At 55.4% G+C, this 210,700-nt stretch overlaps 1 protein-coding gene across 1 annotated transcript; it reads left to right on the top strand.

The window, feature by feature from the left end:
- Nucleotides 1-54,046: 54,046 nt before the first annotated feature.
- Nucleotides 54,047-208,740, top strand: NTN1 (netrin 1). Its single transcript, XM_054170621.1, has 6 exons — nucleotides 54,047-55,398; nucleotides 135,149-135,337; nucleotides 164,702-164,851; nucleotides 170,923-170,976; nucleotides 195,084-195,158; nucleotides 208,355-208,740. The coding sequence occupies exons 1-6, from the start codon at nucleotides 54,375-54,377 to the stop codon at nucleotides 208,681-208,683; spliced, it is 1,821 nt and encodes a 606-aa protein (XP_054026596.1). The 5' UTR covers nucleotides 54,047-54,374; the 3' UTR covers nucleotides 208,684-208,740.
- Nucleotides 208,741-210,700: the final 1,960 nt, after the last annotated feature.

Below are 210,700 nucleotides of genomic sequence, written 5' to 3'. Positions count from 1 at the left end.
GAGCCACAAGCAGGGTGGACGTCTCAGACAGCACGCAGGCAAGCAAAGGCACAGCCTGCCAGCAGCTAAGTGTAGAGCAGCTGGAGAAGGCGACTCCTCAGAGTGAAAACTGCAGAGCCTGCAGCCCAGCCACCCTCTACCTCTCATTACACACTGAGTAGACTTCCTGTCTGAAGAGGAAGCCACATGGCCAAGAGGCTGAACCCATCCACACAAACCCATGCTCCTGCCCAGCAGCCGAGGCCGAGGGCTCCGCCGTGGGACTGGCCATGGCCTCCAAGAGCAGCCTGCACTTCTGCATTTGCAACAGAGGCCTTCTCACTTCGCCTTCCCGTGCCCTGGAGCCGAAAGGGGAAGTGCTCTGGAGCCAGGAGGGGGGAAGTTGTGCCACCATTTCCTATTCTGGACCATGATTTCACTCTCCTGCCACATCCGAGAGCCACACGTGGCACCCGCCGCGCCGCGCAAGCTGAGCTGCGGGGCTCTTACATGCAAAGGGCTCCGCGCCGGGGCCAAGCAGTTCCAGGAAACTCAACAGTTGTGCTCAAGAAAATAGAAAACTCAAGACCACACACAAATGATCTGGGCAGAAGCAGCCAGGCTGGCCCTGGGTGCTTGCAGGCTTGCAAGATACCGAAGCAGGGCTTGTGGCTCAACGACGGAGGGGCCAGGGGAGGAAAGGCAGCAAAGCAGCAGCACAGGTCCAAGCATGGACTTTGTGTCTTCCCCTTACACAACAAGGAGTGGCTCAAGCAGTCCTGGAGCCCTCTCTTCTTGTCTGGAAGGGGGTCAGTTCCATTGGCCCCTTCCCATGGCCAAGAAGGCCAAGGGCATCCTGGCCTGCATCAGGAACAGTGTGGTCAGCAGGAGCAGGGAAGTCATTGTGCCCTGTGCTCAGCACTGGTTAGGCCACACCTGGAGTCCTGTGTCCAGTTCTGGGCTCCTCAATTTAAGAAGGACATTGAGAGACTTGAAGGTGTCCAGAGAAGGGCACCAAGGCTGCGGAGGGTTCTCCTCTCACCACAGGATCACAGACTCACAGAAACATCCAGGTTGGCAAAGCCCCTCAGGGTCACCAAGTCCAGCCCAGAGCCCTGCTCTGCAAGGGTCACCCCTAAACCACAGCCCCAAGCACCACATCCAAACCACCTGGAAACACCTCCAGGCTTGGGGACTCCACCACCTCCCTGGGCAGCACATTCCAACCCCTGACCACTCTTGCTGGGAAAAAGGCTTCCTACTGTCCAGTCTAAACCTCCCCAGTGGCAGCTTCAGGCCATTCCCTCTTGATCTATCACTACCTGTGAGAAGAGACCAGCACCAACCTCTCCACAGCCTCCTTTCAGGTAGCTGTAGACAGCCAGGAGGTCTCCCCTCAGCCTCCTCTGTTTCACACTAACCATCCCCAGCTCCTTCAGTTGCTCTTCATCAGATTTATTCTCCAGGCCCTTCCCAGCTTCCTTGCCCTGCTCTGCCCTGGCTCCAGCACCTCCACATCTCTCTGGTACTGAGGTGCCCAAAACTGAACACAAGATGGGGAGGGGTCTGGAGCACAGCCCTGTGAGGAGAGGCTGAGGGAGCTGGGGTTGCTTAGCCTGGAGAAGAGGAGGCTCAGGGGAGACCTTTGTGCTGTCTACAACTCCCTGCAGGGAGGTTGTAGCCAGGTGGGGGTTGGTCTCTTCTCCCAGGCAGCCAGCAGCAGAACAAGAGGACACAGTCTCAAGCTGTGCCAAAGGAAGTTTAGGCTGGAGGTGAGGAAAAGTTCCTCCCAGAAAGAAAGATTGGCCTTTGGGATGTGCTGCCCAGGGAGGTGGTGGAGTCACTGTCCCTGAAGGTGTTCAAGAAAGGCTTGGATGTGGCACTTGGAGCCATGGTTTAGTTGTCAGGAGGTGTTGGGTAGTAGGTAATAGATTGGACTTGATGATCTCTGAGGCCTGTTCCAGCCTGGTTGATTCTATGGCCATGGAGCACTGCCTAGTGATGGGGGAAGAGTAGATCTAGAGTAGCCAAGAGATATTATTGGGGGTTGGACTGGATGATCTTTTGAGGTCCCTTCTAGCCCCTACCATTCTGTGATTCTCCTTCCCACACATTCATGGAACTGGGCTTCTCCCATCTTGATGCTAAAGGACCAACTACATCCCAACCAACCACTGACAGACATCTGAGGGAAAGACTCTTTCCACCATTTATTGCTCTAGACATGGGGACCAGGACTTGGAATCATAGAACCATTGAGCTTGGAAGAGACATATCAGATCATCAGGTCCAAGTGCTTGCCTCAACATGAGGAGGAACTTCTGTGAGCTCACAATCTCACCACTGCTGCTAAGCTACTACCACTAAACCACATCCCTCAGCAACTCCCCCACCTGTACTGGGTCTGTCTTCTAGCCCTCTAGTGCATCAAGCATCATCAGATGCAGAAGCCTCTCCTTAGAGCCATGAGGGGCTTCTGTTGACACCAAGGGAATATCATCCTCATTAAAGAGCAAAATGTCCTGCCCCTTTTCCCTATGAGACTTTGCTAAGCCCCACTGGATCACAGGATCAGAGGATGTTAGGGGTTGGAAGGGACCTCTGGAGAGCTTCCAGTCCAAGCCCCCTGCCAGAGTAGGAGCATAGAATCCAGCACAGGTCACACAGGAACACATCCAGACAGGGAATGAAAGGCTCCAGAGAAGGAGACTCCACAACCTCTCTGGGCAGCCTGTTCCAGGGCTCTGGGACCCTCACAGGGAAGAAGTTCCTCCTCATGTCGAGGTGGAACCTCCTGGGCTGGAGTTTATATCCATTGCCCCATGGCCTATCCCAGGGTGCAGCTGAGCAGAGCCTGGCCCCTGCCTCCTGACCCCCAGCCCTCAGCTATTGATAGACATTGATCAGATCCTCTCTGCCTTCTCATCTCCAGACAAAACAGCCCCAGGGCTCTCAGCCTCTCCTCCCCAGGCAGTGCTGCAGTCCCTTCAGCATCCTTGCAGCCCTCCCTTGGACTCTCTCCAGCAGATCCCTGTCCCTCCTGAACTGGGCAGCCCAGAGCTGGATGCAATATTCCAGGTGAGGTCTCAGCAGGGCAGAGTAGAGGGGAAGAAGAACCTCCCTGGATCTGCTGGCCACACTCTAAATGCCCCCCAGGACCCCATTGGCCTTCTTGGCCCCCAGGGCACATTGCTGTCCCATGCAGAACTCGCCAGAAGTTTTCTCCAGCACAGCTAAAGAGTGGATCAGGTCTTAACATATTCCCTGCTTAAGACCCCCTAATGCAGCCTCAATCACTGAAGAGGCACCTCTAGATATTTTGGGAGGCAATATCTGCTAGCACAGGAATTACAGTGCATTAATTAGCAGTGAGATGCAGGCTGGCAGTCACAAGGTCAAAACACAACCTCCATAATTCCCACCTTGGACCTTGCTTAGCGAGGAGAATACAGAGGAGCCATCACAAGACCTTTAAGGGCTCTGAGCACAGAGGTTTGCATCTCCCCAGAGCAAACAGGGAGAATTCACTTTCTCAGGTGGACCAAACCCTCCTGGACAGATAAAATCTGTGGGCTGAGTCAGCCTGGAGAAGGTTAAGTCCATGGGCTGGCAAGGCTGTTGTCCAGCAGTGGGGTGGATTGGGGTGGACAGACAATCAGAATCAATCAGCATTTGCTGTTCTGGGAGAAGAGACCAAACCCCACCTCACTGCAGCCTCCTGTCAGGGAGTTGTAGAGAGCAAGGCCTTCAGTCTCCTCCTCTCCAGACTAAACACCCCCAGCTCCCTCCCCAGCCCTGTTCTCCAGACCCTGCCCCAGCTTTGTTGCTCTGGATGTGCTCCAGCCCCTCAATCTCCTTCTTGGAGGGGCCAAAACAGAACCCAGTATTGGAGGTGTGGCCTTGCCAATGCTGAATACAGGAGGACAATCCTTGCCCTGCTCCTGCTGGCCACACCATTGCTGCTCCAAGCCAGAATGCTGTTGGCCTTCTTGGTCACCTGGGCACACACTGGCTCATCTTCAGCCACTTCAACCACCCCAGGTCCTTTTCCACTGGGCAGTTTCCAGCCCTCCTGCCCCAAGCCTGGAGCATGCATGGGGTTGTTGTTCCACAAGTGCAAGATCTGGCACTTGGCCTCACTGCACTTTGTCTCACTGGCCTTAGTCTATCAATCCAGCTTGCCCAGGTCCCTCTGTAGAGCCTCCCTACCCCTCATGCAGATCAACACTCCCAGCCAGCTTGGTGTCATCATCATCCAGAGCCAAAAAAAACACCCCAAGAAGAAATGGAGTCCAAGGCATGAAGCAAAATAACTGAGCAAAGCATCACCTCATGCCTTTGAGGAGCTCACACCAACTGTCTGCTCTGCTGTGGAGCACTGTAGTGATGCTGGGTCTACCCCAGGGCTAGGATTCAATACCTCCAACTTTACCTATGCAAAAATGAGGTAAATCTCTAAGCAAATCAACATCTCCAGACCAGAGAGCACCTGGCATGGAGGTAGCTCACCCCAGCTAACTTGAGCCCCTCTTTGGGAGGTGCCTGCAGACCAAATTCAATTAGAAGCCTACATTGGGAGGCAGAGCTCCTTAACCAAGATAATTCTCATCCTTGTTCCCCTCAGATGCTTCCCACATGAAAAGCAGGAATGATCACACTTCCTTCCTTAGTCAGCTGTTGCTCAACCATGTACCAAAGCCTGCAAGAAGCTCAGAGTGTGCAATAGTGACAACATGGAAATTGCAATAGAGTCACTTGGGTTAGCTTCCACTTCTTTCACCCCTGTGTTTGATTCATAATGAGCAGAGACTGAAGCCAACTTCTTTGTAAGTGACTTTGCTCAAGATGCTCAGGACTCAGAATCCCAGAATCCATCTGGCTGGAAGAGAGCTCCAAGCTCATCCAGTCCAACCCTTGAGCCAGCACTGAAGGGTTGACACTAAGCCATGTCCCTAAGCACCAGGTCCACACAGGGCTTGAACACCCCCAGGGATGGTGACTCCAGCACTGCCCTGGGCAGACCACTCCAATGTTTAAGAACCCTTGCAGGGAAGAAGTATTTCCTGACATCCAGCCTGAAACCTTGCAAGCATTTCCTCTGGTCCTGTCTCTTGCCATCAAGAAGAAGTTGCCTTATGAGAAGAGGCTGAGGGACCTGGGGCTTTTAAGTCTGGAAAAGAGAAGACTTGGAGGGGATTTAATCAATGTCTCTCAATAGCTGAGGGCTGGGGGTCAGGAGGCAGGGGCCAGGCTCTGCTCACTTGTTCCCTGGGATAGGACAAGGGGCAATGGATGCAAGCTGCAGCACAGGAGATTCCACCTCAACACAAGGGGAACTTCTTTACTCTAAGGGTCACAGAGCATTGGAACAGGCTGCCCAGAAAGGCTGTGGAGTCTCCTTCTCTGGAGACTTTCAAGGCCTGTCTGGATGTGTTCCTGTGTGACCTGAGCTGGATTCTATGCTCCTGCTCTGGCAGGGGGCGTTGGACTCAATGATCTCTTTGGGTCCCTTCCAACTCCTGACATCCTCTGATCCTGTGAAGAGGCTGCCCCCTCCTCACTCCAACCTGACTTCAGAAAGTTGTGGAGAGCAATGAGGTCTCCCCTCAGCCTCCTCTTCTCCAAGCTGAACAAGCCCAGCTCCCTCAGACACTTCCACTCCTCACACCACTTCCACTTGCGGGCAGCCAGGTGTGAGCTCTGAGGAAGCCTGCCCGAAGCTGCAACGAGCAGCTCTCAAAACCCCATCAGCCCAAGAAAGCTTTACAAGGGGGTCCCACTGAAAAGTCCCCTGCTGTGAAAACCAGTTGTTACCACCTCTGAAACCCTCAGGGACATTTTATGGAGCTACTTCACACACCACATGAGAGTACTGATAACCCAGCAACCAGGCAGATAAGAGCAAACAAACCCAGCATTAGGTCGTCACTGGGAGCAGGAGGGCTGGCAAGACATCAGTCACAGCCACCACCAGTGCAGTGTGTGGGACAAGGCTCCCCCTCTGCTCCACTCTGCTGAGACCACAGCTGCAGCTCTGGGGCCAGCTCTGGAGCCTCTGTGCCAGGAAGGCTCTGGAGGGGCTGGAAGGTGTCCAGAGAAGGGCCACGAGGATGAGCAGAGGGCTGGAGCTGCTCTGCTGTGAGCACAGACTGAGGGAGTTGGGGTTGTGCAGGCTGGAGAGGAGAAAGCTCTGAGGAGACCTTCTTGTAGCCTTCAGGTATCTGAAGGGGGCTCCAAGAAAGCTGGGGAGGGACTTTTGAGGGTGTCAGGGAGTGATAGGACTGGGGGGGATGGAGCAGAACTAGAAATGGGGAGATTCAGCTTGGATGTGAGGAAGAAATTGTTCCCCAGGAGGGTGGTGAGAGCCTGGCACAGGCTGCCCAGGGAGGTGGTGGAAGCCTCCTGCCTGGAGGTGTTTGCAGCCAGGCTGGATGTGGCTGTGAGCAACCTGCTGTGGTGTGAGGTGTCCCTGGCCATGGCAGGGGGGTTGGAACTGGCTGAGCCTTGAGCTCCCTTCCAACCCTAACAATTCTGTGATTTAAGGCTGCCATGCCCTCATTCCAACATCAGAGCTGCATTTGCTCTTCAGCCAGTAGCAAAAATTCCCTGAATGTGGAAGCCACAAAGCTTTGAATGATTGGTTTGAGCTCAGCAGAGCTGAGATGCAACATGTTGTAATCTCCACTTGGTTACTGTTGAGTAGCCCTTGGCTTAGGGGGAGAAGCTGAGAGCCCTGGGGCTGTTGAGCCTGGAGAAGAGCAGCCCCAGAGGGCAGCTGAGCAATGCTCAGCAAGAGCTAAAGGAGCTGTGGGGGGCAAGAGGCTGAGCCAGACTCTGCTGAGTGGTGCCCAGGGACAGCACAAAGGGCAGTGGGCACAGACTGGAAGCCAGGAGGTTCCATCTGAGCAGGAGGAGAAAGTTGTTTGTTGTGAGGGTGCTGGAGGCCTGGAGCAGGCTGCCCAGAGAGGTTGTGGAGTCTCTGGAGTGCTTCCAACACCCCCTGGCCACTGTGCTCCTGGGCAAGCTGCTGTGGGTGCTGTAAGCAGGGGGGAGTGGACTGGATGATCTTCACAGTATCACAGTATAACTAAGGTTGGAAGAGACCCTAAGGATCATCAAGTCCAACCTGTTCCAACAGACCTCAGGACTAGACCATGGCACCAAGTGCCACATCCAGTCCCCTCTTAAACACCTCCTGGGACGGGGACTCCACCACCTCCCTGGGCAGCACATCCCAGTGACGAACGACTCGCTCAGTGAAGAACTTTCTCCTCACCTCGAGTCTAAACCTCCCCTGGCACAGCTTGAGACTGTGTCCTCTTGTTCTGGTGCTGGTTGCCTGGAAGAAGAGACCAACCCCCTCCTGTCTACAACCACCTTTCAGGTAGTTGTAGGTCCTTTCCAAACCCTCACCACACTGGGATTCTGGGATTTCCTTGAGGAACAGAAGTAGGCCTGCAGGGCATCCCAAACTCATACAAGCTGCAGCAGACCTCTTCAGGGCCTTTCTATAGACGAGTGATTCCCTTGCTGCCTGGTCAGCAGCAGGAACAGGGCAGCCCATGAGCAGCCTTAGATCCCACACAGGGGGAAACTGAAACCACGACAGCACCACAGCGTCCAGCGCAGAGCCGGCTGCAAGCCTCCCCCCAGCACCCATTCTGCAAACTGAGACTTCCTCCTGACTTATTTTTAAAAGGTTGTTTTCTACCATTACCACTTTTCAGGACAGGAGATCTGGTGGCTTCTTCACAAACAGCCAGCTAGGGGAATTCCACCCTTCCACCCCTCTAAAGCGGTGGTGGATGTATTTTGACGCTGAGAAAGGCGGCTCTCGAAATTGGTCCCACCCAGCCACCGCCAAGAAGAGCAGTTGTGAGGGCAGCTGCTCTCTGTTCTTCACAGAGACACCTCTCTGCATGCAGCCCCAGGGTGGCACTGAGGGTCCTCTCCCTCCGAGATGGCAAGAGTCATCCAATGCTTTGGGGTGGAAGGGACCTTAAGTGGCCTCCCAGGATCTGAAGGGGGCTCCAAGAAAGCTGGGGAGGGACTTCGGAGGGTGTCAGGGAGGGATAGGACTGGAGGGGATGGAGCAAAACTAGAAATGGCTAGATTGAGATTGGATGTGAGGAAGAAATTGTTCCCCAGGAGGGTGGTGAGAGCCTGGCACAGGTTGCCCAGGGAGGTGGTGGAAGGCTCCTGCCTGGAGGTGTTTGCAGCCAGGCTGGAGGTGGCTGTGAGCAACCTGCTGCAGTGTGAGGTGTCCCTGCCCATGGCAGGGGGGTTGGGACTGGCTGAGCCTTGAGGTCCCTTCCAGCCCTGACAATTCTCTGATTCTATGATCTAGATCCAACCCACTCAACACAGCCCTTGGAGTGGTTGTTGATGAGGCTGAGGCTGCTGATGTCCTGGGTCACAGAATCATCAGATGGTTTGAGTTTGAAGTGACCTTAAAGGACCTTATCCACAGCCTCCCTGGGCAACCTGTTCCAGTGTCTCACCACCCTCACTGGATGAAAAATTCTCCCTAAAGATGCTGCCTTCACCTCCATCTCAAAACACAGGCTGCACCCTTCATGTCCATCTCAAAACACAGGCTGCACCCTTCATGTCCATCCCAAAACACAGGCTGCACCCTTCATGTCCATCTCAAAACACAGGCTGCACCCTTCATGTCCATCCCAAAACACAGGCTGCACCCTTTATGTCCATCCCAAAACACAGGCTGCACCCTTCATGTCCATCCCAAAACACAGGCTGCATCCTTCATGTCCATCCCAAAACACAGGCTGCACCCTTCATGTCCATCCCAAAACACAGGCTGCACCCTTCATGTCCATCCCAAAACACAGGCTGCATCCTTCATGTCCATCCCAAAACACAGGCTGCACCCTTCATGTCCATCTCAAAACACAGGCTGCACCCTTCATGTCCATCCCAAAACACAGGCTGCACCCTTCATGTCCATCTCAAAACACAGGCTGCACCCTTCATGTCCATCTCAAAACACAGGCTGCACCCTTCATGTCCATCTCAAAACACAGGCTGCACCCTTCATGTCCATCTCAAAACACAGGCTGCACCCTTCATGTCCATCCCAAAACACAGGCTGCACCCTTCATGTCCATCCCAAAACACAGGCTGCACCCTTCATGTCCATCCCAAAACACAGGCTGCACCCTTCATGTCCATCTCAAAACACAGGCTGCACCCTTCATGTCCATCTCAAAACACAGGCTGCACCCTTCATGTCCATCCCAAAACACAGGCTGCACCCTTCATGTCCATCCCAAAACACAGGCTGCACCCTTCATGTCCATCCCAAAACACAGGCTGCACCCTTCATGTCCATCCCAAAACACAGGCTGCACCCTTCATGTCCATCTCAAAACACAGGCTGCACCCTTCATCTCTGTCTCAAAACACAGGCTGCACCCTTCATGTCCATCCCAAAACACAGGCTGCACCCTTCATGTCCATCTCAAAACACAGGCTGCACCCTTCATGTCCATCCCAAAACACAGGCTGCACCCTTCATGTCCATCCCAAAACACAGGCTGCACCCTTCATGTCCATCAAAAACACAGGCTGCACCCTTCATGTCCATCCCAAAACACAGGCTGCACCCTTCATGTCCATCAAAAACACAGGCTGCACCCTTCATGTCCATCTCAAAACACAGGCTGCACCCTTCATGTCCATCCCAAAACACAGGCTGCACCCTTCATGTCCATCCCAAAACACAGGCTGCACACTTCATCTCTGTCTCAAAACACAGGCTGCACCCTTCATGTCCATCCCAAAACACAGGCTGCACCCTTCATGTCCATCCCAAAACACAGGCAGCACACTTCATCTCTGTCTCAAAACACAGGCTGCACCCTTCATGTCCATCCCAAAACACAGGCTGCACCCTTCATGTCCATCCCAAAACACAGGCTGCACCTTTCATGTCCATCCCAAAACACAGGCTGCACCCTTCATGTCCATCTCAAAACACAGGCTGCACCCTTCATGTCCATCCCAAAACACAGGCTGTACCCTTCATGTCCATCTCAAAACACAGGCTGCACCCTTCATGTCCATCCCAAAACACAGGCTGCACCCTTCATGTCCATCCCAAAACACAGGCTGCACCCTTCATGTCCATCTCAAAACACAGGCTGCACCCTTCATGTCCATCCCAAAACACAGGCTGCACACTTCATCTCTGTCTCAAAACACAGGCTGCACCCTTCATGTCCATCCCAAAACACAGGCTGCACCCTTCATGTCCATCCCAAAACACAGGCTGCAGCCTTCATGTCCATCCCAAAACACAGGCTGCAGCCTTCATCCCCATATTCCCTCATCTCCATGATGGACAGTAAGCTACCCATGACGCAGGAAAGAGCCCTTGTGGTCAAGAAGTCCAATGGTATCCTGCAGTGCATGATGAGTGTGTCCCCAGCAGGATGAGGGAGGTTCTCTTCCTCCTCCATTCTGTCCTAGAGAGGCTACATCTGGAGTATTTGGTGCAGTTCTGGGCTGAGCAGGTCCAACAGAGAGCTATGAAGATGGTGAAGGGACTGGAACAGGAAAGGCTGAGAGCCCTGGGGCTGTTGAGCCTGGAGAAGAGCAGCTCCAGAGATCTGAGCAATGCTCAGCAAGAGCCAAAGGACCTGTGGGGGGCAAGGGGCTGAGCCAGGCTCTTGTCAGTGGTGCCCAGGGACAGCACAAGGGGCAGTGGGCACAAAGTGGAACCCAGGAGGTTCCATCTGAACAGAAGGTGAAACTTCTTTGTTGTGAGGGTGCTGGAGGCCTGGAGCAGGCTGCCCAGAGTGGAATCTCCTTCTCTGCAGACTTTCAACACCCATCTGGATGTGTTGCTGTGTGAGCTGCCCTAGGGGATACTGCTCTGGCAGGGGGGTTGGACTGGGTGATCTCCAGAGCTCCATTCCAACCCTTACTGCTCTGTGACTCAAGGATTCCATATCCCTTCACCTCCATATTCCATTTGCTTTAGCTCCTGTAATGCACTGCTGATGAGCCATTCAAGCACCAAGCTTTGGGAGGTGAGAGGCACAGGAGGCATTTGTCTCCCTGATGATGGTAGAATCAGGTCTGGTACTTTTTTGTGATGGCTTCTGAAGGACCCAGTGCAGGAGTCCCATTTCTGGAGAAGCTGAAGGACAAGCTTCAGCCTGCAGGAGAGGGTGGAAGCATGCCCTGCTCTGCTTCCTGCTGAAGGGTGTAAGCCCTGCTCTCATGGGGTGGGAAATGGGATAAACTGGATCTACTGTTATGAGAAGACTTAACTGTGCCCATGAAGACAGAACAAGGAACACCACACTCAGACTCAATGACAGAGTGGCCCCAAGGCCAGGCAGAGACCCTCAGAGCCCTTCCAGTCCTGATGGCCCTTCCAGTCTGCACTCCTCTGCCTCCATTGCCCCTGCCCCAAGGCCAGGCAGAGACCCTCAGAGCCCTTCCAGTCCTGATGGCCCTTCCAGTCTGCACTCCTCTGCTACCCTTGCTCCTGCCCCAAGGCCAGGCAGAGACCCTCAGAGCCCTTCCAGTCCTGATGGCCCTTCCAGTCTGCACTCCTCTGCTACCCTTGCTCCTGCCCCAAGGCCAGGCAGAGACCCTCAGAGCCCTTCCAGTCCTGATGGCCCTTCGTCTGCACTCCTCTGCCACCCTTGCCCCTGCCCCAAGGCCAGGCAGAGACCCTCAGAGCCCTTCCAGTCCTGATGGCCCTTCATCTGCACTCCTCTGCCACCCTTGCTCCTGCCCCAAGGCCAGGCAGAGACCCTCAGAGCCCTTCCAGACCTGGTGGCCCTTCCAAGTCTGCACTCCTCTGCCTCCATTGCCCCTGCCCCAAGGCCAGGCAGAGACCCTCAGAGCCCTTCCAGACCTGGTGGCCCTTCCAAGTCTGCACTCCTCTGCCCCCACTGCCTTCTCATCCCTGCCCCAAGGCCAGGCAGAGACCCTCAGAGCCCTTCCAGTCCTGATAGCCCTTCCAAGTCTGCACTCCTCTGCCCCCACTGCCTTCTCATCCCTGCCTGAAGGCAGAAGAGCAGCCACAGAGCTGTGTGTGAGAGGCTCTCTTGGATGTCACCCCTGTGAACTCCAGCTTGCTGCTGAACAGCAACTTCCTGAAAAATACAAATGAAGAAAAGACAATCCCAGCCCTACCCTGTGCTGCTCTTTATCTTCCCTCCAGCAATGGGAGGGGACACCCCACACCAAGGCTGCCAGGTTTCAGCAGCCCATGCTGCACCTAGAGGAGTGCAGACACAAGCCCATCACCTCTCCTCCTCTCATGAGCAGTGACAGCCCTGCCACCAGTGCCACCCAGCCAGCACTACCTCCATAGCCCTCTATGGCAACCAAACCCAGCTCCCAGCCAGCTGGGTGCAGAGATAAGGCTCTGGGGAGACCTCAGAGCAGCCTTCCAGTCCCTGAAGGGGGCTTTAGGAGAGCTGGGGAGGGACTTTGTACAAGGGCCTGTGGGGATAGGAAAAGGGGCAATGGTTTGAAACTACAGCAGGGTAGATTTAGGCTGGACATCAGGAAGAAGTTCTTTGCAATGAGGGTGGCAAAACACTGGCACAGGTCACCCAGGGAGGCTGTGGATGGAGGTGAACCTCCCTGGAGGTGTTCAGGGCCAGGCTGGATGAGGCCTTGAGCAAGCTGGGCTGGTGGGAGGTGTCCCTGCCCGTGGCAGGGGGGTTGGAACGGGATGAGCTTTAAGGTCCTTTCCAACTCAAGCCATCCTATGGTTCTGTGACCCAAGAAAGACATCAACAACCTCCACCCCACCAACAAGCAGCCCAAGGGCAGTGTGGATTTGACAAAATTCAGCCAGGATAAGGAAAAAAAATATTCAAAAATCTCTATTTTCCTCCTTCAAAGCACTCAGCAACAGCACATAGCTGACCTGAGGAAGGAGAGAGCAGCTCTGGATACACTGTTCAGGGAGGAAAAGAGCTTGTTCCTGCCACCAGTAATGAAACCCTCTCACCACAGGATCACAGACTCACAGAAACATCCAGGTTGGAAGAGACCCTCAGGGTCACCAAGTCCAACCCAGAGCCCTACTCTGCAAGGGTCACCCCTAAACCACAGCCCCAAGCACCACATCCAAACCACCTGGAAACACCTCCAGGCCTGGGGACTCCACCACCTCCCTGGGCAGCACATTCCAACCCCTGACCACTCTTGCTGGGAAAAAGGCTTCCTACTGTCCAGTCTAAACCTCCCCAGTGGCAGCTTCAGGCCATTCCCTCTTGATCTATCACTACCTGTGAGAAGAGACCAGCAGCATCCTCTCCACAACCTCCTTTCAGGTAGCTGTAGACAGCCAGGAGGTCTCCCCTCAGCCTCCTCTGTTTCACACTAACCATCCCCAGCTCCTTCAGTTGCTCTCCATCAGATTTATTCTCCAGGCCCTTCCCAGCTTCCTTGCCCTGCTCTGCCCTGGCTCCAGCACCTCCACATCTCTCTTGTACTGAGGTGCCCAAAACTGAACACAAGATGGGGAGAGGTCTGGAGCACAGCCCTGTGAGGAGAGGCTGAGGGAGCTGGGGTTGCTTAGCCTGGAGAAGAGGAGGCTCAGGGGAGACCTTTTTCCTCTCTACAACTCCCTGAAGGGTGGTTGTAGCCAGGAGGGGGTTGGTCTCTTCTGCCAGGCAACCAGCACCAGAACAAGAGGACACAGTCTCAAGCTGTGCCAGGGGAGGTTTAAGCTGGAGGTGAGGAAGATGTTCTTCACAGAAAGAGTAATTGGCCATTGGGATGTGCTGCCCAGGGAGGTGGTGGAGTCACCATCACTGGAGGTGTTTAAAAAGAGCCTGGATGAGGCACTTGGTGCCATGGTTGAGTTGATCAGATGGTGTTGGGTGAGAGGTTGGACTTGATGATCTCAAAGGTCTTTTCCAACCTGGTTTGTTCTGTTCTGTTCTATTCTATTCCATTCCATTTCAAGCCCCAAGAAGATTGAGGCTGGAGATAGTGATGGTGTTTGGCACAGCCTGGCTGGGTGCCATCAGCAGTAGGTAATGGAAACTCCAGGGCTCCTCTTCAGGGAAAGTGGAAGTTCAGCAGAGAAGTGGTGGTGGTGTCACAGCAGAGGAACAGGGAGGGGGAAAGAAAATAAGTCAGTCCTTTAGAGCAGGGGGGGGAAAAAGGTATTTCCCCAAACAACAGCAGCAGCCCAAGCTGCCCCTGCCAAGAAGGAAGTGCTTACAAATATCTAAGGGGTGGGTGTCAGAAAGATGTGGCCAGACTCTACTCAGTGGTCCCCAGTGACAGGACAAGAAGTGCCAGGCATAAACATGACCACAGGAAGTTCCACCTAAACACAAGGAGGAACTTCTGTACTGTGAGGGTGGCAGAGCCCTGGAGGAGGCTGATGGAGTCTCCATCTCTGGAGCTGTTCAAGGACTGCCTGGAGGTTTTCCTGTGTGACCTGCCCCAGGCAGAGGGTTGGACTCAAAGATCTCCAGAGGTGCCTTCCAACCCCTGCCATTCTGTGATGGACATGGCAGTGTCAGACAGGTCTCTAGGGTGGCTGTTCAGCCTGGTGGGAAAGGCCAAAAGGTGGCATCCTGGGCCTGGAGCTGAGCAAAGCCTTCAGCACTGTCCCACGCCACAGCCTGGTCTCCAGGCTGGTGACACAGGGGTTTGATGGGTGACCACTAGATGGATACAGAACTGGCTTGATGGCTGCCCCCAAAGAGTGGCTGTCCATGGGTCCATGTCCCAGTGGAGGCCAGGGACAAGCAGAGTCCCTCAGGGCTCAGTCCTGGGACCAGGCTTGTTCAACATCTTTGTGAGTGCCAGGGACAGTGGCATTGAGTGCACCCTCAGCAGGTTTGCTGATGACACCAAGCTGTGTGGGGCAGCAGACAGCTGGAGGGAAGGGATGGCATCCAGAGGGACCTGGACAGGCTGGAGAGGTGGGCACAAGCCAACCTCAGGAGCTTCAACAAGCCCAAGGGCAGGGTCCTGCAGCTGGGTGGAGGCAATCCCAGGCACAATACAGTGCTGGGGGAGGAGAAGCTCAGCAGGAGCTCTCAGTGTGCACTTGCAGCCCGGAAAGCCAACCAGATCCTGGGCTGCAGCAAGAGAAGTGTGGCCAGCAGGGCAAGGGAGGGGATTCTCCCCCTCTGCTCAGCTCTGGGGAGACCCCACCTGGAGTACTGCCTCCAGTTCTGGAGCCCCTATTCCAAGAGGGATCTGGAGGAGCTGGAAGGTGTCCAGAGAAGGGCCACGAGGATGAGCAGAGGGCTGGAGCTGCTCTGCTGTGAGGACAGACTGAAGGAGTTGGGGTTGTTCAGTCTGGAGAAGAGAAGGCTCTGAGGTGACCTCATTGTGGCCTTCCAGGATCTGAAGGGGGCTACAAGAAGGCTGGGGAGGGACTGCTCAGGATCTCAAGTAGTGATAGGACTAGGGGGAATGGAATGAAGCTGGAGGTGGGGAGATTCAGGCTGGAGGGGAGGAGGAAGTTCTTGCCCATGAGAGTGGTGAAGCCTTGGAATGGGTTGTCCAGGGAGGTGGTTGAGGCCCCAGCCCTGGAGGTGTTTAAGCCCAGGCTGGATGAGGCTCTGGCCAGGCTGATCTAGTGTGAGGTGTCCCTGCCCATGGCAGGGGGGTTGGAACTAGATGAGCCTTGTGGTCCTTTCCAACTCTGACACATGGTCCCATGACCTAGATCCACCCTCCTCAACACAGCCCTTGGAGTGGTTGTTGATGAGGCTGAGGCTGCTGATGTCCTGGGTCACAGAATCATCAGATGGTTTGAGTTTGAAATGACCTTAAAGGTCATTATACAGCCTCCTGATACTATGATACTGACTGACACTATGATACTACTATGATCCCTGCTGGAAGGGTCTTCCAGTCACTCAGAGAGGGCAAAGGGGACAGCACTCACTCCCATGCTCAGCAGGAGACACTCTCCCAAAAGCATGTGGGACACCTGGAGTCAAGGTCTGTGCCCACACACAGCAGCCTGAGCTCTCTCCCAAGCTGAAGACTTCACTGAATCATAGAATTAACAAGGTTGGAAAAGACCTCAGAGATCATTAAGTCCAACCTCTCACCCAACACCTCCTGACTACTAAACCATGGCTCCAAGTGCCACATCCAAGCCCCTCTTGAACACCTCCAGGGACTGAAGATGCTGGACTGCACCACAAGCTGAAGATGCTGCAACAAAGTCTTCAGCCTGGAAAGGAGTCTGGTGCCAATTACCTCTGGGCATAGATCACAGGCTCACAGGGTGTCAGGGGTTGGAAGGGACCCAAGGAGATCATCAAGTCCAAGCCCCCTGCCAGAGCAGGAGCATAGAATCCAGCACAGGTCACACAGGAACACATCCAGGCAGGGCTGGAAAGGCTCCAGAGAAGGAGACTCCACAACCTCTCTGGGCAGCCTGCTCCAGGCCTCTGGGACCCTCCCAGGGAAGAAGTTCCTCCTCCTGTTGAGGTGGAACCTCCTGTGCTGGAGTTTCTATCCATTGCCCCTTGTCCTATCTCAGGGTGCAGCTGAGCAGAGCCTGGCTCCTGCCTCCTGGCTCCTCCTCCCCAGCCCTCAGCTATTGAGAGACATTGATCAGATCCTTCTCAGCCTTCTCCTCTCCAGACTAAACAGCCCCAGGTCCCTCAGCCTCTCCCCCAGGCAGTGCTGCAGTCCCCTAAGCATCCTCTTTGCCCTCCTCTGGACCCTTCTCCAGCAGATCCCTGTCCCTCCTGAACTGGGGAGCCCAGCACTGGCCACAGTACTCAAGAGGAGGTCTGAGCAGGGCAGAGTAGAGCTCAAGGCCAGCTGCCCCACCTGCTTTCTGCAGTGGCTGCTGTGTGTGGGGCACCTCTTTGAACATGGCCCTTGGGGAAAAGCCCTTCTGGCTGTGCAAGGGCACACGTGGGTGGCACCACCGCCTTCAGGACAGCAGCAAACACAAAGGGAAACAGCAACACCACCATATCAGGACACATTTTCATCAGCTGCTCCTTGGGCCATTGTCCAGGCACCCTACTGTGCCTCTTCAAACTCTTCCTAAGACTTCTTGACCCCCCCAAACCCAACTGATGTCGCTCCCTGCTCTGCTCCACCGGCTCACAGGGAGGATTCCTGGGGTTTAGGGGCTTGCTTTGGGGGTTTTGTTCCAAAATCATCTCCTTCAGGATGAGATTTAATGGCCATGGTGCTACTGGGCTGTTGGTTGGACTCAGTGAGAGGCTGGGGGATGATGAGATTGAAAGCAGCCCTGCAGAATAGGTCTTGGGGATGCAGGTGGATGTGAAGCTGGACAGGAGCTAGCAGCCCAGAAGGCCAAGGGCAGCCTGGGCTGCATCCAAAGCAGCTTGGCCAGAGATGGAGAGAGGGGATCCTGCCCCTCTGCTCTGGGGAGACCTCACCTGCAGGGCTGTGTCCAGCTCTGGGGCCCCCAACACAAGAGACATGGAGCTGCTGGAGAGGGTCCAGAGGAAGCCACAAAGATGATCAGAGAGCTGGAGAACCTCTGCTATGGGGACAGGCTGAGAGAGTTGGGGCTGTTCAGCCTGGGGAAGGCTCCAGGGAGACCTCAGAGCTGCATTTCAATACCTGAAGGGGACCTCCAGGAAGGTTGGGGAGGGACTGTTCAGAAGGGGCTGTGGGGATAGGACGAGAGGCAGTGGTTTGAAACTGGAGCAGGGCAGAGTTAGGTTGGACATCAGGAGGAAGCTCTGCACGATGAGAGTGGGGAGACACTGGCACAGGTTGTCCAGAGATGTGTTTGAGACTTAAAGGTCAGCCTTGCTGTGGCCCTGGGCAGCCTGCTCCAGCTGGAGGCATCCCTGCTGCCTGCAGGGGGGGCTTGGACAAGATGACCTTGGAGGGCCCCTTCCAACTCGATGCAATCTGTGACTCTTGGAGGTCTTTCCCAACCAAAACAATTCTGTGGTCACCCTCAGCACAGGCAGGGCCCATCCCCATCCTGCAGCCAAGCAAAGTGGCCTGGAGCAGACACAAACAAGGGTCCCTCCTCGAGGGGACCCTAACCTCTGGCTCACATGGGAGCTCCCTCAGGATGAAGGAGAGCAGGAGCTGCTGCCAGTTCCTTCAGCCTGCTTGCAGAAACGAGTTTACACGTGAGACCTGATTGGCTCCACCTCTGCTTAACTCCCCCAGCTGTGAAACAAAGCAAGTGCAAGACAAAGCCCTGCAAGCAAGCAGTGTGACCATTGCCCAGGGCTTTGTGTGAGCTTCGCTGCCAAGCCCACTAAACAGATTAACTTACAGCATAAACAAGCAAGTAAATCTTTCCCCCAAGGCCCTCTGTATCCAAAGGAAGCTTTAGAAGTTGCTTCCTGCCATTGTGGAGGCCCTGTTGGGAACTCAGGAGCCTTTTCAGTCCCTGCCTTGGTTGCCCCAAGCCTTCCATTCACTTCCAGCACCGCTGGCTGCAGACAGATGATGGCAAGGATGGGTTTTGGCTGTTCCTCATCAGCTCCCCAAGGCTGTGGGGAAGCAGGACTGTGATCCCCACCTGCTTCCAAAGCTCATAGGAGGGTGTGAAACCCTCTTGGAGCAGCAGTTTCAGTACAACCACTGCAACACCATCATAATTGATGAGAAGAAAGGAAGTCTCCAAGCACAGAGACAGACCAAGGAGAGGTGGGCATCCAGCCCACACTGGGAGGACCAGCAGTGGTTCACCCTACCAGGATGCTCAGCTCTTGAGCATCTTAGAATCACAGAATTGCTTCAGCTGGGAATCATCTCCGAGATCACTGAATCCAACCAGTCTCCAATCCTAGCAAGGCTGCTGCTAAACCATGGCCCTCAGCACCACAGCTCTGCCTCTTTGAAACACCTCCAGGGATGGGCATTCAGCCACCTCCCTGGGCAGTGCCAGGCTTTGAGAACTCTTTCAGGCAAGAAGTTTCTCCTCATGTCCAACCTAAGCCTCCCCTGGCACAATTTCAGGCCACTTCCTCTCCTTCTATCACCTGAGACTAGGAAGAAGAGACCAATTCCCACCTGGCTCCAACCTCTTTCCAGGGAGCTGCAGAGAGCAATGAGGTCTGCCCTCAGCCTCCTTTTCCCCAGACTAAATAAACCCAGTCCCTTCAGCAGCTCCTCATAAGACTTCTTTTCCAGCCCAGAGCACTGAAATATCCCAGCAGCATCCACACTCGCTGCTTGAGAGGGCAAAGGCAAGCCTAGGACATGAAGCCTTTCCAAACCCTGGGCTCACCTCTGGGAAGCAGCAGGCTCAAGCTGTGCTGGAGGCCACCAGTGCATCCCAGATGTGTCAGACCCTGGGGATGTGGAGAAGAGCAGGCTGAGCAACAGGAAGGTGCTGCTTGTTCTCCCAGTGCCGGGGCCATTGGGTGACGAGTGAAGGCAGGAGCCCTGCTGCCACATAGCAACGAGATTCCAGGCATGCAGAGAGCAGAGAAGCTCAGAAGTCCTCCCAGAAGTCCTTTAGTGCTGCACTGTAGAATCCCCAGCATTACAGAGTCTCAGAGTGTCCTTAACAGCAGAAGCCCTGGAAGCCCTTATCAGCTGAAGCAGCTAACCAAGCCCTGAGCACATCCCTAGCAACATCTACGACTACCTGAAGGGAATTCTCGCTCACCCATCCCCAGAGGGAGGCTGTGATGGCCAGGTCACCTTTACAAGGTGTTTTCTGCTGAAGTCAGGGGTGGAAATGAAAGACAGCCTCAAAATGCCCACTTCAGGGCCTTGCCCTGGGGTTGGATGCTGCTCTGCATCTGCTCTACCACATTGAACCTCTGACACTGTGTAGCCTTGGGCTGTGGCTGGCAGAGTTTGCTGCACGGTGGGGAATGCACCCACCCCTAGGGGTGGCACTAGAGGGCTTCAAGCTCCCTTTCCCTTCATCACCCCACCATAAACCCTCCTTCATCTGCATAGCTCATCATCAGAGAAGGGCAATGAGGCTGGGGAGAGGCCTCCAGCACAAGCCCTGTGAGGAGAGGCTGAGGGAGCTGGGGTTGCTTTGCCTGGAGAAGAGGAGGCTCAGGGGAGACCTTATTGCTGTCTACAACTGCCTGAAGGGAGGTTGTAGCCAGGAGGGGGTTGGTCTCTTCTCCCAGGCAGCCAGCACCAGAACAAGAGGACACAGTCTCAAGCTGTGCCAGGGGAAGTTTAGGCTGGAGGTGAGGAGAAAGTTCTTCCCAGCAAGAGTAATTTGCCCTTGGGATGTGCTGCCCAGGGAGGTGGTGGAGTCCCCATCCCTGGAGGTGTTCACAAAAGGCTTGGCTGTGGCACTTGGAGCCATGGTTGAGTTGTCAGGAGGTGTTAGGTGTTAGGTAATAGGTTGGACTTGATGATCTCTGAGGTCTTTTCCAACCTGGTGGATTCTATGATTTTATGATCCCTACACCACAGCCCTGGCCAGAAGAAGCTAACTAACAGAAGCAGAAGTCCCTTGCAGCCCTAACCCCCCAAAGCCATCCCTAAGCTCAGTCCCAAGGTCCCTAACCCCAGTACCTATTGCTCAGAGTGGCTGTTCCTATTCTCTTTGCTATCAGTAAAACCCAACCACATATCTCAGCTGAAATCTCTTCCCAGTGAGAGGTGCCAGCATGTCAAGGAGGTGGCTTCTGCAGCATGTTCCACCCCAAGGGTGCCAAGGTGAGGCTGTTGTCCTTGGCACACCTGGAGAGTGATTGCTTTGCTCTAGGCAGCAAAGGAATTGGCCAGCTAAGGAGTCCTGCACTCTGCCTGCAGCCAGCAGCTGCCCTCAGAGCAGTGGCTGCAAGAGATGCTGAGGCTGGAGAGCTTGGGGCCATGCCCTCCCCAGGCTCGAGGTGAGCTCTGTACCAGCAAAAGTCTTTCCTTCACAGCATCTGAGCTCCCTACAGGATTAGAGACCCAGCAGCATTCAGGCCACATCCAGCTGGGAGCAGCCTGCACTGGGTAACATGCAGGCATTTTAGTGAGCATGGTGGTGTTGGGTGGAAGTGGTGGTGTTGGGTGGCACTTGGTGCCATGGTCTAGTTGTGAGGTCTGTTGGAACAGGTTGGACTTGATGATCCTTGGGGTCTCTTCCAACCTTAGTTACTGTGATACTGTGATACTGTGAAGGTTGAACCTGATGACCTTGGAGGTCATTTCATAGACTCATAGAATCAATAAAGTTGGAAAAAACCTCAGAGCTCATCAAGTCCAACCTCTCACCCAACACCTCCTGACTACTAAACCATGGCACCAAGTGCCACATCCAAGCCCCTCTTGAACAGCTCCAGGGATGGGGACTCCACCACCTCCCTGGGCAGCACATCCCAGTGGCTAACAACTCTCTCTGGGAAGAGCTTTCTCCTCACCTCCAGCCTAAACTTCCCCCAGCCTTAAGGAGTCTGTGACTGAGCAGCCCTTTGGGGACCTAGTTGGCTTTGGTTGGAAACCAGCTGTTTGCTCCAGGCCTGTCAACCTCAGTCAGGAGCCCTGAGTGAGCAGGATTCACACACATGGATGAGGAGCAGCAGGGATGGCACCCAGGCAAGGTCTACAAGGCCAGGGTTTGCTTGGTCAGGCTCCAAATCCTCCACACCCAAGAGCTGCCACAACCCCATCAAGGCAGCCAGGGGGGGTGGGAGGCTGCACACAGCTTTGGCAGGAGGGGGCTGGACTCAGTGATCTCCAGAGGTTCCTTCCAAGCCCTGTCATTGTGTGATCCCTCCCAGTTTGTGAGGCTTATCAACACAAAGACATCCAAGGCTGAAGAAGCTTTTGTGAAGTTGCACAGGCACAGAGTGCCAGAAACAATGAGCAAAGGGAAATGCCACCTGAATGGACCAGAGCTTGTTTGCAAAGAAGCCTCTGAGCTGGGAGGGTTTAAATAGACACAGAGCAAGGGAGGAAGTAGCTGAAAAGGGAAGCATTTCATCCTCATTTGAGACAAAGAATTGGCCTTTGTGGAGAGGGTGAAAAACACTTCAGCAAGCTCAAGACAGTGTGGGCTTTCCCAAAGCATGCCTGCAGCAGCCATGCAGTGCTACAACAGTCACAGATTGCACTGGGTTGTGAGGGATCCTCCAAGGGCATCTTGTCCAACCCCCCTGCAGGCAGCAGGGACACCTCCAGCTAGAGCAGGCTGCCCAGGGCCACAGCAAGGCTGATCTTGAATGCCTCCAGGGACAGGGCCTCAAACACCTGCCTGGGCAACCTGGGCCAGTGTCTCCCCACATTCACTGCAGAGAACTTCCTCCTGAAGTCCAACCTAAACCTGCCCTGCTCCAGTTTCAAACCACTGCCCCTGGGCGCATCACCACAGACCCTTCTGAACAGTCCCTCCCCAGCCTTCCTGCAGGTAACTTTTAGACACTGCAGTGCTGTTACTACATCTTCCTGGAGCCTTCTCTTCTCCAGGCTGAACAGATCCAAACTCTCTCAGCCTGTCCCCCAGGAGGGGGGCTCCAGCCCTTCCATCATCTGTGTGGCCTCCTCTGGACCTTCCCCAGTAGGTCCATCTCTCTCTCCCGTTGGGGGTCCCACAGAAGTTAGGACAGGACTGAAAACACCTTCATGTCACAGCACAAACACCTCCAACACAGGATAAAAGAGGTGATGGATTCCATGTGCAGCACCTCTGAGGGCACTCACAAGATTGGGTTGAAGTTGAGGCCTTCTGCTTGGCTGGAGCAGCTGTGAGCACCATGACCAGGAGAACTATGACCACAGGATCACAGTATCACTAAGGTTGGAAGAGACCTCGAGGATCATCTAGTTCAACCTGGCACCACAGACCTCAGGACCAGACCATGGCACCAAGTGCACCATCCAAGTCCCTCTTGAACACCTCCAGGGATGGGGACTCCACCACCTCCCTGGGCAGCACATTCCAATGCCGAACGTCTCGCTCGGTGAAGAACTTTCTCCTCACCTCGAGTCTAAACCTCCCCTGGCACAGCTTCAGACTGTGTCCTCTTGTTCTGGTGCTGGTTGCCTGGGAGAAGAGACCAACCCCCACCTGGCTACAACCACCCTTCAGGTAGTTGTAGAAGGCAATGAGGTCTCCCCTGAGCCTCCTCCAGGCTAAGCAACCCCAGCTCCCTCAGCCTCTCCTCACAGGGCTGTGCTCAAGGCCTCTCCCCAGCCTTGTTGCCCTTCTCTGGACACCTTCAAGTCTCTCGATGTCCTTCCTAAACTGAGGGGCCCAGAACTGGACACAGGACTCAAGGTGTGGCCTAACCAGTGCTGAGCACAGGGCACAATGATTTCCCTGCTCCTGCTGGCCACACTGTTCCTGATGCAGGCCAGGATGCCATTGGCCTTCTTGGCTGCCTGGGCACACTGCTGGCTCATGTTCAGCCTACTATCAACCAGTCACCCCCAGGTCCCTCTCTGCCTGGCTGCTCTCAGCCACTCTGACCCCAGCCTGTAGCTCTACATGGGGTTGCTGTGGCCAAAGTGCAGCCCCTGGCACTTGGACTTGTTGAATGCCATCCTGTTGGCCTCTGCCCATCTGTGCAGTCGGTTGAGGTCCCTCTGCAGAGCCCTTCTGGCCTCTAACTGACCAACATCTGCTCCCAGCTTGCTGTCATCTGCAAACTTGCTGATGACTGACTCAATGCCCTCATCCAGATCATCAATGAAGATGTTAAAGAGGATGGGGCCCAGCACTGATCCCTGGGGCACACCACTGGTGCCTGGCTGCCAGCTGGCTGTGGCACCATTCACCACCACTCTCTGGGCTCAGCCTCCAGCCAGTTCCTAACCCAGCACAGAGTGCTGCTGTCCAAGCCAGGGGCTGACAGCTTAGCCAGCAGTTTGCTGTGGGGGACAGTGTCAAAGGCCTTGCTGCAGTCCAGGCAGACCACATCCACAGCCTGCCCCACATCCACCAGGCAGTCACCTGATCAACAAGTCCTTCCACTCCCAGGCACCCTGTTCTCATCAGCTGCTCATGCCAGGATCTCCTCCCTTTGGCTCAAACCCACCTCAAAATAAGGACCAAGATTGGGTGGGGAAATACATATTAGGTAAGCAGTGTGCAAAAGTAAGGGCAGAAGGGCAGTGTGAAAGGATGGAACACAGTTTGTCCACAAAATAAACAGCAGAGAAATTGTAGACTGGGGGGGTGGGGGGGGTTAGCCTTTCAGTTTGGCTGAGGGACTTCCAGGGAAGGTGACCAAGTAAAAGCTATTAGAGCCCAACAGGATGGCATTCAACAAGTCCAAGTGCCAGGGGCTGCACATTGGCCACAGCAACCCCAGGCAGTGCTACAGGCTGGGGTCAGAGTGGCTGAGAGCAGCCAGGCAGAAAGGGACCTGGGGGTACTGGTTGACAGTAGGCTGCACATCAGCCAGCAGTGTGCCCAGGGGGGCAAGAAGTTCAATGGCATCCTGGCCTGCATCAGGAACAGTGTGGCCAGCAGGAGCAGGGAGGTCATTGTGCCCTGTGCTCAGCACTGGTTAGGCCACACCTTGAGTCCTGTGTCCTGTTCTGGGCCCCTCAGGTTAGGAAAGAGGTTGAGCTGCTGGAAGGTGTCCAGAGAAGGGCAACAAAGCTGGGGAGGGGTCTGGAGCACAGCCCTGTGAGGAGAGGCTGAGGGAGCTGGGGTTGCTTAGCCTGGAGAAGAGGAGGCTCAGGGGAGACCTTCTTGCTCTCTACAGCTCCCTGAAGGGAGGTTGTAGCCAGGTGGGGGTTGGTCTCTTCTCCCAGGCACCCAGCACCAGAACAAGAGGATACAGTCTCATGCTGTGCCAGGGGAGGTTTAGGCTGGAGGTTAAGAAGAAGTTCTTCCCAGAAAGAATGATTGCCCATTGGGATGTGCTGCCCAGGGAGGTGGTGGAGTCACCATCCCTGGAGGTGTTCAGGAGGAGACTTGCTGGGGTACTTGGTGCCATGGTTTAGTTGATTAGATGGTGTTGGATGATAGGTTGGACACGATGATCTGAAAGGTCTCTTCCAACCTGGTCTATTCTATTCTATTCTATTCTGCTGGGCTGGGTGCTGGGCCAGCTCATCTCAACTACACCATCAACTAGCAAGGTTGGAGCAGATGGTCCTTGGGGCCCCTTCCAGCCTGGCATTCTGGGATTGTAGGATTCCTCACTTCTGCTTAAACCCACATGAAAATAAGAACCAGCAGCATTTTAAGAGCACCAGATCTGCTCTCATCCTGAGCACTGCAGGAATCTGGGGCAATGAAAGAGCATCTGAGGGAAAGCCAAATCCCATCTCCTCCCTTACAAACACAGTCAGTCTCCCTGCAGCACTGAGAGTCATTCATCACAGAATTATGGAATGCTTTTGGATGGAAGGGACCTTCAAGATCATCCAGTTCCAATCCCTTTGCCATGTCCAACCCAGAACCCTAAACCAGAGCCCCAAGCACCACATCCAAACCACCTGGAAACACCTCCAGGCTTGGGGACTCCACCACCTCCCTGGGCAGCACATTCCAACCCCTGACCACTCTTGATGGGAAAAATGTTTCCTACTGTCCAGTCTAAACCTCCCCAGTGGCAGCTTGAGGCTGTTCCCTCTTGATCTATCACTACCTGTGAGAAGAGACCAGCACCAACCTCTCCACAGCCTCCTTTCAGGTAGCTGTAGACAGCCAGGAGGTCTCCCCTCAGCCTCCTCTGTTTCACACTAACCATCCCCAGCTCCTTCAGTTGTGCTTCACCAGATTTCTTCTCCAGGCCCTTCCCAGCTTCCTTGCCCTGCTCTGCCCTGGCTCCAGCACCTCCACATCTCTCTTGGATTGAGGTGCCCAAAACTGAGCACAGTACTCAAAGTGTGGCCTCCCCAGAGCTGAGTCCCAGGGCACAATCCCCTCCCTGCTCCTGCTGGACACAGCATTGCTGATCCCAGCCAGGATGCCTTTGGCTTTCTTGGCCAGCTGGGCACACTGCTGGCTCCTATTCAGCTGTTTGTCCATCAGCACCCCCAGGTCCCTTTCTGCCAGCAGCTTTCCAGCCACACTGCCCCAAGCCTGTAGCCTTGCTTGGGGTTGTTGTGACCCAAGTGCAGGACCTGGCACTTGGCCTTGCTGAAGCTCATCCCATTCACCTTGGCCATGGATCCAACCTATCCAAGTCCCTCTGCAGAGCCTCCCTACCCTGGTGCAGATCAACCCTGCCACCTAACTTGGTGTCCTCTGAGAACTTACTGCTGACCAACCTGTCCTTATGAAGAGTCACAGCCCCACAGGCAGTGTGACACTCACAGCTGGGGGTTCAAACCATCTGCAGCCCTTTTCACTGCCCAGCACAGCTGGGGAGGGAGCACTGGAGCAGCTCCTCCCCAGGCACACAGCAGAGCATCACCAGCCCCGTTCCGGGAAAGGTGTGGTGCAAGCGGCAGTGCTGAGCCACACAGCTGCCCCAGGCAGGATCTGGCCACCAAGCTCTGTCTCACCAGCAGGAAACTCAGACCTGGGTGAACTTTCAGATGTGGCAGGTTAAATGCAGCTGCTGTGACTGCAAGGAGAGGACACCTGAGACAAAAGCAGCCAAGCCCCAAACCCCAAACCCCACCAGGCTGTTTCCAAACATACCACACTGCCCACAGCACCGGGCTGAGCCAGCAGTGTGCTCAGGTGGCCAAAGAGCATCTTGGCCTGCAGCAGGAACAGTGTGGCCAGCAGGAGTAGGGAAGTGATTGTCCCCCTGTACTGGGCGTTGGTGAGGCCACACCTGAAGTACTGGGTTCAGTTTTGGAGCTCTCACTCCAAGAAGGGCATTGAGGTGCTGGAGTTGTGTCCAGAGAAGGGAAACAGAGCTGAAGAGATGAAGAGTATGAAAAACAGGTTTGGTGAGGAGCAGCTGAGGGAACTGGGGTTCTTTAGTCTGGAGAGAAGGCTGAAGGGAGACCTCATTGCTCTATACAGCTCTCTCAAAGGAGGTTGCAGTGAGGTGGGGGTTGGTCTCTTCTCCCTAGTCTCAGGTGACAGAAAGTGAGGAAATGGCCTGAAACTGTGCCAGGGGAGGGTTAGGTTGAAGATGAGGAAAAATGTCTTCACTGCAAGAGTGGTCAGGGATTGGAAGAGGCTGCCCAGAGAGGTGGTAGAGTCCCCATCCCTGGAGGTGCTCCAGAGACCCGTGGCCACGGCACATGGTTTAATGGCCATGGTGGTGTTGGGTGGATGGTTGGACTGGATGATCCCAGAGGGCTTTTCCAACCCAAACAACTCTACAATTCTTTGATTCAACAGACCCAGCTCTCCTCCAGCTCCCTATCTGCAACCTCCACCGAGCATCTCACAGAATCACCAAGGTTGGAAGAGACCTCAAAGATCATCAAGTCCAACCTGGCAGCACAGACCTCATGACTAGACCATGGCACCAAGTGCCACATCCAATCCCCTCTTGAACACCTCCAGGGACGGGGACTCCACCACCTCCCTGGGCAGCACATCCCAATGGCTAACAACTCTCGCAGTGAAGAACTTTCTGCTCACCTCCAGCCTAACCCTCCCCTGGCGCAGCTCGAGACTGCGTCCTCTTGTTCTGGTGCTGCTTGCTTGAGAGAAGAGACCAATCCCCACCTGGCTACAACCTCCCTTCAGGTAGACAGCAAGAAGGTCAGCCCTGAGCCTCCTCTTCTCCAGGCTAAGCAACCCCAGCTCCCTCAGCCTCTCCTCGCAGGGCTGTGCTCAAGGCCTCTCCCCAGCCTCCTTGCCCTTGTCTGGCAGGGGAGGGAGCAGCTCCTCTGACCACATTGCTTTTACAGGGCTGTTTAGGTGGGGTGGGGTGGGTTCCTCCCCCCCTCCCCCTTCCCCCCAACAGCAGAACTTGAGAAATCAGCGATTCCCAAGGCTGCAGGGAGCCCATGCCTGGCCACTCATGTATTCCAGATGCACAGGCTACAGCCCCGGCTTGCCAAACAGGATGCAAGGCGGCGCAAGGGACCAAAGCGCTTTTTATCTTGCAGGCTTTTCCAAGAGGGTGCTGCGAACAATGGGGGAGGAAATACGAAATTAACAGCAGAGAGGAGCAATTGGCAGTGCCCCTCGCGGGGCTGTTCTTCCTCACAAGGCTGCCCATTCAGGCGCTGTCATTAGGAAAACGGCACGGAGGGGCCATTCCCAAGCGGCGCTCCCCGCTTCCTAATCAAGCCGCAAGGCGAGCGCCGCAATCACCGCTCCAGCACACCCTGGCTGCCCGAAAAACCCTGCCCGAAAGCCTCCCGGGAGCCGCAGAGGCACGGCAGCAAGGAGCTGCAAGCTCTCACATCGCGCTAATTGGTGGCCAAAAAGGAGATCAGAGCAAAGGAAGCGTTGGGGGGCGAGGGGTGGGTGGAGATTGTGGTAGGCAAGGCGCTTTGGGAGCTGCAGTCGCTCCCAGGGCTCCCGCCCAGGAGGTGGGTGAAGGCGGCTCAGAGCCAGCAGTGAAAGGCAAGACCTCATGAAAGGTCTTGTCCAGCCCTGCTGCAGCATGGGAGGATGCTCACCACGTCCTCCTGTGTATTGCTCCTACATCCCTGTGGCTGCACAGAACGGGCTGGAAGGGAGCTTAAAGCTCATCCAATTTCAATCCCCTGCCATGGGCAGGGACCACTCCCACCAGCCCAGCTTGCTCAAGGCCTCATCCAGCCTGGCCTTGAACACCTCCAGGCAGGGAGCATCCACAGCCTCCCTGGGCAACCTGTGCCAGTGTCTCACCACCCTCACTGGAGAGAATTTCTTCCTCATCTCCAGACTAAATCTGCCCTCTTCCAGATTCAGCCCATTCCCTCTCATCCCATCCCTACCAGCCCTTGCCAAAACTCCCTTTCCAACTCTCCTTTAGCCCCCTTCAGGTACTGCAAGGCTGCTCTAAGGCCATCTAGTGTCCAGTGCAAGTTCAAAGCTCTGATGGGAGCAGAGTTCAGACACAGCAGTTTCTCATCACCCAAAACCACCCTCAGGGCACTCACCTGAGTGGCTCTCCCCCTGAGAAAACTCAGGCACCGTTTTCCACTTGCAGAACAACAATGCAGCAATGAGCATCCCCACCATGCCAGCAACAGCTCAGTGGGCACCCAACACAAGAGAAGTCAAAGCTACCCCAGGTGAACTGCAGCATGGCAAGGCCACAGTGGTCCCCATGCCACCAAGTAGCTGTCACAGTTTGGTCCCTACCGTGGCTGGAGCAACTGTGCTGATGGCAAAGCTGCTGCTGCTGTTGCTGTTGGCATCCCTTGGTCCCAAGGGCTGCTGCAGCATGGGGAGCTCACCCCACCAGAGCAGCCCACAGCACCTTTTGTCTGGATTCAGTTCTTCTTTCTCAGTGCAAAATGCATCTCTTCATTTTCACCTTCACTAAAATGCAGAGTTTTGGTTTGCCTGTCTCGAGGCCAGGGTGCCCTCCTCTCCTGCCTGGGGGGGGAGAAGGACCAGCCAGCTGCACCACCCTACAGCACCAGAGCCAAGGTGCCCTCACCCCAACTTGATGCACACTGTCCTTAATTGACTCCACCAGACTTCACAGAGCTAGAGAATGGTTGGACCTGAAGATCCTAAAGGGATTTTCCAACTGAAATGATTGTGTGGTCACAGCTCCTCCCTCTGCACAGTCACCTCCAACACTTCTCTTCCCCCTTCTTAGAATCATAGAATCAGGAAGGTTGGAAAAGACCTCAGAGATCATCAAGTCCAAGCTGTCACCCAAGACCTCCTGACAACCAAACGATGGCTCCAAGTGCCACATCCAAGCCCCCTCCAGGGATGGGGACTCTACCACCTCCCTGGGCAGCCCTGGGAAGAACTTCCTCCTCATCTCCAGCCTAAACTTACCCTGGCACAGCTTGAGACTGTGTCCTCTTGTTATGGTACTGCTTGCCTGGGAGAAGAGACCAACCCCCACCTGGCTACAACCTCCCTTCAGGGAGTTGCAGAGAGCAAGAAGGTCTCCCCTGAGCCTCCTCTTCTCCAGGCTAAGCAACCCCAGCTCCCTCAGCCTCTCCTCACAGGGCTGTGCTCCAAACCCCTCCCCAGCCTTGTTGCCCTTCTCTGGACACCTTCCAGTGTCTCAATGTCCTTCTTAAACTGAGGAGCCCAGAACTGGCCCTGGCCAGGCTGTGGAGCTCTGGGAGCAAGAGAATGACAACCACACACTGCCAGGGAAGGCAGATGAGTGAGCTCCCCCCACTTCAATTCATCAGAATCACAGAATCAACCAGGTTGGAAGAGACCTCCAAGATCATCAAGTCCAGCCAACCACCCAACCCTATGCAATCAACCAGGCCATGGACCAAGTGCCTCATCCAGGCTTTTCTTCCACACCTCCAGGGACGTTGACACCACCACCTCCCTGGGCAGCCTTGTGAGGCAGGAGCCAACACACCCTTGGCTCCTGGTGCAGCAGACCAGGCTCTGAAGCCTGCAGAGCATCACCCAGCCATCACCTCAGCCCTCCCAGCAGCCTCACGTAGTCACAGCGTCTGAGGGATGTAACCACTGCAACCACCACCACCGCCCTGCTCTCGCTCTTTATCTCCTCATCTTTCTAGGTTTAAGCTCTAATCTGAGCAACACCCAGGGCTCCAAAACAGTTGTGTTTTGCAGTGGTGCTCTGGAAACAGTTTGCAACTCCATCCAAGGTTGTGTTGTGAAGGTGAGAAGAAAGAAACAAACCCCAACCAACCAAGGAAACAACCAGCAAGCACCCACCCGAACCCTCCAACCAAGAGGAAAATGAAAGGCTTGATTCTGCACACCCCTGGAGTTTGCAGGGATCTGCACCCACCCAACATTGAGAAAATTAATCTAATTAATTAATTGGGGAGGGGGGAGGGAGGAAATCAAATCAGCTGCAGCTGTGCAGCATCATCACCCCCCCCCCTTTCAACAGCAGGGGAAGCCAGCACCAGCCTGCATGCAGCTGCCTGAGCAGGGCTTTTGCTGCACTGAGAGCAGAGCAGCACCGAAAACAAGGCATGAGCCAAGCTGGGGGGGTGGGGGGGTGCTGGGCTGACAGCAGGGAGGTTTTAATAAACATGAAAACAAAGGTCTGAAATCTCTTTTCTCCTGCTTTCGTTCGTGCTTTGAGTCAGCCTGGCCTTTTGCTCCCTTAGGGCTGGCAGCCTGCAAAGCAGCCGAAGGTCCTTCTGGGGAGCCGGCTGCAGAAATGAGCGTAGCAGGAAGCCAGGCTGGGCTCTGGGTGCCTTCTGGTCACCTGCACAGGAGCTGGTGGTGACACTGATGCCACGGAATCACAGAACTGTTTCACTTGGGAAAGATCTTTAGGATGATTTTCACCAGGAGGGTGGTGAGAGCCTGGCACAGGTTGCCCAGGGAGGTGGTGGAAGCCTCCTGCCTGGAGGTGTTTGCAGCCAGGCTGGAGGTGGCTGTGAGCAACCTGCTGTGGTGTGAGGTGTCCCTGCCCATGGCAGGGGGGTTGGAACTGGCTGAGCCTTGGGGTCCCTTCCAACCCTACCAATGATTCCATGATCAAGTTCAACCATGCTCTACCAAGCCTGGCATCGTGTGGCTGTCACTCTCCTGTTCCCTGAGCTCCACAGCCTGGCTGGGGAGAGAAGGGAGATGAGAAGTGTTGGAGGTGCTTGTGCAGAGGGAGAAGCTGTAATCATGGAGTCATTTTGGCTGGAAAAGACCTTTAAGAGCATCAAGTCCAACCATTCTCTAACTCTAGCAAGTCTGGTGGAGTCAACTAGTGCCAGTGTGCATCAGTCTGGGGTAGGGGTTTGAGCTCTTCACCAGCAACCCCTTGGCTCTGGTGCTGTGGGACGCTGCAGCTGGCAGTTTCTTCCACCCCCCTGGAGATAAGGGCCCCCCAGTTTGGAGAGAAGCAAACCAAATCTGTCACCTGGTGCCTTTTAAACATCTCCAGGGATGGGAATTCACCCAGCTCCCTGGGCAGCCTGTTCCAGCCTTTGAGAATCCCGAAGCACCTGCTGGGAGATGCTGCTCTGCAGGCACAGCTCTCAGCGCAGGTTGCTTCATGAAGCAGCGCAGGGACATCCCAGGGCCGGCACCCATCCAGACTCCAGTGCCAGAGGGGTGGCACTCTGCTGGGCTTGTCACATCCCAGACCACATCCTGTTGCAAAAGTAGGGCCCTCCCCGGGGTTACACCTCCACCCCCTTGGGCTGTGGGCACTCGACTGAGTGCGGCAGGGAGTAACAGGCAACTTGTAGCCCTCGGCTCCCTCCAGCCCAGCAAAGACAGCTCCAGGCAGTGACACTGGTGACTCACTGCCACCCCCACCGGCGGCCCTGCCAAAACTCCAGGAGGCTGCTGGAGAGCCCCCGGGTTTTCCCGGGCACCCAGGCACGGTGGGGTGGTCCCCTGGGGCCATGCTGGCCCCAAGGCTGGGCCCCGAGCAGCAGCTCCGTGGGGCAGCACGGAGGAAAACAAGCAGCAGCCCAGAAATGAGTCACGGCAGCGGGGCCCCGTCCCTGCCCGCGGGGTGACACCGGCCTCTCCTGAATGGGGGCCCACGACCCCCCCCACCCTGGGCTGCCAGGGGACTCCGAGGGAGACGTGCTACGGGGTGGGCTCAACTGGAAGCCCCCAGCAACACAGGACCCCACATCACAGCAGGTTCATTCCCCACTACGTTACTTGGATAGCCCCTTTATAAAGCAGCCCTCCCCCCAAATTACACAGCCCCCTCGGGGCACACTGGTGTCCTCCCACGACAGCCCCACGCCATAGCTCCTGGGTGCTCAGGCTCCCGGGTTACGTGGGGACCCCAGGTATAAGGACGCGCCCCTGCTCGCCCACCCTCTCCATGGGCACCGGGCGTACAAGACCCACCCCTCCACCCCCTCCCCATTTACCCGAGCTCCCTAACTACAGCGGTTACACAGACCCCCCCGGTTAGACGGACGCCCTGGTTATAAGGCACCCCTGGTCGCGCACTCCCTTCACGGGCACCAACTGTACGGGACCCCCCGACCACCACTGACACGGAGCTCCCCGGTTATACCGAGCACAGCCGGCACATGGCCCGTCCGCCCCGGCTACACCGACGTCCCCGGCTGCACAGACATCCCCGGCTGCACGGACCCCCCCGGCTGCACGGACACCCCCAGCTCCCGGGGCGGCGGCGGGCTGCAGCCAGCCCCCGGTCCCGCTCCTGGTCCCGTTCCCGGTGCCCCCCACCTGCTGGGCACCTGCGTCCGGCGCTCCCTGCCCATCGTCGGCGCGGCCCGGCGGGCTGCAGGCCGGGCTGGGCTGCACGGCCCCGCTCCGCTCCGCTCCCGGCGGGCGGCACCGGCGGCACCGGGGCGGGGCTGGCGGCGGGACACGCCCCACACGTGTGAGCCCAGCGGCCCCGGCCGCCGTCCCGGCACACGGCTCTGCCCTCCATCCACCTCATAATCCTCGACTTCATCTACCCTTCCTTCCCTATCTCACGCACACTTCTCCTCTCTCCTTTTTTCACTGCCTCCTTCCATCCACCCATGCATACCCCCTCCCTCCCTCCCTCCATCCATCCATCTTCACACCTATCTGTTCCCCTCAGCACCTCCTCTTCCACTCTTCACTCTTTCACTCGTCCACCTCTTCATCTGTCCCTTCCTCCTGACATTCTGCCAGTCATCGATCCATCCATCCATCCATCCATCCATCCATCCATCCATCCATCCACCCTTCTATCCATTCACTTCCCTTCCACCCCACCATCATGTTAATCATCCATCTACCCTTCCCTCCACCAATCTCTTCTTCTTTCCCTCCATCCACCACTCCATCCTTCCCTCCACCCATCTGTCCATCCCCCCAGCTTCTGTGTTGCTCATCCCTCTCTCCTTCCTTCCATGCCTTCCTTCCATGGGGGGTTTAGTCTGGAGAAGAGGAACCTGAGGGGAGACCTCATTGCTTTCTACAGTTGCAGATGAGGTGGGGCTTGGTCTCTTCTCCTTAGTCTCAGATGGTAGAACAAGAGGCTATGGCCTAGAACTGTGCCAGGGAAGGTTTAGGTTGGAGATGAGGAAAAATGTTTTTGCTGCAAGAGTGGTCAGGGGCTGGCAGAGGCTGCCCAGGGAGGTGGTGGAGTCCCCAGCCCTGGAGGTGTTCAACAAACCTGGGGCCATGGCACTTGGGGGCATGGTTTAGTGGCCATGGTGCTGTTGGGTTGGTGGTTGGACTGAATAATCTTAGAGGTCTCTTCCAACCAAAACAACTCTGTGGTTCTGTGATGCCTGCTGGAAGAGCACTCAGCACCTCCCTGCCAGCACAAAGCCACCCCTAGCACGGCCTGGGTGACCCCAGGCCAAGGACATGCTGCTGATTCCTGCTCAGGGGACACCTGGGAATGCTCTTGTCCTGCTCCCTTCAAGGCTGATCCTGAGAAAGGGCCTGAGCCGCCTCATTCACTGCTCACCCCTCACCCCATCCCAGTGAGCCATCTGCTGCATGGCCTTGGTGCCAGACACAGCCAAGCTGATGCCACAGGCAGGGGCAGGATTCTGCCTTTGGGGTTCTCTGTGGGTTTCAGGTTTTCAGAAGAGAGTGACCTCTGCTGCTGGTGCTCCAAGACTCAAAAGCTGCTGGGGGGCAGAAGCAGCTGTGGGCTTCACAGTGAGATTCCAGGGAATTTCATATAAAGGCAACCCAGTCAGAACCCAAATCCCCTTTGCTGGGTGAGCAGGTGAGACCACCACCTCCTGAGCAGACCACAGGGGCAGAGAATGCATTGGCTTGAAAGGGTCTCTCCAAGGTCATCTTGCCCAACCCCCCCTGCAGTCAGCAGGGACACCTCCAGCTAAAGCAGGCTGCTCAGGGCCCCAGCAAGTTTGACCTTGAATGTCTCCAGGGATGGGGTCCCTCTGGGTAACCTGTTCCTGCATTTCCCCACCCTCACTGTGAAGAGCTTCCTCCTGAGGACCAACTCAAACCTCTCCTGCTGCAATTTCAAACTGTTGTCCCTCATCCTGTCCCCACAGCCCTTCTGAACAGTCCCTCCCCAGCCTGCCTGCAGGTCCCCTTCAGATACTGAAATGTTGCCATGAGGTCTCCCCAGAGCCTTCTTGTCTCGAGACTGAACAGCCCCAGCTCTCCCAGCCTGTCCCTAGAGCAGAGGTGCTGCAGCCCTCCAATCATCTGTGTGGCCTCCTCTGAACCATCTCCAGCAGTCCCAGGCCCTGCCTGTGTTGAGGGATGCAGTGCCCCAGGTGAGTTCTCACCAGAGCAGAGGGGCAGGATCCCTCTCTCCATTTCTGGCCACGGTGCTTTTGATGCAGCCCAGGCTGCCACTGCCCTGGTGGGCTGAGGGTCACACACAATCACAGAATCAACCAGCTTGGAAGTGACCTCAAAGATCATCAAATCCAGCCAAGCACCCAACCCTAACTTATCAACTAGACCACAGCACTAAGTGCCTCATCCAGGCTTTTCTTGAACACCTTCAGGGTCACCATGCAGGATACCAGCACTCAGCACCCTCTGCTGCCACTCACCCTAGCTGCAGTGCCAAGGCACACAATCATAGAATCATGGAATTGTCAGGGCTGGAAGGGACCTCAAGGCTCAGCCAGTCCCAACCCCCCTGCCATGGGCAGGGACACCTCACACAGCAGCAGGTTGCTCACAGCCACCTCCAGCCTGGCTGCAAACACCTCCAGGCAGGAGGCTTCCACCACCTCCCTGGGCAGCCTGTGCCAGGCTCTCACCACCCTCCTGGGGAACAACTTCTTCCTCACATCCAATCTCAATCTCCCCACTTCTAGTTCTGCTCCATCCCCCCCAGTCCTATCACTCCCTCAAAAGTCCCTCCTCAGCTTTCTTCAGATCCTGGAAGGCCACAATTAGGTCTCCTCAGAGCCTTCTCCTCTCCAGCCTGCACAACCCCAACTCCCTCAGTCTGTCCTCACAGCAGAGCAGCTCCAGCCCTCTGCTCATCCTCATGGCCCTTCTCTGGACACCTTCCAGCCCCTCCAGATCCTTCCTGGCACAGAGGCTCCAGAACTGGCCCCAGAGCTCCAGCTGTGGTCTCAGCAGAGTGGAGCAGAGGGGCAGAATCCCCTCCCTGGCCCTGCTGGCCACACTTCTCCTGCTGCAGCCCAGGCTCTGCTTGGCTCTCTGGGCTGCAGGTGCTCACTGCTGGCTCCTGTTGAGCTTCTCCTCCCCCAGCATCCCCAGGTTGCATCAACCTGTATCCCTGACCACCCCACAGATGGGGGGCATGGGATTGACCTTCACCAGCTGAGCAGCCAGCAGCAGTTCAGAAGAAATCCTTCATCAGCAAAAACAGCAGGAAGAAGAACCAAAGCTTGTGCCAGGCTGCTGCAGCCTCCTCTGGGCTTGAGATCTTCACACAGCTCTAAAGGCTGGGTTCAGTTTTTGGGATGCCAACCTGCTTTCCCCCCCATCCCTTCTGTCCCATTCCCACCTCCTGCTTTCAGCCCCAGCTTGTCACCAGGTCTGTCCCTGAACTGGAGCATTCAGGGCACACCAGAGGGGGCAATCTACAGAGGCCAAAGTTCCCTGGGTGTCAGAGCTGCAGCGTGTGCCCTCCCTTCCCACGCCCTCCCCTCATGCTGGTCTGTGAGCTGCTTGTTTTGCTCCTGGGTGCCTGCTGCAGCCTGAGGAAGTTACCAAAAATGGTGGCCCAGGGGGCTTGTGGTGGAGGAAGGAAGCAGAAGAGCACAGGGAGGTGCTGTGCCTTGCCCCAGCCACTGCCAAGGGGGGAACTGGAGCCTGCAGGGACAAAAGTGCCAAACAGCAGCACGCTGACTGCCAGGCTGGAGCAAGCACCTTCAGGAGAGGGCTCCAGAGGCACCTCCAAGAGTTGCCAACACCAACAGCCAGGAGCTCCTGGGAGCAGGGTGCTGCTCTTGTCCTTATCCTGAAGTTTTTCTCCTTGGAGTTCAGGAGACCCTGGGGACACCAGAGCCATGCCCCAGGGTGAGAGCAGGGCAGCAGGAAGGGATCTCAGGTGGCTTTTAGGTAGTGCAGAGTTTGCAGGGGAAGCTGCCTAAGTTTACCCATGTGGCATCAACCCTATCCATGGGGCAGAATGGCTGTGGTGGTACTGGCAGCTATGGCAAAGCTGAACAGCTCCAGCCACCAGCAAGCTGGGGACACCTCAGCTGTGCAGCTCCAGAGCTTGGCTCCTTCTCCTCCAGCTGCCTGACCAGCTCCAGCATGGGAGGAGGAAGCTGATGCTGAGCTCTGGTGACACACTTATTTAGACCTTTGGGCTCTCTGTGCTGGAGTAAACATGCCAGTGGCACATGATGCAAGACTCTGACCCAGGGTAAACTCCTTCTGCCAGGGCAAACATGGGGCTGGCCTCCTCTGATGGACAACTGATGGAACAGGCTGCCCAGAGAGGTTGTGGAGTCTCCTTCTCTAGAGGCTTTCAAGCCCCATCTGGATGTGTTCCTGTGTGACCTGTGCTGGATTCTCTGCTCCTGCTCTGGCAGGGGGGTTGGACTGGATGATCTTTGAAGGTCCCTTCCATCCCCTAACATCCTCTGATCCTATGACAAGCTCCATGCTGGAGACACAGAGCTGTCAGCACTGCTCTGCCTTTGTGCTCCCCTGGCCTTGTGTTTCCTTGCACAGCAGATGCAGCAAGGTAAAGAGACCCAAATATCAAGCAGTGAGTTCCAGCTGACTCAGCAGGAAAGCCCACACCGAGGGAGGGCACAGCTCTGCCTGCATCATTGCTTCTAGGTGCCCAGGGGACACCACCTCTGCTCTGAAGGTTGCTCAACAGCCAGCATGGGGGCTGTGGAGAAAGTATTGCACAGACTCATAGAATCACCTGGTTGGAAAACACCTTAAGGTCATCAAATCCAACCCCAACCTAACAACTCCCTGCACAAACTGTTGGGCCCTATCCCTAAGCACCTCATCCAAACCTCTTTTACACAGCTCCCTGGACTGCGAGGAAATTCTTCCTGATATCCAAACCTAAACCTCCCCTGCTGCACTTTGAGGCCATTTCCTCTTGTACTGTCTCTTGTTAGCAGGGAGGAGAGATGAGCACCCACCTCACCCAACCTCCTGTCAGAGAGTTGTAGTGGGCCAGGAGGTCTCCCCTCAGCCTCCTTTACTCCCAGAGAAGAGGACAACAGGGCTGGTGAGGAGCAGCTGAGGGAGCTGGGGGGGTTTAGTCTGCAGAAGAGGAACCTGAGGGGAGACCTCATTGCTCTCTACAGGTGCAGATGAGGTGGGGGTTGGTCTCTTCTCCCTAGGTGGTAGAATAAGAGGCAATGGCCTAGAACTGTGCCAGGGAAGGTTTAGGTTGGACATGAAGAAAAATGTCTTTGCTGCAAGAGTGGTCAGGGACTGGCAGAGGCTGCCCAGGGAGGTGGTGGAGTCCCCAGCCCTGGAGGTGTTCAACAAACCTGGGGCCATGGCACTTGGGGGCATGGTTTAGTGGCCATGGTGCTGTTGGGTTGGTGGTTGGACTGAATGATCTTAGAGGTCTCTTCCAACCAAAACAACTCATTGATTCTGTGATGCCTGCTGGAAGAGCACTCAGCACCTCCCTGCCAGCACAAAGCCACCCCTAGCACGGCCTGGGTGACCCCAGGCCAAGGACATGCTGCTGATTCCTGCTCAGGGGACACCTGGGAATGCTCTTGTCCTGCTCCCTTCAAGGCTGATCCTGAGAAAGGGCCTGAGCCACCTCATTCACTGCTCACCCCTCACCCCATCCCAGTGAGCCATCTGCTGCATGGCCTTGGTGCCACACAGCCAATGATGGAGCTTCACAGCCCCACTGGAGCAGCCCAGTGGCCTCTCCAGTGCCTGCCCAGCTTCAGAGGGAAGGGGAAGCAGGATCCACTGAAAAAGGAACCTGCTCTTTTCTCGCTGCTTCCCCCTGCCACTTGTGTTTTTCATTTCTCTGATGCAACCCAGAGGCTATGGAAAGATTGCTCAACACCCCCTGAGTCCAGCCCTTGGGAAACAAAAATGGGCCACAAGCTTCAGGGGCAGCAGAGCTGACCCCAGATGTTCCCCTTCTGCTTCCTGGGTAGGAGGTGAAAACAGAACCTTCAATGACCCAATCCAGCCAAATGCTGAAGGTTTCCTGAGCACCTCTGGAGTGGAAGGGCTCCAGAGCTGTCACACCTTGTTTGATCTGCTCTCTTCTGCTCTCCTGCCCCATGCAGGTGGTGCCTGGAGCACAGAATGGCAGAATCCCAGACTGGTTTGGGCGGGAAAGGACCTTTCAAGCTCATCCACTCCAACCCCCTGCAGCCAGCAGGGACATCTGCAGCCAGCAGGGACATCTGCAACCAGAGCAGGTTGCTCACAGCCCCAACCAGCCTGACCTGCAATGGGTTGAGAGATGGGGCACCTGTCACCTCCTTGGACATGCTCCAGCACCTCAGTGTCCTTCTTGTAGGGAGGGACCCAAAACTGAAGCCAGGATTCAAGGTGTGGCCTCAGCAGTGCTGAGTACAGTGGCATAATCACCTCCCTAGTCCTGCTGGCCACGCTGTACCTGCTGCAGACCAGGATGCTGCTGGCCTTCTTGGCCACCTGGGCACATTGCTGGCTCATGTTCAGCTGGCTGCTCTGCCAGCATACAGCCAAGGTGCTGCTGGGCTTTCCCAGCCCTTTGTTCACCCAGCCTGAGCCACAGCCCCCAGATGGGATGCAGCACCATGAGGATGCTTCCCCAGCACGGAGCTGACCTCCCCTTTGCCCTCTTGCCCAGGAGCACGCTGAAGCAGCCAAAGATGGTCAGCAAAGATGCTCCAGCACTGGGTTCTTCCTGCTCAGCTGCTGCCCTTTCACCTGCTGCAGGAGCTGGCTCCAGGCCCCACTCAATGATTTACCTGGAAGCGAGATGCTGCTGCTAAGAAGTCCCCTTCCATTCAGAGAGCTGGACTTGTCCCAGCCTCGCCTGGATGAAAAAGCCCTCTCCCGAAGCTGGAAGACCCTGCTCCCCACATTTCAGATCTTCATCTCCTCCTCCACTTTCCCCAGGGCCTCGCAGCAGGGTGATTCCTGCTCCGGAGTCAGACGGAGCCCGGGGAAGGCGGCACCGGGAAGGGGCAGAGCCTTGGGAAGGACCCGGGACTGGGAGCGTTCTCTCACGGGCCGAGATTTCCACCCTGCGTCGTGCTGGAGAACTGCAGGGGTGGACCTTCCAAAGGACCTTTCAAGCTCATCCAGTCCCACCCCCTGCAATCAGCAGGGACATCTGCAACCAGGGCAGGATGCTCACAGCCCCAAACAAGCTGGCCTGCAGTGATGCCAGGGATGGGACAGCTCCCACCTCTCTTGGGCAACCTGTGCCAGGCTCTCACCACACGCAGAGTCAAACATTTCTCCTTTCTCTCCAGTCTGAATCTCCTTCTTTTAGTTCAAGCCATCACCCCCTGTCCTGTCCTGTCCTGTCCCAACAGGGCCATGAGGCTGCAGCAGGACAGGACCAGATCTAGGACGGAGCTCCCCTCTTCACAGGGCCTCGGACGGTCCCTCCAGCCCTGGGCATGGTCTGCCCCATCCCGGGGTTGGCTCTGGTGGCTCAGTGCACAGAGCCCAGTAGATGGCAGCAGGGCCCCAGGGTGATGAGTGCCAGTGGATGGTTTTGTTCCTTCCTTCCTCCCTTCCTTTCTGTTTGTTTTGAATGAAAAAATCCCCACCTTGTGCAAAGCCTTTGCAGCTGCGCCTCGGGATCAGCTGAGCAAGGAGAGGGATGTTTGCCCTGGTCAGATGTGTCAGAGCCACCTGTCCAGGTGACAAACTCAACATCTCCTGCAGCCATCTGATTTGTGTGCCCAGTGGTGAGGAGGAGATTGTGTTTGTAGGCAGGGGTCAGCTCACCCTCGGGGAGATGACAAAAACGGGGCAGAGATGTCACCTTCTGGACGCAAGATCCCACCCAGTCCAAGCAGAGAGGCCCAAATCGGGACCACGGCTGGCCGGGATTGGCCAGGGGAGGTCTCTGTTGCTCAGGGATAGCTCTGACTGCCTTCAAGGGTGAGCTGGCTGCACAGACTCGGGGCACACACGGTGAAGGAGTCACCAATGCCATTTGAGGTCACTGCTGGCTTCAGTGGGAGAAGGTTTGGAGCCATACTCCTTCATCCAGAAGAAAAAAGTCCTGATGTCAGCACCAGCCAGAGCTGCTTTCAACAAAGGTCTGGGGAGGATCTGAGCTGGGAACACACAGGGGAATGCTGGGGCTCATCCCTTGAACATGCCCTTGCAGAGTGCAAAGTCCCAGGGGGAAACCTCCCATGGGCAGTGAGCCCTTCCTGTGCTGGGAATTCATCTCCTGCTCCGGCACAAGAGCCACTGCAGAGATCCCAGCGCCCTCAATGTGCCTTCAATGTGTACTGAACGTTGAGGGTGTGCCTGTAGGGCTGTTCTGGAGGGCTGCAGGTGAAGGGATGCTGGCAGCCTTGGGGAAAGCAACCTGTGATAGGAACAGAAGCTCACAAACCTTCTGGAGGTCCCTTAGGAAGAAGTTGTTCCCCATGAGGGTGGTGAGAGCCTGGAGCAGGTTGCCCAGGGAGGTGGTGGAAGCCTCCTGCCTGGAGGTGTTTGCAGCCAGGCTGGATGTGGCTGTGAGCAACCTGCTGCAGTGTGAGGTGTCCCTGCCCATGGCAGGGGGGTTGGAACTGGCTGAGCCTTGAGGTCCCTTCCAACCCTGATGATTCTATGACTCTATGATCCCTCCTGCCTGCTCACCTCCAGAGCCCAGGCTGGAATAAGCCCTAGACAGGGAGTGAAAAGTAGGGGAATGGGATGGGGATGGGGATGGGATTGGAGATGGGGATGGAGTTGGGGATGGAGATGGAGAGGGATGGGGATGGAGATGGGGATGGGGCAGACAACTGTGTCCCCTGGGGACAGTGATTTGGAGGTCCCAGGGTGGTAAAAGGTGAATGTGCCAACTGAGAAGCTGGCAGTGGAGGATGCCTTGGAGTTACCACAGCCACTTCAGCGAGCCAGTCACCAAAATGGGGAGCCTCCTGCAAGCTGCTGGTGAACCCCAGCAAGGTTTTCCCAGGGAGACTTCAGGACCTGGGGCAAGCAGCTAGAACCATGGTGTTCCAAAGCCCTGGGAACACCATTCCAGTTTTCTCCTCAGCTGCAAAACTTCACCATGTTCCCCAAGGGAGTTTGGGGGAGGCTTTTATAATGGCACCAGAACATTGGCTCTGCTGAGTGAGCCAGAAACCACCCAGAGCAGCCCCTTGGTAACCTCCTCCTGGGGGAAACAAAGCAGGAGGGTCAGAGTGGGCAGGGTGAGGGAGGGTAATGCAGGAGGTAGAGCTGAGTGAGGACCATGGCAAGTCCAGGACCTCTCCAGGCAGGAGACCTCCACAGGCACTCTGCTGCCTTTAAATCTTTGAACTTCTATCAGCTTCTCTTCCCTCACCAGGGGCTGGTTTCATCCTGATGCTCTACTTTTCCTTTCTAGTAAAGCCACTCCATGCTCAGAAGCTCCTCCAAGGCCCTCATGAGTGTTTGTAGGCTCAGATTTGCAAGCTTAAGTGTTTAAATGACACGAATATGAAACCAAGAGCACTGCTTTATGGGAGGCCAGCAAGGCTTGATGCATTACAGATACCTCCATGCTCTCCAAGTCTCAGGCAATGCAGGGTTATGTCCAAGCCTGTGTTGATGCCCAATGACAGCACAAGGGGCAATGGGTGGAAGGTGAGGCAGAGGAAGTTCCATGGAAACAGGAGGAAGAATTATTTCCCTGTGAGGGTGACAGCCCTGGAGCAGGCTGCCCAGGGGGGTTGTGGAGTCTCCCTCTCTGGAGATATTCAAGACCTGCCTGGGTGTGTTCCTGTGTGACCTGCCCTAGGTGATCCTGCTCTGGCAGGGGGGTTGGACTGGGTGGTATCTCGAGGTTCCTTCCAGCCCCTGACATTCTGTGACTCTGTGTCCCCTCCTCTGTGTGTTTTGTGTGGGCACAGGAGCAGCTTGCAGCGTATTTCACCTCCCACAGGAGAAAGGTTTTGTTGCATCTACCTCCACGCACCTATGGATGCCACCAAGAGAGTAGGAGATGTGTCAGGGGCAGAAAGAGGGAGCAGTGACATTGGGCAGTGAGGTTCTGGTGGGTCATAGAACCATAGAATCACAGAATCATAGAATCATAACCCTTTGGAGGTCCCTTCCAACCCAGACCATTCTGTGATGCTATGATTCAAGTGGTGCTGAGTATTTCCACCAGCAGAAGAGGGAGTTCTCATCATCACCCTTGAGGCAGATGTGGACACTGACCAGGATCACCTCCCTATGACAGTGCAGCTCCCCCACTGTCACCTCAGGAATGCATTTGCCCCCCTCAGTTGACCCCAATGAAGATCACAGAATCACAGAATCAACCAGGTTGGAAAAGACCTCAGAGATCATCCAGTCCAACCTGTCACCTAATACCTAACACCTCCTGACAACTAGACCATGGCTCCAAGTGCCACATCCAATCCCCTCTTGAACACCTCCAGGGATGGTGACTCCGCCACCCCCCTGGGCTGCACATCCCAAGGGCCAATCACTCTTGCTGGGAAGAACTTTCCCCTCACCTCCAGCCTACACCTCCCCTGGTGCAGCCTGGGAGTCAGGCACAGCTGGAATTCATCCTGTGATGGGCAGCAGCTGGGTGCCTCGGTGGGGGTGAGGGGGACACCCTGGAAATAAGGCTGGTTGCCAGCAGAATCAAAACCAGGCGGTGTGCTGGGAGAATGGCTTTGCTTTCCTCCAGCATCTGACAAACACTCCGAAACAATAGGGGATTATTGAAGCCATAGAGGGTAGGGATGGGGCAGCAGCATGCCAGGACAGCAAAAAAAAAAAAAAAAGAGAGAAAAAATGAGCTTTTTTTCCCTTTTACTCCTTCTACCCCTTGTTACTAATGCATCTGGGAACGAGGATGAGAACTGCAGCCACCGCCTGGCACAAGTTCTTAGCAGCTTTATCTGCTGCAGACAGCGGGGAGCTTTACGAAGGGTGCCGGCAGCGCTGCCCGTGCTCGATAGCTGTGGAAACCGAAGCCAAAGCGGAGCTACCCGCTTGCCTTCTCTTGCCGTTCCCTCCGCTCCGTCCTTCCCTGCGCCCAGCATCCCCCTGCCGGCAGGCTGGCTGCTCGGGCGCGCCGGGACGGGCTCGCTGCTCGGGCACGCCGGGACGTGCGCGCCGGGGCTCAGCTCGCAGGCAGGCGACGGTGCCGCTGAGCAGCAGTCGACAGCCAGGAATTCAGCCGGGCAAACCAGCTCTGCCCAGCTGCTTTGGCCTTGCCTTGCAGCCAGATGAGACAGGGCGGTGCCCGTCCCCGGGCTCTGGTAGCCGGCACGCCGGGGCAGAGGGGTTTGGGGTGGTGTGGACCCCCCGAAGCGCTGGGGTGATGTGCAGGGGTAAGCACGATTCGTGTTGGCTGTGCTCCCTCGGATCCAGCCAGCCCCCATCACCAACCCTCCCATGAGCACACCATCACTTACTGACGCTGGTAGTGGCTGGAAGTGTGGAGATAGCCCCTGGCAAAGGCCCTGGAGCTCTGTCCCAGCGCTGGGGCAGGCAGCCCTCCATAGTCAGGGGCTCTGTGTACCCCAGGCCCTGTTCAGACAGGAGCCAATGCTCTGTTTCCTCTGGAGGGAGACGCAAGCAGGTCCCTTCCAAGGGATCTCTTGGCCACATCCCCAGCACACCACGTCCAGGTCTCACACCACGTCTTGCTGCCCAGCCTGAGCCGTCCTCCTGCTGCCTTCTTGTGAGTTCCCCCTGTTAAAAGGTTATAGCCACTCGAAGGCCACTTCATTCCAGCTTAATACATACTTAATTATAATTAGGTTAGGACAGCTGCCAAAAGGAGACCAAATGCTGCAAAGAGCTCTGGGTAAAGCCCCTGACAAATACGTTTCCTGTGGCCCTGCCGAGGTGATGCCTTCACAAGAAGCCAGCCATTATCTCTCCAGCCCCCATCTACAAAGGCTGAGGGTGTCAGCAAGCCCCCCAAGCACCTTCTGTGTCCTACCCCATGTCCAGAGGACAACCTGCTTAAGGGAGGTGTAAACCCCAACCCCTGGATGGCCTTTTGCTTGCCACTCTTTGCCCAGCCCCGTGGATAAAGCCAGCCTGGCTGGCTCAGTCCTTACATATCCCCCACTTCTTCCCTAAGGGAAGAGAAGGCTTTCTGGAGTATATTTTTAATCTCCCCCCACCCCTAACTTTTAAACAAAGAAAGCAGTAAAACACCCACTTTGTCTGCAAGGCTGCAGTGAAGCCTGCCCCAGGACTGTCACAGCTGCAAATGGAGCTGAGCCCCAGGAGCCTCCTCATCACTGCAAAGCGAATGCTGCCAAAGAGTTCATTATCTGGCCAAGGAGGTTACTCAGTGGTGGGGATGCAGAAGCTCTGGGGAGCCACATTTCAATAACCCTGCTCCCTAGGGAGCTGGTATTCACCCAATCCTGCCTGCCTCGGCCCCAGCCTCAGCAGCTCACCCTCCCTCTCCCCCTGAAGCTCTCTGCCCAGGTTCCATCTTTACCTTCCACTGGCTTAAGAAGATCAAATTCCTCTTCACAGCTCTATTCTGAACCAGTGGAGGGGAAAATTCCCAGCAAGAAGGTCAGTGTTTCAGCTCCCTGCCTTTTCACAGATCCTGGATAAAATGATGATCTTGGGTTCTCCCAAAGGGTTTCTGTTGAGGTAGGAAGTCTCTGTGTGGGCCAGTTTCTTATGCCAGAGCCAAAGAAACTCCCACACTAATATCAGTACTGTTCACTGTGCCCAGCAAACATCTCACAGTGTAGATGGTGGGCAACAAGTTCTGCATGGCTCAGCAATGTGCCCTGGGGGCCAAGAAGGCCAATGGGATCCTGGGGGGCATTAAGAGTGTGCCCAGCAGATCCAGGGAGGCTCTCCTCCCCCTCTCCTCTGCCCTGCTGAGACCTCACCTGGAATATTGCATCCAGTGCTGGGCTGCCCAGTTCAGGAGGGACAGGGATCTGCTGGAGAGAGTCCAAGGGAGGGCTACAAGGATGATTAAGGGACTGCAGCACTGCCTGGGGAGGAGAGGCTGAGAGCCCTGGGGCTGTTTAGTCTGGAGAGGAGAAGAATGAGAGGGGATTTAATACATGTTTATAAATATCTGAGGGCTGGGGGTCAGGTGGCAGGGGCCAGGCTCTGCTCAGCTGCACCCTGGGATAGGACAAGAAGCATTGGATATAAACTCCAGCCCAGGAGGTTCCACCTCAACATGAGGAGGAACTTCTTCCCTGTGAGGGTCCCAGAGCACTGGAGCAGGCTGCCCAGAAACGTTGTGGAGTCTCCTTCTCTGGAGCCTTCCAAGCCCCATCTGGATGCATTCCTGTGCAACTTGCCCTGGATTCTATGCTCCTGCTCTGGCAGGGGGATTGGACTCAGTGATCTCCAGAGATCCTTTCCAACCCTCCCCAAGCAGGGCCCAGGGGCAGATGCTTCCAACTAAATCCTGTTTTCCTCCCAAAGGAAGACCAGCAGCTCACAGAGACCAGGATTTCTCTGAGCTGCTGCGTCAGGCAGCTGTCAGCTCAGCTCTGGGCTCCACTTTCCTCCTTCTCTGCAGGAAGCAAGGAAACTTTTCTTTACTCCCTGCAGAGCCACAGCACTTGCAAGAAAAAGTAGAAATAATACTAAAGGAGATGTCGAGGAGGATTGATGGCTGTGGAGGTCAGATTGCACCCAAGGAGCCCACCCTGACTGCCTTCCCTTCTGCTCCGTTTGCTGCCAATTACCCATGAAGGAAAATAGGGATCCCAGCCAGGACCTTCCTCAGTACAGGGAGGCAGCAGCCACCACAGGGCAGCTGGTGCTGGGATGGTGACATCTCCCTGCCCAAGGGACAGCCAGGGTCAGCTGCTTCTGAGAAAGTGCTTGAGAGCCCCAAGCCTTGGTTGTCTCCAAAGAGCATAGACAGGCAAGTCAGCAAGCTCCCAAATCCCCTTCCATGGGGAGCAAAGAAGCAGGGGAGCAGAGGAGCAGGGACACCAAACCTCTGTGCAAAAGGTGGTGTGTGGTCAGACCTGGGGACTTTGGGGCTGGGATGTTCACTCTGAGTCTCAAACAGCCTGAAGGCAGGGGCCAGGAGCTGGGCTGGGTGGTCTGTTAGAGAAGTGCAGAGCCCCGGGGTCCTCAGGGAGGTCTGTCTGGAGAGACCGGGATGGGGGCAACAGCAGGGGTTTGTGAATTGCTCTGATGTCCCTCTGTGATTCAGTCCCACAAACACTTGCTGTGAGGAAAACAGTCCTCAAACTAGTAGCAAGTCCTCTGCAAAGGGTGAGCTTGCTCCCAGATACCCCAAGATCTGGGTGGATGCTGCGATCATCTCAAAACGAGATCTGCAGAGTGGCTTCTGCTGCACTGCTAAGGACGTGCAGGACAAACCCTGTCTACTGCCCCATGCCTTCCCAAAGCCTCACAAACTCAGCAGAAGCCTCTGGATGAATCAAATGTCCCCATCCCCTCCTCTCCTTGCAGATCCCTAGAAAGGTTTGTTCCAGAACCCAACCTCTCCAAGCCAAAAGCTCTTCACCCTGCATCTCCCATATCTCAGCCTGGCAGCAGCGTCCTCCAGAGCCATGAAACTGGGGTGACACTGCTGGTGCCCAGAAACATGCAGGGTTTACCTCCTCCCTGGGTGCTGATGGTCTTTCCAGGCCTCCATTGAGTCGTTGTAGCGAGGTTTCTTAAGCCATGTCAGGGTGTTCCCAGCAGATTGGGCTCCTAATTCCCTTCTATTTCTTTCCCCCTTGAGCTCAGAACGTTGTAGTAAGGTCACTGTGCTTCTCATGTCCCTCTCACTGGAACACATTGCTCAGGAAAGGGATTTTACCTTGGGAATAGCTTGAAAATGTGGGGCAGCTTTCTGAGCCACTCAAGTCTGGAGGGTCCATGCATGCATCTGGTCTATGCCACGTACCATCCACTTTTCCACCCTGATGATACCTTGGTGGTGTGTTCAGTGTAGAGAACCACAGCAGAGTCTGGAGAAGACTGAGGGGGGATTTAATAAATGCTTATAAATATCTGAGGGCTGGGGGTCAAGAGGGAGGGGCCAGGCTCTGCTCACTTGCACCCTGTGGTAGGACATGTGGCAATGGATGGAAACTCCAGCCCAGGAGGTTCCACCTCAATACAAGGAGGAACGTCTTCCCTGTGAGGGTCACAGAGCCCTGGAGCAGGCTGCCCAGAGAGGTTGTGGAGTCTCCTTCTCTGGAGACTTCCAAGACCCATCTGGATGCCTTCCTGTGCAACCTGCACTAGACTCTGTGGTCCTGTTCTGGCAGCAGGACTGGACTCAATGACCTCCAGAGGTCCCTTCCAACCTCTAACATCTTGTGATCCTGCGAGCACTTTCCAGGCTAAGCTGCATTATTGGTTGTTCTGCTACATTTGCACCCATCCAGATCAGAGCACTGTTCTCTGCAGAGGGGCACACAAATAAATCACAGGGTTTAACAACTTTAGCTCTGAGGAGCGCCCCTGTCTGCTTGGGTACATCTGGCACCCACGCTGCTATCACTCCCTGAACAGCTGAACCCACCTGCAGGTCCCCAGGAGTGGGGGAACGCTTTGGGTACCCATTTGGTGCATCCAGGAGCTCTCCAAGCTGCTGCATGACAGGCTGGGCTTGCTCAGGGCACATCCAATAATATCCAGAGAGATTTGTAGTCTGCCTGCCCTAAAGAAAACATTTTGCAAGAGGAAAAAATATAGTATTCCAGAGGCTTATCTCGCTTGGTGGCAATTCTGGGTGTACAATGGGGAAGGGAGCCGATCATTAGAGGTTCACAGCCTCGCTGAATAGCTCAGTGTTTGGTGGTCTCTGCCAGCCACCGCCAATTTACATTAAAGGCTTGGTTCCTTCCACAGCCCACTTCTCAGCCCCTGGGAAATCGCCTCGGCGCCCTTTCCTCCTTTGCAGGCACTGTCTAGAGCAAGGACAAGTCGTGCCTCGTCCTGCTCTGGCTGCTGCCAACAGCTCTGGTGGCTGAGCTGGGATGTCGCTGCCTGTGTGTGTTTGCTGCAGAGGATTCGGTATCAGCCCCATGCCCAGCTGCCCCCTCAGCAAAACCTCTTTAGCCACCGTTCCCCAAAAGTGTTTATTTTGCATCAAATTTGTGGGGGGTTGGGGTTTGGGGGTTTGTTTTTTCGTTGGTTGGGGGTTGAGGGGTTTTTTTTGGGGGGGAGGGGGTGGATTTGGTGGTTTGGGGTTTTTTTGCCTGAAGGAAAGCCAGAGTGATGCTTTCCGCGGAAATAAAGAGAGGAGTGGATGATGGGCCGGGGCAACAAGGGGGTTTTAGGTGCAAATTAGCACTTGGAGTGGGAGCGAACCGTGTGAATATTCGAGCAGCAGTATAAGGCTAGCTGCCTGCCGAGAGCCAGGGAGGGAGATTAAAGGGGGAGAGATTAAATATCATGTGCAAATGTTGTGATCTGTGCTGGCAGAGAGGCATCGGACCGGGAGGAGCCAGCGGTGCCGCCTTGCCCCGTTCCCTTGGGACACCTTTCGGGATCAGCCGGCTTTTCTCCTCGTTCTCCGTGGTGTTTCTGTAACACTCCAAAGCCAGGCAAGTCAAACCCCCTGTGTCTGTGCACCGGGAAGTTATGGAAGAACATCCCTGCTCCGCACTTTGCCTCCTCCTTCCCTTTCTCATCTCAAGAAGCCATCGCTTGGTCGCTTTCTGCAGCCCAGAGCCTACCCTTTGGAGCTCAGGGAATCGTGGTCCCCCTAACGCCAGGGTCCCTTCGCGGCGGCCCAGCCGATGGCAAAGCATCTCAAGAGCCGTGGGGAGAGCCTGGCTGGGGGGAACCGGTCTGCCCCCTCCTCCTCTGCTCAGGGGGAGGCGGGCGGGCAGCGGCCGGGAGCATCGGGTGGGCTCCCGTGAAACTGGAGAGCATCTGAAAGAGGACCAGCGGCTCCGGCTGCGGCTCTGGCTGCGGTTTAGCCCCTCCCGGAGCCCCGGTGAGGAGCCCCGATACCTCTCGCCCCGCCGTGGGTAAGAGATGTACCGAGTACCGGGCAGAGGAACCGGAAGCTGGAGCAGGATGCCGTGGGGGTCTCCTCGCCCGCTCCAGCCGCCGCTGCCCTCTGCACCTGCGGAGTGATACTGGAAGGGGGACACACACCCCAAACCACCCCGGGTGCCCGAGTTTGAAAGATAGCGGAGATATTTTCACACCTCAAACCGCCACCACTCCCCCTCCCCTCCAGTCCCCGTCGCCTTGATTTAGCCCTTGGTAATTAATTTGGCATTTCAGAATAGCTACTGGGCTGGATAATGGCCTCATTCATCTCCCCAGCCTAATCTGAACAGAATCTGGAAGAAAAGCTTTCAGAAAGACAGAAACTGCCATTCGGCAACTGCTCAAAAGAACTGTCACTCCGGGGGAATAAATCGCTCCTGATTATTTCAACCCGGGTCTCCTCTGCTTTTCCAGCCGCTCCCGGTCCCCGCCGCGGGGACGGCCCCCAGATATCTGAGGAGGGGAAGATCTGGTTGGGGTTTTCCTCCCCCCGCCTTCCCTTCTCCAAAACCCGAGGGCGGGCGGTGGCAGGGGCAGCCCATTGTTCCCGGGGAGGTGGGCGAGCTCCGGGACTCGAGGCGATTTGACTTTTAAAACAGGCTCTGAGCGCCGGGGCCACCGCTCCCGGGAGCTCCCGGTGAGGTTCAACTAAAGCCCTTCTTCCTCCCGCTCCAGCGGGGCTTTTCCCTGGACAAATCCGGTGGAAAGGGCTGCCCCACTTTGTTCCGCACCTGCCTGGCCGGCCCCAGTCCCTGCGGCAGGTACCGGAGATGCTGAGGTTGATTCAGTTTCCGTGCAGGTTGCTGGAAATGCTCTGGTCCCCGTGTCGGTACCAGAGATACCGGCGATGCTCCGACCCCGCCACAGGTTCTAGAAATACTCTGTTCCCGGTGTAGGTACTGGAGATGCTCCAGTGCTGGTACCGGAGGTACCGGAGATGCTCCACTCACGGTGTAGGTAGCAGAGATGCTCCGGCCCTGGTGCTGATAGCGGAGATACTGACCGTGCTCTGGCTCTGGTGCAGGTCCTGGAGGTGCTCTGCTCCCGGTGCTGGTACCGGAAACACTGGCGATGTCCGGTCCTGGTGCACGTACTGGAGATAATGGAGATGCCGTGCTTCTGGCGCAGTTACCGCAGATTTGCCTGCCCCAGTGTTGGTACCGGAGGTATGGGAGATGCTCTGCTCCCGGTGCTGCTACTAGCGATGCTCCGTTCCCGGTGCTGGTACCGGGATACTGGTGGTGCACTGCTCCTGATGCAGGTACCGGCGATGCTCCGGCCCCGATGGGAGAGGGAGCACAGCGAGGTCTCAGTGAGGCTGAAGCCGGCGAGGGTCTGTCCGCCGCCAACCGGGAAGGGCCGAGGAGAGCTGGTGCTTAATGGCAGGAAAGTCAAATCCGAAGCGGGGGAGACGAATCAGAGTATGGGTCACGGCCTGATGCCCCCAGCATCACCTCTACTCCATCCTCTCTAGTCGATCCCCGGTTCCCTTGCCCCGGGAGTCGGGGGAAGTAAATAGACTCGGGCCCGGGCCCCGGTGAGCTGCTCTTCGGTCCCCGCGGAGCCGCTTACATGTATTTAATAGCTTGAGGGCGAGGTAATTAGAGGAAAGCCTCAGTAAATCACCTTAATGACCGCAAGAACCATTACAACCCCCGGGGGTAGGGAAACACTGACTGAACCCAGAGAACAGGGCAGGAGGGAGGCGAGAGCCGCAGCCTGTGCTCGGCGGCCGGGCAGCACCGAAGCCCCCGCGCCCGGCACCTCCGGCTCGGTGTTAAATTAACACCCCGCTAATGGGATTAAGCAGCACCTCGGATCTGCGGGGAGTTTAGCGCGGGTGAGGTTTCCTTGCAGCCCCTCCACCCCAGTTTTCCTAAGGGACGGGACTGGAGGGGCCAGGAGGGAGGATTTTAAAAATCTCCCGGATTTTAAAAGAAAAGCCGAAATTTCAACCTGGAGAGAAGGTCCAACCAGGGCCAAATCGGCATCTGTCCCCGGGGGAAACGCGGGTGCTGGCAGCGGCACCTGCTTCGTTCAGAGCAGGCTCCTGGCCCGGGCACAGGGGCCGGTAGCCCACTCCCTCCCCTGCTTTGTCACGGCCCGAACAGGGGGACCAGAACCTCAGAGGGAAAGCCTGATCTCAGACACGCGTGGCCGGGGTAGAAGAAACGGTTGTGCAGGGAGAAGGCGGTCATGAAACCCAAGGGTGTCCCTGGTCTGGGTTTGGGGCCCCTGCGTAGGCACGACGGACTTCAGGGACTCGGGGCGAGACAACCTGGGCCTCATCCCATCCAGGGAATGTCCTCAGCAGGGGCCGAGCCGAGGGGAGCCCTCACGGGGCGATGATGTCCTCCAGGGTCTCCCGTTGCTGCTTTCAGCGCGGGACACTTTGGTCTGAAACCCTCCCTTGCGGAACAGAACAGTAGCATCGTGATCCCTCCATCCCCCAACCCAGCCTGCCACTCGAGAGAGGGGAGAAAAATATTCCGGGGCTGGGATCCTCCGGGACTCTGTGTGTGTGACCCGGGGGAGCCGGGCCTCGTCCCTTGTCTGCCAGGGTGGGACCAGCAGGACTGGAGCCCCCCGAGCCCTGAGCTGACCGCATCCCCTTACACCCCTACCCCCCAACCCCCAGGCCCGACGAGCAGCCAGGGTGTCAGGAGCAGGACGGAGGGGCTGTTTCCCGGGGAAGAGTTAACAAATCCCGGCAGCGGCGGTGCTGGGGGGACGGGTTGGGGGACTCCGGGGGGAGCGATGGGGGCAGGGAGGCTGCGGAGCCCCGCTGCCCTGCAGGGAAGGCGGTTGCATTGCCAAAGACACCCCGCTGGGCTAGCAGGCCCGGGAGCAGATTAATCAGGCACTAATTCAATTTACAACAACCACTTTTATTCAGCTCGGTGGCAAAGAATTCAAAGCGGGGAGAGGGGCGGGCGGAGGGGAGGGGGCGGAGGCCGGTCCAGGGCTCGCCGCTGCCCGGGCAGCTCCCGTCCCCTCGGGCCGTCCCGCCAGGGCTCGCCAGGGAGGGGTCTGAGCCATCGTGCCAGGACCCGGCTGGTTGAGTGACACGGCGTGGGCAGCGCTCCGGGAGAGGGCACCTCCGTTGGAAAAATAAAAGTGCCCTTTTAATGAAGGAGGGAGGGAAGGCAGCGAGCAGGGCGGCCGGGAGCGGCGGGAGGCAAACCTCTCTGTTCCCTCCAGGGGTCATTTCTCCGGGATCTCGGTACCGTGCCCCAGGACCGGCACGTCGGCCGGGATCACTAGGGGTAGAGCCGAGCCGGAGCGGATCCGAGGGAAGCAGCCGTCGAGGGGCGGCCTGCCCGCACCGGGGGTCCCTTGGGGTGGGAATGAGGAGGACCTCCAGGCTGGGGTACGTCCCGATGCAGGACAAGGGCCTCTCTTTAACCTCTTGCTTGTTTTAAGGGGAGCGTCGACAAGCTGCAGACCTAAGGGGAGCGGCGAGAGACACCGCACAGCCCCTATGCCCGGGCTGTCCCCGGGGGTGCCCAGGAGAAACCACCCCTCACCGAGATCGGCCCCTAAACCAACCTGCCGGGGGTCTCCAGGCCCCTCAGTTCCCGTGTCGTGTCCAAGGGCTCGAGATTTCGCCCCGTTCAACTTCCCAGGCATCGAGTTTTCTTTCCTGGGGGTGAAGCCTCCGGCTCGAGGATTCCCACCGGAGAGGGCCGGTGCCCGGGTGGGCTCCGGGGTCCTGCACTGGACGGTGGCTCTGTCACGGTCACCCCTTCACAATCCAGCTGGATAGGGGGTGTGTGGGGTGTGTCAGGGCTGGTAGAGAAGGGGAGGCCAGCAGCGAGCAGCTGGGAGAGGACACGCTCCTGTCCCTCCCGTAGGTAGGCAAGGGGGCTTCTCAGGACCTCTCCCCCCCCGCCCTGATTTCCCTATCCTGTGCCCATGGAGCGTCCCCAGCTGCTGGGGCGCAGGCACAGAGGGGGCATAGAGCTATGGGGAGGGGAAGGGCCCTTCCACAGCTCCTCGGGAGCCCCGCGCCCATCTCCGCCGTGTCGGGGCGGGCTCCGTCTCTCTCCCATCCCTCTCCCCCCACCACCCCCGCCCTCCCCGCGGCCGTGTGCGTGTCTCTGGCTGAGCCGCCAGTGGATGTCGTTGTTCTGTTCCTGCAGCGCGATGTCACTCCTTTAGCATGACCTCAACCGCGGCGGGGGCTGGGACCGCCAGTCATTCTCCTCCGTACGAGAAGCCGGGGCGGGAGGCAGGCGGGACCCAGCCCCGCCGCCCCGCCGCACTTTTGTGGTGCGGCAGCCGCCGCCGCCTCCCCTTTTCTCCGCGGGGTTGGCCGCGGGGCGGGCGATGCTCCGCGCTCCCTGAGCCGCTGCTCCCCGCGTCCCGTCGGCCAAGTCTCCCCCGCCGAGCTGCTCCGCGCTAAAGCGGCGGCTCTTCCCCCTCCGCCGCCGCCGCCCCCTCCTCCCCTCCTCCTCCTCCTCCTCCTCCTCCTCGCCCTCCATCGCGGAGGTTGCGCAGGATGGCGCGGAGGGGCGCGGAGGCGGCGCTGGCCCTGCTTCTGGCGGTCGCCTGGCTGGCGCAGCCCCTGCGCGGGGGCTACCACGGCGGGGGCATGTTCGCCGTGCAGACGGCTCAGCCCGACCCTTGCTACGACGAGCACGGGCTGCCCCGCCGCTGCATCCCCGACTTCGTCAACTCGGCCTTCGGGAAGGAGGTGAAGGTGTCGAGCACCTGCGGGAAGCCGCCGTCGCGGTACTGCGTGGTGACGGAGAAGGGTGAGGAGCAGGTTCGCTCCTGCCACCTCTGCAACGCCTCCGACCCCAAGCGCGCCCACCCGCCCTCCTTCCTGACCGACCTCAACAACCCCCACAACCTGACCTGCTGGCAGTCCGACAGCTACGTCCAGTACCCCCAGAATGTCACCCTCACCCTCTCCCTGGGCAAAAAATTCGAAGTGACCTACGTCAGCCTGCAGTTCTGCTCGCCTCGCCCGGAGTCCATGGCCATCCACAAGTCTATGGACTACGGAAAGACCTGGGTGCCCTTCCAGTTCTACTCCACGCAGTGCCGCAAGATGTACAACAAGCCGAGCCGGGCCGCCATCACCAAGCAGAACGAGCAGGAGGCGGTCTGCACCGACTCGCACACCGACGTGCGGCCCCTCTCCGGCGGCCTCATCGCCTTCAGCACCCTGGACGGCCGCCCCACCGCCCACGACTTCGACAACTCGCCCGTGCTGCAGGACTGGGTGACGGCCACCGACATCAGGGTGACCTTCAGCCGCCTCCACACCTTCGGCGACGAGAGCGAGGACGACTCGGAGCTGGCCCGCGACTCCTACTTCTACGCCGTCTCCGACCTGCAGGTCGGCGGGCGCTGCAAGTGCAACGGTCACGCGTCGCGATGCGTCCGCGATCGCGACGACAGCTTGGTGTGCGACTGCAAGCACAACACGGCCGGCCCCGAGTGCGACCGCTGCAAACCCTTCCACTACGATCGGCCCTGGCAGAGAGCGACGGCCCGGGAGGCCAACGAGTGCGTGGGTGAGTCCCAAGTCCCGGGCACGGACGCGAGGCGGGGAAGGACGGGGAGAGGGAGGCGAGGCGTGCTGGAGGGAGAGGAAGCAGGGGACCCGGCGGCAGGCGGGGAGGGTAAGGTATGGGGACATCCGGGGAGGGAAAAGACATGGGGACATACAGCACCCGGCGGCAGATCTTCGGGAACAGAGAGGGAAAGGCATGGAGACATCCAGGACCCGGCAAGGGACGGGGAGGGAAAGGCATGGGGACGTCCAGGACCGAGCAGCAAATTTTCAGAGACAGCGAGAAAAAGGCATGGGGATATCAAGAACTTGACAAGGGAACGAGGAGCGGAAACTATGGGGACATCCAGGGCTCGGCAAGGGACATTCAGGGATCAGGACTGAAAGGCACGGGGATATCCAGGACACGGCAAGGGATGGGGAGAGAAAGGCATGGGGACATTTAGGATGCGACAAGGGACGTTCAGAGTAGGGGAGTGAAAAGTGCAAAGGCATCCAGGACGCGAAAAGGGACCTTCAGGGACGGGGAAGAGAGGCAGGGGAACATCCGGGACCCGGCAAGAGAAGGGGAGTAAAAGGCATAGAGATATTTAGGGATTTTTCATGAACGGGCAGCAAAAGGCATGGGGACATCCAGGGAGACGGGAATCAGCACGGTGGCATCCAGGAGCACAGGGAGCGGGACGGGGACACGCAAGGAGATGGAGGGAAGGGTAGGGCGAGGACACTGAGGTACCCGAGGGCGTGGGGCAAAAAAGGAGACACGGAGGGACACAGAAGCGCAGAGCAGGGGATGTGAAGGCGCTGGGAAAGCGCAGGGGATGGGACACCGAAGGACCCGGCAGTGCGCTGATGACAACACCGAGAGACCCCGAGGTTCAGGGCGGGGGACACGGGGATCTGGGGACCACCGGGACAACGAAGCACAGGCACTTAGGGCAAACGATACCGAGAGCGCCGGAGGCGTGGGGCGGGAGACATGAAACACCCGGGAGTGCAGGATGAGGGCAGAGGGGGACTCGGTAGTACGGGACAGGAGACCCCAAGGAGCTCAGGAAAGAGCAGAAAGGACACTCAGGAGACCGGGAAAGCAAGATTCGTGTCCGAACAAGCGCTGAGGAGTCCCGGCTGGCTGGGAAGGGTCTCACGCAGCCGGCAGCTTCCGGCCGGGGCCCCGCAGAGTACGGAGCGGGGTCCGGTCCGGGGAGCTCCCCGATAGCTCTGCTTCCTTCTCCGAGACAGGGGCTCAGAGCTCTGCCGCAAAGCCTCCGGGTTGCCCGAGAGGCTCCGTGCGCGGATGGAACCGGCTTCGGTCCTCCCCGGAGGGCGAAGGCGGCCGGGCACTGGGAGAGGAAAGCCTGTGGCTCCTGTCGCTGCATCCTCAGGGGTTGCGGGCGGCCCCGGGGAGAGGTGGAGGGGCGGCGAGGACTTGAATGAGCTCCAGGGCCACCGGGGAGCAGCCGGTTCGTTCCGTTTCGAGCTAGAATTACGGCTGTAAAAGACCCTCAGCCTCCGGGAGACCCTCAGCTCCGAAGGAAGCCGGCGATTCCCTCGCCTCTGCCCGGGGCGGTCGAGGGTGAAGGATCTGGGGTCTCTTTTAGTCCCCCATATCTCACCAAGGGCTCCGAAGACCTCCCATCCCCTGCTCCCCGTAGGCATCCCCGTACGCTGCCGCTCGCCGTGGTTTGTATGGCCGGTGCCAGCCCCTGGGATCGTGTGCTGGTAGCTGGGGGAGATCCAGCCTCGGCAACCGGGATGCGCCAAGGACTGGGATCGGCTTCTCCGGCCCCGCCGACTCCGTCTCCGGTACCCGCCGCCGCTTTGTTTACACGGAAAACACGGCCCCGTTTCCAAAATATTTTACAGCTCCGACGATAGGAATAAAACCTCCTCGCCGAGCAGCTAGGATTGGGCGCTTTTTTGTTGTTGCTGGTTTTGGGTTTGTTTTGGTTTATTTTGGTTTTGGTTTTCTTCTCCTCTTTTCTCCCCAAATCACAATCAGATGTTCCCCTCGCAGACAGAGCAACTTCTCTGCCGCCGCCTCCACCAACCAGCCCGGGTTATCTGGGAGGGAGGACCCTGCTCCTGCTGCCCGCTGACACCAGGGAAAGCGGTGGTGCCTGGCTTGGGGTGGGGATGCTCTGTCCCGGCTCCGTCTGGAGCCTCCGCTCGGCTCCCGCTGGGGCGGAGCGGGCGCGGCCCCGTGGCGGCGGGAAGCGGCTGGGAGATGCCGGTTCCCGGAGGGGAAGTCGGTGGGTGCCGCTCGGACGTGCTGACAGCCCCGGCCCGGGTTTTATCTCCCCGACTGCTTTTCGCCCGTTCCGGCGGGGTTCCGGGGACGAGACTCCGGGGCTTGATTCTTTCCCAGGCGCTGCCTCTTACTCAGCAGCAGGTTCAGGGGAGCAGGGGGGTACTCAGGCTCAAACTCCCCAGGCCTCAGACTCATATCAGAGGCACGGACGAGTTCCCTGCGTGTGGAAAGAGCTATCGATAAAACGTGGTGGCGCCTCGGGGTGCTCTCGGCCCCCAGGTCTGCTCCGCAGAATCCTGACCTGCGCCTTGAAAACCTTTCCGCTCAGTTATTTTGCTGGCCCCGCACACTTCACCAGCCTTTTCCCTTCCAATTTGTTTCCAATAAAAAGGAAACGACTTTCCCAGTTTCCAGTAAAAATGTGTGACTTTTGTGCCAGGCTTTGCATTTCAGACCACGCACAGTCCTCAGCTGCCTTTTTCTGCAAACGAAAATCACTCAATTTCTTCCTTTTTGTTTTTTTCCCCCGCCAGCTTTGCCGGGAAGTGAATAATTTTGCAAGGCTGAAGCTCCGGTAAAACAAATTCTCCCCAACCCCTTCCTGCTACACGTTCCCTGCGGCTGTACCTATCAGCCCGCAAAACCACTCACCCCCAAACAACTGGGTCGCTTCTGCCAAGCCCACACTGGCTGGAATAATCCCCCCAGATAAAGATCACAATAACCCTATTCAACTCCCACCCACTCGCTCATGACCACCGGCCCACCCTGGTTTCTCTCCTCCATCCAGGGAGAAAGTCAAGCTCTGTGGTCAGCGCAGGGCTGCGGGACACATCGTGAGCTGGGGAACGAGCCGCGAGTTGGCGGCGGTGGTGATGCTGGCTGCATGTTGGAGGGATCTTCGATAGCTTGAGAGGGGAAGCCAGCCCTTCCTGAGCAGCAGTGGTGAGGAAGGAGATGAATCAGCCCCAAATCAGCTGAGTTGAATTCTCATAGATCCACGAAAAATCGTTCCAGAGGATTCTGATTCTCCCCCCACCCCCCGCCCCCCGCCCTGGAGATCTCACTGGTGTGAGAACTGACTACAAAATTGTCACCGAATTTGCTCTTTTATTTTATTGCTTTCTTTTTCTTTCTGGAAAGTCGGTGGTTTGTGGTGTGGGTTTTTTTCTTTTTTTCTCCCCTTTTTAAATTGTTTGTTTGTTTGTTTTTAATTGGGGGGGGAAGGATAGAAAGCATTTGGTTCGCTTCAAAATTTGGGTGTTTGCTTTGGTAAAGCCCATTCCCCCCTGCCAAAACTTGAAGCTTTGTTCCTATTCACGGTTATTTGGGGCTGGGGAGAAAAAAAAAAGGGCGGGGGGGGGGAAGGAAAAAAAAGAAAGGGGGAAAAAAAACCAAACCAAGCCCACAACCAACCCTGGAGGTTCTGACAAAAAGTCAAAATTTCCCACGGGAACATTTCTTGCCAGCCAGATCTAATTTTCCTTTATCGCTTCTCGCCGCCTGCGAGAGCCCGGGCGCCGCGCACGGAGAGGAGCGGGGCCTGGCTCAAGGAGATGTTCTCCAGGGTCCTGCTCCTCGCAGAAGGAGCTTGGCCAGCAGAATTGTTTCACAGATTCGGGTTCCCATCAGCTTTACCTGGCAAATAACTCATCCACGTAGAGCTTGGCCTTACAGTCCGGATTTGGCTGGGCGCCTGGGAGCTAACGTGCTCCGGGGAGGACACAGCTTGGAGACGAGCTTGGAGGTCTGTTCTCCATCCTCCCTCTCTCCAGTGCCGTTGGGCTGGCTCCATTTGCTCAGCGTTGGTCCAGCCCAAAACTCATGTCTCCGGCCCTGTTTGTCCTGCTGAAGCTTCCAGCTCCCCTGGGAGGGGAGATTGCAGCTGGGAAAGGCTTGAACTAAAGTGTTGTGAGAACTCAGTCGCTGAGGAGCTTGTGTAGGCTCGTGAAAATGCAGGCAGGGGCTTCAACCAGATCTAGGGAGGCCAAGAAAACACAACCAACACCATTCCATGATTTCTCAGGAGCCATGGTGTCATTCTGAGTGCTGGAATTGCACAGGGACAAGCATTGCTTTGGGATACTCCGTGACTGTTTAGTCTGCAGAAGAGGAGGCTGAGGGGAGACCTCATTGCTCTCTACGACTCCCTGAGAGGAGGTTGGAGTGAAGTGAGGGTTGGTCTCTTCTCCCTAGTGTCAGGTGACAGAAGAAGAGGAAATGGCCTGAAATTGTGGCTGGGGAGGGTGAGGTTGGAGATGAGGAAAAATTTCTTTGCTGCAAGAGTGGGCAAGGATTGGAAGAGGCTTCCCAGGGAGGTGGTGGAGTCCTCATCCCTGGAGGTGTTCAAGACAAGTGGCACTTCAGGACACAGCTTAATGGCCATGGTGATGTTATGTTGGTGTTGGACTTGCTGAACTTAAGAGGCCTTCCCCAGCCTAAACAACTCTATCATTCAATGGTTTCTCATGAACCCAGAGTGCTGGAATTGCACAGGGGCAGGCACTGCTGTGGGATACTCCCAGAAAATACCTTTGCACTCGCCTTGGCCAGCAAAGGCAAAGCCAGGCTGCAGCAACCTGCTAGCAGGCATGTTGAGAATGACCTCCAGACTGCTTTCCCAGTGCTGGCCTGGTGCTCCCCAGCCCGGGCTCCCCAGCCCGGGGATGCGCCCAGCACCTGCACGTGTGTCTGATGTCAATGGTGTCTGCAGGTGCTGGGCGCCTCCCCGGTCTTGGCCCTGGGTGATGCCTAGAGAGCCTTTAACAATAACAAGTGCAACTGCAGCGAGGGAAAGGAAACATCTTGTGTTTTCAGATAGGGGATTTGGCACAAGCCATGCACACAGCCTGGTGTCAGACAGGCTCTGCTCTGCTCTGCTCCGCTGTGTGCGCTGTGGGAGGGTTCCCAGGCTGGGATGTGTCTCGTGTCAGAGCAGTTTACCAGAGAGTCTTGTCCTCCAGCTAAAAAGGAAACTTCATCCCAGGCACAGAAGAGACCAGGAACTACCAGGGAGCGGCCTGCCAAATATTCCCAATGAAAACTTCTTTCCAGACCAACCTCCTGGGGCTTTAGCATCTCTGGGGAGGTATCTGAGCCTGTGGGCTCCCCTCCATCCTCATCACAACCAAGGAAACCCACAAGCAGGATCACAGAAGGCCAGGTTGGAAAGGACCCCATGGATCATCTGCTCCAACCTGTCTAGGTGATAGTAGAGTTGAAAGGAGCTGGCCCAGCAGCCTGTCAGGCTGAGCCTTACAAACTCCTCAATAGAGATGAATCCACCACTTCCCCTGGGAGATGATTCCAATCTCCAAAAGTTCTCATGGGGAAACATTTTCTGCTGAATCCCAATTGGAATCTCCCTCAGACTGACTTGTCCCCATCACCCCATGTCCTTCCATAGCAGTGAGCTCTTCTCTCTCTGGTCCTGTAAAGGCATCTAAGGTCTGTAAGACTTCACCTCAGGGAGTTGCTGGAGTCCTTTACTAAGCATTTGTGATCACTTTCCCTCAGCCTGCACTAATCATCTCCACTTTAAAAGCCTTTGTGTACTCATCCCATCCGTAACCATTTTCCACAGGGTTGCCACTGCAGGGTGCTGGGTAGCCCTGTGGGTTCCTTCCCATTCCTCTTGGTCTCCACGTGGGACAAGGAGTCAAGCTCGTGGTGACTGACTGCTTCAGGCCCACCAGAGCATGCCTGCAGATGTTGCTCAGCTGGGCAAGCAGCCCCTGGTGCTTGTCTGTAAGGCTGAGGAGCCCCAGGAGCACACAGGTGAGTGAGGAGTCAGGGCAAGTCCTGAGGCCACCAGTGGGTGACAATGGTTCATGGTGGCTGAGACACATCAGACCAGGAAGGACTGGGCTTGTGGAAGATGTCCTTTCTGTCTCCTCCTCCTCTCCTGTGGTGATTCAAGGCTCTGCAAATGGTCCATCTCAGAGTGGGACTGAGGGAGAGAGAGCTCTGTCTGCAGCAGATTGGGAAGTGGAGTGTGGGTAAGACCAGCAGAGCAGGCAGGAGTAGGTCCACTGCACCCTCTTTCTCTTGGTTCCTGGCATCATGGCAGGATGGCAGCCAGGCAGAGGGCATAAACTGCTTTGTAAACCCCTCTGTGAGGAGAAGGGTCTGAGTATCCCTGGCATTTTCCTTGCTAATCTCTTCCAGAGGGATGGGGAAGGTTGCAAGCATCCCTTCTCACTTTGTGACATTTCTCATCCAACCAAAGGGGCTCTGAACAGCATATCCAAGGGGTCCATGTCAGATGGGCATGCCCGTGCAGGACCCCCTGGGTGCCCATGCAGGACCCCCTGGGTGCAGTCCTCTCCACCTGCCTGAGACAGATGCCATTGCCTGGGGCTGAGCAGCACAGCACAACTCTGTCCCTAGCCTGAGCCATCTGGACAAGGCTGACTGGTGGATTTTGGAGCTGCTGTGTGCTGCTACCTTCTGAGGACACTGGGAATAGTCACCAGTTCTGACAGACAGCCTCCTCTTGTCACCCTGTGCCTCAGTTTCCCCCCACGCAAAGTGCTTTGGCTCTGGGATGAGAAAAGTGTGGAGCAGTATCAGGACTTGGGGAAACACCACAGCTGGGGCAGCTTCACCAGCAGCATGGCACCAGCCAGCAAATGGAACAGACCCCGAGGGCTGGACCTCCTGTGGCACCATGAGCCATCCATGGAGCTGTGAGTACTTTGCACCCCAGCCCTGGCTCACCTCTTGGGGCACCATGAGCCATCCGTGGAGCTGTGGGTCCTTTGCACCCCAGCCCTGGCTCATCTCCAGTGGCACCATGAGCCATCTGTGGAGCTGTGAGTCCTTTGCACCCCAGCCCTGGCTCATCTCCAGTGGCACCATGAGCCATCCATGGAGCTGTGAGTACTTTGCACCCCAGCCCTGGCTCACCTCTTGGGGCACCATGAGCCATCCATGGAGCTGTGGGTCCTTTGCACCCCAGCCCTGGCTCACCACCCACAGAGCTGTGGGTCCTCCTGGGCTGCTCAGCAGGTTGCTCAGCGTGGGGCATTGCTGTATTGCTGAGCAGATGGGTGCTGTAGCCATAGAAATATGGGCCCATAAGCTGCTGAGCCTCCCATTGTAGGCTCCCAAGCAGGGCCTTGCATGGGCAGAGCTTTCTCACAGGCTTTTATTCTCAGGAAGCTTAAAGTTAAACTGATTTCCAACAGAAAGGTTTTTACACCCACAAACAAACAAACAAAAAAAGCGCAGTTAAGGCTAAAACAAAACCAGGCTTGGCACTCTGGGTTGGACACTTGCCTTCCCTTGAGCTTGTCCACAGCTAATCTCTGCCCTCCTCTTTCTGGGCCAAAGCATGTCATCCTTATTCAGCCCAGGCTGGCCTCGCCTGGGCCAGCTCCCCCGTGACCGCCCCGGGGGGATGTGCTGCCTGGCCGAGGATGGAGCAAGGAGCACCAGAGGCATCCCCAATCTGCTGCCTGCATGCAGGGACCCTGCCTGGGAAAACACTTCCAGGGTTTTGGTTCTCCTTCCTGGCTGTGCAGTGGGGGCAGCTGGGACACAGGAGCCTGGCTTTATAGAATCAGAGAGTCATAGAATTGCTTTGGATGGAAAAGTTCTGAGATCATTGACTCCAACCACTGACCTAATGCCACCGTGGCCAGTAAACCATGCCCCCAGATGCCATGGCCACACATTTCTTGACCACCTCCAGATGCCTCAGTGCATCTCCCCTTCATCTTTGGGGATGGTCTTCCTGACCAACCAGGGCTGCTGTTTTCTTTGCCTCTGGGTCTCTCCTGCCTCCCTTTTGCCTCCCTCCTGCTTTTTGGTACAGAGCTTTTGGAGGCTCTTGCGCTTATTACAGGCTACTGCATGCTGGGCTTGGGCTGTGCAAGCAGAGCTTTCCTGGAGACCTTCTGCAGGATTTGGGGTTGCTGTGGTGAGTTCCTTACCCAGCTAGTTTTGCTCTGGGGGACGTGCAGGGTGAAGGAGATTTTGGAAGCAACCGATTATCCTTGTAGCACTGCAGGTGCTGCACATGATTTTGCCCTGTTTGGCTGTTTAATGGCAGAAATGAACCCAAACTGGCCCCAGGACTCACCAAACCCGAGATTCAACCTTTCCCATAGAGCACTGACCGAGCTGCCAGCAGTGCAGGGCACACCAATCCTCACCCTATTGGCACAGGCTGCCCAGGGAGGCGGTGGAGTCCCCATCCCTGGAGGTGGTCAAGAAACCTGTGGCCGTGGCACTCGGGGATGTGGGTTAGTGGCCATGGTGGGCTTGGGTTGGCAGCAGGACTCAATGACCTTAGAAGGCTTTTCTAACCCCAACAATTCTATGATTCTAAGGCTGAGCCCTCAGCATAGGGGAGGACTTGACACCCCCCAGACTTGACCCCATCCAGACTATTTGTTTGTGTTATGTTCATGGCTGCACTACAGATCCTCCTGATTTTCCAGGCAGCAGCAGGGCAAACAGAGGTTTTGCTGCCAGGATTCACAGCCCCTGTGGATGGCTTAGACCTAGGGAAAGGGTTGGGCAGTGACAGAGGCCAGCAGTCACATCTGCTTGGTCCCCAGGGCATCTCTGGCTGCCGTTTGGCCTTTGCCACTGCAATCAGCGGGGGATATTTCCTTTGCATGACCTGAGCTCCCCTCCCAGTGCATCCCTGCCAGATCCCTGCTGCTTCCAGCCTGGTGGAGCCGGGGAGCCTGGCACGGCACAGGGGCTCAGCCTGGCTCTGCTGCCCGGTGGCATGGGAAGAGGGCTCTGTGCCGAGCGGGAATCAAAGCACAGCTCGGGAAGAAGCTGGGCCAGATCCTCACCTGGTGCAAACCCAGCTCTGCCCAGTAGCACTGTATTTACCCCTTCTAACCACGCTCCAAAAGAAAAAGGTCCGCTGATGGCTGGGCTGGGGCTGCCCGGCTGAGGTGATGGGCAGGCTTTTAAAACGACGTCTGTATAATAGCTTTCGTTTATAGGGGGATTAGGACGCCCTTGGGACTGATAAGGAGACAGGGAGGCTTTTCCTGCTCTGAGCCCCTGCAGCCGCGGAGGCTGGTGGAGGCTGGGCTGCTCGCACTCTCTCCCCTGTTTGCAGCAGAGATCGGCAGCGCAAGGGGGCTCGGGCACACTCCGGCTGCGGCTTTGCATGAGGCTCCGGGGAAGGCAGGGGGTGAAGTGATTAGGAGGAAAAAAGTTGTCCTTTTTTTTTTTGGTAGATGCTAAAGAAATAGGTTCTGACAGTGTGGTGGGGCTGGAGGAGGCACACAGCTGAGCTGGGAGCTTGATTTATGGATTGATTTTGAGCAGCGCTGGTTTCAGGGGAGGCGGGAGTCTAAAAACTGCTGGAGTGGTATGGGCAGAGACATTGCTCCATGCTGGGGCTCAGCCAGGGTGGTGCTGGGCACTCCAAGGTCTCACTGCTGGGGCTGCTGCGTGGACAGCACAACCCAGGCACAAAGTTGCTGCATCTCCTGTGCCAAGAGATCTCTGCATCGCTGGGCAGCGCAGCACTCGGAGGAAGAGCCCAGCTCCATGTCCCACACACAGCTGTGGGAGCAGGGAGGGTGCCAGGGAGTCTTCCTTTCTTTCAAGCTTTTTTCCAAGTGTCTTGTGACTGATGGGAGGGCTGAAAATTGTACCTGCATCTCCTTCCTTAGCATCAGTTTGTTATGGTTGGGAAAGAGCTTTAAGATCATCCACTCCAACTGGTAACCCAGCACCGACAAGTGCTTGATAGAGGATTGGAGGCTGGAGGAGGACAAACCCTCCAACTCAGACTCTTCTTGAAGTTCAAAGTGTTTCTAAATGATTTCATTAAGGGTTATGGGCTGGCAGAACCTTTGCCTTTGCTCACTTGTTGTTGTCATCCAGGTTATGGTGTCACTAGGAGAGGGATCCCCCTCTTGCACCAAGCCCAGTGCAGGGGCCAGGGTGTCCTGGATTGCTGCATGGGGGATTGTAGCCTCCAGCCCTGCTCCTGTGATGTGCCCCTGGGGATGGAGGAGCCCAGAGGACCTTTGACATCTTCTGCCAAAAATGAGCAGCAAGAAAGAGATTGTGAGGGCAGGGGAGTGGGAATGTTGGTGCAGGTCAAGGTGAGCCACCTCTGGGATGTCTCTGGGAGAAACCTTTTCCTGCTTGAGGACCAAAGGTGCAGCATCTCCCCTGCTTGGGGAGAGGAAGGCAGAGAGCCTGGAGCCTGTATCCAGCAGCCCCAAATTCACCTGGACAAGGGTAAAAGCAGCATGAGAGGCAGGAGCAGTGACACAGGCTGTGAGCAGCTGGGCTCTGCAGGTTTGTTTGGCAGCAAATTGATTCTTTTTGACCTGCTGTGGGGAGCCGCTGGGATGAGAATTGCCTTCTGATGGGGATAAAAGGAGGAGATGAGGATTCAACGATGGTGCACAAGGGAGCAGGAAGAGCACTCCCCCGTTGTTCAGGGTGCTAGGAAGAGCAGAGAATTCTTTCCCCATCCGTCCTAGGTGGGAATTAGAGAAGAAAAAAAAGCAGGAGGAGAGCTGCTGGCTCAGCAGTCCCCGCTCTGCGCGCTCCCTCTCCGGGCTCTGTGCCATATCCGTGCTGGGTCTGTGAGCTCCCAGCTTGCAGGAGGAGAAGCCCAGCTGTTCCCTCCCTGATCACCATCTTTACACATCCCTGTGTACTCTAACTCCACGGATTTGGATGGGAAGATGGATGAGGAATCCGTGTCATCTTCCCCGTGGTATTTCAGAGTCATCCATCACCCGGCTCCCCAGCAGGCTGCACTCGGTGGTGCTGCGAGGAGCATCGTGATCCATGCTTCATTTTGACTGAGTGGGACAGTTTCAACGGCAGCTCTGTGGGGCAAATTAACGTCCCTTAATGTCAGCTGTCTGGGTATTTAGGGTCCACTCTCAGACAATCAGACCATAATGGATGGAGGGAGCAAGGAGAGCAGATGTGATGGCGAAAAGGGAGTTTTTACACCCACCGGGGGTTGCTCAGTGCCAGGCAGCTCGCTGCAGCACCTTGGTTTGCTCTCACAGCCCCAGAAGTACTTCCCTTCAGGGTCTAGCACTGGTCAGAAGATGCTCTGGGAAGAGCCAAGTCACAGGTGTGGTGAGGTAGGAAGGAGTGAGGGAGACAAGAGTGAGTAGGAAAAACCTGAATCACCCTGTTCCCATCCTCCTCTTCTTCACGATAGACCTTCCCAGGGCAGCCACAGCTCTTCCAGCACCACTGGCCACAGCTGTATGAATTAATGCAGAACGAGAAGGATCCTGTCCCAGAAGCAAATCCAGTCCTGAGGGACATTCAAGAGGTGCCAGGAGACTGTAAATGAGACGGGAAAGAAGGAAGGTCAAGCTATGGATAGGATATTCACAGATTGCACTGGGTTGGAAGGGACCCTCCAAGGTCATCTTGTCCACCCCCCCTGCAGTCAGCAGGGACACCTCCAACAGGATCAGGCTGCCCAGAACCACATCCAGTCTGATCTTGAATGTCTCCAGGGACAGGGCTTCCACCACATCCCTGGGCTGCACATTCCAGCATTTCACCACCTTCACTGTACAGAGCTTCCTCCTGATGTCCAACCTAAGTCTGCCCTGCTCCAGTTTCAAGCCGTTGCCCCTTGTCCCATGCCCACAGGAACCTTCTAAGCAGTCCCTCCCCAGCCTTCCTGCAGGTCCCCTTCAGATACTGAAATGCAGCTCTAAGGTCTCCCTGGAGCCTTCTCTTCTCCAGCCCTGGCTCTCCCAGCCTGTCTTCATAAAAAAACAGGTGCTCCAGCCCTCTCGGAAGCTCTGCTTTTAAAACTCAGCCTCCGTGGTGCAGGAGAGGAGCAGCCTGGCTTGTGGAGCACGTTCAGGACGGCCAAAGTTAGCTGCTCCCTGCTGCTGCTGCTGGCAAGCAGCTGCCGTCCTGCAGCCTCATCTGCTAAGTGCTGCAGCAGCATGCAGGCAGCCCCCGGTGCATGTCTCCTTCCCGGGGGCCTCGCAGGGCTATCCCGAGCCGGGCTGTTTACTGGGCTTGTCCGCCCTCCCTTTTTTCCACCCCCCCCCCCTCCTTGCAACAGGGAGTCAGTTCTGGTTAATGTTGGGAGATTGTAACGTGATTAACCCAAAGTCTCATGAAATTAAATCACTTTTGCTTCAAAGCAGCCCGGGAAAGGGGGAGCGTCCCTTTGGCAGCAGGGCCGGCCCGGCGGATATTGAAAGCAGACTGGTAGCAGGGTCTTGCAAGGGTGCACAATTGAGCTCTGACAGTCTGGAAGGCAAATACAAACAGCAGCTTGTGTTTGCACACAAAGGCTCTGCGCACCAAGATCCCCTCCCTCCCTCCCCCCCCCCCCCCCCCCAGCCTCTGTGCTTTACACCCTGGGCTTAAAAAAAAAAAATAAAGAAGAAGGGGGAAAAAAAAAGGAGGGGAAAAAAAGAGAAGAAAAAAAATAAAAGGAAGGAAAAAAAAAGATAGGGGGAAAAAAAATGCAGGGAGGGAGGGCAAAGAGGGAGGGAGGGAGGGGAAACTCCGCTGCATATTTAGAAAGGAATTGAACTGTGCAAACAGGGCCATTGGGAAGCCGGCGGTGTTAAGGCTTTGGATCAGCTACCCGCCGGGGCTGGAACACAACTGCTGGGCTTGAAAGGGCGACTTTCACGCTGAAGCAAAAGTGGACAAAAGAAGATAAATGCAACGGGCTCCCGGCGGGGTTTGGTTTGTTTGTTTTTGTAACTCGGCTAATATTCCTGCATTGTTCCAGCCCAGCGGCCCCGGTGCCTCTCCTTCACAGGCTGCTCGTAAATCGGGGCCGAGCAGGCAGCGCCGGGCAAGGGAGGGGATGAGCTGCTCCGGCTCTCCGCCCTCAGCCGCTCTGCTCCCCGGAAGGTTGCCCTCTGTGGTTGTTGTAGGGAAGGGTTGAAAGGAGAGAGCAGCAGACGTGGATTGGAGGTGAGGAACAAGTTCTGCCCCGTGGGGCTGCTGGAACGCTGCAACAGGTTGCCCAGCAAGGTGGTTGAGGCCCCATCCCTGGGGATATTCAAGCTGGACAAAGCTCTGAGCAACCTGATCCAGCGGAGGATGTCCCTGCTGACTGCAGGGGGGGTTGGACTGGATGACCTTTGGAGGTCCTTTCCAACCCAACCCATTCTATGAGTCTATGCTCTGTTGTCTGTGGGGTCACAGAGCGCTGCATGCTGGGGAGGTGTGAGCTGGAGTCATGAAGCTCAGCCCTGTTCATTCCCAGGCGAATCCCACCTCTACTCTGCCCAGGTGAGATTTCATCTGGAGGGCTGGGTCCAGTTCTGGGCTCCCCCAGTTCAAGAAGGATGGAGAACTGCTGGAGAGGGTACAGCAAAGGGCTACAAAGGTGATTTGGGGGCTAGAATGTCTCTTATGAAGAAAGGGGCTTGGGCTGTTTTAGCCTGGGGAGGAGAAGACTGAGAGGGGATCTTACCAATGCTTATAAATACTTCAAGGGTGAGAGTCAGAAGGGTGGGGCCAGTCTGTTTTCAGTGGTCCCCAGTGACAGTACAAGGGGTAACAGCCTCAAGCTTGAACATAAAGAAGTTCCATCTAAACATCAGAAGGAGCTCCTTTACTTTGAGGGTGGCAGAGCACTGGAGCAGGCTGCCCAGAGAAGTGGTGGTGGAGTCTCCTCCTCTGGAGTCATTCAGAGCCCACATGGACACCCTCCTGTGCAACCTGCTCGAGGTGAGCCTGCTCTGGCAGGGAAGTTGGACTCAATGATCTCCACAGGTCCCCTCCAGCCCCCACCAGTCTGTGATTCTGTGAACCTGGATTTATCCCAGGGTATTTTAGGGCATAGCACATCACTTAGCCTAGCAGGGGGAGGATCAAGGAGGGCTGTGGACCGACACAGTTTTGGCATCCATCATTTTCTGCAGCTGACCCTGGTAGTACTCACTGAGCTTGGAACAAGAGCTTGGAACAAATCTTCTGGGATTTGTCCAAGTGGGGACCTCCCAGACAAGCTGTGGGGAGCAGCAGTGATGTTCCAGCCCTCTCCATCCCACAGTGCAGCAGCAGAGTGAGGAGCAGTGCTTGTCCTCATCTGTATGCCCAGCCATGTGTCTCTGTTGAGCTCTCTGAGCCTACCTGCAGCCATGGTGCTTTCATGAGGTGGATATTCCATGGAGATGTGATGCTGAGGGCCATGGTTTAGCAGTGCCCTGGCAGTGCTGGGGTAATGGCTGGACTCAGTGACCTGAAAGGTCTCTTCCAGCCTAAGCAATTCCATGATCCATGATCCCATGCTGCCTGCAGGATCAGGGCACTGCAGGTTCCCAAAATCAGCCTCGTTGGACACAGCCAAGTTAATACAGGCAGCTGATTTGCACAGACCCACAGGGCTTGAAAAGGACCTCAGAAGCTCATCCAGTGCAAGCTCCCTGCCCCAGCAGGATCACCTAGAGTAGGTCACAATGATCCCCAAGCAGCAGCCTCGTCAAAATTCACTTGCCCCCAGGGTTTCAGGCAGGTCTAATACCTCATTCTCTCGTTAGCACTGAGTAAACAAAAGCTTAATAATCAGCTGCATAATTATTTTGATCAAATCAAACGTCAGGAGCAGCCATGCCCTTCAAGCATTAAACCAACATTTAATAAGCTCCTTAGCATTTGCTTTTCACCAGCCTCAGGAAACCACCAAACAGTCACCACACAAAAAATAATAAATCCATCACTGAATTATGGAATCATAGAATCAATCAAGCAGGTTGGAAAAGAGCTCAGGGATCATCGAGTCCAACCTATTAGCTATCACCCAACACCTCCTGACAACTAAACCACGGCTCCAAGTGCCACATCCAAGCCTTTCCTGAACACCTCCAGGGGTGGGGACTCCACCACCTCCCTGGGCAAAGCATCCCAAGAGCCAATTATTCTTTCTGGGAAGAACTTTCTCCTCACCTCCAGCCTAAAACCCAGAACCCTGCCAAAGAGATTTCTCCACAATGCCAGCTCCCCCAAACAAGGCCTTTGTTTGTCTCTGCTCCACAAAGTTTCACCCCATCCATTAAAAACAAAAGATGGGGAGGGGGAGGGGGAAGGAAAGGGGGGAATAAACAATAAAGGGGGAAAAGGCGGGGGGGGGGAATAAAAAATAAAGGGAAAAAAGGAAGAAACCCAAACAAATCCCAACAAAGCCCCCAGACATACTTGGGGCAACCCCAGAACCCCCTCCTGCTTTGGGTGACCGATGAATCCCCCCACCCAAGGAATGAAAAGGCAACAATTTGTCAGCAGCCTCCATCCACTTGAGAGGAAAGAAAAAACCCACCCTGGAATGATCCAAATTATTCATCCAGTCTCCCTTGGATAAGTGAATCCATTGAAAAAGGGGGGGGGGGGGGGAATGGAGAGGGGGGTCATGCATTATTCATTCCCCCACAGAGAATGAAATGCATATAATCATAACAATAATAATAATAATAATAACAACAACGAGCTAATAATAGCAACCAGAGCTCAGCCAGCCCTGCTGAGACAACCAGGCAGCCATGAAGGCTCTCCCAGATTTGCTTTCCCCCCACCCCCCCCACTTCATTCTGGAGCTTCCCTGTTAAATGAAGGAATGTAAAGTGGGTCGGCACTTGGAATGAATAAGAAGGACATGGAAGTGTTAGAGCAGGTCCAGAGGAGGCAACGGAGATGAGAGGAGAGGGCTGCAGCACCTCCCCTGTAGGGATGGGCTGGGAGAGTTGGGGTTGCTCTGCCTGGAGCAGAGAAGGCTCCAGGGAGACCTGAGAGCAGCCTTCCAGTTGCTGAGAGCTGGGGAAGGAGTTTTGACAAGGGCTTGTAGTGACAGGACAAGGGCTTGTAGTGACAGAACAAGGGCCAACGGCTTTGAGCTGGGAGAGGGGAGATGATGGGAGAGGGATAGGGAAACTCCCCTACAGGGATGGGCTGAGAGAGTTGGGGTTGCTCAGCCTGGAGCAGAGAAGGCTCTAGGGAGGACCTGAGAGCAGCCTTCCAGTTCCTGAGGGCTGAGGAGGGACTTTTGACAAGGGCTTGCATTGATAGAACAAGGGCCAACGGCTTTGAGCTGGGAGAGGGGAGATGATGGGAGAGGGATAGGGAAACTCCCCTACAGGGATGGGCTGAGAGAGTTGGGGTTGCTCAGCCTGGAGCAGAGAAGGCTCCAGGGAGACCTGAGAGCAGCCTTCTAGTTGCTGAGAGCTGGGGAAGGAGTTTTGACAAGGGCTTGTAGTGATAGAACAAGGGCCAACGGCTTTGAGCTGGGAGAGGGGAGATTGAGAGTGGAGATTAGGAAGAAATTCTTGAGAATGAGGGTGGTGAGAGACTGGCACAGGCTGCCCAGGGAGGCTGTGGATGCCCCCTGCCTGGAGGTATTCAAGGCAAAGTTGGATGAAGCCTTGAGCAACCTGGGGCAGTGGGAGGTGTCTCTGACCACGGCAGGAGGGGGCTGGAACTGGATGATCTTTTAAGATCCTTTCCAACCCAAACCGTTCTATGGCTCTGTGACTAAACCTATTTATCACCCTGCCTGGACCATGGGCGGTGTGGTTTGTGCTCTGGCCCTTGGCAGCGAGGAGGTCCATGAACTCACCCTCAGCACTGCTAGCTGCTGAGTGTGATGGATTTCTCAGGGCCCTGGGCTGCTTTAAGGAGGCTGTGGAAGTGGCTGTCCCACTGTCCCTGGAAAATTTATCGGCGTCCCTGCGCTGAAAGCGAAGTGGAAAGCGCTGGCCTGACGCATATCCCCTGGGACTCGGCTCTTCCTGGAGTGAATGGGACCTTGATTGCAGACTCACCCGGGAGCCATTGAGGCAGCCAGGGAGCTAAGGGGAGGCCACACCACTTGTCACCCAGCCCGCCCCTTTCCTGCTGCCCCTGGCACGCACGGCCCTGCCTGGGAAAACTCCGCTGCAGCTACTCCCTGCGCCTGGCTCCGCTGCCTCTCGGCTCCCCTTCGGCCTGCTGCTGCTGGCATCCCTGGCAGTTCAGGCTGGGTGCCTCCTCTTACTGCCACGGAAGTCACACCTCTGGTGTCCCCAGTGTCCAGCTCAGGAAGGTGAACCCAGGAAGCAGCGTATCTCATACCCATAAACCCTGCGCCCTATACATTCATCTGCAGTCATTCTCTCGCTCTTCCTTCCCTCTCTGCTCCGGTGGGGGATGCTCCCTGTCGGGTCACGGTGGGGGAGTAGCTCAAGGCTTCTTGGGTCTAGGCCTAATGCCAGGAGGAGAAAGGGGGGGGGGCAGTCTCAGACCTGGCCAGCCTGAGTTGGGGGGTAAGAACAAGCCTTGAGGGTTTTGGGTATACCCTCAGGTGGGGAGAAGGGAAGAGCTGGGAGGCCTTAGGGTATACATATCTTTGCCACTCTGCTGGGCAGCTCCCGTAAAACACCAAACTGCGTTTCCACGTAAGCTTCCCGTCCCTTTCCCATCCATCCGTGTCAGTGTCCTTCTTTTGTCCCTCTCGGGGCAACGGGGGCTCTGTCTGTCTCTAAATCAGGACAGCGGTGCAGTGGGAGCGCCTCTCGCTGGGGGGCCCCCGCCCCGGCCTCTGCAGGGCCGTCTGTGCCCGAGGGGCGCGGCGGCCGGGGGCTGCCGGCGAGGCAGAGGCATTGCTATGCCTGCGCCGTGTCGGAAGGCGCCCGGCTACAAGGCTGGCATGCAAATGAGGTCCCCTCCGCGGCCAAGGGGCTCTGCCGTGGCACTCGGCCATCTCCCAACCCTTTCCCACAAGTTGCCCCACGTCTGCAAGGGGTGGGGATGGGGGAGGGGGGGGGGGGTGTGTGGGTGTGGGGGGGGTTGGAAGGGCTCTAGGGTCCTTTGGCTGCCGTTGGGCTTCTTCGGAGCTTTCTCCACCTGCTGCTTTCAGCAAGGGAAGGAGAGGTTCCCTGCAGGAAAAATGTGGCAGTTTTAAAGGCTGGGGATCACAGGATCATCGAATGGTTGGGGCTGGAAAAGGTCTTTAAGACTGCTGAGTCCAAGCATTAACCCAACGCTCCCAAGTCCACTGCTAAACGCGGGCCCTCAGCACCACATCTACACAGCTTTGAAACCCTCCAGGCATGGGGACTCCACCACTGCCCTGGGCAGCCTCTTCCAGGCCTTGACAACCCTTTGGGGGAAGAAATGGTTCCTCATGTCCATCCTAAACCTCCCCTGGTGCAAGCTGAGGCCATTTGCTCTTGACTAATAAGTTGCTTGTTGCTTGCAAGGACAAACCGACCTCCACCTGGCTCCAACCTCCTTTCAGGGAGTTGTAGAGAACAATGAGGTTTCTCCTCAGCCTCTTTTTCTCCAGTCTATACAATCCCAGTTCTCTCAGCTGCTCCTCACCAGCCCTGTTCTCCACACCCTTTACCAGCCCTATTCTCCAGACCCTTTACTTGGGCTCATCTTCAGCCACTGTCAACCAATCCCTCCAGGTCCTTTTCCACCAGGCAGTTTCCAGGTACTCTGCCCCAAGCCTGGAGCAGTCATGGGGTTGTTATGACCCAAGTGCAGGACCCATCACTTGGCCTTCTTGAACCTCATCTCCTCTCAGCCCGTCGATCCAGGCTGGACCAGGAAGGAGAAAAGCTCTCACTCCTTATGGGTCCCCTGGCTTTGGGTGCTGCAGTGGGTGCTCAGCACCCACATGGTTTGAGTTGAATGGGTCAGTGCTGCAGCCAAGTGGGGCAGGTTCAGCAGAATGAAGCCAGCTCCTGGTGGGTATTTTGGAGACCAGTGTGGTGAGGAACCCAGCCACAGAGCCTGATTTTTCTTTGCTTGCTGAAGTAGCCTTCAATTAAGCAGGAGTTTGATTTGCTTGTGGGGATAATCTGCACTAAAGACTCAGCCCTGCTCAGGTCATGGGGGGAAGGTGTGAGAGGATAGGGGGGATGGGGGGGAAGCACAGGAGGGTCCAGGACTGGCAGGGCATGGTGGGATGCTTGTCCCTGAGCCTGATGCTAGCAAGTGTTGGGGTTTCTTGGTGTGGTGGTGCCTCTCCCTGTGGCCACGGCAGGAGAGCCAAGCTCGCAGATCCGCTGGTGCCGGGTGGCTGCAAGGCCAAGAGGAGAAGAAAGAGTTCCTGCTGGCATTTGTGTTGGAAGTGGGCTGTGTGTTAAGAGCAGCATGGTTTTCATTACCCACTCCATTTTGCTACAATAAATCACAAACTTCTGGCCTAGATTTTGCCCTCAGTTGTGAGTGGCAGCAACCAAAGGCAAAATCCAGCTCCGGCTCCAGCCTCGCAGCCCATATGTTCACCTCTTGGAATTAATTTCTTCTGCTAATTCCTGTGTAATTATACAGCATTGAAGGCTGATTATGTGCTTCCTCTCATGGGCAATTAATATTGCTGAGCTGGTGCCAAGGGTGCACTTGGCACGGCAGAAACCCGTGAAGAGAGACGAGCTCAGCCCCCAGCGCCTGCCCGCTGCAAGGTGGCAATCTGGACCCTGTTACCTTCAGCAAGGGGACTCAGTGGTCCCCAGCGACAGGATAAGAGGTAAGGGACATGACCTGGAACATAATGAAGTTCCATCTAAACATCAGAAGGAGCTCCTTTACTCTGAGGGTGGCAGAGCACTGGAGCAGGCTGCCCAGAGAAGTGGTGGTAGAGTCTCCTCCAGACATTCCAAGCCTACCTGGACACCCTCCTGTGCAACCTGCTCGAGGTGAGCCTGCTCTGGCAGGGAAGTTGGACTCAATGATCTCCACAGGTCCCCTCCAGCCCCCACCAGTCTGTGATTCTGTGAACCTGGATTTATCCCAGGGTATTTTAGGGCATAGCACATCACTTAGCCTAGTAGGGGGAGGATCAAGGAGGGCTGTGGACCGACACAGTTTTGGCATCCATCATTTTCTGCAGCTGACCCTAGTAGTACTCACTGAGCTTGGAACGAGAGCTTGGAACAAATCTTCTGGGATTTGTCCAAGTGGGGACCTCCCAGACAAACTGTGGGTAGCAGCAGTGATGTTCCAGCCCTCTCCATCCCACAGTGCAGCAGCAAAGTGAGGAGCAGTGCTTGTCCTCATCTGTATGCCCAGCCATGTCTCTGTTGAGCTCTCTGAGCCTACCTGCAGCCATGGTGCTTTCATGAGGTGGATATTCCATGGAGATGTGATGCTGAGGGCCATGGTTTAGCGGTGCCCTGGCAGTGCTGGGGTAATGGTTGGACTCAGTGACCTGAAAGGTCTCTTCCAGCCTAAGCAATTCCATGATCCATGATCCCATGCTGCCTGCAGGATCAGGGCACTGCAGGTTCCCAAAATCAGCCTCGTTGGACACAGCCAAGTTAATACAGGCAGCTGATTTGCACAGACCCACAGGGCTTGAAAAGGACCTCAGAAGCTCATCCAGTGCAAGCTCCCTGCCCCAGCAGGATCACCTGGAGTAGGTCACAATGATCCCCAAGCAGCAGCCTCGTCAAAATCCACTTGCCCCCAGGGTTTCAGGCAGGTCTAATACTTCATTCTCACTGCATCTGGCAGGGTGGTTGGACTCAACGATCTTCAGAGGTCACTTCCAAGCCCTACCCTTCTGTGATCCAGCGATGACTGTGGATTATCTCCCCCATCAGAGTCCTCAGAGGAGATGGGGCCACCCCTCGAGCGATTCAGCAGAGGGCAAGCACTCTCTGTTCAGCCCTGGAACGCGGAGTGCTTGTGCCTGTTCCAGCTGCTGCAGCAGCGTTCGGGAGGTCGCTTCTGCCGAGCAGCCTGGGAGAACCTGCCACTGCAGCAGCTGCTACCCGAGGGTGTCGGCCCCGTGGGTGAGCAGAGCAGCTCCTCATCCCCTCAGAGCCATCCTCTAATTTATATCTCAGAAGACAGTTTTATTTGGGTGGATTACTCGCCTCGTTTTCCACCGCCAGGGAGCTGCCAGCTCTCCGCAGACTCCCCTGGGGGCTCTCGGCCGCAGCCCTCGAGACAGGGGGGAGTGGAGGAGTCGTAAAAGGAACTTCCCGCATCAGGTTATGGTGCCTATAAAATTAGCCCCCTTAGAAGCCGGCTGCCCATTTAAACAAACCATTTAAGTGGATGACAAAGGCAACCCCTCACTCCCCACCCCTCACAGCTTCTGTAAAATAACTGACTCTAAGTGGATGGGAAAAAAAAAAGGGAAGGAGAGCAGCGAGGGGGTTTGCTCAGGTCAGCATTCTGCGTGGCTCAGATGCTGCTGCTTGGATCTGTGAGCTCCAGTGCTTGAAAGGGGGCTACAAGAAAGCTGGAGAGGGACTTCTGATAAAGGCTTGGAGTGACAGGACAAGAGGCAATGGCTTTGAGCTGGAAGAGGGGAGATTGAGCTGGAGAGTAGGAAGAAATGCTTTAAGAGTGAGGCTGGTGAGACACTGGCACAGGTTGCCCAGGGAGGCTGTGGATGTCCCCTCCCTTGAGGTGTTCAAGGCCAGGCTGGATGAGGGCTTGACCAACCTGGGCTGGTGGAAGATGTCCCTGCCCGTGGCAGGGGTTTGGAACTAGGTGATCTTTGAGGTCTCTTCCAACCCAAACCATTCTGTGATTCCATGATTCTGCCTGCGAGCAGTTCACACAGGATGGAGGGAGAAAGCAAGCAGAAGGAGGAAAAAAATCATTCCTGCTTCACCTCTGGTTTGCAGGCTTTGGCTGAAGCCCAGCTTTCCCTCTGTGCAGTTTGTTCTCCCCTCCTGGCTTTGGGCAGAAGGTTGAGTTTGGCTGCACATGGACTTTCCTCATGCCAGTGAATGTGCTCCTGTTCTGCCAGATGCAACAACATCACCCAGAGCAGGAGAGTCTGAAACCACACGGGGAAGGTGCTGCCTCCAGGAGTTCAGCTGCCCTGACTGATGGGGTGTGGGGTTGTGCTTGCAACCCCTCCTCCTCCCCTAACTTTGCAGCAGGGGAGGATCCCAAAGGCAGCCCACAGCGTTTTGCCGGGTGGTGGGGCATGGGCTGTGCAGCCAACAGCTCCCTCACAGCTCCAACTGCTTCCTCGGGGTCCTCGAGTGGGAAAGGCATCAATTTCACCTCCCTTGATGGTGCCCAGGGCCGGCTCTGTGTCTCAGGCTGAGAGGAGATCAAATGCACTTTGACAGTGACACCCTTACTGCTCATCCCTCAGGCAGGGAAAAATTAGTAGCAAGAAACCTGTAAAAAGGTGGGGATCTCCATGGATCTCCCATGGAAGCAGCTCAGAGCACCTCAGAGGCTCAGAATCACTCAGGCAGGGGAGCACAGCCTTGTCCTGTGCCCAGTTCCCCCTCTGTGGGAAGCACTTTGTGTGGCTCTCCGTTGTGTTTACGCTTGGGAGTTTCAATTCTCATGCTCACCCCCACCTTCAGACCTAAGGCAGTGAAATGCTACCTGAGCCTCCAGTCATGGCAAGGTTTCAGAGTGAATGCTGCCTTGCTAAAATAAGAGCAGTTTGCTTCTGCTGGTTTGTGCCCCCTGTTAGCAGTCAGCTTTCACCCCCACCCCCAGACTTCGTCTCCCATGCTCAGGGGCTCCCATTTCGCCTGATCCCAGCGAGAAGGCAGGAGGAGAGGCAGGTGACAACCCCCACCCCTGGCAAAGAGGAAAATTCACCCAACTGTCTTGTAGGAGAGAAAAACCAGCTGGCTTCACCCCCACAGCAGGACCATGAAGCTGGGTGCTGAGGCTGTGTGTGGATCTGAGCATTTTGGGGGGTGGGTGGGGGTGTCCGAAGGGCCAGTCCCAGGTCTGTGCCTGCCCCGGGGAGGATGCTGGGAAGCAGCCACGGCCGCTCAGCAGGTCTCCAGGCTCCCAGCCTCGCAGCCAGCCTCCTGAGAGTTTAATTTTGGGGAAGCTTTAACATCCCCAGCTTACCAAGCACTGAAAGAAAAGGTCAGCTAATCCTTCACAGCCTCTGAATGAATTCAGGCCCAGGAGTGAGATTACTAACCAGGGGAGCGGGAGGCCGGGAGAGCTGCATGGATACAGGGACCCTTCCCATAGTCAGGGCTGGCTTTCTAAAGAAATGGACCTTTTATTTCAGTTCTCATCCCCCCTCCCAAGGAGGAGAGGAGGGGGGGGAAGGCAGACGTGGCCAAAGCACCCAACTCCCCTCCCCCAGCATCAGCCCTGCCATTGTGAACAGAGAGGTGGTGGAAGGGGAGCCCCAAAAGAGAGCTGAGCAAGGGGCTCCGTCCATGGGAAGGGCAGCTGGGGCAGCTGGGGTGTCCTCTGGATGCTGCTCTAGGTCACAGCTCAAGCATTTGGAAAGAAGCCCCCACAAGCAGGGTCCCTGTGTGCCTCCTGGATGCTTGGGTGGCGTTGTGTCTCCAAAGTCAGCGTGGTCCCAGAGCTCTCTTGACCCAGGCCCCAGGTGCTCCCACTCAAGGGGTGATGAGAGCTGAACCCAGGAATCTGAGGTGATGTGGCTGTTTCTATCCTCACCGCTTGCCATCATGCTTCAGGTCCTCTTTGTGGGACACCAAGAGAGGCCTCTCAGTGCACCAAGCTGTGTCCAAGCCCAGACAAGCAGGAAAAACTGGGTGCCTGACCACCCCCTGGTGCAGCAGCCCTTCCCGGGGCGGGCAGTGGGCACCATGCCCATCGGCAACCAGTCCCTGGGCCCCTGTCGGGGCTGCAGGGCAGCGCAGGCAGCCCCTTCCTGGGCTGCACCCACACTCCTTTGTGAACCCCCGGGGAGATGACATGACAGGGCCACTAAGGACTGCCTTTTCTCCTGCAAATCAACTGTCCTCCCTGCTGGAAGAGCTGGAGCCCACTGAATGCAAGCAAGCAGCAGCCCCCCGGGGTGTGGATGCACTGCAGATGAGCCATGGTAACCTGGCTACAAGCATGGCAAGGCAGACACCCAGGCCTAGAGCCTCCCTGCCAGGCTCCCCAGGCTCCCCAGATTGGGTATTCAGGCCACAGGGTTTTCTCTATTGACCTCTAAACACTGTTCTGCATGGGAGAATTCTCTTTCTTTATCTCTTGGTAACTGCAGAAGCAAGTGTTTGCAGTTGGAAACGTTTGCTACCCACAACAGCAAGCTGGTAATTGAGCCCAGAGCTGCTTGCCCAGTGGTGGGACTTTGATTCTCAAGGTCCAGGGCCCAGCTAGGAGAAAATGGAGAGGATTTCCCCGCCACACACACCCCCCCCAGGCACTCTGTGATGATTCCAGCAAGGTGAGATGCTCCATGGAATCACAGAATTGTTTGGGTTGGAAAAGGGGAGGTGAGGGTTAGGTTGGAGAGGAGGAAAAATGTCTTTGCTGCAGGAGTGGTCAGGGATTGGAAGAGGCTGCCCAGGGAGGTGGTGGAGTCCCCAGCCCTGGAGGTGTTCAAGAGCCCTGTGGCCATGGCACTTGGGGCCATGGTGGGGTTGGGTTGCTGCTTGGACTGGACGGTCCTAGAGGGCTTTTCCAACCCAAACAATTCTCTGATTCAAGTCCATGAAAGAGAGAGAAAACTCATTCTTGCTGTGCAGGGGAGCATCAAGGTGAAGCTTGAGGCCCACAGCATTTCCAGGGGCTCATCTGTAGTTCATGCTGATCCCAGACCGGGCTGGAGTGAGGCATATCTGAAGTTTCCATCTGCCTGAGTATCTCTAAACTGCTAACCCCGGGCACCTATGGGAGATGCACATCAAATCCCTATGCAGGCAGAAGGGTGAGAGGTGGGAAGGGGACTGCCAGAGGAAGAGGAGAAGAGGACAGCTCTGTATTCAGCACAATCAGAAGGTCCAGCCCCTTCCCATGCCCGGGATGAACCTCCCCTGCTGCCCAAGCCCTGCAGTGAGCTCATCTCAGCCTCCCTGTACGCAGCCACCCCGGCCTCTGCAGACGTTGCCCCCCAGCTATTCAACTGCTCTCTGGATCATTAAACATATTGAGCAACTTCAGTCCTGTGACTGGTTAATTAGTAAAGAGCTGACTAATTAGTTAATCATGCTTACCAGGCGCTTTGGAAGCGCTGGGTGTTGTTCTGTTTAATTGTGGCTGAGCCCCGGGCGCTGTTCACCTCCCTGCCTGCCAAACCTCAGCCGGGTTCACACTCTTTGTCTCTGCTACCCAGGCCTGGGTTTACAGATGGGAGTGTGCCTCTGATCCTCTGGTTAGCAGGTCTCCCAGACCTCCTGAAGTCTTCAGATACACTGGAACACTTAACTCAAAGCTGTCTTAGCCCTTAAGGAGGCAGAATTGGCTCATGTAAAGCCATACAGAGTCCTGCCTTTGTGCATACCTCACCCCACATCCCTCTCCTGGCCCCAGTAAAAGATCAGCTGAGACCTAGGCTTGGCCTCCCATCCCATTCTGGGAGGCTCCCACCTGTAATGAGAAGGACATTTCTGATCTGGCAGCCTCCCATCCTATGAGGAGTGTCCTATGAGTGCTACAAGTCCCATCCTGTGAGAACAAGTCAGAGAGCCATAGAATCCTAGAATGGCTTGAGTTGGAAGGGACCTCAATGTAAGAAGGACATTGAGACACTTGAACATGTCCAGAGAAGGCCAACGAGGCTGGGGAGGGGTTACAGTCTCAAGTTGTGCCAGGGGAAGTTAAGGCTGGAGGTGAGGAGAAAGTTCTTCCCAGCAAGAGTCATTAGCCACTGGGATGTGCTGCCCAGGGAGGTGGTGGAATCCCTGCCCCTGGAGGTGTTCAAAAAGGAATTGGATGTGGCACTTGGTGCCATGGTCTAGTCCTGAGGTCTGTGGTGCCAGGTTGGACTTGATGACCTTTGAGGTCTCTTCCAACCTTGGTGATTCTGTGATTGTAGTTCTGCCTGTAAATACAGCTTCCATTTGCTCCCAGCTGAGCTGGCCTGGCAAAGTTAATGTTGGGGGAGACATTTCAACCCACCACACAGTGTTCCACCACCCTCATAGCAGAGAACCCCTTCCTAATGTCTGATCTAAATCTACACTGCTCTGATTGAAAACAATTGCCCTGTGTCCTATGAGTCCCCTCCTGTGAGGACAAGCCCTGTGAGGTCCATTCAAGAAGTCCTATGATTTCTATGAGTCTTATGAGTCCCCCTCTATGAGAACAAGCCCAGAGAGGTCCATTCAAGAAGTCCTATGAGCTCTATGAGTCTTATGCCTCCCCTATGAGAACAAGGCCAGTGAGGTCCATTCAAGAAGTCCTATGAGTTTTATGAGTTTTATGAGTCCTCTCCTATGAGAACAAGTCCTGAGAGGTCAATTCTTCTCCAAGAAGAAGTCCTATGAGTTCTGTGAGTTCTGAGTCCCCTCCTGTGAGAACAAATCCTATGACTCCTATGACTCCTGCCCTGTGAGAAACCAGCTTCCCACCAAAAGACTAAGCAGGTTATTCCTGCATCTGACTGCAGGCTGGTCAGAAGGGGAAGACAGTTTTGATGGAGGGTAGGAAGAGCAAATGTACTGCAGAGGTTTTTCTGTCTACTGAGAAGAATGTGACTGACTGAGGTTTGCTGGCCAGGGGAGAGTCCTGGCATCTCTGAAGAGTCAACAAGTGGAATTGTCCTGGGACTTTCCTCGTTTGTAAAGATGTCATCAGCTCGTTAAGCAATGTCAGAAAGAGCCCCAGCCCCCTCTTATCACTGTGCAATCTGAGGAGGAGTCTCCTAGCCCCAGCTGCAGAAACCAGACCTACCTCCACGTGGCCCTGAGAGTGAGGAGAATCTGGTGCCTGAGCACACCGTGAGCTGTGCAAGTCAACACACAGGGCTGCCACAGCAGCAGGGCTTGGGAGTGCTTCTGTCCCCAAGGCTTCGTCAGGGAGGCACGTGGCCAGCCAGAGCACATTGGATGGCCACTGCTGCAGGATGTGCCTGCTTATCTGCTGCCCTCACCCAGGAACAGAACAGAACAGAACAGAACAGAATAGAATAGAATAGAATAGAATAGAATAGAATAGAATAGAATAGAATAGAATTAAGCAGGTTGGAAGAGACCTTTGAGATCATCCAGTCCAACCTTTCACCCAACACCATCTGATCAACTAAACCATGGCACCAAGTGCCTCAGCCAGGCTCTTCCTAAACACCTCCAGGGATGGTGAATCCGCCACCTCCCTGGGCAGCACATCCCAATGGGCAATCACTCTCTCTAGGAAGAACTTCTTTCTAATACCCAGCCTGAACATCCCCTGGCACAGCTTGAGACTATGTCCTCTTGTTCTGGTGCTGGGTGCCTGGCAGAAGAGACCAACCCCCACCTGGCTACAACCTCCCCGCAGAGAGTTGCAGAGAGCAAGAAGGTCTCCCCTGAGCCTCCTCTTCTCCAGGCTAAGCAACCCCAGCTCCCTCAGCCTCTCCTCACAGGGCTGTGCTCCAGACCCCTCCCCAGCTTTGTTGCCCTTCTCTGGACACCTTCCAACATCTCAACATCTTTCCTAAGCTGAGGAGCCCAGAACTGGACACAGGACTCAAGGTGTGGCCTAACCAGTGCTGAGCACAGGGCACAATGACCTCCCTGCTCCTGCTGGCCACACTGTTCCTGATGCAGGCCAGGATGCCCTTGGCCTTCTTGGCCCCCTGGGCACACTCCTGGCTCCTGTTCAGCTGCTGTCCACCAGTTACCCCCAGGTCCCTCTCTGCCTGGCTGCTCTCAGCCACTCTGACCCCAGCCTGTGGCACTGCCTGGGGTTGTTGTGGCCAATGTGTAGTACCTGGCACTTGGATGTGTTCAATCTCATGTCCTTGGCCTCTGCCCATCTGTCCAGCCTGGCAAGGTCCCTCTGCAGAGCTCTCCTACCCTCTAACAGATCAACTCCTGCCTCTGGGCTGCCCCTGAGACTGTCAGCTTGTGCTCTCCTAGAAAGCTCCTGGTGGCGAGCTGTCAGGGCTTGCTACTGCTGCCATCCTTGACCTGTGCTCATGGTGATGTGGTTGCAGAATCAAGGATGTGTTGGTTGGGAAGTGGGAAGATATCTCCCTGGAGATATTCAAGGTGAGGCTCAACAAGGCCCTGGGCAACCTGATCTAGTTGGGGATGCCCCTGTTGACAGCAGGGAGGTTGGACTGAATGGCCTTTGGAGGTCCCTTCCAGCCTGGACCATTCTGTGACTCTGTGTGTGATTTCCCTCTGGATTTCCTTCTGGCAATCCTTCCTCCCTTTGTGGCTGTTAATGAAGGCCAGAGCAGCCAAAACTGGGCATCATTTCAAGTGCCAGCAATAAACAGGGATGAATCCCTGCCTCAGGCTCTTAGAGTGGCCATACTGGTCAGGAGAGAGGACCTCTTGGTACAGGATCCTGCTTCCAGCATGGGGGGGATGTGTTTGGCCTGCAGTCATGTTACAATAGCTGGCTGGTGTGGTCTCTGTAATTTAGGGGTTTCTGGCATCCTTGCCATTAGCTTTAGTAGCACTTTGGTCTCATTGGTAGTTTAATGGCTTTTGCTTCTCTGGATCACACATCAAGGATGTTCTGTAGTTCTTCACATGAGCTAACTGGTGTGGGAAAGAGGCTTACAAGTGCTTGGGCCCATCTGGAGTCCAAGAACTTGATCCTCAGTTGTGCTGCATTTTATCTACTCTTTGATAAAGGTCACAGGGCTGTCAGGTCCTCTAGACTCCATTTATGTGATGTCCCCAGCATCTGATCTCCCTCAGGGCTGTGCAGCAGAGACTGCATTGGTGGGTGTATGGGGTCCATGCAGAGAGGGCAGAAGCTTTGGAGCTCAGTGGTGTGTGCTGCACAAGATCAGCTTTCCCCCTTGCCTGATCTCCTCCCCATTACCCTGCTCTCACAGTCCATGTCTCTGCTCCAGGTAACAAGTGATGGGATGAGAGGAAATGGCCTCAAGTTGCAGCAGGGGAGGTTTGGGTTGGACATGAGGAACAATTTCTTCACTGAAAGGGTCATCAGGCACTGCAACAGGCTGCCCAGGGCAGTGGTGGAGTCACCATCCCTGGAGGTGTTTAAAAGATGTCTGCGTGAGTATCTCAGGGACATGAGCTTCTGGAGCCCTGGAGAAGGCTGCCCAGAGAGGTTGTGGAGTCTCCTCTGGAGACTTTCAACAGCTGCCTGGATGTGTTCCTGTGTGGACTGCCCTAGGTCATCCTGCTCCTGCTGGGGGGTTGGACTTGATGATCTCTGGGGGTCCCTTCCAACCTCTAATGTTCTATGATTCTATGATCTAACAGTTGCTTGGAAGGAGAGGTTGGGTTATGGTTGCACTTGATGACCTTGAGGTCTTTTCCAACCAGGCAATTCTATGACTCTATGAATTCTTACAGCCAGGGAGCACCAGGCAGCCTCCCCCATCCTCCCTAGTGCCTCCCTTGTTTCCTCTGGTGTCCTCCTGGGCCAAGACAAGACCTCCAGCCACGCTCCTCAGCCTGGATGGTGGATGGGGTGGCTGGAGTGCCACAGCCAGCCATGTCCCCTGGGTATCCAAGCAGTCCCTCTGGCTCAGCCCAGCTGTTGTCTCAGCATTTCCATCCGGGAAGAGAGCCTGGTCAATCTCTTTCTCTTCACAAAAAAAGAGAGAGAAGCCAAGGAAGTCTGGAAGGGAGGGGAGACAAACACATCTGCACCTGGGAAATGTCATGTTTGGTTTTTCAACTCCAAATGGGCAGTGACAGCAGCTCCGTGGGGGTGTAAGTAGGGGGAGCAGGGCAGATTTATAGCCGTGGGTCAGGCTCCAGCTGAGCCAAGCATTCTGCCTAGCATCAGTTTTATGAAGGAGATGAAGTGCAGAACCTCAAGTGCAGGCACCCTCTGAGAGGAGAAATACTGGAAGAGCAGGAACAGGGAGTGCACACCCAGAGGCCATCCTGCCCTTCTCCTGCTCTGGGCTGGCTCTCTCCTTTCAGGGGTTTGGGAAGGGTGGGGATGCCAGTGATCAGGCACGGGCAGACCCCAGCAGCTCCTGGGATTGCTGCCACAAGGCTGTAGAAGCCATGTGCTGGAAGCCACGAGCAAAGCAGCTGGAGGCTGAGGCAAACAGGAGTCAACCACTGCCTTCTTTCAAGCCAAAAGAAAACTCACAGCAGTTCCCAGCCCTGCAGGAGGGAGCAACACAAGATGGAGAGCTGAAACCGCTCAGACAGCTCCAAATTCAACACCCTGTTGGGCATCCAAACCACCGCTCTGAGGAGATGCTGCAGAGATTTTCACAGCCCCACAGAACACAAGGACCCTGGTGCTAGGGTTTCACTTTCTGGCCACTTAGCCAGCCTGAATCTCTTGTCAGTTCAGAGCCTCATACAAAAGATTAAGCAAAATCACCAGAGGCTCCCAGTTCTCACAGAGATAAATGTGGTGCAGACCTTCCTCACGGATGTGGGTGACATTGTCACTTCATCACTGGCCCCTCCTGAAAGCTGTGTTTCAGCTGGGCTTTGACACAGAATTGATGGATGATGCAATGGAGCATTGTGACTCTAATGCCTCCAAATTGTCCCTCCCTTGGCAAGGCCTTTTCATGCACCTCTTCAAAGGCAGATCCTGCCCCTTCCCATGTGAAGAGCTGACAAGGAAAGCCATGGCAGAGAGGAAGAAAGTGCCTCTTGTGTTGAGGTTGATTCTCCTTCTTCCCCAAGTCTTTAAACTGAGGCAGGTAAAGGTTTTTGAGAGGTAATTGTGTCATGGTTTCATTAGGCCTCGAGGGTGAGGGTTTGATGTGGGTGTTGTGGTGATGTAGGAGTTGTGGTGGTGTAGATATTGTGGTGATGTAGGAGTGGTGATGTAGGAGTTGTGGTGATGTAGATGTGGTGATGTAGGAGTTGTGGTGATGTAGAAGTGGTGATGTAGTTGTGGTGATGTAGAAGTTGTGGTGATGTAGTTGTGGTGATGCAGTTGTGGTGATGTAGATATGTTGATGTAGAAGTTGTGATGCTGTAGATGTGGTGATGCAGGTTTTGTGGCGATACAGATTCACAGATCACATTGGGTTGGAAGAGACCTTCAGAGGCCATCTTGTCCAACTGTCCTGCAGTGAGCAGGGACACTTCCAATTAGATCAGGCTGCCCAGGGCCACATGAAGGCTGATCAGCACCTCCCAGCCAGCTCCCCTCAGCTTACACACTGGGCATGATGTCCTTATGGTATGGAATATTTCTTTGGCCAGCTAGGGTTATCTGTCCTGCCTGTACCCCCTCCCAGCTTCCTGTGCCCCTCCAGCCTGCTGGCTGGCAGAGATGAGGAGCTGAACAAGCTTTGGCTTAGGATGAACACAGCTTACCCACAGCTACAAACCCCTGTGTGTTATCAATGGTGTTCTCACACTGAATCCAAAACACAAGCCTGAAGCAGCTACTAGGAAGATAATTAACTCCCTTCCAGCTGAAAACAGGACAGATTCCCACAGAAAGCTGAAAGCATTCCCTAAATTGTCAGCAACCAAGGCAGGGATTCTTGTACCCCTGGTTTAAAAGCTGCCTTGGACAGGTAGATGTCTTGTGTTGACCTCAGGTCATCACTAAAGAAACCATAATAACCACTCCTTTGTGCAACATCTGAGACCCCCAGCATGGTGGGGTTGGAAGGGACCTCTGGAGATCATCCAGTCCAACCCCCCCTGCTCCAGCAGGGCACCCACAGCAGCTTGCAGGGAGCACAGTGCCCAGCTGGGCTTGGAAGCTCTCCACACAGAGACTCCACAACCTCTCTGGGCAGCCTGCTCCAGGCCTTCAGCACCCTCACAACAAACAACTTTCTCCTCCTGCTCAGATGGAACCTTCTGGGTTCCAGTTTGTGCCCACTGCCCCTTGTGCTGTCCGTGGGGTCCACTGAACAAAGTCTGGCCCCAGCCTCTTGGCTGTGGGTGGAGGGTTTTCATAGCCCCTGAAAACACTCAGCAATGTCTGGCCTGTGCAGCAAGCTCCTATGAGGACAGACTGAAAGAGTAGGGGCTGTGCAGTCTGGAGAAGAGAATCCTCCAAGGAGACCTCATTGTGGCCTTCCAGGATCTGCAGGGGGCTACGAGCAAGCTGGGGAGGGACTTCTGAGGGTGTCAGGGAGTGATAGGACTGGGGGGGATGGAGCAAAACTAGAAATGGGGAGATTCAGCTTGGATGTTGGTGTCTCACCACCCAGGAGGGTGGTGAGAGCCTGGCACAGGTTGCCCAGGGAGGTGGTGGCAGCCTCCTGCCTGGAGGTGTTTTGCAGCCAGGCTGGATGTGGCTGTGAGCAACCTGCTGCAGTGTGAGGTGTCCCTGCCCATGGCAGGGGGTTGGAACTGGCTGAGCCTTGAGGTCCCTTCCAACCCTGACAATTCTATGATTCCATGGGGCTGGGGAACTGGGGAGCCTTTGAGCAACATCCTCCATCACTTGGGGTGGGACACAGGGATGGGTGGATGTTGATCATCAATTTTTAGAGTTATTTGGGTTGGAAGGGACCTTCAAGATCATCCAGTTCCAACCCTCCTGCCATGGGAAGGAACACCTCCAACCAGCCCAGGTTGCTCAAGGCCTCATCTCCAGACACACCTTCAGGCAGGGGGGAAGCCACAGCCCCCCTGGGCAACCTGTTCCAGTGTCTCCCCACCCTGAGAGAGCAGGATGCTCTGTGGGAACGTGTGGGACTTCATGCAGGAGAGGCCAATTGGAGCTGGTAGGATCTTGATCCAAATGACATGGAAGCACTTTGGGCAAGCTGTGGAGCTCCTCACCCTTGGATGCAGCAGATGATAGAGGCTTTTGTAGCCTGGAGGGGAGACCATGGGGGGAAAAGGGATTGATTCAGATGCTCTATTGACATCTGAGGCCAGCCTGACTCTGGCATTGTGCTTGTGCTGTTAGAAGGAAATGGAGCATTGTCCACACACCTTGGGACCGCTGCGGAAGGGGACGGTCAGCTCAGCCTTGTTCCTTGGGAGCAAAGCCCCAATTGGGAGCAGAGTTAAGCAGAGCAAAGCCATGTCAAAAGGGGGGATATAATGCTGGATTACAGGGAGTCCCTGGGGTGGCATTGAGCTGCCCAGCCCGATGGTCAGCTCAGGCATTAGCCCGCATTGTGCCGGCCGTTCCCCCCGCAGCCTCTGCCTCGCAGCAAAGCCCTGAGCTGCCCCTTCCCTCGGAGCCTGGCGTTTGTGCTGGCATGGAGTCCTTGACAGGTTGCCCTTTTGTTCACACCAGCAGCTCCCCAGGAATCTTTCCACAGGCATTTTGATCCCACAGCATGTCAATGGTGGCCCGGAAAGGGATGGATCCCGGCCCTGGGGTACCCCAAAGGAGTGGAGAAGCTGAAGGTCTATTGAGGAGAAGAATACCCTGAGTCAGCAGGTGGGACACAGGAACCCTTAATCCCGAATCATTTTCCTTGCTGGCTTCCCCCCTCTCTCCCTCCCCCCCCTTTTTTTTTTTTTTAAGGTTTTTAGGGGGGTTTTAGGTTGGAATTATGACTATTATGGGCTGCAGCAGCGGCGAGGCGTGGGCTGGCCGCCTGGGAGAGCGATATTATTCCCCTCCTTTTGTGCCTGGTCCCATGTTTGAATTGAGAAACAAAGCCCAGCAGCTTGTGCCTCCTGTTGGAAGCCTTCCTATCCCGCTGGGGATCCAGGACCTTTTCATCTCAGCCCATAGACTCTATAGGGCTTCTGCTTCTTCCCATCTTTAAGTCTTTAGTAAATATCATAAAAGGGAAAAGAAAGGCGATCCCCAGGGCTTGGGAGGGTTTTTTACCTTCCCTGCATTAAAAAGAGGGAAGGAGGAGGGGGGGGGGGGGGGGGGGGGGGGGAGAAAAAGAAGAGAGATTTAACCTCATTTTTTATCATTTTTCATGCAGAGCTTGCAGAGTAAATAGTGTTTAGCCCCCATTTGGCAGGCTGGAGGCCCCGTGGAACGGGGTTTCTGGTAATCTTCCTGCATGCACACCCAGATTTTGGGGGGATTCAGAGCCTGAGCCAAGCTGCTGTTCCTGTGGCAGCAGCTGTCAGATGCAGCTGGGGGAAGGAAAGCAAAGCAGGCAAATATTTACCAGGCAAATATGAGTTTGGGTGCTTCCCACCCAGTGGATGCCAAGGCTGCCGGCGGGGTAGGAAGGGAAAAGGGTTCCTTGGTCCCAGTAGAAACCAGCTAGAGACAATTCAGCTTCTCACCAGGGACCCTAAAGTTAATCCACCTGTGAGTGGACTCACAGAACCACACAATTGTGGAATGATAGATTCATGGAATGGTTTGGGTTGGAAGGGACCTTCAAGATCATCCAGTTCCAACCCCCCCTGCCGTGGGCAGGGACACCTCCCACCAGCCCAGGCTGCTCAAGGCCTCATCCAGCTTGGCCCAGGGAGGGGACATCCACAGCCTCCCTGGGCAACCTGTTCCAGTGTCTCCCCACCCTCACTGGAAAGAATTTCTTCTTAAGCTCCAGCCTCAGTCTCCTCTCTCCCAGCTCAAAGCCATTGTCCCTTGTCATCACTCCCAGCCCTTGTCCAAAGTCCCTCCCCAGCTCTCCTGCAGCCCCTTCAGGTACTGGGAGGCTGCTCTGAGGTCTCCCTGGAGCCTTCTCTTCTGCAGGCTGAACAGCCCCAACTCTCCCAGCCTGTCCCCATAGGAGAGGTTCTCCAGCCCTCTGATCATCTTTATGACCTCCTCTGGACCCTCTCCAGCAGTTCCAGGTCCTTCTTGGCTTGGGGGCCCCAGGACTGGACACAGTGCCGTGGCTGGGGGTCTCACAAGAGCAGAGCAGAGGAGTAGAATCACCTCCCTCACCCTGCTGAATAATGGCAGAGCCAAAACAGTGGAGGCTGCGTCCTGATGCTGGTGGGGAGGAGACTACATTGCTGCTAATAAGGGAACTCTTTAAAACCCTTCAGCTTCTTTTAATTTGCCATTTCAAATTGGATGTGGATGTTTGGAGGGATCTCTTCCTTTTCCATGTAGTTTTGGATTATCCAATGGAAGGCAATTCAAACCAGGAGAGAAATGTTTCCCTCTTTTTGTTTTCCTTGTTGTTGTTTTGGTTTAAGTCCAAGCTGTGGCCTTGCCTTGGCTTTCCCAAGCCCAGGAGAAATTGCTTCAATCTGAACCAAGCCCCCCAGAAATGTCTCTGTTCCACTTAGATGCTTCTCACTGGGCAGAGCAAAGTGCCTCCTCCATGAGCCTTCAAGAAGAGAGGCGACACTCTGAGTTCTGGCTGAAGCACACACACACTGCCTAACCAGGTCTAGGTTTGACACCCAGGAGCTTGGCAAAAGCCTCCACTCGGCTTCCCAGCTCTGGTGGTGTGCTCTGACAGCAGCTGCAGTTGCACAATTCCTTGTTATTTCCTATGCTGGGGAGCTTCATGGCCGTAGGTTGCTTGGCACACGCTCTGGGGATGGCACTTCTTGTACCAATAATGATCTTCACATGTGGCTGTTGCTCATTCTACACCCTCTGAGGTTTTGTTTTCCTTCAAAGGCCTTCCCAGCCTGGGCTTTGAGTTGCCTCCATCTGAGATACAGGAAGGGTTTCTCTGCAGAGCAGTCACTGCCCCTGCTTCTGCTGGGCCAGGAGGGTGATGGAGGTGCTGCACGGCTTCAAAGCTGTTTGGGGGGCTTGGAGGATTCCTCAACCACAGTCATGGAGTTATTAGGGTTGGAAGGGACCTCAAGGATCATCTAGTTCCATGCCACATGCCCTCTGCAGAGAGCTGCATCTTAGAGACACTCATCTTGTAGAGTCACAGAATCACAGTGTGGTGAGGATTAGAAGGGACCTCTGGACATCATCTAGTCAAGCAGGACACCCACAGCAGCTTGCCCAGGAGCGCAGTGCCCAGCTGGGCTTGCAAGCTCTCCACACAAGGAGACTCCACAACCTCTCTGGGCAGCCTGCTCCAGGCCTCCAGCACCCTCACAACAAACAACTTTCTCTTCCTGCTCACATGGAACCTCCTGGGTTCCAGTCTGTGCCCACTGCCCCTTGTGCTGTCCCTGGGGTCCACTGAACAGAGTCTGGCCCCAGCCTCTTGCCCCCCACAGCTCCTTTAGCTCTTGCTGAGCATTGCTCAGCTGCCCTCTGGGGCTGCTCTTCTGCAGGCTCTCAGCCCCAGGGCTCTCAGCCTTTGCTGCTCCCAGAGCTGCTCCAGGCCCCTCAGCAGCTTTGTAGCCTCCCCTGGACTCTCTCCAGCAGTTCCCTGCCTCTCCAGCAATGTCAGCCAGGTGAGGACTGGTTCCCAGCTCCAGGACAATCTAATGCAGATGGGGGGAGGTTAGGGATGGGGTAATAGGCACAGGCTGCACTAAGTGCTTCTGCTGGCACTGGAACACAGCAGCCAATGGAATGTCTCACACCTCACCAATATCCAGGCCTTGAAGTAGGGCACAACTCAGGAGCCAAAATTTGTCCATGCTATTTGCTGTCTAATTAGGAGCTCACAGAAGAAACCCAGCCCATTCCCAAGAAACCCCTGAGGAGCAGAAGGGCTTAAACTCCCCATGACTCTCATTTTCAGGACCTTGTTCAGCTGCCCTGAGCCCAGGTCTCTACTGGTACAAATATAACTGGAACAGAACTGAGTTTGCTGCCATCATGGCTTGGAGAAGTTGCAAGAAAACACATCTTGGTCTGTGAGAGCATGGGAGGAGATCAGTGCCCTCTCCTCTCTTCTCCCTCTCCCTCTCCCTCTCCCTCTCCCTCTCCCTCTCCCTCTCCCTCTCCCTCTCCCTCTCCCTCCCCTCCCCCTCCCCTCCCCTCCCCTCCCCTCCCCTCCCCTCTCCTCTCCTCTCCTCTCCTCTCCTCTCCTCTCCCTCTCCCTCTCCCTCTCCCTCTCCCTCTCCCTCTCCCTCTCCCTCTCCCTCTCCCTCTCCCTCTCCCTCTCCTCCCCCTGTCCTCTCTCCCTGCTGGGAGCGATGGGACCACCAGCAGCCCCGTCCTGCAGGAGGGCTGCGCCGCGCCACGTCGCTGGCAGCAAAAGGCGCTGCGGCTGCTCGACCTGGAGGAGCTTGCCTGGTATCGCTGGGTCGCTTTCGAGCTGCTCGCTCGGGGTGTGTGGGCGAGGGGTGGGTCGGTGTCTGCCTGCTTCCCGGGCTGGTGAGGAATGCAGCTCGAACGGCTTCTCTCTGAAGCTTTGGATCCAGCTCACTAGAGCTCTGCAGGTTCCCCAAGGACTCTAATAATTGGTACATTTGCTTTGCTTTCCCTCATTATTTCCAAGTTTTCCAGCTCTGCCGCCAGAGGAGCCTGCATTCTGTGCAATTATTACTCCAAACTTTGAAAACATTAAGTAGGGGAGGGGAAAAAAAAGAGAAGAAAAAAAAAAAGAGGGAGAGAAATGAAAAATGAGGGCATTCAAACAAGTAAAGCAGCAGAGCACCGAGTGTGAATTGTGGCTCTGCCCTGTGGTTTGACTGGGATGGGTTTGTTCCACCCGTGGCGAGCTCTTGGAGAAGGGGGTAGGTGGTTGAAGTGGGTTGTTTGGCTTAATCTCCCTGCTGTCAGAGTGGCAGTCCCTGGAGAAGGCAGATCTATAGAGCAATGTGCCTCCCCTTTGAAAGGCACTGCACATGCCCAGCTCCCAGCAAAGGACTTTTGTTCTGCTCTGATTTATCCTGCTCTCCGGGGCAGAGAGAAGTGGCTGTCATGGTTGCAAGGATTACTCACTACTGGAGGCAAGGGTGGACTGGGCCAGAATAATTTGTTCTCTTGACTAGGCATGAGAATCCTGATCCCCCTTCCCCTCTCTCCAGCCCCCTGCCCCCTGTCCCTCCCTCGCAGAGGGATGCTGGCTCCTGTGGTCCTGCGTGCTGCAGCTCTGTCCCGGGGCTGGCCGGAGCCAGCTCTGCTCCCTGCTGGCCAAGGGCTTGGGAAACGCCTGACACAGGCTGGGGCAGCGGTTTGCAAGTGGAGCAGGGGAGGTTTAGGTTGGGCATTAGGAGGAAGTTCTGCACAGTGGGAGTGGTGAAATGGAATCATGGAATTGGTTCATTTGGGAAAGACCTCTGAGATCATCGAATCCAACCATCACACACTGGGAACAGGTTGCCCAGGGAGGTGGTGAAGGAACCCATCCCTGGAGACATTCGAGGTCAAAGCTGATGTGGCCCAAACTTGATGTTGGAGATGTTCTTGCTCACTGCAGAGGAGTTGGACAAGATGACCTTTGAGGGTCCCCTCCAGCCCAATGCATTCTGTAGGTTTGTTAGTCCCTTCCCCTCACATTGCCAGCCTCAGGGAATGATACCTGGGGACACTCCTGTCCCTTACCCAGGGCTGAAAAAGGGATACCAAGGCTGAGCATCTCACCCAGAGTGGTGGAGATCACCTCCTGCAAACAGCACAGAATCATAGAATCACAGAATTCTCAGGGTTGGAAGGGACCTCAAGGCTCAGCCAGTCCCAACCCCCCTGCCATGGGCAGGGACACCTCACACTCCAGCAGGTTGCTCACAGCCACCTCCAGCCTGGCTGCAAACACCTCCAGGCAGGAGGCTTCCACCACCTCCCTGGGCAGCCTGTGCCAGGATCTCACCACCCTCATGGGTTAGAATTTCTTCCTGACATCCAATCTGCATCTACCCATTTCTAGTTTGGCTCCATTCCCCCTAGTCCCCCTCTAGTCCCCCCCCCAGCAGCTTCATTGCAGCCCCTTCGATACCTGCCTGAGGGTGAGGAGCACCACCCTGGAGGTGACCACTTCTCCCCTGTGACTCTGAAAGACAATTGGACATCCCTAGCTCAGACATAACCCAGAGGGCTACCAAGCCACAAAGTGCAAGGCATGGGGGCTTTCACCACACCCACAGTTTGCTTATCCACTTCAGTGCAAGTTCTCCATGAGCAGCATCTTCTAACTACACACATGGTGCCCAGCATGGTGTGGCCCAGCTGGGACAAGGTTCTTAAGTACTACTTCAAAGCAAGGAAAGCCTGTGCTTAGGGCTGTTCAGTGTGGAGAAAAGAAGGCTCTGAGGAGGCCTCACAGAAACCTTCCAGTACCTGAAAGGGGCTACAGGAGAGCTGGGGAGGGAGTTCTGCCAAGGGCTTGTAGGGATAGGACAAGAGGGAAGTGCTTGAAGTTTTGAGAAGGGGAGATGTAGATTGGGAATTAGGAAGAAATTCTTCCCAGTGAGGGTGGTGAGAAACTGGAACAGGTTGCCCAGGGAGGCTGTGGATGCCTCCTCCTTGCAAGTGTTCAAAGCCAGGCTGGAGGAGGCCTTGAGCAGCCTGGGCTGGTGGGAGGTGTCCCAGTTGGAACTGGATGATCTTTACAGTCCCTTCCAACCCAAACACTTCTATGAATCCACAAACCTGCTGCCGGTGTAGAGATGCCCCAGGGGGCTCCTGGAGGAGCCACGGGAGCGAGCCCTTGTCCACCTCACAGAGCACAGAAGCCTCAGAGGACTCTGTTTCTCCGTGCTAGGGGTCAGCTGCCAGCATCATCCGCTCCCTCATTCCAGTGCAGGACGTGGCTTCACTTATCTGCTCCCTGCGTTTTTCTGCCTGTTTGTTTTTGTTTTCATCCTCTGAGGAGGGTGGTGGCTCCACATGCAGAGGGCCAGCCACCTCTGAAACCCAGCTCCAGAAGCTCTTTTCATGCTCTATAAATTTTATTGGAAGCTCTGCTTCGCTCGGAGGGGTTTTGGGGTTGGGTTGGTTTTGGAGGCTGGGTTTCTTCTTCTTCTCCTTTTTTTCCCTCCCTCAGTAACGTGCCATGAAAAGGCTCATTAAAAAAGTGAGCTCCTTGTCCTGATTAAGCCTTCCAAGCAGGCAGAGGTGACACATGCTAATGACATTTCCAGCAGGGCCGGTCCCCAGGGACTCCTGCTGCTTATTGCCGGCCGAGCACCGCGTGTTGGACGCTGGAAAGGTTGCTCTTGGCTGCAGCCTTCATTTGTAGTGGAGAAACGCCTGCGGGAGCCAGGCGGTTGCCGTCTCTCTCCGGCAGGACTAGGAGACTTTGTTCTCCAGACGCATCTCCCGGAGTGTCCTCCTGCGGGCAGAGGCTGTTCCCGGCTCTCCGGAAGGGCTCGGGAAGATGAGGAGTGGACATCCTCTGGCGTCCGCACAGCTCCTCACAGCACGTCCCGAGCTGCTGACGGAGGAGTTCTGCGAGGCACCGGAGCGCCTGTCTACACCAGGTTGTTTTGTTAACCTCAGACTGCTGCCTGGCCCCTGCCAAGGCTCTGATGTTCTTGGAAAACCCCGGGATAATGAGCAGCCTTCCCAAAACAACAGCTGACTGAGCCGGCCGGCCCCGAGCCCCAGCGGACGGGAGCGAGCCGCAGCGCCCTGCGCCGCACGGCAGCCCCTTTCCCCCTCGCTGCCCGGGTTTGGTGATGGGGAGGCTCTTCCTTTACCCCAAAGCCTCCCCTACCGCCTCCCTTACGAGACAAATCTGACTTCTGGTGAAGGTCCTGGGATGGAGGTGTCACAAAAACCTCAGCCCTTGGGAGAGCCCTAAGCTGAAGTCCTTTTCAGCCCCTTTCTGATGGAAACCGAGAAGCCAGTCCAGCTGGAGGAAGGAAGAACCAGGAATGCGCTCAGGCTGGGTCAAGGACATGCCCTGGGGCCACCCAAGGTGTGCTGGATGGAGGGCAGAGCCTGCTCCGGGCTATGCCAAGCAGCCTTAGCTGTGCTGACATTTCTCCTCTTGGACCTAGCTGCACAAGGACACAGGGCAGAAGAAAAGGCTCACACCCTGCCAGCTTCTCCTGCCCTTAGCAAACACCCAGTGCCTCACACACAGAGTGTTTCATGTAAACCTTGATGTGTACCAGCGAGATGTACTTGGTGCTGAGGCCCAACAGCTTTGCTGTTCTCAGAGGGTCTTGGCCATTGTGGCCAAGAAACATAAGGGCTCTGGAAACGCTTTGTTGGGCCAGGAGTGGAGAGAGTCTGTTGAGAGAAGGTTACCATGTTATAGAAGCAAGAGAAGGGGAGTTGTATTTTGCCTGGCACGGGGTGGTTGTTTTCCCTTAGGCAGAGCTATGCACAGCACACAGCTCATGGCTGCTTCTTTGCTGAGGTCTTGTTCCTTTTGGCTTCAGCAGCTCTGGGTCAGGGAGGCAAAGCTGAGGTCTGTCCGGCCGTGTGGGAGGTGGGGAAGGGGAAAGATGCAAAGGGCAGGACAGAGCAGTCCCTGCTGCTGGGGCCCAGAACCCATCTGGTGTGAGCAGGCACAGCCCTTGAAGGCTCCTGAGCTGCCAGCACAGGTTCCAGGGTCCATGCAAAGGGCAGGACAGAGCAGTCCCTGCTGCTGGGGCCCAGAACCCATCTGGTGTGAGCAGGCACAGCCCTTGAAGGCTCCTGGGCTGCCAGCACAGGTTCCAGGGTCCATACAAAGGGCAGGACAGAGCAGTCCCTGCTGCTGGGGCCCAGAACCCATCTGGTGTGAGCAGGCACAGCCCTTGAAGGCTCCTGGGCTGCCAACACAGATTCCAGGGTCCATGCAAAGGGCAGGACAGAGCAGTCCCTGCTGCTGGGGCCCAGAACCCATCTGGTATGAGCAGGCACAGCCCTTGAAGACTCCTGGGCTGCCAACACAGGTTCCAGCCAGGGCCAGTGCAGGCCAGTCCCAGCCAGCATTCAGTCCAGCAGCTACTCTGAGCTTCTCCCTCCTGATCCCAGTTGCTCCCAGCTTGGTAGCTCAAAGGATCCCTTTCAGATAAGCCAATGTGGACTGCCCTGGTATGAGCTTGAGCTGAATTTGGTCTCCAGCACAGGGAGGATGCTCTGGACCAAATTTTTCTACATCAGGGTTTTTCACCAGCTGAAGGTATTGGAAATGAGTAGGTCATGGAGGTGGTGGAGCATCCCTGACTTGGCTCTCAGCAGAGTGAGTCCTCATGAGAATGGTGGGATGAAAAAGCAGGGTGGCCACAGCACCCAGCATCAGGGGCAGCAAGAAGGGATGACCCCTAACACAGAGACACAGTGGAAGGGTGCATAGAGCTCTTTTTTGCCTGCCACACTGAGGGGTTTCTATTCAAACAGGGCAGCTGAGCACAGCAGCATCTGGATTTGGGTGGTGTGTGACCACCTCCACACTCTGCAGCACCTTTCAATGAGACAGCTGTGTGCAGCTCTCAGGGCTGAGGCTCAGCCCTGTCTGTTCTGCCTCTGCATCCTCTGCCCATGTTGGAGCAGCCTCTCAACCTCAGGGTCTTTGGTTATGTCCCAGCTCTTGGGAGGGAGTGGAGCAGCAGATCCACAAAGCAGATCAAGCAGCAAAGGACAGGGATGAATAGGCAGAAGTTCTCCATAGAGAGATTGGCCATTGGGATGTGCTGCCCAGGGAGGTGGTGGAGTCACCATCCCTGGAGGTGTTTAGGAAGAGCCTGGAGGAGGCATTTGGTGCCATGGTTGATTAGATGGCGTTGGATGATAGGTTGGACTTGATGATCTCAAAGGTCTTTTCCAACCTGGCTTATTCTATTCTATTCTATTCTATTCTATTCTATTCTATTCTATTCTATTCTATTCTATTCTATTCTATTCTATTCTAATCTATTCTATTCTATTCTATTCTATTCTATTCTATTCTATTCTGCTCTATCCTATCCTATTCTATTCTATTCTATGCTATGCTATGCTATGCTAAGCTATGCTAAGCTATGCTATGCTAAGCTATGCTATGCTATTTTATCTTCAGTGGTGCCCAGAAACAGGACAAGGGGCAAGGACACAAACTGGAACTCAGGAAGTTCCACCTGAAAATGAGGAGAAAATTATTTGTTGCTGGAGGCCTGGAGCCCACGGACCCCACGGACAGCACAAGGGGCAGTGGGCACAAACTGGAACCCAGAAGGTTCCATCTGAGCAGGAGGAGAAAGTTGTTTGTTGTGAGGGTGCTGAAGGCCTGGAGCAGGCTGCCCAGAGAGGTTGTGGAGTCTCCTGATGTGGAGAGCTTCCAAGCCCAGCTGGGCACTGTGCTCCTGGGCAAGCTGCTGTGGGTGCCCTGCTTGAGCAGAGGGGTCAGACTGGATGACCTGCAGAGGACTCTCCCAACCTCATCATGATGGGATGCTGGGATTAAGTTAGTTCTATGATTACTGAGAGTTTTCTGTCTGAAGGCTTTGTAGGAAGCCTGAACTTGAGTCCTGTGTCCAATTCTGGGCCACTCAATTCAAGAAAGATGTTGAGTTGCTTGAAAGTGTCCAAGGAAGGGCACCAAGGCTGGGGAGGGGTCTGCAGCCCAAGCTTTACAGGGAGAGGCTGAGGGAGCTGGGGTTACTTAGCCTGGAGAAGAGGAGGCTCAGGGGAGACCTTCTTGCTCTCTGCAACTCCCTGAAGGGAGGTTGTAGCCAGGTGGGGGTTGGTCTCTTCTCCCAGGCACCCAGCACCAGAACAAGAGGACACAGTCTCAAGCTGTGCCAGGGGAAGTTTAGGCTGGAGGTGAGGAGAAAGTTCTTCCCAGGAGTAATTTGCCATTGGGAGGTGCTGCCCTGGAGGTGTTCAAGAGTGGCTTGGATGTGGCACTTGGAGCCATGGTTTAGTTAGCCATGAGGTGCTGGGTGACAGGTTGGACTTGATGATCTCTGAGGTCTTTTCCAACCTCATTGATTCCATGACTCTGTGATTATTTCCAGGCACAGAGATGCACTCCTGTCCTGGCAGGAGCTTTTAGAGTTAAACAGGGACTGTAACTAAGGCTGGAGGGGGAAAAAAAAACCCAGCCTGAACCTTGCCAGAAATAGTGGTGAAAGGCAGCAGTTGTGGGAGGGGATGGAACAGGAGGCTTCTTTTCTTGATGCAGCTGAAAAAAGGGTGGCAAGAGCGCTGGCAGCTTTGCAGACAAACCCTCCCCCCCCTGCCCAGGGCTGTGCTGGGGGTCTGGTGGACTTTGCCTACCTCTTCCTTTGGGGTGCCAGCAATGGGAGCTGTGAGAGCCTCGCCTGCTTCCTCTTGGGTGGCTGCAGCAGCAGCTCGTGTTTGAAAGGGGCTGAACATCCCAGAGCAGAGCTGGACTTTGTTTCTGCGCCGCGCAGCTCATTCAGGGGGATTACAGGCGCTTTTCAGCCCCCTTACCACCTGGAGAGGCAAAGACAAGGGAGCGCCGGTTGCAACAGGCTACCCACCGAGCAGCCTTAGTTCTGCCACAGCCAAAGCTGCAGAAGGTTAAAAACGATCCAGGCAGGAGCTGGCCAAACAGTCTCCCGGGGCAGGGGATGCGTCGGGAATGCTGCTGCCGGCCGGCGCTGCCAGCCAAGGGCTTGGAGCCGTCAGCTGCCCATAGCCAAGGAGGCAGAATGTTCAGCCTCGAGGAGAGAAGGCTTGAGGGGAGACCTTACTACCGTGGCCCAGGGCATAAAGGGTGGCTACCAAGAGGGTGGAGGCTCCCTTTTGACAAGGAAAAGCCCAGGGGTGGTGGGGACAAGGTACTGCTGGGGACATTCCCAGGGGACTCCAGGAGAAACTGTTTCACGGTGAGAACAGTTGGACACTGGAATCATCTCCCAAGGGGAGTGGTGGAGTCCCCTACACTGTACAGTTTCAGCCCAGCTTGCCAGGGTGCTGGGCCAGCTCAGTTCAACTCTCCTATTATCTGGAAAGTTTGGAGCAGATGATCCTTGGGGTCCCTTCCAACCTGGCATGCTGCAAGTCTGTGAAGCTGAGCTGAAGGAGCCTCTGAAGGAAACTGTCTCTTGTGGTTTGCAAGGAAAAGAGGAGTGCACAAGGAGTGACATTGGAGGGTGAGGGGGCTGGGTTAAAGACCTGCATGGCTGGGGCAAACAAACCCTTCTAACCCTGTTTCCTGAGAGGGGTAATACTAGGGCTGAAGGGAGAGATGATGGAGGGCATCGAGGCATAGGGCCAGGTGTTATTGGCTGTCTTGGGAAAGGGGCTCTGCAACAGCTGCACATTTGCAGGTGACACCAAGCTGGGGGCAGGAGTTGAGCTGTTAAGAGGGTAGGACAGCTCTGCAGAGGGACCTTGCCAGGCTGGACTGATGGGCAGAGGCCAAGGGCAGGAGATTGAACACAGCCAAGTGCCAGGTGCTGCACATTGGCCACAGCAACCCCAGGCAGTGCTACAGGCTGGGGTCAGAGTGGCTGAGAGCAGCCAGGCAGAGAGGGACCTGGGGGTACTGGTGGACAGCAGCTGGACAGGAGCCAGAGGGCCAAGAAGGCCAATGGCATCCTGGCCTGCAGCAGGAACAGTGTGGTCAGCAGGAGCAGGGAGGTCATTGTGCCCTGTGCTCAGCACTGGTTAGGCCACACCTGGGCCCCTCAGATTAGAAAAGATGTTGAGCTGCTGGAAGGTGTCCAGAGAAGGGCAACAAAGCTGGGGAGGGGTCTGGAGCACAGCCCTGTGAGGAGAGGCTGAGGGAGCTGGGGTTGCTTAGCCTGGAGAAGAGGAGGCTCAGGGGAGACCTTATTGCCCCGAAGGGAGGTTGTAGCCAGGTGGGGGTTGGTCTCTTCTCCCAGGCAGCCAGCACCAGAACAAGAGGACACAGTCTCAAGCTGTGCCAGGGGAGGTTTAGGCTGGATGTTAGGAACAAATTCTTCCCATCAAGAGAGATTGGCCATTGGGATGTGCTGCCCAGGGATGTGGTGGAGTCCCCATCCCTGGAGGTGTTTAGGAAGAGCCTGGCTGAGGCCCTTGGTGCCATGGTTTAGTTGATCAGGTGGTGTTGGGTGATAGGTTGGACTTGATGATCTCTGAGGTCTTTCCCAACCTGGTCTATTCTATTCTATTCTATTCTATTCCATTCTATTCTATTCTATTCTATTCTATTCTATTCTATTCTATTCTATTCTATTCTATTCTATTCTATTCTATTCTATTCTATATCTCCTCTCCATGCTGATGTGTCCCCAGATGCAGTGTCTCCATGTCCTGCAGGGTGGGATGAAGTCATCCAAAGCTCCTTGCAGATAGTGCTCCTCCATTCCCTGCATTTCTGGAGCTGATGGAGAGCATCCCCAAAGGGCCACCACAGGGTGAAAACTTGAGGCCCCCTCTCACCCAGAGCAGCTGAGCAGCCCAGACCCTGAGCTTCAGTTTGAATAATACAACAAAGCTGAGGAAGGGTCTGGAGAACAGGGCTGGTGAGGAGCGGCTGAGGGAACTGGGGCTGCTTAGTCTGGAGGAGAGGATGAGGGGAGACCTCATTGCTCTCCACAACTCCCTGGCAGGAGGTTGGAGTCAGGTGGGGGTTGGCCTCTTCCCCCTATCAGGTGATAGAAGGAGAGGCACTGGCCTGACATTGTGCCAGGGGTGGGTTAGGTTGTGGATTAGGAAATATGTCTTTGCTGCAGGGGTGGTCAGGGATTGGCAGAGGCTGCCCAGGGAGCTGGTGGAGTCCCCAGCCCTGGGGGTGTTCAACAAACCTGTGACCATGGCACCTGGGCACATGGTTTAGTGGCCATGGTGGTGCTGAGTTGATGGCTGGACTGGATGATCCCAGAGGGCTTTGCCAGCCCAAAACACTTCCATGGTTCTGTGCTCGTTTGGGGCTACTTGGCCTGAAAGAACAGGCTCCTTGGGTTAGTGTGAGCCGAGTGTCAGCAAACACAAAGGTTGTTGTCAAGGATTTATTGCCACCGAAGCCTCACTGCGAGCATGTGTCCGACATCCCGAGGGCGACAGGCTTGCAAAGTCCTCGCGGCTCTGCTGGAGAGGGCAAAAGAGACGGGAAGCAGGGCGAGAACCACCACCTCCCCTCCTTCCCCCCGCCCCCCAGGCTGGTGTTCCTCAAGCCCTTCAAGGAAAACGGCTCGTTTGAGGCGAGGTCTGTTGCCTGAGGCTGGTGTTGAGCGGGTGATGATGGAGGGCGGCCGCCTGCTCGCAGCCGAGGGAGGCTCCTGCTCCCCTCCTCAGCCGGGGCTGCGCAGGCTGCGCTTTCACCATCCCCCCGCGGCGTTTCTCCTGCCCACGCACTGCTGGCCGCAGCCACACGCTGAATGGATCCAGGACTGGAACCAGTGATAAACGACCCAGCAGAAGTTTAGACAACAACAGCAGCAACAGCAACAGCAACAGCAAAAGAGCAAAATCCTGTTTCTCAGCTGGGACCTTCTCCATGCAGCTGTCCAAACAGAGAGGAAAGGACCTGCCTGCGTCCACGCTGCTGCTGGAGAAACAGCCTTCAGCACCCAGGAAGGCACCAGGGGGGTTGAAAGGGCTTCTGCCACATCTCCAGTGTGCCATGGGGGTGCCCCATCCCCAGGACACTCAGGGTACCCCATCCCCAGGACACTCAGGGTACCCCAGCCTCTCGGCCTCCAGGCTGTGCACACAGGTCCAGCCACAGGAGCAAGCTCCTGAGGTGAGCTGTGTGGCTGCAGAGCTCTACTGTGTGTCACCAATTTGAATCCAGGGAAAACAGTGCCCCAGAGATCACCAGTCTGGCATCCTGTCCCAGCAGCAGCCAACAGTGCTGCAGCCACTCAGCTCTGGCCCTCGGACAGAAATATCTGTCTGAGGTGTGTGGTGTGCCCCAGGGATCAGTGCTGGGCCCCATGCTCTTTAATATCTTTGTTGATGATCTGGATGAGGGCACTGAGTCCATCAGCAGTTACTTTACAGATGACACCAAGCTGGGGGCAGGAGTTGAGCTGTTAAGAGGGTAGGAGAGCTCTGCAGAGGGACCTTGCCAGGCTGGACAGATGGGCAGAGGCCAAGGGCAGGAGACTGAACAAATCCAAGTGCCAGGTTCTGCACATTGGCCACAGCAACCCCAGGCAGTGCCACAGGCTGGGGTCAGAGTGGCTGAGAGCAGCCAGGCAGAGAGGGACCTGGGGGTGACTGGTTGATAGTAGGGTGAACATGAGCCTGCAGTGTGCCCAGGGGGCCAAGAAGGCCAAGGGCATCCTGGCCTGCATCAGTAACAGTGTGGCCAGCAGGAGCAGGGAAGTCATTGTGCCCTGTGCTCAGCACTGGTTAGGCCACACCTGGAGTCCTGTGTCCAGTTCTGGGCTCCTCAGGTTAGGAAAGATGTTGAGCTGCTGGAAGGTGTCCAGAGAAGGGCAACAAAGCTGGGGAGGGGTCTGGAGCACAGCCCTGGGAGGAGAGGCTGAGGGAGCTGGGGTTGCTTAGCCTGGAGAAGAGGAGGCTCAGGGGAGACCTCATTGCTCTCTGCAACTCCCTGCGGGGAGGTTGGAGCCAGGTGGAGGTTGGCCTCTTCTGCCAGGCATCCAGCACCAGAACAAGAGGACACAGTCTCAAGCTGTGCCAGGGGAGGTTCAGGCTGGATGTTAGGAAGAAATTCTTCCCATCAAGAGAGATTGGTCATTGGGATGTGCTGCCCAGGGAGGTGGTGCAGTCACCATCACTGGAGGTGTTTAGGAAAAGACTGGATGGGGTGCTTGGTGCCATGGTTTAGTTAATTAGATGGTGTTGGGTGATAGGTTGGACTTGATGATCTCAAAGGTCTTTTCCAACCTGGTTTACTCTATTCTATTCTATTCTATTCTATTCTATTCTATTCTATTCTATTCTATTCTATTCTATTCTATTCTGTTCTGTTCTATTCTATTCTATTCTATTCTATTCTGAATGTTCCATGAAAGAGCTACTGAAGAGACTTCTGTTTATTCTATTCTATTCTATTCTATTCTATTCTATTCTATTCTATTCTATTCTATTCTATTCTATTCTATTCTATTCTATTCTATTCTATTCTATTCTATTCTATTCTGTTCTATTCTGTTCGATCTCCTGTCCGAAGCTGCATTTGAAACATCATTTGAGGCCCTTCATCTTTCCAGCCCCAAATCTGCAGGCAAATGCAGCTCAGAGGACCTCATGTGTGGTGCCAGCCCCGGCATTGCTGAGCCTGTGTGCTGGTCAGAGGGAGGAGAAGGAACATCCTGGGAAGGGCTGTTCCGGAGCCCAGCTGCTGGCAGCGGCTCAGCTCTCCCCTGCAGGCGCTGCGGTGCGAGGCTGCGGCAGGCTCTCTGCTTTCAGCTCCCAAGTGTCACTTTAGTTTTGCTTGTCACCATAAAGCAAGAAATAAACCCCTCTCACCTCCCCCCACCCTGAAATGGTGCAGGTGCTTTGCTGCTTTCAAAGGGAGAAAGAGGGGGTTTCTCTCTCTAGGCAACATGCTTGGCCACAGGCGAGGAAGACTTCAGCTCCATGCAGGGGAATAACTTCAGAGACAGCTTTAGGCTGATGGTCCAAGCCTGGTTTTAAAGCCAGCAGTGTTTGCCCTGTTTCTCTGCTTGTGATTGGAGGCTCCCAGGTCCTTCAGGTGAAAACACATCTGTTTTCCAAGTGGAGTCAGCAACCATCCAACTGTTGACTGCCAGGACCTCAGTCCAACACCCCACGGGGCAGCCAAAAAATGCTGAGGGTCAAATTCAAGCCTGAAAGAACTTAAAAGAGCTTTAACCACTATCACAGGGCTTCAAGCCATGTACTCCTTGCATCTCAGCCTCTCCTTGCCCTCCCACCCTTGCCAGGCCGGCACTGGAATCATAGAATCATCCCAGAATGGTTTGTGTTGGAAGGGACCTTGAAGATTATTTAGTTCCAACCCCCCTGCCATGGGCAGGGACACTCCCCACGAGCACAGGTTGCTCAGGGCCTCATCCAACCTGGCCTGGAACACCTCCAGGCAGGGGGGAAGCCACAGCCTCCCTGGGCAACCTGTTCCAGTGTCTCCCCACCCTGAGAGAGCAGGATGCTCTGTGGGAACGTGTGGGACTTCATGCAGGAGAGGCCAATTGGAGCTGGTAGGATCTTGATCCAAGTGACATGGAAGCACTTTGGGCAAGCTGTGGAGCTCCTCACCCTTGGGTGCAGCAGATGATAGAGGCTTTTGTAGCCTGGAGGGGAGACCATGGGGGAAAAGGGGTGGACTTAGATGGTCTATTGACATGTGAGGCCAGCATTGTGTTTGTGCTGTTAGGAGAAGGGGGCAGCCACCACCCCACTGGACAACTTGTTCCACTGTCTCACTACCCTCACTGGAATGAATTTCTTCTCCACCTCCAGTCTCAGTCTCTCCTCCTGCAGCTCAAAGCCATTGCCCCTCGCCCTGTCACTCCCAGCCCTTGCCCAAAGTCCCTCCCCAGCAGCCCACTCCTGCTCCTCTGGGTCTGACAGGAAGGTGACACACTTCACTGGGCATCAGGGGTTCTTTTTCCTCATCTCAAGCTTGGATTTGCTGTTTCTGTGGTTTCTGAGGACATTGCTTGCTGATGCAGGGAGATCCCTGCAGGCCCTCGGCGTTCCCTGCCACGGCCACGCTGCGGTCGGTTTACAAACCTCTGGGCTCCGGGGCAGTGCCTCCTGCTCCTCCTCTGCCCTCTCTTAACACTTACCAAATGATGTTTGCTTCCTGCCATGAGGATCAGGCTGCAGCTCAGGGTTAGTTCCAGGGCTGTGGTCAGCTCTGGGCCAGAGAGAGCAGCCGTGACAAGCAAGCACTTAAAAGCCTTCTGCTCGGCAACAGGCAAACCACAGAGGTTTGGCTGGGGGAGACTGGTGGCCCGAAGGAAGGCAAGAGAGCTGCTGTGCACAGGAGAACCCCAGGCTGCTCTGGTTGTCCTGCTTGCCTTCAAGGCTGTGGCTGCTGGGATGGCACAAAATCATGAAATTGTCAGGGTTGGAAGGGACCTCAAGGCTCAGCCAGTCCCAACCCCCCTGCCATGGGCAGGGACACCTCACACTGCAGCAGGTTGCTCACAGCCACATCCAGCCTGGAGGTCAGGTTGGTCAAGCAGTAGACTGTGTCTTCATAGACACAGGTTGAAGCCCTCATCTCCAAACTGCATTCAGAGGTGCTCCAAATGGAAGGCTCCTCTCCAGACTCTGCAGAGGAGCAGCTGATGTCCCCTCCCAGAACAGTCTCTGGAGGAACCACAGAGGTTTGGGTGAGGGAAACTGGTGGCCCAAAGGAAGGCAGGAGAGTTGGTGTGCACAGGGGAACCCCAGGCTGCTGTAGTTGTCCTTCAAGGCTGTGGCTGCTGGGGTGGTATGACAGAATCACAGAATTGTTAGGGTTGGAAGGGACCTCAAGGCTCAGCCAGTTCCAACCCCCTGCCATGGCCAGGGACACCTCACACCGCAGCAGGTTGCTCACAGCCACATCCAGCCTGGCTGCAAACACCTCCAGGCAGGAGGCTTCCACCACCTCCCTGGGCAGCCTGTGCCAGGCTCTCACCACTCTCCTGGGGAACAACTTCTTCCTCACATCCAACCTGGATCTACCCATTTCTAGTTTTGCCTGACCCAGGTGGGACCCTCTGTCCTTGGGGACATGGTTGGGCTTCCCCAGAATCACAGAATGTTAGAGGCTGGAAGGGACCTTGAAAGCTCATCTAGTCCAACCCCCCTGCCAGAGCAGGAGCACCTAGAGCAGGTCACACAGGAACACATCCAGGTGGGGTTTGAATATCTCCAGAGAAGGAGACTCCACAACCCCCCTGGGCAGCCTGCTCCAGGGCTCTGGCACCCTCACAGGGCAAAATATTTCCCCATGTTTCCATGCAATGTCCTCTGCCTCAGCTTCCACCACTGCCCCTTGTGCTGTTGTTGGGCATCACTGAGCAGAGCCTGGCTCCAGCCTCTGAGCACTCATCCTTTACATGGCAATATTAAGGAGGTCACCCCTCAGGCTCCTCTTCTTCAAGCTAAAGAGCCCCTGCTCCCTCAGGCCTTCCTCATAAGGGAGATCACAGAAGGTTAGGGCTTGGAAAAGATCTCAAGATCATCAAATCCAACCATAACCCAACATCTCCTTCTAAGCAACTGCTGGATCATAGAATCATAGGACATTAGAGGTTGGAAGGGACCTCCAGAGATCATCCAGTCCTACCCACCCCTGCCAGAGCAGCATCACCTAGGGCAGTCCACACAAGAACACATCCAGGCAGGCTTTGAACATCTCTAGAGGGAGATGGCTGGTGGTCCACAAAGCTGCTGCCCTGGGAACTCAGGCAGAAAAGTTCTGTGGGAAGGATTTTGCACATCAGTCCCTGCTGCAGTCAGGGTTTTGGAGCTACTGTGTGTCTGGGTCTCCCCAAGCCCTCTAAGTTTGCTTTAGGATGAGGAAAGGCAGAGGCAGGGGGTTTGCTTCAGGCAGCCCATTTGGCTGGGGTGGGAAGGGTGGGATGTCTGATCCCAGGGGGTAGCTGTGCGGCCCCAGAGGCCTGGGGAGGGGAGCTGGGAGTGGGCGAGCACCTGTGGCTTGGGCCAAGCTGGGGACTGTGAAAGCTTGGCTGCCTGGAGGTGGGCTTGAGCTCAAGCTTGTTTCCTCCTTCTTGCCAAAGCATCTGCTGTCCTGCAAGCCTCCCTTCCCCACTTCCTTCCCTCCAGCATCTCAGGCCACAGAAATGTTCCGTCTGATCCCCCACCCCAAAACTCCATTTAGTTTGGGTTGTCTGTGGTTTGATTTCCCTCCTCAGGTTGCCTTGAGGTGAACTTGGCCTTGCAGTGCCCTTTTGCAGCAGGAAACCCAAAGTGCTGCATTTCAAACATGCCCAGACTGGGTATTTCCAATGAGCTAACAGGAAAACAGAGTTTCATTACAGCTCAATCCCCACGAGGTCAGGAGCAGCTCCAGCTGGTCCCAGGCTGCCTTAGTCAATCAATTGTTGGGCTGGAAAATGCCCCCTGGCTGGGCTGAGACCTCGAAGTTTTGGGGCTGCTGGGTCTGGGTCCTGTGCTGGTTGCTGTGGTCTGGCTGTGCAGGGCTGCAAACTTGACAATTGGGCTGTAAGAGCTGTGAACCTGTGGGGCCCAGCCAGGAGCCTGCTAGCCAGGAGCACTTCTGAGGCTTCTGCAGCTGAGCATCTGCCTGCTTCAGGGTCATGGCACACTTGCTACATAGCCAGGAGCACCACCAGTTGGGCCACCACGGGAGGTGGCTGTGAGAGGCATCACTGCCTGTGGCAGAGGGGTTGGATCTAGATGGCCTTTAAGGTCCCTCCCAAGCCAGAGCATTCTGTGATTCTCTAATTCTCACTCACCCATCCCCAGAGGGAGGCTGTGATGGCCAGGTCACCTTTACAAGGTGTCTTCTGCTGAAGTCAGGGGTGGAAATGAAAGACAGCCTCAAAATGCCCACTTCAGGGCCTTGCCCTGGGGTTGGATGCTGCTCTGCATCTGCTCTACCACATTGAACCTCTGACACTGTGTAGCCTTGGGCTGTGGCTGGCAGAGTTCGCTGCACGGTGGGGGATGCACCCACCCCTAGGGGTGGCACTAGAGGGCTTCAAGCTCCCTTTCCCTTCATCACCCCACCATAAACCCTCCTTCATCTGCATAGCTCATCATCAGAGAAGGGCAATGAGGCTGGGGAGAGGCCTCCAGCACAAGCCCTGTGAGGAGAGGCTGAGGGAAGTCATTCTGCCCTGTGATTTTGAGCTCAGCAAATGGAGCTGTTTGAGGTTTCTTTGTCTGTGCTGGATGTGATCAGGGCTTCAGTCAGGGCAGGAGCAGCAATAAGATGCTGAGGGTACTTAGCACTGGTTAGGCCACACCTTGAGTCCTGTGTCCAGTTCTGGGCTCCTCAATTCAAGAAGGACATTGAGACTCTTGAAGGTGTCCAGAGAAGGGCAACAAGGCTGGGGAGGGGTCTGGAGCACAGCCCTGTGAGGAGAGGCTGAGGGAGCTGGGGTTGCTTAGCCTGGAGAAGAGGAGGCTCAGGGGAGACCTCATTGCCCTCTACAACTACCTGAAGGGAGGTTGTAGCCAGGTGGGGGTTGGTCTCTTCTCCCAGCCAGGCAGCACCAGAACAAGAGGACACAGTCTCAAGCTGTGCCAGGGAAAGTTTAGGCTGGAGGTGAGGAGAAAGTTCTTCCCAGCAAGAGTAATTGGCCCTTGGGATGTGCTGCCTGGAGAGGTGGTGGAGTCCCTGGAGGTGTTCACAAAAGGCTTGGCTGTGGCACTTGAAGCCCTGGTTTAGTTGTCAGGAGGTGTTAGGTATTAGGTAATAGGTTGGACTTGAAGGTCTCTGAGCTCTTTTCCAACCTGGTTGATTCTATGATTCTGTGATCAAGACATCTGGGAGGTCTCTCCTTCTGCCCATGCCATGCTCAGGTCACAAGCAGCCTGCTGCCCACAACAGAAATGTTCCTTGGCCCCAGCCATTCACAGGGGTTTCAGGACCAAGAACCCCAAGGGATGTTCTCCTGAGTGGAGACTCTGGGGGAAAAGGGAGCAGCTGAAATCAGAAACGCTGGAGAAATCACTGGGACAGCAGCACCAAGCCCCCAGGGCCTGGGGTCTGCTCCCGAAGGCGCTCATCACCCTCAGCCCTCAGCCGAGCCAAGGCAATTCCCAGCTGGCAGGATCCTTCCTTAACGATGCATTGTTATGGGAAGCCTCTTGCCAGGCCCTGTGAAGTCATCCAGGCTCCTTCTGTGGCCAGGCTGGAATGCACTAACCAGGAGTTGTTTTGAGGTCAGAAAGGAATAAGCCTTCTGCAGACAATTGATGTTGTTATAAAAACATCCACGAGCGAGGGGAGCAGGGAGGGAGAGAGGCAGGCAGGGAGGGAGGGAGGTCCTCTTTCCTGTTTGGGAAATAGTTTCTCACTGCATCCATCAGGCAAAAGAGTTCTGCATGAGCAACTAATTGAAAACAACAACAACAGCATCAACAAGAGCAACAGCAAGGGAGCTGCCGGGGCACACGCGCCGGGGAACCAACCGCAGCAGCAGCAGAGCTTTGGCTCCCAGCAGCCTCCGAGGCTCACAAGCAGAGGCCAGCTGAAAAGCCAGGGGACTCCTCTCTCCCAGCTGCTTGCTGTAAGTGGAGGAAGTGCAGTTTCCTTCAAAGAAACGCAGTCTCCTCTCTGCAACCCTTGGGCAAGCCTCGGCGGCTGGGGCTGAAGCCCAGAGCGGCTCTCCCACTGCGGCAGCCTCGGCCGGAGCCCAGCGCAGCAGCTGGGGCTGCAGGCAAGTGAGGAGGGCTTCAAAAAAAAGGCATTGAAACAAAAACCCAAGTGAAGGGATTAGGCCTGTCACCCTGCCCTTCACAGCCTTAAGCTTCCAGCCCAGGGCAAGTGGGTTTTTTTTCAACCCCATCCCACAGCAGCTCAATGTCACCCCAGGTGGGGACTGAAGCAGCTCTGGGAGGAGGAAAGGCTGAGAACCCCTGGGGCTGTTGAGCCTGGAGAAGAGCAGCCCCAGAGGGGAGCTGAGCAATGCTCAGCAAGAGCTAAAGGAGCTGTGAGGCTGGGGCCAGACTCTGCTCAGTGGTGCCCAGAGACAGGACCCGGGGCAATGGGCACAAAGTGGAACCCAGGAGGTTCCATCTGAGCAGGAGGAGAAAGTTGTTTGTTGTGAGGGTGCTGGAGGCCTGGAGCAGGCTGCCCAGAGAGGTTGTGGAGTCTCCTGGTGTGGAGAGCTACCAAGCCCAGCTGGGCACTGTGCTCCTGGGCAAGCTGCTGTGGGTGCCCTGCTGGAGCAAGGAGCTGCACTGGGCAGTCTCTAGAGGCTCCTTCCAACCCCCACCAGGTTCTGTGATTCTGTGACCCAAGAAGCAGCCACCCCATGTGGCATTGTCACACTGTGGCCACTCTCACCATCAAGGCTAAGCCTGGCTCTCCACACCATTAACACAACCTGGTCCCTGGCACAGGACTGGCCTGGACCAGCTTTCCAAGAGTTTCCAACCATAATGGGTTGGTCATACATCCAGAAACTCTTCCCTTGGGGCACTTGTGATGGAGAGGAGGGAAGGCAGCCTGGACAGGAGCTGAGAAGTGTCCCTGAGAGATTAAAGCCATAGTCATAAGCCATTCAGGACATTTTTGGATGGATAGATGTTCATGACTGGTTTCAGGATTTATGGAAACATGAATCAGGTCCTGCCTGTGCCCAGGCTGCCCCATGTCCTTGTAAACACCTGGTTGTGCTCCCTCCTTGTTTTCACTGCAGGGATGGTCCAAGGACCAGGCTCAGATCCCAAACAGAGTGAAACCTTTTCACAGGGTGGTGAAACAGACAATTTTAGGGTCCAAATGGCCCATCCCTTGGCTCAGGTGGCAGAAGCCCAACTCAGAGCATCCTCTTTGCTATCAGCAGCATCACTGTTGCACCTCCTGGTGTCCCAGAGATGCCTACACATCTGCAGCCCTCGTTTGAAATGCCCAGCAGCAGTCTGGGCCATGGAGCTAATTGCCCATGATAAGCTAATTAAAGGGGTCTGATAAAATCTGCCTGGCAGTCACAGGAACCTGTGGTGTCCCTGATGGAGAGAAGGTGGCTGCAGGGATACCCAGAGCTCTACTAGAACCCTTTCTCCTCCTTCCCTGCCCTCAAGAGGGTATCAACACCTTTGCTTGGGCCTGGATTTCCTCATTGTCATTGCTCAGTCCCCTCCCTGTCCTGGGATGGTTTTTGGCAGTGACCTTGGGGTTATGGATGCTGGCAGAGGCTTGATAGGGACAGTCCAGTGGAAAGTGGGGAGCTGGGGAAATGTGGGTGATGTGAGGTTAGGAAAAGGAGGGACCTCCTCCTGCTGCCATGGAGCCCACCCCTGGGCACATCCATTCCTCAAGTCTTGGTTGAAATGAAAAGCAAAGACCCCCACAGGCAAAACCAGCTTGTGCTGCCCCAAAGCACAGAACCCCAGAGCTTCAGGGCTTGGAAGGGACCTCCAGATATCATCCAGTCCAACACCCCTCCCCTTCCAGAGCAGGATCACCTAGGGCAGGTCACACAGGAAGACATCCAGGTGGGCTTTGCAAGTCTCCAGAGAAGGAGTCGTGCAGCTTGACGTGCTCAGGTGTTCATGTCAAGCTCCTCTCCACAGCCCTGCCCAGTTGTTATGAGCAGTGTCACATCTGGGGATTAACCACCACCTTCAAACACTTCTGATCTTTCCTGGCCCCACCTGCCTGGGTGACAGGGAACAGCCAGGGTCAGGCTGGCCAAGGCAGTATCCCAGGGCTTGTGGCATGCTTGGAAGGTTCAGCCCAGCAGAAAAGCTGGCAAATCCCTCTTGTTTGACTAGCTTTGATCAGGGTTAAATCCCTCAGAGAGAAACAGGGGAACAGCCCCAGGAAGGCTGGGGCTGTGTGTTTTGACTTCACACCATCAAAGTTTGCCCTAAGCGACCCTGGAAAGCCTGGAGGGGGCTGCAGGCTCTGGGCTGGGCAGTGAAGTGCTGCTGCCTTTCCAGGTGCCTCAGCCTTGCCTGAGGGGGGCTGTAGGGCCAGATGTGGAGGCTTTGCTTCACCACTGTGTAGGTGTCTGCCTCCTTCACCCGGGGTGATGCTGAGGCAGTGGGATCACCCCCAGATCCACACCACCTGTGGGCAAAGCTGGGCTGGGCAGAGCTGGGCTATCACTTACAGCAGCCCAGACCCATCTCTGGGGTGAGCCTTCAGCCAGTGCTCAGCATCACCAATCAGCTGTGAAGCAGAAGAAAGGGAAAATCCCAGAATCCCAGAATGGTTTGGGTTGGAAGGGATCTTAAAGATCATCCAGTTCCAACCCCACTGCCATGGGCAGGGACACCTCCCACCTGCACAGGTTGCTCAAGGCCTCACCCAACCTGATTTGGAACACTTTTAGGCTTGGAGTATCCACAACTCCCCTGGGCAGCCTCTTCTAGAGCCTCACTGCCCTCACAGGGAAGGATTTCTTCCAAATGCAGCTTCTTCTTCTGGAGCACCCCTCCTGTGAGGACAGACTGAGAGTTGTTCAGTCTGGAGAAGAGAATCCTCCAAGGAGACCTAATTGTGGCTTTCCAGTATCTGAAGGGGGCTACAAGAAAGCTGGGGAGGGACTTTTGAGGGTGTCAGGGAGTGATAGGACTGGGGGGGATGGAGCAAAACTAGAAATGGGGAGATTCAGATTGGATGTGAGGAAGAAGTTGTTCCCCAGGAGGGTGGTGAGAGCCTGGCACAGGTTGCCCAGGGAGGTGGTGGAAGCCTCCTGCCTGGAGGTGTTTGCAGCCAGGCTGGATGTGGCTGTGAGCAACCTGCTGCAGTGTGAGGTGTCCCTGCCCATGGCAGGGGGGTTGGAACTGGCTGAGCCTTGAGGTCCCTTCCAACCCTGACAATTCTATGAGTCTATGATTCTTCCAGCCTGAAGCTGTTACCCCTGGTCCTGTCACTGCAACAGATCCCATGGCAAGCAGAGGGAAAGTGAGAAGGTGAGACCCCATGCTCCAGATGGATGTGTGTGTGAGGCACCCAAGCTGACAGCTGCCTTGCAGATGAGGGGGATGTGACCTTTGAAAGTTCCCAGGTGCTGAGATCTTGATAGGAACCATTTCAGAACAGGGCAGGACAGCTCTGTTCACACGTGGGGGTCACAGTGGTGCCTTCTGCAGAGACCTCCACAGCAGACAGAAGATGCTGTGCTCATCCATATCAGCCTCCCACCCACCCTGACCTACTCCAGCCCGGGCTGCAATCAACATTTTTGCTGCAGAAAACCATTACCAGTAGCCCTGCTGCCCTGATAAGGTGGGATAAGCCTGTCAGCTTCTGATAAAACCCCAGGCTCCAGGAAAACAAAACACACCAGTGCCTGACTGGGGAGCCCTGGGCCTGCCCAGCCTGCACTGAGCAGAAAGCAGCTGTCCCACAGTGCTGGGGGGAGCAGGGCAGACAAGGTTGTCCCAACACCTCCATGAATTACTGCTGATGGTGCTGACTGGGAGGTCAGGCACATAAGCTGGAGTCCCCCTTCCTCCTCAGATCCTCCTCAGATAAGGTGCTGCTGATAAGACAGCTCTGTTTACCTGGCCCAGCCACAAAGAAGAGCTTTGTCCACAGCCCCAAAGGTGCAAGTACTGCTGAGCAAACAGGGGTGTCCCCAGCCCTTCACACCTGCCTGGCCTTTGGAAAGGCAGCACAGAGCCACCCCAGGCTCCAGGTGAACGTGGGAGGGGTGGTGGATGCTGGTCCTGTCAGCCCCTGGGATTGGTGCTCAGGACTCTGTGGCTGCAGCATTAGCTGAGGTTTTGGAAGCAGAATTCAAGTCCATCTGTGCTGAGGTTTTTCCACCTAGGGATGGGGTTTTGTAGCTCATCTGGCTGTAGAGCCACAGACAGCTCTGGCTCCTGTTGCTCTCAGCCTTTCCCACAACACAGCCCTCAGAGGGCTCCTCTGAGGCACATGCTCACCAGAAGGGGACACTGAGGCACGCTGGTGTTGGGTGGCTTGCTCAGGATTACACTGGGCTCAGCAGGAGAGTCATGGCAGGAACTTCTCTGCATCTGGTGGAGCTCATTTGTGTGTCAAAGCACAGGGAAGGCTGTGCCTGTGATGGGATGGCCCAGGGCAGTGTGTGTCCGTGTACTGAGCTGGCACCTTGCACTCCCAGTCCAGAGACAGCGGTGTCCTGGGCTGATCCCCAGCAGTGTGGGCAGCAGGGGCAGGGAGGGGATTCTGTCCCTCTGCTGTGCTCTGCTCAGACCTTCCCTGCAGTGCTGGGGCAGCTCTGGAGCCCTCAGCACAGCACAGACAGGGACCTGTTGGAGCAGAGGAGGCCACAGCAATGCTGGCAGGGCTGGAAGCCCTCTGCTGTGAGGCCAGGCTGAGAGAGTTGGCCTTGGGCAGGCTGGAGAAGAGAAGGCTCCAGGGAGACCTTCTGGTGGCCTTGCACTGCTTCAAGGGCTGAGCAGAAAGCTGGGGACAGAGCTTAGAGCAGGGCCTGTGGTGACAGGACAAGGGGGGATGGTTTGGAACTCAAAGAGGGAGATTGAGACTGGAGAGAAGCAAGAAATGCTTGACCCTGAGGGTGGTGAGAGCCTGTCCCAGGTTGCCCAGAGAGGTGTGAGCTGCCCCATGTCTGGAAGCATTGCAGGTCAGGTTGTTTGGGCTGTGACCAACTTGCTCTGGTTGCAGATGTCCCTGCTGGCTGCAGGGGGTTGGACTGGATGAGCTTTGAAGTTCTCTCCCAACCAGTCTGGGTTTCTATCATTCTATGCTCCAGCAGAACGTGCCTTAGGAGACGTGGCACTGAGCAAGAGTGAGCTTGGGAGAGAGCAGAGCTGCCTCCACTGGTTGCTTTGTCATCAACAGCTACCAAATGTTGGGGTGCTTGTAGAGCAGAAACAAGGGCAGAACAGAAGGAACAAACCCAAGTGCCAGTGGTCACCCTCCTGTCTTCCACCAGCCATACAGGGGGTCATGGGTGGCCTCTGCTTCCACAGCCCCTCTGGGTCTGACTGAACAGGGTCCCTCTACTGCATTTTATTAGCACAGTGGGGAGGTGCTGTATGGGTGCCTGGCCCCAGCCTCCTGGAATGATGTTTCCCTGACTCAGCAGAGCACTTGACAGGTTTCCAGGGGCTCAGGCTCTTTTCAGGGTTGCTTTTTGGTGAAGTGAATCAGTTCAAAGTGATCAGGGAACCTCACTGCCTTAAAGCCAGAGAGAGAGCCATCACGGAGGGAAGAGCAGTGCTTACCTTGGACCAGGGGTGCTTGCTCTCTGGTTTTGAAGACTCTGGTTCTTCACTGCACAGCAGCAGTGGAACCAAGACACTGCTCCTACCAAGCACTCTCCCATTTTGAAATGTGTTTATTAGCATGACAGGGTGGGAAAATGTTTTCACTCTCAATTGACTCTCAGTCTTAGCTCCAGCAGCTGAGAGTGGCTCAAGGCTTTGCTCTCCTCTGTGCACCCGTATGTCCTTTGTGACTCAGGGCTTTGCAGCTGGTGATTACATGGGCAGAGGTCATAGGATCATAGTTGGAAGGGGCAAGGACACAAGGACAAGGAACAATGGGTACAAGCTAGAGCACAGGAGGTTCCACCTCAACACAAGGACCTTCAGAGATCCTTGAGTTCAATCCTCCTGCAGGATCACCCAGGGCAGGTCACCCAGGAATACATCCAGATGGGTCTTGAAAGTCTCTAGAGAAGGAGACTCCACAACCTCTCTGGGCAGCCTGCTCCAGGGCTCCAGCACCCTTACAGTGAAGAAGTTTCTCCTCCTGTTGAGGTGGAACCTCCTGGTTTCCAGTTTGCATCCATATGAGATGAGTTTTGCTGTCCCTCCTGGTCTGACCTTTGGGCTGGGAAGAAGCACCATGCTGAGAAGCATCTCCTCACCAGGAAAAGAGTCACCAGGCAGGAGTGGCTGGGTCCAGGCTGTGTTGCACATGGCTGGGCTCTCCACAGCAGCACAGATGCTGGGCCCCACTCTGCCGGGTGGAAACGACGGCGCTGAGCTGCCAACTGCTCCCCTGAGCCAGCTTGGCCTCAGAGAGAAACCAAAACCCTTCCCAAGAGCTATCATCTGTCAAGCTTGTGTTACTGTCTGGCACAACAAGTGGACAAGCTGAGGTTTGTAACTCATGGAGAAGGGGAGGAGGCCCAAAGCCACCCTGTGCTCCATCAGCACCACGCAAGGGCTAGAGCAGCGCCTGCAGCACAGGCAGGACCATCTCCCAGCCAGGCCCACAACGTGGGGTGAAACAGAGGGGAACACCCCCTTGGAAGGCTCCTTTCCCTGGGGCTTTGGTCTGTACTGTAACACAGCAGCTCCATGGGTCACTTGTGGGAGCTGCTTGCAGGGCACCATCCTTTCCCAGCTTCAGGAGGATGCTGTCTTCTGGGCAGGGCTCCCCTGCTCCTTGTTGTCCCAGGGCTGTAGCACTGCTTGAGGTGAGGAGGTGACATGATCCTGGCTGAAAAGAGGGCAGGCAGCAGCAAGCAGATGGTCAAGGAAGGACAAAAGGGTTATTGAAAGAAGAAAGTGGTGCCAAATTGGCCTCCAAAGGGAAAGCTTGCAGGAGCTGTTTCTGCTACAGGAGCCTGCACTCTGTGTCACCTCAGAGGGGATGCTGCTGGCTTTGGTGGGAGGTGATGAGCCATGCCTTGGGCATGGCTTGGCAATGAGCTCTGGGAGCTGCCAGCTGCAGCTCCCCCTGCTAGCAGGTCTGGCTGGGGCCACTTGAACAACCCCCCTGGCCCTGCTCCAGACAAGATTGGGAAATGATCTAGGGATGAAAAAAAAACCACCCCATGATCCTGAGCACGCTGGGCTTGGTTTTAAACACCCAGCCTCACAGGGGGCTGGATTAGCACAGCTCAGAAGCAGTGACTGGGCACACAAGTGGCACCATTTGAATCTGGGTCTGCCCTGGAGCAGTCACAGCATGAGCTGGTTTCTAACCAGCTTAGCACTGCTTTCCCCTCTTGGCTGCTGGGGAACCATGGCCAGGTTTCCTGGCTCGGTGGGACAGGGGGGGAAGCAGAGTGAAGGATGTTTGTATCCATGGTCCTGTTAGGCTGAGAGGTTGGAATCCAGATTTTAAAGTCACAGAATCCCAGAATGACAGAACTAGTAGGGGCTGGAAGGGGCCTCTGAAGATCATCAAGTCCAAACCCCTTGCCAGAGCAGGAGCACCTAGGACAGGTCACACAGGAGCAAATCCAGGTGGGCCTTTAAAGTCTCCAGAGAAGGAGACTCCACAACCTCTCTGGGCAGCCTGCTCCAGTGCTCTGCTTCCCTCAGAGCAAAGAAATTCCTCCTCATGTTTAGATGGAACTTCCCATGCTCAAGTTTCTGCCCATTGACTCTTGTCCTGTCACTGGGGACCACTGAGAAGAGTCTGGCCCCATCTTCCTGACACCCCTTAGATATCTGTAAGCAGTGGGAAGATCTTCCCTCCTCATCTCCTCTTCCCCAAGTCTTCTGAGCCTTCCCTGGCTTGGTTGTATTTATCAGACCTTTGAGTAACCTTTGCTCTGAATGTGCAAATTCTTTCAATCTCTGCTTTTGCTGTGACATTAACCCTCAAGTGACTGCTCTGTTCCTGCCTCAGACATGCTCCTCTGAAGGCTTGTGCTCTTCACCAGGCACTTTAGCCCCTCATCTGGGTTGGAGCATTGCTGTGATGCTTGCAGTGCTCACTCATGAGGCTTGTGGCTCCAGACCCTTCGCCAGATGTTTCAGCCCTTGCTCTGGGCTGGAGCATCCCTTTGAGGCTTGCAGTGCTCAGATCCCTGCCACCACCTGCCTGCTCTTGGAGCTGTGGGACTCTGGTTTTACAGAAACACCACAGAATCGATGAGCTCAGGCACTTGGGGACTGGGCTGTTGACTGTGGCTCCTTGAGGAGCATCCTCACAACCTGCAGCAGGTCGTAACTGCCCAGCGAGGTTAGCAGAGCGGACAGGTAGGAGGTAAGCACCATCTGGTGGGGCAGAGAGAGGAGAAAGGGTCTTGCAAAGAACTATAAGCCCTGGAGTGATGGGAGGAAAGCTGCTGCTGAGATCTGTGCCAGATAAGAGGGAAACCACAAAGCCAGAGCCTAAGTGGATGGATTGATGCCAAGTGGTTCCCCCCTGGACTCTAAATAAACAGCGACACTTCAGGAGAGCCTTGGAGCTGGGGTGGGCAGAGTGGGGGCTGGGGGGCTGCGTGTTCTCTGTGATAACCTGTGGGTTGTTGGGTGAGCTCTCCCCTTAGCTCCTGCCTGTGGATGACAGCTGGGTGAATTATGGGATGCAATCAACTCATTTCAAAGTGCTTACAGCCTCAGGAGGCTGGCCTGGGGTGGTGCAATCACATAAAGCGAGCTGATGACAGCCTGGTATCGTCTCATAGAGTTAAACACAGAGGTCACTTCTTGAGTTCTCCCTTCTCAAAAATAATTAAGCTCCCCCCAAGCTGAAGCTCACCTCTGAATTTCCTGAACAGTACCTGATGTGAAGGGGGAAATCTCCTGCTCAAACTCAACAGCTACAGAAGGGAAAAGAGCTCTTGCTGCAGCACCTAGAAAGCGCCTGTGAGTGCCACCGCTTCACTGGCTGCCTTGGGACCTGGATGTGGGTGCAATGTGCTGGCTGCTCAGTGCAGGACAGGAGAACCTGGCACAGCTCTGTTGCCCTTCTCTGGACCTGCTCCAGCACCTCAATGTCCTTCTTGGAGTGAGGGGCCCAAAACTGAACCCAGGAATCAAGGTGTGGTCTCCCCAGTGCCCGGTACAAGGACACAATGGGTTCCCTGCTCCTGCTGGCCACACCGTTGCTGATCCAGGCCAGGCTGCTGGTGGCCTTCTTGGCCACCTGGGCACACTGCTGGCTCATGTTCAGCTGCTGTCAACCAGCACCCCTTAGGTCCTTTCCCACTGGGCAGTTTCCCACCACTCTGCCCCAGGCCTGGAGCCTTCATGGGGTTGTTGCAATCCAAGTGCAGGACCAAGCACTTTGCTGAGCCTCGTCCCATTGGCCTTGGCCCACAGATTCAGCCTGCCCAGATCTTTCTGTAGAGCCTTTCTTCCCTCCCAGCAGATCCACACTCCCACCTACTTGAGGCAGGCTTACTGAGGGTGCCTTGATCTCCTCATCCAGATCATTGATGAGGATGTTAAACAGAACTGGCCCCAGCACTGAGCCCTGGGGAGCATCACCAGTGAGCAGCCACCAACTGGAGTTAACTCCATTCCCCACCATGTTTTGGGCCCAACCATCCAGCCAGGTTTTTTGCCCAGTACACCCACCCAGGCCACCAGCAGCCACTTTCTCCATGTCACTCCTCTAGGAAGTAGTATCAAAGGTTTCCCTGAAGTCCAGGTAGACAACATCCACAGCCCTTCCTTTCTAGTAGCCCATCCCATGGGCCAGTTTGTCATAGAGTCATAGAACTGTCAGGGTTGGAAGGGACCTCAGGGATCATCTGTTGTCAACTCCCCTGCCATGGGCAGGGACACCTCACACTACATCAGGTTGCTCAGCACCACATCCAGCCTGGAGGTCAGGTTGGTCAAGCAGTAGACTGTGTCTCTGTAGACCATGAGGCTGAAGCCCTCATCTCCAGACTGCTTTCAGAGGTGCTGCAGATGGGAGAAGACTCCAATCCAGCCTCTGCAGAGGAGCAGTCCCCTCCCAGAACATTCTCTGGAGGAAGCAAGGGTGATTTGCAGCCCATTTCCAGGCACTTGGAGTCCATCCCTGTGTGCTGCACCAGGGTTAGGCTTGCTTTGTGATTTGCATCCTGTGTTGAGTAAGACTTGCTTTTGTCTTGGGATGAAATGCCTTGGGTTGAGAGCCTGCCACAAATCTCCACATTTCAGTGCCACATTTCAGTGCCCCATTTCAGGGGCCCCCAGGTTTCTTGTCCATCCATGTGTCCTGTTGGTAGGCAAGTCAGCTGCCTGCTGGCTTTGAAGGAGCCATCAAAGGTCGCTGGAGATGTTCCCCAGGCTTCAAGGCTCAGGAACACAGCCATCAGTGGGACCTTGCAGGCTGGGAGCAGCTGGTTGCCACGTGTGCTGGCGAGCAGCGAGGAGATCTCTGCTGCTCAGAGGCTGCTAAATCTGGCTCATAATCTGAACATCCCAGAGCTGTAAATCTCTCAGGAATAAGCCTTGCTCTTGCTTCTCTGATGCTTCCTGCAGGGCCAGAAATACCATGTGGACAGCCAAGAAATACCTAGTGAGGCTTTGGTGCTTCGGTCCAGGCTGGAACTAATAACTGCAGAAGTTATGAAAATCTCTCTCTCCCTGAAGTTCATCAAAACATCTAACAGACCACAGCCAGGTTCAGGTCCTAGGTTAAGTCAGGACTGACACTGCCAGAACCAGTTCCCATGGCAGGGGGTGGGCTGGAGGGGCAACCACCAGGCTTGGCTTGCAGCAGCTTCTGGGTGCTGTCCAAAGGAATCTGGGGCTAGTGGGAAGAGCTTTGGTCCTGCAGCACTGGAGAAAAGTTGATAATTGTGCTTGTTGACAAAGTAGCCCTCAGTAGCTGGCCAGATGGGACTTGTCCTTTCCTCTTTGGGGTTTGACCTATGAGCAGCTCTGGACTTTCTCTCTGTGTCTGGGCTCAGAAGCACATGGCAGAGACCACATGCTGGTTGTTGGCTGTGCCAAGCTGTCTGCTGCCCAGTTCTGACAGCCAGCGTTTGAGCTGCTGGACAACTGCTTTACCCTGGACGTGCCTGGTTTACCTCTCCTGTCTGCTGGGGTGAGGACAACCCCTAAACCACTGAGCTGAATCCCTCCAGTTCTGCTGCTTAGCATTTGCTTCTCCTACCCACTCCCTGGCATCTCCTCAGTCCACCCTTCCTGCTGACAGACCTGCTGATAGCCATCTCTGCTGGGGAGGTCTGATGGATGGTGGTGGATCTTGTACCAAAGGCAGGAGGGAGAAATGTGGCTTGGCACTGCCATGCTCAGCACCTCAGAGCCCACCAGCAGGACAAGCATCCACTACAGGCCTGGATTTGAGCTTGGTTTGGCCGTTGGACCAAACCTGTCCCCCAGCTTTCAGTGAGTTCAAATCTCAGCTGAGCTTCAGCAGTTCTTCTTAGAGACAGCAAAGGACACATCCCTAGCAGGGAGCAATGTTTTTCTGTTTAAGCTTTGGCTTCAAATATAAAGGCAGGAGATTTTCTCTAAGGAAAGAACCTCCCCCCCCCTCCAAATTTGTTAGCCTTGGCACAAGGCTCCCTCTTTCCCTCGCCTTGCTCCTCATTAGCAGCTGAATCATTGCAGCAGGAGCTTTTCCAGCAGTACTCAGCCTGAGTCAAACACCCAGGCTCAAACCTTTCAGCCCAAACAGTGAGCTTGGCATTCTTTGTACAGCAAAGAAAACGAAGCTCTCCTCCTTGGCAGGCTCAGGCAGGTGTGAATACAAACACCTCACGCTGAGCCCAAAGTGTTTCTTGGTGCCCAAACACTCACTTAGAGCAGCCAAGGACCTATCTTAATGGTGCAAAGCCCCATTTTTAGGGACAAAAATCCTCATAGCCTTTTAGTTGCAGCCACACAGTCTGAATTTTAGGGTCCAAACCCTCCTTCTTAGGGTCCAAAGCCTCAGTTCTAAGTTGTTGTTGAACCATCTGTTAGCATCTCAGGCTTCAGTACTGCAGAGCCTTGTTGTGCCTTGCAGAAACAGTGCTGGCAGAAGGACACCTCCAGGACCTCACAGTCCCTGGAGCATGTAGGGGTTTGGCAAGTGGGCAAAGCAGGAAGTGAAGGGCACTTGGGGTGTGCAGCATCCCCAGGCAGGACCTGGCTTAGTCTGATGACATCTTCACTCAGTCCCAGCACGGTGGGTGCTGGAAGTGACCTCTGGAGGTCATCAAGTCCAACTCCCCTGCTAAAGCAGGCTTGCCTACATCAGGTTGCCCAGGATCACAGAATCACAGAAACATTCAGGTTGGAAAAGACCCTCAGGGTCACCGAGTCCAACCATTAACCCTACTCCACAAGGGTCACCCCCAAGCACCACATCTAAACGACCTTTAAACACTTCCAGACTCAACCACCTCCCTGGGCAGCCCATTCCCACACCTGATCACATCCTCTCCAGAGCTGTCTCTCAAAATTGCCATTCCTCAGTGTTTTCATGCATGGGAAAGTCTTCTCCTCTCCAACCCCTTTTTGTGCCACCAGGAAGATCTTCACAGCATGTTTCTCCCCAGGAACCCTCTCTCCCTCTTCACCAGCATTTGCTGTTTGGCCTTTTGTTACTCTCAGGGGTGTTCCTCGGGGTGGAGATGTGCAAGAGGTGTTTGGCCTCATGGGGAGCAGGTTGGAGGGTGAGGAGCTGCCTTTGGCCTTATCAGTGGGGAGTCTCTGGGAGGCATCAGCCAGGATGGGGCTTTCCTTTCGCCGCCAGCAGCGCACTCTTGCTCTTGCTGTAAACCAGGTTTGTGGCTCTGGTTTGATGGGCACTGCATATGCTGTGGTGCATCCACACTTTCCTCCACCTCTTTGCTGTGCTGTCAGGACAGCCTGGGGCCTGGCACAGCCCCTGCGCCTCCCCCTCGCAGCCGCTGATGGATTTCCCCTTCGGTGGCTTAGCCGGAGAAAACCAAACCCCTTTCCAAGCCTCCTCCTCCTCCTCCTCACTCAGACTTCACACAGATGGATTTTCCCAAGCAAACATTTGTGTTTAGTGTTGGCCAACTGGGTCTGTGGTGGGTGGCACCGAGCCACCCGGGGCTGGATCCAGCCGCTCACTTCCGACGGCTCCAAGTTGCCGGTGCCACACGTGGTGGTTGGGCTGTGCGGGACTCTGCTGCCACCACAGCTGGGCTTCAGCCAGGCTTTGCCATTCTGCTGCAGCAGGCACGGAGAGAAGCCTCCTCCCCAGCTTGGGCGGCAGCAGAGCCAAGCAGGGGGACATCCTGCAGGGCCACACCGCCCAGGACTGCTCAGCAGCAAAGCTCCAGCAGCCCAACCATCACAGCCCCTGCTGGACTGGTGGCATGCAGTGCTCCAGGAGCTTCACTTTCAAGCCCAGGTGGTCCAGAACATCAAAGCAGCCAGCAGAAAATTGGAAGAGCAATGTTGTAGGGGAGCAGGGACACCCTCCCACCCTCTCCATGGTGACGTGCTGCACTTTGGCCACAACAACCCCAGGCAGCTACAGGCTGGGGGCAGAGTGGCTGGAGAGCGGCCGGGCAGAGAGGGACCTGGTTGGCAGCAGCTGAACAGGAGCCAGCAGTGTGCCCAGGTGGCCAAGAAGGCCAAGGGCATCCTGGCCTGCATCAGGAATAGTGTGGCCAGCAGGAGCAGGGAAGTCATTCTGCCCTGTGATTTTGAGCTCAGCAAATGGAGCTGTTTGAGGTTTCTTTCTCTGTGCTGGATGTGATCAGGGCTTCAGTCAGGGCAGGAGCAGCAATAAGATGCTGAGGGTACTTAGCACTGGTTAGGCTACACCTTGAGTCCTGTGTCCAGTTCTGGGCTCCTCAATTCAAGAAGGACATTGAGACTCTTGAAGGTGTCCAGAGAAGGGCAACAAAGCTGGGGAGGGGTCTGGAGCACAGCCCTGTGAGGAGAGGCTGAGGGAGCTGGGGTTGCTTAGCCTGGAGAAGAGAAGGCTCAGGGGAGACCTTCTTGCTCTCTCCAACTCCCTGAAGGGAGGTTGTGGCCAGGTGGGGGTTGGTCTCTTCTGCCAGGCACCCAGCACTAGCACAAGAGGACACAGTCTCAAGCTGTGCCAGGGGAAGTTTAGGCTGGAGGTGAGGAGAAAGTTCTTCCCAGCAAGAGAGATTGCCCATTGGGATGTGCTGCCCAGGGAGGTGGTGGAGTCCCTGTCCCTGGAGGTGATCATAAAAGGCTTGGATGTGGCACTTGGAGCCATGGTTTACTTATCAGGAGGTGCTGGGTGACAGGTTGGACTTGATGATCTCTGAGGTCTTTTCCAACCTGGTTGATTCTATGATTCTATGATTCTGTAACTTTCACTCTGCCTCCCAGTCCAGCAAGCAGAAAGGTCTCTGCTACCTCTGGCTTGCTCCATCTCCATGGTCCCCTCTGTGATCTAAAATGTTTCCCTGACCAGTGAGCACCTCAAAAAACCCAACAGCCCTGAAGCCATCTTTGGGGGTGTCTGGAGATGGGCAGAGTGCCCTTTTCAGTGACCAGGACGAGGCACAGCAAGGCTTCCTCCTGCCGAAGAGGAATAATGGCTCAGGCTGAGCCTAGCAGCTTTCTGGCCAAGGAAACAGAAAAATCAACTGGGGGGAAAAGAAAAAGAGGATCAGTTTAAGGAGGCTGTTCATAAATTCAAGTCAAATTTAGTGATTGCTTTCAGCCCCTGGCTCCCCCTCCCCCTTCCTCTTCCCCTTCCCCTCCCCTCCCTCCTCCCTTTCCCCCGAAATGATTGTTTGCAAAAATTGAAACAAAATGGTTTGGGGTTTTTGTTTGCTTCCAGAAAAAAAAACAAAAACCAACCAACAACAAGGGGGCAATTTGCATTTTGAAAATGGCCCAAAAATATAAGTTTTGGAAGGGTGGGGCCTTTTGAAAGGGCAGCATTGTCAGTGCTGAATGAAAACCACCCGGGAGGAATGCGCCCTGGGAGACGCGGGGCCTGGGGGAGGGCAGGGGGGGACACGGTGGCAAGCACAAAAGAGCACAGCCACAGCTCCCACCACAGCTTCTGCCTCCCCTTCCCCTCTCTCCTTCCCTTCTCCCAAAGGGAGAATCCTGCCCACCTTGGCCTTCCTCCACACATCCATTCCACCAAGGCACTGCTGTAGTTTCTGCTGCGCTTTGTCTTCACCCAGCTCCGGACGGCAGCTTTCCCCTTTCCCACTCCAGCCTTCTGCAGGTTTCTGGACATCTGCTTTTAAAGCCCTATCTGCTTGTTCATACTGGAGCCTGGCAGCCAGGTAGGGGCTGTGTGATGAAGCTCTGCACATCTGTGTGCAATAAAGTCAGCGAACAAAAGGCTTGTGAGGTCCTTGGGAGGGCAAGAAGAGAGACAGCAGCACTGAGCTTCTTGGGAGAGCAAGAAGAGAGACAGCAGCACTGAGCTTGGGCAAAGAGCTGGAGCCAAAACCTTTCAGCAAGGAGGTCACAGCACCTGGGGCATGGCTGCCCATAGCTGGGTCTGCAGCCTGTGCAGGGGGTGTCTTCTCCACCAGGTGAAAAGCAAAGCTTGGGGAGCATAGGTGGTGCCAGGGCCAGGAGGGGATTTTTCTTCCAGCTGGCGAAGGCATTCAGAGAAAGAAAAGATGGGTTGCTAAAGAGCCACTTTCTGTGGCAGGGAAATCCAAACCAAGAAGCACTGGCTGGAAATTAAAGCCAGGCCAGTTCATGCTAGGAAGAAGGGAAGATGTTTTAGCACAGCAGGGGATGAAGCTGCGGCGAGGGAACGGGTGGGCAGGAGCTGTGCTTCCTATGTGCCTCCATCCAGGGAACGTGCGGCTGGGTGAGCTGCACTCCCTGCCTGCTTCTCCCAGGACATTCAGAGCTGGGATCCAAAAGCATCCTCATCTGGGAAGGAAGAATAAACTGCAGCAGGACAGATTAGAAGGGAGGCTTGGCTGATATGCCTGAAGGCTGTGAGGCCATTCAGAGACTGGGACAGGCTGAGAACTGGGCAGAGAGGAACTTAGATAGGTTCAAGAAGGGTAAGTGCAGAGTCCTGCACTGGGAAGGAAGAACAAACTGCAGCAGTAGAGGCTGGGAGGTGATTTGCTGGAGAGCAGCCCTGGGGAGAAGGACCTGGGAGTGCTGGTGGACAGCAAGTTCTGCATGGGACAGCAATGTGCCCTGAGGGCCAAGAAGGCCAATGGGATCCTGGGGGGCATCTGTGTCCAGCAGATCCAGGCAGGTTCTCCTCCCCCTCTCCTCTGCCCTGCTGAGACCTCACCTGGAATATTGTACCCAGTGCTGGGCTCCACAGTTCAGGAGGGACAGGGATCTGCTGGAGAGAGTCCAAGGGAGGGCTCCAAGGATGCTGAAGGGCCTGGAGCACTGCCTGGGGAGGAGAGGCTGAGAGCCCTGGGGCTGTTTAGTCTGGAGAGGAGAAGGCTGAGAGGGGATTTAAGAACTGTTTATAAATATCTTAGGACTTGGTGTCAGGAGGGAGGGGACAGCCTCTTCTCACTTGCACCCTGGGATAGGACCAGGGGCAGTGGATGTAAACTCCAGCACAGGAGGTTCCACCTCAACATGAGAAAGAACTTCTTCCCTGTGAGGGTCCCAGAGCCCTGGAGCAGGCTGCCCAGAGAGGTTGTGGAGTCTCCTTCTCTGGAGCCTTTCCAGCCCTGTCTGGATGTGTTCCTGTGTGACCTGTGCTGGATTCTATGCTTCTGCTCTGTCACGGGGGTTGGACTTGATGATCTCCAGAGGTCCCTTCCAATCCCTGACATCCTCTGTTCCTGTGCTCTTGACCTGCTGTTGAGTCCCTGTTGGTCCTAACATCCAGCTCCCAGCTGTGATGATTTGGTCAGGCATTGCCCACGCTAAGCATCTGCAGATCCCCAGCAGAAGCTTTCTTCATGGCTGTGGCAGCAGTGCGATGGATCTCATCACAACACATCCCAGCCTCATGCCCACTAAGGACTCCCTGACCCCTTGATGGGTCATTTGTTGCCCTCATTCTTCTATCCCTCTGTGCTATAGTCAGGGAAAACCACGATGGTGCTTTACCCCCAGTCAGAAGTCCTGCCTGCTGGGGACCTGCAAAGACATCAGGCTACAGGTGGAGCTGCCAGCTAGCCCTGGCTGGTGGCCAGCAGTGCACAGCACTGACCACTCAGGACCCAGGCACTCAGGGTGAGCACAGGAGATGGCCATTTCGATTCCAGCCACTCCCCTTGGATCAATTTGGCCCCTTCTGTCTGCACAAACAGGTGGATCAGGACGGGGTGGATGATGGAAAAGCACTTGTGTGGAAGGGGGTTAGGAGGCAATCGGCGCCCAGCGGATGTCCCTGGAGCCCTGGGAGTGCAGGTGGAAGGAAGAGACAGAGCCAAGGCTCAACTGATGGAGCCAAAAAAAGCTGAGAAATCACAGCAGAGGGGTGGCCATCACTCCCTGGCTGCTTGTGGTAGGCTCTCAGAGGGACCGAGTGCAGGGATGCTGGGCATGGAGAGGGGCTCAACCAGCCCACACCTTCTCCCAGCTTGTTTGCTCCTTCCTGGGAGGGTTTATGCCCCAAGACATACACAATCTGTAGGCTGTTTGCTCTGGATGAGGGCAGAGATGGCTGTTTTGGGGACCAACTTGAAGCTTCATGTGAGGTTCAGCTTCTTCCCTCCTTCAGACAGTGATTTTGCCATCCCTGAAGATCAGCTTCCTGGGAGCAGAGTTGTGAGAAGCTCCACGCTCTCTGCTTATTCCTCCCTGTTCCTGAGCAGCTCTGCCCTGGTAGGACCAGAGGAACTATTTGCAAAGATCTGGAGGAAATCCCAAGAGTTCTGCTCTCCTGGCTTGGCAGAAACATTTCTGCTTATCAGGCAACCAAAGAAATGTGAAGAGTTTGGGACTTGCTCTTGGGGTGGGCACAGCTTTGAATTTCAAATGGGATTTGCCCAATGCATTCCTGCAGAACAGCCCAGTGGCAAAGTCCAGCTCTCCCCAAACACAAGCTTTAGGAGGAGGTGAGCTTTCATGCTCAGTGGGCAACACCCACTGCTGCCAGCTTCAAGCAGTGATGCCTCCTCATCTTGGTCAGCAGGGACTTGATCCTGTGGTTTGTTGGAACCAAAAGCAGAGCTGCAGTGAGTCACAGAATCACAGAAACATTCAGGTAGGCAAAGCCCCTCAGGGTCACCAAGTCCAACCCAGAGCCCTACTCTGCAAGGGTCACCCCTAAACCACAGCCCCAAGCAACACATCCAAACCACCTGGAAACACCTCCAGGCCTGGGGACTCCACCACCTCCCTGGGCAGCACATTCCAACCCCTGACCACTCTTGCTGGGAAAAATGTTTCCTACTGTCCAGTCTCAACCTCCCCAGTGGCAGCTTGAGGCTGTTCCCTCTTGTTCTGTCACTAACTACCTGTGAGAAGAGACCAGCAGCAACCTCTCCACAACCTCCTTTCAGGTAGCTGTAGACAGCCAGGAGGTCTCCCCTCAACCTCCTCTGTTTCACACTAACCATCCCCAGTTCCTTCAGTTGCTCTTCATCAGATTTCTTCTCCAGGCCCTTCCCAGCTTCCTTGCCCTGCTCTGCCCTGGCTCCAGCACCTCCACATCTCTCTTGGACTGAGGTGCCCAAAACTGAACCCAGCACTTGAGGTGTGGTCTCCCCAGAGCTGAGTCCCAGGGGGCAATCCCCTCCCTGCTCCTGCTGGACACAGCATTGCTGATCCCAGCCAGGAGGCCTTTGGCTTTCTTGGCCACCTTGGCACTGCTGGCTCCTGTTCAGCTGCTTGTCCATCAGCACCCCCAGGTCCCTTTCTGCCAGCAGCTTTCCAGCCACACTGCCCCAAGGTTGTAGCATTGCTTGGGGTTGTTGTCACAAGGCTTTGGACACTGGAGATGTGTTTGCATGGGCAGAGCCACAGCAGGGATGGCAAACCCTCACTCTGAGGGACTCCAAACTTTTTGTCCTCTGCTTGAGCAGGCTTCTGAGGTTGTGTCAGTGTTACACTGGAGAAGGGCAGAGTTAGGCTGCACATCAGGAGGAAGTTCCTCACTATGAGGTGGGCAAAATACTGTAACAGGTTGCCCAGAGGTGTGGTAGAGGCCCCATCCCTGGAGACATTAGAGGTTAAACTTGATGTGGCCCTGTGCAGCCTGCTCTAGTTGCAAATCATAGAATCATAGAATTGTCAGGGCTGGAAGGGACCTCAAGGCTCAGCCAGTCCCAACCCCTCTGCCATGGCCAGGGACACCTCACACTACAGCAGGTTGCTCACAGCCACATCCAGAGATGAGGCTTCCACCACCTCCCTGGGTAACCTGTGCCAGTCTCTCACCACCCTCATGGGGAAGAACTTCTTCATGACCTCTAATCTAAATCTCTCCTCCTCTAGCTTGGATCCATTCTCCTCAGTCCTATCACTCCCTGACACCCTCAAAAGTCCCTCCCCATCTTTCTGGTAGCCCCTTTCAGATACTGAAAGGCCACAAGAAGGTTTCCTCAGAGCCTTCTCTTCTCCAGACAGAACAACCCCAACTCTCTCAGGCTGTCCTCAGAGCAGAGCAGCTCCAGCCCTCTGATCATCCTTGTAGCCCTTATCTGCTAGCTTTGGCTATCAGCAAACCAACCAGCCCTCAGCCTGGGCAGGAGGGCACTGCCCAGCTCCACATTCTGCTCACATTTGCTGCCTGAGCCTCACACAGGTGCAGCAGGTGGTGACCTTTTCTTTCTCTCCAAGGCAAAAAGCAGCAGGCCTTGCCCAAACACTTCTGCAAGGTGAGATTGGGGCTTAAACACTCAACCCAGCCTTTGACCATCATGCAGCCCATGCCTCTGTAAGGCTGGGACATGGGATGGGGGATGAATTGAGGTTCATGACCCAGATCATGGGATGCAGTGGGAGATGAGCAATAGGAGTGAGGGGAAAGGTGGATTCCCTGGATGTGGCTCTCAGGCTGAATTAATGAAGGTGAATTAGTACAAAAGTCTCTTCAGCAGCTCCTTCATGGAACATTAGCTCTCTGAGCTCCTGCTCACTTGCCAGGGTGGGGAAGTGTGCTGTGTGCTTCCTTGGCAGCTCTCTACAGCTCACCAGGCACCAGGGCTTGCTTATAGGATCACAGAAGTGTTTCAGTTAGCCAAGCCCTCTGAGATCACCCATTCCAACCATCAAACCCACACCACCATGGCCACTACACCATGTCCCAAAGTGCCATGGCCACAGGGTTCTTGAACACCTCTAGGGCTGGGGACTCCACCACCTCCCTGGGCAGCCTGTTGCAATCCCTCTTAGGCTGAATTAATGAAGGTGAATTAATACAGAAGTCTCTTCAGTAGCTCTTTCATGGAACATTCAGAATAGAATAGAATAGAATAGAATAGAATAGAATAGAATAGAATAGAATAGAATAGAATAGAATAGAATAGAATAGAATAGAATAGAATAGAATAGAATAAACCAGGTTGGAAGAGACCTTCGAGATCATCATGTCCAACCTATCATCCAACACCACCCAATCAACTAAACCATGCAACCAAGCATCCTGTCAAGCCTCGCCCTGAACACCCCCAGCGACGGCGACCCCACCACCTCCCCAGGCAGCCCATTCCAATGGGCAATCACTCTCTCTGTGTAAAACTTCCTCCTAACCTCCAGCCTAAACCTCCTCTGACGCAGCCTGAGACTGTGTCCTCTTGTTCTGGTACTGGTTGTGTGGGAGAAGAGACCAACCTCTGCCTCACTACAACCCCTCATGCTCACTTGCCAGGGTGGTCACCTCCTGTTCTGGGATCTGCCGTGGCTGGTGGTCTCATGGAAGGAGAGGTCTCATGGAAGGAGAGGTCTCATGGAAGGAGAGGTCTCATGGAAGGAGGGGGTGTTGGGAATCTCTCTTGCTGATGGCCAGCAAACCGCCCCGGGGCTGCTCTGCTCCCCACTAGCACCTTGGCAACTGCTTCTCCTGCTCTGCCAGCGCTTGCTGGGGACGTGAGGTTGGGCCTCATCCTGTCAGCCAGAGGAATTCGGCTTGCAAAGCAGGGAGAGAGAGCAGTCTCCATCCCGCTGGTGGGACGTGTCCAGGGGATTTTGCTCTCCTCGCTCCCCTCCCGGCCCGAGCTCGCCGGGGATTGTTGCTGAGAACTAATGCGGAACCAGGCTGTCATCTTCTGGGCTGAAATCTGATAATTTAGCAAATATAGCGTGGCTTTGTCTCGGGCAAGCACCATAAGGTAAACAGGAAGGAATGAGGGATTAAGACATCTCTGCTCTAAAGGAAGGTGACAAGCCCGGAGCCGTGACACCTTCGTGCCGAGGCGAGAGGCCCAGCTGTGGGTTGGCATTGCACAGATGTATTGTTTCGGGGGGTGAAGAGCAAATAAAAGCAAAGGGAAAAGAAAACAAGCTATAAAATTCTCAGCAAAGCCCAGAGCAACTGCCTCTTGATGTTCCCCTGACAGCTCTGGGGAGAGGCAGGCGAGGGGGTCGAGCTTTTGAAGTCCTGAAGCCGTCCTTTGCAAAGGCCTCCTGTTAAAATAGTCTCTGTGTTGACATTAGGCTGCATATGGTGGAGAAATTGGACATCTCCTGACAGGTCTGGTCACAGCAAGAGCAATCAAAGCAGAAGGGGACTTTGGGGGTGTTTGACTGGCTGAGTCTGTCCTGGAAATATTTCTGCTCTGAAAGGGTTCTCAAACATTGCAACGGTCTGCCCAGGGCAGTGGTGGAGTCACCATCAGGGGCAGGCTGCCCAGGGGGGGGTGTGGAGTATCACAGTATCACAGTCTCACAGTATAACTAAGGTTGGAAGAGACCCCAAGGATCATCAAGTCCAACCTGTCCCAACAGACCTCACAACTAGACCATGGCACCAAGTGCCATGTCCAATCTCCCCTTGAACACCTCCAGGGATGGGGACTCCACCACCTCCCTGGGCAGCACATCCCAAGGGCCAACAACTCTCTCTGTGAAGAACTTTCTCCTCACCTCCAGTCTAAACCTCCCCTGGCACAGCTTGAGACTGTGTCCCCTTGTTCTGGTGCTGGTTGCCTGGGAGAAGAGACCAAACCCTTCCTGGCTACAACCACCTTTCAGGTAGTTGTAGAGGGCAATGAGGTCACCCCTGAGCCTCCTCTTCTGCAGGCTAAGCAACCCCAGCTCCCTCAGCCTCTCCTCACAGGGCTGTGCTCAAGGCCTCTCCCCAGCCTTGTTGCCCTTCTCTGGACACCTTCAAGTGTCTTGATGTCCTTCTTAAACTGAGGGGCCCAGAACTAGACACAGGACTTAAGCTGTGGCCTAACCAGTGCTGAGCACAGGGCACAATGACCTCCCTGCTCCTGCTGGCCACACTATTCCTAATACAGGCCAGGATGCCATTGGCCCTCTTGGCCACCTGGGCACACTGCTGGCTCATGTTTAGGCAGCTGTCAATCAGCACCCCCAGGTCCCTCTCTGTTTGGCAGCTCTCAGCCACTCTGACCCCAGCCTGTAGCTCTACATGGGGTTGCTGTGGCCAAAGTGCAGCCCCTGGCACTTGGACTTGTTGAATGCCATCCTGTTGGCCTCTGCCCATCTGTGCAGTCGGTCGAGGTCCCTTTGCAGAGCCTTTCTACCCTCTAACTGACTAACATCTGCTCCCAGCTTGGTGTCATCTGCAAACTTGCTGATGACTGACTCAGTCCCCTCATCCAGATCATCAATGAAGATGTTAAAGAGGATGGGGCCCAGCACTGCTCCCTGGGGCACACCACTGGTGCCTGGCTGCCAGCAGGCTGTGGCACCATTCACCACCACTCTCTGGGCTCAGCCTCCAGCCAGTTCCTAACCCAGCACAGAGTGTTGCAGTCCAAACCACGAGCTGACAGCTTAGCCAGCAGTTTACTGTGGGGGACGGTGTCAAAGGCCTCCTTCTCTGGACATATTCAAAACCTTCCTGGATGTTTTCCTGTGTGATCAGCTCTAGGTGATCCTGCTCTGGTAAGGGGGGGTGGGCTGGATAAGCTTTTGAGGTCCCTTTTTGAGCACCCTGCAGGTGCTTAAACAGTGAGGACCGAGTGCTTGGACCATGGTTTGTTATTGACCTTGCAGTGCTGGGTCGAAGCTTGGACTGGGCAATCTTGAAGGTCTCTTCCAACCAAAGATATTCTGTGGTGGGATGGGAGATGGTGAGGCAGGGGTGAGGTTTTACCACGTTCCCAGGGCTGCAGGCATGTGGCAGAGCTTTGTGCTGTGGTACCAAGCTTGGGAAGGGAAGCTGGGGAAGAAGCTGCCTAGGAAGGTCTTGAAATGATACTCAGAACTTGAACACACAGTGAGAGTGGGAATACTGGGAAGGTTGGGCAGGTGAAGCTGGGAACCTTCTTTCACCCAGGGGCAGACAGAAGGAGCTCCCTCAGTGCTGGGTGTTGGGATATGGGGGCTGGAAGGGGTTGGGGGGTGGTTGCAGCAGTCTTGGGGCATCTCTGTGCCAAATAGTAGCCTGGTATGAAGCACCACAGTGAGAAAGCAGATGAGAAGAGAGGAGAGTAGTGCTCAGTGAGGCAAAGTGGTCATGACAAATCTGGAGGAGCAGCCAGGGGTTGTGTGTTAACATCTCCTAACCTTGGATGGGCCACCTGCCCTCACAGCCCTGCCTGCACCCAGCTTTAAGAGAGGCATTAAGAGAGGGGAGAGGCAGAAGCCATATTTGTTGCACATGAGGATGGTGAAACAAGGTCTCAGCGACCTCAGCACCCCCTCCAAACATCTGGACACCCCCCCCCCCCCACTGGCCAAGGAGAGCTGTGGGTTAGCAGCGAGCTCCCCACACCACAGGTGCCACCAGAGCACCTCATGCTGTGACACCCCTTGGGCAGGACCTTGAGGCTGCCCAGCCCTACACGCACACAGAGGCTGCCCCAGGCTTGGCACCTCCAGGGCTGGGGTGGTGCTTGGAAAATTCCTCCCCAAGATTAAATTTGCCAGGCCAGCTCAGCTGGAAGCAACTGGAGCTGTATTTACAAGCAAAACTCCACTCTGCCATGAAATGCAATGAGTATGTACCAAATGCACAGCGTTTACAATACTTACAGGTCTTTACAATTAATAAACAGCACAAGGCCCCCCTTGGCCAAAGCCCAGGGGGGCTGCAACAGCTTCTCCCTACCCACCCTGTACACAAAAGGGACAAGAGAAAAGAGCAGAGAAGTTGTGGTTAATAGCAGCCACCACAAAGCAGTGCAGCCAAGGTCAGTAAAGCCAGGAGCAGCATCGGCCAGAGGCAAAGAAGTGAAAAGAGAGACAGATTGCTTTGCACAACTGCTTGAACCACAGAACCACAGAATTTCAGGGGCTGGAAGGGACCTCAAAAGCTCATCCAGTCCATCCCCCCTGCCAGAGCAGGAGCACCTACAGCAGGTCACACAGGAACACATCCAGGCAGGTTTTGAATATCTCCAGAGAGGGAGACTCCACAACCCCCCTGGGCAGCCTGCTCCAGGGCTCTGGCACCCTCACAGGGAAAAATTTTCCTCTTGTTTCCATGGAACTTCCTCTGCCTCAGCTTCCAGCACTGCCCCTTGTGCTGGCATTGGGCATCCCCCAGCAGAGCCTGGCTCCAGCCTCTGGGCACTCACCCTGCACAGCTTTATCGACATTGATGAGGTCACCTCTCAGGCTCCTCTTCTCTAAGCTACAGAGCCCTCAGCTCCCTCAGGCTCTCCTCGTAGAGAAGATGCTCCCCTCCCTTCATCACCCTCGTGGCTCTGTGCTGGATTCTCTCAAGCAGTTCCCTGAGGTCCTTCTTGACCTGAGTGGCCCAGAACTGGATGCAATATTCCAGGGGAAGTTACTCAAACCTCACCTGGACGTGTTCTTGTGTGACCTGCTCTGGGTGACCCTGCTCTGCAGGGGGGGTTGGGCTGGAGAAGCTTTCGAGGTCCCTTCCAGCCCTTCTGTGATTCAGAACTGTGGAAAAAAAAAAAAACCAAACATTTTTCAAGCCCTGGCTGCAAACTGCCCCGCAGCTGCTGACGGTCTCTGCTCTCTCCCTCTCTGCCAGCCTGCAACTGCAACCTGCACGCCCGGCGGTGCCGCTTCAACATGGAGCTGTACAAGCTGTCGGGGCGCCGGAGCGGCGGCGTCTGCCTCAACTGCCGCCACAACACCGCCGGCAGGCACTGCCACTACTGCAAGGAGGGCTTCTACCGCGACCTCAGCAAGCCCATCTCCCACCGCAAGGCTTGCAAAGGTACCGGGCTGCGCTGGGCTGGGCTGGGATGCGCTGGGATGCGCTGGGCTGCGCTGGGATGCCCTGGGATGCGCTGGGATGCGCTGGGCTGCGCTGGGATGCCCTGGGCTGCGCTGGGCTGCGCTGGGCTGCGCTGGGATGCGCTGGGCTGGGGGAGGGTTGAATTGGAAGACGGTGTGGGGGCTGACGTCCCTGGATGTATAACAGCATCACAGTGTATTAGAGGTAGGAAGGGACCTCCACAGCTCATCGAGTCCAACCTGTCAGGTTGGCTAATTAGGTCTTGGACTCCCCGCCACCACAGCTCTTGCTCTTGCCAACCCCCTCCTGCTCCTCCTGCCCTGGAAATGAAATGGTTTTTGCCCCCCCACATTCCCTACCATCACCTCTGCCTGGTCTCCCCAGCTTCCTGCCGAGGAGGAGGCCACTAAAATACACAAGGTCCTGGCTGCTGAGGACGACTTAGCAACAGCAACAACAATAATATCAATTACAATCACTGGGATAATCATTAATAGCAACACAGCTCGGTTTTATTGTTATATATAATATTATGCATATATATTTTAGATATTATATATTATTTGTAATGATAACTATGCTAATGATAGCTCAGCAAATGGAGCTGTTTGAGGTTTCTTTCTCTGTGCTGGATGTGATCAGGGCTTCAGCCGGGCCAGGAGCAGCAATAAGATGCTGAGGGTACTCAGCACTGGTTAGGTCACAGCTTGAGTCCTGTGTCCAGAGCTGTGACCAGTTCTGGGCTCCTCAATTTAAGAAGGACATTGAGAAACTTGAAGGTGTCCAGAGAAGGGCAACAAGGCTGGGGAGGGGTCTGGAGCACAGCCCTGGGAGGAGAGGCTGAGGGAGCTGGGGTTGCTTAGCCTGCAGAAGAGGAGGCTCAGGGCAGACCTTCTTGCTCTCTCCAACTCCCTGAAGGGAGGTTGTAGCCAGGTGGGGGTTGGTCTCTTCTGCCAGGCACCCAGCAGCAGAACAAGAGGACACAGTTTCAAGCTGTGCCAGGGGAGGTTTAGGCTGGAGGTGAGGAGAAAGTTCTTCACAGGGAGAGTTGTTGGCCCTTGGGATGTGCTGCCCAGGGAGGTGGTGGAGTCCCCATCCCTGGAGGTGTTCAGGAGGGGATTGGACGTGGCAATTGATGCCATGGTCACGTTGTCATGAGGTGTTGGGTGCTAGGTTGGACTTGATGATCTCTGAGGTCTTTTCCAACCTGATTGATTCTATGATTCTATGATTCTTGACATCCACCCTTCAGATATTTGTAACCATTGATCAGATGCCCTCCCTGGAGCTGTTCAAGCCAGGCTGGATGGTGCCTTGAGCAGCCTGGGCTGGTGGGAGGTGTCCCTGCCCATGGCAGGGGGGTTGGAACTGGATGATCTTTAAGGTCCCTTCCAACCCAAACCATTTCATGAATTTCTGAAAAGGGCAGCTCCTGTACTCAGAGCCTTTCAGTGATCTTCACCTTTTCTTTTGCAAAACTCTTAATCCCTCTCTGCCTGTCAGTGTGGAACAACCACGAGATGCCTTTGTCAGCAGTGATGGCTCAGTGGACCAAGCCACCTGTGCTAGCACAGTAGATGGACTGGATGAAATCCAGAGGTCACTTCCAACCCCCACCATGCTGGGATTCCAGGATTCACAGAATCCCAGAATCCCAGAATTTCAGGGGCTGGAAGGGACCTCAGAAGCTCATCCAGTCCAACCCTCCTGCCAGATCAGGAGCACCTACAGCAGATCACACAGGAGCACATCTCTCCCAGGCAACCAGCACCAGAACAAGAGGACACAGACTCAAGCTGTGCCAGGGGAGGTTTAGGCTGGAGGTTAGGAAGAAGTTCTTCACAGAAAGAGTCATTGGCCTTTGGGATGTGCTGCCCAGGGAGGTGGTGGAGTCACCATCACTGGAAGTGTTTAGAGCCTGGATGAGGCACTTGGTGTCATGGTTTAGTTGATCAGATGGTGTTGGGTGATAGATTGGACTTGATCTCAAAGGTCTCTTCCAACCTGGTCTATTCTATTCCATTCCATTCCATTCCATTCCATTCCATTCCATTCCATTCCATTCCATTCTATTCTTTCCATTCCATTCCATTCCATTCTATTCTACTGCATTCTATTCTATTCTATTCTATTCTATTCTATTCTATTCTATTCTATTCTATTCTATTCTATTCTATTCTATTCTATTCTACTCTACTCTACTCTACTCTACTCTATTCTATTCTAATTTTCCAGGCTAAGTTTCCCCCTCTCTGGATCATCCCCCTCTGTCAAGCGCTCTTTGCAATCCTCCTTTTCTCATCCCCTGCCTTCTCCAACCTCTCCTGCTCCTGAAATCTGAGCTGGCCACATTTCAATGCTTCTCCAGCCCCCCAGGGTTTATAACAAAGCTGTGGCAATTGGAGCTAACAGCTACAAAGGTAAGGTAATAAATATTCCTGGGGCATGAGCAGCTCCCCCACTCGCAGGCTATTAGCACAATTTCACACTCCTTTCAGAGGCTCATCGTGGCTGGAATCCACCCTCCCACACAAAAGCAGGAGAAATGAAGTTTCCTCCAGCAAAGGCAACCCTTTTAGAGCTCACAGAATCAACCAGGTGGGGAAAAGACCTCAGAGATCATCAAGCCCAACCTATTCCCTAATACCTAACACCTCCTGACAACTAAACCATGGCTCCAAGTGCCACATCCAAGCCTTTCTTGAACACCTCCAGGCTTGGAGACTCCACCTCCTCCCTGGGCAGCACATCCCAATGGCCAATGGTTCCTTGTGTCTTCTCCCTAGTCTCAGGTGACAGCAGGAGAGGAAATGGCCTGGAATTATGCCAGGAGAAGTTGGAAATCAGGAAACATTTCTTGACTGCAGGAGTGGTCAGGGATTGGAAGAGGCTACCCAGGGAGGTGGTGGAGTCCCCAGCCCTAGAGGTGTTCAACAAACCTGTGGCCATGGCACTCTGGGACATGGTTTAGTGGCCATGGTGGTGTGGGGTTGATGGTGGGACTGGGTGATCTCAGAGGGCTTGGCTAACTGAAACACTTCTGTGATCCTATAAGCAAGCCCTGGTGCCTGGTGAGCTGTAGGGAGCTGCCAAGGAAGCACACAGCACACTTCCCCACCCTGGCAAGTGAGCAGGAGCTCAGAGAGCTAATGTTCCATGAAGGAGCTGCTGAAGAGGCTTTTGTACTAATTCACCTTCATTAATTCAGCCTGAGAGCCACATCCAGGGAATCCACCTTTCCCCTCACTCCTATTGCTCATCTCCCACTGCCTCCCATGATCCGGGTCATGAACCTCAATTCATCCCCCATCCCATGTCCCAGCCTTACAGAGGCATGGGCTGCATGATGGTCAAAGGCTGGGTTGAGTGTTTAAGCCCCAATCTCACCTTGCAGAAGTGTTTGGGCAAGGCCTGCTGCTTTTTGCCTTGGAGAGAAAGAAAAGGTCACCACCTGCTGCACCTGTGTGAGGCTCAGGCAGCAAATGTGAGCAGAATGTGGAGCTGGGCAGTGCCCTCCTGCCCAGGCTGAGGGCTGGTTGGTTTGCTGATAGCCAAAGCTTGCAGAGAAGGGCTCCAAGGATGATCAGAGGGCTGGAGCTGCTCTGCTCTGAGGACAGCCTGAGAGAGTTGGGGTTGTTCTGTCTGGAGAAGAGAAGGCTCTGAGGAAACCTTCTTGTGGCCTTTCAGTATCTGAAAGGGGCTACCAGAAAGCTGGGGAGGGACTTTTGAGGGTGTCAGGGAGTGATAGGACTGAGGAGAATGGATCCAAGCTAGAGGAGGGGAGATTTAGATTAGAGGTCATGAAGAAGTTCTTCCCCATGAGGGTGGTGAGAGACTGGCACAGGTTACCCAGGGAGGTGGTGGAAGCCTCCTGCCTGGAGGTGTTTGCAGCCAGGCTGGATGTGGCTGTGAGCAACCTGCTGTAGTGTGAGGTGTTTGCAGCCAGGCTGGATGTGGCTGTGAGCAACCTGCTGTAGTGTGAGGTGTCCCTGGCCATGGCAGGGGGGGTTGGAACTGGCTGAGCCTTGAAGGCTTAGTGTAGGAATCATAGAATAATTGAAGTTTAGAGAGGCCTGCAGTGATAGGATGAGAGGCAGTGGCTTTAAGCTGGGGAAGAGCAGACTTAGATTGGATGTTAGGAACAAATTCTTTACTATGGGGGTGGTGGAACACTGGAACAGGTTGCCCAGGGAAGTGGTTGAGGCCCCAACCCTGGGGATATTCAAGCTGAGGCTTGACATGATTCTGGACAACCTGACCTAGTTGGGGATGTCCCTGCTGACTGCAGGGGGGTTGGACTGGATGACCTTTGCAGGTCTCTTCCAGCCAAGCCCATTCCATTCTATGATTCTGAGTTGGAAGGGACTTCTGGAGATCATCAAGGTCAAACCCCCTGCAAAGCAGTCCCAGCTAGGGCAGGTCACACAGGAATGGGTCCAAGAGTGTTGTGAAGGTCTCTAGAGTAGGAGACACCACAACCTCTCCGGGCAGCCTGCTCCGGTTGGACTTGAAGCTAGGCTCAAAGTTGGACTTTTCCCCCTCCCTCTCTGGTTCCCAGCAGTGTGGTGTTCCCTGCCTCTGCATTTGCCTCCAGTTGTTTGTCTTGCAAAGCCCAATAAAAGCAAGAAAGTTGTTGCCAACTGGAGTTGCCCTGTCGCAGAGCCACGCAACAGGCAGAGCATGGCACGAAGGCTGCAAACCACATGCAGAGGGATTGATGACAGCTGGAACAGGGATGCTGCCTGAAGTGGCAAGGCTGGGGGTGTGCCAGAGCCTGCCAGCCTGGGAGCTGGGAGCTGGAGGAGGACTGGGAGGATGTGGGTGGGTGGTCAGGCAAGCCGGGTTACTCAAGCAAGGGCTTGGGTTTCCCCTGGTGTTTCGAGGTCAGCCAGCAGAACTGATCCCTGCATGGCCCTGGGTGGGGGCTCTGGGGCTGGAGGAGGGTGATGGCAGTGCCAGTCCATGCCAAGGGCTAGGGATGGGCTTATCCCAGCAGGCACTGGATGCCCTCTGCTTGGGCAGGAACATCCAACCCCTGGTCCTGTGCAGACCCCAGAGGTCTGTCCTGAGAAGCCACAAACCCCAGATACAAGGATTTTAACAAGTTCATCTGTCAGACCTCAGAGCAAGGGTGAATTGCTCCTCTTTCCCAACTGAGTTTCATGAGAACAGGAAGAGCTTCCAAAACACTGAACTCCTGCTTCTCATTCCTTCTGCTCCTCATTCCTCCTGCTCCTCATTCCTCCTGCTCCTCATCCCTTCTGCTTCTCATCTCTTCTGCTTCCCACTCTTTCTGCTTCCTATTCCTTCTGCTTCCTGTTCCTTTTTCTTCCCATTCATTCCTTCTGCTCCTCATTCCTCCTGCTCATTCCTTCTGCACCTCATTCCTCCTGCTTCTCATTCCTTCTGCTCCTCATTCCTCCTGCTCATTCCTCCTGCTCCTCATTCCTCCTGCTCCTCATTCCTCCTGCTCCTCATTCCTCCTGCTTCTCATTCCTACTGCTCCTCATTCCTCCTTCTCATTCCTCCTGCTCCTCATTCCTCCTGCTTCTCATTCCTACTGCTCCTCATTCCTTCTGCTCCTCATTCCTCCTGCTCCTCATTCCTCCTGCTTCTCATTCCTTCTGCTCCTCATTCCTCCTGCTCATTCCTCCTGCTCCTCATTCCTCCTGCTCCTCATTCCTCCTGCTTCTCATTCCTACTGCTCCTCATTCCTCCTTCTCATTCCTCCTGCTCCTCATTCCTCCTGCTTCTCATTCCTACTGCTCCTCATTCCTTCTGCTCCTCATTCCTCCTGCTCCTCATTCCTTCTGCTCCTCATTCCTCCTGCTCATTCCTCCTGCTCCTCATCCCTTCTGCTCCTCATCCCTTCTGCTTCCCACTCTTTCTGCTTCCTGTTCCTTTTTCTTCCCATTCCTTTTTCCTCCCATTCCTTCTGCTTCTCATTCCTTTTGCTTCCCATTCCTTCTGCTTCCCACTCTTTCTGCTTTCCACTCTTTCTGCTTCCTGTTTCATCTGCTTCCTATTTTTTCTGGTTCCTAATCCCTCTGCTTCCCCTTCCTTTTGCTTCCCATTCCTTCTGCTTTCCACTCTTTCGGCTTCCTATTTCTTCTGCTTCCCAATCCTTCTGCTTCCCTTTTCTTTTGCTTCCCATTCCTTCTGCTTTCCACTCTTTCTGCTTTCCACTCTTTCTGCTTCCTATTTCTTCTGCTTCCCAATCCTTCTGCTTTCCATTCCTCCTGCTTCCCACTCCTTCCATTTCCTCTTCTTTCTGCTTCCCACTCCTGTTTCTCATACCTTCTCCTTCCCACCCCTTCTCCTTCCCATTCCTTCCACTCCCCCTCTGCTCCAAATGGTGTTGCAAGTCAAATTCCACATCTGGGTCCTGCAAGACTCCATCTCCTCTGCCATGGGCCACTCTAAATCCGCTGTTGGTTCATCTGATCATATCCCCCCCTGATATTTCCTAGGTTGTTAACACTAAGGGGATTCCCTTGGAGCAGAAACTCTGCTGGGTCTTCTCGCCTGGCACTTGTGGGGAAGGATTTCCACCCTTTCTGATGAAAAGATGGCAAATGGCACGTGTTAGGAACGTGCTGGTGTGGGACCTGTCAGTACAAACTCCTTTGGAGGGGCAGGATTTGGCACTTGGTGAGGTCACATTCACCAGGACTCAGTGTTATGCTCACAACTGGGAACTGCTGCAGCCCCAGGGCCATGCTGACTTTCCCACCTGTGTTGGAGGATGAGTTGATGCCTTGTGCATAAAAAAAGCACTCCCAGCTCACCTGTCCATCCTCCCTGTACCCACAAAGGTTCAAGACTTTGATGTTGGCTCTTTGGAGACAGCTTGGGTCAAGCAGAGGGAGGGTGATGTTGTCCCCATGGACTCAGGCTCTGGTCTTTGATTTCATGGGGGCAGGAGCAGCTTTTCCTGCTGGGGGACCTAGTACAGTGGAAGCTCTTTGGCTCCTGGTGCTGGCTGGAGAGGAGAGCAGAGCCCCTGGTGACAGGGACAGTGGGACGGGTCCCCTGCCTCTCTCCACTGACTATAGAGGGAGCTGCATGACCAGCTTAGAGCAGAGAGATGATTTCCACGAGGCTGAAGCCAGGGCAGATGTAACCTCCTCCTGCTGCCTGGACACCCACTGAGAAGCTGAGGTGCAGAAGGCAGCTGAGGTAAAACCCACCTTAGATAGCAGTGCCTGAGGCCAGGCTCACACCAGCATCCTGGGGTCCCCACCTTGGTGTGCCACAGGCCATGGCACAGTGCAGGACAGGAAGATCAGCCTGGTGCATCTCTGCTGGTTGCAGCTGTGGTCAGCATCCCTCCAACCTCCCAGATGTCCCCTGACACCACAGTCCCCAGGCCACAGATAGGTAGAGCATAGGCAAACTTACAGATAAGGCATCCCACAGTCCTAGGAGTGGGTGAACCCCCTAAGCCAGGGCTCCCTGCAGCAGCAGGGCCACCAGTGGTGGCTTCTGGCATGGCTCCTGTCCCCAGCCTTTCCTTGTTTACAGTGAGCACAAGCTCCTACAGGATCCTTCCCATCACTCTGGGGCATCATTGCAGATCTGCTATTAGCATCCACCTCAGGAGGAGGTGAAGTGCATCCCTAAAGAGCTGCTCCTCTCCCCAAAGCATAGAATCATTGAGTTCTAGGGCTTGGAAGGGACCTCCAGAGACCATCAAGTCCAATCCCCCTGCCAAGGCAGGGTCACCTAGGGCAGGCCACACAGGAACATGGGTTTTGAAGATCTCTAGAGCAGAAGACTCCACAACCTGTCAGGGCAGCCTGCTCCAGGGCTCCAGCACCCTCATTTCAATGCCCATCTCTGGTCCAGCTCCTTTATGGTTTCAGATGGCCCAGCTCCAAAGCAATACCTTCTGTGAATTCCACCCAGGCTGTTCATCCTTGCTTTCCTTCCTTTTCTTCCTCTTTGAAGTCCAGCTGGAGCTAGCATTCAGGTGAGAGCTGAGCCAGCTTGTAGCACTGGTAGGGCTTGGGCCAAGGTCTTGTATCAAGGCCTGGCCACCTCTGAGAGATCACAACACTGGAGAATGTCCAAGCCTCCAAGACCTGCTGTACACAGATTGGGTTTCCTCTTCCACTGCCACCAGGAAAAAAATTTCCAGCTGTATTTCCAGACTGCATTTGTTGGTGGCTGTGCCTCAGTCACCCCCTGCCCCCAGGCCCCATAGCTCTTCGTCTCGGTGCTGTTCCAAGTGCTGAGCACTGATTTATGGGCCCTGCATCTAGAACTTGGCATCAGCAACCCCCAGGCACACACAAACCAGGCAGAGAAAGTGTCTGGAAGTGAAGCTTTCACTCTGTGGGAGTGTCCTAAGGCAGGGCAGCAGGCTGGAGTGTCACTGCCACCAAGGGCCACCACCTCCAGGTCCAAGGGTAGAGCTGCACTGTTCATCCACTTGGGCTGGAAGGCTCCCAAAGCAAAGAAGGGACAGGATTATTGCAGAGGCTCTTAAAGTGTTTGGAGATTGTGGTGTGAAAACATGGGAAAGTTTGCTCCCAGCTGGGAGGAGTGGCTGACACCCACCAGGCTGTGCTGCCATTCAGTGAGACCAGGCCAGGCTGAGAGCTGGGCAGAGGAGACCTCATGAGGTTCACCAAGGGCAAGGATAGGGTCCTGCACCTGGGGAGGAACAACCTCCTTCAGCAGCACAGCTGAGGGGGGACCTGCTGGGAAGCAGCTCTGCAGAGGGCAACCTGGCAGTGATGTGGGACAAATCCACCATGAGCCAGCAGTGTGCCCTTGAGGCCAATGGTGTCCTGGGCTGCATGAAGAAGAGTGTGGCCAGCAGGTCGAGGGAGCTTCTCCCCCCATTCTACTCTGCCCTAGAGAGGCCACATATGGAGTCCTGGGTCCAGTTCTGGGCTCCCCAGTTCAAGAGAGACAGGGAACTGCTGGAGAGAGTCCAGGGGAGGCTGCAAAGCTGCTGAGGGGCCTGGAGCAGCTCTGGGAGCAGCAAAGGCTGAGAGCCCTGGGGCTGAGAGCCTGCAGAAGAGCAGCCCCAGAGGGCAGCTGAGCAATGCTCAGCAAGAGCTAAAGGAGCTGTGGGGGGCAAGAGGCTGGGGCCAGGCTCTGCTCAGTGGTGCCCAGGGACAGGACAAGGGGCAGTGGGCACAGACTGGAACCCAGGAGATTCCACCTGACCACAAGGAGGTTGTTGTGAGGGTGCTGGAGGCCTGGAGCAGGCTGCCCAGAGAGGTTGTGGAGTCTCCTGGTGTGGAGAGCTTCCAAGCCCAGCTGGGCACTGTGCTGCTGGGCAAGCTGCTGTGGGTGCCCTGCTTGAGCAGGAAGGAGTTGGACTTGACAGTCTCCAGAGGTCCCTTCCAGCCCCACCCTGCTGGGGTTCTGTGGACTCACTCCTTTTTAATTCTTTTAATGAAGCCTTGTGCTCAACCAAGACAACTACCTGCCCATGCCAGCTTTGAGAGCTCCACAGTTTCAATGACATGTGAGCAGCCACATCAAATGAAGCAAGCCAGAGAGGGGTGAGCTTGCTGTGTGGCAGCAGTGGAATATTCCTGTGGCAAACCCAGTGACTGAGACACTTTCTAATTGTCTCAAGCCAGATGGGGCTCCATGTGCCAGCCTCCATCCTGCTCTCCCTTTCATGCATGCCTTCCAATTCCAAGGACTTTCTAATTAAGTCTGATCTATGGAAGCCATCAGCGAGGAACAGACCAAATGTTGGAGTCATGCACAGCCCTTTCCCCCAGCCCAGAGCAGCTCCAGCTCCTCTGTGTATCTGCCCCTGGAAGTGCTCCAGCATTTGGGCTGATTCCTCATATTAGTGCAAATTAACTGGGATGAGGGCAAAACCTTGCAGTCTCTCTTCCCAGCAGCTTACCACTGACTTTGTCCTCTCTCTGGGTTCTGACCAGGGCCACCTCCCAAGACAGAGCAGCATTTAAGCAGATCTCCAAGGCCAGGCTGGATGAGGCCTTGAGCAACTTGGGTCTAGTGGGAGGTGTCCCTGCCCATGGCAGGGGGGTTGGAACTGGATGATCTGGAAGGTCTTTTCCAAGCCAAACCATTCTGTGGTTCTATGATTTACCTTCAGAGGAACACACTTTACACAGAATTACACAGAACTGACCTTTAGGTACTTTAGGTAGTCTGGGATCAAAACCTGGATGCTCAGAGGGAGCCCAGAGGACTTGGCAGGAGGTCAGCCCCCATTGTGGGCTGTCAGAGCACAAGGGAGCATCGTCATGGGTGAGGAGGTGTTGCCAGCTACATCCCAGATGAACTGCACATGCCAGGGGTCTGTGGTCTGCTACAGGGAAGGGGAAAGGGAAAGGGAAAGGGAAAGGGAAAGGGAAAGGGAAAGGGAAAGGGAAAGGGAAAGGGAAAGGGAAAGGGAAAGGGAAAGGGAAAGGGAAAGGGAAAGGGAAAGGGAGAGGGAAAGGGAGAGGGAAAGGAAAAGGGAAAAAGAAAGGGAAAGGGAAAGGGAAGGGAAAAGGAAAAGGAAAAGGAAAAGGAAAAGGAAAAGGAAAAGAAAAAGAAAAAGAAAAAGAAAAAGAAAAAGAAAATGGAAAGGAAAAGGAAAAGAAAAAGAAAAAGAAAAAAAAAGAAGAAGGGAAAGGAAAAGAAAAAGAAAAAAAGGAAAAAGAAAAGGAAAAAGAAAGAAAAAGGAAAAGGAAAAGAAAAAGAAAAAGAAGAAGGGAAAGGAAAAGGAAAAGAAAAAGAAGAAAAAGAAAGGAAAAGAAAAAGAGAAAAAGAAAAGGAAAAAGAAAAAGAAAAAGAAAAAGGAAAAGGAAAAGGAAAAGGAAAAGGAAAAGGAAAAGAAAAAGGAAAAGGAAAAGGAAAAGGAAAAGGAAAAGGAAAAGGAAAAGGAAAAGGAAAAGGAAAAGGAAAAGGAAAAGGAAAAGGAAAAGGAAAAGGAAAAGAAAAAGAAAAAGAAAAAGAAAAAGAAAAAGAAAATGGAAAGGAAAAGGAAAAGAAAAAGAAAAAGAAAAAAAAAGAAGAAGGGAAAGGAAAAGAAAAAGAAAAAAAGGAAAAAGAAAAGGAAAAAGAAAGAAAAATGAAAAGTAAAATAAAAATAAAAAGAATAATGTAAAGTAAAATGAAAAGAAAAAGAAGAAAAAGAAATGAAAAGAAAAAGAGAAAAATAAAAGGAAAAGAAAAAGAAAAAGAAAAAGGAAAAGGAAAAGGAAAAGGAAAAGGAAAAGGAAAAGAAAAAGGAAAAGGAAAAGGAAAAGGAAAAGGAAAAGGAAAAGGAAAAGGAAAAGGAAAAGGAAAAGGAAAAGGAAAAGGAAAAGGAAAAGGAAAAGGAAAAGGAAAAGGAAAAGGAAAAGGAAAAGGAAAAGGAAAAGGAAAAGGAAAAGGAAAATAAAAAAAAATAATAGGAAAAGAAAAAGATAAAAAGAAAAAGAAAAAAGAGAAAGAAAATAAAAAGGGGAAAAAAGAAAAATAGGGGGGAAAAGCAAAAATTTAAGAAAGAGAGGGGAAAAAAAGAAGAAGAAGGGTTGTTTGTGCCTGTAGATAGATCACAGCAAAAACACCTCCATGCCAGAAGTTTTCTTGGAGTTGCAGCTGTTGTGAGACCCCAATCCTGGGTTCAGTTTTGGGTCCCTCCCTCACAGAAGGACATTGAGAGGCTGGGCTGGGTCCAGAGGAGGACACACTGCTGAAGGGTCTGGAGAAGAGGGCTGGGGAGGAGCAGCTGAGGGAGCTGGGGCTGTTGAGTCTGGAGAAGAGGAGGCTGAGGGGAGACCTCATTGCTCTCTACAGCTCCCTGAAAGGAGGTTGTAGACAGAGGAGGGTTGGGCTCTTCTCCCATAGAACAAGTGGTAGGAAAAGAGGAAATGTCCTCAAGTTGCACCAGGGGAGGTTTAGGCTGGACATGAGGAACAATTTCTTTCCCTTAAGAAGCCTGGTCCAGGCTGCCCAGGGCAGTGGTGGAGTCACCATCCCTGGAGGGGTTTCAGAGCTGTGTAGATGTGGTGCTGAGGGTCATGGTGGTGCTGAGGGCCATGTGTTGGTGGTGCCCTGGCAGTGCTGGGGTAACAGTTAGACTTGATGCTCCTGAAGGTCTCTTCCAACCAAACCAACTCTCTGATTCTCTGATTTGGACAATCTGGGTTGTTGGGAAAGTTGACTCCCTGGCAGGAGCTCTGCATTTCTGAGCCATCAGCCCCTTGCGAGGAGGCTGCCCGAGAGGAGCTCTCCTGGCTGCAGCTGGGGCTGCAGACCGCCTTCAGAACTGCGGCGTGGGTTTGTTTGCTCAGCAGAAATTTATCCATCAGCAATCCTGAAGGGCAGGTTTGGATTGTGGCTTCTCAGAAGTGGCAGGGAGCGACACAATAGAGGAGAATTTGCACCCTATTAAGGAAAAACAACAGGCCAAAGCCCAGCTCTCCAGCCCAAGTCTCAGGCTAAGAACAAAAGTGGCTAAATCCATTTTGTGGAGCCAGACCTTTGCCTATCTCTGCATATTTGCAGAGGGAGCAGAAAAAGGAACAATTCTCCTTCAAAACAAATATTTTCAGACTGTTGAGATAATTTCCTTCCTTCAGCTCAGTTCTCAAGGGTGAAAAGTCCTCCAGGTCATGGAATCATAGCATCATGGAATGACTTAGGCTGGGAGGGATCTCAGAGATCATCTACTCCAACCTCCCCACCATGGGTGGGGACACCTCTCAACTAGACTGGGGGCAAAGGTTTTATTTGCATTCCCATTTGTTTGTCTGTTATCCAGTGGCAAACTCATAGAATCATGGAGTCACAGAATGGGTTTGGGTTGGAATGGGACCTCAAAGCTCACCCAGTTCCAACCCCCAGCCATGGGCAGGGACACCTCCCACCAGCCCAGGTTGCTCAAGGCCTCATCCAACCTGGCCTTCTACACCCTCAGGGAGGAGGCATCCACAACCTCCCTGGGTAGCCTGTTCCAGAGTCTCACCACCCTTGTACTGATGAACTTCTTCCCGAGCTGCAGTCTAATCCTTCTCTCCCTCAGCTTCAAACCATTCCCCTTTGTCCTGTCCCTGGACACCCTTAGGAAAAGTCTCTCAGCAGCCTTCCTGTAGAATCCCTTCAGGTACTGGAAGGTAGCTCTAAGGTTCCCCCAGAGCCTTCTCTTCTCCAGGTTGAGCAACCCCAGCTCCCTCAGTCTATCCTCACAGCAGAGGTGCTCCAGCCCTTGGATCATCCCTGTGGCTCTCCTCTGGACATTAAGCCGAAGTTCAGTCCTGCACATCCATGTGCCCTGTCCTGACTTTCAGCAGCCTAAAGTGAAAGGGATTCTTGGGGATGGAAAAAGAGATCATTTCCAGTTCAATGTACACTTCTCACAGCACAACAAATCAGTGGCCTGGATTTGTATCCCAGAAGCTCCAAGTGCCACACTCAATCCTTTTTTGAACACCTCCAGGGCTGGGGACTCCACCACCCCCCTGGGCAGCACATCCCAATGGGCAATTGCTCTTTCTGGGGAGAACTTTCTCCTCACCTCCAGCCTAAATCTCCCCTGGCACAGCTTGAGACTGTGTCCTCTTGTTCTGGTGCTGCTTGCCTGGGAGAAGAGACCAATCCCCACCTGGCTACAACCTCCCTTCAGTTAGTTGTAGAGAGCAGTAAGGTCTCCCCTGAGCCTCCTCTTCTCCAGGCTAAGCAACCCCAGCTCCCTCAGCCTCTCCTCACAGGGCTGTGCTCCAGACCCCTCCCCAGCCTTGTTGCCCTTCTCTGGACACGTACAAGTGTCTCAGCATCTTTCTTAACCTGAGGAGCCAGCCCAGAACTGGACACAGTGCTCAAGGTGCCTCCCCTGAGCCTCCTCCTCTCCAGGCTAAAAAGCCCCAATTCCCTCAGTCTTTCCTCACCACTTTCCTTCGGCATCTTTGCATCCCTTCTTCGCCTTACCCTCTCCCAGCAGGTCCCTGTCCTTGAACCCCACTGCTCTGCCCTCTTGCAGTCACCCCAAAGGTGAGGCTCCCAGGGGATGGGGGAATTTTCACCAAGAGGATTTTGGAGCATGTTGGGAAGTGCTGCCATAATTGTCCTATTGTCTGGCTCCCTGAAGCCTGCCTGGGGTGCTCCTGCCCAAGAAGTGGATTTATTGCCCTGGTTCAAAGGCTCCTCCGGCTCAGCGGCGACTCTCGCTCAGTGGGGGCATTGTGGGCCCTGTCTGGTGCTTGTCATGGAGAAGACAAAGACAAGGTCTAATCTGTGAAATTTGGCCCAAACCAGAGGGCGTCAAAGCCTTTGGCTTCTCCCAGTGCCAGCTCAGGAGGGAGAAATGGGAGAGCCCTGAGAAGCGGCGCGGGAGGAGGGGGACGCTGTGCAACCCTGAGAGATTATTTGGCTTTGCCTGATAAAAGGGGGAATTCATTTTCTGCTGGCAAGAAGCTTTTAAATCTGCAGGAGAATGTGCTGAGGGACATTGTGTGTGAACACGATCCTTGGGAGAGGTAAATCCCAGCCACAACGCGGCAGGCAAGCCCAGCAGCCCATGGCGAACCAGTTGGGAGCTGGATTCAGCGTTTGAAGCCATTAGCAGTGCTCAGAGTTAACACAGAGGCATTTCAGCCTCTGCTTCTGCTTAACAAACTCAGCTGGGCCCAGGCTGGGTGGCTACAGCCTGAAGAGCACAACTTCTCTTACTGGTGACATGAATCTGTGGGGTCTGCTGGATGCGGAGATTCTCTGCTGTAAGACAAGGTCCCTCCCATCCCCACAGGATCCTGGCCCCAGAGCCAGCATAAGCCTCCTGGCACCACGCAGGTGCACAGATACCACAGTGTCACAGTTCATTAGAGGTTGGAAGGGAGCTCCAGAGCTCCAACCCCCACTGCCAGAGCAGCATCACCCAGGGCAGGCTGCACAGGAAGGCATCCAGGTGGGGCTGGAAAGGCTCCAGAGAAGGAGACTCCACAACCCCCCTGGGCAGCCTGCTCCAGGGCTCTGCCACCCTCACTGTAAGGAAGTTTCTCCTCATGTTGAGCTGAAACCTTCCCTGTTCAAGTTTGTATCTGTTGGTCCTTGGCTTGTTCCTGTGCACCACCCAAAAGAGCTTGGCCCCCTCCCCTTGACCCCCACCCCTCAGATATTGATAGGCATTGATCAGATCCCTCTCAGCCTTCTCCTCTCCAGACTAAACAGCCCCAGGGCTCTCAGTCTCTCTTCACAGGGCAGATGCTCAAGTCCCCTAAGCATCCTCATGGCTCTCTGTTGGACTCTCTCCAGCAGGTCTCTGTCCCTCTTGAACTTGGGGGGGGGGGAGGGGGCAAACTGGACATAGTATTGCAGCTGTGGTCTCATGAGGGCAGAGCATAGGGGCAGGAGAACCTCCCTAGCCCTGCTGGCCACACTTTTCTTGATGGTAACTCTCCTTGGCCCCAAACAGATAGGATGGGATAGGTCTCCAAAGGAAGGAGCACTGCTTGGTTTGAACTGTTTGCCCAAAGGCAGGAGCCAAAGCAAACCTGCTACAAAAAGTCTGCTTCGGTCAGGTCCTTGGGACAGCTTCAAGGCTGGGGTCACTTTAGAGGTGGATTACACAAAGGGACAAGTGGAGCTGCTCCAGGAGTTTCTCACAGCTTGCAGATGTGTTCACTGGAAACAGGATTTAAAGTAGCCAGGTTCCTAAGGGCAGCGGAACAGGGGAAAAAAGAACTCCACAACCACAGAAACAAAAATGCTTGTTTAAGTCATAATATCTGAGACACAGCTCTGAAGGAGCTGGGATGAGAGGAAATGGCCTGAAATTGTGCCAGGGGAGAGTTAGTTTGGAGATTAGGAAGAATTTCTCTGCTGCAAGAGCGGTCAGGGGATTGGCAGAGGCTGCCCAGGGAGGTGGTGGAGTCCCCAGCCCTGGAGGGGGTTCAACAAACCTGTGGCCATGGCACTTGGGGGGCCAGGGTTTAAGTGGCCATGGTGTGGTGTTGGCTTGGTGGTTGGACTGGATGCTCTCAGAGAGCTTTTCCAACCCAAACAACTCTCTGATTCTATGAATTCTAAAACCTAGGGGTGAGTGAAATATGTTTGCTGCTTCAGGGGGACAAGGGCTGCCTTACTGAAGTACCAGGGAAGTGTCAGCTGGGTGGAGATTTTGCTGCCTAAAACCTTTTTGAGTCAAATTATCAACAAAAGAAACTTCCTTTTGCTATTTCTTCCCTCCCCACCCCTACCCCCAGCAGAAAGCTTCTGCTGCCACATTTTCTACTCCATTTGGAGTCTTTGGAGGGAAGAAGGAAAGCCAGTGAAAGAAGGCAGTTCAGGCCAGGATCCTGGAAATGTGTTTAAAAGCCAAGTCACATGAAAATGTGCACCTAAGGTGAATTGGCTGAGTGGGACTTGAATTCATGTTTAAAGCTGAGGATGAGGAAGGCTCTGCCTCAGTAGAGAACTGCAGAATGCTAAGGGTTAGAAGAGACCTCTGGAGATTGAGTCCAACCCCTCTGGGCAAGGCAGGTTCACCTAGAGGTGGTCACATAGGAGCACATCCAGGTGGGTTTGGAATGTGTCCAGAGATGGAGGCTCCCCCACCTCTCTGGGCAGCCTGCTCCAGGGCTTTGTCACCCTTAAATTTGGGTGGAACTTCCAATGTTGAAATTTGTGCCCCTTGGCCCCTGCCCTGTTACTGGGCACCACTGAGAAAAACCTTTTCCAGTTCTTCTGGCATCCACCCTTGAAGGATGGATCAGCATTGATGAGATCCCCCTCAGTCTGCTCTTTTCCCTACTAAGAAGCCCCAATTCTCTCAGCCTTTCCCCATCAGAGATGTTCCAGTCCCCTCAGCACCTTTGCATCCCTTTGCTGTACCCTCTCCAGCAAGTCCCTGTCCTTCTGGGACCCCACCTCAGCGTTCTTGTGTCCCTACAAAGAAAGCTTCATCAATGCCTGTTGCCAGTTAAGATGATTTCTCCTAGTTTGAGGTATTATCATGGAACTGTTTGGGTTGGAAAAGCCCTCTAAGACCACTGAGTCCAACCACCAACCCAACACCTCCATGGCCCTTAAGCCACGTCCCAAAGTGCCATGGCCATGTGCTGGCTCCTGAGGATCCTTTGGAGCCAGCAGCCTGCTGGTGGCCCAGGTCAAGGTGTGCAACACAGAATCACAGAACTGTTTCAATTGCAAAGATCACCCAGTCCAACCACCAACCCAACACCACCAGGGCCTCTAAACCATGGCCCCAAGTGCCATGAACACCTCCATGGATGGAGACTCCACCACCTCCCTGGGCAGCCTCTTCCAACCCCTGACCACTCTTGCAGCAAAGACATTTTTCCTCCTCTCCAATCTAACCCTCCCCTGGCACCATTTCAGGCCATTTGCTCTCCAAGAGAGTAAACCAGCACTGCTGGTTTGCTGCTCAGTGCAGAGTGCAAGGCAGGGCAGCCACGCTTTGGGCTTTCAAATCTAGAAGCCCTGTGATGTGTTACTGCTGCAGAATCAGTGTGACAAGAAAAAGCTGCCCAGGGAAAGGGGTGGCCTGTGCTGCCCAGAGGAAGGGGTAGCCAGGGCTGCCCAGAGAGGTGGTGGAGTCCCCATCCCTGGAGGTGTTCAGAAAAGGCTTGGCTGTGGCACTTGGAGCCATGGTTTAGTTGTCAGGAGGTGTTAGGTAATAGGTTGGACTTGGTGATCTCTGAGGTCTTTTCCATCCTGGTTGATTCTGTGATACTATGAAGAGCAGATTGAGTGGGATCTCCTCAGTGCTGATCAATACTTTGAGGGTGTGTGTCAGGAGGATGGGACCAGGCTTTGTTGAGTGCTGCCCAGTGACAGGACAAGGGGGAACAGGAACAAACTTGAACATAAGACTTTTCATCCTCCATGAGGAGGAACTCCTTTAATTTGAAGGTGACAGAACCCTGGAGCAGGCTGCCCAGGGAGGAGCTGGAGTCTCCACCTCTGGAGAGATTCAAAACCCACCTGGGTGTGTGGCCACCTTTAGGTGACCCTCCTTTGGCAGAGAGGTCAGACTGGAGGATCTGCAGAGGTCCCCTTCCAACCTCTACCAGTCTGTGAGCCTTTGATTATGCAATTCTGTGATGCTGAGAGGCTCAGAGATGAACACTGGGGCTTCCTTCTCCCTCCTTTGCTGGTAGGACTTGGACTGTGTGCTGGAGGAGGTCCTCCCTTTTATTTTGCCATCAAAAAGTGTAAGGTTTGGTCAAAGGCATCTCTGGCCAGGGAGACTGCAGCTCAGTCCCCAATGCTTTAGAGTCCTCAGGGCTCTAAAGCAAAACAGGGCTGGTTGATTCTCTGAAGCCTGCACACCCTGTGGAATCAAGCCTCTGCCTGCTGTTCTCTCCTTCAGCCCAAAGGATTTCCCCTCATTCCAAAACCACCTGAAACAGGAAGATGCTAATTCCCCACAAAGGCAGGCTCTTTCAGGTAGCTTCTCAGAGCAGGTCACACTTGAAGGGAGCTAAGCCTGGGGATTTATCCTTCTGTTTACCTTTCCACACGTGTGTGGGGAGGGGAGGAGGGGCAGCTGCAAACACCTCCCTCCAAAATTCAGGAGAGAACAAATCTTTGCCTTTTTGTCGTGCTCTTTGTCAGCCTCTGGTGGGCCACAGGCAGCCCAGCAAGGTCCACCACACTGCCAGGGTGTCCTGCATCCTTTCATGCACAACCCCAGGCAGTGCTACAGGCTGGGGTCAGAGTGGCTGGAGAGCAGTCAGGTGGAAAGGGACCTGGGGGTGCTGGTTGATGGTAGGCTGAACATGAGCCTGCAGTGTGCCCAGGCAGCCAGGAGGACCAATGGCATCCTGGCCTGCATCAGGAACAGTGTGGCCAGCAGGAGCAGGGAGGTCATTGTGCCCCTGTACACTGCACTGGTTAGGCCGCACCTCGAGTACTGTGTCCAGTTCTGGGCCCCTCAGTTTAGGAAGGAGGTTGACTTGCTGGAGCATGTCCAGAAAAGGGCAACAAGGTTGGTGAGGGGCTTGGAGCACAGCCCTATGAGGAGAGGCTGAGGGAGCTGGGGTTGCTTAGCCTGGAGAGGAGGAGACTCAGGGGTGACCTTATTACCCTCTACAACTACCTGAAGCGGGGTTGTAGTGAGGCGGGGGTTGGTCTCTTCTCCCAGGCAATCAGTACCAGAACAAGAGGACACAGTCTCAGGCTGCGTCAGGGGAGGTTTAGGCTGGAGGTTAGGAGGAAGTTTTACACAGAGAGAGTGATTGCCCACTGGAATGGGCTGCCTGGGGAGGTGGTGGGGTCGCCGTCGCTGGGGGTGTTCAGGGCGAGGCTTGACAGGATGCTTGGTGCCATGGGTTAGTTGATTGGGTGGTGTTGGATGATAGGTTGGACATGATGATCTTGAAAGTCTCTTCCAACCTGGTCTATTCTATTCTATTCTATTCTATTCTATTCTATTCTATTCTATTCTATTCTATTCTATTCTATTCTATTCTATTCTATTCTATCCTCTGCTCTCAGGTGTTTTGGGGTTTTGCTATGTCCCAGACCATCCAAATCTCAGCCAATAAGGCAAAGTGCAAGGTCCTGCACCTAGACTGGGGCAATATTTGCTATCAATCCAGGCTGGGAGGTGATGAGAGCAGCCCTGCAGAAAAGGCCTTTGGGTGCTGGACAGGAGCCAGCCATGGATACCTGCAGCCCAGAAGGCCAAGGGCAGCCTGGGCTGCATCCAAAGCAGCGTGGCCAGAGATGGAGAGAGGGGATCCTGCCCCTCTGCTCTGCTCTGTTGACACCTCACCTGCAGGGCTGTGTCCAGCCATAGGGCCCACAGTACAACAGAGACATGGAGCTGACAGAGAGGGTCCAGAGAAGGCCATGAAGATGATCAGAGGGCTGCAGCACCTTTGCTATGGGGACAGGCTAGGAGAATTGGGGCTGTTCAGCCTGGAGAAGAGAAGGCTCCAGGGAGACCTTAGAACTGCATATCACTATCTGAAGGGGACTTTAGAAGAAGGCTGTGGATGGACTGTTCAGAAGGGCCTGTGGGGATAGGATGAGAGGCAATGGTTTGAAACTGGAGCAGGGCAGAGTTGGGTTGGACATCAGGAGGAAGTTCTGCACAGTGAAGGTGGGGAGACACTGGCACAGGTTGCCCAGGGAGGTAGTTGAGGCCTCATCCCTGGAGACATTCAAGGTCAGACTTCACAGTATCACAGTATCAGAGTATCACTAAGGTTGGAAGAGACCTCGAGGATCATGGAGTCCAACCTGTCACCACAGACCTCATGACTAAACCATGGCACCAAGTACCACATCCAATCCCCTCTTGAACCCCTCCAGGGATGGGGACTCCACCACCTCCCTGGACAGCACATCCCAATGGCTAATGACTCTCTCCATGGAGAACTTTCTCCTCACCTCCAGCCTAAACCTCCCCTGGCACAGCTTGAGACTGTGGCCTCTTGTTCTGGTGCTGGGTGCCTGGGAGAAGAGACCAACCCCCACCTGGCTACAACCTCCCTTCAGGGAGTTGCAGAGAGCAATGAGGTCTCCCCTGAGCCTCCTCTTCTCCAGGCTAAGCAACCCCAGCTCCCTCAGCCTCTCCTCACAGGGCTGTGCTCCAGACCCCTCCCCAGCTTGGTTGCCCTTCTCTGGACACCTTCCAGCAGCTCAACATCTTTCTTAAACTGAGTGGCCCAGAACTGGACACAGGACTCAAGGTGTGGCCTAACCAGTGCTGAGCACAGGGCACAATGACTTCCCTGCTCCTGCTGGCCACACTATTCCTCATGCAGTCCAGGATGCCATTGGCCTTCTTGGCCCCCTGGGCACACTGCTGGCTCGTGTTTAGGCAGCTGTCAATCAGCACCCCCAGGTCCCTCTGTGTTTGGGAGCTCTCAGCCACTCTGACCCCAGCCTGTAGCTCTGCATGGGATTGCCATGGCCAAAGACTTGCTGTGGCCCTGGGCAGCCTGCTCTAGCTGGAGCTGTCCCTGCTGCCTGCAGGGGGGGGTTGGACAAGATGACCTCTGGGGGTCCCTTCCAATCTGGGAATGGGTTGTCCGCGCTCCGGTGGATGCCGCTTGGCCTCAGCGGGTTGGGGGCATTTAATAGTGGCTGGGTTTGGAGGTTCCAGAGAGAGATGTAAGGCTGGAGGAGAGACAGTTTTGCAATAGCATGGCCCCAGGGGAAACCTCCAGGCTGCAGGCAGCGAGTAGCTGGCTGGGAGTGCCTATATCCCTATATATATTAATCCCAGCTAATGTAACTACAGATGTTCTCATTCAGAGCCCTATCTAATCCTGTTGGGCCTTTGCCATGGTGTCTCGTAGCATGAGCTCTACGAGTTAATTACGTGGGGTGCAAAGAAGCCCTGCCTTTTATCATTGAAAGAAGGGTTGCCTTTTCAACCCCACTGAATGTCCCTTTGTTGCTGTGTTTTAAGGAGCAGTGAAGAGGAGCACCTGTCTGACCTTCCCCGGCGCTCCGCGGTTCTTGGCACCCCTCCATCGTCTCTTGGCAAGGCGGCTCTAATCTTTTCCATCGCCCTCACATGGGTGCCTCTCGGTGCCTTTTCACTCTGCTTTTCCCAGCTGAGGCCCTGCTATTCATTTCTAGAGTGCCCTGATGGTATATTCAGCCCTTTTAACTCTCTCCCCCTTTTCATCACACAACCCCACTATCTTGTGGCTCTTCTGAGCTCCCTTGCAATCAGCCAGATGTTTCATTGACTCCTAGATCTTTTCCTGGAGTGGTTGCAGTTAATTGGGACCCTTCAGTGTGTATGAGCCATCCTGTTCCCTCCTTCCCATTAAGCTTTCTGCTTGCACACTGGGTTTTGTCTGCTATCCCCTCGCCCGTTTGGCCAGCCTGGCTCAGCGTGGCTGAAGAGCTGCGTGGTTTCCTTGTGTCTCTGCTAGCCCAGCTGAAGGTGGTCACCTAGAAGTGCTGTCAGCTCCCTGCTTTCCAGGCTGTATGAAAGGAATCAGAGCCAGCCACATCCCCACCACACCCCCCCCCACACACACACACACATACTGTGTGGCCTGCCCTAAGTGATGCTGCTCTGGCAGGGATGTTGGACTCAATGATCTCAGGAGGTCCCTTCCAATCCCTCTGCTCAGTTGCACCCTGGGACAGGACAAGGGGCAATGGATAGAAACTCCAGCACAGGAGGTTCCAGCTCAACATGAGGAGGAACTTCTTCCCTTTGAGGGTCACAGAGCCCTGGAACAGGCTGCCCAGAGAGGTTGTGGAGTCTCCTTCTCTGGAGCCTTTCCAGCCCTGCCTGGATGTGTTCCTGTGTGACCTGTGCTGGATTCTATGCTCCTGCTCTGGCAGGGAGGTTGGACTCAATACTGAAGGAGTTGGGGCTGTTCAGTCTGGAGAAGAGAAGGCTCTGAGGTGACCTCATTGTGGCCTTCCAGGATCTGAAGGGGGCTCCAAGAAGGCTGGGGAGGGACTGCTCAGGCTCTCAGGTAGTGATAGGACTAGGGGGAATGGAATGAAGCTGGAGGTGGGGAGATTCAGGCTGGAGGTGAGGAGGAAGTTCTTCCCCATGAGAGTGGTGAAGCCCTGGAATGGGTTGTCCAGGGAGGTGGTTGAGGCCCCATCCCTGGAGGTGTTTAAGCCCAGGCTGGATGAGGCTCTGGCCAGGCTGATCTAGTGTGGGGTGTCCCTGCCCATGGCAGGGGGGTTGGAACTAGATGATCCTTGTGGTCCCATCCAACCCTGACTGATACTATGATCTTTGGAGGTCCCTTCCAACCTCTAACATCCTGTGAGCCTGTGAGACCTCCAGAGCTGAGCACTGAGGTAGCCCTGCCCAGTACCCTGTGCTGGGGGGGGATGCAGGAGGGGTGCAGGGACATTGAGGTGCTGGAGCAGGTCCAGAGAAAGGCAACCAAAGTGGTGAAGAGTGTACACCACAGTTCTTGTGAGGAGTGGCTGAGGGAAGTGAGGGTGTTTAGCCTGGAGCAGAGGAGGCTGAGGGGAGACCTTCTGGCTCTCTACACCTCCCTGAAATCAGGCTGGAGTCAGGTGGAGCTTGGTTTCTTCTCCCAGGCAAGAAGTGATAGGACAAGAGGAAATTCCCTGTTTGTGTGACTGCCACCCTCATTCCCCATTAAAACCTCACCACAGACTCCTGCTCCTCCTTTTCTCCTCCACAGCCAGACTGCTATGCACTGTTATGCTAATTCCTGCTCATGTCTGCCACACTGAAGGCTGTGGTGGGATTGTGAGCTCTAGGTGAGCAGCTGGACTTGATGATGTCAAAGGTCTCTTCCAACCTCCACAGTTCAATGATTCTATGATTTTTCTTAAAGGCTCTCTGAAAGATCTAAACCCTGAGAGCCATTTCCTTTCCCCTGCTCCTGTGTGAGCCAGCAGACCAAGGAGACTCCATTCTTCTTGCACCAACACTCCTGTTTGCTCCTCACTCACCACATCATTGAATCCTCCTCTCTGGAGTGATTCTTTTAAGTAAGGTATGAGGGTAGAGCTCTTATTGCCCTTATTATCTGCCATGGTCACCCAGGCAGCCTCCTTTCCTGCCCACTGAGGTTCCCTCAGCTCTGGTGCCCCGTGGCCTCTTCTCTGCTCAGCTCAGGGGGGCTGCTGGTGTTCTGCATCGTGGTGGGTGGTGGACAAATGTTTGTGCACAGGGAATTTTAGGCGTGAAAAGATGTTTTGTGCATATTAGAATCAGGGAATTGTTTGGGTTGGAGAAGCCCTCTGAGATTATCCAATCCAGCCATCAACCCAGCACCACCATGGCCACTAAACCATGGCCCCAAATGTCATGGCCACACATTTCTCCAGGGATGGAGACTCCACCACCTCCCTGGGCAGCCTCTGCCAATCCCTGACCACTCTTGCAGCAGGGAAATTCTTCCTGATATCCAAACTAACTCTCCCCTGGCACAATCCTCAGGCCATTTTCTCTTGTTCTATCACCTGAAACTAGGGAGAAGAGACCAACCCACACCTCACTGCAGCCTCCTTCCAGGAGCCTCCTTTTCTCCAAGCTGAACCCCCCCCAGGTGCCTCAGCTGCTGCTCACCAGCCCTCTTCTCCAGACCCTTCCCCAGCTTGCTTGCTGGGCATGCTCCAGCCCCTCAATGTTGTTCTCGGACTAAAGGGTCCAAAAGTGAACACAAAACTGCTGGCAGGTGCCTGTCAGCAGGCAGTGAGGATGCCAAAGGGGAGTTTGCACCAATCACACCCCTGTTGTGACTCCAGCACAAGCTCTCCTCGGTTTGGGGTTACAACGCAAAGGAATTTGAAGTGGACTGGAAAAATCAGCATCAGCTACCAGCAGCCCAACTGCTCCACGGCTGGCAAGGGACAAGAGGCTGTAATTGCTGGCTGCAAGGGTTTGCACTGGCCAGGGAACTGCAAATTGCCTTTAATTGCTCCTAATTGCTGGCACAGGTTCAGTTCCTCCTGGACAGGGACAGTGAAGGTACATCTGCAGACGCTGCTCAGACCACCTCCTGCCTCCACGTGCCAGGAGGGTTGAGAAGCTGCTGATTGGGAGAGTTTTCTGGGAGACAGAGAAAGCAAAATGGGCTCAGGTGTTGAGGGAGCTGAAGTGCTGCTGCTCCTCATGGCAGCTGTCCTGGACTCAGAATCACAAAGGTCGGAAGAGACCTCAAAGATCACCGACTCCAACCTGTCACCACAGACCTCATGACCAAACCATGGCACCAAGTGCCACATCCAATCCTCTCTTGAACACCTCCAGGGATGGGGACTCCACCACCTCCCTGGGCAGCACATTCCAATGGCAAACAACTCTCTCAGTGAAGAACTTTCTCCTCACCTCCAGCCTAAACTTCCCCTGGTGCAGCTTGAGACTGTGTCCTCTTGTTCTGGTGCTGATTGCCTGGGAGAAGAGACCAACCCCCTCCTGGCTACAACCTCCCTTCAGGGAGTTGTAGACAGCAAGAAGGTCTTCCCTGAGCCACCTCTTCTGCAGGCTAAACAACCCCAGCTCCCTCAGCCCCTCGAGGCCTCTCACCAGCCTCATTGCCCTTCTGTAACTCAAATGGTCCTGGGCTGCAATGAAGAGTTGAGGATGGGTGGCAGAAAGTACATCCCTGCATCCAGCAAGGATTTACCCCATGGTGTGTCAGAGGGAGCAATCAGCCAGGAGTTCTTCTCTCATAAAGTGCCCACAGGCTTGGGGCAGCATGGCTGGAGCCTACCTGGTGGAAAATGACCTGAGAGTGCTGGTGGACAGCTGGCTGAACATGAGCCAGTGTGTGCCCAGGTGGCCAAGAAGGCCACCAGCATCCTGGTCTAGATCAGCAATGCTGTGGCCAGCAGGAGCAGGGCAGTGGTTGTCCCCTGCACTGGGCACTGATGAGGCCACACATCAAATACTGGGTTCTGGTTTGGGTCCCCCACTCTAGGACACTGAGATGCTGGAGCAGGTCCAGAGAAAGGCAACAAAGCTGGGGAAGGGTCTGGAGAACAGGGCTGGGGAGGAGGACCTGAGGCAACTGGGGGTGATCAGCTTGGAGGAGGCTGAGTGGAGACCTCATTGCTCTCTACAGCTCCCTGAAGGGAGGTTGTAGCCAGGTGGGAGTTGGTCTCTTCTCCCATGGAACAAGTGGTAGGATAAGAGGAAACAGCTTCAAGTTGCACCAGGGGAGGTTTCTGTTGTGCATGAGGAACAACTTCTTCCCCCACAAGGGTTGTCAAGGCCTGGCCCAGGCTGCCCAGGGGAGTGCTGGAGTCCCCATCCCTGGAGGACTTTTAACACTGTGGAGATGTGCAGCTCGGTGGTGAGCTTGCAGTGCTGGGCTGACGGTTGGACTCGATGATCTTAACGGTTTCCTCCACCCTAAGCAATCTGAGGACTCTCTGACTCCGGGGCTGATGATTTCCAGCTCCTTCACCACTTCGCCTGCGCTGTAACCTTGGGCACATCACCTGTGCCCCGCGGGGCCGAGGCTCTCCGCCGTGCGGCGGAGGGCCGGCCCGGGGAAGAGAAGCAGCCCGGCCGAGGCAGATCCGGCTGTGCAAACAGGCAGGGGCAGGGGCAGGGGCAGGGGCAGCCCTGGAGAGGCTGAGCACAGCCATTACCTCACGGCGGAAGGAAGCAGCAGCATCGCTGTTTATTTATGTGGTGTCCAGGCAGGTCTCCGTGCTCCGCAGCCCGGCCTCCCAGCGCCTCGCTCTGCAAACCTTACTCATCACTAAGGATCTTTTTCCCCCCACCCCCCTCTTTTTGGTGTTCCCCCCCCGACCTCCCCTCTCTCATCCCGCTGAAAGCAGTGCAATCCACTCACGTGGGGGAGGATTACTCACAGGATGGAGGCTTGCAGGCGAGGCCTGAAACCAGCACGCACAGCCCCAGAGGGGACCCTGAAACATGAGGACTGTTCCTCCCCATCCTCCTGCCCTTTGCCTCTTCTTGTGTAACCCTGCCCCGATTTGCTTATTTTTGTATTAACTCCTGCCTCCTCTGCTCAGCTTTAACTCTTTTCTGCCCTGCTCCTTCTCCAGGCTCTGGCTTAAATGTGCTTTTGTTTCCTCTCTCACCTTCATTTCCTCTTGCCCAGCAATGCCGAGGCCACCCCTGGGGGGGTTCAGGGTGCAGATTTCCCACCTAAACTTGCCTGTGCTTTCTGTGCCCCTCACCAAACACCAAGACTTCCTGTGAAATCTTTGCCAAACTAAACTTGGCAGCAAAAGAAAGCCCCCCAGCTCTCCACTACAGGCAGGTTTGCAAGGGGATGGCTGCCAGTGGCAGCTCAAGGAATGGGGGCAAAGCAACTTGTAGTCAAGAATCCCAAATCAGGAGGGACAGGGAAGGAGGAGGGGAGAAGCCAAGGCTTTGTTGTTTGGAGTTTTTTCCTCTCCCATGTGAACAAATCGTCAGGTTTTGGCAAGACTCAGCCTTTTCTCACCCAGCAGTGGTGCAGCTGGGGACAGTGGCAGTTTGCTCCTGCTCTGGGATGGGCTGTGGGGATGCTCTGTGCAGGGAGAAAGGGACAGCCCTCTGCACTGGGGCTCTAGGCACCATCCAAACCCTGCTGGGAGCTGCTGCCCACTAGGAGTCAAACTAAGGGCTGCTGGTGAAGTGGCCAAGAGCAGGAGGGTGCTCAGGCAGGTTGCAGGGAAGGTCCAGCCAAGCTCTAAAGCTAAGGTACCCGACACCAATGAATGTGAGGTGTGATCTGCTCTCCCCCACATTGAGGGGGTGAAAGATAAACCCCTCAGAGCCAAGGGGGTGAAAGATAAACCAAGAAGCATTGTAGGGGCCAGCAGTGATAATTATGGGAGTGAGGGGGACCTACAGGGAGGCTGGGAAGGGACTGTTTAGAAGGGCCTGTGGGGACAGGACGAGGGGGAAATGGTTTGGATCTGAAGCAGGGCAGATTTGGGTTGGACATCAGGGGGAAGTGCTGCACAATGAGAGTGGTGAAACTGGAACAGGTTGCACAGGGATGTGGTTACAGTCTCATCCCCAGAGACATTCAAGATCAGCCTTGCTGTGACCCTGGGCAGCCTGATCTAGCTGGAGGTGTCCCTGGTGACTGCAGGGGGGGTTGGACAAGATGCCCTTTGAGGATCCCTTCGAACACAATGCAATCTGTGAATCTGTGATATGGTCAGTCTGGGGAACTTGAGCATGTCTGAGAGCCAGGCCTAGGTGCTGAATACCCTCACACTGGTCCTGACCCACAGCACAGCCCCCTCCAGCTTTGGGCAGTGGGGCAGGTTCTACCCCAATCTCCTTTTCATTTTCTGTCAGGCAGCTCCCCAGAGGGGCAGAGGAGAGCAGGATCAGCGCTCCCCAGGGAGGGTTTTGGCTGGCTCCTTCCCAGGGATGCTGCAGAAGAAAAGGGAAAGCTTTCCTGCCTTTCCCTGCCACCGCTCAGCAGGGGCAGACCGCAGTCTGGCACGGCGCTCGCAGCTCTTAGAAATCAGGGCTGTTAACAAATGTGTGAGGCCATAATCCTTTGGAGGCACTGATGATAACAAGCCCTGATGCTTGGTTTGGGTTTGTTGGGGTTTTTTTTCCCTTTTTTTCCTCTTTCTCTCCCCCCTTTTTTCTTCCCCCCCCCTCCCTTTTATTTCCCCCCCCTTCCCTTTAACAAACAGCTGCGCCGGTAAAGTCCCACTGTGGGAAATGAGCTGGTGAATGATTTCAAGTGCAGTATTTACATCCCCTGCCAAACACTTCACATCTGCCCAGCTCTGCCTTCAAGCCTTCATCCATCTGGCCAGGAACAGCAGGTCCTCCAGCCTGCCTGCGTCCCACAAGGGCATTTCCTTCCTGTGCCCGCAGTGCCAGCTGCCAGGGATGCTGCTCGGCGGGGAAGGGCTGGAGTGAAGGCTCTGAAAGGAGGGTGGTTGCTGGGCTGGCTTGTTGCAGTTTGGTTTGGTTGGGGTGGGGTTTTTTTTCTCCTGTGGTGCACGTGAAATGAATTCCCAACATCTCTGAGAGCAGTTCCTTCCTGCCTGAGATCTCGTGCGTTGAAGGGGTGATGAAATGCTGCTTGATTTTGGGCCTCTTCCTTCCAGCCCTTCCCCAAACACTGCTCCAGGGAGCCCAGGGGAGTTTGAGGCTGGTTGGGGGGGCAGGCAGTGGGTGCTGTGACAGCTCCAAGAGTCCTCCAGGGATACTGCTTTGCCTGGCCTCTTCCTCTGCAAGTCCTGCAAACTCTCGGTCACAGCTCCCATGGGATGAGGCTGTTGCAGTGTCCATGCCTGGATGGCTTTGAGTGAGGACACCTCATGCCCCCTTCTCAGATCCTCCTCTTATAGCCTATGAGAAAGCTGGGGACAGACTTTTGAGCAGAACCTGTTGTGACAGGATAAGGGGGGATGGTTTGAAACTTTAAGAGGGAGGTTCAGACTGAAGAGAGGGAAGAAATGTTTGACCCTGAGGGTGGTGAGAGCCTGGCCCAGGTTTCCCAGAGAGCTGGGAGCTGCCCCATGGCTGGAAGCATTGCAGGTCAGGTCATCTGGGGCTGTGAGTAACCTGCTCCAGTTGCAGATGTCCCTGCTGGCTGCAGGGGCTTAGACTGGATGAGCTTTCAAGGTCCTTTCCAACCCAAACTAGTCTGTGATTCTGACTGTATGGTCTGCAGAGCACTCACCACCCTGGGCAAGACATCCTGGCTACAGCTCCCGCTCTGCAGCTGAACTGCTTGTGGCTGTGGCTGTGCCTTCCCCTCTCCAGTGCTATCCTCTCTGATCCCCTCTGCCAAATGCCACCTCTATTTCAGGTCAGTTCAGCTGCTGGCTGCACAGGACATTTGCCAGAGGTCCAGTGCCAGCTGCGGAGGAGGTGGATCCCAGCTGTGGGAGCTCCTGGCCGCCTCCGGCCCTCACCTCTCTCTCTGATGATGTCACGACAGCGTCTGCTGCCTCTCTGCTCTCCCCTGACCCTCTTGTTGTGTGTTCTCCCCACAGAGTGCGATTGCCATCCCGTGGGTGCTGCTGGCCAGACCTGTAACCAAACCACGGGGCAGTGTCCCTGCAAGGACGGCGTCACCGGCATCACCTGCAACCGCTGCGCCAAGGGCTACCAGCAGAGCCGCTCCCCCATCGCCCCCTGCATAAGTAGGTGGATCCCCCTTTGGCGTCTGGGGATTAGAGATATTAACCCTTAGGCACCCACTGCCCAGCCTGGGCAGCTGCTAACCCCACCACAAACACACCCATGGGCAGTGCCCAGGGATCTGACACTGGTTTTCTAATAGCCAAACCTCCCAGAGAAGGGCCACGAGGATGAGCAGAGGGCTGGAGCTGCTCTGCGGTGAGGACAGGCTGAGAGAGTTGGGGTTGTGCAGGCTGGAGAAGAGAAGGCTCCCAGGAGACCTTCTTGTGGCCTTCCAGGATCTGCAGGGGGCTCCAAGAAAGCTGGGGAGGGACTTTTGAGGCTGTCAGGGAGTGATAGGACTGGGGGGGATGGAGCAAAACTAGAAGTGGGGAGATTCAGATTGGATGTGAGAAAGAAGTTGTTCCCCAGGAGGGTGGTGAGAGCCTGGCACAGGTTGCCCAGGGAGGTGGTGGAAGCCTCCTGCCTGGGGGTGTTTGCAGCCAGACTGGATGTGGCTGTGAGCAACCTGCTGTAGTGTGAGGTGTCCCTGCCCATGGCAGGGGGGTTGGAACTGGCTGAGCCTTGAGGTCCCTTCCAACCCTGACAGTTCTATGCTTCTATAATGGAGCTGCCTGTGTGCCCCTGCCAGTCATGTGCAGTCCACCCCTGGTTTTCAATTAGCTTGTGGGGTGTGTGGTGTGAATGCATCTACAGCCCAGTTTGCCACCAATTTGTTTCTGATTCTCAGGCTAAAAGTGCTCTGAGACCACAGTTGCTGTGGGGCATCACATCAGGACTGGATGCTAAAGCAGGCCACTATAAACAGGGGCTTGTCTCCAAAATCAGGGATGGGTTTTTGTCTCCACAATCAGGCTGTGCTGCACTGGCACAGAGCTCAGATCAGAGGAGCTGCTGATCTGATGGAGTTACCATCACAGGAACATTTCCAACAGCCCCTGGCTTGCTAAACGGGCTCTTACACCCACACAACTCCCCCCAAACTCGGGCTGGTTTACTGTTTGCTTCCTTGGGTTTGACTTTTAGTTTGCCTTCCCAAGGCTGCTTTCATCCTTTGCTCCTCAAACAAGAGCAGCAAGCCCCAGGTACAGCTCCCAGAGTCTCTCCATTGCAGCATTTGCTCTGCAAACAGCCACGTCCCGGGTGGGGATGGCAAGCTGGGCTCCAGCCCAGGGCTTCTCTCTGCTGGCTGCTGGATCATGCAGCAGCTGCTGCACCTTTTGGGAGCCATCTCCACCTGCCCTAAAGAAGCAAAGCACGCATTTGGGGTGGTAGGAATGGGCTAGGAAGCAGTGACTTGCTCCCCTCAAGGTTGCCTCCCTGCTGCTGAAAGGAGAAGAGAAGGCCCAGGGGGAAAAGCAAAGGCTGAAGGAATCAGGTCTTTGTTGGGAGCCCACAGCCTGCTCCCACGCTGTCCCCATGTGGCATCTGCCTCTCAGGATGGCCAGTGCCAAATTCCAGGGCTAGGAGGCCTTTCTCCACCTTCTCCTTGCTGAAGGAAAGATACATTCCAGGGTGGCTTTTTGGCCACTTGAGGCTCATTCTTCACCGTGTCGCAACGGGACGGGCAAGAGCTCAAAGCAGAGGATTCTTTCCCCAGGATGCTACACTCATGGCTTGGGTATGCTCCGCAGAAGTATGCACAAAGGTTTATCACTGCCAGCATTCCCCAGGGCCATGGTAAATCAGAGAGTGGCTTGTGCCTTGCATCACCTCCCCTGGGATTGATGGCACGAAATAAAGGCAGGCACGGAATTCCAACACGATCCAGCCCGGCGTGCTCATGCCAGCTGCTCAACCACTGTGCCCAAAGCTGCCTGCTTGGCCTGAGCCTGCCAGGGCCACCCTGGCCTGGTCTGCAATCCAGAGAGAGACCCTAACTTCTCTGTGACTGCAGGATAGCCAAAGTGTCAAAACATTCAAAGCCCAGTGCAAGAACACAGGGCAGAGCAACACCAAGCACAAGTAAACACAGGCTGGGCAGAAAAGGGACAGAGAGCAGCCCTGAGGAGAAGGATTTGGGGGTGCTAGGAGGTGCTAGGCTGGAGATTAGCTGGCACCAAGTGCTGTCAGCACAGCCCCCAGCCATGTTCAGGGAGGGGATTCTGCTGCTCTGCTGGGCTCTGGTCAGACTCCCCCTGCAGTCCTGGGGCAGCTCTGGAGCGCTCAGCACAGACAGGGACCTGTTGGAGCAGGGCCAGAGGAGGCCACAGCAATGCTGGCAGGGCTGGAAGCCCTCTGCTGTGAGGCCAGGCTGAGAGAGTTGGCCTTGGGCAGCCTGGAGAGGAGAAGGCTCTGGGGAGACCTTCTTGGTGGCCTTGCAGTGCTTCAAGAGTGCTACAGAAGAGCTAGAGAAGGACTTCTTACAAGGATATGTAGTGACAGGACAAGGGGTGATGGTTTCAAAGTGTAAGAAGCAAGATTTAGACCAGACATGAGGAAGAAATTCCTCCCCCAGGAGGGTGCTGAGACACTGGAACAGGTTGCCCAGAGAAGTTGTGGAGGCTCCAAGCCTGGCGGAGTTCAAAGCCAGGTTGGATGGGGACCTTGAGCAGCCTGGTCTAGAGGAAGGTGTCTCTGCCCATGGCAGTGGGGTTGGAACTGGATGATCTTTAAGTTCCTTTTCAACCCAAACCATTCTTTGATGCCATGATCCTTTCTAAGGGCCCAAAGCTGCTCTTGCAAAGCTTCTCTGGTCTGGCTCTCAAGCTGCTGTGTTGGGAGTCTGAGCTGCAGGCACGATGCTGAAGCAATTAAAGTGAGGATGTGAACAGCTCACAACTCTCTCAGCCTAGAAAAACCCAAACCAGCACATTTTCATCCTTGAAAACTGCCAGTCAGCACATCCTACACGTGAGAGGGATGTAGTTCACACATACTTGAATCATGCACACTGAAGGGCCACTTGCTCTCCATCCCTACCCACACAGCTCTCCTGGCTGGCACTGGGAGGGCACAGGTACCCTGCAGGTGGGCAGGGGCTGTCCAGCTCCCCTGCAAGAGCACAGTGACTCTCTGATTTACCACTGCCTGTCTCTTCCTTGCTCCAAAGGCTTACATCATGCAAAGATCACCTCGTGGGGGGAAAACAAGGCACCACTGGGGTCTGCCTGCACCGCAGCCCACACAGGCAGGGGCAAGCCCCCATCCAGCCACCAGCTTCAAGATGGCTGTGCTGGCTGTTGATGGGCTGCTTGGCCATGTTTGTCACATCATCCTGTGTCTGCATTTAACTGCATGAGGGTGAGCAACTCCAAAAGCCATCTAAATGTAGACTAAGATATAAAGAAGAAATGTTTGATGCTGAGGGTGGTTGAGACCCTGGCCCAGATTGCCCAGAAAGGTGGGAGATGCCCCATGCCAGGCACCACTGCATTGCCTGGGGCTCTGAGCAGCCTGCTCTTAGTTGCAGATGTCCCTGCTGGCACCAGGAAGGTTGGACTAGATGAGCTTTAAAGGTCCCTTCCCACCTAAACCAGTCTGGGATTCTATGATTCTGTGAGTCTAATCCTAACTGGGCTGCAGGCCTGTGAGCTGCCATCACTGCAACACAGCCAGACCCCAGCAAAGCCTTCCTCCATGCTCACACAGGTTCCTGACAGCAAAAAGCAGGAGGAGGCAGATGCCAGCTCACAGCTTGTGCCTAAATTCCACTTTCAAAGTGAACTGGTAGGGTGTTTCCCCATCCCCAGTTGTAGAGTTGCTCTCTACAACTCCCTGAAGGGAGGTTGTAGCCAGGTGGGGGCTGGTCTCTTCTCCCAGGCAAGCAGCACCAGAACAAGAGGACACAGTCTCAAGCTGTGCCAGGAGAAGTTTAGGCTGGAGGTGAGGAGAAAGTTCTTCCCAGAAGGAGAGATTGGGCCCTGGGATGTGCTGCCCAGGGAGGTGGTGGAGTCACCATCCCTAGAGATGTTCACAAAAGGCTTGGATGTGGCACTTGGAGCCATGGTTTAGTTGTCAGGAGGTGTTAGGTATTAGGCAATAGGTTGGGCTTGATGATCTCTGAGGTCTTTTCCAACCTGGCTGATTCTGTGCTTCTGTGATCCTATGATCAGGATTTCCCAGGGATGCACAGAAATTGCAGCCCTGTGCCCTAAATGCACAAAAGATGCCAGCAGTGAGAGCTCTGTGTGTGTGTGCCCTGGGGTAAGGAGCTTCATCTTGACAAAGCTGGGAGCGTGGAACACATCCCAGCTGCAGTCCATCCCTTTTAACACCAACAAACGCAGCCAGGCTGGGGCATCAAGATCCAGAACTGCACATTGTTCCAGCTGTGCAAAGCCAGCCCCAAATCCAACCCAGGGCCCACTGCACTGGCACCAGATGTGTTTGTGTTTCCTTCACGTGGGTGAGAGAACACCTGGAGCCCAACAGGCGGATGCAATACCTCACCTCCATCCTCTCTCACACAGGAGGAGTGATAGCACTGCTTCAGACATGGATGGAAACAGCAGCTGGGAAGGACAACCCAGGGACAGGCAGCCCCTCTCCCATTGCCTGCTGGGGCTGGGGAATGTCCTGCCTGGCTTAGGGACCCTCCATGCCTTGCAAGAGCACCCCTCACCCTGGGGTGCAGACTGGGAGCCAGCAGTTGCAGCAGGTTGTGTGTGGGCAGCGCAGCAATTGCTGGCTGTGGCACACAGCAGTTGTCTGCCTGATTGCATCTTTTGTTTTCAGCCACACACTGAGGCTGTCAGCTAAAAAACCCCTTTCCCTCATCCTTTTGGGAGGCCTAATGGCCCAGTTCCTCAGCAGGTACAGCCACAGTGTGCTGGGGTCTGGGGCTCTTGAAAGGCTCCTTGCTGATGGACATAGTTGGGATATGCTCCTTGAAGAAGGACATAATTAGGAATGGAATGGAATGGAATGGAATGGAATGGAATGGAATGGAATAGAATAGAATAGAATAGAATAGAATAGAATAGAATAGAATAGAATAGAATAGAATAGAATAGAATAGAATAGAATAGAATAGGACCAGGTTGGAAGAGACCTTCAAGGCCGTCAAGTCCAACCCATCAGCCAACACCATCTGATCAACTAAACCATGGCACCAAGCACCCCATCCAATCTCTTCCTAAACGCCTCCAGGAATGGGGACACCACCACCTCCCTGGGCAGCACATCCCAATGGCCAACAACTCTCTCTGTGAAGAACTTTCTCCTCACCTCCAGCCTAAACCTCCCCTGGCACAGCTTGAGACTGTGTCCTCTTGTTCTGGTGCTGGGTGCCTGGGAGAAGAGACCAACCCCCTCCTGTCTACAATTACCTTTGTTGTAGAGGGCAATGAGGTCAGCCCTGAGCCTCCTCTTCTCCAGGCTAAGCAACCCCAGCTCCCTCAGCCTCTCCTCACAGGGCTGTGCTCCAGACCCCTCCCCAGCTTTGTTGTCCTTCTCTGGACACCTTCAAGTCTCTCAATGTCCTTCTTGAATTGAGGAGCCCAGAACTGGACACAGGACTCAAGGTGTGGCCTAACCAGTGCTGAGCACAGGGCACAATGACCTCCCTGCTCCTGCTGGCCACACTGTTCCTGATGCAGGCCAGGATGCCCTTGGCCTTCTTGGCTGCCTGGGCACACTGCAGGCTCATGTTCAGCCTACCATCGACCAGCACCCCCAGGTCCCTCTCTGCCTGGCTGCTCTCAGCCACTCTGACCCCAGCCTGTAGCACTGCCTGGGGTTGCTGTGGCCAATGTGCAGAACCTGGCACTTGGCTGTGTTCAATCTCCTGCCCTTGGACTCTGCCCATCTGTCCAGCCTGGGAAATAGAATAGAATAGAATCAACCAGGTTGGAAAAGACCTTTGAGATCATCAAGTCCAACCTATCACCCAACACCATCTGATCAACTAAACCATGGCACCAAGTGCCTCATCCAGGCTCCTCTTAAACACCTCCATTATTAGGATATGCTCCTTGCTGAAGGACACAGTTGGGACATGTTCCTTGCTGATGGCCATGGTTGAGATGGGGAAATGTGATGTGTGCAGGAACTAAGCTCTTGGGGATCTGGACTAATACCTCCTTCTCTTTTCTCCTTTCCTTTCCCACCTGCTTCCTGCTGTCCTGCACAGAGATCCCAGCTGCTCCCCCCACCACTGCTGCCAGCAGCATGGAGGAGCCTGCAGGTAGGTGGTCTCTTTTCTTTCATCATCTTGGTGGTAAATGTCTTTGGAGCAAGCACCTGCCCAGGATGAAACTGCATTCAATTAATTGCATCAGTTCTGTTGGTGGTGCTGGGATGAGTTGTTGCCCTGAATGTGTAAGCATCCTGAGAGAATGGGATGCTCAGGGACCACGTGGGAGTGTAGAGAAGAAGCAGAAAGGTTTTCCCAGAGCTGCTAAATCTCTAAGCACACAGGGGTCACCCAGTGTGAAGCCAACCCTTGATGGAAAAGAGGTAAGTAAAGACCTATGACCACCACTGGTTGATTGTTATAGTGGTTACCTTCTCAAGAAGCTGAGAACAGTTCCACCAAGGGTGGTTTTTTTGGTGGGGAAGGACTGGAGGAACAGAAATCTTCCAGAAGAGAACAAAAGCCCTGGGCATTGCTTACTGCTGCATGGGAACATTGCCTTTGTTTGCCTAGCTTGGTGTAGTTCTTGTTCTCAGTGCTCTGAGGTGCTGAGGTGACCTATGGGCAGAGCTGTGTGCCTCATGTCTGGCTCTGCAGGTCCTCAGGGTGGGACATGGCCTTGGTTAATGGCCTTGCTGGGGTCAGTTGTGTTCAGAGGTGTCTCAAAGCCAGCAGCTTCTAGAGCAGGAGAAGCATCTTAGCTCACTCAGAGATCCTGCAGCTGTGGGTCCTACAGCAAAAGGTTCTGCAGTAGAGGCTGCAGCCTGGGGACAGCAGCACAACCCTGATGGACTTGGATCACCATATTTATGTTAGCTGCCACATGGAGGATTGTCCTGAGGCAGCTTTGGCACATCATGGGGTGTGCACATTCTCCTCTTCCCCCTTCCTTTGTCCTTGCACCAAATCCAACCTATGCAATGCTGACCTGGGGTTCAATGTGTCCCTTTGTATGCCCCATCACCACCACCACCACCACTGCACAGACACCCCAGAAAATCATAGAACCATAGAATTGTCAGGGTTGGAAGGGACCTCAAGGTTCAGCCAGTTCCAACCCCTCTGCCATGGGCAGGGACACCTCACACTACAGCAGGTTGCTCACAGCCACCTCCAGCCTGGCTGCAAACACCTCCAGGCAGGAGGCTTCCACCACCTCCCTGGGCAACCTGTGCCAGGCTCTCACCTCCCTCATGGGGAACAACTTCTTCCTAACATCCAATCTGAATCTCCCCATTTCTAGTTTTGCTCCATCCCCCCCCAGGCCTATCCCTCCCTGACACCCTCAGAAGTCCCTCCCCAGCTTTCTTGGAGCCCCCTGCAGATCCTGGCAGGCCACAATAATAGAATCACAAAACTGTTGTGGTTGGAAAAGCCCTCTAAGATCAGCCAGCCCAACCACTGACCTAAGAGCACCATTAAACCATGTCCCACAGTGCCATGTTCACACACAGGGAGGTGGAGAAAGTTCTTCCCAGAGAGAGTTGTTGGCCATTGGGATGTGCTGCCCAGGGAGGTGGTGGAGTCCCCACCCCTGGAGGTGTTCAAGAGGGGATTGGACGTGGCACTTGGAGCCATGGTTTAGTTGTCGTGAAGTGTGGGGTGACAGGTTGGACTTGATGATCTTTGAGGTCTTTTCCAACCTTATTGATTCGATGATTCGATGATTCTGTGACTCTTGAGCACCTCCAGGAACAGTGACTCCACCACCTCCCCGAGAAGGATCCTCCACGATCTTCCCCTCCTGATTTACACCTCTAGAAAGGCTCACACCTGCTCCCAAGCATGTCATTGAGGAATTTTCCAGTCCCTGGGTCCCTTGGGTCAGATAAGTCTGAGCAGGGGATGACAGCAGGAGCCCTGAGAAAGGCTGAGTTATCCCATCCTGCTGCCGGCGCATTCCCAGGGTATTTGAACAGCGTCACGGCTGTGCAGGACACGAGGTGTAAAGGCTGTTTACTTTAGTCTCACCAGTGCTGGAGGGGTCATAAATTAGGGATTTTGTACTAAAAGTGATGGACATCACCTCAGATTGAACTCTGAGCCAAGCTTTGGCCCATGGCAGGGCTTTTCACACAGGCTGTGCCTGCTGTTGTGTGCTCAGGAGCTATTCTCCTGATGGGAAACCCAGGCTGGAAAGGGACTCAGCCTTCCATTGTCACAGGAGGGCAAGGCCCAGGGCTTTCTGCAGGACTGATTGAAAGCACACATTTTGCCACCTGTAAAGCAGCAGCAGCAGCAGCTCTGTGTTTCAGTGTCTTCTCTTTGGCTGGTTGAGCAAGAAGCACTCCCAAGTCAGGGAGCTGCAGAGCACCATCCTTGCAGTGTGTGGAGGGATTGAGGTGCTGAGAGGCACAGTGGCAACATGTGGGGTTGGTGTTGTGGGGGCAAGATGTGGGGTTGGTGTTGTGAAGGCAAAGGAGGGGTTGAAGTAATGGGGGCAAGATGTGAGGTTGGTGGTGTGGGGGCAAGATGTGAGGTTGGTGTTGTGAAGGCAAAGGAGGGGTTGATGTAATGGGGGCAAGATGTGAGGTTGGGGTTGTGGGGGCAAGATGTGGGGTTGGGTGTTGTGGGGGCAAGATGTGAGGTTGGTGTTGTGGAGGCAAGATGTGGGGTTGGGTGTTGTGGGGGCAAGATGTGGGGTTGGGGTTGTGGGGGCAAGATGTGGGGTTGGTGTTGTGGGGGCAAGATGTGAGGTTGGTGTAGTGGGGGCAAGATGTGGGGTTGGGGTTGTGGGGGCAAGATGTGGGGTTGGGTGTTGTGGGGGCAAGATGTGAGGCTGGTGTTGTGAAGGCAAAGGAAGAGTTGATGTAGTGGGGGCAAGATGTGAGGTTGGTATTGTGGGGGCAAAGGAAGAGTTGATGTAGTGGGGGCAAAATGTGAGGTTGGTGTTGTGGGGGCAAGATGTGGGGTTGGTGTTGTGGGGGCAAGATGTGGGGTTGGTGTTGTGGGGGCAAGATGTGGGGTTGGGTGTTGTGGGGGCAAGATGTGGGGTTGGGTGTTGTCGGGGCAAGATGTGTGGTTGGGTGTTGTGGGGCAATATGTGGGGTTGGGGTTGTGAGGGCAAAGGAGGGGTTGGGTGTTGTAGGGCAGGAGGACGCCCCCGGGCCCCGGGGCCGCAGATTGCCCTTGCCGCCGCTAAGGCACCGCGGGGGGTGCCGAGCGAGCCGCGCCACAGCGCCGCCTACAGGCCGCGCAGCGAACGGCCCCGGCCGCGCCGCTCGCACGGCCCCGCTCTGCGCCCCCCGACCCAAAGGGACCCTCCACACCTGCACCAACAACCACACCTGAGCTAACAGCACTGCCGCCACACGCATCCTGCTCTGCCCGACCGCCCCACGCTCGCCAGGGGCTCCCGCAGCACCCTGCTCGCCGCCGCTCCGCAGGAGCTCTTCCTTGCCGGGAGCTGATTTAGCATCACCGCTGCCCCGAGTCAGCCAGGGAGGGATTTCAGACGAGCATGGACCGAAACAGTGTTGGTGCAAGGGCTGGAAAAACTGGGGGGTCCTGCCTGTCTCTGCTTAGCTCTCCGAGGTCCGGATCAACGTGGGGAAATGGTCCAAAGCTGAGTTGTTTAGATGAAAGGCATTCTCCGTGCTGGAAGCTTGGAGAATGGGGGGGGTTGCTACTCACTATGACTTTTTGTCCAGGCAAAGAAAGCTCTTACCATCACCCCATCCTGCTCTGGTCCATGTACAAGGGGCCACAGGGAAAGGAAAAAATCATGACAGTGGGGGGGCAAGGTTTACAAACCTGCCAGTCAGTCGCTGTCTTATCTGAATCAAATCCAGACTGGCTTGGAAATGATTATCTTAGGTGGATGATTTCAGCTTATGGGCTTAAATAAAAACCAGGTGATTGGATTGATGCAGCCTTGCGTGGTTTTCCCCTGGAAATTGGCCTCTGCAGCCTCAAAACAGAGCTGGGTTTTTCCTAAAAAGTCATTTGGGCTCAAGGTGTTGCCTCAGCCCTTTTGTTCTCAACTGGTGAGGAAGAGGCTGGATGCAAATGCAGGAAAAAAAGGGGGGGGGAAAGAGGGGGGAACCACTCTTAGTGATCCCTGAGGGTTGTCACAGCCTGCCCAGGGCATCCCCATCTCTGGAGGGGTTTCAAGGCTGTGTAGATGTGGTGCTGAGGGCCATGGTTTGGTGGTGCCCTGGCAGTGCTGGGGTAAGGCTTGGACTGGATCATCTTAAAGGTCTCTTCCAACCACAATGGTTCTATGATTCTGGATGCAAACACAGAAAAAAGGGAGGGGGAAAAGGGGGTTGGAGGGGGGGGAGTGACCCACTCTTAGTGATCCCTGGGGCTGCACAGACCTGAAGCAGCTCAGCTGCAGGTTGGCAGAGGTCTCAGCACAGAGGTGGATGTGTGCTCTGGTATGTGGGGATGGTTTAATACCTTCTGGGAAGAGTTCAGAGAAGGGAGATGGGCACTCAGGGCTCTGCTCTGGAATAGTCTGCAACAACTGAAAGGACAAAAATGAAACCCCAAAAGAAAACTCCCAAATGCCACAGGCTGGGTGAGGCTTTCAAGACTGTCCCTGCTTCTGTGCCTTACCTATCAAAACACAGATGCAAAGAATCCCAGCATGGAGGGGGTTGGAAGGGACCTCTGAGCATCATCCAGTCCAACCCCCCTGCTCCAGCAGGGCACCCACAGCAGCTTGCCAAGGCTCACAGTGCCCAGCTGGGCTTGCAAGCTCTCCACACCAGGAGACCCCACAACCTCTCTGGGCAGCCTGCTCCAGGCCTCCAGCACCCTCACAACAAACAACTTTCTCCTCCTGTTCAGGTGGAACCTCCTGGGTTCCAGTCTGTGCCCCTTGTCCCACCAGATGTTCAAGGGGCTGTGCTTCAATTCCATGGCCTGGGCAGCTGGGAGCCCCCTCCTCGTGGGCAGCCCCCTGGACAGCTTGTACCTGTGCTTGCCCACGGAAATGTGGTGTCTTTGGCTCAGCAGCCCCACTCCCAAGCACAGGCTGTGGACCACTTTTACTCACGGCCACATAAACACCCTGATCATCACTGCAGCAACAGCTTCAAGGGAAAAGTGACATTAGGAAAGGATTAAGTGTACCATAGCTCCTTTTAATGAGCTGCAGCAGCTGGAAACAAGGAGTCAACAGCTTGTGAGAAGCCAGCTGCCTCCACAACATCTGTGAGGGGTGCAAGGCTGGCTTGGAAAATGACAGCGTGGGGACAAGGCCACTGGCACTGTGCAGCACCTCCAGCCAGGACAGGACATGGCCTGCAGCCAAAATCTCTGCTTCCCAGCCCCATCCCAAAGGCTTATCTAAACCTCTGGACCAGCTCCATCCCTGGGTGAAGGCAGTGGGAACTCTCTCCCCAGTGTTGTACCCACAGGAGAAAATGTGATGGGTGGCAGTAGGGACAATGAGGAGCTGGCTCATGGCTCTGCCTGGGCAGGGAAACGGGCATGTGAGCACAGCTCTTGGGTGGGCTGTGGGAGGGCTGGAGCAGGCTGAAGTTCACATCCTCCCTGCTTCCCAGAGCCATGAGCAAGGAGGGAGGGAAAGGGGCAGCTCTGCACCCAGGTCGCTGTGCTCAGCTGGTGTCCCTTGCTCATGACATCACAGAGTCACACAGCCTCACAGGATGTTAGGGGTTGGAAGGGACCTCCAGAGAGCTTCCAGTCCAACCCTCCTGCCAAAGCAGGTCTCACAGGAAGGCATCCAGACAGGGCTTGAAAGGCTCCAGGGAAGGAGACTCCACAACCTCTCTGGGCAGCCTGCTCCAGGGCTCTGGGACCCTCACAGGGAAGAAGTTCCTCCTCATGTTGAGCTGGAACCTCCTGTGCTGCAGCTTACATCCATTGCCCCTTGTCCTGTCACAGGGTGCAACAGAGCTGGAAAGGCTACATCTCCCCAGCACAGCCTTGGAGGCTGTGTCAGAAGGGCTGGAAGGATGTCCCTTGAAATTCTACCCCTCCCTGCCACCCACTGCCTTAGCCCCTCGCCATGGGCTGATGGCTGGGGTGGAATTTCTGCCTGTGCTGTGGGTTTGCCTCAGAGGTGGCCCCAAACCAGCCCTGCCAACGTGTGCTGGACATCACAGCCCTCCCAAATCTCTGGCAGGCAGCCTCACAGTCACCCCAGCAGGTCCAGGTTTCTGCTCAGGCTGGGCTGGTTGGCTGCAAGCCTCAGCTGCTGGGCACAGCACGGCCACCCAACCCTCTCCAGCTTCCTGCCAGCCCCTGGGGTGGTTGGCCCAGCTGGCTGCTGTGCTCCAGGGAGCTGCATGGCCACTGGCACCCTGCTGGGTGGAGGGAGGGATGCCATCCCCTAGAGCAGAGGGAAGCACAGGCTCCTGTGGGAGGCTCATCCCTGGGGAGCTCTCCTCTCTCAGAGGCCAGCTGAGGTTTCTGAAGCAGCTCCAGAGAAGGGCAATGAAGCTGGTGAAGGGTCTGGAGATCAGGTCTGATGAGGAGGAGCTGGGGTTTTTAGTCTGGAGAAGAGGAGGCTGAGGGGAGACCTTCTGGCTCTCTACAACTCCCTGAAAGGAGGCTGGAGCCAGGCAGGGGGCAGCCCCCAAAAAACAAGCAATAGGACAAGAGGAATGGCCTCACATTGTGCCAGGGGAGGTTTAGGTTGGACATGAGGAACAATTTCTTCCCCTTGAGGGTTGTCAAGGCCTGGCCCAGGCTGCCCAGGGCAGTGGTGGGGCTGCAAAGCTGTGGAGGTCTAGTGCTGAGGGCCATGGGCTGGTGGTGCCCTGGCAGCGCTGGGCTAAGTGGTTGGAGCTGATGATCTGAAAGGTCTCTTCCAAGCAAAACAATTCCATGATTCTACAACTGAAATAAAGGAATAAATATATAGATCACCACACAGCCCCCCCCACCCCAACCCCCACCCCCAGCCTAGGCAGCACCTCACAAATTCAACGTGAAAGGCCTTTCAGAAGACATTGTATTGGAGTTATGTAGTGAGAAGGCAAATGCCTGAGGAGGTGTCTGATTTCAAACCACGTTTGTCTCCAGGCCAACAGAGGAAATCACAAAGCCTTAACTCTGCTGAGCTGCCAGCAGAGCAGCAGTGAGCCTGGGGGCTTTGCAGATTTGAAGTAGCAACAGGTCTTGGTCGTCACCCAGTGCTGATATCCCCTGGCAAGGGCTCTGTGTGCACTGGGGTGGGTGCTGCATGGCTGGAGGGAGCAGCTGCACAAGGGAAGCACTGGAAGGCTACCCTTGTATGTAAGTTCTCACAGGCTCATGGGATGTTAGGGGTTGGAAGGGACCTCAGCAGATCTTCCAGTCCAAACCCCCCTGCCAGAGCAGGACCATAGAATCCAGCACAGGTCACACAGGAACACATCCAGACAGGGCTGGAAAGGCTCCAGAGAAGGAGACTCCACAACCTCTCTGGGCAGCCTGCTCCAGGGCCCTGGGACCCTCCCAGGGAAGAAGTTCTTTCTCATGTTGAGGTGGAACCTCCTGTGCTGCAGTTTCCATCCATTGCCCCTTGTCCTATCCCAGGGTGCAGCTGAGCAGAGCCTGGCCCCTGCCTCCTGACCCCCAGCCCTCAGCTATTGATAGACATTGATCAGCTCCCTCTCAGCCTTCTCCTCTCCAGACTAAGCAGCCCCAGGGCTCTCAGCCTCTCCTCCCCAGGCAGTGCTGCAGTCCCTTCAGCATCCTTGCAGCCCTCCCTTGGACTCTCTCCAGCAGATCCCTGTCCCTCCTGAACTGGGGAGCCCAGCACTGGGTGCAATATTCCAGGTGAGGTCTCAGCAGGGCAGAGGAGAGGGGGAGGAGACCCTCCCTGGATCTGCTGGCCACACTCTTAATGCCCCCCAGGACCCCATTGGCCTTCTTGGCCCCCAGGGCACATTGCTGTCCCATGCAGAACTTGTCCCCAGCACTCCCAGGTCCTTCTCCCCAGGGCTGCTCTCCAGCAGATCACCTCCCAGCCTCTACTGCTGCAGTTTGTTCTTCCTTCCCAGTGCAAGACTCTGCACTTATCTTTCTTGGAGCTATTTAAGTTCCTCTCTGCCCAGTTCTCAGCCTGCCTAAGTCTCTGAGTGGCCTCACAGCCTTCAGGCATATCAGCCAAGCCTCCCAGTTTGTTATCAGCCTGGAGAGGAGAAGGTTCCAGGGAGAGCAACCTTCCAGTAATTGAAGGGGGCTACAGGAGAGCTGGAAAGGGGCTTTGTAAAGGGCATGGGGTGAGAGGTGATGGCTTCAAACTGGAAGAAGTTGGATTTAGATCAGACATTAGGAAGAAACTTTACCCCCAACAGAGTGGTGAGGCACAGGAACAGGTTGCCCAGAGAAGTTGTGGAGGCTCCAAGCTTAACAGTGCCAAAACCCAGGTTGGATGGAGCCTTGAGCACCCTGTCCCTGCCCATGGCAGGGGGGTTAGGACTAGGTGATCTTTAAGGTCCCTTCCAATCCAAACCATTCGGGGATTCTAAGGGCCCAGCTGGAGCCAGGCAACAAGCTGAGCAGTGGTCACCTCCTGCCTGAAGGCAGTCACCCTGCTGCAAATCTGGGCTCAGTCTGGGGGGCTCCAGCTTTGTACCCACCCCAATGAGCAATCCATTCAGCCCTGCAGGGGTATTCTCTGGCTTGTCTCCAGCTGTAAGCAAGGTGATGGATTGACTGTGTGATTGACTGACTGATTGATCGGCTGCAGCCTCCAGCTCCCTCCTGAAAAGAGCTTTCTCATGGTGACCTGCAGTGAATGGCTGTGAGGACAATAGGGGTGAGGAGCTTCCAGTGCAGAAACTGCTGGTCACTTCCAAATATTTCAGAAAGTCTGTGAGAAAAACCCCCACACAAAACAAACCACCACACAGCTTCTGCTGAGATGCAGATAAGCTTCACACCCAGCTGCATCGTGCTCCTGTAACCCCGCTGCAGGGCTGCCCGCAGCCCCTGCATGCCTTCGTGCCTCCATCCCTTCATTCCTCCATCCCCACATCCCTGCATCTCTGTTTCCTTCCATCCCTCCATTCCCACACCCCTTCATCCCCATATCTCTTCATCCCTGCATCCTTCCATCCCCCAACCCTTCTGTTCTTCCATCGCCACATCCCTGTACCTCGGCTTCCCTCCAGCTCTCCATCTCCAAATGTCTTCAATCCCCACATCCCTTCATCTCTCCATTCCTGCATCACTCCATCCCCCATCTCCACATCCCTTCATCCATTCCTGCATCACTCCATCCCCCATCTCCACATCCCTTCATCCATTCCTGCGTCACTCCATCCCCCATCTCCACATCCCTTCATCCATTCCTGCATCACTCCATCCCCCATCTCCACATCCCTTCATCCATTCCTGCATCACTCCATCCCCCATCTCCACATCCCTTCATCCATTCCTGCATCACTCCATCCCCCATCTCCACATCCCTTCATCTCTCCATTCCTGCATCACTCCATCCCCCACTCTCACATCCCTTCATCTCTCCATTCCTGCATCACTCCATCCCCCATCTCCACATCCCTTCATCTCTCCATTCCTGCATCACTCCATCCCCCATCTCCACATCCCTTCATCTCTCCTTTCCTGCATCACTCCATCCCCCATCTCCACATCCCTTCATCTCTCCATTCCTGCATCACTCCATCCCCCATCTCCACATCCCTTCATCTCTCCATTCCTGCATCACTCCATCCCCCATCTCCACAGCCCTTCATCCATTCCTGCATCACTCCATCCCCCATCTCCACATCCCTTCATCCATTCCTGCATCACTCCATCCCCCATCTCCACATCCCTTCACCTCTCCATTCCTGCATCACTCCATCCCCCAGCTCCACATCCCTTCATCCATTTCTGCATCACTCCATCCCCCATCTCCACATCCCTTCATCTCTCCATTCCTGCATCACTCCATCCCCCATCTCCACATCCCTTCATCTCTCCATTCCTGCATCACTCCATCCCCCATCTCCACAGCCCTTCATCCATTCCTGCATCACTCCATCCCCCATCTCCACATCCCTTCATCCATTCCTGCATCACTCCATCCCCCATCTCCACATCCCTTCACCTCTCCATTCCTGCATCACTCCATCCCCCAGCTCCACATCCCTTCATCCATTCCTGCATCACTCCATCCCCCATCTCCCCATCCCTTCATCCCTCCATTCTTCCTGTCCCCCATCCCCACAACACTGAATCCCTTCATCCCTGTTTCCCTCTGCCCCTGCCTCCCTCCTTCAATTCCTCCATCCACCCATTCCCACATTCCTTCATCCCCATACCCCTTCATCCCCACTTTCTTTCATTCCTGCACCCCCCCATCCCCATATCCCCAGCTCCAGGGCACAGGGACCATCCTTCTGACACTGAGGGGACCTGAGTGCCCACAGACCCTGGCCCACAGCCAAGCCACAGGTGCTGGGAGTGACAGCCATGGAGTGCATCAGCTGAGGACATGCTGGCAGAGGGGAAGTGCTGGGTGGGGATGAAGCACTGTTGGGGACCTCCAGCAGCCCATGTCACTCCTGACCCCCATGTCCTCCAGGACTCAGCACTGGGTCTGCTGCTGTGGGGAGGGGTTAGGAAATGTGCTGCTGGCCTTGGCATCGAGGAGAAGGGTGAGGGGCATGCAAAGGCAGGGGCTGATGAGCCACAGGGCTCTTGTGTTCACCCAGTATCTTCCAGTGTGTTAGTGTCTGGCACAGGAGGGGTGTCCCCACTGTGTCACTGCTGTAGCCTTCCTACACAGTCTCTTTATATCTGGGAAGACTTGGGATGCTGCTGAGGTCAAGGCTGCTATGAGCACTCATGCCCCAAAACACCACAATCTGCCCAGGCCCATTCCCTCCCATCCCAAGCAGGCAGCAGGCAGCTCCAGAAGCAGAAAGCAAATGCACCCTGAGGCACAGTGGGGCTTGGGTGGAGCCTGGGGGTGGTTTCCCCTCCGAATTCAGTGACCAGAGGGCCCCAAGGCTTGATCAAATAGGCAGAACCGTGCATGTGCCCTGGCAGTACCCAAACCATGCCCAGGCGGAGCTGCTGGGTGCTGCGCTGGGGCAGAGAGGCTGAGCACGGGATCACAGAACGGTTTGGGCTGGAAGGGAGCTTAAAGATCATCCAGTTCCAACCAGGGGCAGGGACACCTCCCACCAGCCCAGGTTGCTCAAGGCCTTGAACACCTCCCAGGAGCAGCCACAACCTCCCCTGGGCAACCTGTTCCAGCGGCTCACCACCCCCACTGCATGGCTGCATCAAGGGCAAGGCGGTGGGGGCAGCCCCGGCCACATCCTGCGGGGTGCTGGGGGTTCCGCCAGCGACCCCCCGAGCGCTGCTGGCTGCTGGGGGGGGGGGGGGGGGGTCGGGAAGGGGGCTGCAGGCTGCTGCGCAGCCGCTTTGCCCCGCTGCAGGCAGAGGCTTTAATCTAATTACATGCTTTATTTGCGCCAATTTGTACTTCAATCAATCTTGTTCAGCCAGAAGAAAGGAGGCTACTGTGGGCTCATTTGCACCTTCTTGTTCCAAGGGAGAGGTTAATGGCAGTTGTCCTGCTGGAGATCCCCGCGGGGCTGCGGAGAAGGCTTTCCCCTTGCAGGGGGTTGCCTGGGCTGGTGCCGGGCTCGGGCTTTGAGTCGTGGCCGCCCGCAGCAGCGCGCAGCACATCCCCAGCCCGGGCAGAGAGCAGCCCGGCTGCCGCCTCAGGCTGTCCGGGAAAGGCGCTGGCTTGTGAGGATCCTTCGGAGCCAGGCGCCTGCTGGGGGCCCAGGTCACGCTGTGCAACACGCACACACAGAACTGTGTCAATTCCGATGTTGGGGGTGGGGGGGTGGAAATTTCAGCCCGCCACAGACCTCCAGGATCGTCAAGATCACCCAGTCCAACCATCAACCCAACACCACCAGGGCCAGTAAACGAAGTCCCCAAGTGCCAGGGCCACAGCTTTCTGGAACACCCCCAGGGCTGGGGACTCCACCACCTCCCTGAGCAGCCTCTCCCAGTCCCTGACCACTCTTGCAGCAAAGACATTTTTCCTCCTCTCCAACCTAATCCCTCCTGATGTCCAAGCTAAATCTACTCTGCTCCAGTTTCCAACCACTGCCCCTCATCCCATCACTGCAAGGCCTCCTAAGCAGTCCCTCCCTAACCTTCCTGCTGGTCCATTTGATGTCATTTACAACAACCCCTTTGACTTAAACTCTGAGGTCTGGATCTGGATGATTTGTCTGTCCCCAGTCTGTCAGTAAGGCTCTTCTGGAGTTTAACCTGATGTCTTTTGGGGTAGTGGTTGACAGCCTGCTGAACAGGAGCCAGCAGTGTGCCCAGGTGGCCAAGAAGGCCAATGGCATCCTGGCCTGCATCAGGAACAGTGTGGCCAGCAGGAGCAGGGAGGTCATTGTGCCCTGTGCTCAGCACTGGTTAGGCCACACCTTGAGTCCTGTGTCCAGTTCTGGGCTCCTCAGTTTAAGAAGGACATTGAGAGACTTGAAGGTGTCCAGAGAAGGGCAACAAGGCTGGGGAAGGGTCTGGAGCACAGCCCTATGAGGAGAGGCTGAGGGAGCTGGGGTTGCTTAGCCTGGAGAAGAGGAGGCTCAGGGGAGGTTGGAAAAGACCTCAGAGATCATCAAGTCCAACCTATTACCTCATGACTAACTAAACCATGGCACCAAGTCCAATCCCCTCTTGAGCACCTCCAGGGATGGGGACTCCACCACCTCCCTGGGCAGCACATCCCAGTGGCCAACAACTCTCTCAGTGAAGAACTTTATCCTCACCTCCAGCCTAAACCTCCCCTGGCACAGCTTGAGACTGTGTCCTCTTGTTCTGGTGCTGGGTGCCTGGGAGAAGAGACCAACCCCCACCTGGCTACAATCTCCCTTCAGGGAGTTGCAGAGAGCAAGAAGGTCTCCCCTGAGCCTCCTCTTCTCCAGGCTAAGCAACCCCAGCTCCCTCAGCCTCTCCTCACAGGGCTGTGCTCCAGACCCCTCCCCAGCCTCCTTGCCCTTCTCTGGACACCTTCAAGTGTCCTTCAATGTCCTTCTTAAACTGAGGGCCCCAGAACTGAACACAGGACTTTGCACCAGGACTTGGTGCAGACCCCCTGGGAAGCAGGTCCAGCCCCTCAGGATGGTGTCCATAGAATCATTTCAGTTGGCAAAGCCCTTTGAGGTCATTGAGCCCACCAGCCCACGGGCTGAGGATGGACTGCTCCAAGCCTGGGCAGCATTCAGAAGATGACACACCATGCACAAGGTGAAGAGGTTGAGTTCTTGCCTGTAAAGGGGCTGGAGATGCATTTCCACTGCCTGGAGAGTTTGGGAGGGCAGCATGAAGCCCTTGCAGACCCACGGAGCTGCAGCCTGTGGTACCCTTTGTCCTGCACCTCCCACAGGCTGTGGCAGTTCTTTGGAGCACCTGGAACAGCTTTGTGGTTGTTGGATGGGCTCAGGAAACATCTTGATGCCCACAGTACCCACATCAGGGCTTTGGTGGAAGGCACTCTTGGCTCAGCTGCGAGGGCCTGGAGCACAGCTGGAGCTGGCAAGCCCCAGCCCTTGGTGAAGGGAGGGTTCACTTGGGTGCACCTCCAGCATTCCTGTGACAGCAGGGCTCACAAAAATCATGCAGCAGGGAGACCTTCACCTTCCCCACCCTGGGCACTTGTGTGGGTTTTGCAGCACTGAGCCCTCAGGTGGGGGCAGAGGCCTCTCTCCTAAGGTCAGGAGATGTTGGGAGGCCAGAAGCAGCAGCACTCTTAAGTGCTGGAGCATAGGTTTGGGGAAGCCCTGGGAGGAGAGGTTTAATTCTTCTGTTCCACAGGACAGATTTGCCCAGAGCCAGTGGGCAGCTCAGTGCTGCCATGTTCCCACCTCTGCCACAGCCCCATGGCATCTCCTGCACTGGCCCCATGGAAGAGCAGTGCCTGATGGAGGGCTTCTGACCTATAATGCTGAGGAGCAAGGGAAAAAGGGAGGAGGGTGAAAGTTGCTCATCATCACCATGGTCTCCTGGCATGAGGGCAAATCAAAGCAGCCCCCTGGGTCTGAACTGGCCAGCACTGGGGGGGAGGGGGATCTGGGACCCCTGGAAGAGCCTCACTCCCAGCTTCTGAGCCCCACTCTATCCAGTGAGGGGATCATGGAGTTAGGATTGGACCTAATTGTGGTCTTCCAGTATCTGCAGGGGGCTGAAAGAAAGCTGGGGAGGGACTTCTGAGGGTGTCAGGGAGGGATAGGACTGGGGGGAAAGGAGAAAAGGAATAGAAGATATTCAGATTGGATGTGAGGAAGAAGTTGTTCCCCAGGAGGGTGGTGAGAGCCTGGCCCAGGTTGCCCAGGGAGGTGGTGGAAGCCTCCTGCCTGGAGGTGTTTGCAGCCAGGCTGGAGGTGGCTGTGAGCAACCTGCTGCAGTGTGAGGTGTCCCTGCCCATGGCAGGGGGGTTGGAGCTGGCTGAGCCTCGAGATCCCTTCCAGCCCTGACAATCCTATGCTCCTATGAGGAGGTGGACACCACTTGGCTCTGGCTTAGAGGACTGATGGATGAGGTCAGCCCCAGTTCTCTGCCCCATCCTGTTGTACAGGGATGTGCCCTGCCCATGGGGGTGCACAACAAGGGTTCATCCTTTCCCTGGTGCTGTCCTGCCCTGTTCCTCCTCCTCCTGCCCCTTCAGCCTGCATGGCCCTGGGCAGAGCTTGCCTGTCCTCAGCAGACCTCTCCCTATCTCCCAGATCCTCCTAGCCTGCATTTGGTCTTGTGAAGAGCTCAAACACCTCTGGCTAGAGCAGCATGGTGCAGGAGAAATCACACAGACTCACAGAGTGGTAGGGGCTGGAAGGGACCTCTGGAGATCAGCTGAGCACAGCCCCTCAGGAGCAGGCAGAGAGGAAGTGGGCAAGCAGCTGGGACCAGATCTGGGGCCAAGTGTCCAGGGTGGGGCTCCCCTCCTAAGCCACAACACCTCCGCCTTGGAGCTCAGCCCACACAGGCATTTAGGGTCCTACCTGGGGGAAATCAAGAGGAATTTAGCTGCATAAATTGGGATTAGAAATCTGAATCCCCTGGGGGAGAGAAGGGGGGTGGGGGGTGAGGTCTGAGCCTAATATCTGCAGTTGGAGTTGGGTACCCAGGCCAAGAAATGTGGCTTTAATCGTCCTGTCAGCTCGGAATCAAGAGGCCTTTCATTTCCGCTCCCCACATGTGGCTTTGCAGGGGCTCAGAGCTCATTTCAGAACTGCAAGCACAGCAAGACATGGGCTGGGGCAGCAGCAGCTGGGGAATGCTGCTCAGCACCCTGACCTGCAGCTGCCAGCACCTCCATCCTGCCCAGCCCCAAAGCTCCAGCTCCATCCTGCCCAGCCCCAAAGCTCCAGCTCCAAAACACCAGCTCCATCCTGCCCAGCCCCAAAGCACCAGCTCCATCCTGCCCAGCCCCAAAGCTCCAGCCCCAAAGCACCAGCTCCATCCTGCCCAGCCCCAAAGCACCAGCTCCATCCTGTCCAGCCCCAAAGCTCCAGCTCCAAAGCACCAGCTCCATCCTGCCCAGCCCCAAAGCTCTAGCTCTATCCTGCTCAATCCCAAAGCACCAGCTCCAAAGCACCAGGTCCATCCTGCCCAACCCCAAAGCACCAGCTCCATCCTGCCCAACCCCAAAGCTCCAGCTCCAAAACACCAGCTCCATCCTGTCCAGCCCCAAAGCTCCAGCTCCAAAACACCAGCTCCATCCTGCCCAGCCCCAAAGCTCCAGCTCCAAAACACCAGCTCCATCCTGCCCAACCCCAAAGCACCAGCTCCATCCTGTCCAACCCCAAAGCTCCAGCTCCATCCTGTCCAACCCCAAAGCTCCAGCTCCAAAGCACCAGCTCCATCCTGCCCAACCCCAAAGCACCAGCTCCATCCTGTCCAACCCCAAAGCTCCAGCTCCAAAGCACCAGCTCCATCCTGCCCAGCCCCAAAGCTCCAGCTCCATACTGTCCAACCCCAAAGCTCCAGCTCCATCCTGCCCAGCCCCAAAGCTCCAGCTCCATCCTGCCCAGCCCCAAAGCTCCAGCTCCATCCTGCCCAACCCCAAAGCACCAGCTCCATCCTGTCCAACCCCAAAGCTCCAGCTCCATCCTGTCCAACCCCAAAGCTCCAGCTCCAAAGCACCAGCTCCATCCTGCCCAACCCCAAAGCACCAGCTCCATCCTGTCCAGCCCCAAAGCTCCAGCTCCAAAGCTCCAGCTCCATCCTGCCCAGCCCCAAAGCTCCAGCTCCATCCTGTCCAACCCCAAAGCACCAGCTCCATCCTGCCCAACCCCAAAGCACTAGCCCCAAGCTCCAGCTCCATCCTGCTCATTCCCAAAGAACCAGCCCCAAGCTCCAGCTCCATCCTGCTCATTCCCAAAGCACCAGCTCCATCCTGCCCAAACCCAAAGCACCAGCTCCAAAGCTCCAGCTCCATCCTGTGCATTCCCAAAGCACCAGCTCCAAAGCTCCAGCTCCATCCTGCCCAACCCCAAAGCACCAGCTCCAAAGCTCCAGCTCCATCCTGCCCAGCCCCAAAGCACCAGCTCCATCCTGCCCAACCCCAAAGCACCAGCTCCATCCTGCCCAGCCCCAAAGCACCAGCTCCATCCTGCCCAACCCCAAAGCACCAGCTCCATCCTGCCCAGCCCCAAAGCACCAGCTCCATCCTGCCCAGCTCCAAAGCACCAGCTCCATCCTGCCCAACCCTAAAGCACCAGCTCCATCCTGCCCAGCCCCAAAGCACCAGCTCCAAAGCTCCAGCTCCATCCTGCCCAGCCCCAAAGCACCAGCTCCATCCTGCCCAGCTCCAAAGCACCAGCTCCATCCTGCCCAGCCCCAAAGCACCAGCTCCAAAGCTCCAGCTCCATCCTGCGCAGCTCCAAAGCACCAGCTCCATCCTGCCCAGCCCCAAAGCACCAGCCCCATCCCTCAGGAGTGGGCTGCCTTAGCAAAGCACGGCTCGGCAGAGCCCCCAGCTCCCCACAGCTTGCAGCCCCAGCCCTGCTCCAGCAAGCCCTCAAAAGGAGGAAACTCTTTCCAAAGCTAATTAAAAATTCGCAATGCAACTTCTGCCCCCCAGGACAGAACAAAAAAGAGAAATTAAGCAAGACAAAGAAGGTGTTTAGCTGTGAAAAGCCTCTGCTCAGCCAGGGCATTAGCTGTATCAAGGGCTGGGCTGAGCTGCAAAGCTGCTGAAGGCTCTGCTGACACGATCCGGAGCTGCGGCCGACACGGAGCAGCCGCCTGCCACCTGCTCCCGGCCCTCTGCGAGCAAGTAGCTCCAGCTGCCTCTTCCCACATCCCTCCTGCTCTTCCCTCCTGCTCTTCCCACATCCCCCCTGCTCTTCCCAGATCCCTCCTGCTCTTCTCAGATTCCTTCCTTCTCTCCCCATGTCCCCTCTGCTCTTCCCAGATCCCTTCCTTCTCTCCCCAGATCCCTCCCACTCTTCCTAGGTTCCCTTCCTGCTCTTCCCAGATCCCTTCTCACTTTTCCTATACCCTTCCTGCTCTTCCCTTCCTTCTCTTCCCAGAACCCTCACACTCTTCCCAGACCCTACCTGCTCTTCCCTTCTTTCTCTTCCCAGATCCCTTCCTGCTATTCCCAAATCCCTTCCTTCTCTTCCCATATCCATTATTTTTCTTCCCACATCCCCCCTGCTCTTCCCAGATCCTTCCTTCTCTTCCCAGATCCATTCTTTTTCTTCCCACATCCCCCCTGCTCTTCCCAGATCCTTTCTTCTCTTCCCAGATCCATTCTTTTTCTTCCCACATCCCCCCTGCTCTTCCCAGATCCTTCCTTCTCTTCCCAGATCCATTCTTTTTCTTCCCACATCCCCCCTGCTCTTCCCAGATCCTTCCTTCTCTTCCCAGATCCATTCTTTTTCTTCCCAGTTCCCTTCTTTCTCTTCCCAGATCCCTTCCTGCTCTTCCCAAATCCCTTCCTTCTCTTCCCAGATCCATTCTTTTTCTTCCCAGGTCCCCCCTGCTCTTCCCAGATCCTTCCTTCTCTTCCCAATTCCCTTCCTGCTCTTCCCAGATCCTCCCTGGCTCTGTTTCTGTTGGAAATGCTGCTGGTTTGTGCTTCCCTACAGGAAAGCAGCCGGTGGGGGCCAGCTGGCAGGGGGGTGCAGGATGGCCCTGGCCCTGGTAGGATGGAGAAGCAGCACCAGGGGCTGGCTGTGCTTTGGGTTTGCAGCTCCGGGGCAGGGATTTGCACTGAACTATTTGTGCAGCTGAGCAGACTCCAGCAGGGAAGTGGCAGGAGCAGGGGGAGGAGGCTGTTGGGATCACACCACTCCACTTGGACATCAGCACTTACACCTAAACATGAGGAGGAACTCCTGTCACTTAAGGCTGATGGAGCCCTGGAGCAGGCTGCCCAGGGAGGTGGTGGAGTCTCCCTCTCTGGGTGCATTCAAAACCCACTTGGATGTGTTCCTGGGTGACCTGCCCTGAGTGATGCTGCTGTGGCAGGAGGCTTGGACTGGATGATCTCCAGAGGTCCCTTCCAGCCCCTACCACTCTGTGAGTCTGTGTGATTTCTCCTGCACCATGCTGCTCTAGCCAGAGGTGTTTGAGCTCTTCACAAGACCAAATGCAGGCTAGGAGGATCTGGGAGACAGGGAGAGGTCTGCTGAGGACAGGCAAGCTCTGCCCAGGGCCATGCAGGCTGAAGGGGCAGGAGGAGGAGGAACAGGGCAGGACAGCACCAGGGAAAGGATGAACCCTTGTTGTGCACCCCCATGGGCAGGGCACATCCCTGTACAACAGGATGGGGCAGAGATCTGGGGCTGACCTCATCCATCAGTCCTCTAAGCCAGAGCCAAGTGGTGTCCACCTCCTCATAGGAGCATAGGATTGTCAGGGCTGGAAGGGAGGCAACTCCAACCCCCCTGCCATGGGCAGGGACACCTCACACTGCAGCAGGTTGCTCACAGCCACCTCCAGCCTGGCTGCAAACACCTCCAGGCAGGAGGCTTCCACCACCTCCCTGGGCAGCCTGTGCCAGGCTCTCACCACCCTCCTGGGGAACAACTTCTTCCTCACATCCAATCTGAATCTCCCCACTTGTAGTTTTGCTCCATCCCCCCCAGTCCTATCCCTCCCTGACAGCCTCAAATGTCCCTCCCCAGCTTTCCTGGAGCCCCCTGCAGATACTGTGCCTTGGGACTCCAGGTGTGTAACAGAAGAACCTGGGGACAGCTTCTGCAAGAGTCTCACATCACTTCTGTGTCTCTACACACCCAGGAGTCGCCAAAACAGCACTCAGAGCACTCCAGGCTCTCCTATCCTCCTCCTTCAACCTGCTGCCCCTTCCTCCCATCCTTTCCCCAAGCCTTTAAACTCGGCTCTGCTGTCCGCCTTCCATCAGGGACCGACCTGCAGCTCAGCAAACCTTCCCCCAGAGCCTAAAGTGCTGAGCTGTCACCTGAGGGACAAGAGCAGGGTCTCCTCCAGGCATCAGGCAGCACTGACTTAACATTGGGTTAGGAACTGGCTGGAGGCTGAGCCCAGAGAGTGGTGGTGAATGGTGCCACAGCCAGCTGGCAGCCAGGCACCAGTGGTGTGCCCCAGGGATCAGTGCTGGGCCCCATGCTCTTTAACATCTTCATTGATGACCTGGATGAGGGCATTGAGTCCATCAGCAGTAAACTTGCAGATGACACCAAGCTGGGGGCAGGAGTTGATCTGTTGGAGGGTAGAGAGGCTCTGCAGAGGGACCTGGACAGGCTGGGCAGATGGGCAGAGGCCAAGGGCAGGAGACTGAACACAGCCAAGTGCCAGGGGCTGCACATTGGCCACAGCAACCCCAGGCAGTGCTACAGGCTGGGGGCAGAGTGGCTGAGAGCAGCCAGGCAGAGAGGGACCTGGGGGTACTGGTTGACAGCAGCTGAACAGGAGCCAGGAGTGTGCCCAGGTGGCCAAGAAGGCCAATGGCATCCTGGCCTGCATCAGGAACAGTGTGGCCAGCAGGAGCAGGGAGGTCATCCTGCCCTGTGCTCAGCACTGCTCAGGCCACACCTTGAGTCCTGTGTCCAGTTCTGGGCTCCTCAGGTTAGGAAAGATGTTGAGCTGCTGGAAGGTGTCCAGAGAAGGGCAACAGAGCTGGGGAGGGGTCTGGAGCACAGCCCTGTGAGGAGAGGCTGAGGGAGCTGGGGTTGCTTAGCCTGGAGAAGAGGAGGCTCAGGGGAGACCTTGCTCTCTGCAACTCCCTGAAGGGAGGTTGTAGCCAGGTGGGGGTTGGTCTCTTCTGCCAGGCACCCAGCACCAGAACAAGAGGCCACAGTCTCAAGCTGTGCCAGGGGAGGTTTAGGCTGGAGGTTAGGAGAAAATTCTACACAGAGAGAGTGATTGCCCATTGGGATGTGCTGCCCAGGGAGGTGGTGGAGTCACCATCACTGGAGGTGTTCAGGAGGAGACTGGATGGGGTGCTTGGTGCCATGGGTTAGTTGATCAGATGGTGTTGGATGACAGGTTGGACTCGATGGCCTTGAAGGTCTCTTCCAACCTGGTTTATGCTATTCTATCCTGCAGCATCCCCTGAGCAAGCAGTGCCCTTGCAGCCTCACCCCATGTGTGGACATGTGTTTCCAGCAGACATGAACTCAATGCTTTTGCTCTGGCAAGTTTTCATTTGCCCTCCCAAAGAGGCCCCAGAGGAACTCCAAGTCACCCAGGAGGCAAAAAGAGTTCTCTGCAGAGAGGACAAAGGGAATGAACTGGGGCAAACCCCCCACCCCTGTCAGCCAGCCCTGGCAGCTGGAGATTTACACTGATCTACACCAGCTGGCTCTGGCCACTTCCAGTTCAATTCAAACCAGCTGAAGTCCTGGCACAGCCCCTGGGCTTGGGAGAAAGAGAAAGGGAAGGCACAGCCAGGGTGGTGTGAGGCAAAGCAGGGGCAGAGCAGGCTGGAGCTGGAAACATGGCTCCAAGTCTGTGCCCTGGCAGGGGCTGTGGGGCTAAGGGCCAGTTCTGCAGGGCTTGGGGGGCAGCTGGGTGCTGCCTCCTCACCTCACACACCCACTGGCTGGGAAAGAGTGCTGGGATGGCTTCCTAGCTGGGATGGGATGGGTTCCTAGCTGGCATGGGATGGGTTCCTAGATGGCATGGGTTCCTAGCTGGGATGGGATGGATTCCTAGCTGGGATGGGATGGATTCCTAGCTGGGATGGGATGGGTTCCTAGCTGGCATGGGTTCCTAGCTGGGATGGGATGGATTCCTAGCTGGGATGGGATGGATTCCTAGCTGGGATGGGATGGGTTCCTAGCTGGGATGGCTTACTAGCTGGGATGGGTTAATAGCTGGGATGGGATGGATTCCTAGCTGGGATGGGATGGGTTCCTAGATGGCATGGGTTCCAAGCTGGGATGGATTCCTAGCTGGGATAGGATGGATTAGCTGGGATGGCATGGGTTCCTAGATGGCATGGATTCCTAGCTGGGGTGGGATGGGTTCCCAGCTGGGATGGGATGGGTTCCTAGCTGGGAAGGATTCCTAGCTGGGATGGGTTCCTAGCTGGGATGGGTTCCTAGCTGGGATAGGATGGATTAGCTGGGATGGGATGGGATGGGATGAATTCCTAGCTGGAATGGATTCCCAGCTGGAATGGGATGGGTTCCCAGCTGGGATGGGATGGGTTCCCAGCTGGGATGGGATGGGTTCCTAGCTGGGATGGGTTCCTAGCTGGGATGGCTTCCTAGCTGGGATGAGTTTCTAGATGGGATGGGATGGGTTCCCAGCTGGGATGGATTAGTTGGGATGGGATGGGTTCCCTAGCTGGGATGGGTTTCTAGCTGGGGTGGGATGGGTTCCTAGATGGGATGGGTTCCTAGCTGGGATGGGATGGATTCCTAGATGGGATGGGATGGGCTCCTAGCTGGGATGGATTCCTAGCTGGGATGAGTTCCTAGCTGGGGTGGGATGAGTTCCCTAGCTGGGATGGGTTCCTAGATGGGATGGGATGGGTTGCTAGCTGGGGTGGGATGGGTTGCTAGCTGGGGTGGGATGGATTCCTAGCTGGGGTGGGATGGATTCCTAGCTGGGATGGGATGGGTTCCTAGCTGGGATGGGATGGGTTCCTGTCTGGGATGGATTCCTAGCTGGGGTGGGATGGATTCCTAGCTGGGATGGATTCCTAGCTGGGGTGGGTTCCTATCTGGGGTGGGATGGATTCCTAGCTGGGATTAGTTCCTAGCTGGGATGGGTCTCTAGTGACTATCATAGCCTGGCAGGGGCATCACTGGGATGTTCCAGCTGTGGCAGTGGGGGCACTGACCACACAATGCCATCAAACCTCCTGATGCCATCTGACCATGTGCTCCCATCCAGCTTCATGGTGCCTTCCAACCTTGTGATGCTATCCTTTGTGTGATGCCCCCTGACCATCTGATGGCACCCAGCTGGGTGATGCCACCTGACCATCTGATGGCACCCAACTGGGTGATGCCCCCTGACCATCTGATGGCACCCAACTGGGTGATACCAGCTGACCATCTGATGGCACCCAACTGGGTGATGCCCCCTGACCATCTGATGGCACCCAACTGGGTGATGCCCCCTGACCATCTGATGACAGATGCCCCCTGACCATCTGATGGCACCCAGCTGGGTGATGCCCCCTGACCATCTGATGGTACCCAGCTGGGTGATGCCACCTGACCATCTGATAACAGATGCCCCCTGACCATCTGATGGTACCCAGCTGGGTGATGCCCCCTGACCATCTGATGGCACCCAACTGGGTGATGCCACCTGACCATCTGATGGCATCCAACTGGGTGATGCCACCTGACCATCTGATAACAGATGCCCCCTGACCATCTGATGGTACCCAGCTGGGTGATGCCCCCTGACCATCTGATGGCACCCAGCTGGGTGATGCCCCCTGACCATCTGATGGTACCCAGCTGGGTGATGCCCCCTGACCATCTGATGGCATCCAACTGGGTGATGCCACCTGACCATCTGATAACAGATGCCCCCTGACCATCTGATGGTACCCAACTGGGTGATGCCACCTGACCATCTGATAACAGATGCCCCCTGACCATCTGATGGTACCCAGCTGGGTGATGCCCCCTGACCATCTGATGGCACCCAACTGGGTGATGCCACCTGACCATCTGATAACAGATGCCCCCTGACCATCTGATGGCACCCAGCTGAGTGACACCACCTGACTATCTGATAGCACCCAACTGGGTGACACCACCTGACCATCTGATGGCACCCAACTGGGTGATGCCCCCTGACCATCTGATGGCACCCAACTGGGTGACACCACCTGACCATCTGATGGTACCCAACTGAGTGATGCCCCCTGACCATCTGATGGCACCCACCTGTGTGATGCCACCTGAGCATCTGCTGTCTCCATGATGTCACCCAGCTATGTGATGCTATCCAGCTGTGCGATGCCACCCAGCCACATCCCAGACAGGACCAGGTCCCTGGGGAGCAGCAGCCCCCAGAACAAGGCTCAGCATCCCCACAGCCCCCTGGAACCGCGCTCCTGGTGGCAGTGCCAGGCTGTGGTGCCAGCCCCCCTGCCTGCCCCAGCCAAGCCAGCGTGTCCCAGCAGTGGGGGCCCATTAGAGACCAAACGTTCCTACTGGGGCATTTTATTTGCACACTTCAGCAGAGTGGACACCAAAAGGGCTTTGCTAATGCTTCATGGGCTGCTAATTTCCTCCCTGACCCACATTGTCCCAGGGTGACCCCAGCCCCAATCTCTTGGCAATGAATGCCAAAGGCTGACACCGGCCCGGGTTAGGGGGTGACAATGGAGCCTCTGTGGGCTCCGGGCAAGCTCCAGTTGGGGGCTGAAGAACAGGAGGAATTTGTGTGGCTCTCAAAAAGCTCTGGGTGGCACAATAAGGGAGGCCCCTGGGGTCTCCCAGGAAGACAGAGGCGGGCAGGGGGGGAGGAGGAGGGCGGGAGGGAGGATTCCTTTGTGCAGAGCTTTCTTTGGAAGGGAAGGGTTTGCTGAATGCCCTCTTGGCCGACCCAATCGGGACCTGGCAGATGGATATCACAGGCACGCTGCTTATTCATGGCAGGCTGCAGCTTTGAGCCCTCTGTGTGTGTGTGTGTGAGTGTGAGTGTGTGTGTGTGTGTGTCCCACCCCCTTCCCCCAGCCTTTTCTTCGTTTTAAGGCTAATTTGTTTTGTTAATGTTTTCCTGCCCTCCCCCTCTCTCCTGTGCAGATTGTGACTCATACTGCAAGGCCTCCAAGGGGAAGCTGAAGATCAACATGAAGAAGTACTGTAAGAAAGACTATGGTGAGTCTTCCCCAGGCATGCAGAGCTGCAGCACCTCCCCCCCCCCCACAGCTGCCTCCAAGCCCACCCAGCCCAGGGGCAGGTTTCTAGCTGGATGCCAACCGCACAGCCCAGCTCTGCTTGGTGGCAGCTGCCCGTACCTGGGGGGGAGGGGATGTGACTCAGGGGATGGGTTTGCTGGGTTTGGAGAGGAAAGCCTGGGCAGTGATGCCTGGTGGAGCACTGATGCAATGTCTTACTTGGAAGCTATGAGCCCCCTGCAGATGCTGAGACAACCTTCGAGCCAGGGTCCACAGTGTCACAGAGTCATAGAATTGGTTGGGTTGGAGAAGACCTCCAAGATCATTGAGTTCAATCCTTGACCACCAGGGCCACTAAACCATGGGCCCAAGAGCCATGGCCACACATTCCTGGAACACCTCCAGGGCTGGGGACTCCACCACCTCCCTGGGCAGCCTCTGCCAGTCCCTGACCACTCCTGCAGCAAAGACATTTTCCCCAGTATCCAGCCTGACCCTGCCCTGGTCCTCATCCCTTTGTGTCTTCTCGTGCCCTGTCTCTTCCCACTGGCCTTTGCTGTGGAGATGAGCATCAGGCAGCTGCTGCCATTGCCCCCTCTTATTCCCAGGCCAGTGCAGAGCCAGGGAGGCTGTGGGATCCCCATCCTTGGTGCTACTCGAAGTCCTAAGCGTTATGCCACAGCTCCAGCTTGGAGCAGGCAAGTCCTGAGCTCCAGCCCTACCTACCTGCTCCTTTGCCCATGAGTCCATTCCCAGTGTAGTCACCAGTGGGATCATGCAGGAGGTTCCCAGGGTGACCTCAGGAGGAGAGGCCACACCAAGAAATCCTCTTGAAGCCCTCCCCAGGCTTCACCCTTCTCCACCCTAGCTTGGCCATCACCTGCCAGCACCCAGCTGGCACAGGCTGGTGGGGAGGGACAGCTCCTCTTCGCTCCCCCCTGCCCAGAGGATCACTCTCTTCCCCTGCCATGCCAGTGCTCTTGGGATGAGCTGTCAGGAATGGGAGCAGCCTGGAGAGCCCAGGTGGAGCTGGTGAAGCACAGGTGCTGTGTGCTGGGGGATGTTTAGAAATGCTGCCAAGCCTACCTAAGGGCTGGGAATCCTCTCACCCCCTGTGGGAGGGGAGCAAAGTGTCTGCAGGAGGGACCTGCCATCAGCCTGGGGAGCAGGCTGTGTGTGAGGAAGCCTGGCTGTGAGGCAGTGTGAACAAACAGGGAATGGAGAGGTGCTGTGGGACAGGGTTTAGCACCCAGCAGGGCTGTGGCTGCTTCAGTGCCTGCCAACCCTTCTTCCCCACTGCAGAACATCACAGAATCATAGAAGCAGCATGGGTTGGAAGGGACCTTCAAGACCATCCAGTTCCAACCCCCTGCCATGGGCAGGGACACCTCCCACCAGCCCAGGCTGCTCAAGGCCTCATCTGACCTGGCCTTCAACACCTCCAGAGAGGGGACAGCCACAGCCTCCCTGGACAACCTGTGCCAGAGTCCCCCCACCCTCACTGGAAAGAATTTCTTCCTCATCTCCAGTCTCAATCTGCCCTCCTCCAGCTCAGAGCCATTGCCCCTTGTCCTGTCACTACAAGCTCTAATCAAAAGTCCCTCCCCAGCTCTCCTGCAGCCCCTTCAGCTACTGGATACATCAAATATCTCTAAACACATGTGTAGAGATGTATCTCTATTTGTGTGTGTATATATTTCCCCAAACTACCAGGGAAAAGCCCTCCCACCCTGCCTGCATCAAAGCATCCACCAGTGGAGAAGCCTCCTCCCTCTGTCCCTCCCTCCCTCCCTCCCTCCAGCAGGCTGACAGCAGCAGCTCAGCATGCCTGGGAAGTGTGTGTGTGAGAGCAGAACGAATTCCCATTTAACAGCCCAGCCCTGGACAAGGCTCTTCCCAGCAGGGCCAGCCCTGGGCTGCTCCACGCTGCCTTTGTGCTCTGGCACCTCCCTGAGAGCCCAAGGGAAGGGAGAGGGCCTGGAGGCAAAGGTTTTGTTTGCATTCCCATTTGTTTGTCTGTTATCCAATGGCAAACTCATAGAATCATGGAGTCACAGAATGGGTTTGGGTTGGAATGGGACCTCAAAGCTCACCCAGTTCCAACCCCCAGCCATGGGCAGGGACACCTCCCACCAGCCCAGCTTGCTCAAGGCCTCATCCAGCCTGGCCTTGAACACCTCCAGGGAGGGGACAGCCACAGCCTCCCTCTGGGCAACCTGTGCCAGTGTCTCCCCACCCTCACTGGAAAGAATTTCTTCCTCATCTCCACTCTCAATCTCCTCTCTTCCAGCTCAGACCCATTGCCTCTCATCCTGTCACCACAAGCCCAGCTCTCCTCTGGGCTCCTTCAGGTACTGGCAGGCTGCTCCAAGGTCACTCTAATGGTTGTTGAGAGCATCCTTTGCCAAGGGTGAGCTGCCAAGGCTGGGGTGTGCTTGTGGTCCCCAACCAGCAAGGTCACACTGAGGTCCTGTCATGCTTGTGGGAGCTGCTGGAGGCTCCTCAGTGTTGGGGAGGTCCAAAGGCCTCTTCCCTTAGAGAAAAGGGCTTAGGTGCACATGAAGAAGTCACTGCTGGAACTTGAGGTTATTGAGATGAGAGCAGGGCTGAGCACTTCTCCCTACTATCAGGTGGTGGGACGAGAGGAAATGGCCTGAAATTGTGCCAGGGGAGGGTTAGGTTGGAGAGGAGGGGAAATGTCTTTGCTGCCAGAGTGGTCAGGGACTGGAAGAGGCTGCCCAGGGAGGTGGTGGAGTCCCCAGCCCTGGAGGTGTTCCAGAAATGTGTGGGACATGGCTCTTGGGGCCATGGTGTAGTGGCCATGGTGGTGTTGGGCTGGTGGTTGGACTGGATGACCTTAGAGGCCGTTTCCAACCCATGCAATTCTGTGTTTCTATGATTGGGGTTTGCTCTGGGTGGATTCTCTGCTGGCTTCTCCAGCATCTCCTGAGGGATGAGCTCATGCTGGAGTGTTCACCCTCTGAAGAGGGGAGAAAGCAGCCAAGTGGCTGTAGGAAACATGGATCTGTCATGATCCAAACTGGCCCCAGGCTTTCAGAGGATGGCAGGGTGCCCATCAACAGGGGCAGTGGGCACAAACTGGAAGCCAGGAGGTTCCTCCTGAAGAGGAGGAGAAAGTTGTTTGCTGTGAGGGTGCTGGAGGCCTGGAGCAGGCTGCCCAGAGAGGTTGTGGAGTCTCCTTGAGTGGAGAGCCACCAAGCCCAGCTGGGCACTGTGCTGCTGGGCAAGCTTCTGTGCTTGAGCAGGGGCTTGGACTAGCTGATCCCCAGAGCTCCCTTCCAACCCCACCATGCTGGCATTCATTCTGTGATTCTGAGGTGAGCAGGCTGATGCTGTCTCAGTGTGGGAACTGAGGTGCTGCCAGCCTAACCCTCCTGGCCCTGGGAGTCCCCAGCCACCCCAGATTTCCTTTCCCCAGTCCACCCCGGGCTGGTGAGGCAGCAGGAGAAGCAACGCCACAGCCCAGCCGCGCCGAGGCGGGCAAGCGGGGGGCAGCTCCGCGCTTTCGGCAGGGCCAGGGAGGGAAGAAAGAGTTGAAAGGGTGCAGGGGGAGGGATAATAAAGACTTCGGGTCTGACACCCCAGCAGGAAGCCAATTAGGAAGCTCTTTTCCTCACCGCTGAGCTGGCAGGGCTGGGCTGAATGTCCTAAAAGCCCTAATTAGCTTGAGCGGAGTCACTCCTGCCGCGGGCTCAATCGGTCGCTATCATCCGCCCCGCGCTTCTCAATGAGGCTTTCTTTACCTCCCTCCATTCACTCCCCCATTCAAAGGGGATCTCCCCCACCCCCCTTATTTATTTCCTTATCTGTTTCTTTGGGGAGCGTTTGTTGGGTGAATTTCGGAGGTTTGTTTTGCTTTGCTTTGTTTCCTCTCCTTTCGGGCTTTTGTTTTGGGGTTTGTTTCGTTTCGCTTTGGTTTCATTTCGGTTTGGTTTCGTTTCGGTTTCGTTTCGTTTCGGTTTGTTTCGCTTTGGGTTTGCTTCATTTTGTTTTGTTTCACTTTGGGTTTGTTTCATTTGGGTTTGTTTCATTTTGCTTTTGCTTCTTTTGCTTCTTTTGGTTCTGCTTCGTTTTGGTTCTGCTTCGTTTTGGTTCTGCTTCGTTTTGGTTCTGCTTCGTTTTGGTTCTGCTTCGTTTTGGTTCTGCTTCGTTTTGGTTCTGCTTCGTTTTGGTTCTGCTTCGTTTTGGTTCTGCTTCGTTTTGGTTCTGCTTCTCTGGGTTTTGCTTCATTTTGGATTTGCTTCTCTTTGGTTTTGTTTCATTTGCTTTTGCTTCTCTTTGGCTTTGTTTCATTTTGGTTCTGCTTCTCTTGGGTTCTGCCTCTCCTGGGTTCCCTTTGGTTTTGCTTCATTTTGCTTCCCTTTGGTTTTGCTTCATTTTGCTTTTGTTCCATTTTGGTTTTGCTTCTTTTGCTTTTGCTTCTTTTTGGTTTTGTTTCATTTTGGTTTTGCTTCTTTTGCTTTTGCTTCTTTTGCCTTTGTTTCATTTGGTTCTGCTTCTCTTTTTGCTTCTTTTGGTTCTGCTTCCCTTTGGTTTTGCTTCTTTTTGCTTCTCTTGGGTTCTGCTTCCCTTTGGTTTTGCTTCTCTTGGGTTCTGCTTCCCTTTGGTTTTGCTTCTCTTGGGTTCTGCTTCCCTTTGGTTTTGCTTCTTTTTGCTTCTCTTGGGTTCTGCTTCCCTTTGGTTTTGCTTCTCTTGGGTTCTGCTTCCCTTGGGTTCTGCTTCCCTTTGGTTCTGCTTCCCTTTGGTTCTGCTTCCCTTTGGTTCTGCTTCCCTTTGGTTCTGCTTCCCTTTGGTTCTGCTTCCCTTTGGTTCTGCTTCCCTTTGGTTCTGCTTCCCTTTGGTTCTGCTTCCCTTGGGTTCTGCTTCTCTTGGGTTCTGCTTCCCTTTGGTTTTGCTTCCCTTTGGGGTTTGCTTCTTTTGGGGTTTGTTTCATTTTGGATTTGTTGCCTTGGGTTTGGCTTCTCTTGGGTTTGGCTTCTCTTGGGTTTGGTTTCATTTTCTTTCATTTTGTTTTGGTTTCAATTTGTTGTGCTCTGTTTTATTTTGCTTCATTTTGTTTTCTTTCTTCTTCTTTCTTTTTTAATAATAATTATTTTTCTTGTTATTTCAAATGGAGCCCTTCCCCTCGAGGTGCAAATGTCTGGAGTGAAACAGGGCAGGGGGGAGGGCAGCCTGGGAGGTTTCAGGGGGCAGGTTTGGGGGTGGGGGAGGAGGGGGCAGGCAAGAATTGAAGCCAAAAAAACCTTTTTCTGCCTTAATTTTGGGTTGCCAGGCTCCCAGAAAACCTGAGGGAGAGGAGGGGGTTGGCTGGGGTCAGGGAAACCTGGGGATCCTGAGGGTCTTTCCCAACTTGATTGTTTCTGTGAGTCTGTGACTATAAATTAGCCCAAGGAAGGGGCTGAGGACAGAGATGCTGAGGGGGAAGGTTCTGAGGACAGAGATGCTGAGAGGGAAGGTTCTGAGAGTGGAGGTTCTGAGGAGGGAGGTTCTGAGGACAGAGCTTTTGAGGATGGGGGCTCTGAAAGTGGAGGTTCTGAGGGTGGAGGTTCCCTCCTGGCCCAAGAGGAGAGAGGGTTCTTTAATTGTCAGAGCAGATGCAGAGGGTGATGCAGGAGGTGCTGCTGTTGCAGCCCCATCTTTGGGCCTTGCCCTGCTGTCTTTGAGGTCAATCCAAGCAGGATGGGCAGCTGGACTAAAGGAAACCTGGAGCTTTTAAACCTCCATTTCCCCCCTGACTCTGAGCTCTTCACACAGCAGTGGGGCCAGATCCTGCACTGTGTCCAGTTCTGGGCCCCTCAGTTTAAGGACATTGAGACACTTGAAGGTGTCCAGAGAAGGGCAATGAGGCTGGGGAGGGGTCTGGAGCACAGCCCTGTGAGGAGAGGCTGAGGGAGCTGGGGTTGCTTAGCCTGGAGAAGAGGAGGCTCAGGGGAGACCTTCTTGCTGTCTACAGCTTCCTGAAAGGAGGTTGTAGCCAGGTGGGGGTTGGTCTATTCTCCTAGGCAATCAGCACCAGAACAAGAGGACACAGTCTCAAGCTGTGCCAGGGGAGGTTCAGGCTGGATGTTAGGATAAAGTTCTTCACTGAGAGAGTCACTAGCCATTGGGATGTGCTGCCCAGGGAGGTGGTGGAGTCCCCATCCCTGGAGGTGTTCAAGAGGGGACTGGATGAGGCCCTTGGTGCCATGGTTTAGTCATGAGGTCTTGGGTGACAGGTTGGACTTGATGATCTTTGAGGTCTCTTCCAACCTGGGTGATTCTGTGATCCTGTGAGTGCTTTGCTGACTACCAGCAATGTGGTCCCAGCCAGTACCCCCTGTCCTCCCCACAGGCACAGGGGGGGGATGGGCTGAGGGCAGGATCTTCATCTGAGAGGTGAGGTCATTGCTCACTTTGCCCTTTCTTGGGAAAAAAGAGAAGTGAGTAAAAAACATAAAACCTCCTTCCTTTGGAGGAGTCTTGACTTAGTCAGCCCTCTGTCCAGAGCAGCTTGGCAGGGGCTGCTGGAAAAAGCAAAATGTGTGTTCAAAAAGCAGCCTGAGAGGAGAAAAGGGGAGAGAAAAAGCCCTCAATCCACAGAGAAACCCAAGGTGGGGGAAGCCAGCTCAGCTCCAGCCCCAGGAACAGGCCCAGGCCCAGCTCAGTCTCAGCTCAGCTCCAGCTCCAGCCCCGGGATCAGTCCCAGCCCTAGCCCCAGGATCAGTCCCAGTTCAGCCTCAGCTCAGCCCCAGAATCAGCCTCAGGATCAGTCCCAGCTCTGCCCTAGGATCAGTCTCAATTCATCCCCAGGCTCATTCCCAGCTCAGCTGCAGCTCAGTCCCAGTTCAGCTGCAGCTCAGTCCCAGTTCATCCTCAGCTCAGCCCCAGCCCCAGGGTCAGCCCCAGGATCAGCCCCAATTCAGTCTCAGCTCAGCTCCAGGCTCAGCCCTGGCTCACAGCCCCTTCAACCAGCCTGGGAGGTGGAGAAATCCCATTCCTGGAGCAGGGAAGTGTTGAGCTCCCTGCTCCCTGGGGCAGAAAGCGATCCCCTAGCAGCGTGGGGAAGGACCATGCCCAGCCACAGCACACCTGGGGCAGCTGGGATCAGGAGGCATAAATCTTCAATATGAAACCAACAGGAAAGTGGTGGCTGGGCAGCAAAGCCACTGCTGGAAGTACAATAAGAGCCATAATCCCATTTTAAGCCTTTGCTTCAGTGAGCAGCCAGCCCTGGCCCTTCCCTGCCCTGGCCCTTCCCAGCCCCACAGGGTGGCACAGGGTCTCCTTTCAGCTGCTGCTTGGAGTACACCAAGGGCATCCTGGCCTGCACCAGGAACAGTGTGGCCAGCAGGAGCAGGGATGTGGGGCAGGCTGTGGATGTGGTCTGCCTGCACTTCAGCAAGGCCTTTGCCACCCTTCCCCACAGCAAACTCCTGGCCCAGCTGTCAGCCCCTGGCTGGGACAGCAGCACTGAGCTGGGTGAGGAACTGGCTGGAGGGCCTCCTTCGGTGCCCCTTCAGAGCTGCTCTTGCAGCATGCAGGTGCTGCAGGCTTAGAGCCAGGATATGAGGTTGGAACAACAGAGCTGGCTGAGACAGGAGGAGATGGAGAGTGCAGGAAACAGAGCTGCTCAGCACCCCACCAAATACATCCCTGGGTAGGAGCCAGTCCCTGGAGCTGAGCAGCAGCAGCCCACTGCCTGTGTGCTCCTGGCAGGGCAGAGCTGCTGCAGAGAGGAGTTTGCTGGAGAAAAAGCCCAGCAGCTGGAGCTGTGCCTCACAGCATGGGCAGGGGGCTTCAGGCAGGCTTCTGTGGGGGTGCAAACCCATCTGTGGTGGTGAATGGAGCCACTGCCAGGCACCAGTGGTGTGCCCCAGGGATCAGTGCTGGGCCCCAGCCTGTTCAGTATCTGTATTGATGATCTGGATGAGGGCATTGAGTCCATCAGCAGTCACTGTGCAGGTGACACCAGGCTGGGGGCAGGAGCTGATCTGTTGGAGGGTAGAGAGGCTCTGCAGAGGGACCTGGACAGGCTGGGCAGATGGGCAGAGGCCAAGGGCAGGAGATTGAACACAGCCAAGTGCCAGGTTCTGCACATTGGCCACAGCAACCCCAGGCAGTGCTACAGGCTGGGGTCAGAGTGGCTGAGAGCAGCCAGGCAGAGAGGAACCTGGGGGTGCTGGTAGACAGCAGCTGAACAGGAGCCAGTAGTGTGCCCAGGGGGCCAAGAAGGCCAATGGCATCCTGGCCTGCATCAGGAAAAGTGTGGCCAGCAGGAGCAGGGAGGTCATTGTGCCCTGTGCTTAGCACTGGTTAGGCCACAGCTTGAGTCCTGTGTCCAGTTCTGGGCTCCTCAGCTTAGGAAAGATGTTGAGCTGCTGGAAGGTGTCCAGAGAAGGGCAACAAAGCTGGGGAGGGGTCTGGAGCACAGCCCTGTGAGGAGAGGCTGAGGGAGCTGGGGTTGCTTAGCCTGGAGAAGAGGAGGCTCAGGGGAGACCTTCTTGCTCTCTCCAACTCCCTGAAGGGAGGTTGTAGCCAGGTGGGGGTTGGGCTCTTCTCCCAGGCACCCAGCACCAGAACAAGAGGACACAGTCTCAATCTGTGCCAGGGGAGGTTTAGGCTGGAGGTGAGGAAGAAATTGTTCATAGAGAGAGAGATTGGTCATTGGGATGTGCTGCCCAGGGAGGTGGTGGAGTCCCCATCCCTGGAGGTGTTTAGGAAGAGCCTGGATGAGGCCTTTGGTGCCATGGTTTAGTTGATCAGATGGTGTTGGGTGATTGGTTGGACTGGATGATCTTAAAGGTCTTTTCCAACCTGGTTAATTCTATTCTGTTCTACTCTACTCTACTCTACTCTACTCTACTCTACTCTACTCTACTCTACTCTACTCTACTCTACTCTACTCTACTCTACTCTACACTGAGGTAGCCCTGCCCAGTACCCATGGATGCAGGCACAGGGACAATGCTGATCTCACCTTAGCCTTGGTACAGCAGTAGATGTGGTGCTGTGGGCCATGGTTTAGTGCTGACCTGGCAGTGCTGGGTTAAGGGCTGGCCTCAATGGTCTTAGACCCATAGAATTGTCAGGGCTGGAAGGGAGCTCAAGGCTCAGCCAGTTCCAACCCCCCTGCCATGGGCAGGGACACCTCACACTGCAGCAGGTTGCTCACAGCCACCTCCAGCCTGGCTGCAAACACCTCCAGGCAGGAGGCTTCCACCACCTCCCTGGGCAACCTGTGCCAGGCTCTCACCACCCTCCTGGGGAACAACTTCTTCCTCACATCCAATCTGAATCTCCCCATTGCTAGTTTTGCTCCATCCCCCCCAGCCCTATCCCTCCCTGACACCCTCAGAAGTCCCTCCCCAGCTTTCTTGGAGCCCCCTTCAGATACTGGAAGGCCACAAGGAGGTCTCCTCAGAGCCTTCTCCTCTCCAGCCTGCACAACCCTATGTCCCTCAGTCTGTCCTCACAGCAGAGCAGCTCCAGCCCTCTGCTCCTCCTCGTGGCCCTGCTCTGGACACCTTCCAGCACCTCCAGATCCTTCTGTGTTGAAGGTCTCTCCCAGCTGAAATGGTTCTGTGATTGTTTGTCAGCAAAGTGTGAGCAGCTCACCATGGCACAGGCAAAGCCAAGCTTTGCCCTAAGAACTGGCAGCTGAAGGACTTCACCAAACCCAGCCTGGGAGTGGTGGGGCACAGCTGACCTCCTTTCTGACCCCCCCCAGGAAAAAAAAATCAGGAAGGAATTGAAACCTTCTCTTTTATTGAATCATTGAAGCACAGAATTGTCAGGGCTGGAAGGGAGCTCAAGGATCAGCCAGTTTCAGCCCCCCCTGCCATGGGCAGGGACACCTCACACTGCAGCAGGTTGCTCACAGCCACCTCCAGCCTGGCTGCAAAACACCTCCAGGCAGGAGGCTTCCACCACCTCCCTGGGCAACCAGTGCCTCAATCCCTGAGGATCCATCTAGGGGAGCCAGCTGAGGTGCTGCCAAAAATTCCTCCTGGCCCCTCTCTGCAGCTCCTCACACCTTGTGTCCCTTGGGAGCTACTGGAGGCTCCACCACCAAGCCCCCTCCACTAAAGCTGGGCTCTGAAACCCGGCTCAAGGCACTCCACAGCTCCTGGCTGCAAAGTTAGGGGCAGCAAAGTGGCTGGAGGGTGAAGGCAGCTGTGGCTGTGGCAGCTAAACCTTCACCAGAGCTTTCACTCCTTCCACTTCATTAATGAAAGGGGAAAAACAAACAAGGCCTGGGGGCCCTGACATCAGGAAAAAAAGAAGAGAGGGAGTCCAGACTGTGTGTTTTAGAGCAGAGTTTCCTGTAACCACCTCTGCCTGCTTCCCTTCCCTTCATTTTCTCCATGCTGTCAGCCTGGACCCAGGCAGGTCAAAGGTGGAAGCTCTTTTGGAAAGAGGTTTCCTGTGTTGTTGTTGTTTGCTTCCAGCAAGCTGCACATTGGCCAAGCCTCTCCTTCCTTGGTACCTTCACAGCAGAGTGGGAAATACGTGGTCAGAGCTCAGGCTTCTTGTTTTCCTTGGGTTGTTTTCTTCCACATGAAAGCCTCTGGCTGCCAAGGCAGCCTCTGACAAACCACCACCAGCTCCCAGGGCAAAATCCTGGCTGGGCTGCAGAGCCCTCCCTGCCTGCAACAGCCTCAGAGGGGTTTGCCCTGTGTGGGGCTGGAAGAGAGGAAGATGTTCCTCCAGCTGCTCATCCAGGAGGTGAAAATGGGGGTGGGGGTTGCAAGGCTAAAGGAGGAGTTTTGCTGGCAGCTTCTGTTCAGTGAGAGCTGGGCAGAGGAGACCTCATGAGGTTCAGCAAGGGCAAGGGTAGGGTCCTGCTCCTGGGGAGGAACAACCTCCTGCAGCAGCACAGCTGAGGGGGGACCTGCTGGGAAGCAGCTCTGCAGAGGGCAACCTGGCAGTGATGTGGGACAAATCCACCATGAGCCAGCAGTGTGCCCTTGAGGCCATGGAGGCCAATGGTGTCCTGGGCTGCATGAAGAAGAGTGTGGCCAGCAGGCTGAGAGAGTGTCCCCAGTGAGGCCTCATCTGGAGTGCTGGGTCCAGTTCTGGGCTCCCTAGTTCAGGAGAGACAGAGAACTGCTGGAGAGAGTCCAGGGGAGGCTGCAAAGCTGCTGAGGGGCCTGGAGCAGCTCTGGGAGCAGCAAAGGCTGAGAGCCCTGGGGCTGAGAGCCTGCAGAAGAGCAGCCCCAGAGGGCAGCTGAGCAATGCTCAGCAAGAGCTAAAGGAGCTGTGGGGGGCAAGAGGCTGGGGCCAGGCTCTGCTCAGTGGTGCCCAGGGACAGCACAAGGGGCAGTGGGCACAGACTGGAACCCAGGAGGTTCCATCTGAGCAGGAGGAGAAAGTTGTTTGTTGTGAGGGTGCTGGAGGCCTGGAGCAGGCTGCCCAGAGAGGTTGTGGAGTCTCCTGGTGTGGAGAGCTTGCAAGCCCAGCTGGGCACTGTGCTCCTGGGCAAGCTGCTGGGGGTGCCCTGCTTTGGTTCACAGGTGCTGGGGCAGAGGTTGCTGCACCAACAGGCCCAGGGGACTGCTCCATCTGTGCTTGCTTCATGGCCATGGGATGGAGGAGAGGGTCCTGCCCAGAACACAAGACAGGAGAAAGAGGCAGCCTGCTCTGCAGCACCACTCTGGGTAGCACTGTGTCATTCCCAGGGCTCCCAGCACAAGCTGTGCTCTGGTTCCTGGCTCCCAGCCTCCCCTCCTGGGGGTCCTGCAGACCCTTGTGGTCCTGGGGACCATGCTCACTGGGGGACCTAGAGGACCATCTTGGTGGCTGGAGAGCATCTGCTAAGCTTGTAATGGTCTACAGTAGTCAGCATTACCAGACTGGAGTAAGCCAGCACTGGCTTCTCTTGCTCATGGTGGATGGCCTGGGGTCAGAGGTGGGTTTTGGGGCTTCTGAGCTGAGAATCCCAGAACTGTCCCAGAATCATGGAGTGGCTTGGGTTGGAAAAGCTCTCCAAGGCCACTGTGTGCAACCATCACCTAACACCACCCCAAGAGCCATGGCCACACATTCCTGGAACACCTCCAGGGCTGGGGACTCCACCACCTCCCTGGGCAGCCTCTGCCAGTCCCTGACCACCCCTGCAGCAAAGACATTTTCCCCAGTATCCAGCCTGACCCTGCCCTGGTCCTCATCCCTTTGTGTCTTCTCGTGCCCTGTCTCTTCCCACTGGCCTTTGCTGTGGAGATGAGCATCAGGCAGCTGCTGCCATTGCCCCTTCTCATTCCCAGGCCAGTGCAGAGCCAGGGAGGCTGTGGGATCCCCATCCTTGGTGCTACTCGAAGTCCTAAGCGTTATGCCACAGCTCCAGCTTGGAGCAGGCAAGTCCTGAGCTCCAGCCCTACCTACCTGCTCCTGGGGTTATTTTTGACATGAGCCCATTCTCAGTGTAGAAGGAGACCTTCTATCCCCTGAGAGCTGAGAGAAGCTTCTGAGGAGACAAAACCTCTCTTCCTTGCTCAGCCTGTATCATAGAATCATAGAGTCAGGAAGGTTGGAAAAGATCATCAAGTCCAACCTGTCACCCAACACCATCTAATCAACTACACCATGGCACCAAGTGCCTCAGCCAGGCTCTGCCTAAACACCTCCAGGGATGGGGACTCCACCACCTCCCTGGGCAGCACATCCCAGTGGCCAATCTCTCTTGCTGGGAAGAACTTCTTCCTAACATCCAGTCTAAACCTCCCCTGGCACAGCTTGAGACTGTGGCCTCTTGTTCTGGTGCTGCTTGCCTGGGAGAAGAGCCCAACCCCCACCTGGCTACAACCTCCCTTCAGGGAGTTGCAGAGAGCAAGAAGGTCTCCCCCAAGCCTCCTCTCCTCCAGGCTAAGCAACCCCAGCTCCCTCAGCCTCTCCTCACAGGGCTGTGCTCCAGACCCCTCCCCAGCCTTGTTGCCCTTCTCTGGACACCTTCCAGCAACTCAATGTCCTTCTTAACCTGAGGAGCCCAGAACTGGACACAGGACTCCAGGTGTGGCCTAACCAGTGCTGAGCACAGGGCAGGATGACCTCCCTGCTCCTGCTGGCCACACTCCTCCTGATGCAGTCCAGGAAGGTAGGGCTTGAAATCCCCTTCCTCCTTGCCAGCTCAGAGTGTAACACCTCTTCCCCCTCCTTGCCTGGTGCTGTCTTTCCCCCCAGCTGTCCAGATCCACATCCTGAAGGCGGAGAGGAACGCCGACTGGTGGAAGTTCACCGTCAACATCATCTCCGTCTACAAGCAGGGCAGCAACCGGATCCGGCGCGGGGACCAGACCCTCTGGATCCACTCCAAGGACATAGCCTGCAAGTGCCCCAAAATCAAGCCCATGAAGAAGTACTTGCTGCTGGGCACCACCGAGGACTCTCCCGACCAGAGCGGCATCATTGCGGACAAAAGCAGCCTGGTGATCCAGTGGAGGGATACGTGGGCAAGGCGGCTCAGGAAGTTCCAGCAGCGGGAGAAGAAGGGCAAGTGTAAGAAGGCCTAAAGGGAGGAGAAGGAGCAGGAGAGAGCGAGGGGGAAGAGACTCGAGTGTGCATGCTGCTTGGTGTAGAGCTGGGGTGGTGGGCAGGGAGGGGAGGAAGGGCCCGGGAGCCGCCGGGCTGGGGGCGGGGGCCGGCCCTGGGGGCTGCGGGGGCTGCTCCCCGGAGGGAACAAGAACAGAAAGGCAACCAAAACCAAACCAAACCCACACAGAGTGGCTGTCCAGCAAGGGGAGTGGGGGTGGGCAGCGCCTGCTGCCGCCCCTGCCCGGCTGCTCTCTGCCCCCGGTGAGCTGGAGGGATTGGAGACACCGAATGGCTTTCCAGCTGCCAACATCTGCTGCTCCCAAAGCAAAGGCGTGGGGACACCAAGCCTCCGAGGAGCTCGGCACCAGCCACGCTGCAAGCTAGCTCCCTGGCCCCACAGCCACCCACTGGCAGCTCAGGGTGGACAAGACAGCTGCTGGAGAGGGATCGAGACAGAGGCTGAGCGCTGAGGACAGACCCAAGGAGCACCTCGTGGGTGCTCTGAAGGTCCTTTGGTATCCAATTGCCACAACCATCACCTGCCCTACGGTACCCAGGAGTGGCCAAGGTCTGCAGCCATGGCCATGCTCTGATCCCAGGTCTGCAGCCATGGCCATGCTCTGATCCCAGGTCCCCAGCCATGGCCATGCTCTGATCCCAGGTCTTCAGCCATGACCATGCTCTGATCCCAGGTCCCCAGCCATGACCATGCTCTGATCCCAGGTCCCCAGCCACATCCATGCTCTGATCCCAGGTCCCCAGCCACATCCATGCTCTGATCCCAGGTCCCCAGCCATGGCCATGCTCTGATCCCAGGTCCCCAGCCATGGCCATGCTCTGATCCCAGGTCTGCAGCCATGGCCATGCTCTGATCCCAGGTCCCCAGCCATGGCCATGCTCTGATCCCAGGTCTTCAGCCATGACCATGCTCTGATCCCAGGTCCCCAGCCATGACCATGCTCTGATCCCAGGTCCCCAGCCATGGCCATGCTCTGATCCCAGGTCCCCAGCCACATCCATGCTCTGATCCCAGGTCCCCAGCCATGGCCATGCTCTGATCCCAGGTCCCCAGCCATGGCCATGCTCTGATCCCAGGTCCCCAGCCATGGCCATGCTCTGATCCCAGGTCTTCAGCCATGACCATGCTCTGATCCCAGGTCCCCAGCCATGACCATGCTCTGATCCCAGGTCCCCAGCCATGGCCATGCTCTGATCCCAGGTCCCCAGCCATGACCATGCTCTGATCCCAGGTCCCCAGCCATGGCCATGCTCTGATCCCAGGTCCCCAGCCATGACCATGCTCTGATCCCAGGTCCCCAGCCATGGCCATGCTCTGATCCCAGGTCCCCAGCCATGGCCATGCTCTGATCCCAGGTCCCCAGCCACATCCATGCTCTGATCCCAGGTCCCCAGCCACGGCCATGCTCTGATCCCAGGTCCCCAGCCACATCCATGCTCTGATCCCAGGTCCCCAGCCATGGCCATGCTCTGATCCCAGGTCCCCAGCCATGGCCATGCTCTGATCCCAGGTCCCCAGCCACAGCCATGCTCTGATCCCAGGTCCCCAGCCATGGCCATGCTCTGGTCCCAGGTTACTCACAGCAAAGAGGAGGTCAGGACTTCCACGTGGGCATAACTTGTGGAGTGCCCTGAGGAGCACTGTCCCCCACCAGTGTGAGCTCACAGGTTGCCCTGGTTCCCTCCCAGCCAAGGATTTAATAACCCCAGGAAACCCCAGGCTTACAAAAAGTAAGTTGGCATCCAGATCCTGTAGGTGCCCTGGAAGATCTCACCCATCACAGGCCCTGAGTCTCCACCATGGCCACCCCTGAGACCTCCTTCATGGCCTTGGTCCTCTCTGCTGCCAGCAGCAGACTGATGACCCCTCAGATGATAGCAAATCTGTGCAGACAACCCCGAGGTCCTGAGTGGTGTCACTCCCAGACTCACCCAGCTCTCCTGAACCCACCCCAGCTCTGCCCTCAAGCCCTCTGG

Source organism: Dryobates pubescens, chromosome 20 (assembly GCF_014839835.1).
Source record: "Dryobates pubescens isolate bDryPub1 chromosome 20, bDryPub1.pri, whole genome shotgun sequence".
Lineage (NCBI taxonomy): Eukaryota > Metazoa > Chordata > Aves > Piciformes > Picidae > Dryobates > Dryobates pubescens.
The sequence above is the reverse complement of the archived record's forward strand: the minus strand, read 5'-3'. Positions and strand labels throughout refer to the sequence as shown.

Excerpts from the sequence above, each read along its gene's own strand:
- NTN1 (XM_054170621.1), top strand. The coding sequence starts at position 54,375 with ATGGCGCGGAGGGGCGCGGAGGCGGCGCTGGCCCTGCTTCTGGCGGTC. Across the intron at positions 135,338-164,701 it reads CCACCGCAAGGCTTGCAAAG|AGTGCGATTGCCATCCCGTG; the intron begins GTACCGGGCTGC and ends TTCTCCCCACAG. Across the intron at positions 195,159-208,354 it reads GTACTGTAAGAAAGACTATG|CTGTCCAGATCCACATCCTG; the intron begins GTGAGTCTTCCC and ends CTTTCCCCCCAG.